The 249,506-nt window shown below is 42.0% G+C and overlaps 3 protein-coding genes and 1 pseudogene across 5 annotated transcripts; 2 read left to right on the top strand and 2 right to left on the bottom strand.

The window, feature by feature from the left end:
• Nucleotides 1–18,684: 18,684 nt before the first annotated feature.
• Nucleotides 18,685–100,028, bottom strand: LOC144684646 (E3 ubiquitin-protein ligase rififylin-like). 3 transcript variants are annotated; one of them, XM_078548709.1, is made up of 7 exons: nucleotides 99,761–100,028; nucleotides 96,252–96,293; nucleotides 61,939–62,126; nucleotides 31,628–32,038; nucleotides 30,947–31,012; nucleotides 20,124–20,337; nucleotides 18,685–19,170 (listed from the first exon to the last, which is right to left on the bottom strand). In XM_078548709.1, exons 3-7 carry the CDS (start codon nucleotides 62,113–62,115, stop codon nucleotides 18,989–18,991), a joined length of 1,050 nt encoding a protein of 349 aa, XP_078404835.1. In that variant the 5' UTR covers nucleotides 62,116–62,126; nucleotides 96,252–96,293; nucleotides 99,761–100,028; the 3' UTR covers nucleotides 18,685–18,988. The 3 variants fall into 3 exon arrangements, with proteins under 3 accessions (XP_078404835.1, XP_078404836.1, XP_078404837.1); XM_078548710.1 differs by having other exon boundaries at nucleotides 96,279–96,293; nucleotides 99,761–99,896; XM_078548711.1 differs by lacking the exon at nucleotides 96,252–96,293 and having other exon boundaries at nucleotides 99,761–99,989.
• Nucleotides 69,462–69,587, top strand: LOC144685118 (U11 spliceosomal RNA; annotated as a pseudogene).
• A 60-nt stretch (nucleotides 100,029–100,088) lies between the features above and the next one.
• Nucleotides 100,089–125,172, top strand: rfc2 (replication factor C (activator 1) 2). Its single transcript, XM_078548708.1, has 11 exons — nucleotides 100,089–100,478; nucleotides 102,860–102,929; nucleotides 108,103–108,144; nucleotides 111,813–111,919; nucleotides 113,941–114,042; nucleotides 114,862–114,962; nucleotides 118,322–118,479; nucleotides 119,212–119,277; nucleotides 120,768–120,848; nucleotides 121,748–121,861; nucleotides 123,713–125,172. Exons 1-11 carry the CDS (start codon nucleotides 100,354–100,356, stop codon nucleotides 123,821–123,823), a joined length of 1,077 nt encoding a protein of 358 aa, XP_078404834.1. The 5' UTR covers nucleotides 100,089–100,353; the 3' UTR covers nucleotides 123,824–125,172.
• A 7,507-nt stretch (nucleotides 125,173–132,679) lies between these two features.
• LOC144684647 (linker for activation of T-cells family member 2-like) lies at nucleotides 132,680–214,583 on the bottom strand. The gene is made up of 13 exons (XM_078548712.1): nucleotides 214,436–214,583; nucleotides 200,041–200,139; nucleotides 161,069–161,114; nucleotides 155,668–155,711; nucleotides 152,693–152,735; nucleotides 152,445–152,488; nucleotides 150,209–150,244; nucleotides 149,112–149,142; nucleotides 145,792–145,850; nucleotides 142,768–142,824; nucleotides 142,616–142,684; nucleotides 138,799–138,883; nucleotides 132,680–133,548 (listed from the first exon to the last, which is right to left on the bottom strand). Exons 2-12 carry the CDS (start codon nucleotides 200,135–200,137, stop codon nucleotides 138,801–138,803), a joined length of 609 nt encoding a protein of 202 aa, XP_078404838.1. The 5' UTR covers nucleotides 200,138–200,139; nucleotides 214,436–214,583; the 3' UTR covers nucleotides 132,680–133,548; nucleotides 138,799–138,800.
• Between the last annotated feature and the right edge of the window lie 34,923 nt (nucleotides 214,584–249,506).

Raw genomic sequence — 249,506 nt, forward strand, 5'->3', positions numbered from 1 at the left:
AGAGAGACCTATACAATACAGACCTATCTGTACATGCAGGACCATCCTTGAATAAATAATTCATTTCTTGAGTGGTCAGGCTTTGTGCACAAAGGATATGGGGAGAAAGCGGGAGCAGGCTATGGAGTTGGATGATCAGCCATGATAATGAATGGCAGAGCAGGCTCGAAGGACCGAATGGCCTACTGCTGCTCTTAGTTTCTATGCTTCTATATTTATTTACTGCAATGTGGGCCATCAATTCATTTACTTTGTTATGAATGCTACATGCATTCAGACAGAGAGCCTTCAGTTTTGTCTTTTTGTTACCTTTGTTACATCTGGTCTTGACTGTTGATGTATTTTTATGTTATTCTCTCTGTCCCTTCCTGCCATTCTCTGACCCTCATTTCTCATATTATATAGCACTCCCGCCTTGACTCTACACCTTGGGCAGAATTTTTCCGTTGGCGTGCGGGGGGTGGGACCCGCATGCTGACGCGGGGTGACATCGGGTGGAACTCCCGACGTCAACCCGCGTCATTTACATTTTCAGGTCGGCGGGCATGCAGCCAACTCGGCTGTGCGCCTGCTGACCTGTCAACGGCCTATTAAAGCCATTAATAAACCAATTCAGCTTATTGGATGGGTAGGCCGGGAGCCCAGACGGGCTTGTGAAAAAACATGAAACCTCATCCACGGGCGGGATGAGGCTTCATGAGGGTTTTTAAATTTTAATGAAAGGTTGCAATAAAAGTTATGGACATGTCCCAGCGCATGTGACAGTGTCCCCTCATGTGACATGGCAGGGAAAATTTTTAAACTCCTTTGTTAAAAGTTTCAAAACGGAGCCAATCTCCCTGAGGCAGCACTTAGCCTCAGGGAGGTCTGTGTGTTCTTTCACACGCATATGCGAAAGAGCGCACTCCCAGCTGAGGGAAACTCCCCTGACCGCACAAGGAGCGCATAGCGCTTCCTGGCGGACATCACGCTGGGCAGGCCTTGATTGGCTCGCCCACGTAAAATGGCAGTGCGCCCCCAACTGGGGCCGCTGATCGGGAGTCCGCCCGCTCGCGCCTGTTCTCCCCCCTCCAATGGGGGGAAAGTTTTTCCCCTTGAATTACTATCTGTACCCAAGCTTGATCTCGTTTAGTTTAAAGCACTCTCTACTTCCCTAGTTATATGAATTGTGAGGACACTCGTCCCAGCATGGTTCGTGTGTAACCCGTCCCAATGCTACAGCCCCCACTTTCCCCAGTACTAATGCCAGTGCCCCACAAACCGGAACCCACTTCTCCCACACCAGTCTTCGAGCCACGCATTTGTCTCTCTAATCTTAGTTGCCCTATGCCAATTTGCACGTGGCTCAAGTAATAATCCAGAGATTATTACCTTTGAGGTTCTGCTTCTTAATTTGGTACCTAGCTCCTCATACTGAGTTTGCAGAACCTCTTTCCTGGTTCTACCTATACCTATGTCATTGGTACCTACATGGACCATAACAACTGGATCCTCCCCCTTCCACAGCAAGTTCCTCTTCAGCCCTGAGCAGATGTCCCGAACCCTAGCACCGGGCAGGCAACATAGCTGTCTGGACTCTCGCTCTTTGCTGCAGAGAACATTGTCAATCCCCCTCACTATACTAAACCCTACTACCACTACATTCCTTTTTGCTTCCCCCACTTGAACAGTTTCCTGTACCAAAGTGCCATGGCCAGCCAGCTCATCCACCTTGCAGACTTCACTTTCATCCACACAGGTTGTGAGCACCTCACTTGTAGCCATATAGCACCTTTCACAACCACAAAACACCCCTAAGTGCTTTACAGCCAATGAAGTACCTTTGAAATGCAGTTACTGTTAAATAATTATAATGCACTTGCCAAGTTCCATAATCTAACCATAGAGAATCACCTGCAATGGCTTTTTTTCCTTCTCCCACACACACCACCCTCCTTGGCTCCTTCTAAATCTCATCCTCAGCAGTATCTTCTGAAAACAGTCAGTTTCCACACACACCAAATACATCCAGCTCTACCTCACCACAACCTCTCGTAACCTCTTCACTGTCTTTAAATTATCAGACTGCTTGTCCAACATCCAGTAGTGGATGAGCAGAAATTTCCTCCAATTACATATTACGAAGACCAAAGTTATTGTCTTCAGTCTCTGTCACAAACTCATCAGACCCATCCCTCTCCACTCCGAGGTAACAGTCTAAGGCTGGACCAGACTGTCCACAATCTTGGTGTGATATTTGACCTCGAGATGAGCTTCTAACTACACATCCTGCCATCACTAAGATTGCCTATTTCCACATCCATAACTTTGCCGAACTCTGTCCCTGCCTCAATTGGCTGCTGATGTCTCATCCATGCCATTGTTACCTCTGGATGACTATTCGAACACACTCCTGGCCAGCCTCCCACATTCCTCACTCTCTGTAAGCTTGGTCATCCAAAATTCAGGTCCCATCGCCCCTGTCCTCGCCAACCTACTTTGACTCCCAGTCAAGCAATGCCTTGATTTTAAAATTCTTTATTTCAAATCATTCCATGGTCTCACTTCTACATAAGAACTAGGAGCAGGAGTAGGCAATTCAGCCCCTCGAGCCTGCCCCGCCATTCAATACGATCATGGCTGATCTCATTTTGGCCTCAACTCCAATTTCCCGCTCTCTCCCCATAACCTTTCAACCCGTTACGAATTAAAAATCTGTCTATCTCCTCAAATTTATTCAGCGTCCCTCCCTCTCTCTGTAATCTTCCGCCCACAATACTTAAATAAGTGTGCACCTCTAATTCTGGCCTTGAGTAAAAACTCATTGTAATCAATTCACTATTGGTGGCAGTGCCTGCAGCTGCCAAAGCCCTTAGTTGTGGCATTTTCCCCCTGACCCTCTCAGCCTCTCTTTATTCCTATACCATACTCGTTAAAACCTACTTCTTTGACCAAGCTTTTGGTAATCTATCCTAATGTTACATTTATGAATGGTGGCAAAGGGGTAATGTTATCGGACTAGTAATCCAGAAGCCCAGGCTAATGCTCCAGACACGAGTTGAAATCCCACTGCAGTGCCTGGTGGAATTTAAATTTAGTTCCTAAATCTGTAATGATGATCATGAAACTACCAGGTTGTCTTAAGAATCCTATCTGATTCAGTAATGCCCTTCAGGGAAGGAAATCTGGCATCCTGACCTGGTCTGGCCTACATGTGACTCCAGACCCACAGCAATGTAGCTGATTCTTAACTGCCCTCGAAGATGCCCTAGCAAATCACTCAGTTGTATCAAACTGCCACAGAAAAGTTGAAGAATAAAACTGGACAAGCCACCTGGACATTGGCCTAGGCACTGGGAATGACAAAGGCACAGCCAGTCCTGTCGATCCTGAAAAGTTCTCCTCACTAATATATCAGTGGGCTTGTGCCAAAATTGGGGGAACTGTCCCACAGGCTAGTCAAGCAACAACCTGACATCTTCATAATGAATTATATCTTACAGCCAATGTCCTAGACACATCCATCACTATTCCCGAGGTGGTGGCAGAGTGGTAGCAGTAGTAGCAGCCTTGGGAGTACTCAGCATAGACTTCAGACCCCTCAAGTTTCAAGACATCTGGTCAAACATGGGCGAGGAAACCTCCTGCTGGTTAACACCTAATGCACCCCCTCAGCTGATGAATTCGCACTCCTCCATGTTGAATACCACTTGGAAGGAGCACTGAGGGTAGCAAAGGTACAGGATGTACACTGTATGGGGGCCTTCAATGCCCAACACCAAGAGTGGGTTGGTAGAACCACCACTGATCGAGTTGGCTGAATCCTGAAGGACATATCTGCCAGATTGGGCCTGCAGCAGGTGGTGAGAGAATTAACAAGAGAGAAAAACTTTCTTGACCTGCCTTCGGCAATCTACCTGGTGCTAATACTATTGGTGGGAGTGACCAATGTATGCTGATAGGCCACGGAGCCTCATGAAGCCCAATTTTGAGCTGCTAGATCTGTTCTGAATCTATCCCATTTAGCACAGTGGTAGTGACACAATAGAGGGTAACCCTCAAGGTGAAGACAGGCCTTCATCTCCACAAGGAGAATAGTATTCAACCACAATCTGTAACCGTATGGCCCAGCATATCCCTTAATCTGCCTTCACCTTAAAGTCAGAGGACCAACCCTGGTTCAAGGAGGAGCTTAAGAAAGCATGCCAAGAGCAGCATCAGTCTTACATAAAAATAAGTCGAAGCTCAAACACAGGATTCCATGAATGCTAAACAGCAGAGGCAGCAACCAAAGACAGAGCTAAGCATTTCCACAACCAATGGGTCAGATCAGTGGCAGTTATCTCTCAATCAGCTGAAAGTAGTTGGTTCAATGGGTGTTAATTACTAAAACAAAAACAGAATTACCTGGAAAAACTCAGCAGGTCTGGCAGCATCGGCGGAGAAGAAATCAGTTAACGTTTCGAGCCTTCATGGCCCTTCGGCAGAACTGAAGCATAGTTAGAAGAAGGGAGAAATATAAATTGGTTTAAGGTTGCGGGGGTCGGGGGGGAGAGAGAGAGAGAGACATTGAGGGTGTGGTGATTGTGGAGATGAGCAGCTAATCAAAAGATGTCACAGACAAAAGGGTCAAAGAGGTGTTTTGTCTGAGAAAAGTGCTAATTAAGAATGGAGGACAGGATATTCAAAGTACAGCTCTAGTGGGGGTGGGGTGGAAAGGCTAACAAGGTTTTAGTTTTAGATTTAAAAATAATGGAAATAGGTGGGGAAAGAAGAATCTATATAAATTATTGAAAAAAAAAGCGGGGGTGGGGGGGGAAGAAACGGGGTGGGGATGGGGGGAGGGGGAGTTTAAGATCTAAAGTTGTTGAATTCAATATTCAGCCCGGAAGGCTGTAAAGTGCCCAGTCGGAAGATGAGGCGCTGTTCCTCCAGTTTGCGTTGGGCTTCACTGGAACAATGCAGCAAGCCAAGGACAGACATGTGGGCAAGAGAACAGGGTGGAGTGTTAAAATGGCAAGCGACAGGGAGGTTTGGGTCTTTCTTGCGGACAGACCACAGGTGTTCCGCAAAACGGTCGCCCAGTTTGGTCTCTCCAATGTAGAGGAGACCGCATTGGGAGCAACGAATGCAGTAGACTAAGTTAGGGGAAATGCAAGTGAAATGCTGCTTCACTTGAAAGGAGTGTTTGGGCCCTTGGACGGTGAGGAGAGAGGAAGTGAAGGGGCAGGTGTTACATCTTCTGCGTGGGCATGGGGAGGTGCCATAAGTGGGGGTTGAGGAGTAGGGGGTGATGGAGGAGTGGACCAGGGTGTCCCGGAGGGAACGATCCCTACGGAATGCCACCAGGGGGGGGTGAAGGGAAGATGTGTTTGGTGGTGGCATCATGCTGGAGTTGGCGGAAATGGCGGAGGATGATCCTTTGAATGCGGAGGCTGGTGGGGTGATAAGTGAGGACAAGGGGGACCCTATCATGTTTCTGGGAAGGAGGAGAAGGCGTGAGGGAGGATGCGCGGGATATGGGCCGGACACGGTTGAGGGCCCTGTCAACGACCGTGGATGGAAAACCTCGGTTAAGGAAGAAGGAGGACATGTCAGAGGAGCTGTTTTTGAAGGTAGCGTCATCAGAACAGATGCGACGGAGGCGAAGGAACTGAGAGAATGGGATGGAGTCTTTACAAGAAGCGGGGTGTGAGGAGCTGTAGTCGAGGTAGCTGTGGGAGTCGGTAGGCTTGTAATGGATATTGGTGGACAGTCTATCATCAGAAATTGAGACAGAGAGGTCAAGGAAGGGAAGAGAAGTGTCAGAGATGGACCATGTGAAGATGATGGAGGGGTGGAGATTGGAAGCAAAATTAATAAATTTTTCCAGGTCCCGACGAGAGCATGAAGCAGCACCGAAGTAATCATCGATGTACTGGAGAAAGAGTTGTGGGAGGGCCCGCCCAACCTTAAACCAATTTATATTTCTCCCTTCTTCTAACTATGCTTCAGTTCTGCCGAAGGGCCATGAAGGCTCGAAACGTTAACTGATTTCTTCTCCGCCGATGCTGCCAGACCTGCTGAGTTTTTCCAGGTAATTCTGTTTTTGTTTTGGATTTCCAGCATCCGCAGTAGCTTTTTGTTTTTATCTGGGTGTTAATTACTGTAGTAGGAAGATAAGCTAGCTAGTGACTCACCAGAGGTTCTTTATAAGAAGACAGGTTTTTGAAACTGCATGGAGTAAGGGGACACACAGAAAGAAGCCTATGCTTGAGTGAGATGTAGACAGAGTGTGTAGCTGGGAATTCGGTTCATGTGGGGATTTGGTGAAGCGGGGGAAGAAGGTGATTTTTCCTCAAAATACCTTTTTCAGCCTCCAGTCACTGTAGAAGACACAAGTTGCTTTGCAGAAATAGAGGGTAACACCAGCCAGTTTGGGGCGGGGGGCGGGTCTGTGGGTTCAGAGCATTCCAAAGAACATTGAAATGTGACATAACAGCAAAGAAGGTAAGTGATTGGTTGGTTGGTGAGCATTTTTGCTTATCTAAACTAGGGAATTTTAAGCAGGGTAAGTATAACATTAATTGAAATAATAATAAGAATCTTCTGAAACTTGGGTAATTTATTAGTAAGGTTTTATTAGTATTGGTTTTTATTAGCAATAGTAAAGCTTATTAGTTAGTTCTGAATTAATAAATCCCAATACTACTAACAAAAATAAATTAACAGATAATGGCCGAATCCTAAAGGACATAGCTGCTAGACTGTTGCAGGTGGTGAGGGAACGAACAGGAGGGAAAAAACATACTTGACCTCATCCTCACCAACCTGCCTGCTGCAGATGCATCTGTCCATGACAATATCGGTAGGTGTGACCACCGCAGTGTCATTGTGGAGATGAAGTCCCGCCTTCATATTGAGGATACCCTCCATCGTGCTGTGTGGCACTAAATGGTATAGATTTCAAACAGATCTAGCAACTCAAGGCTGGGCATCAATGAGGTGCTGTGGGCCAACAGCAGCAGCGGAATTATACTCAAATACAATCTGTAACCTCATGGCCCGGCATATCCCCCACTCCACCATTGCCATCAAGCCAGGGGATCAACCCTGGTACAATGAAGAGTGCAGGAGGGCATGCCAGAAGCACCACCAGGCATACCTAAAAGAGGTGTCAACCTGGTGAAGCTATAATGCAGGACTACTTGTGTGCCAAACAGCAGAAGCAGTAAGTGATAGACAGGGCGAAGTGATCCCATAACCAAAGGATCAGTTCTAAGCTCTGCAGTCCTGCCACATCCAGTCACGAATGGTGGTGCACAGTTAAACAACTCAAGGAGGAGGCTTCACAAATGTCCCCATCCTCAATGATGGGGGGGGCCCAGCATATCAGCACAAAAGGTAAGGTTGAAGCATTTGCTACAATCTTCAGCAAGAAGTGCCGAGTGGATGATCCATTTCAGCCTCCTCTGGAAGTCCCCAGCATCACAGGTGGCAGTCTTCAGCCAATTCGATTCACTCCACGTGATAGCAAGAAACAGCTCAAGGCACTGGATAGTGCAAAGGTTATGGGCCCTGACAATATTCCAACAATAGTACTGAAGACTTGTGCTCCAGAACTTGCCACGCCCCTAGCCAAGCTGTTCCAGTACAGCTACAACACTGGCACCTACCTGGCTATGTGAAAAATTGTCCAGGTATGCCCTGTAAACAAAAAGCAGGACAAATCCAGCTCGGCCAGTTACCGCCCCATCAGTCTACTCCCAATCGTCAGTAAAGTAATGGAAAGGGTCATCAACAGTACTTGCTTAGCAATAATCTGCTCACTGACGCCCAGTTTGGGTACTGCCAGGGCCACTCAGCTCCACTTATTATAGCCTTGGTTCAAACATGGACAAAAGAACTGGACTCCTAATTTGAGGTGAGGTGAGATGAGATGAGAGTGACTGCCCTTGATATCAAGGCAGCATTTGACAGAGTGTGGCATCAAGGAGCCCTAGCAAAACTAGAGTCAATGGGAATCAGGGGGAAAACTCTCCGTTGGTTGGAGTCATACCTAGCACAAAGGAAGATGGTTGTGGTTGTTGGAGGTCAGTCATCTCAGCTCCAGGACATCACTGCAGGAGTTCCTCAGGGTCGTGGCCTCGGCCCAACCATTTTCAGCTGCTTCATCAATTACCTTCCTTCCATCATGAGGTCAGAAGTGGGGATATTCACTGTGCAATGTTCAACACCATTTGTGACTCTTCAGATACTGAAGCAGTCCATGTCCAAATGCAGCAAGACTTGGAGAATATCCAGTCTTGGGCTGACAAGTGGCAAGTAACATTCATGCCACACAAGTGTCAGGCAATGACCATCTCCAGCAAGAGAGAATCCAACCATCGCCCCTTTATGTTCAATGGCATTACCATCACTGAATCCCCCCACTATCAACATCCTGGGGGTTACCATTGGGCAGAAACTGAACTGGACCAGCCATATAAATACTGTGGCTACAAGAACAGGTCAGAGGCTAGGAATCCTGCGACGAGTAACTCATATCCTGACTCCCCAAAGCCTGTCCACCTACAAGGCACAAGTCAGGAGTGTGATGGAATACTCCCCACTTGCCTGGATGGGTGCTGCTCCCACAACACTCAAGAAGCTTGACACCATCCAGGACAAAGCTGCCTGCTTGATTGGCACCACATCCACAAACATTTTCTCCCTCCACCACTGTCTCACAGTAGCAGCAGTATGTACCATCTACAGATGCACTGCAGGAATTCACCAAGACTCCTTCGATAGCACCTTCCAAACCCACGACCACTACGATTTAGAAGGACAACAGCAGCAGATAGATGGGAACGACACCATCTGGAAGTTCCCCTCCAAATCACTCACTATCCTGACTTGGAAATATATCACTGTTCCTACACTGTCGCTGGGTCAAAATCCTAGAGCTCCCTTCCTAACAGCACTGTGGGTGTACCTACACCACATGGACTGCAGCGGTTCCAGAAGGCAGCTCACCACCACCTTCTCAAGGGCAACTAGGGCTGGGTAATAAATGCTGGCCCAGGCAGCGAAGTACACATCCCATGAATGAATAATGATTAATAAAAAACTTTGGGAGTGGTTTATAGGCCCTCTAACAGTATCCAAACTGTATGACAGTAGACAGGAGGAAATGTATGGGGCATGTAAAGAAGGCACTGCAATAATGATGGGTGACTTTTCTTTAAATTCATTTTATGGGACGTGGGCGTCGCTGGTGAGGTTAGCATTTATTGCCCATCCCTAATCACCCTTGAAGGTAGTGGTGAGCTGCCTTCTTGAACCGCTGCCGTCCATGTGGTGTAGGTACACCTACAGTGCTGTTAGCGAGTCCCTGGATTTTGACCCAGTGACTTTAATCTACATGTAGATTGGGCAAACCAGATTGGCAAAGATAGCCTGAAAAATGAGTTCATAGAGTTTATTCAGAACAATTTCTTAGAGCAGTACATTCTAGAGGCAAGCATGGAGCAGGCTATCCCAGACCTGGTAATGTGCAATAATCACATAGTAAAGAAACCTCTAGGCAATAGCAATCATAACATGATAGAATTTTACGTTCAGTTTGAAGGTGAGAAGTGTGGGTTTAAGATTAGTGTTTTAAACCAAAATAATGATTATTATAAGATTATGAAGGCAGAGTTGGCTAAAGTGAACTGGGAAAAGGGGAATTAATAATTGAAAACAAGAATGGTAGAAGTGATGAACAGGTATTTTGTGTCTGTCTGCATTGTAGAAGGCTTAGAAAACTTCCCAAAGATACTTGAAAATCAAGAGACGAAAGGGAGGGAGGAACTTAAAACAATCACAAGCACAAGGGAAAAGGTACTAGGAAAACTATTAGACCTAAAGGCCTGCATCCTAAGGTCTTAAAAGAAGTGGCTGCAGAGATAGTAGATGCATTAGTTATTGTCCAAAGTTCCTTAAATTCTTGAAGGGTCTCAGCAAATTGGAAAATAGCAAATTTATTCAAGAAAGGAAGGTAACAGAAAGCCGGAAACTATAGGCCAGTTATCCTAACATCTATCATAGGGAAATTGCTAGAACCCATTACTAAGGAGGTAGTATTAGGATATTTAGGAAATCATAATGGGATCAGGCAGCGTCAACATGGTTTTGTGGAAAGGAAATAGTATTCACTAAATTATTAGAGTTCTTTGAGGAAGTAACAAGCAAGATGGATAAAGGGGAACCTGAAGATATTGTGCACTTGGATTTCCAAAAGACATTTGATAAGGTGCCACATCAAAGATTACTACACAAAATAAGAGCTCATGGGGTGGGGGGTTGTGAGCGGGTAGCATGTTAGGATGGATAAATGACTGGTTAGCTAACAGGAAGCAGAGAGTAGGGATAAATGGGTCTTTTACAGGTTGGCAAGCTGCAACTAGTCAAATGCCACAGAGTGCTGGAGCCTCAGCTACGTACAATCTATATCAATGATTTGGATGAAAGGACTGAAAGTCTGGGAGCTAAATTTGCCAATGACACCAAGATAGGTAGAAAGGTAAACTGTCAAGAAGAGGAAAGGAGTCTCTACAAAGAGGCATAGATGGGTTAAGTGAGTGGCAAAAATTTGGCAGATGGAGTAGTAAACTTGTCCAATTTGGCATGAAGGATAGCAAAGCAGTAATTATTTAAATGGATAAAGACCGCAGAACCTGACAGTATAAAAGGATCTGGGTGTCCTGGTACATGAATCTCAAATTTAGTATGCAAGTTTAGCAAATGATTATGAAGGAAAATGGAATGTTGGCATTTATTGCAAGTTGAAGGGAATATAAAGGTAGGGAAGTTTCACTACAGCTGTACAGGGTCTTGGTGAGACCACATCTGGAATATGGAGTACAGTTTTAGTCTCTTTATTTGGAAAAGGATACAATTGTGTTAGAAGTTCAGAGAAGGTTCACCCAACTCAATCCTGGGATGAAGGACTTATCTTAAAGGTTAAACAGGTTGGGCCTGTATCCATTGGCCTTTAGAAGAATGAGGTGATCTTATTGAAACACAAGATCCTGAGGGGACTTGGCAGGGTAGATACCAGGAAGATGTTTCCTTTTGTGTGGGAGACTAGAACCCAAAGGACACAGTTTAAAAATAAGAGGTCCCCCTTTTAAGATGGAGATGAGGGAGAAATTTTCTCTCTTAAGAGGGTCATTAGTCTGTGGAATTCTCTTCCCCCAGAAAACTGTGGAGGCTGGGTATTGATTTTATTCAAGGCCGCATTGGATAGATTTTTGATGACAACAGAGGCAAGGGTCATGGGGAGCAGTCAGGAAAATGGAGTTGAGGCCACAATCAGGTCAGCCATGAACTTATCGAATGGTGGAGCAGGCTCGAAAGGCCGAATGTCCTACTCCTGCCCCTAAGTCCCTTGTTCCTATTTTCCAAAGATCTGCACGTGCCAGATCCAGTCCTGAATGGTAGTGGTCAACTGAACAACCAACCAGAGGCAGCTCCACAAGCATCTTCAATGCTGGGGGAGCCCAGCATATTAGTGCAAAAGACAAAACTGAAGTATTTGTAAGCGCCTTCAGCCAGAAGTGTTGACTAAATGATCCATCATGACTTCCTCCTGAGATCCCTACCGTCACAAATCCAGTCTTTAGCCAAGGAATGGCTGAACACATTGGATACAGCAGAAGCTATGAACCCTGACAGCATCCTGGCTGTAATGCTGAAGACTTGTGCTTCAGAATTAGCTTTACCCCTAGCAAAGCTGTTCCAATACAGCTACAATACTGGCAACCACTCAACAAATCAAAAAATGCTCAGCAAGTCCTGTCCACAAAAAGCAAGACAAATCTAATCCAGCCAATTACCAGCCCATCAGTCTATTCTCCATCAGCGAAGTGATGAAAGGGACATGAACAGAGTTATCAAGAAGCACTTACCAATAACATGCTCATCAATGGTCAGTTTGGGTTCTACCAGAGCCAGTGTCAGACCTCATTAAAGCCTTTATCTAAACGTGGACAAAAGCTGAATTTAAGAGGTGTGGTGAGAGTGACTGTCATAGACATCAAAGCAGCATTTGACCAACTATGGCAGCAAGGAGGCCTAGCAAAATTAAAGTCAATGGCATTCAGAGGGAAAACCATCTGCTGGCCGGAGTCATACCTAGCACAAAGAGGGTTGTGGTTGTTGGAGGTCAACCATCTTAATCCCAGTACAGTGCTGCTTTTGCTGTCTTTTATCCCTGGATTATTATTTGGATTTTCCTAGAATGTTATCTCTCACCTCTTACCAATCATGGTGACTTTATTTGCTAAGTAGAGCATCAACTGTTAGCTTCAGTAATTAAAACGGATAAACTGAAGTTTCATGTACCAATACATGAGAAAGCTGTGAACATAACCATATACACTACACCTGTCATAAGTAAGGCTTACATGCTCCCCAGCTAAAATTGGTTATTTATTCACTATTTAGAGCTGAACAGCTCTTCACTTGAGAGTAACTTGAGAGTTCCAATGCTCAATGTGGGCTGGGCAGGGAAGAGATGAGCGTCACTGAAAATGTAGCACTGTTTGCAACCACCTGCTATTTAAAAGAGAGTCTGTGTTATCTGCTGCCCAGTGCAAATGCAGTTGTAATTTAGTAAAACACTAAATTCTGCCTTGAATACATTCAACTCAACACTTGACAATAACTCTCACCATATTTTTGTGATGGGGGAAGTAGTATTGTAAGAAAACAATCCGTCACACTGCACTGATTTGGGGATTTCTAAAACTTCAAGACTCCCAAGTCTATTAGATGAAATGACCTGTGTATTGTGTGCATCATCACTCTGCAGAAGTGCTTTCAAAAATTCAATACATAAAAATTCCAAATATATTTTTTATTGTTCAGAAAAAATGAAATCTAAAATCACGTACAAGAAAATTTATACAGGCTTTAAAATTAGCCAAGGAGATGATTCATATAATCAATATAAAATTTCTAGTTAGTTAGAATAGACAATATTTGAGTGTAGATAAATGATAGGTTACCAAACTCCATCAGACCATAAGTATATAGCATTAATCATTAGACCCTCATTTACAGTGCTGTCATTTAGTCTACTCAGTGCTCTGTAGGACCATTCACTTCTTTCCCAAAGCAGTTAAAAGGAAACAATAAAACCCACTCAATGAAAATAAATTTCATTAGTCACTCTTATGATAGAAGAAATTAAGCATTTTATGCCTGATTTCTAATTCTGCTCCTGACACAGTCAGTTGCCTTACAAAATAAAAAAATGCATCCAATGCTGTTATATTCTCATTGTTTAAAATATCATTTAATAAAAAGAAAAACCTACCAATGCTTTAAACATTGTAAAATTATACATTCAACTAGAGATATGCACTTCTCATGTAAATATTTGATCACCAGTCTTCATAGAACAAGCTCTACTTTCTACTTGATTTTTAAAAAAATCATACCTTCATGCTTTTGTAATAAAACTGTTGTTGTTTTATTACAAAATGAAATGGGGAGAAAACAACTTTTATTTGAAGGGTCTATTTCAAATAACATTCTTAATCTGGTCAGACAATTGATTTGTGTACTCATGAGTTTCTTCACCCTTCATTTCCCCAAATTGACTTTAAAATTGAGTTAAATTGCTAAATCCTGTTAATTAATATGCCTGTTTTCAAAAAAGTTCAGAGCATTTCTAAGGAGTAACTAGAGCATAATTATTCATTCTTTTACTTGCTCTATTTTACTGAAGATATTTTGGTAGGAGATGGAAGTTGAAGTGTGGCAAGTTTAAAAAAAACTAAACTTACAGCACATCTCAAAGTCTGGAAGGCAAATGGGCAATGTAATATGGTACTTCAGGAGCACCAGTAGTTAGTAAAGCTTTCACAGAGGATTTGATTTAGATTGTCATTTTCAATAAATTCTGTTGATTAAATTCACTCTCAATTTCTTTCGATACAGAACATATGAATATGTAAAACACAAACAGGAAAGAAATTCTGGTCTACAGATGGCATGGTTTCAATATTCTCTACCTATTGTTACTGAACAGGTTACAGTAATAGTAATGTGACTAGCAATAAAACAGTAAAAATAAATTACCAAACTAACCAGTTGATTTTAAATCCACATTATGCAAGTTATTCCATAGACTGCCACAGCAGAATGTTAACATCTCCATTCCATCTCTGCTTCAAATGCTGCTGTCTTCCTGATAATACACTGATTTTTGATTTTCACAAATGCAAGGCATTTGTATTAGTACATTGAGCTACTTTTAGTATTAATTTCTGGTGAACAAATTAACATTACTAGATCAATTTCTAGCAAGATTTGGTTCGATGGTGAGTTCACTCTTCCTGTAGCTCAAAGCTATTCCCAGCCATCCATAGCTCTCCTCTAATGTAACAGGTCACTCAACCCAGAACCCTTTCATATTTATTGGCCAATCCAGAGTCCACAGCGTATGTCCAAACATAAGCATACTTCACAGACCTATGCTTACTAGCAGTGAATGATGTTGTAAAACAAGTGTACAACAGTTACAGGTTGCTCACTTTTTCTGCTCAAGAGTCATTTATAGGAAACATTGCTCTTTTGACAAAATCTTTCTTCATCCATTGATAGATTTTCAGTCAGTTTAAGTAACAGATTGTCAAAGATGAAAGCATGTGCCTCTCGTAATATATTTTGTTCTCACACTGGTTCGAATATACATCATGGGGCCTCCTAACCTTAGACTACTCACACAACTTCCAATACTTAATGATGGGTAGCACAACTTGATCAAAATATTTCTTCATTTTATACGTGAAAATAATACTCTAAGCAAATATGTCTGGAATTTTAGGAAAAGCATAGTTTTTTTTAAAAACCAGTACAGAACTGGTGAAATGTGATTGATCTGGAATGTTAACTCCGAGAATAAACTACAGTAGCAAGAAATATAAAAATAGACTGCATTAGCTTTAACAAGAATGTAAAAAAACAGATTAGTGCAAGTAAACCTGGGTCACTTAAGACAGAGACAGGTGAAGGGTTATCCACCTGAAACTTATTAACTCAGTTTCTCCCTCCGCTGATGCTGCCTGACCTGCTGAATATCTCCAGGATTTTCTGATTTTTTTTTGAGAACTGCCTGGCTGCTCAGCTGGCCTGGTGACTTCACTAACAGAGCATCCAAAACAGCTTTTAGGAAATGCTGTGGGGAATTGAGGGAGTGGCCAGCTTCAGAGTCACCGGATGTCAGGGCACAGTGCAGCCAGCTGGGGAATCTGTTATCACATGATTTCCAGGCTGGTTTGCAAATGAAGTTCCTGCTGTTCGTTAGGAGCCTCTTAGTGAATACACTGAGTTGGTAATGTCAGGCCTAAATTAAAAGAAAGAAAATTGGCTCAGACTATTCTTCTTTATAAAGGGAAGAGGTTATGGGATTAAACTCCTGAGACTTTTATCCCTTTAAGGGGATGTATCAATTCCCTATAAAGCAGCTGGGACTACAGAGCCAGAACTGATGCTTCTCTTTTTCCTTCTATCCTGTATAAAAAAAAGAACCCTTTCAGCTTCCCCAACTTTACTGAAAAATTGAAAGCAATATCTAAAACACTTCAAGCAACATTGAGCTTTTCACAGCTTCTACTTTTGGACTACAGAGGATGTCAGTTATGAAAAGGGAATAATAAGCCAATTCTCCCAAACAGCCTGTCAATTTTAAGAAGTCTATAAATCACAATCAGAATCTGTATCACTTAAAATATGTAAATCACATCATTAAGAAAAAAATGAAACAAATAAAGTACATACAGAGTCAGAAGAAGAAAAGGTAAATTCATGATGTTACATATACATTAATTCTTCAATTTGCAAAATGAACTTTAAATAAACTGAACCAGAGAGACTTCAGCGCAGGAAGGCTAATGATAAGCTGAACATACATGGAAGAAAAAATAATTTTGGTGTATAATCTTCCAATTAAGAATTAATAAAATTGAAAATCCACATTTATGGAGAAGACAATAGTGAATTTGAATTTTCAGTAGATTGCCCTTATCATGGTGTTTTATGCTGAGGCCATTCTGTGATATTATAGCAAAAAAATATTTTATTAGCAATTTAAAAAAAAGAAATTAAAAAAGCAGAGATAATCCAAATGTAAAAATGTCAGCTGACATAAATAACACACAACTAGATAAATCTGTAAACAGTACAGTTCACTCTAGTTGTAGAAGCTTCTGCAACTGGAAAGTACATTTAACTGTAGGAATTCCTTTTTCCAAAATACAGCCTTTACATAAATTACATTGACACAAGTATGATTACAAGATACTTAAATAAACTGGAGGTGAATTTCCTGGGGCTTCTGCCCACCATAACTTTGGCAGAAGGTAGAAGGATACCTGGTTTACACTTGTAAATGCCCAGTTACAGTAGAAGAGCAGGCGAAACCCTGAAGAAATCCACCCCCATCCATTATCTTATTATAAAGTCTTCACTCATCACCAGCACCTCAATCCAACCTCTCAGCAGCTCTTTTTAGGTTTCAGCAACATATAAGGAGAGGAAGGAAAGTGTTGGTTTGTGTGCATGTATAAAAGACAACCTTTGATGATTGATTGTCAACACCAAACACTACTGCCCTTCAGATTAGGCATACCACACATTAACACACTTAAGGAGCATTCACCTGATATGCTAAGATGGGCACAGAAAAAAAGTAAATAAAATATAAAGTGGGAAACCTAAAGGTAGTACAGTCTTCTTGATGTCAGGCAAGTTCAAGACAGCATTTGTGAATGAGAAGATAATTGTTTGATATATTTCTTCCCACGAAACTAAGCCATTGCTGCCATAATGGATGCAACACAAACAGGGCTTATTTGAGAGAGTGGTATAGTTTCCAACATTTAGTAACAATGGGAGATATGTTGTACAAAATACTCTTATTGGACACCTATGGTATTTGCTCATTTATTTTTGGGGTATGTGGAAGAGATGGTTGATGCTAATATATACTTATCCCAGGGTTTTGAAGTTTACAATATGAAAGGACTGATTTGAGGTGGAATTCACAAATCACAATTTGCAACATTCTGGTCTAAGGGCAACAAGGCTCTTCAAAGTTTGTAATGTAAACGCAACAACTAAGGCTTCAGTTGATCTACCTACCACATTAGTTACTGCTTTCAAGATACAAGTAGCACCATTTCAAATATAGGCATAATCAGTTCACACAGTTGAAACAATGTCTGTGCTAGAGAACAGGTTTAAAATGGATAGGGCACAGTTTGAGAAAAATGTGGCAGGAAACAGCTTTCAATCCTGAGAAAAAGTGGGAAACTGTAAACATGTCTCTGCAGATGGACAAAGGTTGCAATGCCCCATTATTAGAACAGTAACAGGTACAAAATAAGTAACAGATACAAAGGTTTAACAAATTGATTAGAATCCAAACATCAGTATACTAAAATATTTGCATGTTGAAAACTTAATTGGCAAAAGAAAAACACTAAACAGATAAGATTAATTCAAGGCACGACAGGTTTTAAAACTTGTCAATAAAATCCACTTCAAATAGTGCATTTGGTGTCATGAATTTTCTTTTGGTTGTGAGGGGGAAGGAAAAGATAAATAAAGATTTCTAGGGAAAAACGTTGGTATAAACTTAAGATCAGACAATGATTGTGTAGTACTGTCAAAAATGAAAAACCAGTACCAAACAGCGACAGAATGGGAAAAAAATACAAGGGTGTTGGCATCAACCACTCAATTTGGAATGACAGTGGGGAGAAACCACTCAATCTTAAACATTTTAACAGAATGTACGATGTTGCACTGCTTAACCTTTAACCTGCTTTATACTCCTGTAAACATTTGCATGCAGTTATTGCACTGTAGACACCAATGCAAAGTTAAAGATCAATAGACTGGATTTAAAAAGAAAAACTTGTGCTTACTTTTTAAATTGTACGTATCTACTGATCTTTAAGTATGTTCATTCAACCTATGCAGTGTAGAAAGCAGGATGATTCAGACAGCAGTGAACTGTATAAATTACATGGAGCCATGTTTAATTTGAAGGTTTGGAGCACAGTAAGATGAAGATGGTGCATTTTATCAACCCAATTTGACCTACATACATGTACCTGCTAGCCAAGGTCTGGTGTTCAAATGTACTTGGAAAAGCCTCGTGTTTGTAAGCTGTAATTTAGTTCAGTGGTTTTAGGTTTAAACAGTGAATTAAACAGACAAGTGGCAGAGCCAAGTTTGAGCTAGAACTGAAAGATCTTAATTTGTTCTACTCGCATTCTGACAATTAACATGATGGCCATTTACCAATACTTGCTCATTTTAGTGCAGCTTAATTTCTGCTCTTTAGTTTCCCACACACATTTCCATTGTATAATTTGCTGACCAACCCCCACCCCAAGTAACTACTAGTAAAAACAAATTGCACTATTTCTAAAGTGTCTGCAGTCATTCTAATAAACTTTGAATGATCGAAACATAAGTACAAAATCCTTCGAAAATACTAATTATCCGGAACAGAAACTAGCTTATATTTAATAATTTCCTTTTCTCCTGTGCCCCCAGCTTGCTTTTGAGTTGTCAACTCATCTCCAATTTTCAAAATTGGTCACATGTTAAAGTAGCTCAACACCACATGTTCTCCATGGAGTGCTACAAGACGAATGATTTTTAGCTTAATTTCTTTTTGGTTTGGGCTTTCTTGTACTTCTCTTTCTAATCCCATTTCTTTCATTCATTTTAACCTTCCTTTCTATAGTGGAAGTGTAGTTGTATGGACACCCTTTCAACATATCCAAGATGAATGATATATGTCTCATGTAAAACATTCTACACAATTAAATAGTGTTTTCATTGAGTGAACTAGAAATGTGTTAACTGACTTACTAGTAGTATTGGTGGGCAGATATGTTTAAATCAGCAGCCTGGGTCTGGGTTGTGAAAATGCACATCTCCAATTGATCCGATATGGTTTCACAGTAGTTGCAATTACTCAAGACTTGAAGACATGTACAGCCCGTATGACAAACTGCCTGCAGATGGGGCACTCACTCATGCGCTTCCCACACTTAGTACACGTGACCATATGGCCACACTCCAGCAGCACACAGTCAATTGGAGAGTCCATGCATATTTTACAGAGATTCTCATCAACACCTGATGGTTCATTCCCACCTATACAAAATAAAAAACAATCAATGCAAAATGCCACTATTATGATGCAGACAGTTATGCAATAAACTGGCTGAGGCCAAAAATATAAATTTTAATTTGCATATTCAAACTGAGAAAGCCAGTGCTGGAGAATGAAACACTTCCTATTTTTGATACTTGGCTCTCACCCATAGTCTCAACATTAACAAATTTACTGCCTGGGACAGGGGTGCAACTCTGCAATGTCCAAGCATGGAAGCAGAGTGCTACTTTGTCACCGATCTCAGTCTGTCGTACAATTTCGGTCTGTTGACCGATCACACTCACACTCGGATAATGTAACTCCAGCCAAAATATAGAGTAGGTTTTGCGTTTTTTGAGTACATCAAAGAGACTTTGCAATGCAGAAATTTCACCCAGGTTTACGCCTTGAGGTTCTGAGTTTGAAATCAGCCAACTTAATGGGATGAAAGTCTCATTTCTCTCTAAGGTTACAGGTCCGAAAGTGAAGTGAGTCCATATAGCTTTAACCTGCACAGAACAAAACTGATTGGCGTTAAGCATGCAGACCCACAGACTTGGTTCTGTTGGAAATGGAAAACTTACACTTGGACAGTGGTAGTACTTTTCTTCAGTTTATGTTAGGGCAAATGTTAGGATACTTTTGGTTTCTATCAAATTCAGGAAAACTTTTAAACAAAAATCAACATTCCAGCACCAACATTCCTTACTGTGCTGAGTGGTCTGTTTCTGTGCTGTAAATACTGTGGCACACTCTGTACTAATCCATACAAAGAACAATCTTAAGGGTCTCTTAAAAGCTACAAAGTGAAATTAATGCAGATTCTTACCACCTTCTGTTCTGGATTCAGAAACTGTCAAGGAAAAAAATTAGGAGAGAAAAAATATATCCCACACAATAGGATTAAATACCTAGTATGGTTATCTGATTCTATATATGGAACTTCTCTTACCCTGATTCTGAAGGTCCTTTTGTTCATTGTACAGTCTTGTCACTCTCTCCATTAGCTCCCACTTTTCACAACATCCCTTGTAATTTACAAAATTTCGTGCTAGTATTTCCTTTAGCTGACGCACTGTGAGAGCTTCAATATCTTCAATGCAAGTCAAGTCTGATAGAGAGGCTCGATGCCGGCCTGGGGCAACTATCTCCTCTGAATCGATGGACTAGGGCAAAGATCACCAAAACGGATAGTATTAGTGATTACAAACAGGTATAGTGTTTAGAGTATCATGCAAAAACCAATCATTTATTCCACACATTAGTTACAGGAAATACAGTAACAATGTAACACACCGATGCACTGCAATTTTACATATACTAAAAGGTCTTCAAAAACTTGACCAAACAAATTTGGCAGATGTCTTATTTGGGATGATAAAATTGATGAAAAAAAGTGTTTTCTTCCTATTCTTCTCAGAGCACGCTGAAAGAAAGTTAATCTTTCATTTCATCAAGGAGAGGAATGGACTTCACTTAAACCGGCTGGGATTGCTGTCCTATTGACTCAAGTAATTAGGGCGGTAGATTGGGCTTTATGCTAATACAGGTTCATGGAGGGTTCAGACAAGGGTAAATTTAATTTAATAATTACATTTCTAAAATAAGATTGGATAGAGATGGCAGTGCAGGAAGTATGCTACACATGAAGCATGTGGGAGTTTGTAGAGGACAGCACAATCCTAGGCAACCACATTTGAAATAAACATCTGCATCTTGGGGAACTTTGGCTCCCCAAGAGTTGTTGAGCTGGGGCCTGAGGTACAGACATTGCAGGGTATCAGGGAGGAGAGTTCCCGGCCATTTTGATCCAGGAGAGAGTCACATCCCTTAGGTTTGGTGGTGGTTTGGATTTGGTTAATGGTCAGGGGCAGGACGGCATGACTGTGATTTAGATAGGTAAGGGGACCACAGATGCAATGGTGGCAGAGGCTCAGCCTTCGTCCTTGTCCAACAGGTACTTGCTATTGGTACAGGTGAAAATAAAGACTTCAAGAAGGATGGGAAGATTGACTATGGTTTTATGGCATAGGAGGCTATTCGAGTCGGGGAGTGAAAAGGAATATATTTGTGTTAGGGACGGTATAGTCAGGGGATAGATATTAGTTCCTGCAGCCTAAGCTGAGAGTTCTGAAGGCCTGCTCAATGCCAGGGTTAAAGCCACATCCTTGTGGTTGGAAAGGAACTTAGAAGACCAGGAGGATCCAATTGTTATGGTCTACGTAGAAACCAATGACTTTTGTAGAACAAGTAATTGAGGTTCAATTGAGGGAGTTTGAGGAGCTAGTGTACAAATTAAAAAGAACTTCAAATGTTATAATCACTGTTAATAGCTGAGTTATGCAGAAATTGGAATGGATATAAATAGATTTGCGTTTAAATGTGTGGCTGAAAGAGTGCTGTGGGAGGCAGGGAATTTTAATTCACGGATCCTGGTACTGATACGAGGGTAAGAGTTGGGCTCTACATAAACTGGGCTGGGACCATGAACCTGGTAAATTGAATAACTAGGGTGATCAAGGGGGCTTTAAACAACTATGAGGGAGGGGAGATTCAGATGAGGGTAAATTTAGAAGTCTGTAAAGCCAAGGCCATAGAACATGTAGTATAAGGGTCTGGTACATACAGCGTTAATGTGGGACTGAGTGCAGTACTGCCCACACATTGACGTAAGAAGGCACATGACCCAGAGCCAGGGTCGGTCTAGAGATGGACAGAGATATGTAAAGACCTAAGATGGAGTCAGCTCCACACCTGTACCCTCTATCGTATATAGTTATGAGCTGTCAGTAGAGACTTCAACTTAATATACTCAAGACTATTAGCCTATTTTATGGTGCCCGAAGCAGGATCCTTCATGGTGGTAGCATCTGGATCAAAAACCCTTATCTTCACAAGAATACAGAAAAACTAAGAAAAAGGACACCTTCTATGGATTCTGAACTGAAACAAACTCCCAACTGAAGCTACAGACACGGAGAAAATTCGCCATAAAGAAAAAGCTCCAGAGAGAAAAGAGCCTGGAAGCAAAAAGGTACAAGTTTTACTCCAGCATAAAACCCCATTGAATTTCCCTTGGAAGGCCAGCTCCAGCAAGCAGAGTTCACAACCTGCAAGGGTGAGATAAATTTTTTTGTTAAATTCCAGGCTAGCCACTTCTGAGAAACCCCTTTTCAATCATTCAGAAGCTCCGTTTGAAAGGAACCCATCGCTGATCCTGATCTCCAACTCCAAGTCTCAACATGTGGCTTCCAAGTTCGGCAAAGAGAAGAGAAAATTAAATTAATAATTACTTTTGTCTATTTTGGGTACCTCATGATCGTTCGATTTTCCTAAAGTCCAAGCCTGTAGTTCTTTTCTAAACGTCCTGACTCGCAATGCTATATTGCTGATTAAATTAAGTCGGCAGCCAGCCGACCCATGCAGCCATTGCAGACCCTTCTTTGGGCAGAAATGTGCTGCTGCCATTTTGGAAAGCCTGCCAAAAGCCATCAAGTGCGGGAAGATCTATTGCTCGGCTGATAACAGTGGTGCCATCTTAGAAGTCTGTAATCTCTTAAAGCTGTATCCACACTTTAAAAAAATCTTCAAAATGGATCACAATTCCACACATCCAGCTCCACTGGGGTTAACGCATTGCTCAGACCAGTCACAGAATTGGAGTCTTTTGAGGGAAAGATTTTTAAGATACAACATTGCTATGGGCCTAAATTAAAAAATAAATCAACAGCAGAACAAGTCAATACACTTTACTCAATTCAGCCAATTGCAGATGACATCATTGCAGAAGCTATCGATGAGTTATCTGCCAAATTTGATGATGTTTTAAAATCTTTCGATGTTTATTTCGACCTGAGATCCAAAAAAATGCTGGAGAGCGCCAAATTTAATGAGCGAGTCCAACCTGTCAATTCATTCAAAAAAGATCACTACAGGCTGCCAGAGGGGTGTGAATATGGCGATTTAAAGTCTAAGGTCATCTGACACAAAATCGTGGTGGGTGTTGCAGACAATTCATTCCCTGACCTCCTACAAGCTAAAGGTGATCTTAGCCCGGACAAGACGATTCAGCTAGTGAGACTGAACTATGTGAACATACCAGAACCATGCTAAGGGGAGAGAACACGACTTGGGGCAGAAGCCAGCCCTCAGTCCACCATATCAGGTCACAGAAATGCAGGGACCATCCAAGTCAGGGAAAGCAGTTCCTGAACCACCCAGCAGAGCGACCTTGCCAGCGCTGCAGTGTGAAGCACCCTCATAGGGGAGATCAGTGTCCTGCGAGCACTGCCCAAGCAGTGCTTCCACTGCAACCGACAGGGACACTTTGGTAAACTGTGCAAGTTGAAAAAACAGCACCGCACAGATAGCCCAAAGATAATCCACAAGGGTGAGACCAAAAACCCTGAAGACATATAGCCATGTTCCTTGGGTGACACCAGAGAATGCAGCTCTTGACTTTGGAATGCTCAATCCTAGTAAATGATCATCAAACAAATTTTAAATTAGATTCAGGTGCCAGTGTGACCATCCTGTCAGACAAGGAACCATGGATCTAAGGCCTTTGGATTCGAAAGATGGACACTCCACTTTATGGAGCAGGGGGAGTTTGACTCCCTGTCTTCAGCAATGATCCTTGAACCACTGAGGTATGGCAACAAGCAGATTTTTGAGCTGAATCGGAATCAGCTTCCCTCTCTTCTCAGCAGGGATGCCTGCGTAACCCTTGATCTCCTCCAGATGGCAGAAGATGCCAAGACTACCACTGTCGTTAGCCAGCCAGAACAGCACAGTCCTGAGTCCTCAAACACTAAAGAGTATTCAGACTCTGATTTCACCTGCAATCTCTCTTCTCTTTTTGTGGAGCAGGTTTGTACATCATCATTCCAGGTCTGGGTAAATCCCCTATGGTTAGACCAACCTACCGCACAAGAGATTACCATAGCACCTCTGGTGGAAGAGGTACCAGAGAAGGATCAACAATCTGAGAAGCCTCTACCTCCAACTACGATGATGGTACAGTTGGGAGACAAACCAACCACTGTGCACACACAGCATCTTCTAGCTAGCGTCCCAGAAGCACAGTCTCACACCATCAACAACAAATGACAGAGGTAAGCACGCTATTCAATCTTCTTGCCTCAGCCTCAGAGAGCTTCCTGATGGCCCAAACAGAAAAAGAAGGAAAGGCACCATTTCCATCCACCCCGTAAGAAATGGTCAAGAGTAACAGCAACCATGCACCTTCAAACCAACTAGACCAACCAGGCATGGTTTAACATCAAGCAATGGAAGAAATGGATGAAACCATATCCAGATGCCAGTCCAACTTCCAAGCTAACAAGAACCAGAACCACTAGAGCCTACCATTCTCCAGAAAGAACAGGAAACGAGATGTGGAAGGGTTATAGGGCCTCCAGGCTGCCTGAACCTCTAACTTCAAGGACTTGAAGGGGGAGATGTAATCGCAATAATGTTGGAATGGTATTAAGGTTTTAACAATAAGGTAAATGCACAAGACTTATAACAATGTAAGACTTGAAGTAAACTAAAATAACTCTATATCCATGGGATAAAGACTTGGGAGATGTAGTAGTAGGGTCTAGTACATACAGGGTTAATGTGGGACTGAGTACAGTACCGCCTACACAGTCACATAAGAAGGCACATGACCCATGTTTAGAGATGAACAGGGATGTATGAAGGGTGGAGTCAGCTCAATACCTGTACCATCTACAGTATATATGTACATAGTTATGAGCTGTTAATAAAGACTTGCTGTCAATATACACAAGATTTAGCCTACTTCATGGTGTCCGAAATTGGATTCTTCTGAACAGAGTAGCAATTTAGCTAGAATTAGTCAGTGTTAGGAAGAGATGAAATTTAATAACATTAATATGGCATTAGTGACCAAGGCCACATCAGGGAAAAATAGCAGCAAGTTAAAATTAAAGATGCTATACCTGAATGCACAAAGCAATCGTAACAAGATTCTTTTTTAAAAGATGAGTTCATGGGATGTGGGCATCACTGACTAGGCCAGCATTTACTGCTCATAATTGTCTTTGAAGCTGGTGGTTAGCTGCCTGCTTGAACCTCTGCAATCCACGCGGTGTAGGAACACCCAGAGTGCTGTTAAGAAGGGAGTTCCAGGATTTTGACCCAGCAACAGTGAAGGAATAGTGATATAGTTCCAAGTCAGGATGTTATTTGTCTTGGAGGGGAGCTTCCAGGCAGTGGTGTTCCAATACATCTGCTGCCCTTGTCCTATTTGGTCATGGGTTTGGGAGGTGATGTCTAAGGAGACTAGGTGAGTTGCTACAGTACATCTTGTAGATAGTACATACCGCAGCCAGTGCATTGATGCTGGAGGGAGTGAATGTCGAAGGTGGTGGACGGAGTGCCAATCAAGACAGATAAATGAATGGCACAAATAGAGATAAATGGGTTTAGCCATTACTGAGATGTTGTTGCAGGGTAACCAAGGCTGGGAACTAAATATTCCAGGGCACATGACTTCTAGAAAAGATAGGCAAAATGGAAAAGGATATTGGATAGCCCTAATAGTAAAGGATGAGATAAACAGCTGAGAGTGGCTGAAGACAAAAAGGTCTAAAATTTTTTTGTGATAGGGAATCATGTAATTATCGTACTTTTTATGATGTGTAGTGAAATGCAAATGCTTCTAGGCCATTTCAAATGGGCGGAATTATTAGGCTTCAAGTGGGTAGTCTTTCCCTTGTTTACCTTCTATTACTGTCAAGACTGTGGACCAATGTATTTGTAACAAACCACCAAAGTGACCTCAGCATTTTAGCATTCAATGCAGTCAGTGCATATAATACAGGATGAAGTCTATACTAACAACAGAATTACATATGCTGGATTATGTATATGCAAAGTGAAGTAAAGGACTATGGCAGTTCGTCACAAACTATTTTCCAATGTGGCCCCATTTTAACTCATCGCCACCTTCAAGGGCAGTCAGGGATGGGCAACAAAGGCTAGCCTTGCCAGCTATGACCACATACCATGAATGATTATATATATAAAAAATAACTTTTGAAAATTAACATAACCTCACATGCCAACAAAAACAAAACAGCAATAATATGGCACAGTAAATTTGGTATGTTATTATTAAAGTTTGCATATTATAGATCAACTTATAATAATTCATCATGTAAATATGAAAACCTGTAAATCTGTGTTTTTAAAATACTTAGTCAAAATGTTATTATTTTATGTACTCGTGTAGGTTTCAGCCAATCCATTCTGACAGAAGACTAAGTGAAGCTTCTCTCTCACCACGTCCACACACACACTCATGCCCTACCTCCCATCAACACTCAGCACCCCACACTCAACCCTTCCCACCCTCTCCACCCACCCCCACTCACTCAACTCCTCCTCTTTCTCCACTTTTCTCCCTACCTGGATTTATCCACTTTGCCCAGATGTGTGGGAGCTGGAGTGGAAAAGCAGGGATAATAATAATGGATCAAATGGGAACATTTTATAAATTAGACTCAAAATCTAAATCTTTGTAAAACATTGATTGATGTTGAGCTGTCAGGGCCCAAACTCCAGGCCTGGAATTTCACACCTCCCCAACAGGCGGGCCAGGGAGTGCGACCTATTCCATCACTGGACGTTTGGGAAGGGGCAAGATTCCAAGTAGGCTGAGCAAGAGGCAGTGCAAAGTGACAACCGCTGCCCAGGGCAGTATATGGTTGAGACCAGTTCTGGCTGGAATCTCCCTCCCTCCTGGATCCAGAGCCAGAACCTGAAGTCAAGCCAGACCTGCTGAGTTTTTCCAGGTATTTTTGTTTTTGTTTTGGATTTCCAGCATCCGCAGTTTTTTGCTTTTATCTGAAGTCGAGCAGTTAGTTGTGGTTAGGTTGGGGCCGAGTCGCTCCATCAAAAACAGGACCTCAGATTGGGCAAGATGATCCAGCCATCCTTTGCCAGTGGCAGTAACTCCAACAGCAGAGGCAACCCAGCACAGGAGAAGAGTCGCAGAGACTCAAAACGTTGACTCTGTTTCTCTCTCCACAGATGCTGTCAGACCTGCTGAGTTTCTCCAGCATTTTCTGTTTTTATTATAGGACAGTGCTCTGCAGGCTGCACATGGGAGCAGCTGCTACTGGGGGCACGGCCTCTACATTTCCCAATCACAGAAAGAGTCAGATTGGTGGCAGATTAAAGAGAGGGGAGGGTGGAAAAAGATTTAAAAGGGCAGAATTTCATGATCCAAAAGGCAGAATTTCATGATCCAAAAGTCAGAATTTTGCCAAACAGCGGAAACTTCTCATCCCTAGATAAAGGCAGTAGATAAAGGATCTCAACCAAGAAAATCAGAATGTCAAACCAGTTTGGATGGAGCTATAAAATTACAGAGGATGGAAAACAGTAGTGGGTGTAATTTATAGGCCTTCTAAAAATAATCAGTCTTGGACAGAGCATATTTTAGGAAATTAGAGGAGCATATGCCAAGGAAAATGCAATATTCCTGGGGGCTTTAATCTTTTTGCAAGGTGAGCAAATCAAATAGGCAAAAGTAGTTTGGAGAAGAAGTTCATGAAATATATTTGAAACAATTTTCTGGAACAATTCAGGGAACAGTAACATGCAATAAGACAGGGGTAATTAAGAGCGCCATAGTAAAAGGTTCTCTGGGGAGCAATTTCTAATTTGCCAACTACTGAGGCTAGGCTGGCTGGTCTGTATTACTTCAGCTACCCCTTCCTTCATTTTTAAACAACATGGTACAGCAACGCCTGCAGTCAGAGAGGATTGGAAAATGATAGTCTGAGCCTTCTTTATTTCTTTCACTTGTTTCTCCTAGCAGCCTGGGATAAATTTCATCCAGGCTTGGTAATTTATCTACTTCTAAGGATACTAAACTCCTCAATATTTCCTCCCTCACTATGTTTATTTCATCCAATATTTCATCTCCCTCAACTACAATTTCTGCTTCATCCCACTCATTATTCAGAACCATGCCCACATCTTCTGCCTCCACACATACGTTACATTTTTAGTCTTTAACCAGCCCCACTCTTTCCTAAGTTATCCTCTTCCTCTTCATGTATTTATAAAATGTCATTGGGTTCTCCTGGATTTTAGTTGCCAATATTTTTCATATCTCCTCTTTGCTTTTTTAATTTCACTTTGCATTTTCTATACTCCTCTGGACTCTCTGCAGTATTGAGCTCTTGATATCGGGCATAAGCTTTCTTTTTTTGCTTGATCCTACTTTGTATGCTCTTTGACATGCAGGGTGGGTCTAGATTTGAGAGTCCCACCCTTTTTCTTCATGGGAACATATTTGTTTTGAACCTTCTCCTTGAACGTCTCCCATTGTGCTGACACAAATTTACCTTCAAGTAGCTGTTTCCAGTCCACTGTTGCCAAAATCACATTGCGACATAGTAAAATTGGTCTTTCTTCAATTTAAAACTTTTACTCTTGGTCTAGCTTAATCCTTCCCCATAATTATCCAAATCTAACTGAATTAGGATCACTACCACTAAAATGCTCCCCTACTTTCCACTGGCTCCAAATTATTCCCTAAAACAAGTCCAGAACTGTCCCTTCTCTCGTAGGGCTTGCTGTATACTGGCTAAAAACTTCTCCTGCACATATTTTAAGAATTCTGTGCCAACTGTATGTTTAACACTAAATCTATACCAGTTAACACTTGGTAGTTGAAATCCCTTATTACTGCCCTTTTCAGCAATTTTCTACATTTTTTGCTCTTCTATCTCCCTCTGTTTGGAGGTCTGTATAGGATACTGCCAGCAGTGTGATTTTCCCATTTTTATTCCTCAGTTCAATCAACATATCTTCATTTGATGATCCTTCTAGTAAATCAACCCTCCTCATTGCTGTGATTGCTTCTTTAATCAACACTTTTAATCCCTCTCTCTATCCTGTCTGAAAGCCCCATTACCAAGAATTTTGAGCTTCCATTCCTATCCTTTAAGCCACTTTAAAATTGTGGAATTAGATTTTTAAAAAATAACCGTAGATAAGCAATGCAAACATTTAAAAGAGATAATTTGTTGTTCTCAATAAATACATTCCCTTGAGGAATAAAAATTCCATTAGAAGTTAAGGATAAAATTAGATCAAAAGACGACTCTTACAATGTTGCCAAAACTAGATTTTAGGGTACTAGAAACCTGCAAAAAAACCAAGAAATTGATAAAGAGCACAAAAATAAAGTGAATATAAACTAGCAAAAATATATAGAGTAAAAACAAATTGTAAGAGTGCTAACAAGAATGTAAAAGGGAAGAGACTAATGCAAGCAAATATGGGTCACTTAAGGCAGTGACAGATGAAAGGTTATCGACCTGAAATGATAACACTGTTTCTCTCTCCATAGATGCTGCCTGACCTGTTGAGTATTTCCAACATTTTCTGTTTTTTTTTTACAGAAGAAATTATAATGGGGAATAAAGTAGCATTTTAAAAATATTTTCTGTCTGTCTTTCTGTCTTCACATTAGAGGACACAAGAAGCATACTGCAAATTGTGGGGAATGAAAAGTCTAATGAGAGTGAGAAACTTAAATGTAATTGGGGAGAATTTTTCCTATGGCGGGCGGGCTGGGCAGGAACGGGTGTGGAGCAGATTGCTGCCTGTGATTGGCTGCGCGCCGCCATTTTATGCAGGCAGGCCAATTAAGGCCCGCCCAGCGTAACGTGCAGCCAGTAGCGCTCAGCATTACCTGTGTGTATGTGTGTGTGTGTAGGGCGGGGAGAGGAGAGAAAGGGGGGAGACAGCCTGTGCTCTTTCACGCATAGCCAAGAGTGCAGCAATCACTCAGGGAGATTGAATGGATTGGAAAACTTTTGAATAAGTAAAAATTTATTTAAACATGCCCTTTCATGTTTCATGTGACAGTGTCACATGAGCTGGGACATGTTTGTGAAGTTAGGGAAATTTATTTATTTTATTAAAAGCTTCAGGAAACCTCATCCCGCCCGTGGATAAGGTTTCCTGAAAAATGCAAAGGCTGCTTGGGCTCTTGCAGCTTTCTTAACAAGTTTAAGTACTTTTTAATGGCCATAATTGGCCATTGACAGTTTGACAGGTACGCAGCTGCCTTTGGTGCGCGCCCGCCGAACAAAATATCGAAATGTCGTGCGATGACGTCTGGACACACGCCTGGCTGTCATCACGCATCATTTTACACATCAGCGTGTCGGGCCTGCCCCTGCACGCCAACCAGAAGAATTAGCTCATTAATATTGAAGAAAAGTACTGGAAAAAAATAATGGGTCTGAAAACTGACAAATCCCCTGGACCTAATGGCCTACATCCTAGGGTTTTAAAGAGATAACTACAAAGATAGTGGATTGATTTTGATCTTCCAAAATCGTCTAGATTCTAGGACCATTCTCATGGATTGGAAGGTAGCAATATGCACCCACAATTCAAGAGTCACAACTGTGAGAAAATGATTAGCTCAGGATGATTGGAATTTTAAGAGTTGCCCAAGTTTAAATCCTAGAGCAGTTTTAGAATAGCATTGAAATAATGCTCTGTGAAGAACTGGTCTGTGGGACTGAGTATTATTGACCCCACTCAATAAAACAGGCTACTTTTGATTGAAAATATGATCAACACAGTACACTCAGCACATTACTGATCGCTTAGGAAAACTGGCCACAAATCTGCTGGCCTGCAACTGTGTCATTTATAAAATTCTAGAAACAAGAAAGACTAGTGTGGCACACCAAGAATGAAGATGTAACACACCTCAGTCTCATCCTCTATTTGTGACACAGGCTCGTTTGGATTCTCTTCCGTCACTTCTGCATTCAACTGTGTATGTAAAGATGAGAAATTGCATTACACTCATATTTCAGCACGGTCAATAAAATGAAAACTAAATTGATTAAGATTAAAGCTCATAACTAATACTGAAAGATTATACAAGTGACCACAAATCATTTGTAATTGGAGTTCATTATAATTCCAGTATTTTTCAATTTCTATGCAAACAGCACAAACCATTCATAATGATCTACATCACTTGACTCATGCTGTTTGCGTAGACTGCTTTACAGGTTTACCAGTAAACCTAACACAGTACTATTAACTGTTATAAACAAAGGAAGTTTTTAATTTCCATATTGGAAGACAAACCGGAAATAATACATGCAAATGATTAAATTCCTTTTTGCAACTATAAACTTTAAGAAATTAGTGAATTTGGTTTGTGTATACATCTTCATTGCTCAGTTCTGTGCTGCATTTAATAGGTTAATAATTTATTCACAAGACAGTCAAGTGGCCAATATGACTTAATTCTCATTTCTTCTTCCTACCACTGATACAGAATTAAAGTTCAACACAGGTCCATAACTTTTTTTAAAAATTCTGCATGTCTACCATACAGTTTTTTGAGATTTATAAATTACATATACAGATATATACCAGGTTTTCTTCTCGAGACTGTCCTGGGCTACTTGGGCTGGTTGCTCCATATGGTGGTGGAGCATCCTGTGAGGTAGATGCTGTTGTCCCCGGGTGGATATTTGGTATGAAGTACTGTTGCTCAGGCACATCCATCCTATAAACAGGGATATGCACATGAGGGGTTGGGGCAGATGGAGGTCGCTGTCCCAGTACTAGATCTACTAGGTCCGACTTCTCTCTGCACATCTCCATTGAAATTTCATGTAGTTGTAGGTAATCACGCAAGTCTTTCACTTTCATTTTCATTAGCTCTCCTCGTTCAAAGTCAGTGGCACGGAATCTCTGGCAAGTGTGGCACATTTTAGGATTGTTCTCAGGTTGGACCGAACAGGCTGTGCAGAAATTCTTCTTACAGTCCACACATACATGCTGTAATGAGAAGAAGTGTTAATGGCACTGTGTATCATTCAACTTTGAACATTAAATTAACACAGAGTTCCTACTTGACTTACTGTGGTCATTTCTTCTTTCTCCTAAGTTAAGCAATTTTTTAAAACAAACATTAAACCAGCATTTCTCAGAATTGTTCCAAATCACAACCATAATAGTTGATCTCCCATGAGATTGCTCATAGTAAATTTTTGCAGGAATATGCCATTTAATTCACAATATATTGTTCCATTTTTCAGCTGTTCCCTTTTCTAACAAACTAGGAAAACATATGTTCAGATAATTTACAGTAACATTGTTTTGAAGCATAGTTGTAAACTGGAATTTGCTCATCTGTTTCTGGCTGGACATTAGAAATGCAGGTCAGAACAACCAGCATTTTAAGATTGTTTTGCATCTGTGGAAAAACATGACACATGTAGCAAAACATGACATTTGTAATATGGCATCTGTGCATATAGAAATGCTGTTTTTGATATAATACTTAGATTTTCCATGGCATTGCTAATGCCAAGAAAGATATTTCATTGCCTTATAGGGACAGGAGTATTATAACTATGTAACTATGTAATGCATTTTGCATTATCTTGTTGGCAAAGTAAAACAGTATACTTTCAAGAACATAGATACAACAGCTGCTGAGTAAACATTGAGAGAGTTTATTCAGAGTTTAATTGCCAACCAGACTGCAGGTCAGAACCCCGGCTTTAAATTTAGTTGGTTAAAGCAATTAAGAAGTTGCAAACTTCAATATTTTCTGTTCCTGGACAGTTTCTGTTTATTTCAAATGACTGTTGTCTTTATTTTAAAAAAGGTAATATTAACATCAGACGAGGCTTTGGCTCTGGTATTTTCTATTCAGGTTGGTTTCTCTTCACATTGCAATCCTCTGACTTTTTCCTAATCTTATCATTACCCTCCTTCTCCCACACAACCCTCCCCCCCCACCCACCTCTTCAGCCAGTTTGATATGAAAACCAATGGACAAAAAATGAAATGGAGAAAAAACGTGACTTATTTTCCCCAACTATATTACTGTGGAATCTCCTGTGGAGTTTGCACTTGGAATCATAGGCTATGCTACTACAAGGTGCCAAGGTGTGAAAAGGGGAGGATGGGTATACATGTCTAGTGAAAAACCATGTTTCTAAGAATGCTGCCCAGAGATTGTGAATCATTTATTTTGATTAGAGACAGCAACATAAATTAGAGTTGCCTCACTGCAATTGGATAAATAGCACAGCTGCATTCATGAATGTAAAAGAAAATTCAAATTGTCAATATGAAAAAAGATGCTCCAAACATTTCCCTCAGCACCTCTTCCTAAAGCAAGAGAAAATAAGAATTGGTTTCACCACTATAAAAGGATTTGCAAAGGAGTTTTTTAAAAAAAATTCTGCATAAAGACATGGCCAGATTTTTAGGAAAAGTAACAGTGAGGCTAGCAGGTTTTGCCATCATTAAAAAGTAAAACAAACAGCAACTTTTGGTGATGGCACATGTACAGTTAAGCAAGGAAATTAGGACGTTGCTGGCCCAGTAGCCCTGCTCCTCTAGAAGCTACATGAAAACAAATGAAGGGCATGAAGTTGAATACTTAAATGACAGGTAACCACTAAACACAACAGAAAAGCTAAGGCTTCTTTATTCAAGTTTACATTAATTTTCAATGGTCTGGTAAGTCTTAAATACTGCCAAACAGCTTCTCTGACACAGAAAAATAACTTTAGAAAGTGTGGAGTCTCATTCCTTCAGGTTTTTATTATTGCTGGAGAATTTTTTTTTAAATGTAAAAGTTTATTTTTAAAATTTTCCCTCTTGGTCTCATCTTTTTCTTAATACCCTCTTTCCTTCCCACTATTGCACTTTCTGTATATGATTTGGCATTGAAATAATTGTTCTAACTTACACTACCTGGTCAGACACAGCAGTCTCAGAAAGGATTCTTCAATTGATTGGTTAAGGAGATACACAGTTGCTTGCCCTGTTCACACGGGTTCCATCCCCTGTAGGAGGGCGCCGCGTTGTTTGGATTTCTAATCACTGCAGGTTCCTGTGCAAAATCCCATAGAAAGTTTGTGGGCAAGTGTAAGAGCAATGAACAGCTAGTACAGTTCGTTTGCTGCTGACTGCTGGGGGAAAAAAATAAGTTTTTATGTAACAATCGTTTTCAAGTTCCAGGACTAAGAGTAAACGACTGTTGCAATCCTATGTGCTCTCTGATCAGCAAAACAAAACACCAAAGTAGCTTGTTTTCATGAAGCTTTACATGTAAAGGATTTTGAATTTACATTTAAGCAGATTTTGAAATAATTTGGAAGGACAATCTCAATTCTCACAGCCTGCCTAAATACAGTGCAAATGGATATATGCTGGATAATTTTTAACACTGCACATGTTAAGACCCTGGGAATTGCAGACACAGGTTTACTTGTTTATTTTCTTCAGTTGGCAGAAGTATAACTTTGGGTGGAATATCAACTCCAACCCTAAGCTTTTTAAGAGTGGCTGAATTCCCATGCTTAATGCTTTAATGAGGATACTTGGTCAAACTTTTTTTTTATATAAGGATTTTTCTAATCAAGTGAATTATGTATTTTTAAAACAATGTTATGAACCTTGGCATAAAAGCTTTTGATTCACTTGAGAAAAAATGGCCAAAAGATTTTAAAATGATTCTGAGCAATTTAACTGGTTTAAGTTGCTTTCAATTATGCCCTGGAATTAGAAAAAGTCAGGCAAATTTACATTCAAGGAGCAGAATTGGACAATCTTGTTTTAATAAATTTGATTTATAGAATCAAATATATCATCATTGGGACCCAAAATGGGAATGGAAGTTATTGTAGCAAACTCTTTTTAAAATTCTTCCACAAATAAAACACTTGAATTTTTAATCTGCACTTGAGCAGGTCATTGTCAGATTTTACAACAACTTATACTTGGATAGCATCTTTAACTTAATAAAACACCCCATGACACTTCACAGGAGCATAAAAACAAAATAATGACACTCAGCCATGTAAAGAAATATTAGGTCAATGACTAAAAGCTTGGGCAACGAAGTAGGTTTTAAGGAGCATCTTAAAGGAGGAAAGCAAATTAGAGGCGCGGAGAGGTGCAGGGAGAATTTGCCAGAGCTCAGGGCCTTGGCAATTAAAGACATGGTCACCAAAGGTGGAGTGATTAAAACTGGGGAAGTTCAAGAGAACAAACTGTACTTATCAGCTGTAAAGTGCTTTGGGATGTCCTGAGGTCATGAAAGGCGCTAGATAAATGCAATGAAGCATTTTTGAAGTATACTGACTGTTTTAGTGCAAACCAAGGTAGCCGATTTGTGCACAGCAAAGTCGCATAAATCCTAATGAGACAAATGATCAGATAATCTGGTTGTTATGTTGGCCATGAGAGAAATAATAGTCTGAAGACTGAGAGATGGCCTCTGCACTTCTACAAATGGTGCCATGGGTTCTTATATGGTTAACCGAGAGAGCAGAAAGGGAATTTTTTTTTTTATATACCTCAGCCAAAAGACAGCACCTCTGACAACTGAGCACTCTATCACTCCTGTACTAAAGTGCTAGCCTAGATTATGTCTCCATGTCCTGGAGAAACCTTGAACCCAGGACTTTCTGACTCAGGCAAGAGCACTGCCACTGATGCAAAAACTCAGTCATTCAAAGGTGCAAGTTCAAAGCTTGTGCAGATAATGCATCCATGCGGAATCACGGCAGTCAACAAAAACAGACGGCAATGCAGTAAGAATATCATTATCATTGTTCAGTTGTCTCTTACACAGATGCTTTTGTATTTTTAAAGCAGTACTGTCTGGACAAGTGACTGTCTAAAAACATTAAAGAAAACAGTGGCTACAAGAGCAGGTCAGAGGCTAGGAATCGTGCAACTTGCCTTCTGGCTCCCCAAAACCTGTCCACCATCTACAAGGCACAAGTCAGGAGTGTGACAGAATACACTCCACTTGCCTGGATGAGTGCAGCTCTTACAGCACTGAAGAAGCTGGACACCATCCAGGACAAAGCAGTCCGCTTCATCGGCGCCACATCCACAAACATTCACTCCCTCCACCACCGACACACAGTAGCAGCAGTGTGTATCATCTGCCAGATGCACTGCAGGAATTCACCAAGGCTTCTTAGACAGCACCTTCCAAACCCACGACCACTACCACCTATAAGGACAAGGGCAGCAGATAGATGGGAACACCACCACCTGGAAGTTCCCCTCCAAGTCACTCGCTGTCCTGACTTGGAAATATATCACCATTCCTTTACTGTTGCTGGGTCAAAATCCTGGAACTTCCTCCCTAACAGCACTGTGGGTGTATCTACACCATGTGGACTACTGCAGTTCATGAAGGCAGCTCACCATCACCTTCTCAAGGGCAACTAGGGATGGGCAATAAATGCGGGGCCAGCCAGCGAAGCCCACATCCCGTGAATGAATAAAACAAAAGGAGGGAGAAGTGGTTGGGGGAAAAAAAAGAGTCCAGACATTCTTGGTTAAAACTTCACAGAATATCATCATGAGGCTGTAGTACCAATCCCATGTAGGCTAGTCACTTTCTTTTAAACTACAGCTTCCAATGGCAAGTTAGGAAACATATCAGGGTGTGATCATAAGCCATTAAGAACAGCAAGGTCCACATGCAATGCTGAGTTACATCATCTCAGAGAAAGCAGAGTGGATATGTTACTATTGACTTTGGTAACCCAGGACCAAGGACCTGTGGAAGTTTGTTCTCATCTTTCTCTCAGCTAATTATTTGGAAAGTTCTCTTGTCAGGTAAAGGCCGGATAAGACTCAATTGTGAAGCCATTTATGATCAATTAACCTGCTAGTTTTATACTTGAAAGTTAAGTTGAAAAGAGAAAAGCTTAAGATTTCATTATCTTGGTTGTCACCATGCTGAGACTTCAGTTCATTTGTATGTTAGCCAAAGGTGCAAAAATAATTTCTCTCAAACACCTCCCCCTATGACAAAAAAGTCATCTGGGGCTTGCAAGAGCATGGATTTGGAACATTGCCAAGTGAAATACAAATCACTGTTTGAACTGAGGATATAACACATATGTGAAGCTATCCATACTATTAAAAGTTACGTGTTTACAAAAATGTAGACTTATTACCAGATTATGAGTGCTTCCAGAGTTGCTAACCGTGGTTAACCTGTACTACACTGCCACATGGACATCGTGGCTTGGGTTACAAAACCAGGAACAGATATTTACTATGAGAGATCTCCATCAACTTGGTCTTCAGTCTTTACAGTAAGACCTACATACATATCTGAAGGAAACGTGCTAATATAAAGAACTAGTATTTCAGTTTCATTCCATAATCTTACTTCATACTTTGGATGGAGACTATCTCCTGGCCTGGACTGCTGCCTGCCTCCTATCTGCTCCCGGAGTGCCACTTTCTGACCACACACACATTCTATTTTGGGACCATCAAAATACTCCTATGTCTAAGTCAGAAGCATAATACCTTCCTGCTCCACAACTACAGCTGAAATATTTAAGCGCCTGTACAAGCTTCCTCAGAGTCGAGAAAAGTTGGGTTAATTTTCTGAGAAAGACTCATAATAAAGGCAAGTATCCAATATGCATTCTTAATCATATCTACACTTGAAAGTTTTGAAATTGTGCCCTGTACACCCAAGTTAAAGTCAATAACAGATAATCAAGAAAAACAGTGGTTTTGGTACCGATCCCTGAGGAACTCCACTATACATTTTCCTCCTGCCTGAAAATCAATTGCTCATCACTACTCTGTTTCTTGTCAGTCAGTCAACTTTGTACCCATGCTGTCACTGTGCTTTTGATTCCGCAGGATTCAATTTTGCTGACAAGCCTTTTATGTGGTGTTTTATCAAATACCTTTTGGAAGTTCATATATACACCAACCACATTACTCTCATCAACCCTCTTATCTCAACAAAAAAACTCAATCAAGTTAGTCAGTGTATGGACATGCATTCACTTCTCAGTATCCAACCATTTATTTTATATTTCCTTGTCAAGAATGTCCTCCCCAAATGCATTACCTGACTTTTCCAGATTGAACTCCAATTATCTGTTTTCTGCCCTCCTATCCAGTCAATTGATACCTTCTTGTAGTCTACAGCTTTCTTCCTCACTGTCAAGTGCAGTCCATTTTTGTATCATCTGCACACTTCCTAAACATGCCCTATATTAAGTCTAAATCACTGATATACAGCACAAAAAGCAAGGGACTTTGTACTTTGTGAATAGGATCCAAATCAATTGGTGAAGCCAAAACCAAGACACAGAGCTTTTCTTTACTAAGGGAGTTTATTGACTTACTCAGTCACACAGCTCTCCTCCCACACAACCCAGTGTCCCAGCTGTTCCCTATTTCTATGTGTTCAAAAACAATTAATGCTGAGCCCTGCAGAACCCCACTGGAAACTGCCTACCAGTCACAAAAACACCCATCAAATATAACCCTTTGTTTCCTGCCACTGAGTCAATTTTGGATCCAACTTTCTCTTGAATCTCACGCGCTTTCACTTTTCTGAACAGACTGCCATGTGGGGTCTTGGCAACAAATTATTATCTCCTCAAAAAATTCAATCACTTTAGTCAGACATAACCTTATATTAACAAAGTCACGCAAACTGTCCATAAGGCCATAAGATGTAGGAGCAGAAGTAGGCCATTTGGCCCACTGAGTCTGCTCAGCCATTCAATGGGATCATGGTTGAACTAATAATCCTCAACTCCACTTTCCTGCCTTTTTCCCATAACCCTTGATTCCCTCACTGATTAAAAATCTATCTCCGCCTTGAATAAACATAATGGCCCAGCTTCTAAAGCCCTCTGTGGTAAAGGTTCACTACCCTCAGAGAAGAAATTCCTCCTCATCTCTGTTTTAAATGGGTGACCCCCTTATTCTGAGATTATGCCCTCTGGTTCTAGACTCTCCCACAAGGGGAAACAACCTATCAGCATCTACCCTGTCAAGCCCCCTAAGAATCATATGTGTTTCAATAAGGCCACACCTCATTCTTCTAAATTCCAATGAGTAGAGGCTCAGCCTATTCAACCTCTCCTCATAAGAAAATCCCTCCATACATGGAATCAACCTAGTGAACCCTCTCTGGACTGCCTCCAATGCCAGTATATCTTTTCTTAGATAAGGAGACCAAAACTGTTCACAGTATTCTAGGTGTGGTTCAATTAGTGCCTTGTACAGTTTTAGCAAGAACTATTTTTATATTCCATTCCCTTTGAAATGAAGGCCAATGTTCCATTTAGATAAAAGCAAAAAACTGCGGATGCTGGAAATCCAAAACAAAAATAAAAATAAAAATACCTGGAAAAACTCAGCATGTCTGGCAGCATCTGCGGAGAGGAACACAGTTAACGTTTCGCGTCCGTATGACTCTTCAACAGAACTAAGTAAAAATAGAAGAGAGGTAAAATATAAACTGGTTTAAGGGGGGGTGGGACAAGTAGAGCTGGATAGAGGGCCAGTGTTAGGTGGAGATAGCCAAAAGATGTCATAGACAAAAGGACAAAGAGGTGTTGAAGGTGGTGATATTATCTAAGGAATGTGCTAATTAAGGGTAGAAAGTAGGACAAGCAAGGTACAGATAGCCCTAGTGGGGGTGGGGTGAAGGAATCGAAATAGGCTAAAAGGTAGAGATAAAACAATGGATGGAAATACATTTAAAAATAATGGAAATAGGTGGGAAAAGAAAAATCTATATAAATTATTGGAAAAAAAAAGGGGGGGATGGAGGAGGGAGTTCATGATCTAAAATTGTTGAACTCAGTATTCAGTCCGGAACGCTGTAAAGTGCCTAGTCGGAAGGTGAGGTGCTGTTCCTTAAGTTTGAGTTGAGCTTCACAGGAGCAATGCAGCAGGCCAAGGACAGACATGTGGGCATGAGAGCAGGGAGGAGTGTTGAAATGGCAAGCGACAGGGAGGTATGGGTCATGCTTGCGGACAGACCGAAGGTGCTCTGCAAGGCGGTCACCCAGTCTGCGTTTTGTCTCTCTGATGTAGAGGAAACCGCATTGGGAGCAACGAATGCAGTAGACTAAATTGAGGGAAGTGCAAGTGAAATGCTGCTTCACTTGAACGGAATGTTTGGGCCCTTGGACGGTGAGGAGAGGAGAAGTAAAGGGGCAGGGTGTTGCACCTTCTGTGATTGCATGGGAAGGTGCTGTGGGAGGGGATTGAGGTGTGGGGGGTGATGGAGGAGTGGACCAGGGTGTCCCGGAGGGAACTATCCCTGCGGAATGCCACCAGAGGGGGTGAAAGGAAGATGTGTTTGGTGGTGGCATCATGCTGGAGTTGGCGGAAATGGCGGAGGATGATCCTTTGAATGCGGAGGCTGGTGGGGTAATAAGTGAGGACAAGGGGGACCCTATCATGTTTCTGGGAGGGAGAGGAAGGTGTGAGGGCGGATGCGCGGGAGATGGGCCAGACACGGTTGAGGGCCCTGTCAACCACCGTGGGTGGAAAACCTCGGTTAAGGAAGACGTGTTAGAGGAACTGTTTTTGAAAGTGGCATCATCAGAACAGATGCGATGGAGGCGAAGGAACTGAGAGTAGGGGACGGAGTCCTTACAGCAAGCGAGGTGTGAGGAGCTGTAGTCGAGGTAGCCGTGGGAGTCGGTCATCGACACCAACACCCATCCAGGACTCTCCACCCCTGCCTGTCCCTCTGTCCCCATCCCGTCTTCCAATCCCAGCCCCGGCCGTGTATTCACCATACCCCCTGACCTTCCCCTCTCCGATGCTGAACGTTCAGTGCTCAGCAAAGGACTTAGTTTCATACCCTTACACCCTCATCTCAATGAATTTCGGGCTAGGCATGATGCTGAATCTTCTTCCGCCGCCTTCGTCTCCGTGCTCACTTCTTTGGGCAGGAGTCCTCTCCCGGTTCAATGGATCCTTTTACCCGCCTCCAATATTCTCCCTCCACCTGGACCCCTCCCTCTGGATTCGTGCCTGCTCTTGATCTTTTCATTGAGAACTGTCGGCGTGACATTAGTCGTCTCAATTTCTCTGCTCCTCTCACCCACTCTAACCCGTCTCTCTCTGAACTTGCTGCACTCTGTTCTCTCAGGTCCAACCCTGAATTGTCATCAAACCCGCTGACAAGGGTGGTACTGTTGTTGTCTGGTGCACTGACCTCTACCTTGCAGAGGCTGAGCGTCAACTCGCAGACACTTCCTCCTACCTCCCCCTGGACCATGACCCCACCACTGAACATCAAGCCATTGTTTCCAGGACTGTTACTGACCTCATCTCCTCTGGAGATCTTCCTTCCACAGCTTCCAACCTGATAGTCTCCCAACCTCGGACGGCCCGCTTCTACCTCCTACCCAAAATCCACAAAGAGGACTGTCCCGGCAGACCGATCATGTCAGCCTGTTCCTGCGCCACGGAACTCATTTCTTGCTATCTTGACTCCATTCTTTCTCCCCTTGTCCAGTCCCTTCCCACCTACATCCGTGATTCCTCTGACACCCTACATCATATCAACAATTTCCAGTTCCCTGGCCCCAACCGCCTCCTCTTCACCATGGCCGTCCAATCCCTCTACACCTCCATTCCCCACCGGTCTGATGGCTCTCCGCTTCTTCCTCGAACAGAGGCCCGAACAATCCCCATCCACCACTACTCTCCTCCGTCTGGCTGAACTTGTTCTCACATTGAACAATTTCTCCTTAAACTCCTCTCACTTCCTCCAAATAAAAGGTGTGGCTAAGGGTACCCGCATGGGCCCCAGTTATGCCTGTCTCTTTATGGGGTATGTGGAACATTCCTTGTTCCAGTCCTACTCCGGCCCCCTCCCACAACTCTTTCTCCGGTACATCGATGACTGCTTCAGTGCTGCTTCATGCTCTCGTCTGGACCTGGAAAAATTTATTAATTTTGCTTCCAATTTCCACCCCTCCATCATTTTCACATGGTCCATCTCTGACACTTCCCTTCTCTTCCTTGACCTCTCTGTCTCAATTTCTAGTGATAGACTGTCCACCAATATCCATTACAAGCCTACTGACTCCCACAGCTACCTCGACTACAGCTCCTCACACCCCGCTTCATGTAAGAACTCCATCCCATTCTCTCAGTTCCTTCGCCTTCGTCGCATCTGTTCTGATGATGCCACTTTCAAAAACAGTTCCTGTGACATGTCTTCCTTCTTCCTTAACCGAGGTTTTCCACCCACAGTGGTTGACAGGGCCCTCAACCGTGTCCGGCCCATCTCCTGCGCCTCTGACCTCACACCTTCCTCTCCCTCCCAGAAACATGATAGGGTCCCCCTTGTCCTCACTTATCACCCCACCAGCCTCCGCATTCAAAGGATCATCCTCCGCCATTTCCACCAACTCCAGCATGATGCCACCACCAAACACATCTTCCCTTCACCCCCCCCGCGGTATTCCGCAGGGATCGTTCCCTCCGGGACACCCTGGTCTACTCCTCCATCACCCCCTACATCTCAAATCCCTCCCACGGCACCTTCCCATGCAACCGCAGAAGGTGCAACACCTGCCCCTTCACTTCCTCTCTCCTCACCGTCCAAGGGCCCAAACATTCCTTTCAAGTGAAGCAGCATTTCACTTGCACTTCCCTCAATTTAGTCTACTGCATTTGCTGCTCCCAATGCGGTTTCCTCTACATTAGAGAGACCAAACGCAGACTGGGTGACCGCTTTGCAGAACACCTTCGGTCTGTCCTCAAGCATGACCCAGACCTCCCTGTCACTTGCCATTTCAACATTCCACCCTGCTCTCATGCCCACATGTCTTGTCCTTGGCCTGCTGCATTGCTCCAGTGAAGCTCAACGCAAACTGGAGGAACAGCACCTCATCTTCCGACTAGGCACTTTACAGCCTTCCGGACTGAATATTAAGTTCAACAATTTTAGATCATGAACTTTCTCCTCCATCCCCACCTCCTTTCCGATTACCCCCCCCTTTTTTTTTCCAATAATTTATATAGATTTTTCTTTTCCCACCTATTTCCAGTATTTTTAAATGTATTTCCATCCATTGTTTTATCTCTACCTTTTAGCCTATTTCGATTCCTTCACCCCACCCCCACTAGGGCTATCTGTACCTTGCTTGTCCTGCTTTCTACCCTTAATTAGCACATTCCTTAGATAATATCACCACCTTCAACACCTCTTTGTCCTTTTGTCTATGACATCTTTTGGCTATCTCCACCTAACACTGGCCCTCTATCCAGCTCTACTTGTCCCACCCCCCCTTAAACCAGCTTATATTTCACCTCTCTTCTATTTTTATTTAGTTCTGTTGAAGAGTCATACGGACTCGAAACGTTAACTGTGTTCCTCTCCGCAGATGCTGCCAGACATGCTGAGTTTTTCCAGGTATTTTTATTTTTATTTTTGCCAACATTCCATTTGCCTTCCTCATTACCTGTTGAACTTGTATGTTAGCTTTTTGGGATTCATGCACAAGGACTCCCAAATTTCCCTGTGCTGCAGCCTTCTGCAGTTCTTCTCCATTTAAATAATATTCAGCTCCTCTATTCTTCCTGCCGAAATGCATAACCTCACATTTTCTCACATTATATTCCATCTGCCACTTTTTTGCCCACTCACTTAACCTGTGTATATCCCTCTGTAGACTCCTTGTGTCATCCTCATCATTTGCCTTCCCACCTATTTTTGTATCATCTGCAAATTTGGCAATAGTACATTCACTTTCCTCATCTAAGTCATTAATGTATATTGTAAGTAATTGAGGCCCCAGCACTGATCCCTGTGGCACTCCACTAGTTACAGGTTGCCATCCTGAAAATGCCCCCCTTATCCCAATTCTGTCTTCTATTAGTTAGCCAATCCTCTATCCACACTAATATACTTCCCCACCACCATGGACTCATCTTATTAAGTAGCCTTACATGCGGTACCTTATCGGACGCCTTTTGGAAATCCAAATATACTATATCTACTGGTTTTCCTTTATCTATCCTGCTAATTACCTCCTCAAAGATTTCTAATAAATTTGTCAGGCATGATTCCCCTTCATGAAGCCATGCTGACTCTGCTTGGTTAGATTATGTAATTCTAAATGCTCTGCTATTATATCCTTTAGACTCTTAACATTTTCCCAATGACAGATGTTAAGCTAACTGGCCTATAGTTATTTGTTTTTTGTCTCTCTCCCTTTTTGAATAAGGGAGTTACATTAGCAGTTTTCCAATCCTCTGGGACTTTTCCAGATTAATCTTGGCCTTCCTAAATGCTGATTTATACTGTCCCTCAGAATTTTTTTTCAATAAATTGTCCATCATCGAGGTTAAGCTAATTAGCCTTTAATTATTCAGTCTATGCTTTTCACACTTTTTAAACAACTCTTTGTTTAAAAATACTCTGTAGCAGTAGAATCACTCTTTGCAAATCAGCTTAACTGCCAGTACCTACATTGTGAGCCTACAATGTCATTCTAAGAGTACATGTTTCAATTAATTAAAGACAGAGCTTGCATTGACATGGTGCCTTTCATATGAAGACATCACAAGGCACTTTACAGCCAATGAATTAATTTTGAAGCACAATCACTGTTGGTCTGCAGAAGAAATGTACTCACTTGTGGATTTATCATAAAAGGTCTCGAGTGTTGCTTCACTTCCAAGAGCCTTCTAATCAACTGTACTCTAGAAAACTTTGCAGCCAAGAATTTTAAGAGCTGATCCTATTGGTAATAGGTTTTATACATACATCATCTTCATGAATTCTGGAACATTGTCATCAACAATCTGAGAAACTTTGAAATTTATAAAAAGTATGGGGGAAATTGCTAGCAACTAATGCTGCAGATGGGATTAGTTTCTTGAATCTAGACTCTCCGATCAAACAGAATGGTTAGAGCATTAATAATTTTTATGGGGGTTTTCCCAATTACCCATCTCAACTCTAGAGGAAATGGGATAAACAGTCTTTGCCACCATGCCAACTCTGCAGTTTCCACTGAAATAACAGTGGGAGAAGAATCTTGTAGAAATCCCATCCCCAAATGCTTGGAAGAAACAAAGATAATTTGCTGTTGGATGCATTAGCACAAGAGAAAATGTCAATCATAGAACGATGTGATAAGGTTAGAATGATCTTCAAACACAAGAGAGCTTGCCACTCAACCATTAGCCAAATTTTAATTGCATAATATAAAGTAAACCTTCCTTATAGGGAAAACCTTCCTACTGGGGATCAGAGGGATTCTAAGCTACAATGCCGTTGGACACATTGCACATATCTGAACCGTGGAATCCAGGCTCCAGCACAAATAAATAAAATGAGAAACTACTTATGACAGATATTTAAGGAAAAAATACAGGAAACGTGGCAGCCAATTTGCGCAAACTCTCACAAACAGTAATGTCATAATGACCCAGATAATCTGCTTGCCTAAATTTGTTGATGCCACAACTCTACAGGGGAAACTTCCCACACAGTAGCTGCAGTTCCTGTGACTTCATAGCCGACTACATCCTTGGCAGCTAGCTGCCTGCCTCAAAGATGATGCCAAGCATCACAAGATCAATGGATCCAATTCTAGAACTAGCCCTATACCTCTTTCCATCTACTCATATGTGTGACCATGCAGATTTGTTTTCTGCAGGCAGGAAGTGGGGCATTGGCTATTTCTGAGGGTGATCTCCAGCACGGATTACTTCAGGTTCTGTCTGCAACATCTGTCTGCTCTACTTTAAAGCTCCTAGCTTGAGCCGGGTTGGTTTCTGAGAGTCGTGTTCACGAAACAGGCAAAAGACCCCTTCTCTTGATAGCTCGACACATCCAGCCCCTGGATCCACAGCAGCATCTATACTGACTGAACCAACATGGGAAACTCACAGCAGGTTGAAGCCATGCAGCCCTTAATTCAATGTTAATGCTGGTTTGGGAAAGCTTTGCACACACTGTCTGTGGACAGAGGGCTGGGATAAATACAGTGTCTATAACTGGAGCCTGGGATAAATGAACAGCTCCTCACTCACTGTCATCGGGTTCACTGTTACTGCAATTTCCCTTCCTCAGGCTTGGTCCCATCAGTTTTACAGGGGAATGAGTGTGAGGGTCACAGGCCTGTGTGGGAGCACCTTTATAGCGACGAACACACGGGCAGCATTTGAGTTTCACACTGCGTGTTCAGGAGCCGAAGAACACTTGCATGTGATGATGTTACCAGGCAACCACGTGCATGATAACATCACTGCACACGTGAGCAGATGGGTTTTCAGCCAGGTACAGGCAAAAAGGATAGCTTCAGCATATAGGCACATTTCAATAATGTCATTGTCAATTTAAGAACACAAGGACATGAGAAATAGGAGTAGAAGTAGATCATACGGCCCGTCAACCTGCTCCACCATTCAATAAAATCATGGCTGATCTTCGGCTTCAACCTGCCTGCTCCCCAAATCTCTCGATTCCCTGGGAGACCAAAAATCTGTCCGTCTCAGCCTTAAATATATTCAGCGATGGAGCATCCACAACCCTCTGAGGTACAGAATACAAAAGATTCACAAACCATTGAGTGCAGAAACTCCTCAGCTCAGTCCTAAACGATCGCCCCTTATTCTGAGTCAGTGCCCCAACATGCACAATTAAAGCAGCTGATTATTATTTATTGGGGATCCTCACAGGCCAGATCTATTCAGGGACCTCAGCTTCATATTTGCTTAATAAGTACACAGTGCTAAGTTACAGTTTCCGTACAAAAATACGATATTGGGTTTTAACATGCCAATCATAGAGTATCTTCGGCATCTATTGAAGTGCTCAAGGATCGTACCGTCAGATACCAACAGAATTTCCCACCTCCCTGGAATGCCAGTCTGTCACACTTCTTAGGTTAAGAATTTGAGGGAGGATTCTTTATAAGAGAAATTATACTTAAATTCTTATGTTGTAAGATATCAGTTGGTTGCTTGGAACTGTTGGTTGCTCACCACTCTCAAGGAACTAGAGCCAGATTGGTTGAGTTACTTTCAATTGAATCCCAAGTCCTACACCAGGGCTTTAACACATTATCTAAGCATCTCCAGTGCAGTACTGAAGGATTGCTGCATTGTTAGCATTACAGTCCCTCAGGTGTAATGCTAAACCAAAGTCTATTATAATACTGCAGGTCAACATTCTACAATTAACATTCCTGCCTTAACCAACATCATAAGCAGATTAATTGGTCATTCACATCATTATTTTTGCAGCATCTTACTGTACAGAAAATGGTTGCTATGTTTGTCTACATAACTATGATTACATTTCAAATAAATTCATTGTGAAGCACTGGGTCATTTGAGACAGAGTAAGGCATAATTATGTAGCTAGCATGTAAGTTTCGATTAAGTAGTATTTTTTCAGAACTAGTTTTTAAGATGCCACAACTCCTTTCCAATGTCACTTCTCTTCTGCTATATCCCAAAAAAGGCCATTCCCTATAAATAAAGGGATTGAGCAAAAGCATATTTTGGGAATTGCATCTCTGTTCACTCCGTGTACTATATATTTATTGGTTCCTTGTCCTCTTATTCCCCACCTCTCACTGTCCTTGAGGAACTGCAACATTCCCTTGGTGACCTCTTCCTTGCTATCCCTCTACTATATTCCTCCTATCCCTCTACTGTCCCAGCTTTTCTGTCTCTATTTACTCTATTGCCATATCCATATAGACCACATCCATAGAACCATAGAAAAGTTACAGCACAGAAGGAGGCCATTTGGCCCATCTTGTCCATGCCAGCCCAAGGACACCCAGGTGCCCTTTCTAATCCCACCTTCCTGCACCCGGCCCATAGCCCTACAGCTTGCAGCACGTAAGGTGCAGATCCAGGTTCTTTTTAAAGGAGTTTAGAGTTTCTGCCTCTACCACCAACTTGGGCAGCGAATTCCAGACACCCACTACCCTCTGCGTAAAAAAGTTCTTCCTCATGTCCCCCCTACACCTTCTGCCACTTATCTTGAATCTATGTTCCCTGGTTCTAGAATTCTCCACCAAGGGAAACAATTTTATCCTGTCCACTCTATCTATTCCCCTTATAATTTTGTACACCTCAATCAAGTCATCTCTCAACCTTCTTTGTTCTAAGGAAAATAACCCCAACCTATCCAATCTCTCCTCGTAGCTGCTTTTCTAACCCTGGCAACATTCTTGTAAACCACCTCTGCACTCTCTCCAGAGCTATTACTTCCTTCCTGTAATGTGGTGACCAGGACGGCACACAATACTCCAGTTGTGGCCTCACCAGTGTTTTATACAATTCCAACATTATATCCTTACTTTTACATTCTATACCTCTGCCAATGAAGGAGAGCATTCCATATGCTTTCTTTACAACCTTGTCTACTTGAACTGTTGCCTTCAGGGACCTGTGTACTTGTATGCCAAGATATCTCACTTCATCTACCCCTCTTAGTATATTCCCATTTACTGTGTAATCCCTGTAACTGTTTGACCTCACACTTCTCTATGTTAAAATCCATCTGCCACTTTACCGCCCACTCCACCAACCCATCTATATCGTTTTGGAGATTGAGGCTATCCTCTACACTATCCACTACTCGGCCAATCTTTGTGTCATCTGCAAATTTCCCAATCGTGCCCTTCCACGTTCACGTCCAAATCGTTAATATATAACACAAACAGCAAGGGTCCCAACACCAAGCCCTGTGGAACACCACTTGGGACAACTTTCCATTTGCAAGAGCATCCGTCGACCATTACCCTTTGTTTCCTGTTACAAATCCAACCTTTTATCCAGTTTTCCACATTACCCTGAATCCCATGGGCTTTTACTTTCCTAATCAATCTGCCATGTGGGACCTTGTCAAATGCCTTGCTAAAATCCATGTACACAACATCCACTGCACTACCTTCATCAACCCTTCTTGTCACTTCCTCAAAGAATTCAATCAAATTTGTGAGGCAAGACCTTCCTTTAACAAATCCATGCTGACCATGCCTTTCCACATGACAGTTAATCCTATCTCTCAGGATTGATTCTACTAATTTGCTCACCACTGATGTAATACTAACTGGCCTATAATTGTTTGGCATTTCCTTTGATCCCTAGACATTTTCCTATCCACGATGCTTTTATCTCCCTCAAAACAATTCAATTAGATTAGCCAGATGTGACTTATCATTTACCTGTAAATGTGATCCTAATCTTTCATTTGTCTGAATTATTCCAATGTAGTCCTCGTCCTCTCCATTGCACTCACATTGTCCTAGTCAAAGACACGAGACATCTAGTTTGATTTTGACAGTAGCTGCCTGCTTGTCATCCTTCAACAACTTTATGCTACTTTTGACATTATTCATCATTCCATTCTGCTTTAGTTGTGTCAGCTGCGGCTCAGTCGACAGCATTCTCAGCTGAGTCTCAAGGTTTCAGATTGAAGTCCCACTTCAGAACTTTAACACAAAAATCAAGGCTGAAACTTCAGAGCAGAATGCTGCAATGTCAAAGGTGATGTCTTTGGATAAGGTATTAAAACAAGCCCCCATCTGCCATTTGGATGGCTGTAAAAGATCCCATAGCGCTATTTCAAAAAAAAAACAGGGGAGTTATCTCTGGTGTCTTGGCCAATATTTATCCCTCAATCAACATCACAAAATAAAAATGATTTGGTCATTACCACATTGCCGTTTCTGAAAGTTTGCTGGGCTGCCCCGTTTCCTACATTAAAACAGTAATTACAGTAAACACTTCAAAGAGCTCTAAGGCTCTTTGAGATATATGGTGGTCATGAAAAACACTATATAAATGAAGTCTTTCTTTCCCAGCTCTTCCTGAAATTTATCTTTGTGGTTCTGTATTCATGGCTCCACTGAATATTATTTTCACCCCATCATTTAGTTCCTCAAATGTATTTTCCTTCCTGGCCCACATGGCCAGCTGCTTCTTTTTTTTGAAAAAGGGACTCAAGACACCCGTCCTCCTTACGAGCAACAATTTCAGACTCCCCAATCGCCTTACAACAATCTTTTTGCAGGGTCCCTGCTGGGGGATCACTTTGCCAACTCCTTCGCATCCCACTCACCCCATCAACATTATTGTTCATTAGCAAAGTCCTAGGGAGGCAATATTATCTCTGCACTCCCCTCTAGAATGCCAATTTATTCACAAACAAGGTCCCTTCTATCTAGTAACTTAGCATAAATGACTTAATTAACCAATTTTGACCAGGACTTTGCTCATGAATGGCAATACCTTGCCTCTTATTGAATCATCACCACTTAGCCAAACTTTTCATCACCTGCTTTCCAAACTACCTTAATGACTCCATAGTCCTCATCACAATCTCACCTTGATGTCTCCCCTCCTTCATCTCCTTTGAGCTCCTCACCTTGTTCCATCTCTCTTGCTTTTCTTAAAATGCTCATTTTCTACCAATCCACTTGAATTTCTCACCGCGATGTTCTCCCCACATTGAATGATTCCTCATCTTCAGCAATTTAAATCTCCATCACAGCTCCTCTCTTCTTGTTCTCCCAAAACCTCTTGCGCCATACAAATTCTCCTCTCATAGTCATGGCTACCTTATCAACTTTTCCATCTCACTACTCCCGTAATCTTGATCACTGAGACTTCTGACCACTACTTTCTATCCCACATCACGAACAATGTTCATCTTTTTACAAACCTACTTCCTTCTGTACTCCTGGGAAAAAAATGCTACTATATCATCGATAAATGATAGATAATTATTTCCTATCAGTGTAATTGGCAGGGGGCACAGTTCAGCTCCTTTTTACACAATTAAATCCTACTGTTCAGATAAAGCATTTTGCATTTATCAGTACATTATTTAGTTTGTTAAATTTACAATAAAACTAAATAATGTAGTATTTGCTCCAGGAACTTTAATCTTCCTCGAAAGCCTCACATACATAGGTTTTTCTTCAAATTCCTACTGGAAGTCCTATTGAACCCATTTACAAACAGCAAGCTCCCATAAGCACAATGTGATAATGGCCAGATAATCTGTTTTAATGATACTGGCTGAGAAATAAATTTTGGTCAGGGTGCCAGTGAGAACACCCCTACTTTTCTTCAAGTAGTGCAATGGGATCCTTTATGACTACTTGGGGGGTGGGGGGGGGGGGGGCCCAGACAGGGTCTCTGTTTAATGTCTCAATCAGAACACGAGTTATGAGCAGGAGTCGGCCATTCGGTCCTTTGAGCCTGTTCTGCCATCTGATAAGATCACAGCTGAACTGACCGTGGCCTGAACTCTACTTTCCTGTCTGTTCCCCATAACCCTCGACTCCCTTATCGATCAAAAGTCTAACTCAGCGTTGAATATATTCATGGCCCAGCCTCCATTGCTTTCTGGGGAAGAGAATTCCACAGACTAATGATCTTCAGAGAAAAAAAATGTTCTCCTTAATTCAATCTTAAATGGGAGACCCTCAATTTTTAAACTGTCCCCGTCAAGTACTAGTCTCTCCCACAAAGGGAAACATCCTTTCAGCATCTACCCTGTCAAGCCCCCTCAGGATCTTATATGTTTCAATAAGATCACCTCTCATTCTTCTAAACTCAAATGGATACAGGCCTAACCTTTCCTTATAAGACAATCCCCATTCGATTCCTCTTGTAATAAACCCAACGTTCCATTTGCCTTTCTAATCACTTGCTGCACCTGAGTACTAACTTTTTGGGATTGATGTACCAGGAAACCCAGATCCCTCTGTACCATAGAGTTCTGCTGTCTCTCTCCATTCAAATAATATGCTGCTTTTCTACTCTTCCTGCCAAAGTGAGCAAGTTCACATTTTCCCACATTATATTCCATCTGCCAAATTTTTGCCCACCTAAATCCCTTTTTCCTCTTGATAATTTACTTTCCTGCCTATCTTTCTGTCATCAGCAAATTTAGCTACCATATATTTGGTCCCTTCAACCAAGTCATTGATATAGATTGTAAATAGTTGAGGCCCCAGCACTGATTCCCATGACACTCCAGTAGTAACATCTTGCCAACCCAAAAATGACATATTTATCCCTACTCTTTGCTTCCTGTTCGCTAACCAATCCCATATCCATGTTAATATGCTACCTCTTATACAATGAGCACTTATTTTGTGCAATACCCTTTGATGTGGCATCTTATCAAAACGCCTTTTGGAAATCAAAGTACACCACATCAAAAGGTTCCTTTTTATCCACCTTGCTTGTTACTTCCTCAAACCATAGAAAAGTTACAGAACAGAAAGAGACAATTCAGTTCATTGTGTCTGCATCAGCCAAAAAAAGAGAAAGCAAAAAGAAACTAGCTGATTTTAATCCCACTTTCCAGCACCTGGTCCGTAGCCTTGTAGGTTACAGCACTTCAGGTGCAGATCCAGGTACCTTTAAAATTAGCTGAGCGTTTCAGCCTCAACCACCAAGTGAATTCCAGATGCCCACCACCCTCTGGGTGAAAAAGTTTTTCTTCATGTTCCCTCTAATCCTACTCTAATAAATTAGTCCAACATGATTTCCCATAGAGCCACAGAAAAGTTACGGCACAGAAAGAGGCCATTCAACCCATCGTGCCTGTGCCAGCTGAAAGAGGAAAAAAAACACAGCCGCCCATTCCCTTTCACAAAACCCATGCTGACTCTGCCTGATTGTATTCCCTCTCTCTTCAGGTAACATGCCCTAAGGGCCTTGAAAACTACAGAGCTCATGTCAATCTTGATCTAGAAGTATGGATCATCTGATTGTATTATGATTTTCTAAACTTTCTGTTATCTTCTGCATAACGTATTCTAGCATTTTCCCTATGGCAGATGTTAGGCTAACTGGCAGATAGTTTCCTGCTTTCTGTCTCACTCCTTTCTTGAATAGAGGTGTTTACATCAGTGATCTTCCAACCCACTGGGACCTTTCCAGTGCCATATAGATATCTGATGTAGAGACAGTCACATTACACCTCACCACAGCATTAGTTCACAACCACAACTGTAGCCAGTATATCCATACTATGTCCCCACATTTGCTGTGCTACCTCTGCCTATTATGTACTGGTCAGAAGGAAGCTGGCAGGAGTATTGCCAACTCAGCCAGAGATGCCGGAGTCTCACTGGTACAAGTGCAAAAGATGGGTTATTCTCCATTCATGTTTAATCTATGAAAAGGCACGAGAAAACACTAGGTAAACTTGCTAGCTGAAAGACGGAACCTCTGATAGTGCAGCACGCCCTCAGTACTGCACTAAATTGTCACCCTAGATTTTGGGCATAGCAGTAACCACTTAAGTGGTCTTTCAAAGTCAAGGTTCCAAACAGTATGACCCAACAAGGTTAAAAGAAAATTGTATAAAACTGAACTTAAATTATAAGCTGGTATAACAGGTTTGAGCACAAAGGACACATGGTCTTCTGAAGGAAAACAAGATTGATGGGCGTGCAATAAAAAAGTTGCAGTGCCAATATATCTCTTGTGGAAGAGTAATAGTTTCAGCATGAATCTTAAATTACTTCTGCAGCTTGATTCGGGTTCCCAAAATAGAAAAGAATAGAGCACTTAGTGGTTTTATTCTCAGGGGTTTAGAAGAATGAAAAGCTTCCATTTTCTTCAAAATACCACAGCTTGAATCCTTCCGAAACACAAAAAATGATTCCATTTCTGATTGATCTAGCATTTGGGAGCTTTCCAGAATAAAGGTATTAAACGTTATGCGATGTAGACGTAGTGAATTATTTAATGTTGGAAAATATCCTGCGTCATAACAAGAGAACTTTAAAACCAAAGTTACAGTAGCTAGGATACGTCCTCTAGAAGGCTTCATGCTCTAAAGATGTGAAATCTGAACTCAGAAATAATTAATGATATGCCAATTAGCTTTTTTAAAAAGAAGCTAAACACACTCACTGGATGGGACTTCAATTCCTGCATTGGAACCTTGATGGCATGATACTGAGTCCCCAACCCCATACCGATGTGGAAATGCACACGTGTCACTATTTTGATTTCCAAGTAGCTTAACTGGACAGGAGTTACATTTGCCACTCAATTCGCTGCAGCAGATGTGGGAAGCAGGCAGGTCTAAGGCAGCAGCGGGTTCGATTTAAAGGGCGGACATGAAATATAAAAGCTATGGTACACTCAATGTATTTTAGTGTATTGAAAAGTCAATAGTTTTAATACACTATATACACACAAACATACATATGCTAATGTAGCACTGGTCACAAAGGTGTGTTGTTGGGTATGTTGGGGTGTAGGAGTGGGGAAGGGATGAACACCGTCACTAAGTGTTTGGAGGGAAGGTTACAAGATTTTGTTCACAGACATAGGTTGTATCCTAGAAAATAACAGCACTTTCTACCCCACTGCAGGTAGATAAATAAATATGATTGTTTCCCTCACATAGCAACTCGTTATATATGACTGTGATCTGTCCCATGGGATAGAATGTGTTTAACTTAAAGATTTTAAAAAAATGAACGTCAACAAAAGTGAACTAATTTACATAGTTCCTTCTTTACAAAAGGCTTCTGCAACAGTACAGTTATTAAAGGGTTCTGTTTGAACGGGTTTAACTTCAAGGCTTCAATTTACTACCACCCTGCAAACTTGAATAATGGTCTAGTGCTTGTATATCTCTCCACCCATAGCTCGTTGCAAACCTATTTCTTTCTGTGTCTGCCGCAGGGAAAAAGCTCCTTCCCAACTCCCCAACAATTGCACTTTCAAAGTCCCAACTGTCCAGCCTTGGTCCTCCATTCACCACAGTATTTTGGGAGGTACTGATCTTCCAAACACGTCCTCATCTGCAACTTTGATGCCGTAGCCCCCAATAATGCCATTATTGTCTCATCCTGCGTGTCTCCGGTTAATGCGATGTGTCAAGTGAGTTAACGTAGTGAGTGGCGTGTAGTGATCAGTCTACGTGTTACCTCTTGATCACAGCTCTCACTGGTGGCTAACAGCATAACTATTGCAAAGAGAGCAGAGTGTGTAAGCCTCTCCTGCCAGTACATAGCCCCTTCATCAGCAAGCCTGATGTAGTGCCTCCCCATGGCGACATATGTTACTGGGTACCTTGTGGCCCCAGGCTAAACTACTGGGGACTCAGAAGATTTCTGGCCCCAGACATGTGGCATAAAAGCCCACTGGTTTGTGGCTACATCCTGGTGCCCACAAATCAGACCCCCAGCTATGGGTAAATAGCCCCACATCCTTGTGAGTGTCTCAGGAGAGAAGGCAGCTAAGGGACAGAAAATCCAGAGTGGAGTCCCGTAGGGGTAATCTGTCACCTATTAGGCAGCTTTCCAGCAACTCCTGCAGCAGAGCTGGTACCAAACAGTGCTGGTTTCAGCCTTTGGATAATACCGGGGGGGGGTCTCCCCGATGCTTGGGAAATTCCGGGTCTCCAATCTATTTTCCCAGGCCTGCGCCCTGGAGAGGACACTTGAGCTTTGTGGTTTATGTTGGCACAACATAGGAAAAAACAGTTACTGGCGTAAGTTCTTGCCTGATTGGCATAGAGCACAAGCACCAGCGGTTACTTCTGAAAAGATCATTGCGTCTCATTGGATAGCTACCGCTCAACTCAAGCTGGGCAACCCCCAATCAGTTAGGTGCTGTCCTGTCACAGCCGGCTTGCTTCAATGGGTGCTTGGGGGTTAGACAGTCATCTCTTGACAGGCAGGTTGCTAATCTATGCACAAGGCAAGACAAACTCAACAAAGAAAACACCAGTCTTTCGTGTCGCAAGCTGGAATGTAAGGACCATGCACCCTGGTCTTACCGACGACCTTCTGCAGGCTGATGACACAAGCAAGACAGCTGTAATCGGCAAAGAGCTTACAAGGTTCAATGTGGACATTGTTGCACTGCAAGAAACTAGGCTTGCTCAAAGTGGATCCATTATAGAGAAACACAACATATCCCTCTGGCAGGGGAAACTCAAGAGGTAACATGTGAGCTTTAGTAGGTTTCACAGCAAAAAGAAACAAACACTCTACTCGTGATGACGAGCACTCCATAGAAGGCTGAGAGAGACTTCTTACTCTTCACTAGTCAACAAACATGGGCCAGGTAACTTCTCTGCATCTATGCCCTGACACTCACCTGCAGATCAAATGTCAAGGATCAATTCTACGAGGCACTTGGCCCTGCCAGCAGCAGGATTCCCAATTCTGAGACTCTGTACCGTCTAGGAGACTTCAATGCAAGGGTAGGTACTGACTTCACAGCTTGGCCAATGTACATAGGGCACCAGGGAATTGGCAAAACGATTGAAAATGGACAGAGGATGCTGGAGCTATGCTGTTACTATGGACTGTGTGACGAACAGCTACTTCCAAACTAACCCGTGCCAAAATGCGTCCTGGAGACATCTGAGATCATGCCACTGGCATCAGCTGGATCTCATCGTCACCACATGTACCACACCCTCAGTGCCCTCATCACTTGTAGCAATCACAGCCCTGGCCATGACACTGACCACTCCCTGGTGTGTAGCAAGGTCAGGCTTCAGCCAAGGAAACTATACCACTCCAAGGAGAAAGGCCGTCTTCGGATCAGCACTTGCCATACCACTGATCCAGAAAAGGGCCCAGGAGTTTCTCAACACCCTTGATCAGGTTCTTTCGGACAACACTATCCAAGGCCAGAACGTGGTGTCATAGTGGAATCATCTGCACAAGACTAACCATTACTTTGCTCTCATTGCATACGGGAGAAGAGATCAGAGGAATGCTGACTGGTTTGAGGTTTATTGGACTGAAATGGAGCCAGTTACTGCAATCAAGAGGGCAGCCTTCGTGAACTACAAGCAAATTCCCAGCAAATAAAAACCGAGATGCTCTCAGAGCTGCCAGAATCAAATCTCAGCACTGCACCAATCAATACCAGTTAAAACTCTGCAACAGCATACAATCTGCTGCTGAATGCAGGGATGCTAGTGGGATTTATGAAGGAATCAAGAAAGCAACAGGCCCAGCAGCAAACAAATCAGCCTCCTTGAAGACAAAGACAGGGATGATCATCACTGAATTGAGCAATCAGATGGAAAGATGGATGGAGCATTTTTCTCAAACTCTACGCAACGGAGAACCTCATCACTGAAGAAGCTCTCAGCGCCATTCCAGACATTCCTATCAGGGAGGAGCTGGACAGCGAGCCTGCCATAGTAGGGCTCAATAAGGCCACTGACCATCTTGCCAGTAGTAAAGCCCCAGGAAACGATGGCATTCCACCTGAAATCATCAAAAGCGGAAAACCAGCACTGCTGCAGCATCTCTGCTAGAAGGAAAGGTTTGTGCCTCGAGACATGCATGATGTAAAAATGGTCACCTTGTACAAAAACATAAGTGACTGCAACAATTACTGAGCATCTCCTTGTTCAGTATTGCAGGGAAGGTCTTTGCTCGTGTTGCTCTGATAAGATTGCAGACCCTTGCGTCACGCATCTACTTCGAGTCTCAGTGTGGTTTCTGAGCTGGCAGGTTGACAGTTGACTGATTTTCTCACTTTGGCAGTTACAGCAGTGCCATGAACTGTGCAGGCCACTCTACAACGCCTTCATGGACGTCACTAAGGTCTTCAACCCTGTCAGCACGGACAGGCTTTTTAAACTGCTGTGGAAAATAGGCTGCCCACCTGGACTCCTGGGTTTAATTTCTTCTTTCCACAAGAACATGCACGGTTTCATCAGAGGCCATCAAGGTCAGCAGCGAGGTAAAGCAGGGCTGTGTACTGGCATTAACTTTGTTTGGCATATTTTTCTCCATGCTGCTAGAGTTGCTGTTTGCTGATGTCACCATGCTTGCATCCCATACTGAAGTACACTGACAGCAACTTGTAGATTGGCGCTCCTAGGTCTGCAAGGAGGTTGGACTGACAATCAACATCAGGAAGGTCAAAGTTATTGTTCAGGACATAGAGAGTACACCTTCCAACAACATTGACAACCTCACTCTGGAGGTCATCAACAGGTTCACATACCGTGGATCAACAATTACCAACAACCTGTCCCTTGATGCCCAAATCAACACCAGGATTGCCAAGGCCATAGCTGTCACGTCAAAGTTAAGAAGTCAAGTGTGGACCAACAGCAAACTAACTGAAAATACAAAGTTCCATGAATTCTCAGCACCCTCCTTCACAGTGGCAAGGCATGGACAACATATGGAAGCCAAGAAAACCAGCTGAACAGCTTCCACCTCCACTGCCTCAGATGAATACTGGGCACCTCCTGGCGAGACAGAGTGCTTAATATGGAAGTACACTAGCATGCAGGGATCTCCAGCATGTTTGCCCTCGAGTCAGCGGTGGCTCCATTAGCTGGATCATTTGAACCGAATGGATGCTGGCTGCATCCCCAAAGAATTGCTTGATGGCGAGCTTGCTATTGGCACGAGATAACAAGTGACCCCTGCCTTTTATATAAGCATGTGTGCAGGTGAGACTTCAGGTTGACCGGGATCAGAGTCGATGCATGGGAAGTCCTCGCTGCTGACCACAGTGCCTGGAGCAAGCGGTCAGAAAGAGCGTGGAAAAAGCAGAGGACAAAGAAATGACCAGATGGCAGAAAAGAGAGCCGGCCAGAAGGACAAAGCATCAGACCATCTGTACCAGTTGAAGAAGGGATTGCTGCCTCGTCAGCCACAACAGACCAAGTTCAGTACAGAAGTGACACACACCCTGGGCAGGTGCCATTTCTCTCTCATCCTGGCGCATCTTTCATTTCCACTTAAGTCCAAGAGGTGCAGACTTGAACAGATATACTGGAAAACTGGTTAAGCCATTCGCCACCAGATCTGGGTGGGCCACAAAAAGCAGTATCAGATCCTGCTCACGTCTGCCCAAACTGCTCACTAATCCAGGATCATCCTGAAATGCAAAGATAACTCCTGGCTTCTTTTTGCTACTGCAAACAGTCTTCAATTTCTCTCCTGTTTCGAGTATCCTCACAATCAACAAATGCAAAGAGTTCATAGACTTCTTTGGATGGTCTCCATCTTAGTGACAATCAGCTGTAACTGCCACTTCCCTTCCACTCATCCAATGGGAAAATCCCTCTATTGTTTCCCCCTGCCCAGGCCCTGAACTTTCATTTTTCTCCAGTTTCTCTTATCTTTCCTTTTTAAAGCTCATCTTAGCCATCAAAGCTTTCTCCTGCTCCCTCAACCCTATGCCTCTAAACTGCTGACCATTCAGCATCCCTTCCTGGTTCTCATTAGTTGATATTGTTAACCATCTTTCCTCTCAGGTATTATACTCCTCTCCTTTAAATCAACCATCATCGCCCCTCTCCTAAAAAAAACCCTTTACTCTGTCTTTGTTATCTATTGTTCCATCTTCAACCTTCCTTCCCTCTCCCTTTTGCCTCCTAAATCCATGCCCATCTTTTCCAGAACTCAATGAAAGAGAGGTCATGCTTCACTCTGTTCTGATGTTGTTGACAAAAAGAAATTCCATTGACCTTCACTGCCTCAGTTATTTTCCATCAAGAGTGTAAGAGGACTTTGGCACATAAATACCAAGTTTTGACCTACAGAGTAAATGCTCTGTCTTGCTCTCAATCAAAAGAATTCCAGAAGTTGTATATATTCCAGATGTAGTATGCCATGCCATTAGGTCCTCCTACTCTAGGAAGGCCTATGAGCTCAAGCTTCAGGTGTCCAAAAATGCATCAGCCTCTGATAGAAAGCATTAGAAACATTTCATGTCCACAAAATGTCACCAAAGCTACATGTATTGCTTTTCTTCTAAATGTTGTAATTTTTTTAATGTTTACTACGTTATAAATATTACTTCCTCTACTATGTTTCTTGAGTTTACAGAGCTCTCAAATGTCATCCAAAAAAATTTTCAAAATTTTCCTTCATTGGTTCGCCTCCACCTCATCTGTTGATTACCTATTAATTTCAGACAGCTTCTCTCTATGCCTTAAAAAGTAGAGATAGCTATGACGTACAAAAAAAAGTGAGAGATTGATATGTTCTTGGAAAATAAGGGAATCAAAGGATAGAGGGATAGGGCAAGAACGCAAGTTGAGGTTGAAGATCAACTTAAATCTTAGAATGGCAAAGCAGGTCAAGGGGATGTAAAGTCTGCTACTGCTTCTATTTCATGCTTTTATGTGTGAGAGCTACAAAGAAATATTGAAGACATACAGCAGAGGAGACAGACTGGTGTAAAACAATGTTACAGGAACAATTTTTAAAAAATGTTAAACAGACTGATCAAAATTGTTCAGTAGCCAGAGATAGCATTAGGGACCGGTGGAAGACAAAAAAATGAGAAAAATTAAGAGCATAAGCAGCTGAGAAATTTTCAAGGAAAGTAGGAGTTTTGTTCGTTAATAATGCCACAGAATCAGAAATGGTACATCTTGGGGAACCCAACAAGACATGCTGTTATTGATTTTTTTAAAGTTGCAAGTTACTGGATGCTCCAGAGCTGCAGCCTAAAACTGACCAGCTAATTCCAAACTGTAAACTTTCCTGATCAAACAAGAATTAAGCATGACCCAGACCTCCCTGTCGCTTGCCATTTCAACACTCCACCCTGCTCTCAAGCCCACATGTCCGTCCTTGGCCTGCTGCATTGTTCCAGTGAAGCTCAACGCAAATTGGAGGAACAGCACCTCATCTTCCGACTAGGCACTTTACAGCCTTCCAGACTAAATATTGAGTTTAACAACTTTAGATCATGAACTCTCTCCTCCATCCCCACCGTCTTTCCGATCCCCCCACCCCCCCCTCCCTTTCCCCCCCCAATAATTTATATAGATTTTTCTTTTCCCACCTATTTCCATTATTTTTAAATGTATTTCCATCCATTGTTTTATCTATACCTTTTAGCCTATTTCGATCCCTTCCCCCCACCCCACCCCCACTAGGGCTATCTGTACCTTGCTTGTCCTGCTTTCTATCCTTAATGTCACCGATTAGCACATTCCTTATCACCACCTTCAACACCTCTTTGTCCTTTTATCTATGACATCTTTTGGCTATCTCCACCTATCACTGGCCCTCTATCCAGCTCTATCTGTCCCATCCCCCCTTAAACCTGCTTATATTTCACCTCTTTTCTATTTTTCCATAGTTCTGTTGAAGAGTCATACGGACTCGAAATGTTAACTGTGTTCCTCTCCGCAGATGCTGTCAGACCTGCTGAGTTTTTCCAGGTATTTTTATTTTTGTTAAGAATTAAGCCTTATTCATCTAAGTGTTTACTTAGCAATTAGCCATGGTGGTCTTAGGAGACACAGCTGTGCTTTAGCAGAATGTACTGCATTTTATATGTCATAACACTTCCCACTATGAAAAATAGCAGTTCACCTGTTGCGCATGAACTATTCATATTAAAAAAGTCACATATCTGGAGAGCTTCTGATTTCTGCTGCAAATTTCAATCACAAATCAGCAACAAGTCACAGCCAGAGAGGGAACTTATCAACAAGTGGAATCTTTAAAGGTATTAACAGAGAAAAAGCAATTAGTTTCTAATTTACTTCAAAATGAGACTACTCCCAACAACTAACCTATGCAGTATGAACACAGCTCAAATTTAGCAGAATAATAGATGGCACAATTACACAGCAATAAGTTCTGTTCCTTTTAAAACAGGATATCCTCTAACAAATCAAAGGAACAGTGCAAAAGATGAGTAAGTCACCAAATTTAGCTTAGCAAGTATTGAGAGAATGCGTCAACTTCTCCCTCAGTAGAATCACTGATTAATTTCTCCAAGATAGATTAAAATTCAAGGTTAACAGCACAAGACACTACCAACATTTAGTAATATTTATTTCTAAGTTGCAACTTCTGCCGAAAAGTAGTTTCCTGTGCAATAGTTCAATTCTAATCTCTAACTCAACTTGTACCCACCTTTCTCAATGGATTTTCAAATCGGGAACCACAAGCTCTGCATGTGTGCTCCAATCCAGATGGGGGTGACTGAGAGTTGTAACCTGCATTAGTGTACGCCTGCCTCCTAGAATTACGCTCAGGTTCATCCATGGTCTGGTTGTCCACACAGAACCAGTTGCAGCAGGAGGCCCACATTGCAGTGCCGTCTGTGAAAACATAAACAATTAATTTATAACTTGAAGAGCTATCAATATCAGCAGTTTTAATATGGTCAACGTCACACATTTTATCACTTTTTACGCATTCACTTATTGGACGTGCTTGAGGATCTGGGAGGTGCTGTAAAAGAAGCCTTGGCAAATGGCTGCAGTGCATCTTGGAGGTGATATACACTGCTGCCACTGTGTGCCCGTAGTGGAGGGAGTGGACATGGAAGATGCTGGATGGGGTATTGATCAAGCAGGGTGCTTTGTGCTGGTGTTGAGCTTCTTGAGTACTGTTGGATCTGAATTTATACAGGTTAAGTGGAGAGTATTCCATTACACTTCTTGACTTGTGCCATGTAGATGGTGGAAAAACTTTGGAAGGTCAGGTGGGAAGTCAGTTACTCACCATAGACTCTGGCCGAATCTGGCAGCCACCCTATTTGGCTGATCCACAGTTTTGGTCAATGGTGACATCTAGGATGTAGATGGGTCACTGACTGACATTTGCATGGCACAAGCGTTAATTGTCACTTGTCAACTAAGTCCGAATGTTGTCCGGGTCTTGCTGCTTGGGGGTACGGACTGCTTAATTATGTGAGAAATTTTCAACGGAACTGAACACTGTGCAATCAACAACAAATATTCCCACTTCTGACTTTATGATGGAGAGAAAAGCCACTGATGAAGCAGCTGAAGATGGTTGAGCTTAGGACACTGCCCTGAGGAACTCTTGCTGCAACAGGACAGAAATGATGCCCTCCAGCAACTATTGCCCTTTGTGCCAGTTTGACTCTAACCTGTGGAGTTTTTTCTCTATTCGCACTGACCTCAATTTTACTGGGGATCCTTATGTCCTATTGAGTAAAATGCTGCCTTGATGTCAAGGACAGTCACTGACACCTCACCTCCGGAATTCATCTCTTTTGTCCATGATTGGTCAAGGCAGTAATGAGGTCTGGAGTCGGGTGGTGTTAGTGGAATCTAAATTTGAGCATTGGTGAGCAGGTTAATGCCAAGTCAGTGCACTGCCATTGACCCTTCCATCACTTTGCTTATGACTGATTTATTTTGAGTATTATTACTAGAAGAGCTAGGCTGGATGTGTGGCTATTTCTGAAGCACAAGTCTGCTAATGCTAGAATGCTGTCGACGTCCATAATCTGTTATATCCAGTGCTTGATATTCTGTACAGTGAATTAAATTGGCTAAAAACTAGCATTTGTGATGGTGGGGACTCAGGAAGAGGCTAAAATAGATAATCAATTCAACATTTTCAATTGAAAATGGTTGCAAACACTTCAGTGTTGCCTTTTGCACTCATATTCCATACTTTGCTATCATTGAGGATGGGGATGGGCATGGAATCACCTCCCCCTCCTGTTTATTGTCTATCACTGTTCAACGAGCAGATGTGGCAGGGCAGCAAACTGATTTGATCCATTGGCTGTGGGATCACTTAGCTGCCTATAACATGTTGCTTCCACTATTTAGCATCCATATATGTACCTTAGTCAGGCTGACACCTCATGTTTAGGTACACCTGGTGCTGTTCCTGACATACCCTTCCACATTCCTCATTATACCAGGGTAGGCCCCCACCCTTAGGCTTGATGGTAATGGTACAGTTAGGAATATGCTCGGTCACGAGATTACAGATTGTGATGGAACACAATTCTGTTGATGATCCACAGGGACTCATCGATTTGAGTTCCTAGATCTTTTCTGAATCTATCCAATATAGCACAGTGGCTGTGCCACATGATGGAAGGCATCTTCAATGGTAAAGACCGGATTTTGTGACCACAATGATTGTGCGGTCATCGCTCCTATCAATATTGTTATGAACAGGTCCAGGTGAGTGAGTGAGTGAAGATCAGGTCAACTAAGTTTTTCTCTCATGTTGGTTCTCTCACCATCTATCACAAGCACAATCTGACAGCTATGTCCTTCAGGACTCAGTCAACTCGGTTAATAGTGGTGCTACTGAGCCATTCTTCTGATAAATATTGAAGTACCTCACCCAAAGTACATTCTGTCTTTGCGACCCTCAGTGCTTTCTCCAAGTGGTGTTCAACATGGAGGAGAACTGATTCATCAGCTGAGGGAGGGCAACAGGTGGTAATTATCAAGTTTCTTTGCTGATGTTTGACCTGATGCCATGAGTGTTCATGGGATACAGAGTCAGTGGTGAGGACTCCCACAGCCACTCCCTCCTGACAAGATACCACTGTGCTGCCACCTCTGGTGGGTCTGTCCTGTAGGTTGGAAAGAACAGATAACGGTGATGGAGGATTGATTGATTGATTCTGTATGACCATGTCAGGTTGTTGCTTGACTAGGCTGTAGGACCGCTCTCAATTTTTGTACAAGTTCCCAGATGTTAATGAGGATGACTTTGCAGAATTGACTGTGCGTGGTGTGCTTTTGTTGAATTACCTAGTTTGATGCTAGGTGTTCTGTCCGGTTTTATTCTTCTTGCACGTTTTTGTAATGGTTTGGTACTTATACATAACTGATTGCAGAAATTCAAACAAACATTCATCTGAATTAAGTAAAACTGAAAAAATTGTAACTTTCACCCCCAAAAATTGCTAGAAAATGTTTAGGAAATAAACATGCAAAACGTCAAAGGAACACAGGATAATAGTGCTTCTATAAGCACTCAACTAGGCTGTTTTAATTAAGGACACACTGCTATAACCAGAAACAATTCAGGAATTGGATCACTCAAAAGAACGGGCTCTAATTTATTTACCTCTGAAATAACTTAGTATAAATGCTTGCCCGACAGCCAAACTACCTTCTCAGAAAAGGAAAAACAGCAATGACTAATGTGACCACTAGTTAAGCAGGATTCCTTTGGTCTCCTGACACAAGTCCTTCTGGGATACCACTAGTCACTTCTTTTCAATTTGAGCATATATCAGTTTTCCTTACTTTTTGTCTTCTAACAATTAACCTATCTCATAACCAGGTCAATACTTACTTTCTATTCCATGAGCTTTAACTTTGAGCCAACAGTCTTGTACATGGAACCTTACTGAATGCTTTCCGGAAGTCCACATAAGCTATACCCATGGATATCCACCTGTCTGCAACTATAGTTGCTTTCTCAAAGAAATTCAATTAGATTTGTTAGACATGACCTGCCCTTCACAAATCCGTGTCAGCTTTCTCTAATCAGATCAATTTTTTTAAAAGAGTTCAGGTCATTTTGTCTTTAATTATATATTCCAATAACTTCTCTCAACAGATGTTAGGCTAATCAGTCTGTAATTTCCTTGTTTCTCTCCATCACCTTTCTTGAATAATGGAGTTACATTTGCAATTTTCCAATCTAAAGAGGCAATTCCAGGAATTAGAGAACTATGAAGATATCGGTAGGAAACTCTGCAATTTCTTCAGCCATTTCCTTTAAAACCCTTGGCTGAGTTGGAGGTGGGCATTAACTGGGGATTCACTTCTGCCCCTAAAAATAGACACAGACTGAAACTGTGGGTTAGGAGGTGCGGTTTTATAATATGTAACCTTGCAATTAAATGCTTATTATAAGTGTATAAAGCTTGGCACCAGACCCATCCTTCACCACCTGACTTTCTGGAGTATAACATGGTAGCAAAGAATGTTACCTAAAGACTGGAAACTAAGAAAAAAAATCAGAAATTTAAAATCCGAGTGGTGCTTTTGGAAAATGACAGAAAGCAAATATAAATTGTTGAGTTATGATTATCCTCTAATGTGCTTGGAGTCTAAGCCATTTGACCACTGGAAGAATGAAGTGAATATATGAATGCAGGTTATGTCCCTACCAAAAGAGGAAACAAGATGTGGCTTTGGGTTTGTCACTTCCTACAAGTAGTAAAGTCAGAAGTAAAATATTTTCTGAGGTGTATGCCCTTCAGTTGGATAGTTGAAGGTTTGGAGTTCTTGGATGAAATTTACAAGAATGATGATCTTTTAAATCCGCGTGAGGCATGGTCAGACTTTGACAGATTTCAAAAGCCCATAGACTTTTTTTTCCCTTTACTCTTTCATGGGATGTGGGTGTCACCAGCATGGCCAGCATTTGTTGCCTATCCTAAATTTCCTCTGAACTAAGTGGCTTGCTAGGACATTCCACAGAATCATTAGTGTAGGAGGCTGCCATTTGGCCCGTCATGTCTTCACTGAATGCAGTTAAGAGTCAACCACTTTGCTGTGGGGTCTGGAGTCAAAAAGGACATTAGTAAACGAGATAGGTTTTTTTCAACAATTTATGATAGTCATTCACCATGAAACTAACTTTCAATTCCAGGTTTATTAATTGAATTCAAATTCCACCAGCTGCCATGGCAGGATTTGAACCCATGTCCCCAGAGCATTAGCCTCAGCATTTGGGGTACTAGTCCAGCGACAGCACCACTGCACTACTGTTTCCCCATTATATCATGGGCTTTAACAGATTTAGGAATCCCTACATCAGTACAAGTGTTTAAACTGTTGGATTCTGCTAAGGTGGCTCATATGGACAGACTACTGGTTCTCTGGGAACCTTGTCCTTTAACTTGGGGTGCAAAAAAAAAGGGTTCTTAAAAGTACTTTGGTTGCTGAAACACTGACTCTTGTGGAGGCAGTGGATATGGGATTCTGCTTATCAATTATCTTAAGTGAGATTCTGTTCAATGGGAGTTCCGAAGGTAGCACATCCAATGAATGCTCCTTTATTTTTGAAAATATGATTTTTCAACTTTCAACTGACTGGAAATTTTGCAATTTGAACTGAGACAGAGTAAGCTGCTTAAAATGCAAGGCCACATTCCAAGGTGAAGGTGAGAAACAAACAAATCATCCTCAGGGGAGTGTGAAGAGCGAGACATTTCCTACAATCCAGGCACCTATTGAATCTCGTAACTATCTCAGGAAGGGACATTAAAAGTGCAAGTACTGGATATTGAAACAATGACTGCCTTGGTCAGACCCACCAAAAACCTTTTGGAAACACACAATGGGTGAAGTACTTCAAGGCAAGGCTGCCCAGTCACTTGAGCAAGATTGCAAGTGACACAGGTGGTCTCAACAAAGTCTTCAGCAGAGGAGACAGGTTAAAGGCTGCTCTCTTACCCTCTCTCTATTTTGGAATAAGTGTGTCGTCCGGTTCGAGAAGCCAACTCGATCAGAAACCTACCAGTGAACTGAGATCTTGTAATAATTGCAAAACATCTCCATCTGACTGCATCCAAAAAAACCAGCTAATCTAAATCAGCCGCAGCATTTAAAATCTAAGCCTCAAGTACAATCAAAGGACACTTAACCGTATATTCTTTTACTTTTTTTTAATTGCATTCTGACTCCCTTTATTTCTGATACCTGTCTGTGCATGTGTGTGTGGGGCTGAATGCTTGACATCACGTTTTTATCATTTTCTCGGGTTTAGCGGTTAATAAAATTTGCTCTTTGACTCACAATATGATGCTTTGGACAGAATATAGGTGGTCTTTGATTTAATTTGTTTTGAAATTTTGGTTGCACATATAATTTTTTTTTATTTAAAGAGAAGGGAATCTTTTAATTGTATATTGTGTGCAGGTGGTAGGTATTAACTAGGGATTCACTTGCCCTATATAAAGATAAACAGTGTTTGTTGGGTTAGGAGGTACATACTTGTAACGCATAACTCTGTAAATAAATGCATTTAAAAGTGTGTAAAGATTGGTTCCAGTTCTATCCTTTACCCACTGGATTTCTGGAGTGTAACAGGATGGAAACCACCAGATCTTGGGGATCTGTCCATCTTTATCGCCACTATTTTAACTTGAGTTTTAGTCCTTGATTCATTATTTTGGTATATATTATCCTATCCTCTACTACAAATGCTGACAGGAAGTGATAATTCAAAAAGTCTGCCATCTCCTTATTGTTATTTGCAACATTATCCACACATTTCTTTTGAGGGCCCATCATTGATTACTCTTCCTCTAACATAATTGTAAAAACTGTGTTAATCTTGATAATGCTTGTAAGTGTCTTTTCACATTCCTTTTTGCAGCTGTTACTATGTTTTTTGTTGTCCTTCAGTGTTCTTTATATATAAAGCACTTTCAAGCAAAAGCAATTTCTCATTCGTTAAATTTGAATCCTCCGATCCAACTTTCCTGGTTTAACTTTTAGGTAAATGCCTAAGACGTTACCAACAATGTATACTTACCATTTAATATTTTGTACAGCTAATGGAGGTATATCCCAACCATCATCAGGCTCAGTTGTGATGTTCTCACATCTGAATATCTTAATGATCATCGCTTTTATAATTTAAAAAGGTAGGCCACTTGGGCAAGTTCCCTGTAAACTGCTATTGCCCATGAACTATAACCGAACTGTTTTCAGAACAGGAAGGAAGAAGGCACAAGAAGGGAAAAGGCATTGCACGTTAAAAGCTCTCTGATATTTAAAACCTTTATTTATTCCCAAAAAACGGGCTGTATTAACTGCCCTTGCATGATCCTATACTTTCTCATTTGATGTTTCCTTTCTTTCCATTTCTGTATGTGCCCTCCAATTCTTCCCACTCCTTGAGAGATAGCACTTCTTAGTGTTGAAATTTCAGAAGTGCATGCAAGTATTTCCTCTCCGAAAATGTAAACAGCAGCACAGGAAAAGAATTAGAGAAACCTTGAAATCCCATCATGTAAGTGAGCCCCAAGAGGCAGTGGAAAAAACAATTATGGTTTCACATTTTGACACCTAGGAAGCAACAAATTTACACTCAAATTTCACAAAGTGCTAGATAACTGGCACTTTTTCACCTTCCACTCCTCCATAACTGGTCTAATTAGCTTATGATTGCAGGTACACTAACTGTACATTCATTCCAATGTGGAGTTTTAAGAATCATATTCACAACCTTTTGTTTAAAAACTCACCTTACACACAGACACTTGAATATTAAACGTATCCAACTTAGACGATTGTTTTTTGTAAATTAGAATATGGGGAGGAGCAACAGAATGAAAGGAGAAAAGAAGTCACAACAGTTACAATTCAGAAGGCTTTCATAACATTGAAGTCAACTCGAGCCAGTGAATAATGCTAGCTTCATTTTCTGAGTGAGATATTGCCAACAGAGCATAAAGCTTTTTATAGTTTCTCATGTACTACCTATTCAATTATATACACAATGGATCAGAGTCCCTCTGTGAGCCATTTAAATTCAAGTCTGCAGTTAATTAACAATGATCTGGGAGCAAATAAGATACAATCTTAAATCATGACTGGATTATTGCTCTGGGCAATCACAATGGAACAAGAATCCCATACCAATGATGTCTGTGCACCAGCAAACCGAAGGTATGCATTGGGTAAAAATCTGAATGGCACATGGACAAGGCGCTTGCGCTTTATCCGTGCGGAATCAATATCAAGAGATTTTGGAAACACGATTTTTGTTTCTTGGAGCTGCTGGTGATCGTTTGTCTCAGTGCTCCGTAAAAAAAAAAAAATCCCAAACAAAATTTTGCTAGTCAACAATCAAATCAGGAGACCAAGATGTCAAAGCAGAAACATACCCAAGAGTCATACTTCTTGTAATTGAAATCAGGTCAACATTGCAAAACCTGAGACTACAAGAGTATATTGCTTGTTTATCAAAGTGTGGCATCTCAAATATATTTTCAAAGTTCACTTTACACTGCAATTCTAAATCTACAACAATTCATCATTTATTACTCTCATGTTAGTACACAAAAAAAAGCTTTAACTGTAGAAACTTGAACTTAACATAACTGTAAATTATGTTTCCCATACAATTTCCACAAAAGCCAAATAAAATTCATTTTCCATTTTAAATAAAAAAGTGTTGATGCATCAGGCTGATGAATTTTAGATTGCCCTAATACACAAACTGAACAATGACACAGGTAGATGGCAAGTACTCTAAAACTACATTTCCACCCTCAGTCCAATCTTAGTTTAAGTGCTCCCAGAGAGGTCTTAAAAATTTCATGATTAAAATATTTTTGCTTCAGTAAGTAAACCAAACTCTTTGGAAAATTTATAATTGAAACCAGTTCACAAATAACTGGATAAGTCTTATGCTATTTAAATAGATTCAAATTGCAGCATTAGAACTTAAATTACAGAAACTTCTGCATCTCAAGGTTAGCAAAATCCTGGGATGAAAATCAGAATGACTAAACACAATCTCCATCTCAGTGCTAATAAAGTTTAATTGAATATTCGTAAGACAATGAATGATAGATAAGCCATATCATAGCAGCTTTTTACTCATGCACGGAAGCTTTATACAAGAGGTCACTTTACACAATTAACCAGGACAAAGAAAATACTCAAAATGACTATGTGGAGGGAAAAAAACAATGAAGAGCTTGCTATCACAGAAGAGGTGAGGTAAATAGCCGATGCATTTAAGGGGAAGCTAGATTCGTACGTGAAGGAGAAAGAAACTGAAGGGTATTCAGATAGAATTAGATAAAGTAAGGTGGGAGAAGTCGAGTACGATACAGATCAGTTAGATTTAATTGCCTGTTTGTGTTGTGAATTCTATTGCTGGACTTCGCAGTTGCAATGATGAAGAAACTGTCAGCGTTCATTACTTGTGAAACTGACAGCAACTTCTGCTGTTCACATATCCCCAGTTAAATCCGAAAATCCAGATACTGCTTTGGTGATTCCCCGCTCGAGATTGCACCGTCGAAAGTCCTTGCAGATGGCAACCAATTACTCACTGAATTGACATAAACATCCACTTTTCCACTAATGTTCCCACTGGAAGAACCTTTGAAAAAAGTATGCCTCGTTAAATAAGAGGTAACTGGGGTTTTATTTTACAGTGTACTAAGTGATAGTTTCTGCCTAATCAGTTCTTGAGGCCGTGGCACTCCAGGTCAGAGGGGAGAGAGTGTAAAGTCAAGTCTGGATACCTTTCTATATCTCAGAGCCTGAGACAGATGAGAATGATGGCAGGCTGGGCGCAGGCTTCCTATGTGCCTTGTTGGGTTCCATGATGTTAAGCCAGGAACATCTTAAAGAAAAGGGGGAGTTCAAGTTGCAGCAAGATCACATACATTCACAAAGTGAATTCTGAACATTTAAAAAATTTGTATTTCATTCCGAAGCTTATATTTCCATAAGCCACGTTTGGTTGTAGAATCTAGTGATGGTAGACTTTCCTTTGCAAACTGTTGCCATGAGTTCATCATCCAGTGCAAAACTGGCAAACGTTAACTTTAAAATTAACAATGTTTCAGAATTAAGTTACCCAACCAGACCTTTGGAAAAGTCAATGTCAGAACACATCAGACCTCAAAGCTGATTGTTGCCTTCTGAAGAATGAATTCAGACAAAGAATTACTCAATAGCCAAGTCTTCAACTGTAAAACATATGGGTGAATTTTATGTTATACCCTTCACTCAGAATAGCTGGAAGGAAGAATGTTTTGATAAAATGTTGATTTCCCCCTCTAAATCTCATGTTGAAGCATTACCAAAAACTCTCCCCCAACATTCTTTTAGCAGAATAAGTGATTTATTAAATCTTGGATAAATGTTTCACTCACACATCTCTCCAGATTAGTAAAAATAGCCTCAAGCAGCACCTTAAACTGAATTATTCATCTGCTTTCTGAATGTATGTAATCCTATCTGCAACACTTTTACCCACACAAGAATAAGCAATACCTGTATTAATTGTATTTCTGAAAAAATATAGTTGTAGGGCATTATGGTCTGCCACAGTCTTATTTTGACTGGGCCAAGTAAGCAATCAACGAATAGGCATTTGGAGGAGGAAGGCAATTCTGCCCATCTTAATTCATCCATTCAGAACAACCTTGCATTGCCCTCCCTGTTGCAGAGTTGTTTCTTAAATTATTCCAGAGCTTCTCTCTCCACCAATCTATGTAGAAATCCACTCCAAGAGTTAACTATTGTTCAAAGAACTACTTAATACCAATCCTAAAGTTACAGTCAACTAGTTTGAATATGTGTTATCAGATGAACACTGTTTAAAGTAGTATTCCAAATTATCCTTTTTGATGTCATTTACTATCTTATGTCATTTAAAAGACCACCCCCTCAGACATTCTTACCAGGTTGAACATCCAAAGTCCCTATTGTCTTTCCTCATAACTAGGACCCTGATACCAGGGATCAATCTTGTGGCTCTTTCTATATGGCCTCCAGTGCTTGAACGACTGCCTCATTTTCTCAGTGACCAATTTGTCTGACCAGAGCACTGTAGTTTGATTACCTCGGATTTGTATTTCACTATTTTGACTATTGACTTCCTTAATTGCTGGTTTGCATTGGATGATCATGTTGAGTGTTGAATCTAGGAGTCCTAGGTCTCTTTCAACTTCACTAACAGCTATTTGATCAGCATTCATCAAGTATTATTTTCCATCTTTTCCCCCACACCTGCAGCACTCTGCATTTGTCTGAACATTTTGTTTTGCTCTTTTTCATTCCTCAGCTGTCTTCTACTAGTTTGGGATTATCTGAAAATTTAACCATTTGCACTGGGTTTCAAAATCCCAAATCATTGATATACTCAATTCATATAAATGTGGTGGACTTAAGCTGGGCATTTTTCAGCAACAATTTGAAAGACATTGTTTATTAAATTGATATTTATGTATAGAAAACCTCAGGATAGAATCTTAACGGAAGAGGAAAGAACTAGAATCCAGGTAGTTGCTGAAGCTGATCATCTGCGCATGCAGAATTGGGTTTACATATAAATTACAGCCTATATCCCCTTCCTCATTTCAGATGCTGTGTGATCAGTTACAACACTCCTACTGCTACCATGGCTGAGATCAGCTAACTCAGTACATACCAGGCATTGACTCTAGGTCCTTCCTGGTCTGTAATGCTCAATTAAATCACATTCAAACATAATTAAGACAAATAAAATTCCATAGCAGCAACTGCATAAATAAAACAATATTGGATGACTGCTGATCAAACAGCTGTGAGTGAAGTTGAAAGAGAACTAGGACTCCTAGATTCAACACTCAACATGATCATCCAGTGCATGTGCATGACCAATGAACAGGCCATTTTTTGGGCAGGTAGCAGAAAAATTGGAAAAGGGATGAACTACATGATCAATGTTGATCAAATAGCTGTGAGTGAAGCTGAAAGAGCCCTAAGATTCCTAGACACAATGCTCAACATGACCGATGCAAACCATCAATTGAGGAAGTCAATAGCCAAAATAGGCTCAGATGAGCCTTCTCTATTTTAGTTGGTCACAAGCCAGGGACTCCCATGAGTTGCCAGGGACTCCCATGAGCTGTCAGGGACATCTGACCTCTTCAAGGATGCTTTGGGGCTATCCCTAAAGCATTTCTGCTGCCCTCCTGAGAGTCTCCTGCCGTGACTGAGTTCCAAGTAGAACAGTTGCTTTGGGGGTCTGGTGTCAGACATACAAATTACATAAAAGCAAATAACTGTGGATGCTGGAAATCCAAAAACAAAAATAAAAATACCTGGAAAAACTCAGCAGGTCTGACAGCATCTGCAAAGAGGAACACAGTTAACGTTTCGAGTCCGTATGACTCTTCAACAGAACTCTGTTCTGTTCTGTTGAAGAGTCATACGGACTCGAAATGTTAACTGTGTTCCTCTCCACAGATGCTGTCAGATATACAAACTACATACCCCACCTAGTGGAGTTGATTTTGAGTGGTGAGTGCCTCGATTCTGTGCAAATTAGCTTGGGAGAGGACGCTTTTATTGGACTGCCTTTCTTGCCACTGGATCTGGAGGGTCTTTAGAAGGCACTGCTGCTGGTCCTTCTCCAATGCTTTGGGGTGCCTGTAGTCCAAGTCTTCAAAGCAAATAGGAGAGCAGGGATCACTGCTGCCTGGTAAACCATGACCTCAATCTCAGGTTTGAGATCCTGGTTCACAAATACTCTTTTCCTCAGGCGACCGAAGGCTGAGCTGGCACATTGGAGGCGATGAAGAGAAGTAGTTTCATTATGGGTTATATGGTCCTGTACATTTAATGAGCAAAATTATTAGAAGTTAGTTCATATAAATTTGTTTAATTTCCAGGAAGTCACTGAAAATATGAGTATTGATGATATCAGTAGAATCTGGCTAGAAGTCCCTAAAACCAAAAGTCATGGTACACTTCATATTCAAATAAAAATACCATCTTCTATGGTTAGCAGGTCAATTTCCTGTATTCAAAATCTTCCTTGAATAATAGTTTGCTCAAATGTAAGAAGCACAGCTGATTTCAGAGTTTTTCAAGAGTCAATATAATTTCTGGTGCACTCCTAAACTGGTACTTCACTGATTAAAAGGACATATTAATTCCATTTCCATATCCTGCACAACAAAAAGATATTTGCCTTAGAGTCAAATTGTGGTATGTCAAGATGCACCCAATTTGTAATATATATAAAACATACTGAACAGCTTGTGTTAATGAGTATTTTTTTCAATCCTGGAAAGATTTTAGTGGTTAAGTTTAAAATTTACCTGATATGAGTGTCGGAGTAAAGAACATTACAATTGTTTTCTCATTTGAGAGAATATATGAGAGATAGCATTGTGCAGAATGAAGCAATATTCTCTTTGTGACAATTCAATTACAGTATACTCTAGTTTTCATCAAAGGTGAACACCAATATGAGATATTTAAAAATGAACTTCAATGCAATTAAGATAATTCATTAGAAAGCTGTTGAAACAATCTGATAAGAAAACAATGAGAAAAAGATATGGCATAAAGGACTGGCAAGATACAAGGCTAGCAAGAACCATGGTAACACTGTGGTTGGTGTCCTAGCACATAACAACCGTTATCAAGATCAGCTACAAATGAAAGTGAGTTCCCAAATGTTCCTGTTTATTTCTCTTTTGAAGCATTTTCATTTGGATGATTACATTGATAATCATTAATTATGATTAAAGCTTAGTTAATTTCATATATTTTTCCATGATGTCCTGGCATGAATGTTACATGCACAAGCTGACATTTGAATTGAGAAATTTTAGAGGTGGTGATGCTGATCTTTATAAAATCTGAGATAAAGAAATTGGTTTGAATGAAGAAGTATAACGATTCCCAACTCATTAATCATTGGAGTAACTCATGCACGTTGTCCTTTTTTAAAATTGTTCATTTAACATGTTACCATATGAAGGAAAGTTTGGTTATACAATTGATGTTATGATTCCAAAGGGCATTCTATCAGCATAAAACCATAAGACATAGGAGCAGAAGTAGGCCATTTGGCCCATCGAATCTGCTCCGCGTTCAATGAGATCATGGCTGATCTGATAATCCTCAATTCCACTTTCTAGCCTTTTCCCTATAACTCTTGATTCCCTTACTGATTAAAAATCTGTCTATCTCGGCCTGGAATATACATAACGACCCAGCTTCTACAGCCCTCTGCGGTAAAGAATTCCACGGATTCACGACCCTCAGAGAAGAAATTCCTCCTCATCTGTCTTAAATGGGCGACCCCTCACTCTAAGATTATGCCCTTTGGTCCTAGGCTCTCAGAAAGGGAAATAACCTCTCAGCATCTATCCTGTCAAGCCCCAGAATCTAATATGTTTCAAAAACAATCAATGATAGTTGTCATGGTCACCATTACTGAGACTAGTCTTATATTCCAGGTTTATTAATTGAATTTAAATTCCACCAGCTGCTGTGGTGAGACTCAAACAAAGGTGCAATGGGGAAAGGCCAATGTCTAAGGCCTTTCAGCCAAAGTACACCAAGGGGCTGGAAACTGTGTAGAACTCAAGTTCAACATGTAATGAACATTGTAAATATTAACTTTAATTGAGGAACATACAGTAATGGAAGAGACTGATTTGGTTTGCACCTTATGTATTGTCAATTTTGAATACTCACATAATGTACTTCTATAAATTTTATGAATAAAGTATATTTTTGAAAAAAAGTCACCAATATATGCAATAAGGAAGTCAGGAGAAATGCCTTTACTCAGAGTGGTGAGAGCGCGCAACTTGCTACCTGAAGTTATGAGGCAAACAGTGTAGACGTCTTTATGGGGAAATTTAATAAACACAAGAGGGAGAAAGGAATTGAAGGTGATGCTGATAGGGTTAGAGAATGTAGGGAGGAGGAGACTCGTGTGGAGCACAGATAGCATAGACCAGTTGGGCCAAATTGTCTGTTTCTAAGCAATAATTTCAATGTAATACATAAAAAGCCACACAGAATGGAATCAGAAAGCTGCTCTTGATGGAGAATTTATTGTGGAGATTCTTGGATCTGAGGTACTTCTCAAAAGGATCCCAAGTCTGTAGCATTTTATATCACTAATCCCCAGGGCAGTCACTGACTCAGAAACTGTACCCCAGAGGAGTGTGAGTCACAGGGAGTGGGTACGTGGTCAGAAAATGGCCAGTGTGCAACCTCCTGACCTGTGACCCCTCCATGCCCTTTCAAGGGGACTTGGTTCTCTTAGTTCACGATGGGGCAAAGGTTTTGATTGCTCACGATGGCAACAGTGGACCAAGATGTCATTTGTTTGCTATTTTTAGTGAAATTATGGACACATTCCACATTTCTGGTTTTAACAGAAGTTACAGTTAGAGGAAACCTTTCCACTGATTTTACAATGTTGCTGACATCTAAGGAATCCTCCCCCAATATGATTCAACACTACTCCACTTCACAAACACTAATCACACAGTAATGCAGTGCAGCGCTAAGACAGTGCTGCACTGTCAGGGCTGCCATCCTTCCAATGAGACCCCCAAACCGAAGGGTCTCATCTGCCCTCTCAGGTGGTGTCAATGACCCAACAGCCACTATTTTGAAGAAGAGCACGGGGGGAGTTCTCCCTGATATCCATTTATCCCTCATCCAAAAATCAATGAAAACAGAAGCATCTGGTCATTTATCGGTTTGTTGGTTGTGGGATCTTGTTGTATGCAAACTGGCTGCCACGGAACAGGGAACCCGCACCACAACAGCGTTAGAGGACTAAGAAAAATTGATTATTTGTATACTTGGTAGACACCAAGTGATGAATGTTAGATAACACAGGGTATGTTACAATGCAGTTTTTATAAACTTGTCATTGAAAAAATCTTTTTGCTGTTTCCTGTAATTATGAAATCGAACAATTAAATAAAGCTCTTGCCTGCCTGTTTTAATGAAATTGAAATTTGATCTTCTTTGTCACATTGTATACCAGTATTGTGAAAGTCGTTACATAAAAAAGATCATTTTAGTTGAAAAACTGGGTCACGTTTTAACAGTCACAATGATATTGGATGCAATTCCTACTCCCAAATGAGTGTAAATGAGAATGAAATCAAGGTGGATGGAGCAAAAGTATGTTTCATATTCCAACCCCTTTTGGAACAGTAGCTTAGACTGTGGTGCAGAAAAACCTGGCAATCAAATCGTCTGGAAATGGTGTTGGACCATGAGTCAAGCCCAAGGAAAGCTGATACCATTGTCTAAAAGTAATGTGACAGTGATCCAAATGATGTCATAATTATGCTCCTTCAGCTAAACACTTTCCCACAAAGACAATACACCTCAAATTTAAAGAAGCAGTATAGATAATACTGTTTTGACCTCAGGGCCTATTCATATCACGCTAAAGAACTGTTCTGGGTATTTTGTAGTGATAAGCTGTGTAGTTAGAAACAAAGAAAATAGGAGCAGTAGGTCATTCGGCCCTTCAAGCCTGCTCAGCCATTCAATGTGATCATGGCTGATCCTCTATCTCAACACCGTACTGAAGCCTCTTAACAGCATCCTCATCGCTCACATTCCCACCAAGTTTTGTGTCGTCAGCGAACTCGGAAATATTACATTTGGTTCCCTCATCCAAATCATTGATATATATTGTGAATAGCTGGGGGCCAAGCACTGATCCCTGCGGTACCCCACTAGTCACCACCTGCCACTCCAAAAAAGACCCATTTATTCCTACTCTCTGTTTCCTGTCTGCTAACCAATTCTCAATCCATACCAATAAATTACCCCCAATCCCACGTGCTTTAATTTTACACACTAACCTCTTATATGGGACTTTATCAAAAGCTTTCTGAAAATCCAAATACACCACACCCACTGGTCCACCCTCATCTATTCTGCTAGTTAAGTTCTCAAAAAACTCCAATAAGTTTGTCAAAGATGATTTCCCTTTCATAAATCCATATGGACATTGTCGAATTCTGTGGATATTTTCTAAGTGTCCTGTCACCACATCCTTCATAACAGACTCTAGCATATTCCCTACTACTGATGTTAGGGTAATCGTTCTGCACTTTGCTGTTTTCTCCCTCCCTCTTTTTAAAAAAAAATAGTGGGGTTACATTTTAGCCAGTTAAACTCCAGGAGCACCACCATATGCAGTTGGCTTAGACCTTAGCCTTGCTAACTCGCACCCTTCACTCTCTAGATTTAGACATGTAGGGCATACTTCTATGGGAAGAATGCATACAATCTATCGAGCATCTTGATTTAGTACCATTATTCAGTCTCTGCGCAAATATCACTTGACCAAAGGAAAATTAGGTAAAGCCCAAATTCAGTAAAAACGGAATTGCTATATAGCCTGCTCACTAATGTATTCACAACAATAGGTTATTCTATTTTCACAGCATCACAGAATTGTTAAGATGTAGGAGGCCATTCAGCCCATCGTGTCTGCACCAGTTCTCTGAGGATTTTAACTCAGTGCCAATCTCCTGCCTTTTCTCCAAAACCCTACACATTGGATGATTATTTAAATAGAAACAATGCCCTCTCGAATTCCTCAATTGAACATGCCCCACCACACTTCCAGGCAGGGAATTCCAAACCTTAACTATTCGCTGTGTGAAAAAGCTTTTTCTCACCTCACATTTGCTTGTTTTGCAAAACACTTTAAAACTGTGCCCTCCGGTTCTCCATCAGTTTACCAGCAGGAACAGTTTCTCCCTATGTACTCTGTCCAGGCCCCTCATGATTTTGAAAACTACTATCAAGTCTCCTCTTAGCCTTCTCCTCTCCAAGGAAAAAAGTCCCAACTTCTCCAATCTTTCCTCATAACTGAAGTGTCTCAGACCTGGAACCATTCTTGTAAACCTCGTCTGCACTCTCTCCAATGCTTTCACATCCTTCCTATAGTGTAACATCCAAGACTGTATACCTTAGCTGAGGTCTAACGAGTGTCTTATATAAGTTCATCATAACCTCTCTGCTCTTATTCTCTATGCCCCTATTAATGAAGCCTAGAAAACTGTATGCTTTAGAAACAGCTCTCTCTACCTGTCCTGGCACCTTTAATGGCTTATGTACATATACACCCAGGTCTCTCTGCTCCTACACACCCTTTAGAATAGTATCATTTATTTTATATTGTCTCTCCATGTGCTTTGTACCAAAGTGTATCACCTCACACTTCTCCGCATTGAACTTCATCTGCAACCTATATGCCCACTCCACCAATGCGTCAATGTCCTTTTGATGTTCTCCTCACAGTTTACAATTCTCCCAAGTTTTGTGCCGTCTGCAAACTTTAAAATTGTCCCCTGCACACCAAGATCTAGATCATTTATACGTTTCAGGAAAAACAAGGGTCCCAATACCAACCCCTGGGGAATTCCACTACAAACCTTCTTCCAGCCCAAAAAATATCCATTAACCATTACTCTCTGTTTCCTACCCTTCAGCCAATTTTGTATCCATATTGCTACTGGCCCTTTTATTCCACGACTTATAACTTTCCTCACAAATCTGTTGTGTGGCACTGTATCGAATGCCTTTTGGAAGTCCATATATACCCCATCAATGGCCTTGCCCTCATCAACCATCTCTGTTACCTCTTCAAAAAACTCCAACAAGTTAGTTACATGATTTTCCTTTAACAAATCCATGCTGGCTCTTCAGAATCAATCCACATTTTTCCATGCGACTATTAATTCTATCCCAAATAACTGTTTCTAGAAGTTTCCCCACCAATGAAATTAAACTGACTGGTCTGTAATTGCAGGACAGATCCTTACAACCTTTTTTGAACAAGAGGGTAACGTTTGCAATTCTCCAGTCCTCCGGCACCTTCTCTGAATCAGGGGAATATTGAAAGATTATTGCCTGTGCCTCTGCAATTTCCACTCTCACTTCCTTCAATATTCTTGGGTGCATCTCATTTGGTCCCTGTGCCTTACCAACTTTAAGTACCGACAGCTTATCCAATACCTTCTTCTTATCAATTTCAAGCCCTTCTGGTGACTGAGTTTCCTCCTCTGTTACCATGGCCTGGGCAGCATCTACCTTGTAGGTAAAGACGGATGCAAAGTATTCATTTAACAGGCCTCTTGCCTCTGTGTAAATCCCCTTTTTTGTCCCTAATCAGCCCTACTCTTCCACTTACCACCCTTTTACTATTGATGTCCTTATAGAATACTTTGGGATTTTCTTTTATGTTAGCTGCCAGTCTTTTTTCATAATCCCTCTTTGCTTCTTGTATTTGCTTTTTCACATCCCTTCTGAATTCAGCTTGGTTGTCAATTGTATTTGCAACCTGACACCTGTCGTAAACACACTTTTTCTTCTTTAACTTAATTTCTCTCTCCTTTGTCATCCAGGGAGCTCTGGATTTGTTTCCCCTTCCCTCTTGAGGGAACATACCTTGACTGTGCCCAAACTATCTCCTCTTTGAAGGTAGCCCATTGTACAGCTACTGTTTTCCCTGCCAACCTTTGGTTCCAGTCTATCCGACCCAGCTCTGTTCTTGCTCCTTGAAGTTCGCTCTCTGCCAGTTGATTATTCTTACTACCAGTTGATTATTCTTACCAAAGAAAAATATTCTTATTTTCACCAAAAATTAAACACTGGATTATGGAAAGCTTTGCAATCTGCCAAACATGTACTGCCATTACTTTGAATCTCCTTTATTTTCCAAATGAAATGGGGTTTTAATTGGTGTTCTAATATTTTGCTGGAGAAGTCAACTAACTCATTCTCCTGATACAAACTGCAGCCTCTATTCCTGATTTAATTCCACCACAAAGTAAAATTAAAAATAAATACTATGACAGTCAAATCATCCGAAACTTTGCAAATTAAAAGGAAAACTACATTTTCATTAACTGCTTTTTTCAGCACTAGGGAAGTTAGCAAAATTATGTGTTTTGATGATGACTCAGTTAAAATTTAGGCTAATGATACAAATGTAAGTGAACAGTTGCTCACAACTATTACACGAATATTTTTTAAGACGGGACTTGTCTTTCAACCTATTATTTTTTGTGAATCCAAGGTAGCTCAAATGTAGGTTGACTTTAAACACTTGTCATTGATGGTTAATAAGAACAATCGACTTTAATGTTTTGGTGCATGGCATGTATTTGGGAATTAACATGTTGGATCAATTTGAACATTAATGATTTTGGGAACATTAAGCTAGGTTTGCTGCAGTTCTAATCTGTCACCCAGAGTAAATAGCTCACATGTCACAGATATCATTGAACAACTAATGTATCAATATAAAAACAGAAATATGTATCGCTGATCAAATGTGTAGTTATCACAAAACATTATATGATGTGGCAAATATTTCTGTGTCACATATAATAAGAAACATGCACACTGATTCAGACTAGTCTACTGTATAATTGCATATGCTTACATTCCTGGTGCAAAATCTTCAAGAAAAAAAGCATGTAGAAAAATAAGTACTTGAAACAAAAATAGTCTAGAGCATATGTGCACAGAAGAAATCTGACAGTACTTCCTGCATGCCTCACCTAACCATGCACTAGGTAGTGTTGGCTGCCAACTAGTAATCCTATTAAAAAGTTTCCAAAGATGAACATTAGCTGGGCGATGGGGGATGCAGGGTCAGATGAACATCAGCTGAGGGGGGTGGGAGGTGGATTCATTGTCGGGTATGCTGATATCCTCAAACAACTTGCCAACGCAAGAAAAATAGAATTGGATGGCAGCCTGGAACAAGCTAACATTGGCATTTTCAGGCATAGAGCAGAAAATAGTGACGGTTGAGGAAAGGTGGAGGGAGGTATTTACAATGGGACTAAATGCACCAGAATCAATATTTTAAGGAATAAAAGTTCATTTAAAATATGCATCAAGGAGATCTGCAATTCAAGCCAAATTCGGAAAAGTTTTACCAAAAAAAGCGCAAAATTCATTAATCTTTAAGAGACATGACCATTCCAGGCATTTAATGAAAAAAATAGACATTCACTAAACTGCCAATGGAACTTGAAATAAAATGCTGTCTATTTTCTATTGACATTTCCCCTTTGATCAGATTATACCTTACCACACAAGCAGCGCTTTGATCAATTAATATGCATTTTATAACTAAAAATAACTTATAAATGAAAAGAGTGCTGACACTACACATCTTTTCTGGTCACAGCTAACAATGTTGCATTACTGTGGTTGCATGTTGTTACAGCAGCCAAATTTAAAGAGCAGAAACAAGTGACAAGAATTGTAAGCCATAGGTACAGTACAAATGGTGCGTTTTGAGATAAATAGCTCACGCCTTCAATATTGATATTGGAATCCCTCTCCTAATTCACTGTATTAATAAAATATCCATTTTTTTTGAATCATTGACCTAGACTTTGTTGTGGTAATGATGGTGAAACTGTCAACATTCACTGTCATTACTGCACTGAAACTGGCAGCAACTTCGGGAGTTCGGACATGCTCAAAACAACAAAGACATCCAGAAGTTGCTGTCAATGACTGTGTTCCTCCATAGGGTGCACTGTAGAGGCCCTCACGGATTGCTATCTCCTTTACAAACATGAACTAACAAGAATGTTCACTAGTTTATCTGTAAAAACCTTCGAGAAAGTGACACCTTGTTGAATGTATAACTAAATGGGCTATTTCAAATTTACTGCTAAATACACTCACTGAAAAGCTAATTTTATATTTGTGGTGTCAAATTTCTCCAGTGATTAAAAATTCCATATATCTTTTAAAACAAAGAAGTTAAAAGTTTGCTTATCTTTAAATCTTCCATCTCAACGCTGTCATAATTTATTTTGTTATCTGAAAATATCCTTCACTTTAATTTAAATTAAGTACCTTTAACTTCTAAGTTTGCTGTGTGTAAATACTTCAATCTGATTGGTTGTCAACTGCTGTTGCTGCAATTGATTTGGCACCGGACTTAAACTGGGGTGCAGGAAGGGGAAATTCCCACAGAGATCTTTGTGGGCAGCTTACTTCTGGTTGCAAAATTCAGACATTTACATTATTTAAGCACAATATGCTTCTTGCACATTTCAAAATTTGGTAGTCGTGCATCTATTTATTAGTCTCTATAGGAATGCATTTTCTTTATTTTTGTCAGAACATCCAAGCTTACTCACATTTGTTGCTGTAATTCAGGCACTTGAGGTTCTACTTAAAACATCCAAATTAAGATCATTACGAAACATTATATAAACAAGAGATGCAAGTTAAACTAACAGAGGACACGAGTAAAGTTGCCCTATTAAAATTAATACAATGACTGCTTAGCACTTATCTGTTGGCTAGATTTCAACACTTCAACAATGTATCTCATCAGGCTTCTTATTAAATGTTCTCTCAAATTCAAATGAATGCCATTCAAATCAAACTGACTATATAACACAAGTAATAAAAGCTCTAGTTTATTACTCAGTTAGAGTGGCTGGGTTGTATAAATTCATTACACAGACCTGCATTGTGTTCTATTTAAAAAACAATTTTGTGCAGAAGGCACCTGTCATAAAGTTTTGGGTTAGTTGAAGTTTGAAGAATGGAGGTTTGCCTAATCAATTCATGAAGTGAAGGCGGCATGGATAAGGATTTCCGGAGGGGCTACAGTAAGGTGGAACTAACAGTATCTTGAGGAGCTATGAGCCTTGGTCATGGGCTGATGTGGTTCAAAGCTCAGCTCATAGTCGAACAGAACACAGAAATTTTACCAAGTTAATGACAATGCTGGCAAGAGCTGAACAATACAATTTAAGTTTTGCAACAGTAAACCAAGACTTAAATGCTGAACAGACAATTAGATACCACAGTGACAGCCTGCAGTCAATGGTGATGTTACCAAAGAGTAGCATGTAGATAAAGGGAGATCAGGAGAAAAATGTAATATGAAAAAGGACTGGAGTCGGATACTATTATGCCTCAGGTGATTATAAGAATTGAAAGTGAAAATGCAACAAAGGAGTGCATCAGCAAGAATGTGAACGAACCACTCGGAGCTAAATATTTATAGGGAAGGTACTCAAAAGGTTAACAAAATTAAATGTAGAAAAGTCACCAAGCCCAGTATAAGATGGCTATCACAGCCATGGAAAAGTTACAGTTCAGATTCATTACAATGAAAGCAAGAATGACAGTTACAATTAGAAAGGTTTGGAAAAAAAATGTCCCTTTTCTCACCGAAACCAAGCACGTTAACGAGTCAAATAGAGGTTTTCAAGATTATGAAATAATTTGGGGAGTATAAATAGATTAGAATAGTTAGGTACTTGTTTGACTGGCGTAGACTCGATGGGCCGAAGGGCCTTTTTCTGTGCTGTAGACCTCTATGACTCTATATAGTAAAAGCTGTTTTCTTCACTGATTGGTACTTCAGTAACAATGGTATTTCAGTAACAATGGGGCACAAACTGAGGAGAATCACTGAGGATAAAGATGACAGAATATTTTTCAGGGGTTATGAGAACATGGAATGCTTTACCACAAGACTGCAAAATCATTTATACAAGTATTAGACAAATATTTCGAGTGGAGAAGATATAAAAGCAAATGGGGAAAGGGAAGTAGAGTAAATAGATCTAGTTGAGAGCCAACCTTGGCACAAACTGGTACTCTAATGCCTACCTTCTGTGATGTAATTTCTAGCATTTTCTCCTCTCAAGTCTACCTCCAGAACACTGCTCTCTTCTGGTTCACTCCTTCCTGACACACCACAGCCACTACCATTGCTGACAATGACTTCTCCTCCACTGATATTTCCCAGAATTGATCTTGGTTTTCCCCGCTTTATTATCTACATCTTGCTTACATCATCCAGTGGCAAGTAGTCAGGATTTTGCATGTACTCAATGACACCCTATTTCATCCACTTCCCACACTTTGAAATCACTTATCCAATATCAATATGTAGATGAGGTAATATTTCCTCTGCATGAATGCTGGGAAAACGGAGATCATCCTATTCAGTTCCCATCAGCACCTCTGAGCTTCTGAACTGGAGTCAATTTCAAGCTGAGTCAGGAAATGCTATATCTGGCATCCTGTTCAACTTCCTCCTGCACATATTCTACATTGTTGAAAAGTTTTTCTTCTTGTTATTGCCTCAAATCGGCACTTCTGCAGCTGAATCCCTTTCAGGTCTTCTTTACCTCAATAATAAACTTCTCCAGTGCCTTTTAATTGACCTACTGCACAGTAACCTCAACTATCCTAGGTCCTCATTCATACTAAGCTCTGTACTCACATTACCTCCACCCATAGCTCCACTATGTGCTCCAGCTTGTCAATTTTAAAATTCTTAACATTGCTCGCAAATCACTCCATGGCTTCATCCGCCTTCATGATAGTCCTCTGTCTTGTACTATTGCACATACCCTCTGCTCCTCTAACACTAGGCCTCACCCCATCCCAGCTCCCTCTGTTCAGGGGATGGCAGTTCAATCAGTTTCAGCAGTCCTCTCAGGTAGAAAAGCAGGAGTGCTCTCCCAATGACTTGTCCAATGTTTAGCCCTGAAGCAACAGTTAAATCAGATGACCTGGTCAGTTATTTCATTGTTGTTCGTAAGGGCTTACTGTGCACAAACTGGTTGCCATGTTTCCTACTTTACAGTAGTGACTAACCTTTAAAAGTACCTCACTAATAGGAGCAGCTTAAGTGCATCACTTTGGGATACACCAAAGCTGACCATATGGGCACAAAAAAATGCTACTGAGGAACTGTAATTGACACCTTGAAATGAATCCACAAGGGCTTAAAAGAAACTTAAATGGAGAGAATGGAGTGTTGAAGTTGAATAGCAAGTCATGATCTTCAACATACAAGCTGTCAATGTGACTTTGCAGCCACAAGATATAATAGTTAAGATCCATCTTACCTAATTCCTCAAGGAAAACCTGACTGTTTCCTCATCAAGGCATCCAAATATTTTGTTAAAATATTTTAAGTTTATCACTTCCATTACCACATCAAGGAAAAGAACATAATAGCAGCAGCAGAGCATATGGGCCATCGAGCCCTCTCTGCCATTCAATAAGATTATGCCTGAACTTCTACATCAACTCCACTTTCTCACACTATCCACATATCCCTAGATTCCCTTAGTGCCCAAAAATCTATCAGCCTTGAATACTCAACAACTGACCATTAGCAGACCACTGGGATAGAGAATTCCCAAGAATCTCAGCCTTCTGAGCGAAGAATCTTAAATAGCCAGCCCCTTATCCTGAGACCACTTAGTTCTAGAGCCTGGGGAAACAGTATCTATCCTGCCAAGCACTGAGCATTTTATCTGTTTCAACAAGCTTATTTCTCATTCTTCTAAACCCCACAGAATATACTACTAAAACGCTCCTCATAAGGAGAGCACTCTCATCACAATCTATCTAGTGAGTAGACAGTACTCCAGATGTGGTCTCACTAAAGCCCTATATAACTGCAGCAAAACATCTTTGCTATTATGCTACAGCCCTTTCGCAATAAAGGCTAACATATCAATTGCCTTCCTAATTGCTTACTGTACCTGCATATTAACTGTGATTTATGTATAAGGACTCCCAAGTCCTCCTGAAGATCAACATTTAGTAGTCTCACTTTTTCACATGTTGATTTTCCATTCTTTCTAACAAACTGAATAATTTCACACTTTCCCATATTATATTGCACTGGAGGGGGTGCAGAGGAGATTCACCAGGATGTTGCCTGGGATAAAACATTTAAGTTATGAAGAGAGGTTGGATAGACTTGGGTTGTTTTTGTTGGAGCAAAGAAGACTGAGGGGGCGACCTGATGGAGGTGTACAAGATTATGAGGGGCATGGACAGGGTGGATAGGGAGCAGCTGTTCCCTTTGGTTGAAGGGTGAGTCACAAGGGGACATAAGTTCAAGGTGAGGGGCAGGAGGTTTAGGGGGATGTGAGGAAAAACCTTTTTACCCTGAGGGTGGTGACGGTCTGGAATGCGCTGCCTGGGAGGATGGTGGAGGTGGGTTGCCTCACATCCTTTAAAAGTACCTGTATGAGCAGTTGGCATGTCATAACATTCAAGGCTATGGGCCATGTGCTGGTAAATGGGATTAGTTAGGTTGGTCAGGTTTTTCTCACGTGTCGGTGCATACTTAATGGGCCGATGGGCCTCTTCTGCACTGTGAGATTCTGTGAAATGCCAACAGAGCTGTTGTGATCATCTCACACTTCATTACACAATTCTTAACAACATAATTCGGCAATATCTAAATAATGATTGCAGTTGAACAAATAATTGGCATTAAAGAGCTTCATTCTCAAGGCCACTTCTGCATTTGAAGAGGCAAATGGTTGCCAATTAGTCAAACTATGGTCAATATTTATTTTACCATACCAATTAATTCTTCTATAAAACAGAAAAAGCATTTCCACTTATAGTCGTTTAAAAGTACAGAACTTGAGTATTGCTGAAAGAAAAAGACATTTTTTGTCAAAGCTTTCATCTTGCACTCATCTGGACATGGGCATAAAGGAAACTTAAACAGAGAGAATGGAACATTGAAGTAGATTAGCAAGTCATGATCTTCAACATACAAGCTGTCAATGTGACTTTGCGGCTTCCATGAAAATGGAAGAAAATGCCAATGTCAGGGGAAACAACATATTTATACTGTATAAGAAGAGTGCGTTGATTGGTTGGTAACTGAACTCTGATTGGTAGAGGCCCTGTCATGGAGAATGCACCAGTTGATGGTGATTAAGAGTTAACTGCCAAGCATTGTTTGAAATTTAAACCAGGAGCTTGATCTAATTGATCAAGACATTGCCCTGGGGAATGAACCAGCGAATGGCTACCACTTATTTTGCTTAGCTGAAACAGGCAGAGTGTGTGTATATGTTCTTTGTTCGCAAAGAACAGGGTCCTGTGTATTAATAAATGTAGCTTCCAGTATATGCAAATACACCACACTGCAAGTCTGACTGAATCTTAAATTGGTTGTCTCCGTGATTCTTAGCATACCGAGGAATATTTAGCAAATGTTGCCCAATTGCGGAATCACACCTAACGTTGGACACCTTTTAGAGTTTTGCAAGCATGGGCTGGTTGGGTACGGTCTGTATCCTACCCGTTGCGAACAGCAGAAGGGACATGCTGTTTTATACGATTCGCCAGTCTTTGGGATGTACGGCCTACATACTTAGCATCATACTGACACTGAAATTCATATACCATATTACTAATTTGTGAGATAGGGAGAATGTCTTTTTAGCTTGATGGCAGCATCCTGTTAGTGGTGAACACCACTTGTGTTGCTATTGCATTGTAGCAGCATGAAAGCTTGCTTCACCTGTTGCTCAAATTTTTGAGATATCGAGAATTTCAGTGCCAGTGTGATGCTGAGTGTGTAGGCTGCACGTCCCAAAGACTGGTGAATCATATCAAAATGCATGTCCCTTCCGCTGTTCACAACAGGCAAGGTACAGGCCATAACCAACCAGCCTATGCTTGCAAAACTCAAAACAGTGTCCAACATTAGATGTGATTCTGCAATAGGACAACAACATTTGCTAAATAATCCTCAGTGTGCTAAGAATTACACTGGCAACCAATTTAAGATCATCAGTCAGGCTTGCGGTATGTGCATTTGCATGTATTGGAAGCAACACATTAATACACAGGGCTCTGTTCTTTGAAAACAGAAAGAACACATACACACATTGCACCCGTTTCAGCTAAATAAAATAAGTGACAGCCATTCACTGGTTCATTCCCCAGGGCAATGTCTTTATCAATCAGATCAAGCTCCTGGTTTAAATTTCAAACAATGCTCAGCAGTTAACTCTTAATCACCATCAACTGGTGCATTCTCCATGACAGGGCCTCTACCAATCAGAGTTCACTTGCCAACCATTCAGCACTCTCTTCTCATACAGTATAAATTTGCTGTTTCCCCTAACACTGGCATTTTCTTGTGAATTGTCCCGATGAGTGTAAGACAAAAAGCCTCAACAAAAAAAAGTTTTTTTTTCCAGCAATTTTCACTTATCTGGGTGAGTACTTGGTCAGGTAAATCATCATTGCCTATGCTGTCAATTGGAAGCAGGAACTGCCCAATAATGGCACACATCAGTGCAAGTTGCACAATGTAATTTAGGTCGCAAGTCATCCAATCCAAATGTAGGGAAATGGTGCAAAACTACCAAGGCAAGATAGTCTGATGTCACTCAATTTTGCAACAGTTTTGTTAGAACTACAACCTGGGAGGGTTGGGACTCTTAACACTAAAATCTAACTGACATTCGAATGAACAGAGTTCCATTTTCCCCTGACCACAGAACACTATGGAATCGGTAAGATATTACAGATCTTCCAGTCAGTTTCAGAAAGAACCAATTACTTTCAGCAGTTTTAAATGTACAGAAAATCCAGCAATAGAACAACATTGTAAGTACTCATTACACCATCTAACAGCATGCTTTTAACACATAAAAGTTGATCAACTTCTGAACTCTATTTAGTTTCAGGTAGATATTACATCAAAAGCATGTCAGCAATTCAAACCTCAAAATTTAATGTAAAATGCATTGCAATTAAGTTATCAGATCAGCCATGATCTTATTAAGTGGCAGAGCAAGCTCAAGGGGCTGAATGGCCTACTCCTTGTTCGTATGTTCGTAAATTTATCTCAAATAGTTCAGCGCATATCTGGCAGCATCTCTGGAGAGACACTGCTCATGTTCAGTCCAATATGCCTCTTCTTCGGGACGTATTGGGCAGGATTTTCTGGTCTTGTCGTGGAAGAACATGCTGCAGGATTTTCAGCGGCCCAGGCAAAAGTCCATTGCCTTTCAGCAGACGGGGCCAGAAAATCCTGCCCTTTGGACTCAAAACATTAACTCTGTTTCCCTCTCCACAGAAGCTGTCAGACCTTTTTTTTTTTTCTCCACTCATGGGATGTGGGCATGGCTGGCTAGGCCAGCATTGATTGCCCATTCCCAATTGCCTTTGAGAAGGTGGAGGTGAGCTGCCTTCTTGAACTGCTGCAGTCCATGTTGTGTAGGTACCCACAGTACTGTTAGGAAGGGAGTTCCAGGATTTTAACCCAGCGACAGTGAAGAAACAGTGATATATTTCCAAATCAGGATGGTGAGTGGTTTGGAGGCGAACTTCCAGGTAGTGGTGTTCCCATGTGTCTGCTGCCCTTGTCTTTCTAGATGGTAGTGGCTGTGGGTTTGGTAGGAGCTGTCTAAGGAGCCTTGGTGAGTTCCTGCAGTGCATCTTGTAGATGATACACACTGCTGCTACTGTGCACAGTGGTGGAGGGAGTGAATGTTTGTGGATGGGGTGGTAATCAGACGGGCTTTGTCTTGGATTGTGTTAAGCTTCTTGAGTGTTTTTGGGGAGTGCAAGTGGAGAGTATTCCATCACACTCCTGCCTTGTGCCTTGTAGATGGTGGACAAGCTTTGCGGAGTCAGCAGCTCAGTTACTCGTTGCAGGATTCCTAGCCTCTGAACTGCTCTTGTAGCCACAGTATTTATATGGCTAGTCCAGTTCAGTTTCAGGTCAATGGTAACTCCAGGATGTTGATAGTGGAGGATTCAGTGATGGCAAAACCATTGAATGTCAAGGAGCGATGGTTAGATTTTCCCTTGTTGGGGGTAGTCATTGCCTGGCACTTCTGTAGCACGAATGTTACTTGCCACTTGTTAGCCTAAGCCTGGATATTGTCCAGGTCTTGTTGCATTTGGACGTGGACTGCTTCAGCATCTGAGGAGTTGTGAATGGTGCTGAACATTGTGCTATCATCAGCGAACATCCCCACTTCTGATCTTATGATGGAAGGGAGGTCAGTGATGAAGCAACTGAACACTGTTGGGCCTAGGACACTACCCTGAGGAACTCTGTTGAGCAAGAAAGCACATATTTGACAAGAGGGAAGTCAGCTTTGTTATTTACAATTGATGGACTACCTGTAATTATAGCCATGAAATATGCCATTCGGCCTCCCAATATTCAGCTGAAAATTAAATTATTTACTTGATACTCTACTCATTTTAGTATCTCAAGGATTGCATATCAAACTTAAGGGTGGTGAGCAGATAAAATCTGAAGCAAAGTCTTATTTCTCTGGAAAATTATAGTAACAATGTTCTAACATATCTACACAGTACAAACCACTAAATGTAACTGTTTATTTTCCTTAGAATGATTTGTCTGGCATTAAGTGGTGACATTTCAAGCTTGATGGTGAAAAAAAGGCCTTTTTCAATTTGAATATTTACAAAGTACCAAAGGAAGACAGTGGAGGCGAATGGAAACATTTCAAGAATAACCTGAAGACAAGACATATGGAATGTGACGTTCTGCCAGAAACATGACAACAATTAGCCAGAGACTGCATAGTCTGAATATTTGCTTTGAAGACAGAGTGCCAACAGTAGAAGGAACGCCTTGTTTCAGAAAAGTCAACCAGTTGGAAGGTGAACAAAACTGGGCACGTGACTTTTCATGTGCATCATTAACTATTAACTTATTTATACTGCTGCATCATGGTCATCTTCATTTCAAAGTGACCTGGGCTTTCTTTTGGTTGGCTATATATTTGGCATGGATGAAGAAATATCATTGTGTTAAAGGTCTCAAAGTTACTGAGAAATCCACATAAGTGCAATTTCCATTTAATTAATATACTCTTCTCATTGTAACAATGCCATTTACCCAATTCCAGACAGCATATCAAAAACCAAGTTTCTCACCCTGTTGAGAAGTTAAATCAAATATAACTACCATAGGTATTAGTTTCAGCTGCTCATATATCCTACCCGCCAGTTAGGAAATTGATTTACAGGTTATTTAGCTGAGGGGAACATATCTCAGCCTTGTGATAGACCTATCGATGCAACTACCATCAAGGAGCCAATGTGCCTCATCATTAATCAGTTGCACTAGAGTTTTGAGGACAGACTCACGCATCAGTTTACCAAATCCACAATAGAGAAGAAAGGAACTTGGATTTACATAGTAACTTTTCACAACCTCCAGTGTCTCACCAGCAAGTAAAGTACTTTTTAAGTATGAAGGACTCTTGAAATGTAGCCATGGTTGTAATGTAAGCAAATGTAGCAGCTAATTTACACAGTCACATCAACTTTGAGATACTGACCAAATCTGCTCCCATGATATAAATTGAGGTGTAATGTTAGCCAAGATACTGAGAGAAATCCCATGCTATTCTTCAAATAGTGTCACAGGAACTTTTATTTCCACTTAAGGAGGACAGATGATGTCCCATTCGAAAGCTAGCACTTCAGTGCAGCACTCCCTCGGCACTGTTCTGATGTGTCAACCTAGATTATGAGCTCAGGTCTTGAATCTGCAACCTTCCATGAGCTAAGACCTTAAGGATTGACTTGACTCTAATCTCCCATAAGCATAATTTGTCCAGGCACAGATGCTGAAAGGTATTGCTCAAGGCTTTTATTATTAAGGGTGTGCTTGGCTCAGTCAGTAGCCCTCTTACTTTGGAGTTAAAGTTGCAGGTTCAAGCCCCACTCCAAAACTTGAATATACAGTCTAATATCTTAATGTAATGTTGGAGGGAGTACCTTGTTGTCAGAGGTACCATCTTTCAAATATGACCTTAAACCAAATTCAGGTGAATATAAAACATTCTATGGTTCTATGCAAGGACAGGGGAATTCTGTTGGTATGATACCAACATTAATTTCTCAACCAACGCTGCCTAAAAAGATTAATTGTCATTCATCTTATTTCTGAATGCAAATTTGCTGTTTCATTTGCCTGCTAAATGTCAAGTGATTACACTTTTAAAAAATTCATTGGTTGCGAAGCACTTTGGGATGTCTTGAAGATATGAAAAATGCAATACAAAGTAAGTTTTTCAAGGGTTTCTATTCAAAAAGGACTTCATTAACATAATACTGAAATGAATACAACAAAGCTTCATGTTAAAGTATTGCAACACGATTTCTGACTGATTTCTTATCTTGCGAGAGCATGACTAGTGTCCATTATAATAGTCGCACCTGTTAATGCAAGATTGAGCAGTCTCAGTGGCAAACACAGGATTCCACAAACATTGCGTATAGTCCAGAATTAAAATTAGTTTACCAGTTTGAAACCAGCGAGTTTAGAAAAGTAGTAAAGTGATTATTTAATGAGTCCAACAGAACAATTAAATATTTCAAATGTATATGCTCAGTGAGAAGTTTTTTCTAAACTTGCTGCAAGAGAACAACTTGTACAGCACAAAATAAATCAATCCTATTTAATAGAACAGCAACAATAACTCTGCTTACACTCATTTAGCCACCTTAATTTGAAACACCAATTTTAAAGTTCATGATTGCCCTCGAGGTCTTAGCTCCACTTTCATGCCTTCACAAGATTTTCCAATTCTCCATAAGGGCAAGTGGTAGGGGTATCAGTGGGGGAGCATTTTGCAGATAATGATCATAACTCCGTTAGATTCAAGGTTGTTATGGAAAAGGACAAGGATGGGCCAGAAATCAGAGTTCTAAATTGGGGGATGGCCAATTTTAATAAGATCAGATATGATTTGGCCAGAGTGGACTGGGTAAATCTGCGTCAGAGCAGTGGGACTCATTCGAGAAGGAAATAAGGAGAGTACAGGGCCAACATAGTCCAGTAAAGGCAAAGGGTAGGACCAACAAATCCAGAAAACCCTGGATGTCGAGGGATATACAGGATTGGATAAAGAGAAAAGGGGAGGCTTATGGCAGATACCAAGGGCTCAAAACAGCGGAAGCCCTAGAGGAGTATGTGGAGGGAGGGTCTTAAAAAGGAAATTAGGAGAGCAAAAAGTGGGCATGAAAAAACACTGGCAGGTAAAATAAAGGAAAATCCAAAGTTATTTTACAATTACATTAAGAGTAAGAGGATAACTAGGGAAAGAGTAGGGCCCATTAAGGGCCATTGTGGTAATTTGTATGTGGAGCCGGAAGACATAGGTAGGGTTCTAAATGAATACTTTGTGTCGGTGTTCACAAGTGAGAGGGATGACGTGGGTTTGGAAATCAGGCTGAAGGACTGTGACATAATTAAAGAAATTAGCATAGAAAGGGAAGAAGTTCTAAGTGGTCTGGCAGGCTTAAAAGTAGACAAATCTCCAAGCCCGCATGAAATGTATCCCAGGCTGTTGAGTGAGGCAAGGGAAGAGATAGCAGGGGCGCTGGCAATAATTTTCAATACCTCCCTGGCCACAGGAGAGGTGCCAGAGGACTGGAGGACAACCAATGTGGTACCGTTATTCAAGAAGGGAGGAAGGGATAAACCAGGGAACTACAGGCCAGTCAGTCTAACCTCAGTGGTGGGGAAACTATTGGAAGCAATTCTGAGCGACAGAGTTAATCTACACTTGGAGAGGAAGGGATTAATCAAGGACAGTCAGCATGGTTTTGTTAAGGGGAGGTCACATCTGACCAAAACAAAAACAGAATTACCTGGAAAAACTCAGCAGGTCTGGCAGCATCGGTGGAGAAGAAAAGACGTTTCGAGTCCACAAGACCCTTCAACAGAAGAGGCGACCAGGTGTGTAGATGAGGGCAATGCATTTGACGTAGTCTACTTGGACTTCAGCAAGGCTTTTGATAAGGTCCCACATGGGAGACTGATAACGAAGGTGAGAGCCCATGGGATTCAAGGCAATTTGGATCTAGGATTGGCTGAGTGGCAGGAAGCAGAGGGTGATGGTCGGGGGGTGTTTTTGTGACTGGATGCCTGTGTCCAGTGGGTTCCACAGGGATCGGTGTTGGGTCTCTCGCTGTTTGTGCTATATACAAACGATTTAGACTTGAACGTAGGAGGGTTGATAAGTAAGTTCGCGGATGACACGAAAATTGGTGAGGCGGTAAACAGTGAAGAGGATAGCCTCAGATTACAGGAGGATAAAGACGGGCTGGTCAGATGGGCTGATCAGTGGTAAATGGAATTTAATCCGGATAAGTGAGAGGTGATGCACTTGGGCAGGACAAACAAGGCACAGGAATACATGATGAATGGGTAGGACCCTGGGAAGTACAGAGGATAAGAAGGACCTTGGTGTGCATGTCCACCAGTTCCTTAAGGTAGCGGGACAGGTAGATAAGGTGGTTAAGAAGGCATATGGGATACTTGCCTTTATTGGCCGAGGCACAGAATATAAGAGCAGGGAGGTTATGCTGGAACTGTATAAAACGCTGGTTAGGCCACAGCTAGAGTTTTGCGTGCAGTTCTGGAATCCGCATTATAGGAAGGATGCAATTGCACTAGAGAGAGTGCAGAGGAGATTTACCAGGATGTTGCTTGGGCTGGAGAGTTTTAGTTATGAGGAGAGATTGGATAGACTGGGGTTATTTTCCCTGGAGCAGAGGAGTTTGAGGGGGGACATAATTGAGGTGTATAAATTATGAGGGGCATTGATTGGGTAGACAGGGAGGAACTTTTCCCCTTGATGGAGGGATCAATAACAAGGGGGCATAGATTTAAGGTAAGGGGCAGAAGGTTTAGAGGGGATGTGAGGAAGAATTTTTTCACCCAGAGGGTGGGTGGGAATCTGGAACTCACTGCCTGAAAGGGTGGCAGAGGCAGAAACCCTCATAACATTTAAGAGGTATTTGGATGTGTACTTGCGATGCCATGGCATACAAGGCTATGAGCCTAGTGCTGGAAAATGGGATTAGAATAGTTAGGTACTTGTCTGACCGGCGCAGACTCGATGGACCTTTTTCTGTGCTGTAGACCTCTATGACTCTATAACTCAGAGGCACTAGCTGTTCTGGCACATGACAGAGAGCCCTGCAAAGAGCACAAGTCAGAGCTACAGCATCATCTACACAATTACACAATGAATGAAGGCTGTAATGGACACAAGATTTACCCAGTTCAACAACAGTCTACTTCTGTGAGCAGCATACACTCACCTGGACTGATAGCAGTCTTTGCCTCACCTTTAGGATAGTGATCTGAAATTACACACCATTATATTAATATTTAATTGGAAAAGACAATATTACTATCATTTCTATGTTTTCTTTGCAAATAAGATTACATTTCTAAGACAGTTTTTACAACTGATGATGTTGCATCTTTCTTTGTTCATAAAAGTGATCATTTCTGGCAAGATCAGCTTTATTGCCAATCCCTAATTGTCATTGGGAAGCTAGTGGAGAGCTGTCTTCTTGAACACCTGGTGGAAGGAGGATTCAGTGATGGCAAGGCCATTGATGTCAAAGGGAAATGTTTAGATTCTCTCTTGTTGAAGATGATTATTATCTATTGCCACTTAACAGCCCAAGCCTGAATGCTATCCAGGTCTTGCTGCATGCGGACAAGGGTTGCTTCAGTATCTGAGGAATAAAGGCAAAATACTGTGGATGCTGGAAATCGGAAATAGAATTTTGCATTAATAGGTGTTCTGAAGAAAGGTCATCAACCTGAAATGTTAACTCTGTTTTTCCACAGGTGTTGCCAGACCCACTGAGTATTTCCAGAGTTTCCTGGTTTTGTTTCTGAGTTTAAATCATCTTTTTTTTAAGGATGGCATTAAAAGACAAAAGAAAATTCAATAGGTAAGTTTAATCATTTTTATTGTGTTCTGTATTGGCTTTATTTTCTTTAAAAGCTTATTTTGAAAAAGTAGTTGAAATTAATTTGATTCATTGACAAGGGTTGAGGCAACTCTTTAAACTGGAAATTCCCCCTGAGTAATGTTGCTATAGGCAGTTTCTATGTTGATGTAATTGTAACTAAAAAAGGATGACAACAGAACCTAAAGTTTGAAGACAGGAAATATGTCAGTGCAATAATTTCTATTCACATAGTGCCTTTAACACACAAAAAAATACATCCCAAGGTGCTACACAGGCATGGAAGGAAAAAATGAATGCTGAGCTAAAATAAGAGATTTTAGGAGCGGTGATCAAAACCTTGTCCAAAGAGTTATAAGGTTAAAAGAAAGGCCTTAAAGAAGCAGAGGGACTTCTGGAGAATGGACCATTCGTGGCTGAAGACATGGTTGACAATGGAGGGGAGAAGGCAGTGGAGACTGCATCAGGAGGAGTGGAGAGTTCAGGTAGCAACTTCAGGCTGGAACACGTTAGAGATTTCTGATACGTCAGATCAGAGAGTTATTTCCAACGAATATCAAAACTTAGCAGCAACCTGAAGCAGAGCCTGGATATCTACTGTAACTGACTGTAAATTCTGCTATGTACTTGGTGTACCGTAGGAAATGTCTGTACTACAAGGCAATCATATGCAACTTTTGTTTCTCTTTAGAAATTGTACTGATCAGTTTTAGCAATAAAAAAGACTGTGTTTAGTAGAAAGAGTAGCATGCAATAATTTTGCACTGAACAATACATAATGCTGCACATTCCATAACAAATGGCACAATTCTTTTTGCTGGGGGTAGGGCACAGGGGGCATGGGTGCAAGGAAAGATGAGAGAAACACTTCATCTCCTTTTGAGGGTATCTTCACCCCTTCCTGTTTTGCCCTCTTCCTCAGTTTTTTCTCTTCCCTGGTCCCCTGTCGGTTTAAGTCCTTGCTGGAGAAATGTTCCACAGGCACCTGCTACCTGAATGCACATTACACAAGTGAGCAATATTTGGACATAAGTTTAGACATTTAGTCTCAGCAAGATATTTAACTACTAAGGGCATCAGAGCCAAATCAAGTTTTTCGGCTTATCAGTCAAGGAAAAGTGCACTTCCAGTAGGAGTCACTCAAGAGTAATCAGAGATGGAAACCATAGCTCTTAGTCCTGGGAACAAGCTGCAATACCTCTGCACTATCCAGGTTGAAATCAACTAACAAAGCTGAAATCAGGAATTAAATTCAGGCTCTTCCTGGTCTATCAAAAGAAGCAAAAATATGACACAACAGATATTGTCAGGATGCTTAAGGATATACAAAAGTAAACAGCGGTAGACTGTTTCCAGTGGGCAGTAAGACGAAATTAATTAATAAGCGAGTTTAGAAAAGATTCTCAAATAAAGATGCTTTGAACATATAACTCTTTGCCATTAACGGCTGTTAAAGTAATTTTTAAACAGGCAGTTCCATTGGTTGTGGAGGAAATAGAAATAGAAGTCCCACCCGCCAATCCTTCCTGTGAACATGGGGGACAAAAGAATTAAAGAATCAGGGTCAGTCCCCAAAAATAGGATGCCAAGTGAGGGAAGGAGGAGGAAGACTGTCCAAGAAAAGTACATTTAGTTTTAGCCTGCTGAAAGGGTCAGTATGGAACATTTCAAACACAAAGTCTGAAGTAAAGTTATTTTCAAATGACATTGTGCAATAAAGCAGCTTAATTTGTTTCTGGCCCCATCTCAGTGTTAATCAGTTTACTTTTCAAAAGACTGGCAAAGCAAAAGTGAGGATTAAATTAATGACCACCATATCCCGTTTATACAGCCTCATTGTTACATCCCTCCCTCCCTTTTCACGTTATGCTATGTATCTGTAGATATTTACAAATGCAAACTCCCAATTATGAGACAAGCTGGTGAGATCAACTTCAGGGAATACATAAGACAGGCTTGAAATTCAAAACTGGTCAAATCAACTGAAATACCAAGAACTCCTATATCTTATAATGTGAATAAATTGCAAATATCAGGCACACTACCTTGCAAGATGCTTCATTGTTTAAGCCTAGACGTTGCCATTAAATAAGCAAATTTTATATGCAACATAATCTTCACAAGACAAAGCTGATCGACAACTTAGCTGACACCATTAGCAGGCAGTGTATTCTGACAACCTGCCAATTGAAATTGAATCCCTCTGGACTTTGCACTTAAGTGTTCTGTGCATCTAAACCAAATAATAGAATCATATTCCCTTGAAGTTTTTCCGAAAATACATGGTTAAAAAGTGCCAAACACACCTACTTTATAGAGCTGACAGCAACTATCTTCCAGGACTTCTATAGTAATTAGAGTTTATTATAAATCTTCTGCTTGAGTTCAACGATTTGCAAAAAGGAACTTTATTTGGCACCTTTATTGTGTGTCAGAAGGGTAACAAAAGTGATTAAGAATAGGTACAAGTCATGCCCTGGCAGATATTAATATCTTACTCAAGGATGGAAGCTTTTGTGGGTTTATTTTTTTTTAAGTACAGTAGCTACGAGGGAGTAAGAAGAGATTGGTGAGAATTCAAGGACAACGTTCAGAAGCTGTGAGCTGCCCTGGTACAGAAGACAGCAGGGAACTACAACAGGTGAACACTGGTGTACTTTCAAAGTGTGGCTGGTAGTTTGAGAAGAGATGGTGGGGGGGGGGGGTGGAGGAGGGCGATGTATTTCAGGTATACTCCTGACGCTGGTTAACTTTTCTTCCTACTGTGGCACGTACACCATCCCCAACACACACAGACACGACAACCCCAGGTAAAACAGCCAGCCCAGCACCTTACTCCTTACCTTCGCGGCTTCCCCTCGTTGCTTTATCGAAAACTTTTCCTCACTTTGTTTCATCGGCAAAGACGTGAGATTGAAGACAGAGACTGAACTTCAACGGGTGGGTGGAAGGGACAGCAGCAAAATTATGATTGGGGGGGGAGGGGGGAGGGGAAGATGACGATCCGCCAAGTCGTGAATCACTTATCCTTTCACTTTAGCTTCTAACCGACTTCTCTTTGCCCCTCGCGGCAGCCGGACGGTGCGCGCGCACATCAGGCTGGCTGGTCCTGGAGGACCGGAGCCTGGAGGACCACTCCCGGACAGCGGAATACAACAGACGGAGACTCTTGGCACGAAGTTAGCGTATCGTTGGCGAGACACTTGCTTCAACGCTGTCGGGTCCAAAACATCAGATAAAACAGGAAAGTCTGGCGTAAAATCAGCAGTCTTCGATACAGTGCAAACGGGTTAATTTTGAAAGACCTCAACAATCGAAGGTTTTTATTGCGTTTAGGTTTAGAAGCTGTTGACCAATGAAAGGAAGCACGGGCCGCCAACCCCCCCCCCCTTTAGACGTGGTGACGTAAGACGCATCGCGCGGGAAGGGGGTAACCATGGAGCCGGGAGAGAGCGGGAGCGACTTAGTGCTGGAGCCGGGAGCGGGGCAGGATAAGGATAAGGAGGTCGCGACTTCCAGTGCTGCAGGGCGAGTGGCAACGGCAACCTATGAGCTTCCTTGGTGAGTGATTTCTGAGCATCCCCCTCCCCTCCCCCTCCATCCCCACCTCCATCCCCCATCCCTCTCCCTCCATCCCTCTCCCTCCCCCCCATCCCTCTCCCTCCCCCCCATCCCTCTCCCTCCCCCCATCCGTCCCCCTCCCCCCATCCGTCCCCCCCCAATCCCCATCCCTCTTCCCCCCCCCAATCCCCATCCCTCTTCCCCCCCCCCAATCCCCATCCCTCTTCCCCCCCCCAATCCCCATCCCTCTTCCCCCCCCAATCCCCATCCCTCTTTCCCCCCCCCAATCCCCATCCCTCTTCCCCCCCCAATCCCCATCCCTCTTCCCCCCCCCCAATCCCCATCCCTCTTCCCCCCCCAATCCCCATCCCTCTTCCCCCCCCCAATCCCCATCCCTCTTCCCCCCCCCCCAATCCCCATCCCTCTCCCCCCCCCCAATCCCCATCCCTCTCCCCCCCCCCCCAATCCCCATCCCTCTCCCCCCCCAATCCCCATCCCTCTCCCCCCCCCAATCCCCATCCCCCAATCCCCATCCCTCTCCCCCCCCAATCCCCATCCCCCCACGCCCCCCAGCAAGGCGCCCACCAGGATCAACCATGAACTTTCCTGGTCCATATGACGTACACAGCGAAATCTTTGAGAGCTGAAAGAGATTTATGCACTGAATCTCAACTTTGCATCTGTCTTCACAACAGGAGACACAATAAACATCCCAAGAAGTTCTGTAAGTCAAGAGCCAAAAGAGAGAAAGGAATTTAGAGCAATCGCGGTCACTAGAGAAACAGTAGTGGGAATGCTAATGGAACTAAAAAAGACAAGTCCCCTGGACCTGATGGTGAGTGGCTTGGAGGGGAACTTGCAGGTGGTGTTCCCATGGGTCTGTTCCCAGGCATCTGCTGCCCTTGTCCTTCCAGATGGTAGTGGTCGTAGGTTTGGAATTTGCTGTCTAAGGAGCCTTGATGAGCTCCTGCAGTGCATCTTGTAGATGATACACACTGCTGCCACTGTTCGTTAGTGGTGGAGGGAGTGAATGTTTGTGAATGGGGCGGCAATCAAGCGGTTTGCTTTGTCCTGGATGGTGCCAAGCTTCTTGAGTGTTGCTGGAGCTGCACTCATCCAGGCCAGTGAAGAGTATCCCATCACACTCCTGACTTGTGCCTTGTAGATGGTGGGCAGGGGTTGGGGAGTCAGGAGGTGAGTTACTTGTTGCAGGATTCCTAGTCTTTGACCTGCCCTTGTAGCCACAGTATTTATAAAGCTAGTCCAGTTCAGTTTCTGGTCAATGGTAACTAGGACGTTGATAGTGGGGAATTCAGCGATGGTAATGTCATTGAATGTCATGGGGCAATGATTAGATATTCTCTTACTGGGGATGGTCATTGCCTAGCACTTGTCTGGAGCAGATGTTACTTGCCACTTGTCAACCCAAAAGATCTTTACTTGCCTGGATGAGTGCAGCTCCAACAACATTCAAGAAGCTTGATACCATCCAGGGCAAACCTGCTTACTTGTTTGACACATTCACAAACATTCACTCCCTCCACCACCGATGCACAAGGTGTACTCCAGGAACTAACCAAGGTTCCTTAGACTACACCTTCCAAATCCATGACCACTACCATCTAGAAGGACAAGGAGAGTAGACTCATGGGAACACCACCACGTGAAAGTTCTCTTCCAAGCCACTCACCATCCTGACTTGGAAATATATTGCTGTTCCTTCACTGTCGCTGGGTCAAAATCCTGGAACTCCCTCCCTAACAGCATTGTGGGTGTACCTACACCACATGGACTGCAGCAGTTCAAGAAAGCAGCTCACCAACACCACCTCAAGGGCAACTAGAGATGGGCAATAAATGCTAGTCTAACAAGCGACACCCACATCCATGAATGAATGAAAGAAAACAAAGGTTCGTGGAAATCTCCCCTAAAACTGTTGAGGTTTGACCAATTAAAAACTACAAAACTGAGATGTGCATTTTCGTTCAGCAAGGGCATTGATGGTCATGAAAACAGGCTGGGTAGATGGAGTTAAGACACAGATCAACCATGATCTAATTGAACGGCAGAGCAGGCTCAAAGGGCGGAATGGCCTCCTCGTGTTCCAACTGACCTCTGCAACTTTTCCATGCATTTACATGTTTTAGCTATGTTCGCTTCCCCAGTTCCCTCTGTTTGATCCATCCAGTCAGAGCCATACTATCTGGAATTTCCTATCCAAGCCCCTGTACGTACATGCTTTCTTGGCTATCTCTCAACTCGCATTACGCTGAAGTATCTCGTGTGTTTTTTTTCTCTACATCTTATTAATGTAAGTTATTAGGACACAATCTTTTTAAGGTATCAAAACCTGGATATTAAAAAATCTCTTTGTTAAACAGGGTTGAGAAATACAGACCACTGAAACTGAATGAAGTTGTGGGGAATGAAGAAACCGTCAGCAGGTTGGAGGTAGTTTTCAGCACTTTTCTGTTTCCACATCACCAATTCCAAACCTCTCCTCGCCACGTGGTTGAGGTTGAACCACACTGTTTGCAATCTTGATGCCATATCTGACCCAAGATTAACTTCTGAGCACATACCCACTCTATCACTAAGATCTCTATAACATCGCTCAACTGCCCCTGCCTCAGCTCATCTCGTGAAACCCTCATCCATGCCTTTGTTACCTCCCAGACTTAACTATTCCAACATGTTTCAGGTCAGCTTCCCACATACTACTCTTCATAAACTTGAGGCGGTCCCAAACTCTGCTGCCCGGACCCTAGCGCCCACATACCAAGCTCTGTTTACTCGTCACCTTTCTACTTCCTGACTTACACTGGCTCCCAGTTCAACAGAGCTTCTATTTTAAAATTCTCCCCTTGTTTTCATGCCCCTCCTTGGCCTCACTCCTTTCTATTTCAGTCCAATAACCCTCAATATGAATCCCTCTAGTTCTGATATCTTGTGCATCCCCAATTTTAAACGCTCAACCATTTATGGCGAAGCCTCAGCTGCTTAGACCCTAAGCTCTGGGATACACTCCGTAAACCCCTCTGCCTCGCTTTCCTCCTATAAGAAGACACTCCTTAAAACCTACTTCTTTGACCAAGCTTTTGGTCATCTGGCCAAATATCGCCTTATGTGGCTTGGTGTCAAATTTGGGTTTATAATGCTCCTGTGAAATGCCTTGGGATGTTTTATGTAAAAGGTGTTAGATAAATACAAGTTGTTGTTATGTTATTTAAAGAAGCAAATCTTAAAGTTGACAATTACATTGTTACATTGAGGGAAAGAAAGTTCATTTTCTTCTCTTTTTTCCCCCCGCCCAGCCCTAATGCATCAAATTTAAAATTTACTAATTGATCTCCTGCAATATTACACTTGGGCAATCAAGACCAAATATACCAGGACACGTACGGCTCACAACATTTTATTGTGCCTCAAGTTAGGCTGATAAATAGGGCTTGGATCTGCTTGGAAAGCTACTGAGGCAATATGTAACAAAGCTCTGTTTATTTGGATAGTTTAAGTGTCCACTGAACGGGGGTGGGGGGAGAAAATGGCAAGAATAGTTCAGGCTAGTGAACATTTCACCCACTATTGGGTTGCCAGTGGAGCTACGCTGAGGTTGAAAAACTGTCTGGGAGAAGTTGGAGTGGTTGTGGGTGAAGCTTGATGAACACTATTCGGGAGGTCAGATACCCTCCTTGTACAGAGTTAGACTTGAGGGAGTATGAGGTAATTCGGATTAATTAACAAGCGAGGGGATCTCACGTACCACACTTTTCAAAGAGGCACACAGTGTTGTGTTTTTCAGTGCTCCTGCTTATGCTGATATGGCCTTTTGGGAGTTCCCAAATGACTTGTCTAAGAGAGCGTATGAAAATCAATTTAGGAAGATCAATTTGTGCAAGAACCAATTATCACTTGCTTATGAATTATTGGAGTGGGCTTCTAAAGCAAAATTTGCAGGTACATGTGATCCTGCAGTTGAATTTTGATGCATTATAATTGGGGTTCCCATTTACATTGGTGTTTTTTCAATGCATTTTGAGATGGAATGATGTGACCCATTCAACATGCTATTATGAAAAATTACTGGTAGAAGGGTAAACCAATCATTCAGTTGCACAGAATAAAGAGATTCTAAAAAAGTAATTTCCTTCACAGGAAGGATGATCTTTCAAGTTCCTGAAGCTTTAGTTAGCAATTTTAAACTTGATTTAAAGTAGGAGGAATTTCAATTTTCCTGGTTTCTACTCTATCTTAAGCTTTGCTTCCTTAAGCTTCCTTTAGCTGGAGGAAGCATTCCTTTAAAAGACTCTTCATTTTTGTTCTTTTCCAAAGAAGTATGTTTTTCTCATTCTTCATCATTGTAAAAGTACAAGAACTGGTTTCCCTGAATGACTATAGTATGGTTTTATCATTGAGGTGAGGCTAGTTGTCCAACTGTTTTTATAGCACTGATGCATTGCGGGGAAAAAACAGATCAGGAACAGAATTTTAAGTTGCAGTGATCTGGAATTGAAAATGGGAATCATTTACTATGAGTTATTTCCATTAGCTAGATAAACACAAGCCATTGTCAACCAGATGAACATCAGATTTTCCCATTTTAGTTTCCAATTATTGTTCCTAATGTTGATAAATTTTGATTAATTATCAGTTATCCAAGTTTGGAGGATTTTAATTTATTACAGTGTTATTGTCAACAGTAGCCTCAACTTTGGCACTAAGTGTTAATGGTATGTTAATTATATTGTTAAGATGCACAGGTGAAGGGCATTGTTTGTTTAAGTACTTAGAGCACTGATAAAGAGAGACTGCTGGGACACTGGGTGGGTAGGTAGAAGGCAGACATATATTATGTTGGATTCTGTGAATAAACCTATTGTCACGAAAAGTATTAGTATCTAGTTTCATACTTCTCCAACTGTTTTGGGGTTGAATTAACAATAAACATCGTAGAAACAATAGAGCCATAGTATAAATAAACCATAGAAATAAAATGGCATCTATATCACCAGAGCATCTGAAAGGCTTCTCCAGCAGTAGTGAATGCCATAAGACACCTTTTCACCTCCCCGGCCCAGTCTGCAGATTAACTAAATTGCTAGACTGCTAGTGCAAGCCAGTTATGCGGTGCGTTAATTGTATAGATCGGTTTCTGATGTGGCAGAAGATACATAGCCAACAAATTGAATGTCTGCAATTGGAGAGCAAGTTTATCCCTTAGTCACTGCCAATGCTTTGAACTCCATTTTGCCCTGTAAATATACCAAGTTCAGAGTGCTGTGAGTCAACAGCTATTGAAGAAGTTTTGTAACTTAAATAATGTATAAAACTAGTTTCCATGTCAGTTAAGCTTTATGCACTTTGTGTCCAAAGTTCAAGATGTCTGAGCTGAGGAACGCCAGGAGCTAAACTAAGTTCTTTCCAAAAATGTTCAAGTAATAAAAGGGCTGTGCTGAGATTTGTCTAATTTCTTTTGAGATTAGCTTCTGTCTCTGAAGCCTTTTGAAATAAGTTGGCAAAGTGCTTTGGACATGGTTCCGCTCTCCCTCTCACATCCTGCCACCCCTCCCCCAAGGTCTCAAGGATGATTGTTTTAATAAAGAATGCTTTTCCATCCTATCCACTCATAATCTAAGAAATAGGAACAGGATTAGGCTATATGGTCCCTTGAGACTGTTCCACCATTCAGTAATAAGATCATGGCTGAACTTCTACATCAACTGCACTTTCCTGACTTTCCCCATATCCTTTGGTTCCCTCCAGAAATCTGTTGATCCCGATCTTGAAAAACTGAACCAAGCATCTACAGCCCAGCAATAAAATAGTAGTAGAGAATTCCATTGATTCACAATCGTCTGAGTGAGGATGTTTCTCCCCATCTTAATCCTAAATAGCTGAGCCTTTATTCTGAGACTATGATCCTTAGTGATAGACTCCCCAGCCCTCAAAGAATTTTATGTTTCGATGAGACCATCTTTCATTCTTCTATTTCAGAGAATATGGGCCCATTCTATTCAATTTCTCCTGCTAAGAATCAATCTAATCAGCTTTTACTGCACCTCTTCTAAGGCAAGTGTTTCTTTTCTTGAGTTAGGAGACCGAAACTGTACACAGTTCTCCTGATGCGGTCTTCCCAAAGCCCTATGTAATTACTCTTAACCTTTATTGCAAGGTAATTCAAGTGTAAGGCACCATTTGGTCTCCTAATTGCTTGCTATACCTATGTGTTAATATTCTGTAATTAGCAAACAATGGCCCATCCCAATCCCTTTGTATCTTTGTATACCAACATTTAGTAGTCTCTCACCTTCTTAAATATTTGTATAAAAGTGGATAATTTCACACACTCCCCCGCACCCCCCGGCCTGCATTCTACTCCACCTTCTTGCCGATCATTTAACTGGCCCGTATCCCTTTGCATCCTCTTTGCATTCCCTTCACGGCTTACTTTTGCAGGGACAATGAGCTTATGGTGGGAGAAGAAAATTAATCAGGGGAAAAAGGTTTGAAAATACTATGAAGGCCCATCAAGTGTGATAACAGAAGATGTAGCTTTGCTCTGTCCCTGACATTTGTTAGATCTCACTGAGATGTAGCACTGATCAAAAACTTGATTGGATAATCCTGTTCACAAGTGCAGCCATCACTGACTATGATCACCACAGATCTAGCCAAAGTTAGCTCAATAAAATATTCTTCTGGTATAAAAGCAAAAAACTGTGGATGCTGGAAATCCAAAACCAGGAAAAACTCAGGTCTGACAGCATCTGCGGAGAGGAACACAGTTAACGTTTCGAGTCCGTATGACTCTTCAACAGAACTAAGGAAAAATAGAAAAGAGGTGAGATTAGTCAGTGTGTTTTATTTGTCAATTAAACCTTGTTGGGTTTTTTTTAGTGGGGTGGTTATTAGTTTCTGGAGACTGTCTCCTTCATAATTAGTAATCATTTTAGTTTAAAATTCATCAATCTGAGGATAATTATGTAGTATGAGGACCTTGCTTCCTGAACCTATTCATTGTATCCTCCAGTAAAGTCAGAAATATTTGAAGTTGAATAGTTGATTTGATTGGGTGGAATACATCAACGAAGCTTGATGTTTCTTGGGCAGAAGTGGGGCAAAAAAGGAAGTTATAGAACCTAACAATTGTTTACAGCACAGCATCATGAGTTTTGTGGAGAGCCCACAAACTCCGTCTAGCTGGAGAATTACTCAAACCTATAGCATTGTAAGCAATAACTCTTCATTTGCTTAGCCATTTTAAGCATTTAATTCACAGAAAACAACCAGCTTTTGTGGTAGCCTCATAGCTCCAGATGAAGTATTGCATTTTAAACAGTAACCAGGTTACCTGCTTCCTCATGTAAACTGCATAATGAATCTTTTAGTTGTGATGTTGAATACACCTTTATGGGCTGGGCTACGAGGTTTGATTGTAGCTTTTTCCCATCAGTGAAATGTTGAGTTTTTGACCTTTCAGTAGGTACTCATGAGTTAATATATGTATTACAGTTGTCCTACATTTTTTGCGTGATCTTGCACTTTCAAATTAATTCATTGTTGAATGTTCAAATGCATACTGGCTGCAATTACTTTAGTCATCTCATTGTGTCGTCTTTAACAGGTGTTTGCAAGGGAGGGAAATGTACCCAACATCATTATTGCAGTGAGTATGAATCATTATACAGAACAACGCCCATTTAATTATCTTACAGGAATGTCATACTGCGATGTTTCCAGAACACAAACCTTTGTAAAGCATAAGAGAGTTTAATGTAGGAAAGATATGTTTTGTTCAAACTGAAGGATACTAATGCCTGATATGTTGATAAGAACAGGAAATCAGAAATTGTCTTTTAAGTTGTGTTATGACCACAGCAGATGTTAATTGCTAAGCAAACCAAATCCCAGAGGGAAACTTGGCTTATGGACCATACCTTTTTATTGTATTCTGAAAATGAGAAGAAAGCACACTGATCTCAGCAGCAAGAGGTCCAGTAACACTTTTTTGAGATTTAAAAAATTAAAAGTAAAAGTTTTATTAACAAGAAGAAAGGAAAACTTCACACAAGATTACAGTTACACAGTTAAAATTAGTTTCACATAATATCTTCCCAAAGGACTCCCTACTTGGTCAGACCCACAAGTAAACACCTTCCAGGCAACACTCCCTTGTGAATGTTTAACTATAAAAACCCAGTAATATTACCCAAGGCAAACTGCTGTAGATTTACTAAAGGTATACCACACAACCTCTTAAACTCTCTTCACCCTGCTGTGAAAATCCAAGATTTCAGAACAAAACTGCTTTTTGCAGCCCAAGACTTTTCTGGCTTGCTTGGATGGCTGATTCAAACTGCATCTTCTCCCAGCCTAGAGCTGTTTCCAGGAGATCTTCCTCACACAGCCAACTATCAACCCCTAAGCTTTCCACAATAACTCTAAAATATCTTTTCCCCCTTTCATCTGAGGTTCCACTGGTCTCACACCACTTTGAAACTCAAATCCTCCCAAATATAAAATATTTCATGTTTTTATTTTCCCTACTTTCGCGTCAATAAAATGTAATATACACTCTTCTGTTTACCCATGGAACTCCTGTAAGATGCAAAAGTGTTCCTTGTCACTTCTGACTTCCCTTTGATATTCAGATGAACTCTCAACTTAACTGAAAATACAAATATTAGATCCAACCTATTTAGTTGTACCTCAAACCCACCATAATATGTCATTACAAATGCATACCTAACTCCTCTATTCTTTCATGCCTTACCTCCCAGACAACCTGTTTCTAGTAACTTTTCCCCAGCTTAATGGCATTAAATGGCACAGCCTGCTTCACAGAAAAACACAATATTCACCCCCAAAAAAAATCCATTTGCACAGTAGTGATGATTAAATCGTATCTGCACTTGAACTTGCATCTAAACTGCTGTAAGTTTGCATTGTTTTTTTCCCCTGACCTTTTTTATCTACTATTGCTATCATTTCATGCCTTAACATTGACAATTTTTCCAATGTTTCTTGGTCTGAATGCATCCTTGCAAAATAGTTTTACCTTGCTTATTGGGTTGGTGAGAACTACTACCTTTTGACATTACCATTGACCAGGAATTTTATTTATGCCAGTTTGCTTCAAAAATAATGCATAATTTGATAATATCTAAAAGGTAGAGATCACTAGTGGCAATCAGTAACTGGATTTGTGTTTCTGTGAGTTAAATCCTTGGTGACCAGCTTTCTCTCCACCTATATCATGGACTTAAATTGTACCTTGATCTTGGTCTAAAGCTTTTATTTTTTTTAATCCATTCATGGGATGTGGGCATCAGTGGCTAGGCCAGCATTTATTTCCCATTCGCAATTGCCCTTGAGAAGATGGTGATGAGCCACCTTCTTGAACCACTGCAGTCCATGTAATGCAGGTACACCCACAGTCCTGCTGGGGAAAGAGTTCCAGGATTTTGACCCAGTGACAGTGTAGGAACAGTGATATATTTCCAAGTCAGGATGGTGAGTGGCTTGGAGGGGAACTTGCAGGCGGTGGTGTTCCCATCTATATGCTGCCCTTCCAAATGGTAGTGATCGTGGGTTTGGAAGATGCTATCCAAGGAGCCTTGGTGAGTTCCTGCAGTGCATCGTGTAGATGGTACACACTGCTGCCACTGTGTGTCGGTGGTGGAGGGGGTGAATGTTTGTGGATGGGGTGCCAATCAAGTGGGCTGCTTTGTCCTAGATGGTGTCAAGATTCTTGTGTTGTTGGAGCTGCACTCATTCAGGCAAGCGGAAAGTATTGTATTAAACTCCTGACTTGTGCCTTGTAGATGATGGACAGGCTTTAGGAAGTCAGGAGGTAAGTTACTCGCCACAGGATTCCGAGCCTCTGACCTGCTCTTATAGCCACATTATTTATATAGCTGACCAGAAATTGAACTGGACTAATGGTAACCGACCGCCAGGATGTTGATAGTGAGGGATTCAGTGATGGTAATGCCATTGAATGTCAAGGGACGATGGTTAGATTCTCTCTTATTGGAGATGGTCATTGCCTGGCACTTGTGTGGCACAAATGTTACTTGCCACTTGTCAACCCAAGTTTGGATATTGTCCAGGTCTTGTTGCATTTGGACATGGACTGCTTCAGTATCTGAGGAGTCATGGATCGTGCTGAACATTATGCACTTTTCAGCGAACATCCCACTTTTGATCTTATGATGAAAGGAAGGTCATTGATGAAGCAGCTGCAAGATGGTTGAGCCTAGGACACTACCCTGAGGGACTCCTGCAGTGATGTCCTGGAGCTGAGATGATTGACCTCCAACAACCACAACCATCTTTCTTTGTGTTAGGTATGACTCCAACCAGCAGAGAGTTTTCCATTGATTCCCATTGACTTCAGTTTTGCTAGGGCTCCTTAAAGCCACACTTGGTCAAATGCTGCCTTGATGTTAAGGGCAGTCACTCACCTCACCTCTGAAGTTCAGCTCTTATGTTCATATTTGAACCAAGGCTGTAATGAGGTCAGGAGCTGAGTGACCGCTGTGGAACCCAAACTGAGTGTCAGTGAGCAGGTTATTACTAAGCAAGTCCCACTTGATAGCACTATTAATGATCCCTTCCATTACTTTTCTGATGAAAGAGAGTAGACTGATGGGGCGGTAATTGGCCAAGTTGGATTTGTCCTGCTTTTTGTGTATTCTCATATAACTAGAATGTTTGAGTGGTAAAGAACTGTTGATCCCAAATTTGTGATTGAGTCTTGACATCATTTAAGAAATCCAATGTTGCCGTTCATAGGAAGTCATTGTGTTTCACTGTCAAGAGTGGGAAAGATTTAGCTCGCAATATCTTTTCTTAAACTTCCTCAACTTTTCCCATTCACACGAGAGAAGAATTGTTCTTGGATTATTTAGAACGTTACACGTGGGGGATTGCTGGTTTATGGAAAATAAACTTCATTGGTTATATAGCTGGTGGCACTCTGTAAAGTTGTGTTCAGTGATGTAAAGAAAATACATGTATACAGTTGTTATGAGCTATAAAATATAATTTTACTAATAGGTTTAAAAATTATATCTGTTTAACGCAAACACAGGATTTAGATGGAGTGCTGACAGGCTTAACTCATTACTGTGTTTGCATTACGATTGACAATGTTTTTCTTAATGTTTATTAAAGCAATGAGTTATTGCTGGATGTTAACGCTTTATTAAAATAATAAAGATTCTAGTGCTTGCCCTCAACATCTGTTGTCTAAATTGGTTCTTTTAAGTGAACAGTTTTAACTATTGCATATCTTCAAAAGCTGACCATTTTATTTCTGTCATCATCAAGGGTCCACCTGGTACTGGAAAAACAACCAGCATCCTGTGCTTAGCACGGGCATTGTTGGGTCCTGCATTAAAAGATGCCGTTCTTGAACTCAATGCATCAAATGACAGGTAAGATAGCTGAGGATATTTTGCACGGATTTTTAATATGATTATTTAATATTTTTCATTTGTCGCTCACAGTAACCGCTGCATTAATATGCATTGCTGTCCCTCTGTTTACTCGGTGCCAGTGCTTCTAAGGTGCCAACCATCCCAAGGCAGACCCACAAAAAGTCAGATCCATAATTTTCATTCCCAAAAGTGAAAGACTGTACACTTTTTCAGCAAAGATCTGATGGCACTTAGTGAAATCCAGCAGATTTTGCTGCTAGTGTTTGTATTTAGAAGAATAGCAGGCAGCAAGAGAAGCAAGCAGTTGTTCTTGGCTACAATCATAACTTACAAGCATCTTGCCTTGGAAACAGCTGATCTCTTGGAAAAGGGCCAAGAAGAGAAAGCAAAGGAAAGCTTTTTTAAATAAGGAATGTATAATTTTTGTCAGGGTAGTTTATGGCTCAAATTTGCTGCCCAGCAACTTTTCTTTCCAGACAATATGTTGTTGTGTTACGAAATATTATCTTACACAATATGTTGACATGTTGTGAAACATAGTCTTTTCCCAATGTTTTAGTCTTTTCCCAATGTTTTAGTCTTTTCCCAATGTTTTAGTTCTATATCCCCCATCTCACCTTTGTGTTGCTTCAGTCAGGGCTGGTTGTTGGTACAGTAAAGGCAATTGACATTGGCAAAAGCATTATTAAATATGAAAATAAATACATCAAGACAAAACATCCCTGCTACAACCAACCCTCCTGTGATATCACTTGCTATCAACCAATTGTGTTTGATGTGAACAAATGGATTTTGTAACTCTAATCAATTGTAGTGTGTAGCTTTTCTGTGACAATTGGTAGTGATGAAATTTTGAGGTAATTTATTTACAGGATTAAGCCCATGTGATGATCTCATTCACAATGTGTAAAAAAAAAACTCTAATTTGTGCAGTGCCTTTTATGTGTTCAAAGTGATTCACGGTTAATGGCATACTTTTTGAAATTGTGGCTGTTGTAATGATGGCAAAGATAGCAAACTGATTTTTCATGCCATAAGATCCCAAGTACAGCAATGAGGTGATGTTGGTTAAGGGACATGTATTGGCGACGAAATTGGGAGAAATCTTTTTCTTTTCAAATTGCTGTGAAATCTTTTCTGCCCGCTTAGAAACAGGCAGCGCCTCCGTTTAATATCTCCTCTGAAAGATAGCCGATTGGATAATGTCCTAAAGTGTCAGCCTAGATTACATGCTCAAGTCACTGCAGTGGGTCTGAAACCTGCAACCTTCTGACTCATGAAAATGCTTCCAAAGGTGCATGGCTGACATGCTAAATATTGGATATAGTATTCATCTGCAGACGCCCTCAGCAAATACAACTAATATTATTCCGGAAAAGACAAAAACAAAATGTCTGGAAGATATGTCTGGTCTTTTTCAGGAGAAGAGAAACTCTTCTCCCTCCCTGGCTCCATAAGGCATTGAAGCACAATCCAGGAAAGCTACCCATCCCTAGATGAACTTAACTAATCAACATACTCCTAATGTGCCCAATGATCGTCTTTAGGAAATTGTCAGCTCTTATTTTAAAGGATTCTTATTTATCCACTTTTTACCATGGTCACCATGTTGCAGAGGGCAACAGAGTAACACTGTGGACAATAAGGCTGGCGTGAACAAGAGTTTGCAGATATTTTCCTCTTCTTTTGAACACCCTCCTACCCCTGTCCCCTGCATCCACATACTTGCCCATGGAGAGTGATTATTGAGTTCATTGTTGGTTAGACTCCAAAATCTGAATTGTGGCAGAACAGATACAGAGTAAAATTCCATCTACTCTGCCTTAGCCCTCAATTTCTAAAGAGCTACTCCAATGGGCAAGTGTGAACCTTTACATTTCCTACATCAGCTGCTCTGGTTCAGCAAAGTTTGAGAAATTTTTGGACTGCATAATAATTCTGCCTAGATACTTCCAATTATTTTAAGTGACAAATGATGCCTTTGTGAATTGATATGAATATGATTTGCCTTTGTACAGAGGTATTGATGTGGTCAGAAACAAAATCAAAATGTTTGCCCAGCAAAAAGTCACACTACCTAAAGGTCGTCACAAGATCATCATCCTGGATGAAGCTGACAGGTGAGAGGATTCATGTATTTGAGCATAAAAATCATATCTGATGTATGTAATCTAGACTGAAGAGAAGATGGACGCCAACAGCACTTCAGCACAAGATTGGTAGGGATTTCCCCGCCTTAGTGTGTTTAAGGTCAGCATCAAAATTTTTATTGCATTGCAGATGTGATCAGGACCATAAAAAATATCTGCTTAAGGCAGAAGCGAGCATAAAATGACTGCTTCTGGAAGGAGTTCTGCAATGCTAGTCACAGCTCTGAGTGCTATGGAAACACTGCGTTTATGTTATTTGAATGCAGGGTATAGAACCAGACCTTTTTGTAAAATTGCATGTGGCAACCACTTCCATGTCCAGTTGTGGTGACTTTCTGCCACGGCTCACTAGCTTCTACAGTGGTTGTGTGGGGGGGGGGGGGGGGGGGGTGCCTAGGCCTCCTGCTCTAGAATACCCTTCCTACACCTCCCTGCCTCTGCAACTCACTTTCCTACTTAAAACCTCCCTCTTTGATCATCAGACTTGATATCTCTTCGTGTGACTGCATCATGTTTTGTTTTATAATACTCCTGTGAAGCACCTTGGAATGTTTCACCATGTTGAAGATGCTTTATGAATATAAGTTGTTGTAGTCGGCACCAGCTCATTTAGTGGTCTGGCATTTTATTAGCCAATGCTGTCACTGAAGCCAGACTTGTACCTCTCTGGAGGTTCCCGCAGATGAGCAAGAGCTGAATATAGAGTGGAGAGCGTTTATTATTTATCTGTGGTATAATTAAGTGATGTTTGTATTCTATATATTTTCAAATATTCTGTATGATTTATAGTATGACAGATGGAGCTCAACAAGCCCTAAGGAGGACAATGGAGATTTACTCTAAAACAACACGCTTTGCCCTGGCATGCAATGCTTCAGACAAAATCATAGGTAGGTTTGTGTGAACGAAAAAACTTAAATATATCACTAGAAGTTGTTAAATTAGCTATTCTCCTGTTTCTGGACACTTTGACTGTTTTTCCACAGAAATAATTTCAAATGGTTTGAATTTTGTTTTTGAAAGCAATGTATATTCTCATCAGTTGATTTTTTTTTAAACTCCAAAAAGAGTCAGACAGCAAAATGCTGTGAGAAGGTTGAAAAGTCAGGAACTATAGCAAGAGGAAGTTAAGCCCTGGGATTTGGACTGTGTGCAGACTTAGTCAAGTAGGACAACCTACAGATGGAGAGGTTGGGGAGACATTGTGGCATTCCTTGTCATATCATTACACAAATACAAGTTGTACTGACTAAACAGGGTTTCATATATGTTTGCATCTTACCATGGTATAAAGGTACAAAACCAAACCTTATCTCATCTAATGTTAACTCTGGCCACCTTCAGGGTGCCTTCTGAAGGACTGAAGCAATATTGCATTAAACTGGCACCTGCTACACTTCTGTCTGTGGTGCCATAAAGGAATGTTATTTTTCGAAGTTGCAAGGAGTTTTTATTTTAGTTTACTGTAAATTGCTTTACATGATACCAACAAAGCAGGTGTTGCCATAATGGTGAGTTGTGGAAATGTAACCACTCCTGGGGCTGATCTTGTGATTTATTCAGCTCACATCACTTGATGGTTTATTTTTAGTAGCTCACCACTTCCTGGCCTGGATCCTCTCGACAGCAAACAGAATGAATCATACAGCTCAAAACTTGAGTTGACATTGGTTGGATCCTAGCCAGGGGCGATTGTATCACATGAACTTCACAGGCTGTGCTAGTGAGCTGTAAACTGAAAGATTTTAGTGGGGTTTTTTTGATGGGGAGGGGCAAGTGAAAGAGATGCAAAAGTGAACTTACCCTTTACCTGCTTGTATATAATTTGAAATAGAGTAGCTATTGTCTGCGATTTACACTTTGTAGCATGCTAATACTGCATCACATATTGCAATGTTTTCTGCATTCTTGAATATAGTTGATTAGGTATATCTGTATGCTTGAGATGGATCATCAGCCAGATCCAGCTCTGCTTTAGGTTGTTGCACAAATCAGTAAGGAAATTAGCTATCTGTCTCTTTTACCTGCACTATGGTCATATGAACATACAAATTAGGAACAGGAGTAGGCCACTCAGCCCCTTGAGCCTGCTCCGCCATTCAATAAGATCATGGCTGATCTGATTGTAACCTCAACCACACATTCCTGCCTACCCCCGATAACCTTTCATCCCTTTGTTAATCAAGAATTTACTTAGCTCTGCCTTAAAAATACTCAAAGACTCTGCTTCACCACCTTTTGAGGAAGAGTTCCAAAGACTCACGACTCTGAGAGAAAAAAATTCTCCTCATCTCTGTCTTAAATGAGCGACCCCTTATTTTTAAACAATGATCCCTAGTTCTAGATTCTCCCCATATCCACCCTTTCAAGACCCCTCAGGATCATAAAGGTTTCAATCAAGTCGCCTCTTACTCTCTAAATTCCAGTGGACACAAGCCTAACCTGTCCACCCTTTCCTTATAAGACAACCTGCCCATTCCTGGTATTCATTTAGTAAACCTTCTCTGAACTGCTTCAAATGCATTTACATCTTTCCTTAAATAAGGAGACCAGTACTATACACAATACTCCAGATGTGGTCTCACCAATGCCCTATACAACTGAAGCATAACCTCCTACTTTTGTAATCAATTCCCCTCACAAAAATGATAATATTTTTATTAGCTTTCCTAGTTACTTGCTGTACCTGCATACTAGCCTTTTGTGATTCATGCACTAGGACACCCTGATCCCTCTGAATCTCAGAGCTCTGCAATCTCTCTCCATTTAGATAATAAGCTTTTTTATTTTTCCTGCCAAAATGAACGATTTCACATTTGCCCACATTATACTCCATTTGCCAGGTCTTAGCCCACTCACTTAACTTATCTATGTCATTTTGTAGCCTCCTTATGTCCTCTTCACAATTTACTTTCCTACCTACCTTTGTGTTGTCAGCAAATTTAGCAACCATTCCTTCGGTTCCTTCATCCAAGTCATTTATTTAAATTGTAAAAAGTTGAGGCCCCAGCACTGATCCCTGTGGCACACCAGTCATCACATCCTGCCAACCAGAAAAAGACCCATTTATGCCTACTCTGTTTCCTGTTAACTAACCAATCTTCGATCCACGCTGATTTGTTACCCCCTACACCACTTGCTTTTATTTTCTGCAATAACCTTTGATGTGGCACTTTATCAAATGCCTTCTGGAAATCTAAGTACAGTACATCCACTGGTTCCCCTTTATCCACAGCACATGTGACTCCTTCAAAGAACTCCGACAATTGGTTAAACATGATTTCTCTTTCACAAAACCACGCTGACTCTGCCTGATTGTTTTGAATTTTTCTAAGTGCCCTGCTATAACATCTTTAATGATAGCTTCTAACATTTTCCCTATGACAGATGTTAGGCTAACTGACCTATAGTTTCCTGATTTCTGTCTCCCTTTTTGAATAATGAATAAACATTTGCTAGTTTCTAATCTAATGGAACCTTCCACGAATCTAGGCAATTTTGGAAAATTAAAACCAATGCACCAAATATCTCACTAGCCACTTCTTTCAAGACCTTATGGTGAAGTCCACCTGGACCTGGGGATTTGTCAGTCCACAGCCCCAACAATTTGCTCAATACTGCTTCCCTGGTGATTGTAATTTTCCCGAGTTCCTCCCCCCCCCCATTTCCTGATTTGCAGCTATTTCCGGGATGTTACTTGTAGAACACAAATCCTACAATTGAAGACCAATGCAAAATACCTGTGACTGCCAGTTCATTCATACTGATATTTTTAGTTAAGTAATGAGTGTGATACAAAGGATGTAGATTGTTTGGAAGTACAGGACATGTCACATAAAGAAGTTGATTGTACTAATTGTTATGTAATCCTAAATGTTTGTTCTGCTGTACTTTTGTCCTCTTTTGTTATCGTGTGTTATGCCTGAAAACTGCTGGGAGAATTTATATAAAATCCCCTTTTTAGTGACATCCCAAGAAGGAAAACAGTGGATAGAGAGAGAGAGCTCTGTCCCCAAACGCTAGAGAGGAAATTATGGTATAATTGAAGAAAGCTTCTTCTCATTATGGCCACTTCTATGCTGCCTCCTGATCAGACCAGCAAGCACCAGAACAAATTTGGAAAACTAGATTATCTAAGGTGCATCCTTACCCTGAAGTGTTCAGAATAAAGGGTGCTGTAATTGTATCTACTGGTTGATGGTGTTCAGTGTACAATCAAGTTCATGTTATATCCTTGGCATGCTCACAGAGCCTATCCAGTCTCGCTGTGCTGTCCTACGTTACACAAAGCTCACCGATGCCCAGGTCCTTGCACGACTGATGCAGGTGGTCGAGAAGGAGAATGTCCAATATACAGATGATGGACTGGAAGCCATCATCTTCACAGCGCAAGGAGACATGAGACAGGTAAGATTAGTTTGAGTCATGGCACTCAAGAGTATAGAATGAGTGCTGACCTGTTAAATGTTATGCAAGTGCACCAACCACTTACAGAAGACTCCTATATTATAATGTCCCCATAAGCTTTTCCCAACATCAACAACTATAATTGCATATGTAGCACTGCTAAGTTAGTAAACGTCCCAGAAGCGTTCTCAAACAAATTTGGAATAGCAAACCTTATGGGAGGAGAGAGAGCAGGAGAGGTCTAGGGATGGGATTCCTGAGCTTAGGTAAATTTGCATCAATGTAAGTGAGCTGCAATTTTTGTCCTTGTCCCTTGAAGGATGTTGATGTAGAGATATGGACGATTTTCATTTTTCTTTTAGTTATCTCAATAAGATGCAAAGTGATTTACCCTTTTACCATGTGCCAGTACTGTGCTTTTGACCCAGTCATGAACAGCCTCTATTCAGAATGTGACATTTCCATTTGCCTCTGATTAAGACAGCTAATTAGCATCAAATTATGAGCAGTTTTAACCAAACACTACGAATTGGGTTGAATCTGTCTAGACTCTGTTCATATAGGAAGTCAAGAGAAAGATATGTTTATTCTGTTCCTGTTAGCTGAATTTGAGTGAGTAGAATGTATTACAGTATGTTCATTTTGAATAGAAACTCCAGTGTAGGTGTCCCAAGGTGTGCATTTCTTGGCTAATTTATTTTGGTTTATAGAGAAACTTCTTTGTCTTAACAGGCTTTGAACAACTTGCAGTCAACACATTCAGGATTTGGGTTTGTCAACAGTGAAAATGTTTTCAAGGTAAGTGCTCAGGATTTTTGTAGAAAGAAAAAACTTGGATTTATATAACGGCTTTCACACCCCAGAACACTTAACAGCTAAATCATTATTTGAAGATTATGATGAGTTAGCCGGTTTTTGGTGGTGTTTATTGAGGGAAGAATGTTGACTGGGATGCTAGGAGAATTCACAGCTCCTAGATTTTTAATGTCCATCTGTCAACAGGCAGGTGAGATCCTGGTTTAATACCTTCTGAAAGACAGTGCCTTGAACAATGCAGCACTCCCTCCGTTTTCCACTGAAGTAACAGTCCAGATTGATATGTTTGAGCAAGAAAGCTAAACTACTGAGCCAGTCTTCCGCATGTTTAGTTACACAATATTGCTGTTACTTTGCACCATAATTCTATTGTTTATCTTAATTTGTTTCCTGTCCAGTGATTTTTGTTAGATGTCCTGAAGATCCTAAGCAATATTTTTTTTAAATAATAGAATGGATATATTCCTCAATTTTCCCCATTTTTTTTTTATACAAAAACACAGAAAATTGTTCCTTAAAAAGCTAATTTTCATTCCATCTTTCTTGCATATACCTGGAACCTGTTTTCTAGTTGCTTTATTATAACCACGATAGTTTTGATCTTGATGCACACTTGTTGTTATATGTTATAGTGTCATTGTTTTATTAACTGTTGAGTTATTGAGCTGTATTTTGCCTCAAATATTTTGGAAAACATTTTTTTACAGCGAATGATGGTGCATTTGCTAGTCCTGTGTTCTGAGCAGGGAGCATGCGCAGATTTAGTGCTGTTTCTTTGACCTGTATCCCCTTTTAGCTAGCTCCTTACTGGGAGCATGGAATTGGTGAATTCATACTAATGGAAGCTAAGAAGGGACTTTAGATATCAAACACGATCCAGAATGACACTACAGTGCAATACTGAGGGAGTGCTGCATTGCTAGAGGTGCCATTTTTCCTTGATTAGTGAATTCAAGGTTCTGCCTGCCGGTTCAGATAGGTGTAAAAGATCTCATGACACTATCCAAAGAAGACCAAGAAGCTCTCCCAGTGTGTTAACTGAATACAATCACCAAGTAAAGAAAATTATCTGGTAATTCATTTTGTGTGTTGGAACCAGCCAAAAGTGGCTGCTGTATCTACCAGTGTAACAACGGCAATATTTGAGTGATATGTGGCTGTACTTTGAAACATCTGGAGGATGTACTAAAGCACTATATAAATAGAAGTTTCTCACACTTTGAGTATTTGAGTGCACAGCCAACTGTCAGCTGTAGTTTGGTATGTAGACGCCTTAATTATTTGCATGTCTTACAAAATTGTTGACACCCATGAAATTCTAGTTGAGTTTATGCAGAGAGCATCAAGTAGAATTAAAACATTGGCCTTAAGAGTTCTGGCAGCTGTGTGTAGTAGCAGGCAAAAACACTGGAGATACTATAATGATTCGGAACGTGTAGTTCTATCCTTACTAAATGTCCCATTTCCAATAGGTCTGTGATGAACCACATCCACTTCTGGTAAAAGAGATGATTCAACATTGTGTTAATGCAAACATCGATGAGGCATATAAGGTGAGTTCTGCATGATGACACTATCGTTCGTGCATGTTTATAGTTAATTCTCAAACACAAATTTGTTAATGTCTCCTCCTTAAGCTTTTATTCTTCAGCTAAAAATGGAGAATGCTGGAAATACACAACAGCCAGGTGCATCAGCGTAAATAAACCAAATAATTAACTCATATTTTGCTTTATCAGAACAGTCCTATCTCCCTGTTTGTTACCAAATTCTCCTCTATTCCAAGACTATGCTGCAGGATCAGGTTATTCCTAATATTCTCCTCAACAATAAACTCGATTCCCTTCCATTCTTTCCAATGGCAAGCGTGAGAAGCTCGTAGACTTTTTTTGTCTGAAAGGTTATAACAATCTGTTCAACAGCCTCAACCCTCAATTTTTACTCCCATCTCATGCCTTTTGCTCCGCATCATGGCCTCATCATCCTTTTCTCTTTCATCTTTCAAAACTGCTGACATCACACCCTCTTCAAAAGACCCACATGAGCATTGTTCCCTCTAATTTCTCTTGCTGTTTGTTGCACTACGTGGTCCCTTTTAAGATTGCCGAGCTCGCATACATCTTAAAGGGAACATTGCCTTTGTGCAGCCTGTTTGTCCTTTGTGCGGTACATTCCAGATTGCTGTGCAGCCACACACCAGCACAGCTCAGAGGTGACATTGCATGTGAGACCTTTATGTGGTGCCCCCTATCTTGCATGCATGTCTTCACTGCCCACCTCTCCCTCTTCACCTTGCCATTCACACTCCATCTTATTTGCACTTTACTTGTTTTCAGTTGATAGCTTTTGATTTATATTTTCTCCCCTCAGTATGATAATTTGACGTGTGTTTCATTGGCTATGCTGTTTACTGATTGTCTATCTGTATCGCTGTTATTTTTTTCATTTTCAGGTTGTTGCTCACCTCTGGAAGCTGGGTTACTCACCAGAAGACATCATTGGCAACATCTTCCGAGTCTGTAAAACTTTCCAAATGCAGGAGTACTTGAAACTGGAGTTCATCAAGGTGAGAAGGGTTGGAGCATTGGAAACTAGATTGCCCAATTGGCAGTACCTGGCATTAAAATAATACTATCAGAAAAACAGTGCTACTGTTTGACATGATCACCTTGGTTGTATCTGCTTCTGGGTCAAATGGTTGAGTGTTTCTGTTTTGCACCAGAACTTGAGCACATAGTCAAGGTGACATTGTATTGTAGCACTGAGAGAATTCAGCATTGTCAGAGGCACATCCTGCAAAGGAGAGACCTCATTATCCATTTTGGTGGTTCATGTTAAAGATCACCTAACGCTATTTGTATAGGGCATTCTGGTGCACTTCAACGTAACTCATTTTGTGTGAAATGCTTCGAGACATTTGACACACAACAATTATAAGTTTTCCATGCAGGGGATGATGTAAGAAGGAAACTAGTTTCTCTTAACATGGACGGGAATAAAACAGTTTGCAACACTGAAAATGTGTTCGAAATTCTCTTCCTCCCACCCCCCCATATGCATATGACTCCTTTTTTAAGTTTTATTTCTACTCCAACCTTGTTATCAAATCTTAGCCTTAATATAATATTTTTAACCCAAACTTTATTCACCACTGACTTCAGTATCTTCCACTGCTGGTTTGATTTGCCAGTTTTCCAACCGTATTAATCTGGGTGAAGGCCCCTTTCAGTCTATTAAAATTAGGTATTTAATGCAAATTTTTATTAATAAGGCTGAAAATGTGTTTATCACAGAAAATAAGTTTTTTATGTGTCTAGTCCATCATCTGTGAGTAATCTGATTTTAAATCTCTGAAAATGACTTGAAACAAACTTCTACTATGCTATTTACTAGTGTTATTGGTGTACACATCAGTTACTTAGTAAATTAAATATTCTTACTATTTTAAAAACCTTTGAAATGTGCCTTTGTGCCAAAAAGAAACCAGCTTCATTTGAAGAATCTCCTTTTGATCAGACTTGATGCAGTGGAAACTCTCTACGTTGCTTATTTCGATTTGGAGATGGGGGCGGCTTCCAGCGCAATGTTTCTTAAACCAATGTTAAAGATTGTAGAAACTAGATTTACACTGGCCTTAACCTGTGCTTAAAATTACACAATTTCCTTTTACACCAAATTGGTAATTTCAGGCAAATTGTCATTAGGAAGACCAGTGAAAACTTTAGGCTGCTTTTAATGGTTAGATAGTGGTTTCATATTTGCAGTTCCTTGTGAGTCGGTTTATTGGGACCATTAGAATGAAGGTGTCAAGTTGAAGCTGGGCTTTTCTACTCACGGTTGCACAGTGACATTGACAAGAAGAATGGAGCAGATCACCTGGAACTTAATTAGTGTTACAGGAATGGCTCTTGGGAAAATGAGAGAAAAACAAGAGGGTGGAGGAAAGATTGAGAGATAGTGTTATTCCAACATGGAACTGCATTGCAGAAACCCATGTTTGAACCCTCCTGGGATAATAATTGTGTTTTCTCTCTTGCTCTGGGCTCCATTCAGGTTGATTCCACAACCTAAAACTGGTAAATATTCAGTGCTGATTTGCAGAAGCAACATGGAAATGTTAGACTAGGGTAATGATTTTTCCATTGTTGAAACAGAGCTTTATTCTGACTCTTCATTGCAAATCTCAGGATCTCTCTCGGAAGAAGTGGGAGGCAAGAATGTAGGACAGAATTGCAGAGAAAAGTTGCTGCTGTACTTCTAGTTTCCAGCATAAATAATGGCACATGGTTAGAGAAATGGTTAAGAAACAGGAAGAATAGAGATTGGTCTCTTTAAAACAAAAGGTAACTCATAAATTTTGAGCTGCTAGTTTGTCAGTGATTTTTAAAAGTAAATTCTTTCTTCTGGATCCCTGCAGGAAATTGGATACACTCATATGAGAATTGCAGAAGGGGTGAATTCCTTATTGCAAATGGCTGGACTGCTGGCTCGACTTTGTCAAAAAACTGTGGCTCCACCAGCAAGTTGATGCATAGGCCCTAATCTCCAGGGTGCTTTTGTTTTCAAAGACTAGATTCAAGTTTGTTACAGATTTGTATGTTTATCTGAATAGACTTCATTGGATATCTCCCATCAGATACCTTTCCTGTATTCATGGGATTCTGTGGATTTGTACTTCTGTATCTCGGCTTTTATCGCTTTCTGGAGCTGTGTAAAGTTCACATAATAAATGCAGAAATTTTAATGTGCACCAAATCAGTAAGGCATAAATTTATGTGAGCTTATTTCTCGACATGGAAACAACCATAGAGCACGGAAACTAGAATTTCCAAGTTGGAGGCTGATCATTTCAATATGAAATTCTGATTTACCTGTTCCATGGGTGTGTTTTAATATTCTCTTTTCACCTCGATTCTGCCGTGTAGCCCGTGTAAGTTTCTTAGCAGCATAGTAAGATGCTGACTCCTTGCCTTATGAGATCCAGTACAGGTTCGCGTTGTTAGTTCTTCCTTTCTCCAGTTATTTGTAAATAAATTCATCTCTGTTGAAGTATTTGACAGTGGATTCACTTCAGGAGATCTTCACATATCACTGCTTTCTGTTTTTGTCATTGGTCCCAATTACACCATGAAAATAGCCCCATGTGAGCTACAGCACCCCTCGAGGCCACTTAAATCCTAGTTCACGTGCATGCTAGAGTGCATTTCTATACTGCCGTGACTGTCTCCATGGAAATAAGCACACGTGCTGAAACCAAATAGACTTTTTTTTAAACTGGTGAATAAGAAGAAGCTGTTGACATTTCTCAATACTTTAATAATATAAATATTGCCTCTGCTCAGGGGATTTACAGGTGAGCTGTTTTTCTTTTCTCTGCCTGTTGACCTGATGATCAATTTTGGAGAAAAACGTGATTCGTACTGGGAGGAATGTCGGAAATGCAGTCATGAATGTGATTAATTTATTAGAAACTCAGCCACATACACGCACACAATCTGATTTCCTTGTTCTCTTTGCTTTTCACCGCATGCCCCCCTCCCCACCCAACCCATAAAATTGTAGCAGAGAGATTATCCGCCACAGTGGGTGAAGAGGTTGCAAAAGGAAATTGCGCAGCAAATGTATGAAGGGAACCTAGAGTTTTTCAGATCTGAGGCGTTGAGAGCTGCAAAGGTAAGACTGCTTGTGGATTGAGGTTAGAAATGGAATTACAACACTGGTTAGACTCCGTTAAGTCAGGAATTATTTGATCTGGATTGAAAAGGAGCAGACTACTTTCCCACTGAACACTATTCTAATGTTCGTGTAGGAATGCTAGAGTATTCTCCTCTTTGTGGAATGATGAGGCTTGTAATTTTCAGTGGTGAAAATGCTTAAGTCGGTCTCCTTCCTTTTTGTTCACTGCAGTGACAGCAGTTGGAGTGGTTGAAGGACCCAGTACTGTGACTGGGCTGCTCCACTGACGGTGGTTACAGGGAGTGGTTTCATGACATGACTGTTAACTGATCCAGTGGCGGAAAATAAAGGAGGCTGCTCCTGTGACGGCAGGGAGCAAAAACCAACTTCAGTGTGCTCATGCCAGCAACAAAGTTTAGTTTCATAAAAAGCCTTCAAAACCCAAGGGAAGGAGTACTTTGATTACAAGTACTCTCCTTTCCCTTAACTTTCCTGCCAGTTTGTCTTGCCTCTCTTTTGTTGACCAATGCCAGAGCTCCACCAAATTTTTTCTCCCTGCTCCTCTTACTCTACGAATATGCAACTCTACCCTCATTACGGTCACATCTACTTCATGTTTTTCCCCAACCTCAAAACCGTGGAACTCGTAATCTCCCTTAATCTCCACCCCCTCCCCCATACTTGTTTTTAAAACTCAAGCTTTGCATTATCTAATTGCTGCTTTCCAATTCTGCTGTCCAACCTTGGACTGTGGGCCATCAACCTACTGATGTTTTTTTAAAATACATCATCTAGATGGATTAAGGATAACTACTGAAATTAGAGGACACATGTGAAGTGGCATATCAGGATGCACCATGGGATCACCCAGGCTTGGCCAAATTGCAGATACAAGTTTTGAAAGCGCTTGCAGTAAAATAAAACTAGAATGGATGTCGTAGGGAATATGACCTTTTGGCCAAGCCATGAAGCTGATAACTAGCCTGTGGGCCAGTCTGTGATAAGCTGAGGAATGTGACCTTTGGGTCAGGAAAAAATAAGTTGATGAATGACCTATGAGTTGTAGGGTAATAAACTGATTGCTTGACCTCGGGGTCAAGCTAAGATATGCAGATGACTAGGCGCTAGTGAAATGTCAGGATAGATAAGCAAAATTTATTTTGGAATGAACTGTGGACGTCGTTTGTGCTAAAGGTCAGGTCATTCTGTGATCGTTTTATAAACTTCTCTGTAATTACAGATGTACCAAACAGGTAATTTCATGTTTGTGTTGTAAACTTGTTTGTAATTATGGATGTAACGAACTAGACATACAAAATGATAACATTGTGAGTTAATGATGAGGTAACACAAAGATGGCATAAAAGAGACGGAACCTGTGTAACCTTGAATTGCCTCTGAGCATTCTGAAAGAGCATTTCCTCTGTGTGCATACTTATACTGAATAAACTGCTTGTTTTTACTTACAGCTGATTCTGTGTCAAGAGTTTTTTTTAGGTACTTCACAACACATGGATAAATCTTGCTCCATTTTGCCAAACTGTTGTTTTTTCTGCTCCAGAATGTTGTCATTTAGGATGCCACAGGTGTACAACCATGAACAAACACTTTCTGCCCTGGGACAAATGTGTCATTTCAACAACATCTTAAAGAAGTAAGCAAGCAAACAATCTATGTATGGTTAGTGTACGTGTCTGAGTCTTTCATGGTTGGTACTCTTTGCTAGAATTCATTCAAAACTAGTGTTTCCCTCAGCAGAAGATGGGTGTATCTCATTTATTACTGATAACAGAATTTTAATTGGGCCTTTTATTGAAATGTTTGTAAAAGAACTGCAGAATAAAATTTTAACTGTTGTACTTTCAATAGATTTAACAAAGCAATCCATAAATTACAAATCTTGCAGAAAAAATGTTCACTTATTAAAATTAATGGCATTTTTACTATCTCCAGTGTATTCATTGTCACTGAAGTGAAATGAAAACAAGGCACTGTACACAGACTTTCCTTCCCTTTTAAGGAAGTGATAAAACCACCTGAAACTAGGGCCACCTTAGGGAATACTCCCATCAGCAAAGCGGCATTCACAACTTGGATTTTCATGTTTTTTTTTCAAAGGCCTGATCAATTCTGTTCTAAATAGTTCTTATTTTTCAACCTTATTTTATATGGTGGCATTTCTTATTGAATTCGTATCCAGTGCCAATTACAACCTCTTTAGCTTTGACCGACCCTTGCATATTATTAGGACAGTGCAAAAGCATCTGGAATAGTTAACTTATTGCATGAGATAATAGCACTGAAGGATTGATTTCCCAAACCTTGCCCTGGGAGGAAAGGTCAGGAAAATGGGGCTCTGTCCTTTCTGCATCGTTTCAGGAATAGGGGGCAAAAATATAAGAAATCACTGGTAAGTCAAATAAAGAACTCAGGAGAAACTTCTCCATTCCCTATTCCTATGATGAAGGGGTTGACTTATCAAGAACGGCTAAACAGGTTAGGCCTTTATTCATTCGAATTTAGAAGAATGAGGGGTGATCTTACTGAAATGTACAAGATTCTGAGGAGGCTTGACAGGGTAGATGTTGAGATGCTTCCATTGGTGGGGGAATCTCAAACTAGGGGACATAGTTACAGAATAAGGGGACACTCATTTAAAACTGAGACGCAAAGGAATTTCTTTTCTGAGGGTAGTGAATGTCTGGAATTCTCAACCCCAGAGAGTTGTGGAGGCTAGATCACAAAGTATTTAAAAAGGAGGTAGATAGATTTTTGAAATATTGGGGTGTTGAGGGCTATGAGGAACTGGCATGAAAGAGGAGTTGGGGCCTGGGGTAGATCAGCCATGATCTTATTGAAGGGGCCGAATGGCCTACTCCTATTTCTTATGTTCTTATTCAGAGTGTGGTGGGAATGTGGAACCTGCTCCCATATCGTATGGTTGAGGTGAATAGCATAGCTACATTTGAAGGGAAGCTAGATATACATGAGGAAGAAATTAATAAAAAATAAGGTAGGCTAAGTGGAGGCTTCTATGGAGCATAAACACAGTCAGAGACCAGTTGGACCAAAGGGTCCCTTTCTGTTATAAATTTTGTTATGTGTAATTGCTGGTCCTTATTTTGGGAGAGGGGGCAGAACATGTCCTCAAGGCATTCAAATGAGGTAGGAGGGGATGCTCCTGGCCCCCCACCTCATTTCCTGGTCTAAATATGTCCCAGAATCTCTAGAGCTGTGGCCTGCACATAACCCTGCCGACTGCAAGATTCCTGAGGCAGGCTGAAGACAATTTAAAAAGCTCACACGTTGAAATTTACTTGGAATTTGTGGCTGCTGATTTCCTTCGGCAGTCAGAAAATCCTCATCACTGAGACCCAATGCCCACTGCTCTGCTGCCTGTTACAGGGTGGCTACAAGTCACAAATATCCTGGGACTCCTAAGAGCTACCCACTTGAGGACGTAGAATCCAGATTCTATGTTTGGATCTCTGGCTATATGGAAAACATGGTGGCCATTGGTGGGAAATGAATGACAGCCTAACCAAAAAAACCAGGGTTATATTGAGTTTAAACAAACAGCTTTCCCCTTAGGTTTTTTTCTCCATCAAATCTTAAAGTTCAAATTGCATTTAAAGAATGGCTGGTTGAATTATTCACTAATTATTTACCTTTTTAATTTTGTTTTCTTCCTCCTTAAGTTCCACTGTGACCCACACTATTTCTTGGTCAAGTGAGCAAGTAAACATTTGTGTTATGCTAAAATCGGCTGCAGGAACATAAGAGATGAGGAGTCGGCCCCCACTGGGGGTGCAAATCTGACATCACTTTCCTGTTACACAGAGTGAAACTCATTGAACATGTTCCAAACCTACATCCTAACACATATTATGGTAGTTTGCAATATTGTGTTTTGATTACCCTTGACGTAGATACCAATTTTGTGGAAGTATATTTGTATTTAATAATGTCATTTGATAGGCTGTTGCCATGAAGTACCATACAGGCTGAAACTGGTCCAGCTGGTCATTGTCAACAGATTCTGAAACTGGTTTTATGGTATATCTAGGATTGCAATTCGGTGTGGTCAATATCCAAAAATTTTCATTCCAAAGAACTGTAGGTGGGGAGAGAATAGAAGCCAGGTTAATGTGCATCATTTTGAACAGATTCAATTGAGCCTTATTGAACGCTGGTTCTACATCAGTCAGTGTTTAGAGAATCTCCATAGTACTGCTGAGACATGAGAAACATATCGGCAAGCTACTTTCTACTTGGATTTTGTTTGCTTAAAGTGTATATTTATAACAGTGCAACTACAGTACATTAGTATACAGCCAACTGAATAAAGGAGCCCTTTGCCAGATAACAGCATAACCCAATTAATGATGCAAGTGCAGCTAGAATGCTTAATTTCCCTATCTTTACAATGGGTGCACCCACTAAAGTAAATTATTTTTTCTAGAACATAACATACATCAAGATAAATTCATTGGCCCCTTGCATAAACAATGCTCTGGCTCGGAAAGATACTAATAACTTAGATGTCCTGATAGACTCCACTCCAATCATGTTACTTCCATCAAGCTCAAACCTGCCAGTGTTTTAAATTGGATTTTTGGGAGTCAAGAATAACTAGTAATTGATGCTGACTTGGTTAAAATAATTGATGCACCGATATGCTAATATACATAACTGCTATTTATGGAGCAACTTTTAATGTAATAAAATGTCCCAAGCTACTTCACAGGACTGTTCTAAAGCAAAATTAGACACTGAGTCACATAAGGCGATATTAGGGCAGATGGCCAAAAGCTTGGTCAAAGAGGTAGGCTTTAAGGAGCATCTTAAAGAAAGAAAGAGAGATAAGAGGTTTACTGAGTGAATCCCAGAACTTGGGGTTTAGTCACCTGAAGTCAGTGTTTGTGGAGCTGGAAGTAATCAGAAATGGAAGGGAGAGATCATGGAGAGATTTGAAAATAAGGAACAGAATTTTGAAATAAAGGTTTTGCTTGACCGGGAGCCTATTTAGGTCAGCGAACATGGGTGAAATGGGACTTGGTGCAAGTTAGAACAAGGGCAATAGAGTTTTTGGATAACCTTATGTTTATGGAGGGCAGAATGTGGGAGATCATCCAGGAGTGTGTTGGAATAGTCAAGTCCAGATGTAACAAAGGCATAAATCAGCAGCAGATAGGTTGAGGCAGGGACAATCAGCTGATGTTACAAGTATGTGGTTGAAAGCTCATCTTGGGGTCAAATATGACACCAAAGCTGTGGACAGTCTGGTTTAGTCTCAGACAGTTGCTAAGGAGAGGGATGAGGTCAGTAACTAGGTAACGGAGTTTGGAATGGGGTCTGAAGATAATGACTTCAGTCTGGTCAGTATTTAGTTGGAGGAAATTTCTGTTCATCCCGTACTGGATGTCAGATAAGCAGTCTGATAATTTAATAACAGTGGAAGAGTCAAGGGAGGTGGTGGTAAGGTTGAACTGCATGTCATAAGTGCACTTGTAAAAACGAATGCTGTGTTTTCAGATGGTGTCGCTGCAGGGTAGTCTGTAGATGAGAAATATGAAGGTGTCAAGGTTAGTTCCCTGGGAGACACCAGAGGTAATGATGTGGGATCAGCAAGAAAAGCTATTACAACTGGTCATCTGAATACAATCAGATAAGAATGGAACTGGGTGAGTGTAGTCCCACCCAGCTGAATGAAGTGGAGAGATGTTGGAGGAGGATAGTGTGGTCGACTGTGTCAAAGGCTGCAGGCAGGTTGAGAAGGATAAGGAGGGATAGTATATCTTTGTCGGTCACACTATGTCATTCGTGTCTTGTGCTAAAAGCTGTTTTGGTACTGTGGCCGGGGCAGAAACCTGATTGGATGTGTTCAAACATGATGTTCTGGGAAAGTTGGGCACAGATTTGAAAGGTTGGAGGTGGGGTGGCAGCTTGAAAAGGCAGTGGGGTCAAGAGTTGTTTTTTTTTTTAAATGGAGAAAAGTGATTATGGCAGATTTAAAGGAGAGAAGGACAATAGAAAGGAGAGCTGTTCACAAAGCAGCTAACATAGGGCGAGGTGGTGATGCTGGGTAGTCAGCAGTTTAGTAGGAATAGGGTGAAGCAAATTGGCTCCTATGAACAAGATGTTCTTGGAGAGGGAGTGAGGGAAAGACGGCGGTTCAGGGTTTAGCAGAGGAAAACCATTGAGGGAGTTCGACCCAGTGGGCTAGTGGAAGGGAGGGAAGCGATGGAGGCAATTAATCAGATGGTTTCACTCTTAGTGACAGAGGTCATGAGCTCTTTGCACTTAATTGTTGGAGGCGAGGGGTTTAAGAAGACGGTTTGCAATAAAGAAGCTAGAGGCTATCTCTGTATTGCAGGATGATCCTGGAATTGTAAACAGTTTTAGCAGGCATAAGCAGGACCCAATAGTGCTTTATAGGGCCCAGGTCGATCTGGCAGTGAATTGATAAACCAGTTGTCTACCATATCCTTTCAAGTCTACATCCCTTGGAATAAAGGAAGCAGAGGAAATGGCCAGTGTGAGAGAGTAATGGTTTTACTGGGGACTAGGACATTATAGGTGGAGGTGAGAGTATCATTGAGCAAATCAGTAGCTGCAGAAATGTGAATGAAGGGCCAAAGACTGGACGGTTGTAATTTTTGTAGTGAGTTGCAAGTGAATTAGCGGATAGCTTTTCTTTGGGTGGATACAGGAGGAGGAAGGGTTTGGGAGTAGAAAAGGGATGTGCGTGAAAAGTGATAGAGTGATTTTATCTGTGATTGATAGATGGGATAATGAGTCCACATGATATGGCAACTTCAAGGGGTGGCCATGAACATGGATTGAGGAGTTTACATGGAGAGAGAGGTTATGGAGGAGAAGAAGAGGGAAGTGAACTCTGGAGAGACAGCATGATGAGTTGAGATTTTGGGGGTGGGGATGCTGGGGAGTGGGTGAAATCACCAAAGGTCAAAAGTTGCTTGGTGTAGTGGCTTAGGGAGAAAAGCAGTGAAGATAGCCCTGTGAGAATTTTTTTACGATACTTGAGTGGGTGATAGAGAATGAGGGATGAGATAAGGCGACACTCTTGAGGAAAAAGTGCCAGAGGAGTAGGCAGTCAGGCTAAGGTTTGATTTGGTGATATCAGCCACACTGTCAATACACTGGTCCTGGCAGGGCAAATGTTGGAAGATATGGTCAGGTGGTGAGACTTCATTTACTGGGAAGGTAACGCACAAGGGATTAGTGCGTTTGTTTGGGCTACTACAGTTCGATTGTTTCTGTCATTCTGATCTGTATTAGTCCATTATGCAACCAGTCTATTATTCTGCAGCCTCGCACTGCAATGCAGGCCCACTGGCAAATATCACTCAAGGCAGTAACACTGTGTTGGACAGTGTCCTCTTACCCAACTGTGGTTCTTATTAGCTCGTTTGCAGCCTTGTCAGGAATTTCTCTGCTTTAATCCCTGGCAATAGTACAGAATGAGCATAATTTATTGTATAGTTTGACTAAAAGTGAAAACCCTGTATTATATTTTTTGGTAAATAAAACAACTTTAGGTACACAGATAATAAATATTCTTACTAACTGGCTGTTTGAGTATCAAGCAACATCTTACTTGCATTTGCAAGGTGGTCAATTCACTTGTAACCTGCTCCATTGGTTCAACAATACCCTAACGCTATCAGATCATCCAAACAGGAAATGTTTTTCATCATTTAATATATAGATTATAAAATTTTGATCAACAGTTAGTACAAATATGAACACAATAGCTTGATATAAATTTGTGCAGAAATTTGCATTGATCTATACAATAGCTTCCAATCTCTTTCGAATTACATGTACCATGAATCCTGGATGAAATTGTGTGCTGTTCATAACAGGATTTCATTGTGCATCACTGATACACAAAGACTTTAGTACAAAGCACAGATTAAAGTAGAGTATCAACAGAGCTCTGATGCTCTTCAGTAACTTTGGTGTTATTTGGAGAGTATGAGATAATGGCTCTCTGTCTCTGTGCATCATTTTAAATTCAATAATACAATAATTTAATAAAACACTAATTGAGGGTGAGAAATGAAAGTAGATCTACTGGTGTATTCAGAGTTTGTAGATTGAAGCTAAAACAGTCTTGAATGGTTGCCATTATCAGAAGCACAATGGTACCAGACTTCTATCAGATCATTTTAGTGATACCAGAGCACGCACAGGACTGGCATCAACACAGCTCAATGTGGATCATCATTATTGAAATCTTCCAATTAAGATGAAATGTTTAAATAGAGTGGAATTAACATGTTTGATTGGGAAGTGCACTATTAGAATGCGATTCTTGTGCAGCAATAAATTAATGGAGACCAGGTCGCTAAATGTTTGTGGATATTGCAACTTTTAAGTATTCTTAGCAGAGCTAAGAAACACAAAAAAAAAATATTTGCATTCGGAGAAAGGAAGAAATTCTCCAGGGGCTTGTCGACCATGTTCTTCTTCGATAACCCATTTGAGTTCATCTGAGAATAGTTAACTTCACAGTCTGAGAGTCTTAAATGTAAGTTTTCTTCCAGATCTCTGTATGTTAAAGGAAATAATATGGATAAATGTTTATAAATGAATGATTATTTATATGAAAGAGAAAAGTTTATATCATCCTAATCATTTCTAAGCACTAACTTGATCATGAACAGAAAAACTATTAAAAATACTATACCGTCCCTCCATAGCCTCAGCTCTTCCCCATCTCCATAACCTTGTCCAGCACTATACCTCCTTCTACAAAAATTGTTTTTTTGGGCTGTAACCCCTTGCAAATTGTCCCTCCCTTTGCTCCAACATTGTAGTTGATGCCTTCAGCTGCCTAAGCTTTAGATTCTGGAACTCCTTTCCTAAACTCTTCTGTTTTCCCCACCTCCCTCATTTTTCAGACACTCCTTGAAACTTTCTTCTTTGGCCAAACTTTCGATCAGACCTCATCGTAGCTCCTTCTTAGGCTGGCTATCCACTTTTCCCTTGTGCCTTTGAAATGCCTGAGAAAGATTCTCTGTTAAAGGTGTTGTGTAAATTCAAATTGTTGCTGTATAACACAATCAATGCAGATGCCCATTTTATTGCTATAGAAACAGCAAGTCAGCATCTGAAAGATGCATAGGTTTCAGAATTCCACTTCTGTGGAATACATTTCCAGCATTTTCCTGCTTTTAATTTCAGATTCATTCAGCTTTTGTTTTTGGGCAGATAGATGGCAGATGAAGTTCAATGCAGAGAAGTGTGAGGTCATGCATTTTGGCAGGAAGAACATAGACAGACAATATAAAATAAGGGGTGAAATTTTGAAGGGGATGCAGGAGCAGAACGACCTGGGTGTACATGTGCATAGATTATTGAAGGTGGCAGGACATAACAGGGAGCAGTTAATAAAGCACAGTGTGTCCTGGGCTTTAATAATAGGGGCATTGAGTACAAGAGCAAGGAGGTTATGCTGAATTTATATAGGACACTCGTTAGCCCTCAGCTGGAGTAGTGTGTACAGTTATGTGCGCCACTTTATAGGAAGGATGTGAACACATTGGAGAGAGTACAGAAGAGGTTTATAAAAATGGTTCCATGGATGAGAAACTTAAGCTGTGAGGATAGATTTAAAGTGATTTGCAAAAGAAGCAAATGTGAAAAGAGAAGAAACTTTTTCACACAACGAGTGGTTCGGGTCTGGAACACACTGCCTGGGAGTGTAATTGAGGCAAGTTCAATCAAGGCATTGAAAAGGGCATTAGATGATTCTTTGAATAGAAACAATGTGCAGGGGTATGGGGAAAAGGCACAAGGTCATAATGCTCATTTGGAGAGCCAGTGGGCTGAATGGCCTCCTGTGCCATTAAAATTCTGAGATTCTGTGAACCCCCTCACTATGACGTGATTCTTCTATGAATCCTAAAGACATATACACCCCAAAGTTCTGCAGATCTCTTACATGGAACTTACAGCACAGGAACAGGCCATTCAGCCCCACTGCTCTATGCTGTTGTTTCTGCTTCACGTGAGCCTCCTGCCACCCATCTTCATCCAGTCCCATCAGCATATCCTTCTCCAGCTTCCCCTTAAATGCTATTGGCTTCAGTTATTCCATGTAGTTCCAAATTCCACATTCTAACCACTCTTTGGGTAAGGGAGCTTCTGCCAAATTCCCCATTGGATTTGGTGACTTTCTTATATTTACAGCCCCTAGTTATGGTAATGACACTTCCTTACACATTTCAGCACACATATCAGAAAGCAACTGAATATCCCTTGGGATGTCATGGCTATTGTGACACTGGCTGGGATTTTCCGTGCCCGCTGGCATGTGCCTTCGGACCTGTTCGGCGGCGTGAGCGGACAATATGGCGCGATTGGTTTCACGATGGCGTGAAACCAGTTCATGATCGTCTGTACACACCCGCCCATGGCAGGCCCCATTTCCTGCCATTGGACCTCAGGAACCTCGTTATACATCAGCATATCATTACTGGGTCAACCCACTGGAATTGTCATTGCCGCCCCGCCCCACCACCCCCCACCAAATGTGCTGGATCGTCCGACCATGTTGATGTAAAATATGTCTTGACAAGTGCGACGTGCAGAAGTCAGGACTTACCCGCCAGGGCTTTGATCACATCGCGGACATCCAAGGAGCAGGGGATGCTGGAGCCCGACAGCAACGGGACCCTGGGGAACATCCATAGCATGCTGGGTGGATTCTCATGGACATGGCTCTGCCGCAAAGCAGCTCACGGAAGTTGTATAGTCAGCGTTGATGCTCACAATGGATGATGGTCGAGGGGGCAAATGAAAGTGTCAGAGGCAAGGTTGGGAGGGAATGAAGGAGGAGGGGGTAACGGAGGAAGGCGGCAACTGGGGAGGTAGGTGTCAGGGAAGGAGAGGGGAAGAGTGTGGAAAGGGGAAGAGTGTAGAGAGGGAAGGGTGGGTGGGTGGGTGGGGGGGAAAGTGTGCAGGGGAACATGCGCAGGAGGGGATGGATAGGTCCATCTCTGCCTCCTGGGGAGCAAACTGAGGGTGGGCGTGGTATGAGGGAATGACTGAGGGCAGAGTGAGGCGGGAGGGTGAGGGTTTGTCTAGTGGTAGAAGGGACGGCAAGGGTGTTTGGTGGGGACTTGGAGGCAGACACTGACCCTGGGGGTGGGAAGGGGAATATGAATGGGAGTGGGATTTTTGGGAAGGAAGGGAACCTGCACGTTCACCCGGACATCCTTGAAGGAAAAGGGTTGTGGCTGGTAGGACACGGAGGCGGGGTGGAAGGTGATGTCACGGGGACAACAGAGACAGGGGAAAGGAAATGGGTGGCTGGGGGAGCGGAAAAGATGGGGGAAGCGCACAATGCTGTGAAACCAGACCATGCTTGCTCAATCGAAAGTGAAACGAGTGTCGTGGTGGGCGAGATCAGGTGCTGCATGGTATGATCAGTGGGTGGGCGGAGATGCAGGTCAGCTCAGATGGACAACTGAAAGCGATACCCAGCAGGCACCATTGTAAATGTTCAGGACATTGAGGTGAGTGTGATGTGGGAAGGACCCACGTGCGTGTGAGAGTGGTTTGCATGAGGCAATGAAAGACCCAAGCACACACACACTTCTCCCTCCAGAATCACTCATTGGCCAGCTGCTCCCTCTACGGTGACAGATGATGAGGTTGAGGAGGTCACAGGCAAAGGGGACTCGGAGGGAGAGGACAGACTCTGAGATTACTGAGTGGATAACCCAGGGGTGTTCACTGTCGCTCCTCCTCCCTTCAGGTGCCCAAGGGCCCTGGCCTGCCTCCTTGAGGGGAAAGAGCACCTGGAGGGACGTCGAGGTGCCCCGTTTCCCTCTCGCATTGCCACTGCAGGAACTCACCCATGGCTACCACGATGGAGTGCAGGTCTGCATGCATCTCTGCATTCTGCTGGACCCGGGTCTCCGTGGTGTCTGCCATCCTACCCATGGAGACCTTCATGTGCGCACGTGGACTTCACTGTATCAGAGAGCAGGCAGACGCACACCTCCGGCTCGCATGTCACTCTATTGAGGGCTTTCAACAGCTCTGCACGATGTTGTCCCGCCTTTTGCTGAATTTCCACAATGAGCTGGAAGGACAAATCCAGAGGCTCATCATCTGACTCGCACCTCAAAGATGCCTCTTCCCCAGCAGTCCTCCGAGTACGAGGGGAGCTCGGCTGAACCTGCCTTCTCCTGCTGTGGACATGTGTCTGTGCGGTGACCACCAGATTGTGAACCAGAGCCTGCTGTAGATCTAGGTCCCACTGAGGTGTGTGTCTACGTGCTGGTGGAGGGTGTGGGTAAGCGCTGTGACGGGTCTTCCAGGCTGCTTATTTCCAGCTCTTCAATGGAGGTGGTGTCCTCTTGGCTACAGATGAGGACGTGGATGGAGCTGAGGGACTGGCTGGCTGAGGGTGTCAGTCCCTTGGCAGAGCTCCCTGTGAACCAAAGTAGAGATAATGAATGCATAGCAGCAAAATGTGGCTGACTCCTAATGCCCTCTGAATGAGGGCAGTTAGGGATGGGCAGTAAATGCTGGCCTAGCCAGCGGTGCCCGTATCCCATGAATGAATATTAAAAAAAAGCAGGAGAGAGAGCACTTACAATTGCGTTGAGAGAGGGATGATGTGCTGAATCCTCAGGTGGGTTTTTGCCACTGACCTCACCTTTGCCACAGTCACAGTCCCTGTCCTCACTAGTCAGCATGATGACACGTTCCTCAAAGTGAGTCAGGGCCAAATGTGGGCCACTCCACCCCCGGTCTGGGACCTCTCCCTGCTGTTGTAAGCCAGCTTCTCCTGCATGAAAATAGATGGAGAGTGTGTGAGCAGGACACATGGCATGAGTGGAATGTTTGTGCGGTGAGCAGAGACATGGACGGGATGAGGACGCGAGCTCAAGAGGGTATGAGCCTGATGGAGATGTGAGGCTGTGTGTGAGAGTTAGTGGTGTTGTCCCTTGAGGTGTGAGATCTCTGGATGTGCAATGAGTTTGTGAGTTGAGAGCAATGAGAAGAGTGAGTTACCCTGGTGGAACGGATGAGACCATTCATCCTGTAGCGGCACTGGGTGGCGGTCCTCTTTTGCAGGGCATTGGCGCTGACCACCCCTGTCACCACCTCTCATGCTGGATTGCTGATGACTCTGCCCCTCCTGCAGCCAGAGCGGGGGTAGAGGACATCACAGCGGGCTTCCACGGCGTCCAAATGGCATTCCAGTGACGTGTCATTAAACCTGGAGGCTGCAGTCTTTTTGCCTTTTGTGGACATCTTCCCTGCAGTAGCCATGGGCTGGAAGCACTGAGATGTGTGTGCACGGCTGGACTTTAAATATGGCGCCCAGTGTGAAGAACAGGCGGTGGCGTGCCAGGCGAATGAGAGTCCGCCCGCCATGGAAACATCGTGTTTCCCAGGAATGCACAGTTAATGCAGCAGGTTTGGGTTGATAGGATGTGAAAACCCACCATCGCGGCCAGCAGGTAAAACGTCGGTTTACCCACCCACTACTGCACTTCGTGCAAATCTGGGATGATTCCGCCCACTGTGTTGTGCGGTGTTCTCAGTGGTCAGAGTTTGTTGCCTGGGGCATTTTCAGATGACGGGTAATGTAAAGATTCCCAAGAAGCTAATAATAGGAAGGCTGGAAGAGTTTCATGACATTCATGTTCAACATTTATGTTCACACCCTTCCAATTTTAACATTCTTACTACATCCAGCCCATGTCAGATTTACTCCAGATTTAGTGGAACAGGCTGAGCAGGTACATTTGGTCAAATTCTGAGTGATTTTCTTACCTTTACAGGGATGGACAGGGAACAGTGTTGACATAATCTGGATCATCGTCATCATCATCATCATTATTATTCTCAACTCTCTTTTCTGAGGATTAAAAATAAAGCATAAATAGTGAGTTTGTTCGGATTTTGTACAATTTCTTGCTACTGCAATGCTGGTTCCAACAGGAAAAAGGATAGAGTCTTGGAGATCATTTAAGGCCATCTTGTGTGTGTTCTGGACTACCATAGATACAGTATGGTATACTATACTATATCATACTCTATCTAGGAGGAGGCCATTCAGCCCCTGAGCCTCCATCATTCAATCAGATCATAATGGATCTATACCTCCCCTTCATTTACCCACCTTTTACTTCCTATCCTTTGATACTCTTATACAACTTTGCAAGAAGGTAGTTCCATATTTCCATTACATTTTGTATGAAAAAATGCTCTCTGATTTCACATAAATGACCTGGCTCTAATTTTATTATGCCCTCTTATTCTAAATTCCCCCACCGAAAGGAATAATCTCCCTCTACCTACCCTAACAAATGATTTCATCACTTTAAACGCCTGAACTAGTTCTGTCCTCAACCTTTCAAACTTGTGAAAGTTTTTGCAAAGTGTCTTCATCTTTAAATCTTAATTTAATCTTTAATTAAATCTTCAATCTCTGATATAATTCAAAAGACTCTGATGTACTCGCTGTTAAGGCCACAATACAGTGAAAATTGTATCACAGACAGTCCCAAAAAAGAGACAGACGTTCATTGAGACTCCCAAATAACTTGCATGGTAAGATACACAAGAGGCAGTCTGAAACCACTGGCATTCAAATAGCGAAACAGCGGTAGCCTTCAATGCACCAAGCCTTTCTTTTCTTCTTTATTCTTTCATGGGATGTGGGTGTCACGGGCAGGCCAGCATTTGTTGCCCATTCCGAATTGCCCTTGAACTGAGTGCCTTGCTCAGCCATTTCAGAGGGCAGTTAAGAGTCAACCCCATTGCTGTGGATCTGGAGTAAAATGTAGGCCAGACCAGGTAACGATGGCAGATTTCCTTCCCTGAATGACATTAGTGAACCAGATGGGTTTTTGCGACAATCACAGAACTTTAACGGCACAAAAAGGAGACTATTCAACCCATCGTATCTTCACTGGCTCTCCAAATGAGCATTATGACCTAGTGCGATTGCCCTGCCTTTTCCCCATACCCTTGCACATTGTTTCTATTCAAATAATCATCTAACGCCCTCTTCAATGCCTCGATTGAACCTGCCTCCACCACACTTCCAGGCAGTGCATTCCAGACCCAAACCACTGGTGTGAAAAAGTTTTTTCTCGCATCACATTTGCTTCTTTTGCAAATCACTTTAAATCTGTGCCCTCTCGTTCTTGGTCCTTTTACGAGCGGGAACAGCTTCTCCCTATCTACTCTGTCCAGCCTCCTCATGATTTTGAACATCTCTATCAAATCTCCTCTTAGACTTCTTCTCTCCAAGGAGAACAGTTCCAACCTCTCCAATCTATCTTAGTAACTGAAGTTTCTCATCCCTGGAACCATTCTTGTAAACCTCTTCTGCACTCTCTCCAATGTGTTCACATCCTTCCTATAATGTGGTGCCCAGAACTGTACACAACACTCCAGCTGAAGTCTAACAAATGTCTTGTATAAATTCAGCATAACCTCCCTGCTCTTGTGCTCTATGCCACTATTAATAAAGCCCAGGACACTATGTGCTTTATTAACTGCTCTCTCCACCTGTCCTGCCACCTTCAATGATCAATACACATATACACCCAGGTCTTTCTGCTCCTGCATCCCGTTCAAAATTTCACCCCTTATTTTATATTGTCTGTCAATGTTCTTCCTACCAAAATGCATCACCTCACACTTCTCCACATTGAACTTCATCTGCCACTTATCTGCCCACTCCACCAACTTGTCTATGCCCTTTTGAAGTTCTACACTGTCCTCCTCGCAGTTTACAACACTCCCAAGCTTCATATCATCCGCAAAGTTTGAAATTGTCCCCTGCACGCCAACATCTAGATCATTAATATATATCAGGAAAGGGTCCCAATACCGACCCCCTGGGGAACTCCACGATAAAGTTTCCTCCAGCCTGAAAAATATCCATTGACCATTGGCTGCTTCCTATTTTTCAGCCAATTTTGTATCCACGTCCCCTTTATTCCACGAGCAATAATTTTTCTCACAAGTTTGTTATGTGGCACAGTATCAAATGCCTTTTGAATGTCCATGTACACCACATCAACAGCATTACCCTCATCGACCTTTTCTGTTACCTCTTCAAAAAACTCCAGCAAGTTAGTTAAACATGATTTCCCCTTTAGAAATCCATGCTGGCCCTTCCTTACCAACCCATATTTTTCCATGTGACTACTAATTCTATCCCGAATAATTGTTTCTAGAATCCTGTCCACCATTGAGGTTAAACTGACTGGTCTGTAATTGCTGGGCTTATCCTTACAACCTTTTTTTGAACAAGGGTGTAATGTTTACAATTCTCCAGTCCTCTGGCACCTCCCGAATCTAGGGAAGACTGAAAGATTATGACTGGTGCCCCTGCAATTTCTACTTTCACTTCCTTCAATATCCTCGCATGCATCTCATCGGGTCCCAGCACCTTGTAAACTTACCGACAAGTACCGACAGAGGAGATTGAGGCTTAGGGAAGCCCAGAAGCAATTTTTGGTAGCAGCGTGACTGAGAAGCTGGGACCGTGTTTAAACGCTGGAATGTAGCCTGGCTGACACAATGGGGCACAGTCTCGGTAGCAAGTTAGTTCAGTTGGAAAAGACGACCAAGATGCTGGACGTTGGAGCAGATCTGAGAGAGATCTAGAATAGTGTGCCTTATGTGTGAGGATTGTACACATGGAGTAGAGCTGCTGTCAGCTGGGAATCAGACTAGCTCTTTGAAGGAGAGGAGCCGAAATTCCTTGTGAGGAAAACAGATCTAAAGACTTTTTGTGACTCAGTGATGACTGACGTCTGGGCGGGTTGCTGAGAAATTCAGGAGACCCATCTTAGTTGTGTCTGCCATACAACGTGCAGTTTATGGTGTGTACAGCCACAGTTTGTCTGATAATTCCTGCTTACCTCATGTTATTTCTGGATGCTAAGAGTACAGGATAGATAGTGTTGAGTGTTTGCCTTGCTGGCTTTTGTATAGTAAAATTTCTTCTGTTTATTTAAAATGTTGTGGTTTTATTCGATTAGTGAGTAACTGGAATTTCAAATTGCAAATTTCGTCCACTTTAACAAAAGGTTAACGTTGACCAGATCAGAATGAAATTTGGTGGTTTCGTCCAGGGTTGTATGAAAATTTGGAGATCTAGTCTGGGATCATAACAACTGCAAGATCTGCCAGTATTAGAAAGCCTTAAAATACCCTCTATGCATATGTATTCCAATGTTCCCATTGTCAAATAACTACCATTACTAATAGGTTTCCTTCAGCTGATGATTAATGACCATTCAATTTTCTGTGAGGTTCCCTACCCCGATCTCTCAATTGACATCACTGGGGTGTTGTTGGGCTGATTTGTGTGGACTATCTCCGACCTCATCCCTGCCCTTTCACTCAGTGTCATTCGCTGACTTTAGCTGTTCAACATCCTTTTGCTAGGGTTGAAGTGAAACATATTTTGATAATCCCTGATATGTCTACAGGAGTTGAACGAGGCTGGTTTGAGCTCTACAGAAGGCACGGATCTCTCTGGCCATCACCGCTGATCCCATTCTTACCAAGATATAAATCGCAGGTTTTCAGTGTTACTATTGGTTCAGCAGAACGATAACCTTACCCTCTGGCTCCTCCAGGTGTTTCCACTTTACGGCATATTCGCAGTTCTCGTAACTTCCGCCTGACTCCACTGAAATCAGATGAAACACTGTTAGCTGCTCTTTAAGTGTTTGTAATATTGAAAATGTAGAGGAACCCTGTTACTAAACCTACCAGATGTCTGACTCGCCGTTTTGCCAAACTCCACATTTTCATACGAATTTGAATCATCTTTGGGCAAAAATACAACAAGGTCACATTACAAACAGCATCACAGAAATCCTGAGAAATATCCCTTGCTTATTAATCCTTTGGCAACTGCACTGGGTTTCTGCCCCGAAATCAGAAATGTGCAAGATTGTTCATACTATTGAGGGTAGGGACAAAGGAAAATCGGAATACCAATCTTGAATCTTACCCCCGTGTTCCACTGCTTCTTGGCTACACTGTACGATGTGTGGGACATTCCAGTCTGAGGGAAGGAGAGAACAAACTCCCACAGAGGAGCTGATTCACATTCTGCGATGTGCATTTGCCAAAGTGCAGGATGTGGGGGAAGAGCAGGAGAGTGAAATTAATTCGATAACTCTGTCAAAGAGTCAGCACAGGCATGATGGGCTGAGTGGCTGCCCTCCCTGCTTTATGATTCTAAAAAGCTAGGAAGTCTGGAGGCAGAAGCTTACATAATTTTAAAAATATATTTAAATTAAGGACATCGTGAAGTGTTGAAAGGTCTCTATTCTTTTAATTCCATCTAAGAAGTATCCATTTGCAATAATTAAATATAACTTTCAGGTGAAATTGGATTACTAATCTAACAGAAATCAGCTCCCTGTTCAGTCAGGTCCTAGTGTCCCAGCAGTGTGGATGATCTTGACTGCCACCGATCTTTGCTGTCACCTGCCCAATTCTAATCTGTGTGCTTAGAGCTCCATCTAATGGCCAGATGCAGCAATTGATTAGAGGGAATTGACTCCAGACAGAACAGGTGTATATGGGTAGCCTGTTATTTTTCAGTCAGTAACTTATATGGAAATTACCTACTTTGGGCTTATGTAGGAAAATGACAGTGTTTACAATATAAATTGTTGCCATCTCATTGGGGGAAATAAACTTGCAGGGCTATGGGGATAGAGAAAGGGGATGACACTGGTTCGCTCTCCAGAGGCTCAATGGGTAAAATGACCTCCTTCTGTGCCCAGAGTTTCACAGTTCAAATGAACTAGTCTTACCGACTCTGACTGGACATATTCTAAGACATTTTATCACATGTTCCTATGACCTGATGACAGTGCAAAGCCACTAATTATGTATTAATCAGAAGCAGGAATCCTCTTAATTGCCATCGCCTCCTAGCCCAGAGGCACTGAGACCAATTTAAGCACCTACAACTAGCACAGAACTGAGATCAAACTTTAGTACTTGGATCAGAACAGTGCAGGGCGATGCCTTTACTCTATCTGAAGGATGTCCAAACACTTAACCAAATCCAACCCACTACACAGTTTCAAATTGACCAGCTTCTAGCTGCAGCAGAACATATATTAGCATAATTGCCTACCCTGCGCGAATAACAACATCAGGGAGGACACCGGCCTGATAATGAGCCTCCCACACCCACCAACTGAGATGGTTGTCCTCAGGCAGGGACCTGCCTTCCTGCAGATTTCCGAGACAAAGCCTAACTAGAGGGAAAGAGTAGCACCTAGGAGAGTGGGAGAGATGTGTGATCCCACTGAAATCCCATTTCCAACCCTGACAGTGGTCCCACTACTCGTTATGCTCATTCCCCACCAGCCTAGGGTCAATGGGCCAAATGACCGCCTTCTGCGCCATAATGACTCTATTGCCCAGCAATTTTAGAGTACTTTCTATCTGTTTTTTGTCAACAGGAATTTTGTCACCTGCTCCCCCTTCCCCCAAAGTGATTACTGATAAAAAGAATGCACTGAACTAAACTAACTGGAAGTAGTGATGGAGAAATGTTAGAAAATGGTCCTTGCGAGATTTATAAAAGCAGTTATTTCACTCTCATATGATTTTCCACTGTATGTTGTAATATTGCTTTAAGAGAGATTATGCTAATGAGTAAGTATCCGGAATGTAAATCATGTGACCAGCAGACATTGTTCAGAGGAGCTTTCAATTTAGCTAGCAGCATGTGGTGTGAAGGAATTGCAGCTATGCTTTCCGGTTAACAATAGCTGTTGAATCTTTGTAGTAAATCTGTCTGCTGAGCAATCCTGTCCTACATTGTCAAATAAACCAAACCTACCTTTAGTTTACCAGTCCTAAGTGAGATTGGTAAGTTTGTATTAAGCAAACATAGAAATACAATACGGTACATTCAATTGAAGTTTGTTTATGAATATTATATGAATTGGTTCTGTAGATAAAATAAATTTATAAACTAAAAAATCTCAAATCATGAAAAGCAGATCAGGCAGATTACCATTTATCGTAAAATAGAGGCGCATGAGGAGGATCATTCGGAACCATCTAGAAAACCTGATCTTTCATGACAGTAATACCGTCTCTTAAGTAACTTCAACATCCCTATCTTTCAGACTCCAACAGCCTATTCCAAGTATCAGCTTTAGCTCAATGGGTAGCACGCTTGCCTCAGAGGTGGGTGATTGTGGGTTCAAGGCCCACTCCATTCAGAAACTTGAGTTCATAATACAGGCTGTGCTTCAGTGCAGTACCGAGGCAGTGTTACACTGCCACAGGAGCCTTCTTTCACATGAGCTGTTAAACTAAGGCTCCATTGTGGTCAGTCAAGTAAAAGATTACACAACAATAATCGGAAGAGGAGCAGGGAACTGTTCTTAATGCCCCCCCCTCCCCAATATTTATTCCTCAATCACCACCAAAAACACATTACCTCGTCATGGTTGTTTGTGGGACCTTGCTTTGTGCAAATTGGCTGCTATGTTTACTAATACAACAACAATGGCTGCACTTCAATGGTTGAATGCAGGTGGGATGTCTTGTGGTCTCATTGGCACTCTATAATTACAAGTTCTTTTTATGTGTTGACCATCTTTCATGGAAGTGGAATTCCCTGGTATCAACTCTAAATTTACCTTTTGCAAGCTTGAACCTGCCACTCCATGTCATACTACTGGCTCAGAATAATGCACCAATCAATCAACAGACATGCAGTTAGACCCAAGTTAATGTCGGGGTGTAACTTACCATTGGGAGGTTTGAGAAATTCCTCAGGGAAGCAATAATATTCTGCTGTTAAGGGATTTCTGCCAAAGGAAACAAAAGACTAGAAATTAAACCTCAAAGCAATCATCAATTAATAACCTGCAATTACGAACAAGCGGAATTAAATCCAAAAGCGCAGTGCAAACCTGCCCAGTGCTGTCTCAATAACTGGGACTGGGATTCCAATGTTGGCTGACCCAGTGCCATCTCAATAACCGGAACTCCACTGTTGGCTGACCCAGTGCCATCTCAATAACCGGAACTCCACTGTTGGCTGACCCAGTGCCGTCTCAGTGACCAGTATTCCAATGTTGGCTGACCCAGTGCCGTCTCAGTAACTGGGATTCCAATGTTGGCTGACCCAGTGCCTTCTCAATAACCGGAACTCCACTGTTGGCTGACCCAGTGCCGTCTCAGTAACTGGGATTCCAATGTTGGCTGACCCAGTGCCGTCTCAATAACCGGAACTCCACTGTTGGCTGACCCAGTGCCGTCTCAGTGACTGGGATTCCACTGTTGGCTGACCCAGTGCCGTCTCAGTAACTGGGATTCCAATGTTGGCTGACCCAGTGCCTTCTCAATAACCGGAACTCCACTGTTGGCTGACCCAGTGCTGTCTCAGTAACTGGGATTCCAATGTTGGCTGACCCAGTGCCATCTCAATAACCGGAACTCCACTGTTGGCTGACCCAGTGCCGTCTCAGTAACTGGGATTCCACGGTTGGCTGACCCAGTGCCTTCTCAGTAACTGAGATTCCACTGTTGGCTGACCCAGTGCCGTCTCAGTGACTGGGATTCCACTGTTGGCTGACCCAGTGCCATCTCAATAACCGGAACTCCACTGTTGGCTGACCCAGTGCCATCTCAATAACCGGAACTCCACTGTTGGCTGACCCAGTGCCGTCTCAGTGACCAGTATTCCAATGTTGGCTGACCCAGTGCCGTCTCAGTAACTGGGATTCCAATGTTGGCTGACCCAGTGCCTTCTCAATAACCGGAACTCCACTGTTGGCTGACCCAGTGCTGTCTCAGTAACTGGGATTCCAATGTTGGCTGACCCAGTGCCGTCTCAATAACCGGAACTCCACTGTTGGCTGACCCAGTGCCGTCTCAGTGACTGGGATTCCACTGTTGGCTGACCCAGTGCCGTCTCAGTAACTGGGATTCCAATGTTGGCTGACCCAGTGCCTTCTCAATAACCGGAACTCCACTGTTGGCTGACCCAGTGCTGTCTCAGTAACTGGGATTCCAATGTTGGCTGACCCAGTGCCATCTCAATAACCGGAACTCCACTGTTGGCTGACCCAGTGCCGTCTCAGTAACTGGGATTCCACGGTTGGCTGACCCAGTGCCTTCTCAGTAACTGAGATTCCACTGTTGGCTGACCCAGTGCCGTCTCAGTGACTGGGATTCCACTGTTGGCTGACCCAGTGCCGTCTCAGTGACTGGGATTCCACTGTTGGCTGACTCAGTGCCGTCTCAGTGACTGGGATTCCACTGTTGGCTGACCCAGTGCCGTCTCAGTGACTAGTATTCCAATGTTGGCTGACCCAGTGCCGTCTCAGTGACTAGTATTCCACTGTTGGCTGATCCAGTGCCATCTCAGTAACTGGGATTCCACTGTTGGCTGACCCAGTGCCGTCTCAGTGACTAGTATTCCACTGTTGGCTGACCCAGTGCCGTCTCAGTGACTAGTATTCCACTGTTGGCTGACCCAGTGCCGTCTCAGTGACTAGTATTCCACTGTTGGCTGATCCAGTGCCGTCTCAGTAACTGGGATTCCACTGTTGGCTGACCCAGTGCCATCTCAGTAACTGGGATTCCAATGTTGGCTGACCCAGTGCCGTCTCAGTGACTGGGATTCCACTGTTGGCTGACCCAGTGCCATCTCAGTAACTGGGATTCCACTGTTGGCTGACCCAGTGCCATCTCAGTAACTGGGATTCCAATGTTGGCTGACCCAGTGCCGTCTCAGTGACTAGTATTCCACTGTTGGCTGACCCAGTGCCGTCTCAGTGACTAGTATTCCAATGTTGGCTGACCCAGTGCCGTCTCAGTAACTGGGATTCCACTGATGGCTGACCCAGTGCCATCTCAGTAACTGGGATTCCAGTGTGGACCCGGGTAAATATGCCAGGCTGCTGTCTCCCGTTGTAAATGCAGACAAACCCCGATGGTCCCACTGTCAAACTCACTTTCCATGTCCAGGGTTATGATGATAGCGGTAATGTGCGAGCTATCAAATGGTACTTGGTGCTCATGGGGCGGCACCCTGGGAATGACATGGGTGGGGAGGCAATGTGCAGCTTTAGTGATGGTGGACAGTTGGTGGATCAGCCACCCAGTAAGTGGTGTTAAGATATAGATCAGCTATGATCTAACTGAATGGTGAAACAGACTCAAGGTGCAGAATGGCCTCCTCCTGTTCCTCTGCTCATGTGCCTATGCACCCCATCTAACATTGTTTGCCATCAATTTCAATGGGGTGGAAAGACGGGCAGGCAATCTGATACCACCACTTGTCCAGCTCTGCCCAAGTGAAAAATTATCCCCAAAATCTTGGGCAACGAGAAAAAGTATTAAATCAAATTTCCACAGCATCTCTGTGAATTGTGGGATCTTCCAAATTAATTACTTTCACAGCCTCTTTGGGTGAGACTGCCAATTTTGCCGGTCCTGCAGACTCACATCCTCTTTGAACTGGGCAGGGACAGACAAATTCAATCTACGTTAGACCCTTACAACAGCAGCCTTGCATTCCATCATTCCGGACTGGGGTCAAAGAGGAGCTCAGTGCTCCAAGTCTAGCATCAGTCCCTCGACATTCAATTGAGGCCAATTCTTCTTGTCAGCATCCTTCCAACAATTTCGAAATCCAATTTTCCCAGTGAGGAATGTGTGCAAGGAGGGGGTATCATTGAATCAGACTGTAGCAACGTGAATGGGAGATAACACTACCCATATCCCTCACTGCCCCCCACAGACCCATTACCAACAATTCTAACATGAGTTCTGCAATCTAATTTTGAGAAAGCTTAGCAGAGCTACATGGAAACGGGGAGTGGGGCTGTCTTGCAGAGAGCCAGCACTGACACAATGGGCCGAATAGCCTTCCTCTATGGTGTAACCATTCTATGAAAGGTCCCTGATCATTAAAATCTTTCCATGGTCTTCCTCTCTCCCCATTTTGTTTTATATTTTGCAAGTGCCTACTCTGTTCGATCCTATTCTCAGATTCCAGTGCTACACCTGAAAGAATCCAGACCACAGTTTATATAAGCAGAAAGTAAACAGTGACTTACATGTAATTCTGGTCTATTTCATGATTGTTTGCTGGAAGAGAACAGAACTTGTTACTTTATCTTAATAGTTTCCACAGGTGGCAAACCATCAACAACACACCACGAACAGGCACGGGGATGCTTAGAAACTAAATTAGAACTATCTGAAGAATCTATTGAAACAGTAACAGAAGATAATGGCCTGGCATGAGCGTATTGTATGGCAATGATCGGTCTACGGTTCAGATAAAGAAAGAAACAAATTTGCATTTGAATAGTAACCTTCCCATCCACTGGGGAAGACGGTGGCATGGTGGTAATGTCACTGGACTAGTAATCCAGAGGGGGACATTAATATTCTGGGGACACGGATTCAAATCCCACCATGGCAGCTGATGGAATTTAAATCAAATCAATAAGATCATGAAATTTTCATTAAAAACCCATCTGGCTCCTTTAGGCCATCCCTACCAGGTTTGGCCTACATGTGACTCCAGGCCCACAGCAATGTGGTTGACTCTTAACTGCCCTCTGAAATGCCTGAGCAAGCCACTCAGTTTAAGGGCAATTAGGGATGACCAACAAATGCTGGCCCAAAAATAATTATTATCCCATTTATACATGGCTGTTAAATCCTAATTTACATCTTGGTGGTGTCCTACAATTCTTGATAGGAGTAGGCTGGACTAGGAATCAATCGCAGAATGATCCAATCTATTTTTGGTAGAGTAAACTTGCCAAGTAAATTTGGCTGTATTAAAACAAATTTGCATATAATTAAGATGACACCTCTACCCTAGACTCCCAGACTTTAAATTTAAAGGATTAACCTTTCCCATATCATCCCTCTATAAAATAACTTCTTAGCTGTAGCCTTTCTAGTAGCTCTTATGGTGTAGTTTGATCAGAATTGGATACAGTGTTAAAGATGGATCTGCCTGGCATTAAGTTGAGCATTGTACAGTTCAATCATGATCTGACTTTTCTTGGATTTGAAAACAAGAAGTGATATTATCAAAATTATTGAATTGAAACTTTTTAATTCACAATGGTTACCAACAACTACCTGTCCTCACTTGCACTCCATTACAATACCACTCTGGAAATTGTTCACTTACCAATACTTATGTTGCCGTAGCCAGGTGTGTTTTCAGCTGTTAGAAAAGAGTGTGGAGTTTAAGTTTAGCAGCAGCAAGTGCTAATATTACCTTCTGTCCCCTCCATTTCAATTGCCCTTAATCCCTTTTCCGAAGGAGCTATGATTGCTGTGATCCAGTTCCTTGGGCAATTGCTATTCACTACCTGCTCCAGGTTTTCTTTTTTCACGTGTGAATGTAGGTTGCCAGCACTGGCAGGGGATTTGACTGAGCAGAACATCTACGCAAGACCAGCACAATCCTCACCTCTAACAGGTCACTAATCAGGAGTGGCAATTCTGAACATATCTTAAAAGATCCATATAAAAGATGGGGTAATGGAATATTGGGGATTATGTTTCTTTATAGAAACATTGGAACCGGAGGTCAGTCATCCCCTCAAGCCCATTCTGGTATTCAATAAGATCATGGCTAATCTTCCATTTAACTCCATCTGCCTGCTTTTGCCCCATATCCCTTAATACCTTTGGTTAACATAAATCTATCCATCTCAGTTGTAAAACTATTAAATGACACAGCATCAATCATCATTTGCAAAGAGAGTTCCAAACGTTTACTATCCTTTGTGTGGAGAAGTGTTTCCTAACTTCACCCCCTGAAAGATCTACCTCTAATTTTTCCACTAAGTCCTCTAGACCTAGACTCCCCAACCAGTGGAAATATTGTTTCTCTCTCTCCTATCTTTTCTTCTTAATACCTTGAAAATTTCAATCAGATCTCCCTTTTAACCTTCTAAACTTCAGGGAATACAACCCTAGTTTGTGTAACCTCTCTCTGGAGTCCAGGTATCATTTTGATAATTCTATGCTGCTCTTCAAGGCCTATATATCATTCCAAAGGTATGGTGCCCAAAATTGCTCACAGTACTCTGGGTATGGTCTAACCAAGTCTTATTGCTATAACATGACTTCTAACTCTCTGTATTTTAGTCCTTTTGATATAAAGTCCAGCATTCCTTTAGTCATTTTGATTATTTTCTGAACCTGTCTATGACATTTTAATGATATATGTACATGGACCCCAAAGTCTCTTTCAGCCTTTACTGTTTGTAGCTTTTCACCATTTAGAGTGTGCCCTGTTCTATCCTGTTTAAGTCCAAAGTGGATTATCTCATATTTGCCTATGTTGAATTCAATTTGCTACAGTTTTGCCCATTCACCTAATCTATTAATGTCACTTTATAAATTTATTCTTCCATCTACACTGCTTGCAGTGCCACCTATCTTTGACTCATTGGAAAACTTGAGTATATGTATTTCCATCCCATCATCTAAGTCATCAATAAATGCTGTGAATAGTTGAGGACTCAACACAGATCCTTGCAGAAGACTACTATTCTCATGCTGCCAAATAGAGTTTTGGCCCATTATCCCTACTTTCTGTCTCTTGCTACTCAGTCAACTTCCTAACCGGGTCAATAATTTGCCTTCATTTCTATGAACCTTAGCTCACAGTCTCTTATGAGGAACTTTATCAAATGCCTTCTGGAAGTCCATATAAATAACATCCATAGACATTCCCCAGTCCAATATTTTAGTCACCTCTTCAAAAAATTCAATCAGGTTAATCAGGCATAACCCAAACTTTACAAATCCATTCTGGCCCTCTCTGATCAACTGAAATTTTTCAAGGTGTCCAGTCACCCTATCCTTAACAATAAACTCTAGCAAGTCCCTGGATTCTCTCTCTCTCTTACTTTCTTAAAGTGCAGAACGATATATGCAAATTTCCAATCTTAAGGAACAGCTCCCGAATCAAGAGAACTTATTTAAAAGAAATGACATTCCTCTTCTGATGCCCTATTGTAGGATCACTAACATGGCAGTTCTATGTGAAGGGTCAGGAGTAAGTTCAGGGAAAATATGAGCTGCACAGAGAGAATAAGAAATACAGCGAAAAAGCGACAAAGGGCAGATTTACAAAAAGGGAGTGAGTTTAAGCAATCAAGTCAAAGAGAAAGAGATACCAAAGTAACAGGAGAGAAAAAAGGTTATACATTGAAACAATGTGAGAAAGAGGGAGAGAAAGAAGTGAAGACAGAGTGAGTGTGACAGAAGAAATGAAAGGGCACAAGCAGAGACAGGGAGACAATTCTTTTTTTTTTGCCTATGAATAATAGGCAGATGGTCTGCTTTTCGGGTAAATAGCTAACACAGGCTGTCCCTGTGAAGGGGTTCTTAAACTGTTTCATACAAACCTTGGTGAACTTCTGAAATTAAATAATCTGAGGCAGCCAAATTCCTGAAAAAAGTTAGAAGTATGTTATTCAAGATTATTATCTTACTTCTGATACTTAGCAAATCAGCCAGAAATGCAGCAGCTCACATCAATAGCTCACACACACACAGACAGACACACACACTCTTATACATCTGGTCAACTCAGAGGGAAATTGGGGGGTTTTTTTTAAACATCATTGATCATATTTTGCACCACATTTCTTACTCAGTCTTTGAATCCGGTGTTGGTGTTGGTTCTGGTCGAGACACTAGAAAAAAATAAAGACAACATTTTACTCAGTGAAAATGAAAAGTCATACCAATTGAATTAATTTCTCCGTGTGGCGATACTGATTTAGTCTCTGATATATTAGACAGTTTTCCAACAAGCTATACGAATGTACCTGGGCCCCAAACATACTCCTCTCCCAAACCTTAAGCTTCCCACACTTAACCTAGCATCAAAGTAGAAGTTTACCTCACTATCGTATGTTCTTCTCTGTTCTATCTTACAGACCACTTTGTAGCTTATGTCCTCATTCCCAGTCTTTGTGAAAAGGCTCGATAACAAAAACACCATCTTGTGATGCTTGCTACCTGTAGCAATGCTACAATTTTTAAATGTTCTTCACAGAGGAGAAATATTTACTGAACTGTAACGAGAGAAAGAACTTGCATTGTGCTCTTCATGAACTCCAGGATGTCCAAAGTGTTTTACAGACAATGAAGAAAGAACATAATTAGGAGAAGAGGTGGTCCACATGGCACCTCAAGCCTGTTCTGGATTCAGTACAATCATGGCGATCTTCTGCCTCAACTCCACTTTCCCTTCTGCTCCCCAAATCCCTCAATTCTCTGAGACACCAAAAGTCTGTCCATCTCAGCCTTAAATATATTAATTGATGGAGCTTCCATAACCCTCTGGGGTAGAGAATTCCAAAGATTCATAACCCTTGAGTGAAGAAATTTCTCCTCATTTCAGTCCTAAATGATTGACCCCTTATTCTGAGACTGTGCCCCCATGTTCCAGATTCCCCAGCCAGGTAAACAACCTCTCGGTGTCTACTCTGTCAAGCCCTTTCAGAACCTTGTATGTTTCAGTAAGATCACCTCTCATTCTTATAAACTCCAGAGGATAGATGCCCAGTTCACTCAGCCTCTCATTATAGGACAACCATCTCACCCCAGAAACCAAACTAGTGAACCTTCATTATACCACTTCTAATCCAAGTATGTCCTTCCTTAAATTGGGTACCAAAAAGATGATCTTCTCATGGAGGTAGAAGACATGGCTGTGATACTAATGCTTTGCATTTGTCTTCATTAGAGGAGGGGATACTGCCAATGTAGCAATAAATGATGAGGTATAGCAATATTGGATAGGATAAAATCAGATAAAGTGGTCATCAAAGGTTTGGCAGTTCTTAAGGTAGAAATGTCACCAGTCCTGGTTGGATGTATCCTAAGCTAATGAAGCAAGTAAGAGTCGAAAGTGCAGAGGCTCTGGCCACAATCTTCCAGTCTTCCTTAGATATAGGAGTGGTACCTAATGACTAGAGAATTGCACACGGCACACCTCTGTTGAAAAAAAATGGAAGAGATATAATCCCGGTAACAATAGGCAAGGCAGCCAAACATTGATTGTGAGGAAACCTTTGGGGACAATAACCTGAAACAAATGCATTGGTGTTTAGAAAATTCTGGGCTAATAAATAAAAGAAAGTCCAAACATGTTAAAAGCAAATTATGTTTAACAAAGCTTGAGTTCTTTGAAGTAAATGAGAAGGTTGATGCAAGTAGTACAGTTGTTGTTGTGGATAAGGACTTTCAAAAGCCGTTTGATAAACACATAGCAGATTTGTAAACAAAATTAAAGCCCATGGGATTAAAGAGACAATGGAAGCATAGATAAAAACGTGGCTAAGGAACAGAAAGCAGAGAGTAGTGGTGGATGGTTATTTTTCAGACCGAATGGAAGAATACACTGATGTTTCCAGAGGTCAGTATTAGGATCACTGCTCTTTCTGATATATATTAACGATCTGGATTTGAGTATGCAGGGAATAATTTCAAAGTTTGCAAACAATCAGGGAAGACAGTGGCATAGTGGTAATGTTGCTGGACTAGTAACCCAGAGATCTAGGCTAATGTTCTGAGACAGGAGTTCAAACCCCACCATTGCAGCTGGAGGAATTTGAATTCACTTAATAAATCTGGAATTGAAAGCTAGTCTCAGTAATGATTGTTATAAGAACCCATTTGGTTCTCTAATGTTCTTATCCTATAGGGCCTACATGTGACTCGAGACCCACCGCAATGTGGTTGACTCTTAACTGCCCTCTGCAATCATTCAAGGGCAATTCAGGAGGGGCAACAAATGTTGGCCTTGCAGGCAACACCCAAATCCCATGAACGAATAAAGAAAAAAATGATATGAAACTCGGCAAGTAGTAAACAATGAGGATAGCAACAGACTTCATAAGGACATAGGCTGCTGAAGTGGGCAGACACATGGCGAATGAAGTAGGTGTGAAGTGATACATTTGATAGTAAAAACAATACAATTTTAAAGGAACAGAGACCTGGCGTTGTAAGCACACAAATTGTTACCGGTGGCAGGAGAAGGTTGTTAAAATAGCATATGGGGTCCTTGGTTTTATTTAGTGGATTAGAGCAAAGAAATTATGTTAAATATTGTGTCAAACATTGATTAGGCCACAGTTGGAGTAATGTGCTCAATTCTGGGCACCATGCTTAGGAAAGATGTCAGAAGAGATTTACTAGAATGGTACCAGGGATGAGTGACTTCGGTTACGTGGAGAGACTGGAAAAGCTGGGATTGCTCTTAGAGCAGAAAAGGTTGAGAGGAGATGTGATAGAGATGATAGGCAATGTTACTAGAGGTGAAATGAGGAAACATTGTTTAGAAAGAAACACAACGAGCTGTTATGATCTGGAATACACTGTGTGACGGGGTGATAGTAACAGATTCAATAGTAACTTTCAGACAGTAATTGGAAATACATTTTAATGGCAAAAATTGCAGGGATATAGGGAAAGAGCAGGGACATGGGACTAATGGGATATTTCTACCAAAGAGCCAATACAGGCATGATGGACCAAATGGCCTCCTTGTATTGTACAATTCTATGATTTACCTGGATGTTAATATTTTTTCATGTCATTGTATGTTAATATTACCTGTATATGATCTCACTACTTCAAATCGCTTCCTGTCTTCATTCCTAAAAAGACATGTTAAATTGTATGAAAATGGAACATTTCTCTCCAGTCTAGTAGCTGAAATCTCGTGTTTGATGTGCAGAAGTCCAATGTCTGTTTAAAAAGAAGTATGAGGAAGTACCCCAAGCTGTATCAGACAGGTAGCACCTTCATACCACAGATAATGAAGCAATGTTGCATGCAGTAAGACCTGCAGAACATTTGGCTTTAGGCTGATTATTGGCAAGCAACATTTGAGCCACACAATGTCAGGCATTGACCATCTTCAGCAACAGCAAATCTAATCACCTCTCTTTGGTAATCAATGCCATTATGATCACCAAGTTCCCCACCATCAAAATCCAGGGGGTCAATACCGTTCAGAAATGTAACTGGACCAGCCACATAAAAGCCATTGCTACTAGAGCAGATCAAAGGCTGGGTATTCTGCAGTGAGTAGATGAACATATAAATTAGGAGTAGGCCATTCGGCCCCTCAAGCCAGCTCGCCATTTGATAAAATCATGGCTGATCTGATTGTGGCCTCAGCTTCACCTTCCTTCCTACCCCTGATGACCTTTGACTCCCTTGTCAATCAAGAATCTATCTAACTCAGTCTTAAAAATATCCAATGACCCTGCCTCCATCGCTTTGTGGGGAAGTGTACCACAAGAGAAGAGAGAGAAAAAAATTCTCCTCACCTCTGTCTTAAATGGGTGATCCCTTATTTTTAAACTGTGTCCCCTAGTTCTAGTCTCTCCCACAAGGGGAAACATCCTTTCAACATCCACTCTGTCAAGTGCCCTCAGAATCTTATGTGTTTCAGTCAGATCACCTCTCATTCTTCTAAACTCAAATTGATACAGGCCTAACCTGTTCAATCTTTCCTCAAAGGATAACCCCCTCATCGCAGGAATCCACTGAGTGAGCCTTCTCTGAACTCTTCACCTACTCCACACTTGCCTAGATGAGTGCAGCTGCAACAATACTCAAGAGGCTTGACACCACCCAGAATAAAGCAGTCTAATTGAACGGCAACATATCCATGAGTTTAAACATCTGCTCCCTCCAATACCATGGTTGCAGTGTGAACTACGAACAGGGTGAACTGCAGAAACCTGTTGAGGTTTCTTCAATGGCACGTTCCTAGCCCGCAACCTCCACCGTGTCGAAGGGGGCAAGCCACCATTACTCCCAGGTCTCTCCAAGTCATACACCATCCTGAGTTTGATGCATATTGCCATTCCTTTACCAACATGGGAAAAATTCCAGGAACTCTCTCCCTAACAGTACCATCACCATGTAGACTGAAGCTGTTCAACAAGGCAGGCCAACCCTACCTTCTCAAGGGAAACTCGGGAGAGCGATACCAAGTGTGGCTTTGCCAAGGACACACAAATCCAGAAAAATGATAGAAATAAAAATCAGAATTTTATAACTTGGTCAGTGATCAGTTTAGAGACTGATCAGTTCTGACTTCCCAAGTGGATTCAGTGATACAGTTTGAGGAACATGTGGTGGACAGGGGACCAGGAGAACTGCCCTCTTTTCCTAATGGTGCCATGGGATCTTCTATATCCATCTGAATGAGCACAGAGCCTTTGTTCAAGGTCTTATCCAAAAGATTAGATAACATTTTTGAATCATAAAACTTTTTTTTGTAATACTACACACAGAACGGTGAAAAGAAAATATACTTTCATTAATGTAGCTCTTTGTCACTGCTCTCAGAAACCTCAAAGTGTCAAATTCAAACAGAGTGTATCATATCAATCATTTAAGAACATGAGAGTTAAGAGCAGGAGTAGACCATTCAGCCCTTTGTACCTGCTCTGCCGTTTTTGATGGCCTATATGCTTGGAAAAGCCTGCATTTTCTTATTTGTGCAATGCCCATTTAAAACCAAAGTGGACAGGGGAGTATTCTGAAAGAGGATTAATTCCCGATTATGACATCATTAGGCTCGAAGAAATGTCCATGAGACCTGAGGTTGCATAGGAATGAACAGCTAAGAAGCAGAAAGTAAATAGAAAGCTAATTACAGTGGTGTTGGGTTAACCTGTGTTTTCTGTTTGGCAGTTCAGAACACACAGAATTCATTTGAAGAGGAAACGAACTAGGTACTCTCTGAATGGAACAGTTTTTTGTTTGGTAGTCTTTGAACAGATCCTGATATTGAGAATAGAGCAGAGACTGTGTGTGTTATACAGCTGGAAAGAGCAAAGAGCTGAAGACAGGAAGGGCAACGGATTGTGGATTGGACAATACCCATTGCTGTTGTTTCAATGTTGCCAGAGCCCACTAGGCCGTATAAAAGGATCAGAGAAGGGAGTCTCTAGGGATTCAGTACCATTAGTGTCATAACCCGAGTGAGAGAAGGTTGGTAGAAGTACACCTTGTCGGTGTTGACCATGTCCGGGGACTCTGGATGGAATACAGCTACTGGTGAATGTGAGTCAAGGGTTGAAATGATTGGATGGGAAGTGAGAGATCCTACAAAATGGAGGCCAAGTTGGAAAGACTAAGATTGCCCGTGGTGCCACATTTGTGCGGGAGATAAATGCAAGAGCTTGTAACTACGTGAGGTGTATCTTTGTTGTATCGACTATTTAAAAGTGAAATTTACCTTTTCATTTGAAATATCCTTCATCTGTTAACTAATTTCGAATTATATTGATTTTAGTTGGTTTGCTACAGTAAAAGTTTTAAAAAGTGTAATCTTGTCCAGATATTTTTTTCGCCGTTGGCATCCTTTCTTTTTAAAAAGTTATTGGCCTCTTCAGCGATCATAACACATTCAATAAGATCATGACTGAGCTACCTCAACTTCACCTTTCTGAATTGTCCCCTTGTGCTCCAAACTTTTACTATAAATTTTCCTTGCTCGGTCTCTCTGAAGATTAAAATTCCCCCGTTACTGTATTATCCTTGCTACATGCATTTTTAATTTCCTGAGTTATGCTCTTACTGATAATAACTACTTCTAGGTGACTAATGACCTACTCACATCAGTGTTTCCTGTCCCTGGCTTGTTAGCTCCATCGAAACTGATTTTACATCTTAATTTTCTGAGCTAGGATCCTCCCTCTACAGTCATTACCCCAAACTTTATTATTAGGGCTACCCCCTCCTTTTCCCCCTTACCTATCTCTGGTTAAGTATCCTGCAATATTTAATTCCCAACCTTCACCGTAACTACGGCCAGGATTTTCCAGTCCTGCCCATGGCAGGAATCCTCGCAACGGGACAGAAAATTTGATGGACTAGCCAAAGGTCTGTTGACTTTGAGCAGGAATTTTTGGTCCCACAGCGGGTGGGATCGGAAAATCCCAGCCCATATCTCCGTAATGGCTATTAGATCAAATCCATTGATTTTTATCTATGCTATTAATTTATCTATTGTGCTGTGAATGTTTCACACAAATATAGTACTTTTAGCTGTTATCTTTTTCTTTTTTCCTTATGTCACCTTAGTTTCTAATGCCCTATTACCTTTGTTACACTCTCTAGGCCTCCCTGAACCACTTATTTTTACCCTAATCTCTGCTCTGAAGCCTCAAAATTTCTCTTACTGTTTTAAATTTACTCATTCCTGCATCCTCCCAAAACACACACACATCATCCCCCACCACCACCCCCCACCCTGTCCAGCGCTTCATTAGTTTAGAGTCCCATCTACCTCCTGGGTTATTCGACTCATTAGGACACTGTTACTAGCCAGTTTATAAGCCGAGACTGTCCCAACCAAACAGTTCCCTCTTTTCCCAGTACAGACGTCAGTGCTCCACGAATCGAAATCCCTGCCTCCCACACCTGTCTTTAGGCCATGCATTTAACCTTCTAATCTGTTTATCCCTGTGCCAATTTGCATGTGGCTCAGGTAGCAATTCAGGAATTATTACCTGCATGGTAATTCTGACTAGCTCCTCAAACACCCACAGCAGAACCTCATTTTCAGTTCTACCTACGTCGTTGGTCCCGATCGGATCAGAACAATTGGATCCTTGTCCACCAAGTTCTTCTCCAGCTGAGAGGAGATGTCTTTAACACTGACACCAGGCAGACATCACAGCTGTCAGAATGCCCACTTTCTATCCTCCATCACTATACTTTGGCCTATCACGACCGCATTCCTTTTCATTCCCTCATTTGAATGGCTTCCTGTACTATGGTGCCATGGACAGTTTGCTTATCCACCTTGCAGACTTTGCCCTTATCCATACAGGCAGCAAGAACCAGGTGACTGTTGGATAAGGGCAATGTGAAGTTCCTCCAGCACTGCACCCTGTACACTCAGTTACACCCTTTTGTCTGTAACCGCCAATTAAAACTGTGCCACTACATAACCTAAACCTAATTGGTGGGGCAATAGTTATGACTGCCCCCTAGGATCAAAGTGTCTCTCCTTGATTTTCCACATAGTCTGCACCTTGGCCTGCAGCACAACAATCCTGAGCTGAAGTTCCTCAAGTTACAGATGCTTGCTGTCGGTGTAGCTGTCCTGGACTGAGATACTCTCCACAAACTCCCACATGCTGCAACTGTGGTACATTACCTGCACTGTACTCCTTGTAAAACCTTGTTTTATTTATTTAATCATGTATTTAATCAACTGAAATATATTTTTTTAAACAGCTGACTTGATCTGATTTAAAATTCTAGGTAGATTAAATTAAACTTACGTTTAACTTACCCTGCCACCTCTTGTGCTGCAAAGTCATGTTATGATTTTACTCCTGCTCTGTTCTCAGACTCTCACATTTCAATTCTTGTACTCTCAGGGTCACGCTCTTGCTTTCCCATCACTTCATACTCTGAGGGCTGCTCTCTCTCTCCTTCCACCACTTTATACTATTGGGGCTGTGCTCTCTCCCTCCTATATTCTCCTATAATTGGTGGTGGCATGTTAAAGATCACTTGGAGCCCAAGCTGCTGTGACAACATGCACTCTTACATGTATGTTGTATTCTGGAGCGATGGATAGTGATGGTAGAGGCTCCAACATTCTTTCCACTGCATGGCTGACCAGGAATCTCTCCCGCTCTTACCGCCTGCCATTGGTGTGTGTTGGAAGGATTTGCAGGTTGATACTCAACCTATTTGGCTGCATCATGAATGCACCTTCCTTGGCCATCTAGTCCTGGAGTGGGACTTGAACATGGAACTTCTGGCTCAGAGGCAGGAACACTACCCACTGCACCACAATCCTAAACTTATTGATCTTTATTGTGAATTATTGATCATTTTGAACAGCGTAGTGCATACCAATCATTTACTCATCAAAATTGTGTCAATTTCAGACAGAGCACCTTATACCAATCACACAGACGCCTGTAAAGAGCACTGCAGTTTTGAACTGAGTAATCTGACTTCTACTTACATGTGAACACTCTGGCCTTTTCTCCTGGTCTCTTCTCTGATTATAGCTGTGGATGTAGAAAGACGACCTGTTAGCTCATCAAGCCTTCCCTAAATTAAAAGTAATGGCCTATTTAATTCTTTACTGCTTCCATTTTCCACCAGATTTTACATTCTCCGTCTCTCCTTACCCAACAGAAACTCTCTAATTAACTAAAAACGTTCAAGGTCTTCAGTCCTATCTATCCTTAATTATAGACTCTTAGTAATTTCTCAACAACAGCTATTAGGGTAACTGTTCTATAATTCCCTGATTTCTCACTCTCACCATTCTTAAATAGCAGTGTGATATGCATAATTTACCAATCAAAAAGAACAGTTTCTGAGTCTAAAGAACTTTGGAAGATTATAGTTAGGATTCCGCAATGTTCTCACCTACTTCCTCGAAAACCTTGGGATGGAAACTATCTGCTCTTGGGAAATTGTCACTCTTTACTGCCATTATTTTCTTCATTATTTTTATTTTATTCATGTTAATTTTCACAGAATCACAGAATTGTTACAGTGCAGAAGGAGGCCATTTGGCCCATCGTGTCTGCACTGGGTCTCCAAATTAGCAACTCACTTAGCACCATTCCACCGCCTTCTCCCCGTAACCCTGATGAGTCCCTGTCCCTGATTTAATATTAGTTTTTTTAGGATGTCTGGCATGCTGATCTCTTCCTCTACTGTAAATATTGATGTGAAATAACCTTAACATGTCCAGTGTTTCTTTATTTTCAATAGATCACCATTGTCAACTTTTGAGGGCTCATTTTGCTCTTAACCACCCTCTTTTTCATAATACGATTGTTTAAAAAATGGTGTTGACTTTGATATTCCTTGCAAGCTTCTTTCCATAATCCCTTTTTGTATAGTTCTCATCTATTATGTCACTTTTTGCTGTTCTTTGTATTTCTCCCATTCGCTGGAATCTCTGCTACTTTTGGCATTTTTGTGTGCTTTACTTTTTTGTTTTATGTTATCCTTAACTTCCTTTGTCATTCATGGCTTTATTTTTGGAAGGTAGAATTTTTCCTCCTTAGAGTATAAATTGATTTTGTATCACATTAGTCTTTCTTCGAAGATCTCCCATTGATTGTCTATCATTTAATCCATTAACATATTTACCCAGTTTACTGTGGACAGTCTGTCTCATCTCATTGAAGTTGGTGCTATGCAAATCTAGAAACTTTGTTTGAAAGAAAGATACACGATACAGTTACAATATTGAACTCAATCACATTATGGTCACTATTAGATAAATGTTCATGCAGTTACAGATAGGAGGGGGGTTAATTTAAACCACACTGATTTCTCCTCTCACTACCCGTCCGTAAACAGAAAGGTGTTTTGATTTGCTTCCCCCTTTTAAGTGGCAGCACATTTCCCAACCCCTCAGTTTTGGTGTGATACACTTTCTATTAATAACCCCAAAGCAAACTTGAGACAAGATGGATCCAAATGGTTAGTTTATTTGCACACACATACACACAAAGGCGGGAGGAGGGTAGCAAGTCTGCCTCCTTTGCATTCATACAGTAAAAGAGGGATAGGGAAAAGAAAGATTTACAGTGCAGAGGCCACAGAGAAAAGAAATGGTTTTCATGTGGGTCCAGAGTCCAGAATTAAAGTCCAATAAGATATTCCTTCATGGAGATCAGCAGGCTGAAAACTGATGCTTTTCCAGTGGAGTTGACTTCACATGATGAGATAGGCATGCAAAGATGAATCAGTCTTGTAGGCAATTATAAAGAAATTCCAGTAGAAATAGATGGGGCCAGGTATTCAGCCTGGGCAGAGCCGCCTTTCTGTGATGCTGCTAGTTAGATGGTAAAATGGCAGGCTGAGTTTGCAGCACAGTAAGGCAATGCAACTGGTTCCATCAGCTAGAGGTTTACATCACATAACTACCACATTTCCACATTGTCTTTGACAAAGGATGTGTATCCCTTGTCTGAGTTCCCGAGATGGTTAAATGTTCCAACCATTAAGACTTGAAAGGAAGGTTGTGGGGTCATTTGTTCTAGCAGACAAATAGACTCTGGTTGGCCAACTTGGCTTATGAAATGCAGATGACATTTGTATAGTTCTCTTTCAACTTGGTTTCTGCAGCCCACAGGGATGTCATTAGTGTCTCTTCAGAGATAACGAAATATGAGTTTCCCTGATACTGCCAGAAAGCTCCTATTGTTCGAAGGTCACAGACATACATAGCTTCAGCCATTTTAAAAGTTCTTTGTCCAGTTTTTTAAATTTCAGAAATAGCCGTGAGGATATAGATATCAATTTTATAAAAATATGTAGGGTAAGGTCTTAGTCCCCTCACTGTGCACTATTAGGCTATTAACTAAATCTGTTTGTTGTTCATTATTAAACCTAACATGGCATACTCCCTTGTTGGTTCTGGGACATTTTGTTTTTACAGAAAACTATGCTGGACACACAAGAAATTCATTACCTTTCTGACATGAGCTCATCTGCTTATCCCAATCCACATGCAAATAAAAATCACCCATTAAAACCACTCTGCCTTTACTATATGCTTGTCTAATCTATGCATTAATAAACTTTGCCATTTACCAGCTGCTACCAGGGATCTATACACAACTTCCACTACAGTCATGAAGCATTTCCCATTTCTTAATTCTGCCCATAAAATCTCCAGTTTCCCTGCCTCTCATCATTGAAGTAATTTATTCCTTGATCACTAGGACTACTCTACCATATTCCCTATCCTTCCTGTAGATCTTATAACCCAGTATATTTAGTTCCCAATCTGCTTGTCCTGCTGTCACATCTCAGTAATGGCTACCATGTCATACCCTGTAAGTTGAATTTGTTGAACAATTTAATTTGTTCCTTATACTCTGTCCTTTTGTATAAAGGATGCTTATTTGAGCCACACCATCTAACCTGTCCTTCTGCTTTAATGCTGCTTTTCCCACAAATTTATTTCCCTCTCCTGATTTTTATCTTTTAGCTTTCCCCTTACCTAAAGCACAATTTCTGCCCGTTACTCTGCACTCTTCATTTACATTTGTTTCAGAATAATTATTTATGCTACCTTTTCCACCTGAGCCCTCCTCTCATTTACAAGTCTAAAGTCCTTGTAATTGTCCTGTTTACCCTTTCTGCTAGGACCCTAGACCCAACCCAGTTCAGGTTCATTGTATCTCAATGGAAAATAATTAGAGGGAAGTCGGGATGGGAATAGGACCACTAAGGGAACAATAATAAAATCACAAGACAGCAATAGCAAAATGACAGAAAAATTAAACAATTTTGCTTCCAAATTTACCAGGGAGACAGATAAAATGGACATGACATCGGAAGATGAGATTAGAAATAATATAACCATATTTAAAATAGAAAGAAGAAATATAAAATAAACTGATCCAACTCAACAATGGTAAAAACCTCTGGAAGGATTGCATTCACACATCTTAAAAATAATCTAGTGAAAAGATTGCAGAGACGCTGTTACACATGCTTAGTTTGTTGTAAAAAGGTGTAATGCTAGATGACTGGTGAAAAGTTAACATTTTAATTATACTTATGAAAGGAGATAGATCATGGTCAGGGAACTATGGACCTGCTTATCAGTGGTAGGAAAGATAACCTAATAAAGGAGAAAATAGAAAAAGATCTAGAAGCCATAAATATAAAAACTAATATTCAACATGGATTTCAAAAGGGAAAGTGTTGCTTGACCAACCTCATTGAGAGAGAGAGAGAGTGGCAATTCAGTAAATGTAATATATCTAGATTTCCAGAAGGTCTTCAATAAGACACCACATAACAGACTAATGAATAAGGTCAGAACATGTGGAGTCAGGGGTGATTGGCCAGAAAGGCCTGTGGGCATCTGTCTCCATTAGAGAGACAATTGGTTAAATATAGCTTGAGGGACAACACTCCACAAGCGTGGGGCAAGGGGAACAGTCACACCTCCATGAACTACCATAACAGCTGATAATGTGATTAAACCCACACTGTTGGCATCATTCTGCATTACACTCTAGCTATCCAGCCAACTGAGCTAGCTGACCCTCCACAAAGGACACCGAGGACAAATAGCATAATGGAAAGGTATCTGGCTAGAAGACAAAAAACAGAGAGCCAGAGTAAAGGGTAGCTTTTCAGAGTGAAAGAAGGTGGAAAGTGAAGTGCACAAGGATCAATGCTGGGACCACTGTTGTTCACAATTTATATTAATGATTTAGACTTCAGAAGCAAAGACAGTTTCTAAATTTAGAGGGTATATTCAATACTGAAGAGGATTGCAACAAAAATACAAGACAATATTAATAAACTTGCGGAACGGGCACGTAATTGGCAAATTAATTTCAACATAGATAAGTATGAAGTGTTAAATTTGGTTAATAAAAATAAGGAGGTCATATATTATTTGGAAAATAAGAATCTAAATGGGATACAGGAGCAAAGGGATCTGGGAATTTAAATACACAAATCACTAGAAGTAGACATGCAGGTTAACAAGACTAAACCAAGCAGTAGGGTTTAGTTCTGGAAGGACAGAATTGAAAAGCACAGAAATTGTGCTAAACTCACATTGAACCTTGATTAGACCACACTTTTATAATGCACTGTACACGTTACTCAAAGGATGTAGAGGCGCTGGAGAAGGGGAAAACATATTTGCAAGGATGTTACCAGAGCTGCAAGTTTATACCCGTCAAGAAAGGATGAACAGGCTGAATAGAGAAGGCTGAGGTCTTTAAGATTACTGAAGGTCTTGATGTTAACACAGAGAGACTGTATCCACTTGTGGAGAAGAGCACAATTAGAGACCACTAATATAAGATAATCACCAGACAATCAAATAGGAACTTTGAAGAAACTTCCTTAGCCAGAGTGCGGGGTGAAGGTGGAACTCGCTATCAGAGGACGCAGCTGAGGCAAAATGCATAGATGCATTTAAATGGAAGCTACATAAGCATATGAGGGAGAAGGGAACAGGAGATTATGTGATAGTCAGTGGAGAAAGAATGGGAGAAGGCTCAAATGGAGCATAAATGCCAACTTGGTCCAGTTGTACTGAATGGTCTGTTTCTGTGCTGTATATTCTGTATAATTCTATGTGGGCACCTCCTGAGACTTCAGCCATAGCCATTAATTCATATGAAGTCAGATATTGAGTGTCACCACAGGTAACATTATAGCCAAGGTCAGTCCCAGTGAACCTTGGTGCTCTTCCATGAGAGTTCAGCTAACAGACGTCCAACCTGGGGTGTCTCTGATCTGTGCAGTAATCAGTCATAACTAACTAAACCACTAGGGGGCACAATGGTTCACTGCACAGATAGGTCACCTACACATTAACAGCCAGCAGGCGACATGACCTGGGATGACTCATCTATTGATTATTTTTCCTTCTTTCTTTAAAAGACAATGAGAGGCAGCAGAACAGGATTCTTTGCCCATGAATTTCTTTGGATCTGCTCCCACTCCACCACCGTAACTTTGCCAGAAGGGTAGTGGATACCTCGTGTGCTTTCTGACTGACTTCCAATCTAGTTTCAGCAGCAGGGCGGTAACAGCGCCAGGGAAATTCCAAGTCATTATTGGGCCAGGGCTGATTTCCGCCATCAGCACAGGCTCTAAACTGGCGTTTGAGAGTCAGATGCCTATTATACATCCTGTCCAATATTCAGATCAATTGAAGGCAAATCAGACAAAGAATATAACAGGTGGCGGGCAGTCTGTACCCCGAGATTTCCATCATCACAAATTAAAATTTGTCCCACTAAACTCATGGGAAAATGAGAGCACTGCACTTATAAACCTTATCAATCAAGTTAAGTTTTAAGTTTTTAAATGTAAGTACTTTTTTCTCCCCCCAACTATTGTTTAGGCTGGGACCAGAAAAAGGCCATGAAAGCTGCTAAAATTGTCAAAAAAAATCCCAACTGGTCCACCAATGTTCTTCAGGGAAGGGATACTTGCCACCCAATACCTGTTCTGGGCCAAGGCAGACTCCAGCTCCAATCTGGGACTCACTGTTAAGAGCAATTAGGGATGGGTTTTGAATGTATCGCCTACATCACAAGAACAAAAATAACTCTATGTACTTGGTCCAAAAAAATTTTTTAAATCTTCATTAAAAGATAAAAATGAGACTAGCTCAAGAATTTCCCATTGTGTGAATCACAGACACAACAATCTTTTCTTATCCCACACACATTAAAAAAGTGAGGCTTGTTTGTTTGCCTCAAGTCCGTTTCTCAAGTTGATTAATGTTTTTGTCAAACGGTAACAAAGTAAAAATGAGATTTTGGAGAAATATTACCTATCCTATTTATGTTCTGTACTCATTTCTGAAACTGTATTTGGATGTAAGTCGTGTTTGTTTTAAACAGGCTGCCAGCTAAATTGTTGAAAAAAAATTTAATTCAGAATAATCCATTGTTTTACATTACATATTACAAAAAGCATATTGAAGCACAAGAGAAAGTATAGAAACAATTTACGAAGTATTTACAGCACAGGAACAGACTATTCAATGCATAAGGCCCACACAGGCCTTCTCCCATTCCTCTTCATCTAACACCATCAACATATCCCTCCATTCATTTCTCTCTCCTGTACTTTCTAGCATTCCCATTCCACATTCTAATCACTCTTTGTCAAGAAGTATCTCCCAATTTTCCTATTGGGTTTATTGGTGACTATCTTATATTTATGGCCCTTAGGTCTCACCTGGAAGTAGAAAAATCTTCTCTACGCCTGCCCTGTCAAACGTTTTAATAACCTTAAAGATCTCCAACAGGCCATCCCTCAGTCTTCTCATTTCAAAAGCAAACAGCCCCAGCCTGTTAAATCTTTTCTGATATGTATACCCTCTCAGTTCTAGTATCATTGTAGTAAAGCTTTATTGCACCTTCTCCAGAAATTCAATAATCTTTTCATGAAACAGGAGGCCAGTTCATAGTACGCCAAGTGTGGTCTAATCAAGATTTAACATAAATTTGTTGCTTTTCAATTCTGTTCCTCTAGAAATCTCAGCACTTTGTTTGCTTTTTATGACCTTATGAACCTGTGTTGCTAGCTAGTGATTTGTGCACCTCTACCCTCAGATCCCTCAGCTCCTCTTTCCCATTTAGACATGCATTTTCCCAGGAGTACGTGGCTTTCATATTCTCACTATCAAAATGGACCATCTCACATTTATCTGCACCCTTTCTGCAAGTTTATTAATGTATTCCCATATTTTGCTCTCCTCTGTGTTAATGACACCCCTCGATTTGGTGTAATCTGTAAATTTTGAAATTGTACTCCTGATTCCTGAGTTCAAATCATTTATACGAATGGTGAACAACTGTGATTCCAACACTGCTCCTGTGGAACTCCATTTCCTGCCATTTTTCAATCTTAATAACTACCTTTAATCTCTGCTCTCTGTTTTGTAGTCAGCTTGTTATCCATTCTGCTACTCGTGCCCTGACTCCACGTGTTCTGATCTTATTTCTGAATCTACTATATGGTATCTCACTGAAGGCTTTTTAGAAACCCAAATGTATTACATCCACAACATTACCCTTATATATATTATGTCGTTTCTACAAAGAATTCAATAAGATTGGTGAAGCATGTCCTTCCTTTTGGAATCTGTGCTGACTATTCTATTTTATTTTTAATTTCTAGATTTTGTTTCTTAATTACATCTTTAAGTAACAATTCCATTATCTTTCCAACATTAAGCTAGTTGGTCTGTAGTTCCCTAGACTTGTTCTGTCTCTCTTTTGAAATACAGGAATCACATTAACTGCCCACCAGTCCTCTGTCACTATTTTCTTTTCCAAGGTTTTTTTTTGATAATATATAAATAGTCATTTGGTAGTACAGAACTTGAGTATTGATGAAAAGAGAGACATGCTATCAAAGCTTTTCGTCTTGTACTCATCAGGACAGCTCGCAAGAAATTACCAAAAGTAAAGGGGGAATAACAATTTATACCGCATGAGAAGAGAGTGCTGATTGGTTGGCAAGTGGACTCTGATTGGTAGGGGCGTTGTCATGGCGAATGTATCATGGAACAGTTAACTGCCCAGTTTTGTTCAAATTCAAGCTGGGCAGGGCAACTCTGATTGGTCAAGGCATTGCCCTGGGGAATGAACCAGACTGTTCTCCAAGCTTTTGTTTAGTTGAAAAAGGCACAATGTGTGGACATGTTCATACTGTCTGCAAAGGACAGGGCCCTGTGTGTGAACATATGTGGATTCTAGCATGCGTATGTGAGCCACACTGCTTCAAACAATGAGTTGACCTGCCTGGTTTGAATTTGAACCAAACTGGGCAGTTTCCTGGCTGACCAGGAAACTCTCCTGCTCTTACCGCTCTTTACAGGCTGATAATCAACCTGTTTGGCCACATTATGAACCTTGGCCATCAAGTCCTGAAATAGGACTTGAACCCGGAGCTTCTGGCCCAGAAGTAGGGACGCTACCATGGCACCACAAGACCTCCACACTTACCCTCTCCAAGTTAGCTTAACTTATCAAGTATCCCCCTTCCTCTGTATCAAATGACTTTATATCCTTTTTGATATTTTCTTCTAATGTCATTTCTGTCATGTCAGTTTCCCTTCTTTTACCCACAGCTATTTTGTCATCTCTCATTAGTACAGCTACCCTAACCTCAATCCTTCCTTCACTATCCTATTTATAAGGACAATAACAGAATTGAGAAGATGAAACCGTCAGGATAGATTGAACAGGCTATGAATTACTTGCTGAAAAGAGGAGTCCTGATAAGGATTTGATAGGGCAGATGTGGAAAAATTGTTTCCATATAGCAGAGACCAGAACAAGGGAAAAGCATAAACATAGCTACTAACCAATCAAATAAAGAATTTAGGAGGAATTTCTTTGCACAGAGTGGTGAAAATGTGACCTCACTGTCATATGGGTTGGTTGAAACAGATGACATTGATGCAATTAAAGAGCTTTGATGAACATATGAGGGAAACAGGAATAGAGGGATACAGGCGAATGGTAGGAAGAGGCAATTTAAGTGGAACAAGACTCATAAGGAGCATATACATTGGCATTGACCAGTTGGGCTAAATGGCCTCTTCCTGTGTTGTAAATTCAATTTGATTCTAAGGTGGAAGGGAGGTGAAAGAAAATGATTGTTGCTTGATCACATGATGGAGAGTAGGAGAGCCTCAATAACAAGATCAAATTTATGTATCAAATTACTTTTTCTGCCATTGAATAACTTCATTAACATTTTTATTTGGCAGTTTCAGCCATTATGTAAAGGTCAGGATTCGATCAACATTCTGCGCAGCTGTATCGCTGTAGCCAGAGGTAGGCAGCGGAATTGTCAGCAAGCCCCTGAACGCACAATGAACAGCAGGCTTCACTCTGTGCACATTCACATTCATGACCTTCCAATATGATTCTCTCAGGTACAATACTGAAAATAAGTCTATTGTCAGACTAAGATCATTATGAGTTTGTCTTGCACAAAACTTAAGGATCAACTTTAAATTATTTTGATGTTTTGGCAAGAAAAATATTTCCAAGTGCTTACATTTTTTTGAGGGGGAAAAACCTTGATTCAGAACATTGAGAGAGAGCTTGGGGGAGAGAGAGAGCTTGGGGGAGAGAGAGAGATTGGGGGAGAGAGAGAGATTGGGGGAGAGAGAGAGATTGGGGGAGAGAGAGAGATTGGGGGAGAGAGAGAGATTGGGGGAGAGAGAGAGATTGGGGGAGAGAGAGAGATTGGGGGAGAGAGAGAGATTGGGGGAGAGAGAGAGATTGGGGGAGAGAGAGAGAGATTGGGGGAGAGAGAGAGAGATTGGGGGAGAGAGAGAGATTGGGGGAGAGAGAGAGATTGGGGGAGAGAGAGAGATTGGGGGAGAGAGAGAGAGATTGGGGAAGAGAGAGAGATTGGGGGAGAGAGAGAGATTGGGGGAGAGAGAGAGATTGGGGGAGAGAGAGAGATTGGGGGAGAGAGAGAGATTGGGGGAGAGAGAGAGATTGGGGGAGAGAGAGAGATTGGGGGAGAGAGAGAGATTGGGGGAGAGAGAGAGATTGGGGGAGAGAGAGAGATTGGGGGAGAGAGAGAGATTGGGGGAGAGGGAGATTGGGGGAGAGGGAGATTGGGGGAGAGGGAGATTGGGGGAGAGAGAGAAATTGGGGGAGAGAGAGAGATTGGGGGAGAGGGAGATTGGGGGAGAGGGAGATTGGGGGAGAGGGAGATTGGGGGAGAGAGAGAAATTGAGGGAGAGAGAGAAATTGAGGGAGAGAGAGAGATTGAGAGAGAGAGATTGAGAGAGAGAGATTGAGAGAGAGAGAGATTGAGAGAGAGAGAGATTGAGAGAGAGAGAGAGATTGAGAGAGATTGAGAGAGAGAGAGAGAGAGAGAGATTGAGAGAGATTGAGAGAGAGAGATTGAGTGAGTGAGAGATTGAGAGAAAAGGAACAGCTAGAGACAGTATCAGTAAGATAGACCAAAGGACCAAATGACAGAATGATGAAGCAAACCGCTGCCAAAAGGCAGAGCAACCGGCTGCTAGAAAGACAGAGCATTTATATATAGTGTCTTTCATGACCTCAAGATGTCCCAATTAAGACACGTTATAATCTAATTAGTACTTTTGAAGTGTCGGCATTGTTATGATGGGGAAAAGAAAGACAGATTAAAGCATGAGGAGTTGGTGAGAGAGGGAACAGCAGAAAGGAAAAAAGGCAATAAACAAGAAAGATACAAAGCATTATGAAAGTGAGAGAGACATGCATACTAAAAGGGAGAGAAAGATAGCTGTGTGAAAGGCACACTAAGAAGAGAATCAAGAACAGGCTTACACAAAGGGAAAGTGAGAGAACAAGTTAGAGCCAAACCCAATTTCAATCAGCAGCATGTTTTGAAATGCCAGTGTTCTGTCTCTCCAAATTCACCGAACATTGAAGTAAGTTTCTAGCTGACAGTATGATTTGCAAGCACACAGCTAACCGGCACTCTAAAATAGATTTTGGATTTAAAATGGCTACTAGCTACAGCACATGCCAAGTATACAAGCAGGCGATAACCAGTTGGTACCTGCCTTCATTGTTAACTTGAATGGAGCAGAATATCAGTAATTCAAAACAATGAAGATTAAATTTGAATGGTCTAACATTACTGTCGTCAAAAAGCAAGAAAACAGGGGTATACTCTAATTTATCATAGAATCTTAAGAGATTGCAATGCAGGAGGCGGCCATCAGCTCCACTGTATTGGCTTTTTGCAAGAGCAATCCAAACTAATCCTACTTCCAGCTCTCCTGATTTTTTTCCTCAGTTTCAAATAATTTTGCTGTTTTCCTTAAACGGTGCAACAACTTGTGGTAAAGTATTTCATGCAGCAACACTTTAAGAAGAGATTTCTCATAACCTCTCTCCCCACTATGATGCACAATGCTAGCAGTGTTAGAAGTTTACATTTTTACACGCAATCCTATTCATCACATTCAAAGCACCAGGTTCCCTGTGCCATACTCTGGTTAGCATAAATTGCCTACACAATACTTGACTCATTTGACAAATTTCTTTCACTTGAATGACTGGTAAGCAACTGTATTCAATTTGGCTTTTCAATGATCATACAGAACAGGGAACCAAGTTTTAAACTTTCTCTACTCAGCATGGATAGTAGTTAGCGGGGGCATGAGATACAGCTCCCAAGTGCTCTCCTTGCTGTGTTTCTCCAAACTATATCACTCCCAGTTTTCCATTCAACTTGCCCTCCACCCAACATGAGCTCAAACCTGTAACTGTCCTCATTCTGCCCACAAGCCCCAGCCTCTGCCGACTCCAAACTACACAGCTGCCACCAGTGTCAAACCACCCACCTGGGCATTCAAACAAAATTTGGGATTCATCACAATTAGCATTCCTAATCAGGATCCTTCCACTGTTGCTTCCTGTCCATCAGATCCCTATCATTTAAGGACATGTATTACCTCATTCACAAAATAGAGATCTAGGCTTCATGCAGTCCAAGTGTTCAAAATGTGAGCTGGCAGCCCCATGAGCAATCAGTGAACACTGATTTGATGGGGATTCCCATCTTCACTCAAACCATATTCAATGCACAAATTTTGCAAGCACTAAATATTGCTTATTATAGTAAGACATTTCATACTTTCAAATTGTTTTCCTGGTTCCCAGATGTGGTAGCCTGGGTTATAAAAAGTCTCCAGTTACTTCTTACTGTTCAGGTTACCATTATGCTACATTCTATAACTGTGAACAATTTTGAGTGCCAATTGTGGCTCAGTTGTTAGCACTCCCATCCGTAGGTTAGAAGATTGTCAGCTCAAGTCTCTAGAGTGGGACTTGAGCACAAGAACCTTAGCCAACATTTCAGTGTGGCTCTGCACTGTCAGAAATGCAGCATTAATTGGAAGCCTTGTCTGCCCTGTCAGGTAGGCATAAAAGATCCCACAGCACTATTTGAAGAGGAGCAGGGAAGCTCTTCCTGTGGTCCTGGCCAATTTTTATCTCTAAAACAGATTATATGGTCAGTATCATACTGCTGTTTGTGGGAGCTTGCTTTGTACAAATTGGTTGTTGCATTTCCTAAATTACAATTGTGACTACATGCAATGACTTGACGTACCAGACAAGTTTCAACAAGAAACAGAAACTTTATTACAGAGGGCTACATGCTTGAACAGGATCCTCAACAGGAAGCCCCACTCCCCCCATTACCCGTGCTTAGGACTCATTGGTCGGAACCTCCAAGAACATCACGTGACCCCTGATAGACAGGAGGAGAAGCTATACCTTCAGTTACTATATTTCCTCCCCCAACAACATATGCATATATACAAATCAGGTGATTAAAGATCAAAGTCTCTGAGGCGCTTTCCTTATTCGGTTAGAGCAGTGTAGCTCTGCCCCTAGAGGTTCGTCCAAAGGATCGACATGATCAGGAACTGCAGTACCAGATGCATCATTAGAAAGTGGCAGTTCGGGGTTTGGCAGCTTTACAGAGACAATGGGCATGTCCATTCTAGGTCGATCTGTCACTTCAGGGATTAATGGTTCAACATTAATCACAGACAGAATAATTGGTTGTTAGACTGTCTCTCTATCCCAAAGATGGTCCACTTGTTTGAACAATTCTGTCTTCCACTTCCACCTGGATGGATAAGGGACCAGTTTGAGACAACGGTTCCAGGAACCCAATAGGTCCACTTCCAAAATTCGGCACAAATGCTGTGTCTCCTACAATGAATCTGCGAGCTTTGCTATGAATATCGTGATTCAATTTTTGATTACTCTGATTCCTCTTTTCTTTTCCCCTCTAAATTTGGAAACACCAGACTTAACCTTGTACATAGGTGGCGTTTCATCAATAATTCAGACGGTGTTGAACCCGTACTCGAATGAGGCATTGCCGATAACTGAGAAGAAAGCGAATTGAGTTTCTAGAGAACCTTCTGATAACCTCTTCATTCCAGATTTGAAAGTTTGCACAGCTCTCTCAGCTAAACCATTTGATAAAGGATGGTATGGGGCTGTTTTAATATGTTGGATTCCATTTAAATTCATGAATCTCTGAAACTCTGTACTGGTAAAGGCTGTACAATTATCAGAAATGCTTATTTCTGGTAGGCTGTGTGTCCTAAAACAATGATGCAGCTTTTCAATAGTTACGTTCGATGTTGGTGATCTGACTTTATACACATCCATCCATTTAGAATGTGCATCGACAATCAACAAAAATGTGATCCCTAAGAATGGTCCTACATAATCAATATGTAGTCTAACCCAGGGTCGAACAGGCCACTCCCACGGATGCAGTGGAGCTGAAACAGGCAACTTCTGTTGTTGCTGACAATGAAGACAGTGCTTGACCATGCTTTTCAATGTCACTGTCAATGCCTGGCCACCAGACATAGCATCGTGCAAGCATTTTCATTGTTGATATGCCTTGATGCGCACCGTGAAGCTCTGTCAAGAGTGGTTCTCTTCCTTGCAGAGGGATGACAACTCCAGATTTCAGATCTCCACAAGAAGATTCCATCTTGACAAATTAACCCTGTTGTTTGGGAATGGAATGGTCTCATTTCTTCAGGCACAGAGCAATTTGACCACCCTTGCAATACAAGGTCTCTGACTTTTGACAAAATTGGACCTTTGTTCATCCAATCTCTAATTTGCTTCACACACGCAGGTGAAGAATCCAGGAAATTATGTACTAGCACAACTTCTTGTGGCACTGAAACAATGCTATCTGGTAATGGGAGACAATTGAGTGCATCCGCATTTGCAATGTGTAAGCCAGGATGGTTCATAAAGTTATACTCATATGCAGATAATATCAAAGCCCAGCTTTGTATTCTTGCTGATGCTACTGACGGAATGGCCTTATCCTCACTGAATAAACCCATCAATGGTTTACGGTCCAACACAATGGTGAAATGTTGTCCATGCGGATACTGGTGGAATTTCTTCACTCCGAATATCACTGATAAATCTTCCTTTTCTAGCTGGGAATAACCCTTCTCGGTTGTGGAGAGAGTTCTCGAGACATATCCAATGGGCCTTTCTGATCCATCCTCGATTCTATGTAATAACACAGCTCCTATACCACAAGAAGAAGCATCACATGTTAATACCAAATTCTTTCATCATGTTTATTGGTACACTACAACCCATCGAATGTAACAGTTTCTTTACTTTCACAAAGGCTTCTGCCTGTTGCAAATTCCACAACCAACAGTGTTTCCTTTTTAACAAGTGTAATGGTGTTAACACTGTTGATAAGTTTGGCAAGAAGCGGCTATAATAATAGATCATCTGCAGGAAATACTCAAGTTACACTGGATGGAGAGGGTGCATCTTTGATTGCCCTAACTTTCTCCTCTACCGGATGCAAACCCATGGCATCCACCCTGTGGCCCAGGTATGTAACTTCTGGCGCTGGGATTGTACATTTTTCTTTCTTTAACTGTACGCCGGCTTCCATGAATCTTCTTAGCACCTCCTCCAGGTTGGCCAAGTGTTCGGTCTTGGTTGACCCTGTGATCAGAACATCATCAAGGTAAACTGCCACTCAGGGAAGTCCTTGCAAAAGACCTCCCATTGTCCTTTAGAAGATTGTACATGCAGATGATACTCCAAAGGGTAGGCGAGTATAATGATAAACACCCTTGTGTGTGTTGATAGTATCCTCTAGATGTGCTATCCAGCTCCAATTGTTGGTAAGCATGGCTCATGTGCAGTTTTGTATAGGATTTGCCTCCAGCCAGCTTTGCATATAAGTCGTCTATCCACGGAATGGGCTCCTTGTCTAGTTTGGCTGCCTTGTTTACGGTCAATTTATAGCCCCCACAAATGCATATATAGTTTGGTCAGGCCTAACCACTGGAAGTATGGCTGCTGCCCAACCCGAGAATTGGACAGGCTGGATTATGTCTAGCTTTTCTAACCGGCACAGTTCTGCATCCACCTTCTCCTTCAATGCATAAAGCACAGATCTGGCCTTAAAGAAACGTGGTGTCGGCTGAGGATCCACTTATATTTTTGCTCGCGAGCCTTTTACCTTCCCTGATTCATCACGAAATACACTGTCATATTTCCTTCGCAGTTCAGGAATTCCTCCTGATCTCAAGTGAAATATTTCACACCAGTCAAGCTTGATTTTCTGTTACCAGACTCAGCCCAGAAGACTAGGTCCTTCACCTGTCACTATTATCACTGGAAGCTGAGCTGTCTGTTTCCTATAAGACACAGGTGCTGTGGCGATGTCCTTTACCTGTATAGATTCTCCATAGTATGCTTCAATCGAGCCATTGTTTGGTCCAAATACAATGGCTGGGTACTTTCATTTAGGTATTTAAATGTGTGCTTTCCCACCACTGTGGTTGAGGCTTCTGTATCGACCTCCATTATTAGTGGCTTCCCATTAACTTGGATTGTGAAAGTGATAGGTTCGGTTTTTACAGCAGTGATGGTGTACAGGGAATAGATGTTGGTATTGGCAGCTTCAGGTTCTGCTGCGTTTTTCAATTCAATCATGTTGGTTTGCTGCTTAATGGCTGTTTCGATTTCACCCTGCATTGCCTTACCATGTGACCTTTCTTAAGGCAGGAATGGCATTCTGCCTCCTTGAATCTGCAGGTGTCCAGCCCAGTTCGTGGTCACCCACACCTATAACAAATTAACCTTGGGGTCACTGCTGAAGTGTTTCTACTAGGCTTTTCCATGTTTCTCACAGCGGACATTGCGTCTTGCTTCGATGCTGTGACTCTGCTTTTCACGCCACACCCAGCAGGAGGTTCCCCCCCACATGAAGAACAGCTTCACGTTGTATGTGTCATAAAGCCTGCGTGTCTCTCACAGCACTTTCCATGGCTAGTGTTATTTCCAGGGCGCACTTCAAATTGATGTCAACCTCTGCGAGTAAACGGCGCTGTATGGCGTCATCCTGAACTCCACAAACGAATCAGTCCCGCAGCATTTCATTTTGTGTGTCCCCGAAGTTGTAGCGTTCTGTCCACTGCTTCAGCTTCGTTACATAGGTTGCAATGGACTCTTCCGGGGCCCTAACTCTAGAATTAAACTTAAACCTCTGCATTATTACAATGGCTTTGGCAGGAAATGTGTTTTTCACGAGGTCCACTAATTCATTAGAGGACTTAGAATTGAGCGTGTTCGGGGCCGTCAGACTGCGGATGAGATTGTATGTTGTGCTACCACATACACTCAAAAGGATTGCTTTCTGCTTTTCCTCCGCGGTAATTTGGTTTGCTACGAAATAAAAACCAAGGCGCTCTACATACTGGTTCCACTCTTCCATAGTCGCATCGTAAGGATTGATTCTGCTGAAGAGTGGCATGACTGGTGAGTGGTCTTTTCTTTTTTCTTAAGATTCTACGCGCTCACGTTAACAAGATGAGGTGCAGTGCTGGAGCTGTTTTACCCTCACCGCCAAATGTAATTACTCGGACAGGTTTCAACAAGAAACAAATAAATTTTACTACAGAGAGCTTTTCAGATGCTACGTGTTTGGACAGGATCCTCGACAGGAAGCCCCGCCCCCTGGATTACCCGCACTTAGAGCTCATTGGTAGGAGCCTCCAAGAACATCACGTGTCCCCTGATAGACAGTAGGAGAGGCTATACCTTCAGTTACTACAGTACACTTCAAAAGTACTACATTGCTGTAAAATGCTTCAGGGCTTCCAGAGACGATGAAAGATGCTATATAAATGCAAAGTCTTTCTTTTTATTGCATGACAAATTTCATCATAAAGCAATGTAGTGTACATAGGAGACACTCCCATTTCAAATACAGTACTCAGCCATTGTGCCTGTTGCACATTGAACTACCTTCCACAGGCACATGGAGTGTATCAGTCACAAAACATGGTTTGGATTAGAGTCTAATTATTAGGTATAGATTGTGATCTCCTGATGATTAAGTAGCCAGCTATGGATCAAGTTTTGAAATTAGGCAACCTAACTCACATTTCAAAAGCTCAGGGTCCACAGTGCATTTGAACTCTTCCATTCAAGCTACACCAATTGTTTCAAACAGATGCATTTACATGGGGTTGATACATTTCAGAACAATATAACCATTCTATAGTATTAAACACATTGAACAGAATCATTTTATTCTTTACCTCAAGTTAAGATATTTGCATTTATGCCTCTTCTGCATTGGAGGCATAACTTAAATTGAAATATCTGGATTTCTGTCAAATGTTCCCCCTTTTTCCTTCTCCATTTTCTTGCAACCCTCCTCTCCAAATCTATGAATTTTGGCCTATTTAAAGGTTGGCTCAGATTGCTTCTTTTTCCCCCATTCTCTCCTCACCACATTTGTTTGTTCTTTGGGCAAGGTTTTCATGCTTTGTTTTTGACTAGACCTTATCTTTGTATCACAGTCTCTTCTCAGCTCATAAGATCCATGAACTGTACGAACATTGGCAGCCCAGGTTCTTGGGCTTTTACAGTAGTTAGGAAATAATTTGCTCCTAGCTATCAGCCTTGGCTCAGTGGTAGCATTCTCACTTCAGAGTCAGAAGGACTTGACTTCAAGGCCTACTCCAGGGGCTCGAGCGCATAACCTAAGCTAATATTGCAATGCTATCCTTCAGATGAGAGCAAGGCTCCATTTACCCTCTTTTGTGGACTTAGAAGATCACATTACACAATGTGAAGCACAAGAGTATTCTCTCGGTGTTCCCTGATTAACATTATTAAGGCAGATTATCTGTTGATTTATTTCGTTTCTGTTTTTGGCACCTTGTGTGTAAATTGGCTGCCACATTTATCATAAGATCATGAAAAACAGGAGCAGGATTAGGCCATTCAGCTCATCAATAAGATCATGGCTGATCTGATTGTAGCCTTAACTCCACTTTCCTGCCTATCCCCATAATCCTTTATTTCCTTGCCAATGAAAAATCTGTCGAGCTCAGCCTTGAATATATTCAATGATCCAGCCTCCACTGCTCGCCTCCACTGCTCTCTGTGGAAGAGAATTCCAAATGCTAACGATTCTCAGAAGAAATCCCCCCTTATCTCCACCTTAAATGGGAGAACCCTTATTTTTTAAACTGCCTCCTTTTTTTATTCACTGTGGGCATCTCTAGCTATGTTGTAAGGTGTTGGGCATAGTTTGGTAGGTCTTGTCATGCCTGACAAATCTGTTAGAATTCTTTGAGGAGGTAATGAGTAGGTTAGACAAAGGAGAGCCAATGGATGTTATCTACTCGGACTTCCAGAAGGCCTTTCACAAGGTGCCGCACAGGAGGCTGCTCAGTAAGATAAGAGCCCAAGAGGCAAGGTACTAGCATGGATAGAAGATTGGCTGTCTGGCAGGAGGCAGAGAGTGGGGATAAGGGGGTCCTTCTCAGGATGGCGGCCAGTGACTAGTGGAGTTCCGCAGGGATCAGTGTTGGGACCACAACATTTCACTTTATACATTAATGATCTAGATGAAGGAACTGAGGGCACCCTGTCTAAGTTTGCAGATGATACAAAGATAGGTGGAGGGACAGGTAGTACTGAGGAGGTGGGGAGGCTGCAGAAGGATTTGGACAGGTTAGGAGAATGGGCAAAGAAATGGCAGATGGAATACAACGTGGGGAAGTGTGAGGTCATGCACTTTGGTAGGAAGAATAGAGGCACAGACTATTTTCTAAATGGGGAGAGAATTCAGAAATCTGGAGTGCAAAGGGACTTGGGAGTCCTAGTCCAGGATTCTCTTAAGGTTAACTTTCAGGTTGACGCAGTAGTTAGGAAGGCAAATGCAATGTTGGCACTTATTTCGAGAGGACTAGAATATAAAAGCAGGGATATGCTGCTGAGGCTTTATAAGGCTCTGGTCAGACCACATTTAGAATATTGTGAGCAATTTTGGGCCCCGTATCTCAGGAAGGATGTGCTGGCCCTGGAGAGGGTCCAGAGGAGGTTCACGAGAACGATCCTAGGAATGAAAGGCTTAACATATGAGGAACGTTTGAGGACTCTGGGTCTATACTCGATGGAATTTAGAAGGATGAGGGGGGATCTGATTGAAACTTACAGAATACAGAAAGGCCTGGATAGAGTGGATGTGGGGAAGATGTTTCCATTAGTAGGAGAGACTAGGACCCGAGGGCATAGCCTCAGAGTAAAGGGAAGACCTTTTAGAACAGAGATGAGGAGAAACTTTTTTAGTGAGAGAGTGGTGAATCTATGGAATTCCTTGCCACAGAATGCTGTGGAGGCCAGGTCATTGAGTGTATATAAGACCGAGATAGATAGGTTTTTGATTGGTAAGGGGATCAAAGGTTACGGGGAGAAGGCGGGAGCATGGGGTTGAGGAACTTATCAGCCATGATTGAATGGCGGAGCAGACTCGATTGGCCGAATGGCCTAATTTCTGCTCCTATGTCTTATGGTCTTATGAAGGTATTCATAGTCTTAGGTAGATCAACATTAAGTATTTATTAACTACTAGAAACTATATACATAGGTACAGCAAAGGTCCAAGCTCAGAGCTGTCTCCATGTTTGCTTCTAACAATACATTGCTCTGTCCAATAGTACATTGTCTCCTAGGTATGGGTATGTGTTCTTTTACATCACTGTATGGGTGGTACTGTACTTGGTCCCACATTAGCCCTTTATGTGCCAGACCTTTACTCTACAGGCTAGGCCAGCATTTATTGCCCACCCCTAATTGCCCTTGAGAAGATGGTGGTGAATTGCCTTCTTGAACTGCTGCAGTCCCTGTGGTAATGTTCTAGTTCAAGATTCCTCCATGAGGTGAATCATCCTCTCAGCATCCACCTTCAAGCCCCCCTCAGAGTCTTGTTTTAATAAACAGAGTATCTCATTCAAAATCCCTTCTGGCTCTATAGTAGTTTGAGATATGAAAGGTGCTTTCATAAGGGATTTCTTAAAGACAGTGGATTACATGGTAGAATTATTTTACCTGGACATTGGATGGACCAGGTTTGATGGCCTTTCGTTCCTATGAACTTAAAAATGTACGTACAAAAAAAATGGTGGACAGGAAAAGGTCCGCTGGTGCATCTAGCCTGTCCCATACAACTGTGATGTCTTTTTCTCCACAACTAAGACCTACCCATCCTGCACCACGTAATTTCCGAGAACACAAAGAAAAATGGATAAAAACCAAATTCAATTTAGGAAAGAAACTCCGGAAAATTATGTCATCTGTCCCGTCCCCCATAAGGGAATTGAAACTAATCCACAACATCAAATTGACCATGGCTTATGTTTCTCTGTATCTCCGACTTGAACAATGCAATCTCCAACCAATTAGGAGCTGCTCCAGCTCTTGTATTGTCAAAAGACCCTGAATTTGTGTTTAAGTTAGGGTTAATGTCACTGAGACAGGCATTTCCACATTAGTCTTAATATTAACAGGAAGAAAATGTTCATGTCATCACTTGAAACGTTTGCATCTTTTACAGCTGTTGTTTGTCGATAAAGCACCTGCCCTTAGTGTTTAAAGCGAAAATGGTTTCATCACCACTGAATCTAGGCTGATTTTCCAGTGCAGCACTGAGGGACTGTTGCACTGTTAGAGGTGCCATGTTTCAGATGAGATGCTAAACCCAGGCACCGTCAGCCCTCTTAGATGGGTGTAAAAGGTCCCAAAGCACTATTCTGAGCAAGAGCAGGGGAGTTTTTCCCAGTGTCCCAGACACTATTTATCTCCCGATCCACATCATAAAAACAGATTTATCATCATTGTGGGAGCTTGCTGTGCCCAAATTGGCTGCTGCATTTACTAACATTACAACAGTGACTTCAAAAGTATTTCATTAAGTGTCAAGTGCTTTGGGACATCCAGAGATTGTGATGTGTGATATATAAATGGAAGTCTTTATTTCTTTCTTGAAAATAGCTCACAAAATATGTCCCAGTTCAGTAACCCCTAATGTTGAGAGACTGCACATGTAGAGTCCAGAGTGAGCAACTCGTGGTTTTGTGGGACACCTGAAAATGGCTGCTAGATTAACGCTTCTGATAAATTCCACTTTTCAAGTGTGCTAACATGATGGTGTTTATTCCTGGAGATGATGGTGCAGCGACAACAAACTGGATGATTAATTTGTCGTATGTTCTTATTAGATTCTTGACTAACAAGGGAGTCAAAGGTGGTGGTGGGGGTGTTAAGGAGGGAATATGGAGTTGGGGCCACAATGAGATGAGCCATGGTCTTATTGAATAGTGGAGAATGGTGGAGAATACTCCTGCTCCTAATTTGTATGTTCGTATTGGCACAGAAGGAAATGGTAACTGAGGTGAAGTATTTTTGTCTCAGACAAGACATAAGGGGTTAAACACCAACATAAGTCACAGAAAAAAGTGTCCTACTTTATCTTGATGTAAAACCCCACTGAAATGGAGCAAATTGTATCAAACCACAGTAAAAAAAAAGTCAATTAAGACCACTTCCTCACCCATCTACCTGTCGCTGAAGCATCTGCCTATGTCAGTATTGATAGGAGTAACCACCACACAGTCCTTGTGGAGACAAAACCCTGTCTTCAAACAGAGGACACCCTCCACCGTGTTGTGTGGCACTACTACTGTGCTAAATGGGATAGATTCATAACACATCCATCAGCTCAAAACTGGGCAACTGTTTGGCACTGTGGGCCATCAGCAGCCACAGAATTACATTCCACCATAATCTGTGACCAATGGCCTGGCAGTTACCCCAATGTACCATTACTATCAAACTAGGCAACCAGCCCCCGTTTTTGAAAAGTGTGGAAGAGCATGCAATGTGCAGCACCAGATGAACCTAAAAATGAGGTGCCAACCTGATGAAGCTACAACACAGGGCCACATGCATGCCAAACAGCAGAAGAAACATGTTATAGACAAAACTATGCAATTCCTCAACCAATGGATCAGGTCAAAATTCTGCAGTGCTGCCACAACCAGTTGCGAATGTTAGTAGACTACGAAACAACTAAAGGGGGGAGTGGGTTCCCTGAACATCCCTATCCTCAATAATGGAAGAGCCCAGCACATCAATGCAAGAGACAAGCCTGAAGTGCTGAGCAGATGATCCATCTCAGCCTCCTCTTGAGATCCCGAGCATCACAGATACCAGTCTTCAGCCAATTGATTCACTCCATGTGATATCAAGAAGTGGCTGAAAACACTGGAAACAGCAGGGCTATAAACCTTGATAACATCCCAGCTATAGCACTGAGACTTGTGCTCTAAGATGAGCTGCAACTCTAGCTGAGCTATTCTAGTACAGCTGCAACACTGGCAATTATCTGACAATGTGGAAAACTGCCTAGGTATGTCCTGCCTACAAAAAGCAGAACAAATCCAACCCAACCAATTATCATCCATCAGTCTATTCTCAATCAACAACAAAGTGAGGGAAGGGGTCATCACCAGTGCTATCAAGTGGCACTCCTAACAACTTGCTCACCAATGCTCAGCTCAGATTCCACCAACACAACTCAGCTCCAGACCTTATTTCAGCCTTGGTCTAAACATAGATAAAGTGATGAATTCCAGAGGTGAGTTGAAAGTGACTGACTTCAAGACAGCATTTGATCAAGTGCGATATCAAGGAGCCGGGGAAAACTGGAGTCAATTCGAATCAGGAGAAAACTCTTCACTGGTTGGAGTCATACCTAGCACAAAGGAAGATGGTTGTGGTTGTTGGAGGCCAATTGTCTCCTTCAGGATACTGCTGCAGGAGTTTCTCATGGTAGTTCCCTAGGCACAACCATCTTCAGCTGCTTCATCAATGACCTTCCTTCCATCATGAGATCAGTGGTGGGAATGTTCACTGATGATTACACAAGGTTCAGCATCATTCGCAACTGCTCAGATAATAATCAGTCCACGCCTACGTGCAGCAAGACCTGAACAACATTCAGGCTTGGGCTGATAGGTGGCAAGTAACATTCACACCACACAAGTGCCAAGTAATGACCATTTCCAACAAGAGAGATTTGGACCACCTGCCCTTGACATTCAATGCAATTGAATCTCCCACTATCAACATCCGGTAGAATCACTATTGACGAGGCTCTTAACTAGATCAGCCACATAAATACTGTGGCAACAGGAGGTCAGAGGATGGCAATCAGCAAATAATTCACCTATTAACTCTTCAAAGCGTTTTCACCATTTTCGAGACACAGAGTCATGAGTCTAATGGAATACTCTCCACTCTGGATTAACGTAGCTCCAACAACACTCAAGACACTTGACACCATCCAGGACAAAGCAGCCCATTTGACTGGTACCCCATCTATCACCTTAGTAGTTTATTCCCTCCACGCCCAGAGCACAATGGCAGCAGTGCTTACAGTGTACAAGATGCACTGCAGCAACTTGCCAAGGCTTCTTTGACAGCACCGTCCAAGCCCATGGCTTCTACCGCCTAGAAGGACAAGGGCAGCAGATGCATAGGAACACCACTGCACGCAAGTTCCCCTCCAAGTCCCACACCATCCTGATTTGAAACTATATCACCATTTTTTCTATTATTGCCAAGTCAAAATCCAGAATTTCCTACCTAACAGCACTCTGGGTGTACCTATACCCCATGGACTGCAGGAGTTCAAGGCATCACCACCACCTTCTAGGGAAATTAGGGATGTGCAATAAATGTTGGCTTTGCTAACAGTACCTACATCAGAGAAATGAATGGAAAAAAAAAGTTGCCAAATTCATTATTTTGTCTAAACCTATTTCCAAGAGGTGGGTTTTAACAACAGGTGACAGTCTATTCAATTCAAATACAAACATCCTATGGAGTCGGTTCAAAATATTTACTGCTGGGCTGCTCTTTTGGAGTATAATAGACAGTTACTTAAATTTGTTTGGTCCTGCGATTTTGTTTGGAAAATATTTCTCTACATGTCTGGCTCAACTTGAAGAGTTCTGTTGAAGCCTTCAGGGGGAGATAGCTTCAGGGGGAGAAAAATAACTATACCATAAAATTAAGTATATTACACTTCAGCACAGCAACTTATTATTTGTTCTGTAGGAGCTTATGAAGTTTAATAACTTCTGTAGAATCTATGTTGTGATGGTGCTACTATTTGTTCGTTATTCAGCATTTGCATTTAAAGCCTAAAGCACTGACTAGCATGGTGTTATTCTGCCCCATACTGAAGTCAAGGAAGATCACTTCAGAGCACATGAAAAAATACGTCAAACAAAAGCAGTAAGAATTCTCTGTTCAATCCCTGGAAAAGATTTGAAATCACCTAGCTATCTGGGTAAGTGAAAGCACTGCAAACATAGGGAGTGAGGGCTTACCTTTAGGAGTGAGGTCTCAATGGGCAGGGGTGAAGGCTCACCCAGCACAACCTTACCCAGTGCACACTAAGGGATCAAACGTACGCAACATATACTGATCCTATGAAATGAATGAAAGTCGCCGTAGTCCCAGAGGACCGTAGGCTGCTCTCTCATTAGAGAGAGATGACTGGCGGTGAGTTTAACCTGAAGGTCACCACATCTCAGGCGAGGTGGGGCCTTCATGGATGACCTCAGCCGGTGCGGGAATTGAACCTATGCTGTTCGCGTCACTCTGCATCACAAAGCAGCCATCGGGCCAACTGAGCTAATCGACCCCCTATACTGATTCTATACATTCTGAAAGAAGGCAGGCTGACCTGCCCACGGACGCAAAAGTCTAAGACTCAGTCAAAATTGGGATCTTTGGCCTTACCAGCACATTTCCAGCAAGCTGCTGGCACCAACATCCAGAGGCAACTCATTGGTTTGAAGGGGAAAAGCTTGGGCCAGCTACCCTGCCATCACGCAAGTTAAATCCTGGTGGGAGACAAAGGAGAGTGATGGGGGAGTCAGCAGTAGTGCTGTGGATCTGCTGCTGCCCAGTTCTCCATAAGTAAAAGCTTAAAGGAAAAATACTTACATTTTGGTGGCATCCTCCAGCAGTCTCTAAGGCCCACTGAAAAGCAGAAGAATCCGCAAACCTGAGCAAAGTTTGCCCAGTGCTTGCTCTGGTCAGTTCTAATATGTTTCCAGGAAATATCCTGAAACAAATGTCAGGCCTCTCATTAACATATATAATAGAATGCACGGGGAAAATGATGTCTTTGTTCCCCCAATCAACCAAAAAATGGGCACAACCAGATTCTCCCCCCATTGATCCTAAAGAAACTGATCCAATATAACTAACATTACATAGGAATGAACAGCACAGAAACAGACTATTTGGTCCAACATGTCTATTCTGGTGTTTATGGTCCACTCATCTAAATATCAAAGATAACCTTTTATTCCTCTCTCTGTCACGTGCTTATCTAGCCTCTGCTTAAATGCATCTACGCTATTCACCTCAAGTACTACATGTAGTAACATGTTCCTCATTCTAACCACTCAGAGTATAAAGTTTCTCCCAAATTCCTTCTTGGATTTATTAATGACTATCTTATTCTTATGGCCCCTGGTTTTGAACTCCCCGAGAAGTGGAAACATCTTCTCCATGTCTACAGTACCTGAACCCCGTCATAAGTCCTCTATCAGGTCATCTTTCAGCCTTCTCTTTTTGAGAGAAAACAACCTAAACCTGTTCAGTCTTTTCTGGTGGCTGTATCCTTGCAATGGTATCACCTTATCAACCTTTTTTAGAGACCGTAATGGTGCACAGTACTGTAAGTGTTGTTTAGCCAAGTTCCATATAGATTGGCCCCAAACAAGCGATTGATAAATCCATCATAATCAGCTGTCAAGAGGAACAAGGACCTATAAATATGAGGAACCATCAGACACTATCCATAATGTGTTCTGCCATTTGCGTGTTCAATATACTCATCTTTCTGGGATGGCTGTAATTGCTATAATTGGGCTCAGTGCTCAAGTCAAATAGAGGCACTAGTCCAGGGGGCCCACAGACTCATGATTATTCCTCATTGGAATGGTACATTTGTGGGTATTAAGACAGGAGGGGACCAAGATGTGATGCATCTTGTAGTATAACAGCTGCCGACATTCACAGTCAAGGCTCAAACAGGAGTGGTAGCTCTCTCGCTTCTGAGTCTAAATGTCATGACCCACTTGAAAGACTTGAGCACATGATCTAGGCCGATATCGCCATGCAGTACCAAATGAGTACTGCACTGGAGGATGTGCCATTTTTTGGATGAGACATTAAGACCGACACCCCGAATGCTCTCTCGGGTAGGTTGGAGAGGATGGTGGCATAATGGTAATGTCGCTGCTCTAGTAATCCAGAGCTCCAGGCTCTGGGGATATGGGTTCAGATACCTTACCTTTGAGCCTTGACTGTGAATGTCAACAGCTATTATACTACAAGATGCATCGCATCCAAGTCCACTCCTGTCTTAATACCCACAAAATATCAAAATTCAATGTCTTCAAGGTGGGGAGGGGAGAAAAACGGAAAAGAAAAAAAACAAGAAATGTACTTAAGTAACACGGGTGAAAAACAAAGGATATGTTCCAGGTAATGGGAGGAGGAATACACAGGGAATGCAAAAGATCTTATGCTAATATTTGAAGAGGATCAGGGAATGCTGCTGGCCAATATTTATCCCTCAATCAACAACACTAAAATTGATTCATTTGGTGTTTTTCGGGGATCTTGCTGTGCATAAATATCCTCCTGCATTTGCCTATAAAGCAGTGACTGCATTTCAAAATTAATTCGCTATTTGTAAAGCACTTTGGGCATCAGCAGGAACGGAATAAGGTGTGACAAATGCAAGCTTTGCGATCATCAGATTGTCACTTTGAACAAAGAATACTACAGATCACAGAGCTGCTCCAAATATTCAGCCAAAGCCAAACAAATGGGACCCTGGACAAATACTCATCTCCTTTTGTAATAAATGGGTTAATATCTGTATTTTTCTATAGCTCATTTTAACCAATTTTCAGAAATAAATCTTGAGAGCTTGATGGGATAGAAGCCCCAGCTCAGATTGTAGTTCCTTATCTCCAAACAGATTGTTCCACAGCTAATGACTAAAAATTATTGAGACTGTAATTTATTAGGTGACTTTTTAACTCCGTATAAAATGGTTACATTTTACCCACAATGAAAAACCGTTCTAACAAGGCCCCAGAATAACGCAAGAAGATGGGCAAGATTGGAAAATGATATTAGGCAAGATTCACCAGAAAACAAATCAGTCAGGTTCAGCTCACATGGACATTAGACAGACAGGCGATCAACAGCAAAAGGAAAAAAACAATTGTTGGCAATCAATTAACAACTGGAAATAGATAGCCCCTGAAAGAAACAGACATGCTGCTATTTTGGTGGAGGCCCTACATTGATTCTAATGAAATAGAATCTATATAGTGGCTTTTACAGCAGGATGTCCTATAATGCTTTGTGTGTGTTCATGGCCATAACGCAGAAGGTCCAGCAGCCAATTTTGCACACAGCAAGATCACACAAACAGCAACGTGATAACGACCAGAAGGTTTTCTTTAATGATGTTCGTTGAGGGATTAATTTTGGCCCACGACACCTGAAAGAACTCCTCTGCTTTTCTCCGAAGTAGCGTCAGGGGATTTTTTACATTTTTTTTTCTTTATTCTTTCATAGGATTTGTTGCCCGTCCCTAATTTCCCTTGAACTGAGTGGCTTGTTGCACCCGTTCAGTGGGTGGCTAAGAGTCAACCACATTGCTACAGGTCTAGAGTCACATGTGGGCCAGACAGGTCAGGATGGCAGATTTCCTTTCTTAAAGGACATTGGTGAAGCAGATAGGTTTTTACGATAATCAATGATAGCTTCGAGGTCACCATTACTGAGACTAGCTTTCAATTCCAGATTTATTAATTGAATTTAAATTCCACCAGCTGCCTTGGTGGGATTTGAACCCTAGATCATTAGCCTGGAGCTCTGGATTACTAGTCCAGTGTCATTACCATTATGCCGCTGTCTCCCCCTCACCTACCTGAGAGAGCAGTGGGGGCCTCGGTCTTAATGTCTCATCCACAAAATGGCACCTCCCCCAGTGCAGCACTCACTCAGTACTTCATGGCGATATCAGCCTAGATCATTTGCTCGTGTCATTTGAGTATGACATGACCTTTAGACTCAGAGGTGAGAGAGCTACCACTGAACCATGACTGACAGTGGAGAGCTCCCAATGCCCGTGGCACTACATGTCAAATCTCTGTCTCTAGTTTATCCAGTCACCATTACTTCAATGGCTGCACCACAATCACCAGCAACAATTCAAAGCTGTCAAAAAACGTAGCCTTCTCTCATCAGTGGGAGTGTGGAGGGTGGGGAAAGATAGCGAACAGAAGTAGAAAATGCCAGCACTCTCTTATGGTGAAATACTCTCACGCTTTTAGTTACACAGGAAGTAAAGGGCTTGCTCCAGTTGTGGTTAATGCTGTTTAGTGGTCAGTTTAATCTGCTAATCCATTGCGATCTGAATGCAGCTACCCTTATAAAGGGCCCCCCAAACACATTGGACCAACTTTGGAAGTGTTACAGGCCCCTGACGCATCCCATCGCAGAATCCCTCCTTCCCTCGCCAAGCCTGTGGGGCTCGCTCCATCTTTTCTTTCCTCACTTTATCTACTGCCTTCATTGTCTACTTTTTGCTTTGAGTTATTGCACCCCGCCCTTCTTTGACCCAGGAATCCTCCACTCCTCTCCAGTAATTTTATTTCATTTTAGATTCTTTAGTTTGTTAGAGTACAATATCTTTATCTGTATGAATCTTTTACCACTTCTGTGCTGTTTTAAGACTCATCATGCAGCCACTTTGCATATTTGATAGAAACTGGCCTGTGAGGCTATGGGAACAGGTACAGAGGCCTCATCTACTGTATTCTATTGCACATCCACATCGGTTACTGCTCTCACACTGCAAGTGCTCCACCCTGATGGCCTGACACAGGAAGATGCAGTGGTGCTTCTTAAAGTGCTACTGCAATCTTGTTAGGGAGTTCTCCACTCCTCTCCACTAATTTTAGCAGGTAAGGAATGGCAAACATTTAAAGAAATATTTCATAATTCTTAACATTACATTGAAAAGTTTAAACTCCATGGAAAAAGCAATCTATCTGTCGCTAACTAAAGAGGTTAAGAGTAATAATAGATTAACAGAGGCTTATGATATCAATAATAATGATATTAATAATAATGGTAATAGATTAAAAGAGGCTAGATATTAATATAATAATGATATTAATGATAATAATGGTAATAGATTAAAAGGGGCTTGATATTAATATAATGATGATACTAATGATAATAATGGTAATAGATTAAAAGGGGCTTGATATTAATATAATAATGATATTAATGATAATAATGGTAATAGATTAAAAGAAGAGGCTTATGACATTGCCAAGTAGTGTAGTAAGCCTGAGGATTGGAAGAGTTTTAGAAACTTGCTGAGGATGCCTAGGAATGATAAAGAGGGAGAAAATAGAATGAGAATAAACTGTTTTTATGTTTCTGACCAGTTGCAATATTTCTACAAATATGTAAAAAAGATTGATAAAAGCAAATGTGGGTCCCTTAGAAACTGAGGCAGGAGAAATGGTCATGGGGAATGATGGGGCAGAGATGTTAAACAAATATTTTGTTTTTGTCTTCACATTGGAAGATACATTAAAAAAATCTGAAATAATGGGGAACCAAGGGTCTAATGAGGCGAGGAACTTAAAGTAACATTGGTAAAGAAAAAGTACTGGAGAAATTAATGAAGTTAAAAGCTGACAAATCTTTTAGACGTATATTCTAGGGTTCTAAAAGAGGTGGTTGCGGAGATAGTGCACGCATTGGTTTTGATCTTCCAAAATTCCCTAGATTTTTGAATAGTCCCAGAGGATTGGAAGTTAGCAAATGTAACACTGCAATTCAAGAAGGGTGTTGGGGCGGGGGGGTGCTGGCGAGAGCAAACAGGGAACAGTAAGCCTGACTGCAGATCTCTGGGGTATGCTGGAATCTGATATTAAGGAAATTATAACAGATCACTTAGATAATCATACTATGATTAGCATGGTTTTATGAAAGGGAAATCATGTTTGATAATCCTATTAGAGTTTATGAGAATGCAACAACAAGCAGGGTAAATAAAGGGGAACCAGTGAATGTAGTATATCTGGATTTTCAAAAGGCATTCAATAAGATGTCACACAAAAGGTTCTTTTTTTGATTCTTTCATGTGGGGATGATTGGCTAGACCAACATTTCTAACAAGATAAGGGCTAATGGGATTGTGAGTAATATGTCAGCATGGACAGAGGATTAGTTAAAGAGCAGAAAACAGATTAGAAATAAATTGATTATGTTCAAGTCGGCAGGGTGTCACTAGTGAACTGTCACAAGGATCAGTGCTGGGGTTTCAGCTATTTACAATCTATTTGGATGACTTAGATGAGGGGACCGAGGTAACGTGTTCAAGTTTGACGCTACGAAACTAGGTGGGAAAATAAACTGTGAGGAAAAGACAAAAGAATTTGCACAGGAATATAAATAGGTTAAGTGGGCAGGCAATAAAGGTGGCAGATGGACTATATTATTGGGGAAATGAGAGGTTTTTCAATTGGGTAAGTGGAATAGAAAAGCAGAATTATTTTTTTAAAATGATGAGAAACTATTAAATATTCAAAGAGATTTGGGTGCTTTTTGTACATAAAACATGGAAAGTTAACGTGCAGGTGCAGCAAGCAATTAAGGCGGCAATAGGTATGTTAACTTTATTGCAAATGGGTTGTAGTACAAGAATAAGGAAGTGTTGCTGTAATTGTAAAGGGTTTTCGTAAGGCCATACCTAGAGTGCTATGTGCAGTTTTGGTCTCTATCTAAGAAAGGCTATATTTGCCTTGCAGGTGGTACAGCGAAGATTCACTAAATTGACTCCTGGGATGAGAGGGGTGCCTATGGAGGAGAGACTGAGTAGAATGAGCCCATATTCTTTAACGTTTATAAGAATGAGGTGGTCGTCTTATTGAAGCATACAAGATTCTGAGAGGGCTTGACGGTCAATGCTGAGAGGTTGTTTCCTGTGTTGGAGAGTCTTTAACGAGAGAGTATAGGCTCAGCAACAGCGGTTGATTAGTTGAGGGACCGATATAAGAAATTTCTGAAATAAGAAAGTTCTGAAGAAGAGTCAGATCGGATTCGAAACGTTAACTTGGTTTCTCTCTCCAAAGATGCTACCAGACCTGAGTTTTTCCAGCACTATGTTATTATTTCAGATCTCCAGTCAGCTAAAGTCCAAACTGCAAAATCACACCTTCACAGAATCATCAATATTTCAGCACAGAAAGAGGCCATTCGGCCCACTGTGCATCTTCTGTACTCTTTAACAAAGCAAAGGGAACATCAAGAAGTCAGACAAGAACAAAAGGAGGAATTTGCATCCATACTCAGTCTCTCAGATCCTCATGATGTCCCCAAAATGCTTCGTAGCTAATGATGGTGCTTTGAAAGCATGGTCACTGATGTAATGTAAGAAATGCAGCAAACAATTGATGCACAGTGAACTCCTACAGATAATAGTATGATGAATTATAAGAATTTCGCCCTGGAGATAACTGCTGCATGATAACCTCCTACCATAAGCTCTATGGCATTGGGAGATTTGGAGGGAAGGCCTGAGGCTGTAAATGTGCAAATGGCATCCATATAATGATCAGGGCTGGGCAACAATTAAAAGAATTGCACATCCCTCTCTCAGAACAGTGCAGTTGGCTATATTTGAAATCTTGCTTTGCCCTGGCCTTTCATAGGGTTTCATTAACCTTTAAGATGCACTCACGTGGGTGTGCCCTTCCTCTGTGGACTGTCTACAAGTTTATTCATGTCAGCAGCCCTTCCAGTCTCAGTGAACTTTTACACAACGCAGATTTAGGAGATCTTTGTTCAATTGAACAAAGAATGGGGCGTGGCAGTTGGTTCTTAGCCAAACGAAAAAAATCGCCCAATATGTTCTCGCTGCCACTTCCAAAGTACGAACATATGAATTAGGAGCAGGAGTAGGCCACTCGGCCCCTCGAGCCTTCTCCGCCATTCAATAAGATCATGGCTGGTGAGAGTCAGCAAGAAGCAAGAACAAGGTAGAAAATGGGAATGGTATAAAAATGGATGGATTAAGTGGGGAAAAGAATCAATTTAATGTTAAAATGTAAACAAAAGAAAGAACTTGGGCTCGAATAGCACTATTCATGTCCTCAAGACATCCCAAAGCGCTTTACAGCCAATTAAGTACTTGTGAAGAGAGAGTACTTTGGTGTGGAGAGGATGTTTCCTCTTATGGGAGAATCTAGAACTAATGGTCACTGTGTAAAAATAGGGAGTTGGCCATTTAAGACAGAGATGAGGAGAAATCTTTTTCTCTCAGAGGGTCATGAGTCTTTGGAACTCTCTTCCTCAAAATGTGGTGGAAGCAGAGTCTTTGAATATTTTTAAGGCAGAGCTAGATAGATTCTTGATAAGCAATGGGGTGCAATGTTATCGAGGGTAGGCAAGAATGTGGAGTTGAAGTTACAATCAGATCGGCCATCATCTTATTGAATGGCGGAGCAGGCTCAGGTGCCAAGTGGCCTACTCCTGCTCCTGGTTCGTAAGCTCATTGTGAAGTGTGGTGATGGTTTCTTGCAATTTACATGTTGATAATCAACCTGTATGGCCACATTATGAATGCAATTTCCTTGGTCATCAAGTTTTGGAGTGGGACTCAAACTCAGCTTCTGGCTGAGAGGCAGGGATGCTACCCACTGCACCACAAGACCAGTTATGAAATGTAATAACTGTTACAATGCAGGGGAATGTAGCTGTTAAGTTGTGCACAGAAATCTCCCACAACTACCAGTGAGATAAATGATCAGATTATCTGTTTTATTGTACTGGTAGTATTTACACAAGGATTACTATGCAGCTACTGAAAACAAAAAACTAGTCAGCTCAGGGAATTTGCCTGCACCTGCTGGGAATCTAAAGACACAATTTGAGAGACAATAAAACATATTATATTTCTACAATTATCTCATTGGGTGCTTCCAAAGTGCAGCTTCATCCAAATCCCCGATTTCAACTTTAAAGCAACAGTTCTACCTTTAACCTGAAAACCAGTTCCTCTCTTGATCATAATTTATTCATCTCTGTTTGCTTAAGATGGATAAGAAGATTGGAATTAACCACAGACATGAATTAAAAATACTCTAGGATAAATGTTGCACAAAGAAACTGCGAGTGGAAAGCCCAGAAAGGAAGTCTGCTACACATCCTCTGTGGAGGCCAAAATTGCAATCTCGCAATGGGAGCGTCACCACCTCCAAGTTCCTTTTTCAGTAACACACCAGCCCAACATGGACATTGATGCTCCTTCACTGTCGTTGGGTCAAAATTCTGGAAGTACGCATCTGACAGCAGTACAAGAGTGCCATCACATTGACTGCATCTGTGACAAAAGGCAGCTCACCACCAACATCTCAGGAGCAACTAGGGATGGGCAATAAATGCCTCACTTGCCAGCTTCACCTACATCCTGAGAATGAATTACAATTTTTTTTTAATTTATTCATGGGATGCGGGCGTCGCTGGCTAGGCCAGCATTTCTGAACCAGATGGGTTTTTACAACAATTGACAATGGCTTCATGGTCATCATTAGACATTTAATTCCAGATTTTTAAAATTCAAATTCCAGCATTTGCCGTGGCGGAATTCAAACCTGGATCCCCAGAACATTACCCTGGGCCTCTGGATTACTAGCCCAGCGAAAATACCACTACGCCATCACCTCATGAAAGAATTTGCATTTGTATAGTAACTTTCACAACCTCAAGACATCGCAAAACACTCGACCACCTTTGAAGTGTAGTCTTTGTTCTACTGCTGGTTGCAGCTACTCCTACCAGGAGATCTGCTGTCAGGTATGTCATGCTCCTCTGTCTTCTGCCATCTTCACACATCCATTGTAGCTCGGCTGCAACCGCTCTATGATGTCAGTCATTCAACTACACCTAGGTCCACCCTTCTTTCTGCTGCCCTCCACTTTGCCCTCTAGAAGAGATCTCTTTAGCTTTTCAGCTCTGATAAAATGGTGGAAATACTGACATTTTCTTTTCTGGGTGTCTCTTTTTAGAGCTCTTCTTACCCTTGCAATTTCAAACATCTCTTCATTTGTTTTACGGTCTGTATATGGAAATTTTAGCATACATCTTGGCATCCACATTTCAAAGGCCTCTATTTTCTTCCACAGATTTTTACTTATTGTCTCTGCTCTAATGTTCAGAAATGTGGCAACTAATTTGCAAAAAGTAACATCCCAGAAGCAGCAATAAGAGCAGGTAATCTGGTTGATAGTGTTGGTTGAGGAATAAGTATTTAGAGAGAGTTCCTTTGCTTTCCTTCAAAAGAGTTTCATGGGATCTTTCAGAGGGCAGCTAGGGCCTTGGGAAAATGTCTGATTCAAAAGACGGCACATCCAGCATTGCAGCACTCCCTCAGTACTGCATCAAAGCATAAGCCTAGATTATACGCTCAAGTCAATGGAGTGAGACTTGAACCTGTAACATCCTGACTCAGAGTGGAGAATGCTATCACTCTGCCATGGCTGACAAACTCTGTCTGTGGGATTGACAGATCACTTTTCCCTAAATGAATGCTTAGACTTTGTTTGCAGCAGGCATTGGTGGTAAGATTGTTGATATTTCAAAACTTGATGAAGATACCAGAGTTAAACAAAGAGAAGCTGCTTTACTAATTTCTCAACTAGGGATAATGTAAAGGATGAAGCATCTTCCACATATGCAGCACCTTTCACGTCCTTAACACCACACAACCAATGAATTATTTTTTGAACTGTAATTCCTAAAGTAAAGTCAGCAAATGCAGCTGCCAATCTGTGCACCCCAATGTCCCATAAACAGCAGTGAGATAAATAAAGACTTGAATTTATATAGCGCCTTTCACAACCTCAGATTATTTCAAAGTTCTTTATAACCAATCAAGTACTTTGGAAGTGTAGTGTAGTTACTGTTGTAATGTGGAAACAGGGCAGCCAATTAGCACACAGCAAACTCCCACAAATAGCAATGAGATAATGACCTGATAATTTGTTTTTAGTGATATTGACAGAGAGGTAATTATTGGCCAGGACATTGCTCTTCTTTTAATCGTGCTACCAGCTCTCTTGCATCCACTCGAACAGACTTACGGGACACCTTGGGTTAATGGCAACATCTCGGACAACAAAGTGTTCCCTCAATACTGCCTGCTGAAACGTAGGAACTGAAAAGAGGTAGAAATGTGATAGGTTTTATGCTGTTGAGAAAGATGCGAGGGTCACGTAGAACAAAAGGAAGGTCAGGGGTAGATTAGAAGGCGGGAAGATTAAAAACCAAAGACACCCTGGAACAAAAGGCAAAGGGAGTTTTAATAGTAGTAGTAAAGAAACAAAGCAGTGGAGGTGTTAATAGCAGAATAAAAGGTCAGCTCTTTCTGAACGCAAAAACATGAAAACACGATACAAATTGGCACTTGGGGAAAAAACCTCTAAATCAAAATGGAGGGCAGAGTTCATGGTTTGAAGTTGCTGAACCCAATGTTGAGTCCAGAAGGGTGTAAAGTGTCTAATCAGAAGATAAGGCGCTGTTCCTCCAGTTTGCGTGAAGGAGCATTGTAGCAGGCCAAGGACAGAAATACAAGCACGAGAACAAAATGGTGAATTGAAATGTCAAGTAACCAGAAAGTTAGGGTCATGCTTGCGGACTGAGTGCATGCATTCTACCCAAGTGTCAGTCTGTATCTTTTCATGTTTTGCTTTCAGGCAGAGCTGACATTTATTCTGCTATTAACACCAACTCTGGACCAATGCTTTGTTTCTTTACTACTACCATTACCACCCCCTTTGCCTTTGTTCCATGATTTCTTTAGTATTTAATTCCTTCACCCTCTAACCTATCCCTGACCTTCCCTTTTGAGCCACCTGCCCTTGCCCCCTCTTCAATAGCATAAAACCCATCACATTTCTGTCTCTGTTCAATCCCGAAAAAGAGTCATACAGACTTGAAATATTAACTCTGTTTATCTCTCCACAGATGCTGCCAGAACTGCTGAGTTTTTCCAGCACTTTGTTTTTATTTCAGATCTCCAGCATCCAAATATTTAACTTTTATTTCAGATGATTGACAAGCTGCTCATGTTTGTTCTTGTAATTTATAACTGCTTCACCATTTTGAAATGTAAAACCCTTTATGTATCGCTCCAAAGTAGCATTAGAAAAATATAGGGGAGCAGGGGCCAGTAATACATCCTAGGCGATAGAGACAGGTGCTGTCTCATTATTATTTTTTCAATTAATTATTTCCTCAATAGGTTTCTCAGTTGGTAACAATCTCACCTGAGTAGACGGTTATGGACTCAAGTGCCACTTCACAGACTTTTTTTTATTCATTCACGGGATGTGGGCATCGCTGGGCAAGGCTGACATTTGTTGTCTACCCCTTATTGCCCTTGACAGTAGTTACCACATCGCTGTGGGCCTGGAGTCACATGTAGGCCAGGCTGGGTAAGGATGACAGATTTCCTTCCCTAAAAGGACATTAATGAACCAGATGGGTTTTGACAACAATGGATGACAATTTAATGATTACTGTCACTGAGGCTAGCTTTCAATTCCAGGTTTTCTTTAATTTAATTTTTGAATTTAAATTCTGCCAGCTGCCCGATTTGAACCCATGTACCCAGGCCAGTTGCCTGGGCCTCTGGATGATTAGTCCAGTGACGTTACTACTATGCCAACATCTCCCCTTCTAAGCACAAACTCTAGGCTGACATTCAGTGCAGTACAGAAGTATGGATGGAGTGCTGCACTGTCTGAAGTAACATGTTTTGAATGAGCTATTAAGCCAAGGCCCCAACTGTCCTTTCACGAAATATAAAATAACCCGTGGCGCTACTTTGAAGATCAGGAGTATCGTGGCCAATATTTAGCAATTGACAAGACACTAAAGGCAGATCATTTGGTCATTATCATAAAGCTGTATGCAGTAGCTTGCTGTGCACAAATTGGCTGCTGCGCTTCCCCCATTACAATAATGCCTGCACTTTATGAAGATACTTCATTGGCTGTAAAGTGCTTTGAGACATTAAGGTAATAAATGGCACTATAGGAATGCAGGCCTTTCTTTAGTACTACACAACAGGATACAGACAAGCCGCAAGCACGTGGGAGACACCTCAATTAACGGCAAGTGCTGAAAGGGGGGGGAATCTAGCATTCAAATCTTGCACCAATTTTGTAAATGAAGCAACAATTAACTGTGTAGTACTCCAGGAGTTAAACACTGCTGGTTCCTGACATATATCTGAGCCCCCTTCTCCACCAACGTGCTCAAGTTTCATGTCAACTTTCAGCATTAGAGCCTGAAGTGCCAAGCCTGAGTTTCACAGCAACATATTTCAAACAACATCCGACACCTGAAAGCGAAGCCAAACTCATTGCCTGCAAAAACTTACTGAGATTGTTTCTCAGAACATGTTTGATTATATTGCTGTATTTTGCTGTTGACTAAACCCCAGGAAGATTTCAGAAAAAATTAGACTGATTACAACAGAGTCAGTTTCATTTTACTTTCCAACTTGCATTATTTTTAGATCACCCACCTCTCGATTTCGATGACATTTACGACCTTGACCTACAAAACATGGGATTTGAAGAGTGCAGCAGAATCTTACTGCAGAAGAATCATTCACTAGATTCATATCTGAAACTATTGACTTTTCCAACGTGTACTAAAATGGCATGATATGCCTCTAAACAGAAAATTATAAGATGTTTTCTGGAGCTGCCCCAAGTTAGGAACTTTGTGAATCCTTATGCATTTCTCAGATTCTACTTTATATTCTGTGTTACTAATGAAAGTTATTATTTTTATAATATTTCACATGCTTTAAAAAAATTGCAATGGATGTTTAGTACTTTGAGGGTTCGATCTGGCTAGAACAATTTTAGCTCAAAAATGAAAAAAAGCAGAAAGAGATGCCAAATGGTTTTCGCTCTATTAATACTATCAATGTTCTCTGCTGCAAAACATTCCTCTAATTATACATTATAATACTGAGTATGAAAAAAGTACCTAAAGAGCAAAGCAAAGGGATACAAATGGCGGGATGCCAAACTGTAAACTTACAGTTACCAAACTGTAAGATAGGGGATGCAGGAGAGAGCAGGTATACCAGAGGGATGAAAAAAAAACAAAGCCAAGTTTATCATCCTCTCATCTGAGCTCTTCATCAACTCAAAAGTGCTGGGCTAGGCTCTATCCCAACTGCTGGTGTTTGTGCAGAGAGCAACCATATGGAACAAAATACAGAAAAGAAGCACATTCAGAAAACAAATAAAACCATTCATTGCCTGGGCTTTAGAGATTCTCTCACTTGCACAAAGACCACTACAAGACTCCATTTGGAGCCAAGAAAATGGCTACTTACTGCGATTTCTAAATAGCCTACACCTGGTACAGAGAATTACAAGGATCCCAAATGGAAGAACGGAGAGAATGCCCCACCACAGCTCCACTTGATTCATTCCTGTACAAGGAGTTCAAAAGAGATACACATTAACACGGCATTGAAGACCAAAACTATTAAACAGCCACAAATTGTTAATCATTTGAATGTAAACCTGTTCCTACAGTGAGTGCTTCATAAATAAAGACGTAAAGATTTCTAGGTAACAAATCTTTCCCCTCTGTGCCAGGTCATAAGATAATTACAGAGAAGGAAGGTCCTTCAGCCCATCTTAATTCATCCACCCAGGAAGATTCCTCTCCCATTGCAGCATCCAATTGATTCTTAAACGATTCCACGTTTCTCACCTCCACTTCTCTATCTAGGAGTTGATTCCGTATATTAATATCTATGTCAAGAATACATTGGATATAAATGCTGCAATTTTCTTTACTGGTTGAAACCTGTGACCCCAATTATTTTCTGCATTTATTTTTTTTTTGTTTTACATGCTGTAACTACCTTGCACAATTCTAAAAGATCACCTCTCAGATGTCTCTTATTAAGCTGAAGACCAAGCTTTTTCAGTCTTTCCGCATTACTCATTCGCCTGACATCAGGCTCTTCTTGTAGCTCTTCTCTTTTTGAGCCTTGCCTACTCAGAGTGGAGTCAATGCTCAAGGTGTGGTCTGACCACAGCCCTTGATCAGGACTTCCTCTGACCTGCAATCTGCATTATAATTGGACATTCTATTTGTTGCTCTGCATTGATTGGACATACTGCGTCTAAGACTTTTAGGCCCTTTTCAGATTCATCTACGGTTATTTCAAAACAATTCATGCAGTTTGTTTTTTTGACTCGTCTGAAATGCCACCCACATCCTCATCATCTCTCACAATTCCTTCTCTCTCCAGATTCATGCCTCATTTTCCATTTATATCCATAGCCTCCCTGTTGATGTATTTCAATTGAAGTTTTCCTTTGACTCCTAACTCCCTTCCTTTAACATTGTCTCCGATATTTAAACACTTTACCCTTTCACCGTTGTGAACTTCGTTCTTTTTATGATGTGGTACAATTTCTATGATTTCTTTTTGGGTCAATCATAAACTTTGTGAAAAATGAATCCTAGAAAAAATAATCAAACCATGCTGTAAAACGATAAAAATCACTAGGCCAAAATTCAATTTGAAAAAATTAACGTTTCTGGTGAGTCAGTGATCTGTCACATAGAAAACTCTATTTCATTTATAAGAGTTTCCAAATCACAACACCAAAATACAGTATCCATGTGTAAGGCTTCCACTTGCCCAAAGTGGAGTCCCACTGGGGCATACCTCACTTATCAAAGTTGAAGGGACAAAGTGCAGGTAAATAGAGCCAAGGCTTGGGGATCAGCACACCAACTATCTCCTTACATATTCACTCCCTTCAGCACTGGCGCACCATGGCTCCAGTGCTGCGTACCATGAGCAAGATTCACTGCAGCAACTCACCATGGCTTCTTTGACAACACCTCCCAAACCCACCTAGAAGGACAAAGGCATGGGACGCCTGGGAACACCATTACCTCCAAGTTCCCCGTTAAAAGTCAGGCAACATCCTGATTTGCTATTATAATACTGTATCTTCATCATTGCTGGATCAAAATCCTGAAACTCACTCCCCAACAGTGGGTGTACCTAAGCCACGCTGACTACAGCAGCTCAAGGTGGCGGCTCGCCACCACTTTCTCAAAGCCAACTAGGGCTAGGCAATGAACACCAGCCTTGTTAACAATGATCATGTCACAAGATTAAATTTAAAAACAAATAGGCCACTCACTTAGATGATGGCTGATTTGTACATCAAGCCCATTTTTTCATACATGTTCCATATTCAGGTTTGATTTGAAGCTCTGCACATTTCTTTAATTCTATCCATTATTAAGAATCACAGGATCTTTCCGAATGCTCAGTTAGCATAGGGTTGGTTAACGTGGAATTGATTAACGCTGAACAGGGGGGTTACAGATTCAATCCCTGGTTCGTACAGAGTTTTCAGTTGCAACCAAACTTTCACTTCAGGTACCTATCAGAGATGCAGGGGAAGTCAACTAGTCCTCCCACTCTCAATCACTGCTTAATACCTTCTGTTGGGACCTGTCTGTCTACATTCATGGGAGAAAGAAGCAAGGCTGGGCTTGGTTGCAATTCTCAAATAGCTTGCTGACATTCACTGTATAAGCTCTGACATGAAGAAAGGTCACTTTACTGAGTACAGGACAGAGGTTAGCGCATGTGGAACCATATATCTTATAAGTTAATGCCTTCAGGAGAGGAGGAAAATAAAACCATAGAGAAATTTAAAATAAATGTATTGAAGGTCATTCTAGACAATGACGATGAGAAGCATCAGAGTCAGAAACAATGAGACCTTTCGATAACTGTGACAGGATATCAGTGCTTATTCAAATATAGAACATGGTTCTCGTTATAAAATGCTTCCACTCTCTACAGAAACATCAAAGTAACACGTGAACAAGAGTCACAACGTGTTGAATATCTCCGCTAGTGGGGCAGGCCGTGTAGTGAATAAAAGTTTCCACAATCGGTTGGCTTCACAACTGGAGGTATTAGGGGATCTCCCTAGCAGCATGGCCAAACCAGATGTTTAGAAGATAGATGTCAGGTAAAATTTAATGTAGAGAGGTGACACCATTTGGGAGGACAAATAAGGAAGTAGTTAATAAATGGGAAAACATTAAAAGAAGCAAAGAGACTTAGGAGCTCAGACACAAATCCTTAAAAAGAAAAACTTGCATTTATAGAGCACCTTTCACGACGACCACGATCTTACAGCCATGAAGGATTTTTGAAATGTAGCCACTGTTGTCACATAGGAAGTGGGAGAACAAGGATAAGAAGCATATGGAATCTAAAGCTTCAATTTTAACCAAACTTGGGATGGAGTGGGTTCAAGTCCATGGAGAGAGCAAGGCCTGTAGCTTCTAGAGGGCAAAGTGAAGGGCAGCAGAAACAGGGATTGACCTAGACATACTTGAATGGCAGACATCATAGAGTGGAGTGCTGGAGTGCATGTGTGGGAATGGCACAAGACAGATAAGTGAGACATACCATGACAGCAGATCTCCTGATAGGAGTAGCTACAAGCAGCAGCAGCAGAGAAAAAAGGCATTACAACCAATTCAATATTAAGAACTTCACTAAACTCTTCATGAAGAATATGATGTGACATTTTCCCAAACATAGCCATTCCACAGTGAATGTCATATATCATGTTCTCTGCTCCACCCAGTGAGGGATATCGAAATTGTCATACAAGGCATTTTTTTTTTTTTTTGCATCTCCCTAAAGGTTACAGGGAGGCAGGGAGGGAAGGAGGTTTGGTTCAGAGGGGGGTTGTCTAGTCATGATACTCAGCCATCACAAGTGCGAGGCAGGCTTGATGAATCAGGTGGTCTTTCCCTGCCTGCCATTTACCTATGTTTGGAGCATAATTTAGCTATTGCATAATATACAAACCAAAAAACCACCCAGTGAAAGGAAATGGTCAGATGGCTCACTGAGCCTGACATATATGAACATATGAAATAAGAACAAGAGTAGGCCATACGGCCCCTTGAGTCTATTCCGCATTCACTAAGATCATGACTGATCTGATTATAGCCTCAATTCCACATTCCGCCTGCATCCAATAACCTTTGTTAGGCAAGAATCTATCTACCTCTACCTTAAAAATATTCAACAGCCCTGCCTTCACTACTCTCCAGGGAAGAGAGTTCCAAAGACGCATGGACCTCAGAGAGAAATAAATTTCTTCTCACCTCCGTTTTAAATGGGAGACTCCTTATTTTTAAAGTGTCTCCTAGTTCTAATTTCTCCAACCGGGGAAACATCCTTTCAGCATCCACCTTGTCAAGTCTACTCAGGATCTTATATGTTTCAATAAGATCACCTCTCATTCTTCTAAACGTCAATGGATACAGGCCCAACCCATCCAACCTTTCCTCTTAAGATGACCCGCCCCCCCATCCCAGGTATCAGTTGAGTGAACTTTCTCCGAACTGCTTCTAACGCATTTATATCCTTTCTTAAATAAGATCAAAACTGTACACAATGCTCCAGATGTAGTCTCACCAACACCCTGTACAAGTGTAGCAAAACATACCTACTTTTATATTTCATTCCCCTCGTAATAAATGACAACATCCCATTTGCCTTCCTAATCACTTGCTGTACCTGCATACTATTTTTTTGTGATTCATACACTAGGACACTCAAATCCCTCTGTATCTCAGAGTTCTGAAATCTCTCTCAATTTAAATATTATGCTGCTTTTCTATTCTTTCTGCCAAAGTGGACAAGTTCACATTTCCCACATTATACTCCATCTGCCAAATTTTGCCCACTCACTTAACCTATCTATGTCCCTTTGCAGACTCCTTATGTCCTCTTCACAACTTACTTTCCCACCTATCTTTATGTCATCAGCAAATTTAGCAAACATACATTCGGTACCTTCATCCAAGTCATTGATATAAATTGTAAATAGTTGAGGCACCAGCACTGACCCCTGTGGCACTCCACACATCATATCTTGCCAACTCAAAAATAACCCATTTATGCCCACACTATGTTTCCTGCTAACCAATCCCCTATCCATGCTAATATATTACCCTCCTATACCATGAGCTCTTATTTTACATAGTAACCTTTGACATGGTACTTTGTCAAATGTAATCTGGAAATCTAAAAAAACCACATCCACAGATTCCCCTTTATCCATGTTGCCTGTTACTTCCTCAAAAGAGCTCCAATAAATTAGTAAAGCATGATTTCCCTTTCACAAATCCACATTCATCTGTGTGATTATATTGAGACTTTCTAAGTGCCTCGCTGTAATCTTCTTAATAATAGCTTCCAGCAATATCCCAATGACAGATGTTAAGCTAACTGGCCTGTAGTTTCCTTCTTTCTGTCTCCCTCCTTTCTGGCCTACTCTTGTTCTTATTTCATATGTTCATATATGTCAGGCTCAGTGAGCCATCTGACCATTTCCTTTCACTGGGTGGTTTTGTAGGTTTGTAAAGGAGTTACATTTGCTATTTTCCAAACTGATGGGACCTTTCCAGAATCTAGGGAACTTTGGAAAATTAAAAACAATGCACCTACTATCTTCTCAGCCACTTCCTTTAAGATCCTAGGATAAAGTCCATCAGGACCTGGGACTTGTCAGCTTTTGGTTCTAATAATTTTCTCAGTGCCCTCTCCCTGGTGATTGTAATTGTTTTAAATTCCTCCCTCCCTTTCACCTCCTGATTCACAATTATTTCTGGAATGTTATTTGTATCCTCTACATTGAAGACAGATGCCAAATATCTGTTCAATTCATCCACCAATTCCTTATTTTGAATTATTAATTCCCCATTCTCAATCTCTAGTGGACCAACGCTCACTTTACTTACTCTTTTCCTTTTCAAATACCTATAGAAAAACTCTTACTATCCGTTTTTATATTTCTCGCCAGCTTTCTCTCGTACTGTTATTTTCTCCCTCCCTGTTAATCTTCTGGTAATTCTTTGCTATTCTTTATATTCTGTCCAATTGCCCAACCTGCCACTCATGTTTGTGCTTTTTCTTTCAATTTGATACTATCTTCAACTTCCTTAGTTAGCCATGGATGGTGCGTCCTTCCCTTAGAGTCTTTCTTTCTCACTAGAATGCATTTTTTCCTGAGTATTCTAAAATATCTCCCTAAATGTCTCTCATTGCATCTCCACTGACTCACTTAACCTAATTTCCCAATTCACTTTAGCCAGCTTTGTCTTCATGCCCTCATAATTGCCCTTATTTAAGTTTAAAATACTAATTTAGATCCACTCCTCTCTTCCTCAAAATCAATGTGAAATTTAATCATATTGTGATGACTGCAACCTAGGGGCACCTTCACTATGAGGTCATTAGTTAATACTATCTCATTGTACATTACCAGATCTAGTATAGCCTGCTCTCTGCTTGGTGCTAGAATGTGCTGCTCTAAGAAACTATACAAGCACGGTATGAGTTTTGTACACCAACAGCCAGGCAACACAAAAAATAGAATTCTATTTGTTTCTGATGTCAGAGGGGTTGAGATTATCCAAACAGTGGGAAAATTTAATTTCTGATATTCAGCAATTGCTAATTCTTAAAGTGAATTACTAAGAAGAGATGACAAGAAGATTTAACACTTGGATAGCTATCAGGTTCAATGTGTTCATAACCTCTACATCAATATCTGAATCAGCTAAATGGAACATATAAATAAGGTTACGTCAGCTCAGCTGAGTGTGCACATGTGGGTCTTGAGAGGGGGTTGTTGCTTCAGGTTCTACATGATTCTGGGGTTGGGGGTGGGGGAGGGGGTTGCCGGGAGCATGTCGAAAGAAACGCTGGGCCTCCCTCATCTCCTCCCTTCACCCCTCCCAACTTTACCCCACCCTGCCAATTTTGCCCCAACTATTTCCAAACTCCATCCCTTCTCCATCTGCCTTGTTTAACTTCACCCTTTCCACCCCAACTCTATTCTTCACCAACTTCACCTTAAACACCCCACCACCAAAAGCACCTTCGCCCTTTTCCTCCACAACTCTACCAAAATTGCAAAACTGTCAGAGACTGAAAGCTCTCCTTCATTGTTCTGACCAACCCTCCTCCTTTATGGGGTGAGGGCATGAGAGGTATTTTTCAGGGTGATCACACCAACCAACTCTGCAGGACTCCCACATTCCCTGGCATTTCCCATGTCCCAGCTGTGTTTAGTTGGTATACAGAGCAAGGAATAAGAATTCTGGAGGCTCTTAACCCGCCTGTACAAAATCTACCCCACCCCCATCTCCCACAAGATATTAACACACAAATTTGTTGAAAAATGTGTGAAAAAATAGTCATGCAGAATGTTTACACACTGCATTAATATTCAAGCAAATCACAACACCATATATTGCACTTGAACTAAATATACTTGCATGGGGTCCCTGACGAGAAAACCCTGACTTGGCTGTGGCTCTTGCCCTAGGCTCTCAGGGCAGTGGGAGTGAGTGCGGGGGGGCGGGGTGCGGAGGGGCGCAGAGGGTGGAAATACCTACCCTTCTGTGTTTTTCCATTTTCTTTGAACATATTTATTTATCATAACAATGGAAAGAGGAAGGAAAAGTCAAGAATCATCTAAACAGGTAACAAATAATTTGCTTGGTTTCCAATTGGCCATGGCGAGGCAGTGTGTCGAAAATGGACACATCAGACACAATGGTGGAAGTGTGGTGACAGGACGATGGGTGGCAGGAGATTACGTGATCAAACTTCTCAGAATATGCCTTGATAACGCTACCTGTAGGCCTCTGTCTTCATCCTGTTGACGTGCATCACATGTTGGATTTATCATGGATTATTTCGGAAAGGGAAATCTCCCTTTATGACACATTTGCATTGGAAACCTATTTTCCTCAACAACTAAAACTTCATCCTTTGTTTCTGAGCCCTGTAACTTAATCAGAAACAAAATGGTTCCATTGCAGGAAAATACTTGAAAGGAGCGACAAAAAACCTATGAGGGCAAAATGAATCAGGAGTCACTTAGACACCTTTCTTACATTTACTGACCTTACTGTAAACTAAATAAATACCTGGGACCATTATGCACAGCAGAAGCCAAAAACTAGCTTAGATAAGTAGCTACTCTGTATACTAGCTAAAGCGCCAATATTGTGAAAGTCTTCATAGTATAATTATTATGAATATTGGCAGACTGGTAAAAGACCATGCTTTGTAATAACAGTAAAATGCAACTTAAATAGGAAGAGTTCATTCTGCACACCATTACTAAAATTGTGTATTATCAAAAAAAATCATACAAATTTAAAAAAAATATCAGATTGCACCAGAACGGTTTGCCGTTTTGAGTGTGAGAAGTATTTGAGTTTTCTCAAACTCAAAAATAAAACTTTTTCACATATAACCTCTTTTCTGATTGGGTTCGATACACCAAAACATTTTGGTAATCTGATCTTGTTCATATCAAGGAGGCACAATCTTAAAATTAGAACTAGGCCATTTACTTTTGAAATCAGGAAACACTTTTTTTTCCATATTAATGGTAGCAGAAATCTGGAACTCTCGCCCAAAAGGTTGCAGGTGTTGGATCAGTGACCAGCTCTAAACCGGTCACTTGGTCTAATGAATTTAGAACATTTGAAGTAAAGCTTTTGGAATTCAAAAGAATCATACAGCACAGAATGTGGCCATTCAGGCCATCGTGCCCCTGCCAGCTCTTTGAAAAGGTTATCCACTCCCCTGTTCTTTCCCCATAGCACTGTAAATTGTCCCCGTCAAGTATATGTCCAATTCCTTTTTGTAAGTTATGATTAAATTTCTTTCCAACACCCTTTCAGGCAGTCCTGATCTGCATAAAAAGAAATCTGCTATCTCCCAGCTGGTTCCCTTGTCAATCACTTTAAATCTGTGCCCTCTGCATATTGACTTTCCTGCCAGTGGAAACAATTTCTCCCTATACACTCTGTCCAAACCCTCATCATTTTAAACTTCTCTATTAAGTATCCTTCTCTGTTGTAAAGAGTCTCTAGTCTCTCTACATGACTGTAGAAATCAGAGTTCCACAAATATATCTCCCATTTCATTGGGGAGCAGAGGTTATGTTCACGGCTTTCACTTGTTGTCTCCTTGGATGCCCCAGCCACATAAATGTGCACTATTTCAGATTTTTGCCCTTCCATATGGAACCTTGCTATAGAAGGGTGTGTTAAGGACACTGCTTACTAAGGGGGAGATGCTGGCATAGTGGCAATGTCACTCTATTAGCAATTTCTCTGGGGACATGAGTTCAAATCCCAACATGGCAGCTGGTGGAATTTTAATTAAGGGAAGGTCTTGTGTTGCAGTGGGTAGTGTCCCTGACTCCGAGCTAGAAATTCCAGGTTCAGGTCTCACTCCAGGACTTGCATGGTGCATTCATAATGAGGACAAACAGGTTGAGTATCAACCTGTAAATCCTTCCAACCTACACCAATGGTATATTCTCACTGAACATAATTTAAGAAGGAAATAGATAGATTTCCGGACTCTAAAGGCGTCAAGGGGTATGGAGGGAGAGCGGGAGTACGGTGTTGAGATAGAGGATCAGCCATGATCATATTGAATCGCAGAGCAGGCGCAAAGGGCCGAATGACCTACTCCTGCTCCTATTTTCTATGTTTCTAACTCTCTGCACTACACCATTAAACATTCTGGGCCAAAATATTAAGGATATTAAAATATGGTTTGATTCATTCTTGAACACTAAGTACTACCAGGAACAAATAAATTGGTTCAACATGTGGTAAAGTGCTTTTTTTTTTAGAAGAACTGGTTCCCAAAGCCTCTCATCACTGGGGCCTTCCTCAAAATATGTCTGAATATGATAGAAATCCTTTGCTGTAATTAGTCAATTACTCCATTATCATTATATCACTCCGCTACCAAAATGGTGGAGGGAAAGCTAGATGAATTCTGGTCTTTTTCATCAAACAATTTCTGTACTCCTACTGGTCATTTCTCTCATTGCTGCTTTGTGGGATCTTGCTGTGCCAAACATGCTTTGCCCAAAAAACAACAGCACACTACAAACTAATTAACTGTATGTGATGGGCACAGCATGGTCTTGGAGCACCATTCAGGGCCCCTTCACATCTCTCCACCCCCGCCCCACCCCACCTACACTATACTTCCCATCTTGAACAGTAAGGGAGAAACTGTGAACCAGCCACAAGGCGATAGAGCACTAGAGAATTGGTGGCTTGCTGCTCTATATTATCTCCTGCCATAGCGCTTAATCGGAAATAATCTGTATTCACAGTTTGACCTCATCATTAATATGACATAACTGAAAATGGCACCCAATAAAACATATGTTCTTTCCACTAGCAATTTATGAGAGAATCTAGCAACCAACAGGCAATGGAAGAGGACAAGGAAGAGAAGGAATAAATACAGGTCACTACAGACTGCACTGTGAAAGCTTTCATGAGACTGGCGGTGGGCAGGAGTGGGGGTGGGGCAGAAAAGGTTTGACCAGAAATTGATCAAGAGCAGTGTTAAGTTGTGGCTTTACCAACATTCTTCAATGGTTTCCTTCAAGGAAGGAACAAGGAGAAGTAGGCCATTAGGCCTTCATGCCTGTTTTCCAAGTGGAAATATTATCTATCTAACTACCTTATCGTTTCCCCTTAATGTTTTCAAAATTTTGATCATCCCTTAACCTGCTAAATTCCAAGGAATACAGCTCTAGTTTATGAAATCTCACCTTGTAAATTAACCCTTAGAGTCTAAGTATCATTCAGTAAATCATGCCAGTCAAGGCCAAAACATCCATCCTAAGGTGCGGTGTCCAGGACTGCTCACAGTGCTCCAGAGGCAAAAATGCAAAAATGCAGAAGTGCACTCCTTGGTGCATGCGCGCGAAGGAGCGCTCCGGTCTCCCTGGGACTAAGTGCTGCCTCAGGGAGATTGGTTCCCAAAGGGAAAAAATTAATCTTTGGAAAATTTCATTAACCATCCATGTCCCCTCATGTGACAATGTCACATGAGTTGGGACATGGACATAACTTTAAGTAAAAGTTAACCATAATTTTTTAATTCAGTCATGAAATCTCATTCCGCCCATGGATGAGGTTTCACGCTTTTTCAGGTGGCTTCCAGCACTCCTGACCTGCCCGCCAACCTTAAGGTTGGACAGGCAGGTCCACTAATTGGTTTAATTGTTTTTTGAATGGCCTCAATAGGCCGTTGACAGGTCGGCACGTGCACAGCTGACTTGGCTGCGCCCCTGCCGACCTGAAAATGCAAATAACGCAGGGTGACATCGGGAGTTCCGCCCGATGCCATTCTGCATCATTTTACACATTGGCAAATGGGCCCCGCAACCCCGCACGCCGATGGGAAAATTCTTCCCCAGATTTGCATAGCTGAAGCAAAACTTCTATTCTCTTAAGCTCTAGCCCACCAGATATAAAGGTCAGCGTTCCACAAGCTTTTTTGATTATTTTCCATAATGTTCACAGCATTTTAATGATCTGTGTACCTGGACCCCTAAGTCTCTTTGGATGTCCACTGGTTCCAGCTTCTCATCATTTACAAAATACGCTGTCCTGTCTTTTTTAGGTCCAAAGTGAGTTACACACATTTGCTAACATTTAAATCAATTATACAATTTTGCCATTCACTTAATTTATTAATATTTGAATATTGCTGAAAAGAGAGACATGTTGCTGAAGCTTTTCATCTTGCACACATCAGGACAATGGCAAGAATGCCAAATTTCAAACAATCACAACAATTTATACTCCAGGAGAAAAGGGTGCTGATTGGTTGGCAAGTTGACTCTGACTGGCTGAGGCATTGTCATGGAGAAAGCAATGGGGAACGATAGGCTCCCCAAGATCCTGGGTAGTTCCAAATAAATGCAAGGCTTGAACATATTCCTTTTGTTTACAAAGAACAGGTCCCTGCATATGAATGTATGCATTCACTTCTAGCAAGCATAAATGAGTCACGTTATGAGCTCGACAGATCATCTTAAATTGGTTGTTCGTGGTGCTATTAGCGCACTCAGGATTGTTCAGCGAGTGCTGGCCAATTGAGGAATCACATCTAATAGTTGAGATTTTGTTTGGGTTTTGTAAGTTAGTTGAGTACAGTCTGTACTCAGCATACTACAAGCAACTGAAGGAACAAGCGGTTTGATTCAATCAACCAGTTGGGATGTACTGCCTACCCATCATTGCACCGGCACTGAAATTTATACATGAAACTGCTCAATTGTGGCAGGTAGAACATCTTTTTGGGCTGATGGTAGCATCCAGTTAGTGGAAAAGCTTCAGCAACATGTCACTCTTTACAGCAATATTTAAGTTCTGTACTACCAAGGAATTGTTATTAATATTTCTTTGTAATTTTATGCTTCTCCTTACATTGCTTACAATACCCATTATCTTTGCATCATTGGCAAACTAGAATTTGTGGCTTTCTATCCCATAGTCTAAGTAATTAATAAATACAATGAATAGTTAAGCTCACAACACAGATCCTTGTGGGACACCGCTAGTCACATCCTGCCAATGGAGTAACTGTTCATTATCTCTATTCTCTGTTTCCTGCAGCTGAGTCAAATTCCAAACCAGCTCAATAATTTGCCTTCAATCCCATGAGTTTCAACTTCAGCTAAAAGTGTCTTGCGAAGAACTTTAACAAATGCCTCATGCAAGTCCATATAAATAACATCCATAGACATTCAAAACAAAAACAGAATTACCTGGAAAAATTCAGCAGGTCTGGCAGCATCAGTGGAGAAGAAAATAGACATTCCCCTGTTCATTTCTTCAAAAATTCAAAGCATAACCTACCCTTTACAACTCCATACTGGTGCTCTCAGATCAGCTGAAATTGTTCAAGGTTTATCACTCTAACCTTAACGATAGACTCCATTAATTTCCCCAAGAACAAATGTTAGGCTAACTGGTCTATAATTCCCTGGTTTCTCCCCCTTAATTTTCTTAGAAATCTGTCACCCCTACCTGGTCTGGTCTTCATCTGATTTCAGTCCCACCCTACACAATTGACTCTTAATGTCTTGAGGGTGCCTCGGGATGGGATAAGAAACACTGGTGTGCCAAAACGTCACCCATATCGAGAATCATTTAAAAAGATCCAGAGCCCTGCATATTTTCTTCACTTCTACTTAATTATTTACAAAATAATAATTCTTGGGCAAATTATCCAATCAAATTGGATGAATGCTAGTCAGAGACATCCAAATCTTTATCAACATTCATTGATAATGCTCTGAAGGGGGTGTAGGGGCTCTTGAGGCTGCATGGCGTATTGTCAAAAGCCTCCTAAAGACTTGACTCAACATATACAATATGTAAGAAATGAATGCAAAGTTGCCGATGTTTAGTTTTTGTTTGTCAGAGGAATCTAGGGATAGGTGGATAAATGGGGTTGAGATACAGATCAGTCATGATCTAATTGAATGGCGGAACAGAATGGAGGAACTGAATGGCCTCCTCCTGTTCCTATTTCCTGCAGTTTGGTTTTGTTGATTAGAATCGCTTTCCCTCATCAACACCAGGGAACTGCTAGAAGCGAGAACTTGTGGTCATAGAAGCGTTGCTGTTTAGCCAGATGCTGAATGGCCATTATGTTTTGCACTTGACAGACCCGAGAACCACAAACAAGGCTCCACGTTTAAATGCAGCCGTTTCATGTAAAGAATTGTTCCTGAAAAGTTTTAAAAACAAATGTTTAAAATGTGAAAAAGTAGAATTCTCAGAATCAGCAGGAGACTGACCTACAACTTCCAAACGGGTCGAAGCAGTAACCTTCTGACACAGCTAAAGACATCCTGCACTCAACATCAATATCTGTTTTGTTGGCTCTGCTCATCTCTTTGGACGCTAAGGGCACCCCGTTTAAAATAAAAGTAATAACAGGCACGGTCCCAACGCATGGAGCTAATGCGCAGCCCAATAGTTGTTTAGGCTGGAATTAGTGCAGTTCAGAATCCCCAAGTTTCTCGCAACGAGCGACCAAGCATTCTCTGTATTTAAACAAATTTACATTATTCGTACCCCGAACCTGATGCTTGCTCTCCGTGACATCACAGCGCCGCCCCAGGCTGTTGTAAAATACAGAATGATTTGAAGTGTGCAAAGGTAAAGATGGGTTTTTCCCGACTACATGAACCAAACCGGCGGGCGGGCGGTGGCGAAGGGCTGAACCCATCCCCCTGGCTAATGCAGCATCTCCTTGGCTCCACCTTTCCTTAGCTTTCGTTTCAAAGACATCTGGAACTGGGATATTGGGATGTGGCTCTAGGTCATCTGAAGTTAGAACTGGAACTAGCTCTGCACCTGGATTTGGCTGTGTTTCTGGATCTGGGGCATTGCCGAATCAGACAGGTTGTCAAAGGGATTTAACACACGGGCTGTAATTTAAAAAGTGGAGTTCCGTCCAAGCGAAGCTCATTTGACACAAAATACAATATTGAATGTTGCCCTCACGATTGTGCGCGTATTATACTAATTAGTAAACAACTTATTTTACTGGTTGGGTTTCGACTTTAAATCTTACATTAATTGAGCAACGTTTTAGAAATCCCCCCAGATTGAATTATTTGGGTTTTCTGCATTAAATTAATAACTGTTAAATACAGCAACTGCTTTTGGAGAACATTGTCGGAAATTGACACACCGAGAAAGACCATGTTAATTTCAGCGGCTGGAGGCGAGGAAGGGAACAGTTGGAGAGGTCAGGTCTCTGGGTTCAGTAATGGGCTCCTTACCGGCTGCAAACTCAGGGGCTCCTTCCACGGCCTTTCATTGTCTCCGATCTCGGGGAAAGAGACTGAATGTGAAAGGCAAATAAAAAAACGGTTCGAGCTGCAGTTTCCGCTGTTTCACAGGAATCCTGCACCACATCCGCCCCCCTCCGTGCACTGACTCTCTGATATTCATCAGTTCAGGGCCCTTCACCTCGCTGGGGAACAACCATTACTTGTATTGGACAACCCTCCAGGATTGTCCGGGAATCTCCAGGGATTAATCTCCCAGACATTGCTGCAAGCAACTATGAAGAAAAAATACTTCTTTAAAAAAATAGTTTTTTTCATTTTCTTTGAACACTTTCCTGTATTAGTTATAAAATATTGGCAACGGGGGGAAAGGCTGTTGACTGGCAGTCCAGGTTGGGTCATTAAGAGCCTGTATTTTCCCGATTGGCCATAGAGGGGGGCAGACCATTGCAAAGTGGGATGATTGGATTGACCAATAGCAGGCGTGTGGGCTGGGGGACAGTTGGAAGTGGAAGAGTCTGGGATGACACTCTTCAGAAATACATCCAACCACAACTGGCAACCTCACACAGGAGGGGGTCATTGAGCCCCTCGAGCATGTTCTACCATTCAATTAAGCTATGATTTAATTACAGATATATGTTAACTTCATACAACTGTCTTGGTTTTGCAACCCTTAACACCATTTGCCTAACAAAAACTTATCAACCTCAGTTTTGAAAATTTTAATTGATCCCCCAGACTCAACAGTATTTTGGGGGAAGATAGTTCCAGATTTCCATGACCCTTTGGATTAACAAATGGTTCCTGACATCACCCCTGAATGGCCTAGTTCTAATTTGGAGGTTGCACCCTTGTTCTGGGTTCCTGGATTATTAGTCCAGTGACATTGTCTTGCCATCATCTCCCCACAACTATAGATCACTGAATGACTACAGCCTATCTTGTTTCCATTCCTACAGACTAGATTAGGGTAACCCATTGTGAAAATTTCTCTCTTCAGATGCTAATTACTTTTTTTTATTTTCAGCACTTGTGTTTTCCGCAGGGTGAGTATTGTTTTCGTAAAGCTTAGGTGAATGGAAGTCTCAGAAAATAATCTGCAATTTTAAGGGTCTGTCATTTCAGTTCAGGAATGAAAACAGGTTTGGTTCAATGCCTCGACCATATTTCTATCTAGATTTGCATTCTCAGGGGAGAGTTTACCAGAGATTTGTAGCAATCTTAAATTCTCTTTGCATCGTTTCTTAACTAGTTTTCTTTCCACTAATCAGCACTCAGCCTGCAAATTGTACTTGAGGCTCAAGAGAAACGATCCCTTCAGACAGGAAGTTCTAGGCTAAATCTATCAAAAAGCTGTTTACAGCAACACTGCAGAAACGAAAAGTTCAAATTTGGACCCAAGTCCATCACAAGCATATCTTCTTCAAAGTGAGATTGATTGTTCTATTGCCATGGATTTGTGTCAGCCTTGACTCAGTAGGTAACACTCACCCCAAGTCAGACGGTTGTGAATTCAAGTCCCACTTTAAAGACTTGAACACAAAATCTAGGCTGACACTCTAGTACTGAGGGAGCACTGTCTTTCAGATGAGCTGCTAAACCAAGTCTACTTTCTCAGGTGGATATAAAAGATCATGACACTATTTGAAGAAGAGTAGGAGAGTTCTCCATGGTGTCTTGGCCAATATTTATCCTTCAACCAAAATTACTACCACACATTTGTGAGAGATGTAATCAGGCTCCTTTTTCTGTTACACATGGAACCATGTTTAAGAAACTCTAAACCAACAAATGAGAAATTTCACATTTATTGACGTTTTTTGTTTCCGAAATTGAGTGCGAATTCTCTCCATGAGTCAGAACACAGCACTTTCCCAAGTCAAGAGCTACAGGTTGGCACAGTCAGGGGTACTGCTGGAATTTAATTAACTCGCTTACCTTCCAGTAAAAAGCACTATTAAGCCTCTCATTATCTGTCCAACTAGATCTACACTACCCATTGCAAGATTACCACCATTTGAACCAAGTGAGTAAATCCTGACCACATAACCATTCAGTGTACCATTATTGACATTATCAAGGAGTGGTTGGGTCAGGTATTGGATTGTTAAGTCTACGAAGAGGAATTGGTTCCAAACATCCTTTTCCAAGCACCTCATTATTGTAGACACTGCGACCCCAAAGAAACTCCATTTTCATTCAAGGGAGAGAGTCATTCATTGGTAACTAGACAAGTGACAAGCATGGGCCTGAGCTCCAAGTGGACTGTAGCTACCAGTATGAGTAGAATGGTGAGCAACACAGCTTGTTATAGAATGTAAAAACAGAAAAGGCTGGAAATACTCAACAGGTTAGGCAGCATCTGTGGAGAGAGGTCAATGACCTTTCATCAGAACTGTTAGAAATGTAATAGATTTTAGGCAAGTGAAAGTGAGGGAGGGTGGGAAAAGAACAAAAGGTATGGTCTGTGATAGGGTGGATAGCAAAAGAGACTAAATGACAAAAGAGTTGGCGGAGCAATACCAAATGGGGTGGTAACGGGACAAGTAAGGTGTGAATGTGGAATAATGAACAGCTGCTGTCTGAAAGAGAAAATAAGGAAAAGAGAAACAACAAAGAGAGAAAAAACAAAAACCAGTAAAGAAAAAGGAAACAAAACGTGGGCAGAATGTTATAATCTAAAATGGTTGAATTCAATATTGGGTCTAGAAGGCTGTAGAGTGCCGAGTCAAAGGATATGGTGCTGTTTCTTGAGCTTGGTTGACCTTCACTGGAACACTAAAGAAGGCTGAGGACAGAAAGTCAGGGTAGTACCAGGATGTAAAATTAAAATGACAGGTGACTGGAAGCGCAGGGTCACACTTGTAGATTGAAAGGAAATAGTCACTCAGTCTGTGTTTGATCTCTCCAATGTAGAGGAGACCACATCATGAGCAGTGAACACATTATGCTAAATTGAAAGAGGTATTAGTAAGTTGCTGTTTCACCAGTAATGGGCAATGAGAAGGGAGGGGGTAAAAGGACAGGTATGGCATCATCTGCATGGAAAGTTGCAGTGTGAAGGGGAGGGGATGTTAAGGTGACTGAGAAGCAGACCAGGGTATTATGGAGGGAATGATCCCGGCATAAATGCTGAAAGTGGAGGGGAGAGGAAGGTATGGCTGGTTGTGGCATCACACTGAAGGCGGTGGAAAGAGCAGAGGATGATCCATTGTATACGGAGGCTGAAAGGCCGGAAGGCGAGAATAAGGATAACCCTTTTGATATTTTGGAATGGAGGGGAAGGGGTGAGAACAGAAATGTGGGAAATGGAATGGATGCAGTCGCAGGCCCAGTCAACCACTGTGGAGGAATCCTCAGAGGAAAAGGACATATCAAAAGTGCTAGTATTTAAGGTTGCATCATTGGTTTATAGAAAGAGAGATAGGGAAGACAACGAAGAGAAGGGAAGAGTCGGAGATGGATCATGGGAAGGTCAGAGGAGGGTGGAAATTGGAAGCAAGTTGATGAAATTTCCAGTTCAGGGCGAGAGCAGGAAATGGCACTGATACAGTCATCAATGTACTGGAAAAAGATGTGAGGGAAGGGGCCTGAATAGGACTGGGACAAAGAATGTTCCACATCTCCCACAAAACGACAGGGATAGCTAGGACACATTCAGGCACCCATAGCAGCACCTTTACTTGGAGATAGTCAATGGAGTTAAAGGAGAAGTTGTTCAGTGTGAGAACAAGGTGGAAGAGAGTGGTGATGGATGGAGACTAGTTTGGCCTCCGTTCAGTGAAGAAGTGGTGATCTCTCAGTCCATTTTGGCTGGGGATGGAAGTGTAGAGAGATTGGACATCCATGATGAAGAGGAGAGGGTCAGGCAACAGGAAACTGTTAAAATGATGGAGGGCATCAGCAGAGTCGTGCATTTAAGTGGGAGGAGACTAGACAAGGAGGGGGTGGGGTTGGTGGGAAAATATGACTCCAACATGATGCACCACAAAACACACCTACCTCTCACCTCCCCTTTCAACATTCCAAAGGAACCATTCCGTCCGCGCTACCCTGGTCTAGGCCTCAATCATACCCAACATTCCCTCCCTTCCCATGGCAGCTTTCCATGCAAGCAAGATACAACACCTGTCCTTTTACCTCCTCTTTCCTCATCTTTCAGGGCTCCAAAGCTTCCAGATGAAACAGTGATTTACTTGTACTTCTTTCAATTTAGTATATTGTATTTGCTATTCACGATTTGGTCCCCTCTACAGTGAGGCCAAACATAGGCTAGGTGGCCATTTTGTGGGACATTTATGTTCAGTTTGCAAGCGTCACCCTGAACTTCAAGTTGCCTGTGGTTTTAATTCTCTTCCTTGTTCTCACTGTGACCTTTCTGTCCTTGGCCTACTATGTTCTAGTGAAGTCAACACAAGTTCAAGGAACAGCGCTTCATCTTTTGACTGGGTATTTTACAGTCTTCCTGGCTCAACATTGGGCTCAATAATTTTAACCTCTACCTCCATTTTGTTTTGTTTCTCTTTGCTGTTTTTTTCTCTGTTTCTTTCCTTTTTTCACTTCTATATGGCAGCTGTTCATTATTCTGCTATTCACGCCTCGTCTAGACATCTTTCTTTACTTGTCCCATCACCACTCCCTATAGTCTTGCCAATTCTTTCATCATTTAATCTCTCCTGCCCTCCACCCTGTCACAGACCTTCCCTTTTGTTATTTTTCCCACTTTCCCCTCCTTTGTTGTCTTAACACCTATTCCATTTCTAAGTTTTCTTGGTCCTGATGAAAGGTCATTGACCTGAAATGTTAGCTCAGTTTCTCTCTCCTTCAATGCTGCCAAACCTGCTGAGTAATTCCAGCATTTTCTGTTTTCAATTTAGATTTCCAGCAGTTACTTTGCTTTAGTGATAATCATAGAATGTGTCGAGTGCCACTATTCCCTTGTTCTCAGTCTGGACACACAATGCAATGAATGGTTGTTCCACCACTTTCAAGTGCTGGGCTTCAGCAGTAGCTGCTTAACACTGCAACCCAAACAGGGTGGGCATTGAACCTTGGATGAAAGCAAAACCTGGCTGTCACCATTTCTGGTGATAGACTGTCCACCAATATTCATTACAAGCCCAATGACTCCCACAGCTACTTTGATTACAACTCCTCACATCCTGCCTTCTGTAAAGACTCCATCCCATTCCCTCAGTTCCTCTGCCTCCTTTCAGATGATGCTGCTTTCCAAAACGGCACTTCTGACATGTCTTCCTTCTTCCTTAACCAAGGTTTCCCCAACACTGTGGTTGACAGGGCCCTCAAATATGTCCAACCCATGTACCGCACCACTGCCCTCACCCCTTCCCCTCCCCGCTAGAACCATGATAGGGAGCCCTTATCCTCACTTTTTACCCCACCAGCCGCCACATTCAAAGGATCATCCTCTGCCATTTCTGCCAACTCCAGCATGATGCCACCAGCAAACATATCATCCCCTCACCCCCACCCTCCCCCCCCTTAAGCTTTCCCTCTGTGACACCCTGGTCCACTCCTCCATCACCCCCAACTCCTCATCCCGTCCCTATGGCACCTTCCCATGCAATTGCAGAAGGGCAAATATGGCTGTGAAAGCGAGTTTTAGTAAATACCTTGTCAAACACCAGAAGGGAAATGAATAGCAATGAAGGTGAACAGGGCGAAAGAGACAATGGAAATCCTGTCAGAGAGAAGAGCAGTACTTCTTCAAGGTAGGCATTCCATTTTGTTCATGACATCTTTGTCAATCTCTCCTTAGCCCCCAACTATCGCTGACCTTCTATCCAGCTTCACCTGCTCCACCCTGCTCCCCCCCCCCCACCTCCCTTGAACAGTATAAATTTCATCACATTTCTACTTCTCTTTAGCCCTGAAGAAGGGTCATATGGGCTCGAAACTCTGTTTCTCTCTCCACGGATGCTGTCAGACCTGCTCAGTTTTTCCAGCATTTTCTGTTTTTATTTCCACATGAGAAGGACTTTGCAAATACGTGAACCCACTATGACACTGATTCCCATCCAGGGCATTCAGTGACAGGTCTGTGTAGGATACAGCCCTCCACTGCTGCATCTGCTTATCCTTTTTGTCACAAATCCATAAACCAATTTGGTTCTGTGTCTCACATGTGAACTAGAGGAAGCCCATCTTTTTCATATCTAAAAGTCCAATAGGAGAACTGTTTGGACACCACATGCTTAACTTACATTGGAACTTTGATTTTTCTCATTTTGCTTTGGTGCTGGAAAAGGCCTTCCTTTCAGTATGGTTCAGAAGAATTGTGTCAACTTGCAAGTCAGCATTCACCAAGACATGAGGTAACATAATGAACCAAGAAATTAATCGGATGTCCTTGTATCCTCGAATCAGTTCCTTACAGATAGTCTCTTTAGAAGGTCAAAACCATGCTACTGGGCACAACCATATCTCACATACTTCAAGATGGTGAATAGAGTCCACTATATTCCTGGCTGAGTCTGCCAGAAACACAGTTTCATTAGAGAAAACAATCAGACTAGTAGGAATCAGGAACAGCAGCAAGGGACACTGTAGAGATTCAGCCTGTTGTAGTACATACATAATGTGCAGATGTTCAGCCAGTTGCAGTTCACACTGTGCAGATGTTCAGTTTGTGGTTGTACACACTTTTTTATTCACTCATAGGATGTGGGCATTGCTGGCAAAACCAGGATTACACAGTATATACGATATAGAAACAGGTCATTCGGCTCAATCAGTTCATGTCAGTCTTAATGCTCCATTTGAGCCACCTCTGTCTTTCCTCATCTAAATCTATTGGTGTAACCCTTTATGCCTTTCTCCCTTATGTGCTTTTCTAGCCTCCCCTTAAATCCATCTATACTATTTAACCATTTCCTGTGGTAGCAAATTCCACATTCTCAGCATTCTTTAGGTGAAGAAGTTTCTTCTGAATTCCCTATTGGATTTCTTGGTGTAGATGGCCTCCAATTACGCTCTTCATCATAAGCATTCTCTCTGCATCTATCAAAACTTTTCAAAGTTTTAATATTAGGCCACCCCTAAACCTTGTTTTTTAAGAGAAAAGAGACCCAGCTTGTTAATCCTTTCCTGATATGCATACCCAAGCATTTCTGGTATCATCCTTGTAACTCTTCTCTGCATCATCTTCAGTGCCTCTATATCCTTTTTATAATGTGGTGATAAGAGCTGCATGCAGTACTCTAAGTGTGGTCTAACCAAGGTTCGATACATGTTCAGCATAACTTCCTTACTTTTCAATTCTGTCCCTCTGGTGATAAACCCTAGTGCTTAGATTTGTTTTTTTTTAATGGCCTTGCTAACCTGTGGTGTAACTTTTATGTGATTGGCGTATTTTTACTTCTGAGATCTCTTTGTTCCTCCATCCTAGAAAATCACCACGTTGCAAACGAACAGAAATCCCTGGCCTTTCTGGTCCACAATATACCTGATTACTTATCCCTATAACCTTCATCCCATTCCTGATGAGATATTTATCCAGCTTGATTGTTTAAGGGATTAATTGTCATGTTGGGCTATAACTTCCGATGGAGTGGCAATTGAGTCAGATTGCCACTCCACTCATAATTACTTCTCTGGAATTCCAGGCGATCCTATCTCACCTATAGAGAGGGATGTAGAAGAGGTGGGGGAGTTGTACTGCTGGTTAAGGGGAATATCACAGCTGTACGACAGGAGGACACCTGGGTGGGCTCATGCAGCGAGGCAATATGGGTAGAGCTCCGGAATACGAAGGGTGCAGTCACAATGTTGGGCGTTTACTATAGGCCTCCCAGTTGCCGGCGGGAGATTGAGGAACAGTTATGTAGGCAGATTTTGGAAAGATGTAAAAGCAATAGAGTTGTTGTGGTGGGTGATTTTAACTTTCCCTATATTGACTGAGAATCACTTAGTGCTAGGGGTTTGGATGGTGCAGAATTTGTAAGGTGCATCCAGGAGGGCTTCCTGAGACAACATGTAGATAGTCCAACTAGGGAAGGGGCAATACTGGACCTGGTATTAGGGAATGAACCCGACCAGGTGGTTGAAGTTTCAGTAGGGGAGCATTTCGGGAAAAGTGACCATAATTCAGTAAGTTTCAAGGCACTGGTGGATAAGGATAACAGGAGTCCTCGGGTTAAGGTGCTTAATTGGGGGAAGGCTAATTATAACAGTATTAGGCAGGAACTGAGGAATCTAGACTGGAGGCGGATGTTTGAGGGCAAATCAACAACTGACATGTGGGGGGCTTTCAAACTTAAGTTGATAAGAATTCAGGACCGGCATGTTCCTGCTAGGATGAAGGATAAGCATGGCAAGTTTCAGGAACCTTGGATAACAAAGGATATTGTGAGATTAGTCAAAAAGAAAAGGGAAGCATTCATAAGGGCTAGGAGGCTGGGAACAGATGAAGCCCGTGGAGAATATAAAGAAAGTAGGAAGAAACTTAAGCAAGGAGTCAGGAGGGCTAAAAGGGGTCATGAAAAGTCACTGGCAACCAGGATTAAGGAAAATCCCAAGGCCTTTTATACATATGTAAAAAGCAAGAGGGTAGCCAGGGAAAGGGTAGGCCCACTCAGGGACAGAGGTGGGAATCTGTGTGTGGAACCAGAAGAAATGGGAGAGATACTAAATGAATACTTCTCATCAGTATTCACTAAAGAGAAGGACTTAGCGGTCGATTTGTCTAGGGAAGAGTGTGTAGATAGCCTGGATCATGTTGAGATCAAAAAAGAGGAGGTGTTAGGCGTCTTGAAGAATATTAAGGTGGTTAAGTCCCCAGGGCCAGATGAGATCTACCCCAGAGTACTGAGGGAGGCAAGGGAGGAGATTGCTGGGGACTTGACAGAAATCTTTGTATCCTCACTGGCTAGGGGTGAGGTCCCAGAGGACTGGAGAATGGCCAATGTTGTTCCATTGTTTAAGAAGGGTAGCAGGGATAATCCAGGAAATTACAGGCTTGTGAGCCTTACGTCAGTGGTAGGGAAATTATTGGAGAAGATTCATCGTGACAGGATTTACTACCATTTGGAAGCAAATGGGCGTATTAGTGAGAGGCAGCATGGTTTTGTGAAGGGGGAGGTCATGTCTCACTAACTTGATCGAGTTTTTTGAGGAAGTGACAAAGATGATCAACGATGGAAAGGCAGTGGATGTTATATACATGGATTTCAGTAAGGCCTTTGACAAGGTCCCTCATGGCAGACTGGAACAGAAGGTAAAGTCGGATGGGATCAGAGGTGAGCTGGCAAGATGGATACAGAATTGGCTTGGTCATAGAAGACAGAGTAGCAGTGGAAGGGTGCTTTTCTGAATGGAGAGCTGTGACTAGTGGAGTTCAACAGGGATCAGTGCTGAGACCTTTGCTGTTTGTAGTATACATAAATGATGGAGGAAAATGTAACTGGGCTAATTAGTAAGTTTGCAGATGACACTAAGGTTGGAGGAGTTGCAGACAGTGAAGAGGATTGTCAAAGGACACAACGGGATATAGATCGGTTGGAGACTTGGGCGGAGAAATGGCAGATGGTGTTTAATCCGGACAAATGCGAGGTAATGCATTTTGGAAGTTCTAATACAGGCAGGAATTATACAGTAAATGGCAGAACCCTTAAGTGCATCGACGGGCAGAGGGATCCAGGTGTACAGGTCCACAGGTCACTGAAAGTGGCAACACAGGTGGATAAGGTGGTCAGGAAGGCATATGGCATGCTTGCCTTCATTGGCAGGGGTATTGAGTATAAAAGCTGGGAAGTCATGCTGCAGGTGTATAGAACCTTGGTTAGGCCACACTTGGAATATTGTGTGCAATTCTGGTCGCCACATTACCAGAAGGATATGGAGGCATTGGAGAGGGTGCAGAGGAGGTTTACCAGGATGCTGCCTGGTCTAGAGGTTATTAGCTATGAGGAGAGGTTGGAGAAACTCAGATTGTTCTCACTAGAGCGACAGAGATTGACGGGCGACTTGATGTAAGTTTACAAAATTGAGTGGCATGGACAGAGTAGATAGTCAGAAGCTTTCTCCCAGGGTGGATGAGTCAATTATTAGGGGACATAGATTTAAGGTGAGAGGAGAAAACTATAGAGGAGATGTGCGGGGCAAGTTTTTTTACGCAGAGGGTAGTGAGTGCAATTCGCTGCCAGAGGAGGTGGTGGAAGCAGGTACGATAGTGGTATTTAAGAGGCAGCTTGACAAATACATGAATAGAATGGGAATAGATGGGATACGGACCCCGGAAGTGCAAAATGTTTTAGTTGATGGGCAATATGATCGGCGCAGGCTTGGAGGGCCGAAGGGCCTGTTCCTGTGCTGTACTTTTCTTTGTTCTTTGTTCTAACCTTCAACTCAGGCAGGGCGAGATCTGTGTAGCTTGGGAGGTCCCTGAGGCCCAAAGTCGAGGGCAGCTCAGTTGCAGGTGAGGAAGTCATGCCCTCTATTGCTGCAACACAGTCAGAACCGTCTGAAGTTTGCGATTTAAATTGTATTTTCAGATGGGTTCCCAGCGCAGGGCAATTTCCCAACGGAAGTTTGAACTTCCTGGCAATTGCCGTGTAATCCTTACCTGGGCTTGGGGTACCCCACAGATACACTGCCCTGAAGCTCGGAAGTTACAGCCCATCATTACCTAAATAGCTTGCTCCCACATGTAAATAGCTCCGACAAGTAAATAGCTCCAAGTTAAGCAGCCTTATAGGTAAATAGCACAAAGTGGTAAATAGCTCCCACAGGTAAATAGGTCCAAGTTGAACACCCCTGTAGGTAAATAGCTCCTAGTTAAATAACTCTTATATTAACTCCCACAACCCTTGTCCATATGAAGGACAGCCTCTGGGAGGACTAACACTGCCCACAGAACGATGCCACAGCATGATATGTTTCCTTCAAGCAATTAGGGCTAAAAATAATTATATGTTACCAAAACAATGACAAAAATACACACTTTCTATAGTTTAACAACAACCTCATTGATTTAATCATTATGTAAAAGTCACATTTCTAAATATAGCGTGGTAACCTTTATCCTTTCTAAAACTTCAAAAACATATCACATAATTGTCTAATGGAAAACCTACTTGTTTACATAGCTAAATTTAAAACAATAGATTATTAACTAATATGTCAGTATTTTCCAGCTTCACCACAGCACAAGTAAACATGCTCAATCGTACTGTCTTTACATGATGCAATCAGTTCAATCACTCAACGCTGAATGAGGGATTGGAGTGGGTGTATTTATATAAATTCATAGTGTGGTTGGATAACTTTTTATTTTGGTTAACCTACGCAAAATGAGTTCCAAAACAGAAAGTAATCCAGTCTCCAGAGAAAGGTCTTATCAGCTTCTCTATATTAAAAGAAAACCCTCTGTTTCAATTTTCTATGTGGAAGACTTGTTGACGGGTGCAATAGGCTGAATATCTGACTTTCAACACCAAAGTTGCTTCTGGGTTTGGCTGATTTATGTCAACTCTCAAGCAGCCCACTAGGCAGAGCATCTTAAGACCCTGCTTGTAAAATCAGTGGTGGTGTGTTACAGTTCGCTTAGGATCACTGAATTGCTGTGGCAGCATGTACTTTTTTACATGTATGTTGTAGTCTGGAGCTATGGATAGTGATGGTAGAGGCTCCAACATTCTTTCCATCACATGGCTGACCAGGAATCTCTCCCACTCTTACCATCTGCCATTGGCGTGTGTTGGAAGGATTTGTAGGTTGACTCTCGATCTGTTTGGTCGCATTACGAATGCACCTTCCTTGGCCATCAAGTCCTGGAGTGGGTCTCGAACCTAGAGCTTCTGGCTCAAAGGCAGGAACACTACCCAAGACATCCCATGTAAAAAATAGCATAATTTAAAAAGAAGCTGCCTGCATGTCCTTGACATGGAAAGATTGGAATTGGCCTGTTTTTCAGGAGCTCAGTGTAAAATGGTGGGACAGAGCCTGGGATAAATATTTATCAGGGGGCATGTATTCAGGACAATCACCAGACCCATGAATGGTTGTCCCATTGCTTGACTTGAACCCAGTTGAATAAGACTTCCATTATGCCTCGTTGTTAATTTTACTTAGTTTATCTCTGCTTTGAGAAGGTGTATTATTCATATTCTTTCTTGTGGAGGAAGTCGTCATTTAGAATGTTCACTGGCGTGCTTTGTTCTCTGTTGTGAACTAGTGCGAGTCTTTTATTGTTCTTACCTCATCTTTATCTTCTTACTACTGAAATACGGAAAGAATTTCTTCTTGTGGTATTTTGCATGTACAGCAATGATTTTCTCAGAGTTCCCTTTGTCCCACTGTCTGCTCTTTTAATGTGCTTTTGTATCTTTCTGTATACGTCCCATAGATCTGCCTTGCCCCTTCTTCCCAGCAAAGGAGTTTTTTCCTCCACAGGACACTCTTTCATCTACACTTGCTGATTTATTTGTCCCGCATGCTCAGCATTGTGCCTTTAAAAGTATTCTACTCACTCTTTGCATAAATGCAGTTAAATACCTGCCCAATCAATTTGATTCAGTGGTTTCCTCATTCCTTTCAAGCTAACCCTTTTAAAACTACATGACTGGTTGCTGGTCCTTGATATTTTGAAATATCAAATTATACTGAATCTGATATACTTTTCTTGTTTCTCTAGCCTCAGGCTCCATTTCCTGTATCATGTCTGAGTCACTTCTAAGTATCAGGTCAAGATGTATGCTGCTTCCTGTGACTTCCCTGGCATACAGGCTCATGAACTGTCATGTACACCACCTTGCTATGTAAACCACTTGAGTATACTCAATCCTGATTTATTAGTTTGAAGCTGCTCATTAAGATAACTTTCCTGCCCCCATAGAAACAGAAAACAGGAGCAGGGGTGGGCCATTTGGCCCTTCGAGCTTGCTCCGCCATTCAATATGATCATGGCTGATCCTCTATCTTAATGCCATACTCCTGCTCTCTCCCCATACCTCTTGACACCTTTAGAGTCTAGAAATCTATCTATTTCCTTTTTAAATGTATTCAGTGGCTTGGCCTCCACAGCCTTCTGTAGTAGAGAATTCTACAGGTTCACCACCCTCTGAATGAAGAGGTTTTTCCTCAGATCACTCCCAAATGGCCTACCCCTTATCCTGAGACTGCAACCCGTTGTTCTAAACCCCAGCCAGGGGAAATATCATCCCTGCAGTCAGTCTGTCCAACCTTGTCAGAATTTTATACGGTTCAATGAGATCCCCTCTCATTCTTCTAAACTCCAGTGAATACAGGCCTATTCGACCCAATCTCTCCTCATACAACAATCCTGCCATCCCAGTAATCAGTCTGGTGAACTTTTGCTGCACTCCCTCTATGGCAAATATATCTTTCTTAGGTAAGAAGACCAAAACTGCACACAATACTCCAGGTGTGGTCTCACCAAGGCCCTGTACAGCTGCAGTAAGACATCCTTGCTCCTGTACTCAAGTCCTCTCACAATGAAGGCCAACATACCATTTGCTTTCTTAATTGCTTGCTGTACCTGCATGCTTTCTTTCAGTGATTGGTGCACAAGGACACCCAGGTCCCTTTGTACATCAACATTTCCCAATCTATTGCCATTTAAATAATACACTGCCATTCTGTTTTTTCTATCAACGTGGATAACTTCATACTTATACTGCATCTGCCATGTGTTTGCCCACTCACTCAACCTGTGCAAATCGCCTTGAAGCCTCTTAACATCCTCCTCACCACTCACAGACTTGGAAATATTACATTTGGTTCCATCTTCCAAATCATTGATATATAATGTGAATAGCTGGAGCCCAAGCACTGATCCTTGCTGTGCCCCACTAGTCACCGCCTGCCGCTCTGAAAAAGACCCATTTATTCCTATCTCTGTTTCCTGTCTACTAACCGGTTCTCAATCCATGCCAATATATTACTTCCAATTCCATGTGCTCCCAATGCGGTTTCCTCTACATTGGAGAGACCAAACGCAGACTGGGTGACAGCTTTGCAGAATACCTTCGGTCTGTCCGCAAGCATGACCCAGACCTCCCTGTCGCTTGCCATTTCAACACTCCACCCTGCTCTCTTACCCACATGTCTGTCCTTGGCTTGCTGCATTGTTCCAGTGAAGCTCAACGCAAACTGGAGGAACAGCACCTCATCTTCCGACTAGGCACTTTACAGCCTTCCGGACTGAATATTGAGTTCAACAATTTTAGATCTTGAACTCTCTCCTCCATCCCCACCCCCTTCCCGTTTCTTCCCCCTCCTTTTTGTTTTTTCCAATAATTTATATAGATTTTTTCTTTTCCCACCTATTTCCATTATTTTAAATGTATTTCCACCATTATTTATTTCTACCTTTTAGTATTCCCCCACCCCCACTAGAGCTATCTGTACCTTATCTGTCCTGTCTTATACTCTTAATTAGCACATTCCTTTAGATAATATCACCACCTTCAACACCCCTTTGTTCCTTTGTCTGTGACAGCTTTTGGTTATCTCCACCTATCACTGACTGCTTGTCCCAACAAACCCACCCCCACCCACCCCCCCCAACCCTTTAAACCAGCTTATATTTCACCCCTTTCCTAATTTTATTTAGTTCTGTTGAAGGGTCATGAGGACTCGAAACGTCAACTGTACTCTTCTCTGCCGATGCTGCCAGACCTGCTGAGTTTTTCCAGGTATTTCTGTTTCTGTTTTTGTTTTCGATTTCCAACATCCGCAGTTTTTTGTTTTTATCTCGGTGTTTAATTGACTGCCACTTCTCTTCAAGAAATGCCTACCTTGAAGAAGTTTTGTACTACTCTCCGTCAGGATTTTTGAATCTCTCTTTTACCTTGTTCACTTTCATTGCTTTCCATTTCTCTCCTGGTGTTTGACAAGGTGTTTACTAAAACCTGCTTTCACAGCCATATTTCTTTTCTCAGTGACTGTCTCCGTCTCCGGCTTACCCCACGTGGATTTCAACTGAAATTCCATCCCTCATGATCACCCAGGATTACAGGTATCTCCGGGACATACAGCATTCCTTGGACGGCTGTTCCTGATGCATTCAGAGATCCACGCTCAGTGCCATGCGCCGCCATATGAACACACTCAACCTCTCCCTCCAGCAGCACCACCACACCCTTTTTCAACACTGCGCGTGCCCCCAGTTTCATTTTATTCTTCGTCTCATCCGACGTCTCAACAAGAAACTTTTTCTCTCAAGTGCTAAGGAATGCAAGCTCCAACAACTCATCGACACCAACACCCATCCAGGACCCTCCACCCCTGCCTGTCCCTCTGTCCCCACCCTGTCTTCCAATCCCAGCCCCAGCCGTATATTCACTATACCCCCTGACCTTCCCCTCTCCGACGCTGAACGTTCAGTGCTCAGCAAAGGACTGAGTTTCATACCCTTACGCCCTCATCTCAATGAATTTCGGGCTCGGCACGACGCTGAACTCTTCTTCTGCCGCCTTCGTCTCCGTGCTCACTTCTTTGGGCAGGAGTCCTCTCCCCGTTCAATGGATCCTTTTACCCACCTCCAATATTCTCCCTCCACCTGGACCCCTCCCTCTGGATTCTTACCTTCTCTTGAGCTTTTCATTGAGAACTGTCGGCGTGACATTAGTCGTCTCAATTTCTCTGCTCCTCTCACCCATTCTAACCTGTCTCTCTCTGAACTTACTGCATTCCGTTCTCTCAGGTCCAACCCTAACATTGTCATCAAACCCGCTAACAAGGGTGGTGCTGTTGTTGTCTGGTGCACTGACCTCTACCTCGCAGAGGCTGAGCGTCAACTCGCAGACACTTCCTCCTACCTCCCCCTGGACCATGACCCCACCACTGAACATCAAGCCATTGTTTCCAGGACTGTCACTGACCTCATCTCATCTGGAGATCTTCCTTCCACAGCTTCCAACCTGATAGTCGCCCAACCTCAGATGGCCCGCTTCTACCTCCTACCCAAAATCCACAAACAGGACTGTCCCGGCAGACTGATCGTGTCGGCCTGTTCCTGCCCCACGGAACTCATTTCTCACTATCTTGACTCCCTTCTCTCTCCCCTTGTCCAGTCCCTTCCCACCTACATCCGTGATTCCTCTGACACCTTACGCCACATCAACAATTTCCAGTTCCCTGGCCCCAACCGCCTCCTCTTCACCATGGACGTCCAATCCCTCTACACCTCCATCCCCCACCGGGATGGTCTGAGGGCTCTCTGCTTCTTCCTCGAACAGAGGCCCGAACAATCCCCATCCACCACTACTCTCCTCCGTCTGGCTGAACTTGTCCTCACATTGAACAATTTCTCCTTTAACTCCTCTCACTTCCTCCAAATAAAAGGTGTGACTATGGGTACCCGCATGGGTCCCAGCTATGCCTGTCTCTTTATGGGGTACGTGGAACATTACTTGTTCCAGTCCTACTCTGGCCCCCTCCCACAACTCTTTCTCCGGTACATCGATTATCACTTCGGTGCTGCTTCATGCTCTCGTCGGGACCTGGAAAAATTTATTAATTTCGCTTCCAATCTCCACCCCTCCATCATTTTCACATGGTCCTTCCCTTCCTTGACCTCTCTGTCTCAATTTCTGGTGATAGACTGTCCACCAATATCCATTACAAGCCTACCGACTCCCACAGCTACCTCGACTACAGCTCCTCACACCCCGCTTCCTGTAAGGACTCCATCCCATTCTCTCAGTTCCTTCGCCTCCATCGCATCTGTTCTGATGATGCTACTTTCAAAAACAGTTCCTCTAACTTGTCCTCCTTCTTCCTTAACCAAGGTTTTCCACTCACGGTAGTTGACAGGGCCCTCAACCAGGGCCCTTCTCCCGCGCATCCGCCCTCACGCCTTCTCCTCCCTCCCAGAAACATGATAGGGTCCCCCTTGTCCTCACTTATCACCCCACCAGCCTCCGCATTCAAAGGATCATCCTCCGCCATTTCCACCAACTCCAGCATGATGCCACTACCAAACACATCTTCCTTTCACCACCCTGGCAGCATTTCATAGGGATCATTCCCTCCATGACACCCCGGTCCACTCCTCCATCACTCCCTACTCCTCCTCCCACGGCACCTCCCCATGCGAACGCAGAAGATGCAACACCTGCCCCTTCACTTCCTCTCTCCTCACCGTCCAAGGGCCCAAACACTCCTTTCAAGTGAAGTAGCATTTCACTTACATTTCCCTCAACTTAGTTTACTGCATTCGTTACTCCCAATGCAGTTTCCTCTACATTGGAGAGACCAAACGCAGACTGGGTGACTGCTTTGCAGAACACCTTCGGTCTGTCCGTAAGCATAACCCAGACCTCCCTGTCGCTTGCCATTTCAACTCTCCACCCTGCTCTCTTGCCCACATGTCTGTCCTTGGCTTGCTGCATTGTTCCAGTGAAGCTCAACGCAAACTGGAGGAACAGCACCTCATCTTCCGACTAGGCACTTTACAGCCTTCCGGACTGAATATTGAGTTCAACAGTTTTAGATTTTGAACTCTCTCCTCCATCTCCACCCCCTTCCTGTTTCTTCCCCCCCTTTGTTTTTTCCAATAATTTATATAGATTTTTTCTTTTCCCACCTATTTCCATTATTTTAAATGTATTTCCACCATTGTTTATTTCTACCTTTTAGTATTCCCCCACCCCCACTAGAGCTATCTGTACCTTATCTGTCCTGTCTTATACTCTTAATTAGCACATTCCTTTAGATAATATCACCACCTTCAACACCTCTTTGTTCCTTTGTCTGTGACAGCTTTTGGTTATCTCCACCTATCACTGACTGCTTGTCCCAACAACCCCCCCCCCACCACCACCACCTTTAAACCAGCTTATACTTCACCCCTTTCCTAATTTTATTTAGTTCTGTTGAAGGGTCATGAGGACTCGAAACGTCAACTGTACTCTTCTCTGCCGATGCTGCCAGACCTGCTGAGTTTTTCCAGGTATTTCTGTTTCTGTTTTTGTTTTCGATTTCCAGCATCCGCAGTTTTTTGTTTTTATCTATCTCATCTGTCTTGTTTTGTACTTGGCAAAAGATGATGATCCTCATACAATGGGTTTCAGGGACATATCCAACTCTGACATGATTGAAGGAGGAAACATTCAAAATTTTAAATGGATTGGCATTTTACATTCAGTAAAGCTACAGAGCTAGTTATGAATGTAACTCCTCCCAGTAATTATACAATTATTGAATGTATATACTAACTAATCAATATACCATTGCATTGCTTGCATTAAGCTAGAGGGTGTGTTCTGTCCCATACATCTCCCTGTATTGGTCATTGTGTGGCTCAGTAGGTACTCTCACCGTTGAGTCATTAGGTTGCGGATTCAAGTCCCACCCCAGGACCTAAGCACAAGACGGACACTGTAGTGCAATACTGTGGTAGTGTCACAAGGTTAAAGGTGTAAGACCTTAAACCAAGGCTCCATCTGCCCTCTCAGGTGGCACTGTGTCAAAGAAGAGCAGGGGAGTTCACATCACCATCTTTAAGCTACTTGGGAATTATCTTATTGTTATTTAAGGGATCTGTGTGCAAATTGGCTGCCATGTTTCCTACATTACAACAGTGACTACATTTCAAGCACATGCCTTTGGCTGTAAAGTGCTTTGGGACATTCTGAGGTTGTAAAAGGTGCGATATAAATCTCTTTTCCTGCATTTCTTCTCTTCTAGTTTGCTCCTCTCTGGTTCAGTGGCCATGGGAAACTGAGGCAAGTACATTCAATGAATCATAGAAGAATGAACAGACATAACCTGATATTATTAAACAATCCCACAGTGAAACTATCTTATATCAGACCAAAATGGTATGGAGGGATTGTATTAATGCAATGAGTGTGTGCTGCACTGTCTTGCTGCTTCTTGGTATTTAGGTAGCTAAATATGGTCTAGTCAGGAAGGTGCTTCCCACAAGAATATTGATTCATATCTGTAGGAGTAACTTATCTTCAGACCGTTATTTTACCATGCTCTCGAGAGAATCTCATCTAATGGTTCCAGCTCAGGAGTAAATCCTTAGAATAAATTGGAAATACGGTCAGGAATTCACCAAGGCTCCTTTGACAGCACCTTCCATACCACGACCACTACCATCTGGAAGGACAAGAGCAGCAGATAGATGGGAACACCACCACCTGGAACTTCCCTCACTCACCCTCCTGACTTGGAAATACACCACTGTCGCTGGGTCAAAATCCTGGAACTCCCTTCCTAACAGCACTGTGGGTCTACCTACACCACATGGACTGCAGCGGTTCAAGAAGGCAGCTCACCACCACCTTCTCAAGGGAAACTAGGGATGGGCAATAAATGCTGGCCCAGCCAGCGAAGCCCACATCCCATGAGTGAATAAAAAAAGTCTCCATCATAGCCATTATGGGCAGAGGAGTAGGACATTCGGCCCATTGAGTCTATGCCAACTCTTTGTCGAGCAGTCCAGTCAGTGCCATTTCCCTGCTGTATCTTCATAGCCCCACAGGTCTATTTCCTTCAAATGCCCACCTAATTTCCTTTTGAAATTATTAATTGTCTCCACTTTCACCATCCTCATAGGCAGTGAGTTCCAGGTCATTCCCCCTCGTTGTGTAAAAAAAAGTTCTTCCATGCATTTTTCCTGCATCTCTTATCCAAAACCTTAAATCTGTGTCCCCTCATCCTTATATCATCAACTAATGGCAGCAGCTTTCCTTTCTCTACCTTAAACAAACCTGTCATAATCTTATACACCTTAATTAGATCTCCCATCAATTTCCTTTGGTCTGAGGAGAACAACACCAGCTTCGCCAACCTAACTTTGTAGCTAAAATCACTCTACCTGGTCCCATTCTGGTAAATCTTCTCTGCACCCTCTCAAGGGTCATCACATCCTTCCTAAAGTGCAGTGACTAGAACTGCATGCAATACTCTAGTTGTGGCCTAACCACAGCTTTATAATAGTTCAGCATAATTTCCCTGCTTTCGCACTCAATGCCCCTATTTATGAAGCTCAAGGTCCCAAATGCTTTGCTAATTACTTTGTCAAAACTTCTGCAACCTTTAAAGATCTATCTACATGAACCCGCCCCCCCCCAAGTCCCTCTGCCCCGAATTCTTTCTAGAAGTTGTGCTATTACGTCAATATTGCCGCTCCCTAAACCTTCCGTCAAAATGCATCACCTCACACTTCTCTGTATTAAATTCCATCTGCCACTTGTCTGCTCATTCTGCTAGCCTGTGTCCTGTTGCTATTGATTGGTATCTTCCTCACTCTTTGCCACAACTCTAAGTTTGGTATCATCAGCAAATTTCGAAATTTTGCTCAGTATTCCAATATCTTACAGAATCTCCATTTATCCTCGGCAGCTGCCATTTCCAATGACCATAAGAATAAAGTACAAAGGGGCTGCTTATAAGATATGAAGTGTGCTGGCTGATTTGAGTAGTTCTCCACATCTTAGAACCATAGAAAAGTTACAGCACAGAAAGAGACCATTAGCCCATCAATAATACAATATTTGCAGATGTTCCATATTCCACTTTTACCCCTTATGAAGTCTTCAGAAAGCATCTGGGATCATGTGTTTTTCCCACGCTCCATGTATCATACTTGGTTATGATTCACCTCTACCTTGAACAGTTTGGCAAAACAATCTCACTGTCACAATTCACAGGCGAAGACTGGCCTTTCAGTGAGTGACAATGGCTCCGTTATGCATACAAGGCTGAACTTCCATGACAGTGTAGAGGCGGGACAGGAGGTGGGTGTGCTGGTAAAATCAGATTGCTAAGTGGTATGCTGGCTTCCAGCTCCCAGTGATTTTAGTGGCGCATCATAAAATTGGTAGCAGCAATCCTATCCAAAAGTGGCAGCCATCAATTAAGGATGCAATAGAGAGCTGGTTGAAGGGCAGAATGAGATTTGGAAGGGGAGGCATGGGAAACATACAGGTCACAAGTATGTTCATGAAGAAGAGGTGGCAGCACAGCAGGGAGCCTGTCACAGAACCAGGAGCAACTGCTACCACTGAATAAAAGGGGGGAAGGAAAAGAGAGCACTTCATTAATTGGCACACAGCAGCCATTGTGTGAGCAGGGCTCGCTATGAGTTTAATATTCAGGAGTTTGGGCAATTGCATCTGCAGGAGTTAGCTGGTCACAGCAGGAGAATCCAGGTAGCTGCTACAGTGCAGCTCGTGGCATGCTGGCAAAATCAATTTCTGAGCAGCACGCTGACTTCCCAACATGGTCTCACCTCCCAGTCCATCACAGGACATGAGGCTTAGCTACTCGGTTAATGAGTCACTCCAACAACATATTCAGCTCCTTGATATTGAGGGACATAGTGGTGGTGCTTGAGAGGAAGTGGGGGGCACGAAGGCGATACACACACCATAGGGTATGTTGCCAAAGAATCAGTTTCCTGGGCATCTTGGAACATCACTGCTGCCAGAAGCTGCACCTGTAAAGGCATTTTTCATATTCCAGGGTACACAACATTTCAAAAAGACAGACAGAATGGAAAAAGAGGAGTAGCCCTGATCGTAAAGGATGACACAAGGACATTAGTGAGAAAGGATCTTGGCTCAGAAGATCAGGAAGTAGGATCAATATGGGTTGAGATTAGGAATAACAAGAGTCAGAAAATGTTGGTTGGTGCAGTTTATAGACTCCTTAACAGTAGTTATACCATTGGACAGAGCTTTAAGTAAAAAATAGTTAGAGCTTGTAACAAAGGCAATGTTATAATTGCAGAAGACTTTAATCTTCAAATAGGTTGGACCGATCAAATTGGCAAAGACGGTCTGGAGGACAAGTTTGTAGACTAATTCTGTGACAGTTTCCTAGAACATTATGTTGTGGAACCAACTAGGGATAAGCTATCTTAGATCCAGTATTGTGCAATGAGGTAGGGTTAATTAATAATCTCATAGTAAAAGATCCACTGTAAAATAGTGATCATAATACAACTGAATTCCATATTAAGTTTGAAAGTGACATACTCCAGTCCCAAACAAGAATCTTAAACTTAAACAAAGTCAACTGCATAGGTATGAGAGGGGAGCTGGCGAAGATTGGTTGAGTAAATAGACTAAAAGTTACAGCAGTAAATAAACAGCGGGAAACATTAAAATAAACAATTCAAAATATTTGACAAAAATACATTCCATTAAAAAACAAAAACTCAGCAAGAAAGATCCATCCATGGCTTACTAAGAAAGTTAAGGATAATAATAGATTAAAAGAAGAGGCTTATAATGCTGCAAAGAATAGTATTAAGTGTAAGGATTGAGAATGTTTTTGAAACCAGCAAAGGGCCATCAAAAAGTTGATAAAAAGGAAAAAATAGAATGAGAGTAAACTAGTCAGAAACATAAAAAGAGATTTTACAAGTAAATAAAGAGAGAGTAGCTAAAGTAAATGTTGGTCTGTTGGAGGCAAAGACAGGAAACATTATCATGGGGCATGAGAAATGGCAGAAACGTTGAACAAACATTTTGTGTCTACCTTCACTGTGGAAGACACAATTCCATACCTGAAAGAAAGGGTAACCGAAGTGCTAAAAAGAGTGAGGAATTTAAGGTAATTAATATCAGCAGAGAAAAAGTATCCTAGGTTTTAAAAAGAGATATCTGTAGAGATAGTGGATGCACTGGTTATGACATTCCATAGTTACCTGGATTTTAGCACAGTGCAGGTAGATTGGAAGTTAGTAAATATAACATCACTATTCAAGAAAGGGGGTAGAGGGAAAACAGGAAACCACAGGCCAGTTAACATTACATCAGCCTTAACAGGGTAAATGGTAGCATATTGGCAATAACACTAGGCTAGTAACCCAGAGGTCCAAGCTAATGCTTTGGGGAACACGGGTTCAAATCTCACCACTTGTGTGTGACTAGCAAGCCAGATTTTATTGCCCTTCACTGAGCTGTCCTGAGAAGATAGCTGGAGGGCCTTCTTTCTGAACCACTGATGTTTCATACAACTGAAATGCTTGCTAGGATTAATCAGAGGACAGTTCAGAATAACTTTGGTTGGGTCTGGAGTCACATATGGCAAACCAGGTAAGGATGGCAGGTTTCCTCTGCCGAAGGGCATTAGTAAACCAGGGCACGGGACCAAATTACCAGTAGGACTGGGTTACCAGGCTTCAGGGCTGGATTGGACCCTGGAGCTATAGTTTGTCACTTCTGCTCTCGTTCATAGGTTAGCCTTCTACAGCTGTGACAAATGGGTCAACTAGCTGAACTAATTTTATCAAGGAGAGCAGCATGGATTGAACGGCACATATCAGTATACACCCAGAATTTAACTTGACAAGTTTATAAATTGTCTCAGACTACAGAGACTAATTATTAATTATAAAATATTACTAATGTCACAAACCAACGTGTTGTCCCGAAGCACAAACCTTGACTCATACTGGTTCATCACACACCAAATTCCCAATCCTGAGAAACAAAGTGAGGGACCTTCTCTCACAGGGAGGAGGCAAGATGAGGGTGCATCCTTCACGAAATCTGAGCTGCTATTTTATCAATGCCATGTATTGTAAGGGGTGGTAAAACACTGTATTTTGTTTGTAGTTGGATTCCATTGCAAAACTTTTGTCCAAACTTGGCAGTTTCATTCAGAGATCGCAAGAATCAAGCAATGCAATGCATCATCTCATGTGGAGAGCCATCAACTACTGTACAAGGCAAGTGTCCAGTTCACCTGCACAGGCAGAGTTTTCGGTTCACCTGCACAGGCTGAGTGTTCAGTTCACAAGCACAGGCTGAGCATCGAGTTCACACAAATGGGCCGAACATCAAGTTCACCTACACAGGCCAAGTGTTTAGCTCACCCGTACAGGCTGAGCATCGAGTTCAGCCGTACAGGCCAAGCATTGAGTTCAACTATACAGGCTGAGCCTGTACAGGTCGAGTGTTCGGTTCTGCTGTACAGGCAAAGCATTTGGTTCACCGGTACAGTCTGAGTGTTTGGTTCACCTGTAGGTTGGGCGTATAATTCACCTGTACAGGCCGAGTGTTTGGTTCACCTGTACAGGCTGAGTGTTTGCTTAGCGTTTGGTTCACCTATACAGGCTGAGTGTTTAGTTCATCTGTACAGGCTGAGCGTTCAGTTCGCCTGTACAGGCCGAGCGTTCAGTTCACCTGTACAGGCTGGAGCGTTCAGTTCGCCTGTATAGGCTGGAGCGTTCAGTTCACCTGTATAGGCCGGAGCGTTCAGTTCACCTGTATAGGCCGAGTGTTTGGTTCACTTGTGCAGGTTGACCGTTCAGTTTACCTGTACAGGCTGAGCAGTGCCAGTTTCCAGTCACTGTGAAAGGACTGTAAGACTGAAAATGGAAGTTATTATTGAACTATAATAAAACACATATTATGTTTATCTAATTGATGCTGTGTACATTGAGTAGATTCCAGAGCACTAGCAATGAAGTCAAACAGAACCATTTTATTCCAAGGCTGATACAGAAAGCTTACACGCTACAGAAGACTAGGTGGTGATAACAGGGTTCAAGGCTGTTGGTGTTGCTGAAACAAAATGTTGTATTGCCAAATAGAGTGATTTCCCTGTATACAAAGACCTCTCATTTCTGTCAATCCATTGGGTAAAAGGTTCCATGGAGTAGGGGGGGATGATCATGTGAATAAATATCTGCTGTTGGACATATCTCATTGATAATTAGAGAGCAGGACAACACATGGTGCCTGAGACCTGACTGACCCCATGACCAGGGAATACCATATGGGAGAAGGGTGATGGGAACCTAAAGAGGAAGGAAAATACATTTTAAAAAGGCAGAGGCATTTAAAGCAGAACCTTGTCAATTTTGCTAATGTGCATGATTTCACCGGAAAGTAGGGCATTTTGCAGGTGGCACAGATTAGCACAGACTGCAAGACAAGTTGATAAAGAAAACCATTGTTTGATAATCAGCCAAAATCTCAACATTCTGACTGTGCAGCAAGTGCTGCAAGCTACTTTGTATCACAAATGGCAGAACAGTTTAAATGTGGTCTTGACCAGCGCTTACCTTAGTCTTAGCAAAATAGTACAATCCTCCTAATTGGCTCTGTCTTCAGGTTTCCCCAAGCAGTAGCTTACATGGCTTCGGTGGGGAGCGGCACCGAGATTCGAGACGACTTGGGGATCTGGACAGGCAAACGCCTGTTTAAGGTCACGCTAAAGACCGATGGTAAGGGAGCCATTTTCCACCCTCCTTCCAGTTTCGCTATCGGGGGAAACCGTGGCTACCTGGTCTCCGCTGGGCAACCCAAGCATTGTCGCTCATGCGGCAAGGCTGGTCATGTGGCGGCCAACTGCAGCGCCTCCCTCTGCAAGATCTGCAAACAGGAAGGGCACCAGACAAAAGACTGCAAACAGGCCAAGTGCTGCAACCTGTGTAGCGAGGCAAGTCACCTCTACAGGACCTGCCCCAAACGCTGCCGTACTTACGCACAGGCAGCCAAAGCCGACCAGGGGGAAGCAGAAGAAATGTTTCGTGTCACTCCAACCACCAAGGCCCCCAGGGAGCTCAACGGGACAAAGGAGGACACAGAGAGAGACAAGGTGGAGAAAGAGATTGAGGCAACAGAGAGCCAATCAACAGCACTACCCCCTGAACCTCCCAGTCCTCAGGACAGCGAATCAATGGAGGAGGAGGCAGCAGTGGAAAAGCAGCAGGGGGAGTGGCGGACGGTGAAGAACAAGAAAAGTAAGAGGGAGCGAAGAAGAAGCAAAGGCGTTTCCCAGAGAAGCGGCAAGAGGCGTCTCCCATCCGACACGGATGACAAGGGCAGCAGCTCTTCGGATGATGAAGTGCCAGAGCGGCACCGACAGAAGAGGCGGCAAAGCTCCAGGGCGTTGGAGGACGAGACACCCGAGCTCCAGAAAATTGGAGACAACAAGGAGACCAGCGCACCCCAACTTTGCCTGCAACCTGAGGAGGCCAGTGCACCACAGCCTCTGGAATCTGGGAGCAGTGAGGCAATCATCGCACCCCAGCTCCAGGAAGCCGGGAACAGCAACACCCCAGAGGGGGTGAGTTTTGGAGCAGCTTCTCCAGCAAAGGTCATCTCAAAACCCACTCTCTACGTGAACCTCCAGATGCCACCGGAGCAGAACACGGCCAAGGAGATCTACCTCAGCCCATCCAAAGTGAAGGAATTTGAGCTCACTACGGGTATGAAGGAGCAGACTAAAGGTCTGGGACTCTCAGAGACAGTGGGTTTGGTAGGAGAATAAATGCTTTAAAATGGGTTTAAAGATTGTATCCATAAATGTGCGTAGCATTAAATCTACTACGCGATGTGTTGCGACCTTGGACTACCTAGCCAAGGTCAAAGCTGACCTGTTGTTTCTGCAGGAGTGTGCGATACCGCACCTCAGCTCCTACAGGCAATGGTCACGATGGTGGTCCCATGGGCCATCGATCTGGTCGGGCGGAAACGACTCTCGTTCCTCCGGCCTGGGTATTCTGCTGCGGGGAGGCAACTTCACCGTCTCCGAGGTTAAGGAGGTGGTGGGCGGGCGACTCCTCGTAGCAGACGTAATGTACAAGAACGCTCCACTCCGGTTAATTAACGTGTATGGCCCGGCACAAGGGGCTGAGCGGCTGGAGGTTTTTCAGCAGCTCCCACTGCTGCTGGCGACCTCCAGGCCGGTCATTCTGGGCGGTGACTTCAACTGCATCATCGATGCGGCTGGACGATCCGGCAGGGCCGGCAGCAGATTGGACGCTACGTCCAGATCCCTGATGGAAACAGTTAAGGATGCCAAGCTGCACGACGTCTTCAGCAACCCTGCAGACGGAGCGCAGCGTAGATATACCTGGTCGCGGCCAGACGGGTCCATTCGTTCCAGGATAGACTTCCTGTTTGTGTCCCGTGCATTCACAGTCAGATCCACCGAGGTCAAGCCGGTGTTCTTCTCTGACCACTGCCTCCTACTGGCGGACTGCCACTTGGAGAAGGACCTGAGGGTGGGCAGGGGGGCATGGAAGCTAAATGTGCAACTGCTGACCCCAGAGAACATTGAGGAGCTCAAGAGGGATTACAAAGGTTGGAGAACCGTGAAACCCCTCTTTGAGTCCCTGACACACTGGTGGGAAGCGATCAAGGGAAGCATCAAGAGGTTTTTCATCCTCAAAGGCACCCAGAAAGCTAGAAAGGAACAGAGGGAAATGTCCCGACTCCAGAAAAAGATGCAGAATCTGCTCCGGCTGCAGTCGATGGGGGTCGATGTCAAGGAGGAGCTCCAAGAGGTGAAGGGCCAGCAAGCCTCGCACTCTGCCTCGGAGGCCTCCAAGATCATCTTCCGTTCCAGAGTCCGCTCCGTGGAGCAGGATGAGACGTGCTCACGTTTCTTCTTCCAAAAGGTACACAGAGAGCGCTCTGTGATCAGCAGCCTGAAGGAAGAAGACGGCTCAGTAAAGTCATCACGGTCCGACATTCTGAGGATCAGCAAATCCTTTTATGCCGGACTGTATGACGTGAAGCCCACGGACAGCACGGCCTCCCAGTCCTTCCTGTCCTCTATCACGGAGGTCTTAGACCACAGTACGCGGGAGAGCCTCGACAAACCGCTAACTCCTGATGAACTGACTAAGGCCCTTGAGTCCTTCGAGAAGAGTAAAACTCCCGGAAGCGACGGCTTGCCGGCGGAGTTGTATTCGGCTCTGTGGGACTTGATCGGCCCAGACCTGCTAGGAGTGTACGAGAGTATGCTCCTGGCCGGTAGTATGTCAGAATCCATGAGGAAAGGCATCATCACCCTCATCTACAAGCACAAGGGGGAAAGGGAGGAAATTAGAAATTGGCGACCCATTTCACTGTTGAATATGGACTATAAGATTCTGTCCAAGGTCATCGCCAATCGGGTCAAATCCGCTCTGGAATTGGTGATTCACCCTGACCAGACATGCTCTGTGCCAGGCAGGAAGATCTCTGACAGCCTGGCGCTGCTCAGGGATACGATTGCCTATGTACAGGACAGGGGTGTGGATACCTGCCTCATCAGCTTGGATCAGGAGAAGGCCTTTGACAGAATATCGCACACCTACATGGGGGATGTGCTCTCCAAAATGGGGTTTGGGGAGGGAATTCGAAATTGGATCCAACTGCTCTACACTAACATCAGTAGCGCAGTCTCAATCAATGGGTGGGAAACAGATAGCTTTCCGATTAAATCTGGAGTCAGGCAGGGCTGTCCTCTCTCGCCTGTCCTTTTCGTGTGTTGCATAGAACCCTTTGCCGAGTCCATCAGGAAGGATCCGGGCATAAGAGGAGTGACGATCCCAGGCAGTGGAGGCACTCAGGTAAAAGCCTCCCTGTACATGGACGACGTCGCCGTCTTCTGCTCGGACCCGCTGTCGGTGCGCAGACTGATGCACATCTGCGACCAGTTCGAACTGGCCTCGGGAGCCAAGGTAAATCGTGGGAAGAGCGAGGCCATGTTCTTTGGGAACTGGGCTGACCGATCCTTTGTCCCCTTCACTGTCAGGGCTGACGGCCTGAAGGTGCTGGGGATATGGTTCGGAGGGACCGGGGCATGCGTTAGAAACTGGAAGGAGCGAGTGGCTATGGTGAAAAGGAAACTGGGCATGTGGGAGCGACGCTCCCTCTCCATTGCGGGTAAGAACCTGGTCATCAGGTGTGAGGTACTCTCGCTGTTGCTGTACGTGGCACAGGTCTGGCCCATTCCAGACTCCTGCGCGATGGCGATCACTCGAGCCATCTTCCGCTTTATCTGGAGGTCGAAAATGGATCGTGTCCGCAGGGACGCGATGTACAAGCCTCTAGATAAAGGGGGAAAAAACGTGCCCAACATCGCCCTCATACTGATGGCCACCTTTGTGTGTGGCTGCATCAAGCGGTGCGTAGACCCTCAGTACGCAAACACCAAGTGTCACTACGTGCTGAGGTTCTACCTGTCCCCGGTGTTGCGAAGGATGGGTCTGGCCACGCTGCCGCGGAACGCTCCAAGTAGTTGGACTGTGCCGTACCACCTGTCCCTGGTGGAAAAATTTATGCAGAAAAACACCTTTGACCACAAGTCCATCAGGCAGTGGTCAGCACGTAACGTCCTAGAGGCCCTGAGGGAAAAGGAGAGGGTGGACCCTGTGGGATGGTTCCCCGAGCAGACTGTCAAAGTCATTTGGCAGAATGCCTCATCGCCAGAACTTTCCAACAAGCACCAAGATGTAGCTTGGCTGGTGGTGAGAAAGGCCCTCCCTGTTAGATCCTTCCTACACGCCAGGAGGCTCACCCCCTCTGCACGTTGCCCTCGAGGTGGCTGTGGTGGGGAAGAGACCGTTGTTCACCTCCTTGTGGATTGTGCCTTTGCAAAGAAAGTCTGGAGAGAGATGCAGTGGTTGCTGTCGAGGTTCATCCCGAGCAGTTCTGTGACACAGGACTCTGTGCTCTACGGGCTGTTCCCAGGGACACACACCGAGACAAACATCAACTGCAGCTGGAGGATCATCAACTCGGTGAAAGAGGCGCTTTGGTCTGCCCGAAACTTGTTGGTCTTCCAGCACAAAGAGTTGTCCCCGACCGATTGTTGCGGACTGGCACAATCCAAAGTCCAGGACTATGTGCTGAGGGACGCACTAAAGCTTGGGGCAGCTGCCGCAAAGGCGCAATGGGGAAGGGTCGCTGTCTAAGACCTTTCTACCACAGCGCACCGAGAGACTGGGAACTGTTTAGAGCCCCTCGGGCTGTACAGATCAAAATGAAAGGCTGTAAATGACTGTAATATTGTTTGTACTGATGCACCTGGTGATACATTTTGTAAAAGTTTAACCTGCATTGTACCCTTGTAATGTTGTTTTTGAAATGGTTTTAAATGTGATTGAAGATAATTTATGAATAAAGTATATTTTTACAAAAAAAAAAGTAGCTTACATGGCTTCGCTGTAATTAGTTTCAAGGCAGGAAAATGCAATCATCTGATAGTCAGTGACAAACCATTATACATTCAGAATGAAAAGTCTTCTGCTGTTGCATGAAGCCATGCAGACGTGTAAGGAGTCAATATCGTCTGCAGCTGGGCTTTATGCAAACCACAGGAAGATCACTAAAATAGAATGAAACACTGAGGCATTAATATAGAACCTTTTCTGGCATTAAAAATATCAGACGTGGATCCTGCCTGCACCTGCAATCAAGTCACATGGATTGTAATTATGCATGATCCTCAGCTTCCCAATCACATCAGCCAATCCAAACTTTCCCTCCCTCCCAAAAGACGTATGTGGGTGAAATTCCTCTGGAATAGCTTCTGATTACCACCACCTTCTCAAGGGCAATTAGGGATGGGCAATAAATGCTGGCCTAATGGAATACTATTGAAGTGTAGCCACTGTTGTAATGTAGGAAATGCAGCAGTCAATTTGCAAATAGCTAAGGTCCCACAAACACCAATGAAACAAATGACCAGATAACCTGACTTAGTTGTTTGAGGGATAAATGTTGGATGAGACACCTGGGAGAAACATCTTGCTCTTTTTCAAATAATGCCATGGGATTGTTTACACCACCTGAGAGGACAGCAGGGGCCTCAGTTTCCAAAAGTTTGAACCTTTGACAGAGCAGCACTCTCTCACTGCTGTAAATGTCAGTCCAGATTTTGCACTCAAGTCTCTGAAGTGTGACTTGAATCCACAACCTTCTGCTCAGAAGCAAGCGTACTACCAGCTGAGTTGTGGCTGGCATTGACTCAGTGTAGAACATCTTCCTGCAAACTTATATTGATTTCACGGTCTGGAAACCTGAGGAACATCACCAAATTACCCTGATCTTCTCCCCTGGGCTCCCCCAGTTTTCTGTCAACTGCACTAATAATGTGTCATTACATTTTCCTTTAAGTATTCTGTAATAAAACTACACAGCAACCCACAGAATTTGAATGAGATAGCATTTTAGTTTCCCTAATGACTGTTTAGGGAAGGCACCACCAGGCATGGTATTGAGGCAAATATACATAAGGCTGCTCCAGAAAAGCCTGCACTGAATGAACCGCCATCAGTCAATAATTGGAATCTACAATTAATCTCAATGCCACTAGTCCAGGGTCAAGCAAAAGTCTACCAGCACCCCCTACCCCTGACTGCAATCCACTCCCCCTGTTGGAAGGTGGGTCACCGTGGACAAGGACTCAGAGGATAGGTCTAGGTTTGGTTATCAAGTGCTACATAGATCATTTAGCCAGTAGACACTGTCTCAACAAATACATGAATAATGGATCTTGGGTGAGGAACTGGAGGATCTAGCATCTGTGGATCACAGCAAGTTGAGCAAGGGAAAATTACAGTCAAACAAAGCTACCCCTAATACAAGCTTGACAAGTTTGAACTTAACGTTTTCATCTAAGACATGGGGGAATTATGGAATGGTACCTACTTCTCTGGTGTAGCCTTATCCTCCGTGCCTTGCCATTTCCTCTTTCTCCTTCTTGTTTCTGCCTCTATTATAAGGATATATAGGCTATAGTCACCCTATGGTCAAGACTCCAAAACAGAAGGGTAGGCTGCAAAAGGTTTCCCTGCCTGAAACTACTGGAAGGAAACCTGCTGAATCCCTTCTTAGTAAAAGAGCTGAGGAAGGATGTTTCTAATTGCTTCACTCAAAGCTGATGTTTCAGACAAAGTCTTTGGAGATTCAAAGCCTGTGAATTGAGCCACTTCTTGGTTTGACAAATCATACAGATAACCCACTCCTCTTTTCTACTCACTTAAGTAAGGTGCAGTTCGGACCTAAGTGTTGGAATTTCTAGAACAGCAGCTTTACTCCTTGTTAACCCATCACTTACACAGGCTGGGTGCATCTTCTGTCAGCAGCCAATTCCATTGGAACTTGTCATCTATTTTAAAATGGATCCAATTCCTGGGCAAATGATTCATGTCCTGCATTTTGGATTGCTACCCTAATATTATAGCAATAAAAAATCAGAATTTCAGGCTTATTGAGTTTTGGTCTCTAGTTTATAATTGTCAACGCTCAGGATTATCAACTCAAAGCTAGGTTGACTCAAAACTAGGTTAGTAGCAATACTAGTAAAGGGCATAAATACTAGGAAACATGCTGAAAATTAAGCTGCTGAGAGTAAGAAGCAAAGTGAGCCTACCCAGAGAAGAGAGAGAAAATACAGTGCTTCATTACCAGGCTTATATTTTGCTCTGGTGCAAATAGCATTGGTGAAGGTCTGTGATCAGGTACTGAAAAAAAAGCACTGAATGATGGGTTGGGGATGCAAATGTGCTTGTAATCTCCTCAAAGATGTTTAAGTTTTGAATTATTAAATAAAAGTATTCCTTTGATGTAGTACGATAAATAAATGTCTGCATAAAAAATATGGGAGGAACTCTTACAATGCTATTTATCCATTTTGAATGGGTTGTAGTAACAGAGACAAAGATAATCAACTGTTCAACCCCACCAGCCCATGTTGGTGTTTATCATTTACATTAGCATTGGTCCTAATCGCATGTTCTTAAATCCAGGTTCTTAAATTTCTTTGTTCCCCCTTTGCTTCCACCATTTGTCTAACCTTTCTTAAACTCTGACATAGTCTCTGCAAGCTTCAATTGCTAATTCTGCTGGTACATTTCACTGTCTCTGCAAATGCTGAAGAAATTCTATGAGAAATATATTAATTAAAAGAATAAATCCACCTAGGTATTAATGAAAATTCATCCCAAACCAGAAAACTTTTAACTTTGCTTCAAATTTCCACCTCTCCCTCATCTTCACATAGTCCTCTCTCTGACTCTTCCCTGCCTTTTCTCAACTTCTCGCTCCACATTTGTGGGCATTGGTTGTCAACCAATATCTACTCTAAGCCCACTAACACTCACAGCTACCTTGATTATGCATCCTCCCAGCCCGTTTCCTTAAGGACTCTATTCCATTCTCATAGTTTGTAGGATGCCATCTTCCATACTTCAGCTTCCAATGTCCTCCTTTTTCCCCAAGTGAGGGTTCCCCTTCACTGTGGTTGACAGGGCCCTCAACCGTGCCCACCCTATTTTCTGCATTTCTGCCATTTGTTTTTTCCCTCCCTCCCAGAACCATGGCAGGGGTCCTTGTCCTTGCCTTCCATTCTACCAGAATTCACATTCACTGGATCATTCTCTGCTAGTTCCACCGCCCCCAGTGTAGTGCCACTACCAAACACATCTTTCCTTCCTCTCCCCTTTCAGCATTCAGAAGCGATCATTCCCTCTGCGACATTCCTTGGTCTGCTCTTACATCAACCCAACGCCCCTTCTTACAGCATCATACAAATGCAGGAGTTGCAATATCTGCCCTTTTATGTCCTCCCTATCCACTGCCCAGGACCCTAAACACTTCCCTCCTTGTAAAACAATGATTTATTTGCCTTTGTTTCAATTTAGTATACTGTACTTGTGACTTATGCCACAGTCTCCTCTACATGTCCCATTACCACCCACCTTTTGCCTTGCACCATCATCCATTTTGTCATTTTTAAAATTCTTTCACAGGATGTGAGCATTGTTGGATAGGCCAGCATTTACTGCCCATCCCTAATTTCCCTTGAGAAGGTGGTGGTGAGTCGTCTTCTTGCACTTCTGCAGTCCATTGGTGAAGGTACTTCAACAATGCCGTTAGGAAGGAATTTTGACCCAGTGACATTGAAGGAATGGCGATATAGTTCCAAGTCAGGATGGTGTCTGGCTTGGAGGGGAACTTGCAGGTGGTAGTGTTCCTGTGCATCTGCTGCTTTTGTTCTAGATGGTAGAGGTCGCAGGTTGCTGTCAAAGGAGGTTTGGTGAGTTGCTGCAGTGCATCTTGTAGATTGAAAACACTGCTGCCACTACGTCGGTGGTGGAGGGAGCAAAATTTAAGGTGGTGGATGGGGTGCCAATCAAGCTGGCTGCTTTCTCTTTGATGGTGTCGAGCTTCTTGAGTGTTGTTGGCGCTGCTCTCATCCAGGCAAGTGGCGAGTATTCCATCACACTCCTGACTTGTGCCTTTTAGATAGTGGACAGGCTTTAGGTGCTGAGTTACTCACCGCAGAATTCTCAGCCTCTGACCTGCTCTTGTAGCCACGTTATTTCATTTACATTTAATTACTCCTACCTTCTAGCCTATCACAGACCTGCCCTCTTGTTCTTTATTTCTCTCCCCACTTTCCCTGCCTCTGTATTTGTTAAAAACCTGATATGACTGAAACATTTCTCAGTTCTGATGAAAACTTACCTGCCTGAAATGTCGTCTCTGTGTCTCTTTCCTCAGATGCTGCCTGGCTTGTTGAGTATTTCCTGTATTTTTTTCAGATTTCAAACATCTGTAGTATTTTGTCTTTGAATTTATGCAGTATCAATAATTGTTCCATTTAACACTCTAGTGTATATGGCATGAAATAGTTCAGGGTAATTGTTGTCTTATCTCTCTTAATTCAAAATATATTTTAGTATTCTTGCTTTCCCCTTCATTTGGCCCACCTATTTCAGGATCCCTTATCCTATGCCCAAGCTGACAGGGGTAGCAGGTGACATACTCTAAATGTCGCTCCTGTGCAAGCCTCGGGTGCAAGAGCATGACTGACGTTGACTTGACAATGGATGTATGGCCTGGACTTGTGCCTCCTTCTCACCCATACATTGATGGAGGACCCAAGACTGGGAAATTTCCCTGAAGGGAAAATCTCACAATCTCGTTCAAAAACTATAATGACATTTCCTGGCAAATATGGAACCCATTAGGAGACATGGTTATTGAATATTTTTCTTTTATTTAAAAGATCATTCACAAAATATCAAATTTATTTTACATGTTATGAAATAGAATTTGTAAAATGTTGGAAATCCTTACACTTAATGTGAAGCTAAATGTGGGACATTAATTATCTAGGGTGGTTAAAAAATCAACAGTTTTCCACGTTCAATGAGATTTAAAAACTCCGACATTTCAAAGATCGTAGTCAAAATGAGATTTGTTGGATCCATATCCTTCTGAACAAATAGATAAATGGTGTTTACTTACTGGACAACAGTAGATCACAGTCTGGTAAAAAGGACTCTTTTTTTTTGTTTGTCAATTGTTTGTAACTC

This window comes from Cetorhinus maximus, chromosome 9 (genome assembly GCF_964194155.1).
Source record: "Cetorhinus maximus chromosome 9, sCetMax3.hap1.1, whole genome shotgun sequence".
Taxonomy (NCBI): domain Eukaryota; kingdom Metazoa; phylum Chordata; class Chondrichthyes; order Lamniformes; family Cetorhinidae; genus Cetorhinus; species Cetorhinus maximus.

What these genes read in the sequence shown, in the direction of transcription:
- rfc2 (XM_078548708.1), top strand. Translation starts at nt 100,354, where the DNA reads ATGGAGCCGGGAGAGAGCGGGAGCGACTTAGTGCTGGAGCCGGGAGCG. An exon ending in TACCCAACATCATTATTGCA is followed by an intron (nt 108,145 to 111,812) that starts GTGAGTATGAAT and finishes GTCATCATCAAG; the next exon opens with GGTCCACCTGGTACTGGAAA. An exon ending in TGAAACTGGAGTTCATCAAG is followed by an intron (nt 121,862 to 123,712) that starts GTGAGAAGGGTT and finishes GGATCCCTGCAG; the next exon opens with GAAATTGGATACACTCATAT.
- LOC144684647 (XM_078548712.1), bottom strand. Translation starts at nt 200,137, where the DNA reads ATGAATCAAGTGGAGCTGTGGTGGGGCATTCTCTCCGTTCTTCCATTT. An exon ending in TAGGCTATTTAGAAATCGCA is followed by an intron (nt 161,115 to 200,040) that starts GTAAGTAGCCAT and finishes CTACATCCACAG; the next exon opens with CTATAATCAGAGAAGAGACC. An exon ending in AAAGGCCAGAGTGTTCACAT is followed by an intron (nt 155,712 to 161,068) that starts GTAAGTAGAAGT and finishes ATGTCTTTTTAG; the next exon opens with GAATGAAGACAGGAAGCGAT.
- LOC144684646 (XM_078548709.1), bottom strand. Translation starts at nt 62,115, where the DNA reads ATGTGGGCCTCCTGCTGCAACTGGTTCTGTGTGGACAACCAGACCATG. An exon ending in AGTCTCGAGAAGAAAACCTG is followed by an intron (nt 31,013 to 31,627) that starts GTATATATCTGT and finishes TTACATACACAG; the next exon opens with TTGAATGCAGAAGTGACGGA. An exon ending in AAAGGACCTTCAGAATCAGG is followed by an intron (nt 19,171 to 20,123) that starts GTAAGAGAAGTT and finishes TATTTTGTATAG; the next exon opens with GTGGGAATGAACCATCAGGT.